General features: G+C 42.7%; 3 protein-coding genes and 1 long non-coding RNA gene across 15 annotated transcripts in view; 3 read left to right on the top strand and 1 right to left on the bottom strand.

Moving 5' to 3' along the window:
* Positions 1 to 23729: 23729 nt before the first annotated feature.
* On the top strand, positions 23730 to 97436 carry MTMR1 (myotubularin related protein 1). Of its 9 annotated transcripts, none has more exons than XM_064360545.1 (17): positions 23951 to 24023; positions 29935 to 30040; positions 45600 to 45623; positions 47778 to 47828; positions 51543 to 51618; positions 59610 to 59704; positions 60072 to 60179; positions 63374 to 63475; positions 63785 to 63868; positions 64694 to 64843; positions 65767 to 65955; positions 69191 to 69376; positions 69864 to 70070; positions 76481 to 76573; positions 82471 to 82584; positions 87021 to 87197; positions 95133 to 97436. In XM_064360545.1, exons 5-17 carry the CDS (start codon positions 51573 to 51575, stop codon positions 95295 to 95297), a joined length of 1716 nt encoding a protein of 571 aa, XP_064216615.1. In that variant the 5' UTR covers positions 23951 to 24023; positions 29935 to 30040; positions 45600 to 45623; positions 47778 to 47828; positions 51543 to 51572; the 3' UTR covers positions 95298 to 97436. The 9 variants fall into 9 exon arrangements, with proteins under 9 accessions (XP_064216601.1, XP_021530258.2, XP_064216610.1 ...); XM_064360542.1 differs by having other exon boundaries at positions 47778 to 47831; XM_064360531.1 differs by lacking the exons at positions 45600 to 45623; positions 47778 to 47828; positions 95133 to 97436 and adding exons at positions 83388 to 83556; positions 84218 to 84311 and having other exon boundaries at positions 23730 to 24023; positions 87021 to 87069.
* LOC105734505 (tether containing UBX domain for GLUT4-like) lies at positions 89952 to 95126 on the top strand. The gene has a single exon (XM_064360566.1). The coding sequence runs from the start codon at positions 89952 to 89954 to the stop codon at positions 91287 to 91289; it is 1338 nt and encodes a 445-aa protein (XP_064216636.1). The 3' UTR covers positions 91290 to 95126.
* Positions 97437 to 101200: 3764 nt separating the features above from the next.
* Positions 101201 to 232862, bottom strand: CD99L2 (CD99 molecule like 2). 4 transcript variants are annotated; one of them, XM_012477322.3, is made up of 12 exons: positions 232725 to 232861; positions 161902 to 161964; positions 146932 to 147003; positions 145804 to 145878; positions 127166 to 127237; positions 126954 to 127037; positions 125450 to 125515; positions 109384 to 109422; positions 108155 to 108271; positions 103673 to 103690; positions 102580 to 102645; positions 101201 to 101351 (listed from the first exon to the last, which is right to left on the bottom strand). In XM_012477322.3, the coding sequence occupies exons 1-12, from the start codon at positions 232789 to 232791 to the stop codon at positions 101287 to 101289; spliced, it is 804 nt and encodes a 267-aa protein (XP_012332745.1). In that variant the 5' UTR covers positions 232792 to 232861; the 3' UTR covers positions 101201 to 101286. The 4 variants fall into 4 exon arrangements, with proteins under 4 accessions (XP_012332745.1, XP_012332746.1, XP_012332747.1 ...); XM_012477323.3 differs by lacking the exon at positions 103673 to 103690 and having other exon boundaries at positions 232725 to 232860; XM_012477324.3 differs by lacking the exons at positions 101201 to 101351; positions 102580 to 102645; positions 103673 to 103690 and adding an exon at positions 103715 to 106420 and having other exon boundaries at positions 232725 to 232862.
* A 21195-nt stretch (positions 232863 to 254057) lies between these two features.
* LOC135277961 (uncharacterized) overlaps positions 254058 to 254208 on the top strand; it is a 3733-nt gene continuing 3582 nt past the window's right edge. The window contains exon 1 of the long non-coding RNA XR_010345497.1: positions 254058 to 254136. This is a non-coding gene — a long non-coding RNA (uncharacterized LOC135277961). The remainder of the gene's footprint in view (positions 254137 to 254208) is intronic.

Here is a 254208-nt window from a genome sequence, read left to right as displayed (position 1 = left end):
GGAGCTTAAAGAAAAAAAAATCAGAATAGGACTCTTAAATGACTAAGTGTATCTTTTATAACGATGAGATTTGAGGTGCTTTGTGAAGTCCTTCCTCAGACATTGCCTCATCGCACCCTCACCAGGACCTTCTGGGCTAGATGGCATTGTGACCCCTTTTTTCAGCTGCGGAGAACGCCGCTGTTCTGGGTGGTTACTGACATGCCCCAAGGCCTACTGATGTTAGCCCGAAGTCTACATTTGAGTTCCCACTGAACGGCCTGAGCTCTGCCTTTGGGAATGAAATAGAAGAACCTCTCTTCCTGGGACAACCCTTCAAATAATTCCGAATCATAAAGTTTTTGAAAATAGGTTTTGTTTCTAAATATAGTCATAGCACTTTCTGACCTGTTTTTGATAATGCAGCCAAGCTTATCCTTTTGCTTTTATGGAAGGAATAATACTCAAAAAGTCTCCGAATAAGCTGAGTGGTGTCTTGTCACTCGCAGCCCTTTCTGCATAATGCAGATCTCTGGTGTCATTCCGACAACTCTTGTGTATAAATGGAAAATTCTTCACGTGGGAATTTATTAAAGACCGTATACACCTGTGACTGGAGGCTCTACCCACTGGTGGCCATTAAAGCAAAAGAGGGGACACCCGAGAGAAATGGGAAACGCATGCAGCGTGCGCCCCACAAACAAGAACAGAAGAGTGTGACATGCTGAACGACATTTCAGCTGAATGTTTCAGGCATACAGAGCCACCGAAAGCATGGCACTGGAATGCCAGTATCTGAAATAGTCTGACATGCCAAACTCTATTGGTAGATTTAGAAGTTACGGGGTTGTTAGCAAGGTCTTCCATATTGAACATACTTGGAAGAGGAAAGAGTAGTAAGATGAAGTACACTCACTTTCTTATGAGGCTTAGATTCAGACATGGATTATTATTTGCAGTTTCTCCTTTAAAATCAAAGGTGATTAATGTATTTCAAACACGTAGAGTGGCTCAATGCTTAGACATGACCATTAAGCCTTAGCAGTTTGTTTCTCTGGCTTTTGAGAATGTTACTTACTCATTTACAGCGGTTCTGAAATTGTTTCATAGCGGCTTCCACGTAAATTATAAAAGTTGCTCACATTTCATGAACTCCATATCACAAAGCTGTATTAGAACCCTGGATGGGAAGTGTGGAAACCAGGGTTCTCATCTGGGCATCAGCACTGACCTGTGGCCCTATTTCCTGAAGGAAAGATGTGAGTGAAGTCCTCCTAGCTCCCAGATGCTACAGTTACGGAGGAGGCCTCAGCCTCCATCTGCTCAGTGAGGGTGTGGACTGCACTTTCTCAAAGTTTCCTTACAACTCAATCACAGCCCTTCTCAGAAATGCATTTTTAATGACATTTCATGCAGAGATTTGCCTTTTTAATTTTTTTAAATTTGCAACTGACACATTATAATTGTACATACTTACGAGGTAAAATGCGATGTTTCGATGTATGTATAAAAGCCAGGCGTGGAAAAAGAAGTACTGTATGACCTCACTTACATGTGGAATCTTACAAAGTTGATTTCATCGTAGTGGAGAATAGAATAGTTACCAGAGACTGAGGAGGGTAGTGGGGAAGAAAGTACCAGAAGTTGGTCAATGAGTGCAAAGTTACGGTTACACAAGAAAAAGTTTTGATGTTCTCAGAAATGCATTTTAATCACTTGTGCATGTAAAATACTTATCACACAAGATAACATTTGCCTCATATGAGTTTCCTGTTTCTGCTATAAGAAATCCTCACAAACTTAGTGATTTATTATCTTACAACACAAATGTATTATCTTAAAATTCTAGAGGTCAAAAGTCTGACATGGGTCTCACGGTTAAAATCAAGATGTTGGCAAGGCTGTGTTCCTTCTAGAAGCTCTAGGGAAGAAATCTTTGCTTTTTCCAGCTTCTAGTGGCCGCCTGCCTTACTTGATTCCACGACCCCTTACTCCATCTATAAAGCCAGCAGCATAACATCTTCAAGTCTCTGGCTCTCTTTTTGCCTCCCTCTTTGACTTTTAAGGACCCTTATGATTACATCAGGCCCATCTGTATAGCTAGGATAATCTCCCTGTTTCAGGGTCAGCTAAGTGGGAGTCTTAATTTCTCATTGTCTTGTAACATATTCACAGGTTCTGGGCATTGGGCTGTGAGTAACTTGTGTGGGGGGTGCATTATGGTGCCTACCACACCTCAGTTCATTTAGCTTTGGATGGTCAGAGTATGCAAGGCGAGAAATAAGACACTGCTGGGCTTTCCTATTTATAATTACATAAATGACTAGTTCATTTCCTTATATCTCAGACAAAATTTACACTTACACTTGTCTTCAGTTTTATTCCGTATTTCTATTGTTGCTTCTATCCAAAGCCCCAGACCATGTACTTCACCTCCCTTGATCTCTAAATGGAAGAAAGAGAGCTATTAATTAGGAGCATATGTGCCAAACACTGTACTATTTAGCCTCCCCATAACCTTATACAATTGATCATAATTTTTTGGTCATTTTACGAATGAGAGAGGCTCAGAGCCAGAAGTATCTTTTATTTAAAGTAAGATCACTTCAACAAATATTGTGTATTATGACAGACTCATGCCAGCTGTTGAAACACAAATAAGGAAAACAGTAGGCTCCTTCAAGGAGCGTCTGGCCTAGTGGGGAGACAATTCAGTTAACCAGTAGTTTCCAAGCAGGGTGCTGCCTGCAATGATAGAGAGATGGCAGACTTCTGGGCCAGCACAGGGAACTACGGAGGAACTTGACAATACTGTCAGAACCGAGCCTTGGAAGCTGAGTAGACATGCAAGGCTGGTTTAACATAATCAGTGTAACATGCCACATTAACACAAGGAAAGATAAAAACCGTACAATCATCTCAATTGATGAGGAAAAACATTTCACAAAGGTTAGCATCCTTTCTTTTATGATAAAAACTCTTAATAGTTTACATATAAAAGGAAAGTTCATCACCATAATAAAAGCCATTTAGGAGAAACCCACCGCTAACATAATCAATGGGGAACAATGGAAGGCTTTTCCCCTAAGATCCAGTACAAGGCAAGGATGCCCACTCTTGCCACTTCTATTCAACATAGTACACAGTGCCAGGTGCAGTGGCTGATGCCCGTAATCCCAACACTTTGGGAGACTGAGGCAAGAAGATCACTTGAGGCCAGGAGTTGGAGACCAACCTGGGCAATATAGTGAGACCCTGTCTCTACTTAAGAAAAGTCAGGTATGGTGGTGTGTACCTGTAGCCCCAGCTACTCAGGAGGCTGAGGCAGGATTGCTTGAGCCCAGGAATTTGAGGATGTAGTGAGCTATGATTGCTCCACTGCACTACAGCCTGAATGACAGAGAAATTTCAGAGACTGCACCCTGTCTCTGAAAATAAAAACAAAACATAGTATTGGAAGAGCTGGCAAGAGCAATCAGACAAGAAAAATAAAAGGTCTACATATCAGAAAGTAAGTAAAATTATCTCTATTTTTATTTTTCTTTGAGGCAGGGTTTCACTCTGTCACCTAGGCTACAGTGCAGCGACTCAATCATAGCACACTGCAGCCTTGGCCTCCTGGGTGCAAACAATTCTCTTGACTCAGCCCCCCAAGTAGCTGGGACTACAGGCCCACACCACCAAGCTACTTTTTTTGTATTGTTTGTAGACATGGGGTTTCACCATGTTACCCAGGCTGGTCTCAAACTCCTGAGCTCAAGTGATCTGCCCCCCTCAGCCTTACAAAGTGCTGGGATTACAGTCATGAGCTAATGTGCCTGGCCCAAAATTATCTCTATTTAGAGATGACATGATCCTATATGTAGGAAACCCCAAAGATGCCACACACACACAAAAAGCTGTTAGAACTGATAAATGAATTCAGTAAAGTTTCAGAATACAAAAGTCAATGTAGAAAAACCAGTTGCACTTCTGTACACAAATGACAACGTGACCAAAAACGAGATCGAGAAAAGAATCCCACTTACAATAGCATCAAAAAGAATAGAATACTTAGGAATACATTTTGCCAAGGAGGTAAAAGCTCTGTACACTGAAAACTATAAAACTCTAATAAAAAGAAACTGAAGAAAACAAATAAATGGAAAGATATCCCATGCTCAAGGATTGAAAGGATTAATATTATTAAAAAGACTCCTACTACCCAAAGCAATATACAGATTCAACACTATCCCTAGCGAAATTCTTACGACATTTTTAAGGAACTAGAAAATTGTATGAAAGCAGAAAAGACCTTGAGTAGCCAGTTATTTCTCATTTAAAATTCTAAAGCTCTAGTAATGAAAATAGCATGATACTGATGTAAAAACAGACACATTAGACCAATGGAACAGAATAGAAACTGCAGAAATTAAACATTTACAGGATAGGGAAAAGAGTGTCTTTAATAAATGGTGCTGGAAAAACTGGATTTCCACATACAAAATAATGAAATTGAATCCTTATCTTATAGCATACACAAAAGTCAACTCCAAATGGGTACAAGGCCTAAACATAAGATATGAAACTCCTGGGAGAAAACAGGGGAAGACCTCCTTGATGCTGGCTTTGGCAATGACTTTTTGGGTATGACACCAAAAGCTCAGGCTACAAAACTGAAAATAAATAAATGGGACTACATCAAACTACAAACCTTCTGCACTGCAAAGGATACAGTCCACAAAATTAAAAGGTAGACTATGAATTGGGAGAAAATATTTCAAACCATATGTCTGATAAGGGGTTAATATCCAAAATATATGTAAAGGACTCACACAACTCAATAGCACAAAAACAACCCAATCAAAGAATGGGCAAAAGACCTGAAGAGACGTCTCTCCAACGAAGACATAAAAATGGCCAGCAGGTGTTTGAAAAGGTGCTCAACATCATTAATCGTTGGGGAAATTCAAATCAAATCCACTGTGAGATATTAGGCCACATCTGCTAGGATGGCTGTTATGAAAACGACAAGAGACGAGCGCTGGCGAGTGTATGTGGAGAAAGGGCACCCCTTATGCACTGTTTGTGGGCATGCAGATTGGTGCAGCCACTATAGAAAACAGTATGGAGTTTCTTGAAGAAAAACAGAACTACCAAATCACCTAGCAATCCTTTTCTGGGGTACATACCCAAAGGAAATGAAATTACCACCTTATAAACATAGCTGCACTCCCATGTTCATTACACCATTATTCACAATAGTCAACATATGGAAATAATCGAAGTGTCCATTGTTAGATGAATAAATAAAGAAATTGTGGTATATATACATATAGAATGGAATATTATTCAACTTCAGAAAAGAAGGGAATCCTGCCATTTGCCACAACACAGATGAAACTAGAGGACATTTTGCTAAGTGATCTGATCCAGAAAAGAAAGAAAAATATCACATGATCTCATTGATTGTGGAATCTTAAAAAAAAAAAAAAGTTGAATACACAGAGATAGGGAATCAAACAGACGTTAGGGGAGTAGCAAATGTAGCTCGAATGATACAAAGTAGCGGATACACGTACGGAGAAGCCTAGGCATCTGAGGCAGAACGTGAACACTATAGTTAGTAATATAGTGTTGTACTTGGGATTTTTGCTTAATGAGTAGTTTTTTTTAATGAGTATGTCAGATGATGGTTATATTAATTTGCTTGACTATAGTCACCATATCATTGTACGTGTATTAGAACATCATACTGTACACCTTAAATATATATAATAATATTTTTTAAATTCCAGAAAGAGAAAAAAGCAAATTAAGTAGGAGCTCAGTCACCTCTATCATTAGGAAAATATACATTCAAGCCATAATGGGATACTATCCCACACTCATGTATTGCAAACCTTTAAAAATTTTAGCACTTCCAAGCATTGGGAAGGTTGTGGGCCAACAGGAATTGTCGCACACTGCTTTGAACAGTTGACATTACCTGGGAAAACCGAAGTGATACCTGCCCTATAGCTAGCATTTCCACTCCTGAAGATAGAGATACCCCTTAGGAATAAGAACTGTGCAATTATAACAATATGCTGTGATAAAAGTTCCATAAATGCGTTCTCCCCCTTTCTCTGTCACTCTCCCTCTCTTGAAATACTGTAACATTTTCAGACTGTTGTTTATCATGGGTAACTGAAACCATGGAAAGAGAAACCTCCGGTAAGGGAGGACCACTGTATACAATATTATTCCATTTATATAAGTTCAAAAACAAACTAAACTCAGGTTTTGAGATGCACGCGTGGTAGAACAGTAAAGAAAAGCAATGAAACTGGCGCCATAGAAGGGAACACTACGAGCAGAGCATCTGGTACGTTAAATGGGATGCAGCATGTGCAGAACTCAAGGCAAGCTGGCATTCCTGAGGCGTAATGTGCATGGGCCTGGTCGAAGATTACTGAGAGGTGGGCAGGGGCAAGTCATGGACTGCCTTAGGGGCCATGGGTGGGAGAAGGATTTCAGGGTGGCAAGGCTGGGGACAGAAAGGCCAGTTTGAGGCTGGTGTAGTTGACCAGATGGGAAGAACTGAGCCTGGAATAGAGACATTAGAGATGCAGATTGAAAAAAAAAATTTTTAAGTTTGTGACTGAAAAAAAGAGACAAGAGAGAAGTGAAAGATGGTACTGAAGCTGTTGGTGGCTGCAACTGGTTAGCAAGTGGTATCATCTTCAGAAATACAGAATGTCAGGAGAGGATCAAGTCGAGAGTGATTCTGAGGCCAGTTTGGGACGTGCTGGATGTGAAGAGAACAGGTGTCCAAGACGTGGTTAAGTTGAGTTCTGAAGCTCACAAGAGAAGTCAGAAACACAGATTTGGGGAAAAACTATGGACGTAGATGCCATCGCCTGTGCAAGTAAGTGGAGAAAAGTGGCAAGCCCCAAGTTCAGATTGTGTGGGACAGACAGAGGAAGAGGAGACCTGGAATGAGATGGAGGAGGAATGTCAGAGACGTGCAGAGGCAAACAGTTGCATCATAAAAGGTAAAAGACAGGATAATTCCAAGAAGCGAGTGCTTAGCATGGGAGAGCTGGTGAAATAAGGTTAAAAAGAAAATGTCCAGTCAATTTGGAAAGTAAGAGGTCCCTGGAGGACATTTGTGAGAGCTGTTTCATTGAGGCAGAAGTGAAAGAACAGTGAGTTAAAATTCACCACCCAGGGTTCTAGCTCAAACAGCTAAGGGATGCACAAGGCTGAAAGTGCCCCAGTTTGAGAAACTATGATTCTGGCACCAGGGTCTGCTTTAGCACCACTAAGCTGCAAAAAGATGCGATGGCCTGTGTTCTAGGTCCTAGGGCAAAGGCTGTGTTACAGTGAAGAGAAAAAAGAAACTGAAGAGGAATAGCCCTGCCTCCTGCAGTCATTTATTCAACAAGTACCTGTGAGCGCTATCAGCTTAAATGTCACTCGAGTATGGCACTCTTCCCCAGTGCCCCTCCCCTGATACTATCTTAGGTCCCCATGCGCTATGCTCCCTCAGGGCCTTATACATCTCCTATTATTGCACTTGCCATAGTTTGTTGAAATTACATGTTGAATGTCTTTCTTTGTCACTGCAGTGCAAGCTGCCTTGTTCTTAGCTATAATGCCCAATAGGGTGCCTGGCACATGGTAGGTGCAAAATATATACATTTATTTGAATGCATGCATTAGTGAGTGAATGAATGAAGGGTACGCGAGAGTAAGATTCTCTTTCTAGAGGGTTTGCTTTAAAGAAAGGAGAGGGATTGGATAATAACTGTTGAGAAATGAGACAGACAGAATGGGCTTTTGAAAGGAAGAGACTTTCACGGGATCACACATCAGGAGGAAGAAGCCAGTGGCGAATGAGAGATCACATGGATAGGAGGGAGCTGTTACCTGATTGAACAAGGCCTCAGCGTGGGGATGAGCCAAAGGACACAGACAGAGGGGGATTTGCTTTCCACAACAGAGAGAACTCTTCCTCAGCAACTAGAGAAGAGGAGGGTGGGTTCAGATGAAGAAACATTTATGGAGGGAATAATGGTTCCTCAAATATGTCCATGTCCTAATCTCCAGAACCTGCAAATATGTGAGGTTACATAGCAAAGGAGAATTAAGGTAGCAGATAGAATTAAGGCTGTGATATTAGCTGACCCTTATATGAGGAGACCATCCCTGTAATAACATCCAAGGTCATTACAAGGCTCCTTAAAAGTGGAAGATGGAGGCAGAAGAGACATCGGGTCATAGCCATGCCATGAGCGAAAGGCAACTGGCCATGCTGGCTTTGAAGGTGGAGGAAGGGGCCAGGAGCCACGGGCCGCACAGCTTCTAGAAGCTGGAAAAGGCAAGGGAACAGATTTTTCTCTAGTCTCCAGAAGGAACACAGCCCCACCCACACCTTGAGTTTAGCCCAGTGAGACCCAGGTTGGAACTGTGAAATAATACATATATGTTGTTTATGTATTACTAAGCTTGGGTAATCTGTTACAGCCGCCATAGGGTATGAATACAAGGGGCGTAGGGAATGGAGGGAGTTTGTGCCTGCTTACCTCATGTTCTTACAAACTCCCACTGTAACCACAACAGCAGAGTCCTGTAAGGAAGTTTGTTTGGCCCAGAGCAAAGGAGAGGGAAGAAGATTGAAACAGCCCTGAGAAGTGGTGCTCACTAGCAGGCTTTCCAGTATAGTTCAAGTCGAGTTCACCTTAGTAGTTCAGAAATCCTCAGGCAGCAGGCTTACAGTGCCCCCGGTGCTTGGTGGATCGCAGGCCGCTAAGAATTCTCACAAATCATTTTTAAAAGAAAATGAACATCTCCCAGTGAAAAATAGCAGACGGAAAGTCTTCAGTGAACATCAATAGAAACAAAAGAGCAGAAAAATACTTTTAAGACTTCAGGTTATTCAAATTATCAGACACAAGCAGTCATTCTGCTGGAGTTGGCTTATATAGGTTTGTCAGAGACAGCTGTGAGCATCTCTTCCTAATTCTGTATTCAGTGTGTCAACGTGGTACATTGAAATTGGCCAGCCTGGGAAGAGTTACACCACAGAAATTAGCACATGCTACAAATCAAGGCTTTGTCTTTCTTCGGAGAGATGATAATTAAAAATGTACTAGAACATTGCTGGAGGCAGGTTATAAAAATGAATATGAAAATTATCTTTAAAGAAAAAAAATCTAGGTGATCTTGAGTTTGACAATGAGTGTTTAGATATAAAAGCACAAGCACAATCTATGGAAGAAAAAATTAACAATATAGACCACATTAAAATTGAAAACTTCCATGAAACATACTTAAGAGAATGATAAGACAGGCCACAGATTGGGGAGAAATCTTTGCAAAACACATGTTTGAGAAGGACTGTTATCCAAAATATAAAAAGAACTCTTAAAACTCAACAATAAACACAACACCAAAAACTGGCCAAAAGATTAACAGACACCTCACCAAGGAAGATCTACAGATGGTAAATAAGCATATGACAACGTACTCCACGTCATATGTCATCAGACAAATGCAGATTAAGACGGTGGTGAGATACCACTACACACCTATTAGAATGGCCAAATCCAGAGCACCAACAACATGAAATCCTGGTGAGAATGTGGCGCAACAGAAACTCCCATTCATTGCTGGTGGGAATGCAAAATGGCACAGACACTGCGGAAGACGGTTTAGTTTCTCACAAAGCAAAACGTAGTCTTGCCACATGACCCAGCAACCATGCTCCATGGCATTTCTCCAAATGAATTGAAAACTTAGGTCCAGGCAAAAACCTTCCCGCAATCGTTTACAGCAGTTGCCACACGTTTGTCACATAGTTGCCGCAAGTGGGTAGCAGTGAAGATGTTCTTCAATAGGTGAATGGGTAAACAAAACTATGGTACATTCAGACAATGAAATGTTATTCAGCGCTAAAAAGAAATGAGCCCATCGAGCCATTAAAGCACACGAAGAAAGCTTAAGTGCGTATTGCTAAGTGAAAGAAGCCAGTCTGAAAAGACTATATACTGTATTATTCCAACTATGTGACATTCTGGAGAAGACAAAACTGTAGACAGTAAAAAGACAAGTGGTTGCCAAGGGTTCAGGGAGAAGGAGGGAGGGAAGTAGGGAGGGATGAGCATGTAGAGCACAGAAGATTTTTAGAGCACTGAAACCAGAAACCATTTCTTATGATACTATAATGGTGGCTATCGGTCGTTACCATGTATTTGTCAAAACCCATAGAACGTGCAACACAAAGAATGACCCCTAATGTAAACGGTGGGTTTGAGTTAATAATAATGTGTCAATATTGGCTCAATTATAACTTGTGTACCACGCTAATGCAAGATGTTGATAATAAGGAAACTGGGATGGGGGCGTGCTGGGAGGGGGTATATGGGAACTCGCTATACTTTCCACTCACTTTTTCTGAAACCTAAAACTTCATAAAGAAAAGTCTATTAATTTTTTAAAGGCAACCCAGATAATTTTGTGCAGCTGGTCCAGTACCAAGTGTTTAGGAATGACTGTTTCAGGCAATGCCTACATATTGGTCAAATTGCATCCTTAAGTAGGTGTCACTGAAAGAATTAATCACTGATTACAGAGTTAGCGCCTTTTGGAAAAGTTTGTTGTATTGATTGATACTTTGGACAGAAATAGGCTTTAAATTTAGGAATTTCTTTCTTTGGCCCTACATCTGTAGAAGCAGTAACTGGTAGGATCTTGTAGGGAGAATTCAATCATCAAGTGGGATGTGGATTGGAAATAGGAAGACATTAGATTAGCGTTTCTTTCAACCCAGTAAGTCTGTGAGTCTCCGAGCCACTTATGGATGCATTCTCAGCTCCAAAGCCATCCTTCTTTAACTGCTCTGTGATCATGTAAACGGTCTTTGTAAATATTTCTTACCAGCTGGCATAATGCAAATCCTTGTCAGTAGAGGGAGCTAGAGAGAGACCAGAGGAGAAAAAAGTTTTCTCTTCCAGATTCTGGGGTGCTTCATCTTTTTGCCTCCTCCAGAGCGCAGCTTTCTTTCTCTGGTGCTGGGTTCCTATGCATATGTTTTTTCTTTCTTTCTTTCTTTTTTCTTTCTTTTTTGTATGTGCTAGGCCCATGCATGTATTAGCCATGTATTTTATTTTCTGTATTCTGAGACTTTGACATCTGGGGCCTTGATGACCCCAGAGCAACCACCCCTCCTAGAGCTAGCCAATTTCTAAAGACAGTAAATGACTCACTGCAAGTGTTTTTCAAATGTAAACCAACCGATCCAGAACCCGCGCCCCTAACTGCCTCCTTTACTGGGTTCTCACTCTGGGCCTCTATCCTGCCCTCATCACCCAGATCCAGGCACTAGACAACATGGGACGACTTCCTATGCCCAGAGAACAAGGGAATTATTCAAGTTAGCCAATTCTAAACCTGCTTACCCTGCCTCACCCATTCATTACCACGGAAGCCACAGTCAAGGCTGCCTGCAGCTGCCTCCTCTCCTTCTGCCCGTGACTAACCCTGGGGCTTCCTCGTGTGGCTCCCCAGTGGCATGACATGTCCCCATCTGATATGGTAGGCTTTGTGTCCCTACCCAAATCTCATCTTGAACTGTAATCCCCAGGTGTTGAGGGAGGCACCTGGTGGGAGGTGATTAGATCATGGGGGCAGCTCCCCCTTGCTGTTCCTGTGCCAGTGAGTGAGTTCTCACAAGGTCTGATGTTTTTATAAGCATCTGGCATCTCCCCTGCTTGCACTTCTCTCTCACCTGCTGCCATGTAAGATGTGCCTCTTCCTTTTCCGTCATGATTGTAAGTTTCCTGAGGCCTCCCTAGCCATGCAGAACTGTGAATCAATTAAACCTCTTTTCTTTATAAACTACCCAATCTCGGGTATGTCTTTATAGCAGTGTGAAGACTGACTAATACACCATCTCATGAGATCTGGAAGTATAACAAACTTTGTTTTAAAAGGCAGCCGTTTTCTGATCTGTTGACCTTGTCAGACCTAAATAATAATTTTTTAAACTATTAAAACAGGCTCTGGAGAGTGGAGCAAGGTGGCCACATAGAAGCCTGTGCCATTTGTCCCTCTCTGTACTTCAGGAACACCAAATTTTAGCAAATAGCTATACACAAAAAGCACTATCACCGAAAATCAAGTGAACAAAAATCAAGAGAGCCAAAAATCAAGTGAACAATCATAGCACCTGGTTTTAACTCCATATCACAGAAAGAGACATTGAAGAGGGCAGGAAAGACAGCCTTGAAGCACTGACACCCCATCCCCCATCTCCCAGCAGCGGCCATGCAGTATGAAGGATCTGTGCATTTGAGAGAGGGAGAATGCAGGGATTTTGGGGCTCTGCACTGAATTCAGTGCTGCCCTGTCACAGTGGAAAACAAAACCAGGCTGTACTCAGTTGATGTCCATTCACTGAGGGAGCATTTGGTCCACCCTAGCCAGAGGAGAATCATCCATCCTAGCAATCAGAGCTTGAGTTCTGGCAACCCTCATCACTGTGAACTCTAGTGTTGTGGAGCCCTAAGTAAACTTGAGGGACAATCCATGCCACAAGGAATGCAAATCCTGGGTAAGTCCTAGTGCTGAACTGGGCTCAGATCCAGCGGATTTGGGTGGGGGGTGGTTAGTAAGCTACTGAGACACAGTTGGGGTGACTAAGGGAGTGCTTGCACCACTCCTCCCCATTCCCCCAGCAGCCACAGGGTGTGGAGAAATCTGTGTGTTTGGGAGAGGGAGAGCACAGAGAGGGACTTTACATTTAACTCAGTGCTGCCGTGTAACAGCAGAGACCTGTCAGGATTCATCACTTGCTTGTGGGCACTGAGGAAGGAAGGCTGTGCAAACCCCAGGCACAATTGGTACCTGAAGAATATCTTAGTTTATAATGTTATTACTCAGTTATTTCCTTCATATAATCCTTTATATATAATCATGTATTAGTCTATAGTTGGAACAAAGAGTGCTTGAAGTATAACTTACTGCTTACATGTATCTAGGTTATATAATCATACTTAGTACTTATATCTAGCATACTTATTTCCATATAATCTTTCTATGTAATCATATAAGTATTGTAGCCTATATGATCATATAGGTATTGTAGTCAGAGCTGTACTGACACATTTAGAGCTGATGTATAGAATCCTTCTATATAACCGTATAGTAGTTTGTAGTAGGAGGAATGCCTAGAGCAGTCACAGAACAGAAGCAGTACATGGGAAAACAGCCAGACCAGTACGAGAACCAAAGATCCAGGCGGTGGCATCCCTGCCTGAAAGGGCATACGCTGTATGGCAGGCTTGGAGCAAGAGCCTCTCCTCCTGAAAAAGGAGTTGTAGTACCTTGCATCCAGTTCCTGTGGAAAGTAGGCCTCAGGCCTGAGATCCTGGAAGTAACTGAGGGAGAAGAACCCCTCTGGTGTGACCAGTCACAGCAGCTGTACACTCTGTCAGTCTTTTCTCACTTCTGTGCTAGCTCAAATCATCCTTTCATAAATACCTTAAGAGAAGAGCACGAGTCTGTCAGTTCCCACTGCATTAAGCTTACAGCATCCTTCCATTAGAAATCCTTTGAAGTCTCCAGCCCCCAGATAAGAAGTGTTGCGCATGACACCTGCTGCACACAGCCCACCTCCTTGCCTCAGTGACCTAATGAGGGTGGACCCCTTTTCTGCACACGACCCTCTACTACTGTGCACACGGCAGGGCCCCCTACTGCTTACGGCCCACCTCTCTGCCCAGGTGACATAATGGGGTGGCCCCCTCGCCTGTTATCATGTAATTATATATGCCCTATCATTAAGCCTATAGATGACCTCACTCACGACCCTTCCCCCTGCCTTGTACCCAATAAGTACAGACGCTTCTGGAGGTTTGGGGCCTCGCTTGTCTCCGCTCATTGGTGGCGTGGCCCCCCGAGCTCAGCTGCTCTTTTCCAGTTTTCTGTGTCCCATCTCTATTTCTCAGATCCAGCGCCTCAGCACAGCATAAGGGACTCCCCACGAAGGATGGGCACAAACAAGCCCAGACTGCAAAGACTACAATGAATGCCTAATTCTTCAATGCCCACACACTGATAAATATCTACAAGGGTCAGGATCATTCAGGAAAATATTATCCCGCCAAATGAGCTAAATAAGGCACCAGAGACCAATTGTAGAGAAGCAGAGATGTGTTATGTTCCAGACAGAGAATTCAAAATAGGAATGTGAGGAAACTCAGAGAAATTCAAGATAACACAGAGAAAGGATTCAGACTTCCATGAGGCAAGTTTAACAAAGAGATTGAAATTATTAAAAAAAAACAAGCAGACTTAGAAAAATGGATAATTCATATATAATATCTGATGTTTTGACTTATATTTGAATGTGAATATCTTTAGCATTGGAAAAATCCCTAACATTCAAAAAAGAGTGTTAAAACAGTGCTGAAGGCCTTGCAAGGAGTCCAGCTGTGGAGTCCAGCTCCGCTGCTGCTCAGTCCACCCCAGGGCTACAAAGCATCACCGCCCAAGGCCAGACTGAGTGGACACCTATCTGCATAGGTGGCAAAGAGACTGTGTGCTTTCTCCGCACTTTTGGTAAGTGCCATGTGGTGGTGCTCAGGATGAAAAGAATCCCCCTAACTCTAGCTGATGCCTGCTTGCCAAGCAGGGCAATGGAAGGCTTCAACCTTGGTTCTCAAAGATGGAGCCTCAGGTACACAGTCCTTACTAGGCAACCGCATGTTATGGTCCTGGCACACAGCAATGGCAACATTTGGTTTTCATTTTACTGTTCCGTGCAACTCAAAAATCTGTGACTAGGTGGTCTGAACTCACTGTCTCTCTTTTTGCCCTCCTAGTCATTTCTGTCCCTTGGGAGTGCTCTCAGCAGAGTCCACACCACCTCCTTGCAGCCAAATCCAGGGAACACTTCTTCGACCTGTCTTACCAGATGTCCCAGCAACACTTGACACTCTGGATCACTCCTTCCATCTTACAACTCTTTACTCTCTTGGCTCCCAGGTCTGCTCTGCCCTGACTCTTTGCTCGTCTCTGGCAACTCCTCGGGCTCTTCCCGGGATGGGAAGCTCATCTTTCACCTGCCCTGTCAGTGCCAATGATCTAGTATGTCTCCTTGGCTCGCTTGTCTTCTCATTTTACATGTCTTCCCCAGGCAAATTTAGACATTCTCTTCAGGGCCAACTTCATGGGTGTTCGGCCTGTGCACTCACACAGAGCCCCATGCTTAGAAAGGCTCCATTCCTGATTGAATGCTTTCCTATCACCATCTGGAAATTTGTAATACTTTTAAACGAGGTACCCTGCATTTTTCATTTTGCACTGGGCCCTACATATTACACAGCTAGCGAATTCTGCTTCTCAAGGTTTGACACCTTTAGGCTGAAATCTGTGGCCCAGTCTTTCTACTGTGCACTAGATCTATCTCCTGGACATATTACAGGCTCGTCCCTTCAAATAGCTTCTCCTTCTGGGGTTTTTGTTTGTTTGTTTGTTTTTAAATCTCAGGGACTGGCATCACTTTCTACCCAGTCACCCAAGGTCAAGATTTATTCTGAAGACAATGCTCTTCCTTTGGCTTCAATGACAATCTCATCTCCTGGACCTCCTCCTATTTCTGACTCTTCTCCCTCCTTTGCAGAACACTACATCTCAGCCCCTTGCTTAAATGTGGCTACCTTAAGGGAGTTTATCGTGGAGAAATTTACGTGCTTACTGAGTGGGGCAAAAAGTGCATCTCTGAAACATGCTTGCCAGGTTGAGGCAAGTGGAGTCTCGGGCGCTTTGCAAGTGTGAGGTCTCTGGACAGCAGTTTCTGTGTGAAGGCGAGCTTCACACTGCATTTGTAGAGCACCTGTCATAAGACTGAGGATACAGGAATTTCAACATCAAAGAATGGTAGATGGTGGAGATGATGGGGGTGGTGAAGGCAAAAGCCTCCCAAGCCACCCTTTAGCCTTGTCAGTAACTGAACTTGTGGCTGAGAACCTTCTGGATAACTTCTAAAGGCATAGTTAAGTCATCTGTGGTGTTTTTTTCTGTAGCTTATTGTTTTAGCTCATTTTCTGTTGCTTACAGCGGAAGACCTGAAACTGGATAATTTATAAAGAAAAGAATTTTTTCTTACAATTCTGGAGGCTGGGAAGTCAAAGGTCAGGGGCTACATCTGGTGAGATCCTTCTTCCTAGGGAGAACACTGTCGCGTCCCAATGCATGCAGGGCCTCATATGACGAGGAAGCTAGGCGTACTTGCTCAGGTCTCTATTCCTCTTCTTGTAAAGCCACCAATTCCACTCCCATGACAGCCCACTAATCCATTCATGAGGGCAGACCCCAGTGATACGATCTCCTTTTAAAAGTCCCACCCTTCAATATTGCCACCCTGGGGACTAAGTTTCCAACACATGAAATTTAGGGGACTCATTCAAATCATATCACTTAGGAAGGCATGGTTTTAACAATTCCACTCATTTAGCTGCGCTGATTTGAAGTGTCACTGAGAATTTCAACTTCACAAAAGAACCTGTGGACGCTGTCATGGTTAATTTTATGTGTCACCCGGGCTAGGCCATGTGGTGCCTAGTTGTTTGGTCAAACACCAGTCCAGATGTTGCTGTGTCAAATACCAGTCTAGATTCTCTCAGATGAGTGTCTTAGACCATTTTGTGCTGCTATAATAGGATACCACAGATTGGGTAATTTATAATGAACTGAAGTTTACTATCATTCTGAAGGCTGGGAAGTCCAAGATTGAGGGGCCTGTATCTGGCAAGGGACTTTATGCTGTGTCATCCTATGGCAGAAGGTAAAAGGGCAAGAGAGAAACAAAAGGGGCTAAATTCTTCCTTTTATAAGGAACCCACTCCTACAATGAGAACCCACTCCCACAATAATAGCATTAATTTATTCAGGAGGGTAGCGCCCTCATGACTTAAAGACTTCTTAAAGATCCCACATCCCAACACTGTTGCATTGGGGATTTAGTTTCCAACACATGCTTTTGGGGGGATACATTCAAACCATAGCAATGAGAGTGACATTTAAGTGAGTAGACTGAGGCTGGGCACGGTGGCTCACACTTGTAATCCCAGCACTTTGGGAAGCCGAAGTGGGTGGGCCACTTGAGGTCAGGAGCTCAAGACCAGCCTGGACAAAATGGGGAAACCCCAACTGTATTAAAAATACCAAAATTACCTGTGTGTGGTGGTGCATGCCTGTAATCCCAGCTATTCGGGAGGCTGAGGCAGGAGGATTGCTTGAACCCAGGAGGTGGAGGTTGGAGTAAGCCAAGATCATGCCACTTTACTTCAGCCTGGGTGACAGAGTGAGACTTCGTCTCAAAAACAATAGTAATAATAATGAAAATAAACAAATAAATAGGTAGACTGAGTAAAGCAGAATATCTTCCATAGTGTGTGTGGACCTCATCCAATTGGTGGAAGACCTTAAGAGAAAAGATTAAGGTCCCCCAAAGAGGAGGAAATTCTGCTGCAGAATGCATTCAGATTGAAGACTGCAACACCAACTCTTGCTGGAATTTCCAGCCTGTTGGTTTGCCCTGCAGATTTTAGACTTGCCAGCCCCCAAAAATCACGAGCCAATTCCCTAAAATATCCCTAAAAACGTCTATACACACACACATACACATACAAATACACACATGCATCCTACTGGCTCTGTTTCTCTGGAGAACCACGACCTGGTGCTTCTGGCAGGCAGTCTTGTGCCCCCAATATGTCTATCCCCTAATCCCCAGAATCTGTGGAGAAGAGTTTTGTGAACTACCAAAAAAATGAATTTGTACATGTCATCCAAGCATCACCCAAACTCACCCACAAAAATTGGATCAAAGTCCAGCTATTTTAAATTTTATTTAATTTTTTTATTGGGCAGCCTCTGAACCAGCATATGCTCAGAGAGACTGCCGTTTTAAAAAATGTATTTTTATCAAAAGTCCTGCTCTTTTGAGTTGACTTTACAAACCCTCCAAATGATGGGAACATTTGTCTGCAGTGCAGTCACATGTAGTTCCATTGAGGATTAGATTTGCTCAGTGCTAGCAAAATTATGTTTTTGAGAAATTTACAAGGGATGATCAGGTCCGCTTTCATTTGCTTAATTTCTTTTCCAGAAATGAAAGCGATGACCCCATCCATAGTTTCCAAAGTGAAGCTAAAGGTTAAATTACAAAGAGTTCCTCTGTCCTCAAATTTTATGAAAATGAGCCAACTTTCTATGACCTCTCTTTCCTGAGTTCCTTTCCAGCTGACTACTGGACATCTCCACTTGGATACCCATAGGTACCTCCCAAGACTGCTATGCATTGTTGCACAGGTTGTGAAGTGCACAAGGGGGTTAAATCTAAGGGGGACTGCTATGGTCTGAATGTCCCCCAATATTCACTTGTTGAAACTTAATCCCCATTATAGTGGTGTTAAGAGGTGGGGCCTATTGGGAAGTGATTAAGACGTGAGGGCTTGTCCTCATGAATGAGATTCAGTGCCCTTATAAAAGGGCTTAACAAGAGGTGTTCACCCTTTTACCTTCTGCCATGTGATGACACAGCATTTCTCCTCTCTGAAGAATGTAGCAACAAAGGCACCATTTTGGAAGCAGAGAGACCAGGCCCATACCAGCAAGAGTTCCGATGTCTGATACCCAGCCTCCAGGACTGTGAGAAATAAATATCTATTGTTTCTAAATTACCTAGTCTGTAGTATTCTGTTGTAGCAGCACAAACAGACTAAGAAAGGGATCCTTCAGAATGAGGTCCACATAGATTTCTAGGTCTATTATGGCAGTTTCTTGGCATATGGTGGCCAAAGGTTGAGCTTTAACAAAATTGGCAGATTATGACAATTTTATGACTAACAAAGTCCACTGTGTAAAGAAGGGGTCTCTTTTTCTAACACACACAAAGGCAACCTATGGGCTTGGACTTAGAGTGGCTCAAGCTCAACATTTCCAGAATAAATTCATCTTGCTCACTGACCTCTCCCACCTGCTTGTCATCCTGGATTCCTTATCTCAGTGGCTGATATCTCCTTTACCCAGTTTTCCAAGTCTGAAACCTCAGTGCCAGGCTTGGCCCATGTTGGCGTCTCCCTCCCTCCTCACTTCATGTCCAACATTCCATCAGTCACTGAATCCTGTCCAAAGTTAGGGTTAATGCATCAAGTCTTCCTTGATTATGACAACAACTTCTCAACTGACCTTCCCAGAGCCACTCTTGCCCCTCCAATCCATCCTCCATCATGCAATCCTACTGATCTTTCTGGAGTGGAAATATGATCAGTTCACCCCTTTCCAAGATCTTGCTGTGGCTCCTTGTCACCTCTAACAGGGTTTCTCAAAGTGTGGTCCTCAAACCACATATATCAGAATCACTTGAGGTACTTTATCAAATGTGGATTTTTAGCACCCATCCTACCTAACTACTAAAGTTTCAGATTCTCTGTAGTGAAGCTCATGAATCTGCACGTTAATGGATGTCCCAAGTCATTTCCATGTGTATAACTTTGAAAACTACTACTTTCTACAGTACACTACATACACATGTCGTAAACATGCAGCACACTCACACGCATTTCCCACTTCCCCAGCAGGGACTGCAGAGTGCAGCTGGGCATTCAAAGGAGGCCTTTCCTGTCCCCTGGTGAGCATTACCTTAGGCCTGAGAATTCACTCTTCACCTTGGCTTCCACCACACAACTCCAGCTCCAGGTGGCATTCCAAAACCATGTGCCTGTCCTCTTAAGAGTGATTTCTGGGAATGCAGTATAGTCAACCCAACAACTATGGATAGACCCCAAAGGCTTGAGATGGCCTCACTCACAGAGCTGGCAGAAAGGGGTGGTAGGGCCTGTGTGTGTTGGGAGACAATTCTCCATGACTATCTCAGGCTTCAGCATGGTCAGGGTTCTCTGAGCAAATACATTTACAGTCAAGTTAATAAAGTTGGTATGAGGAGACATTCCAATCCAGGGTAGTAAAGGTATATCTCCACAGAGGACATTTGCTTGCATTTGATTACTCATTCCAAGGTAATGAGTAATCTCTCTCCCTGCAGAGGAGAATGGGCAGATCACCAGTAGCCAGGGTTTCCTGCGTTGGGGTTTTCTCTCCTGTGGTATCCCATTACAGGTGCAGATACTATCTAGCCTCCTATTGGTCAAAGGCAGTTACAGGCCAGTTCCCATTCAAGAGGAGGGGAAGTAGATACCACCTCTTAATGTAAGAGTGGCAAGGTTGCATTGTAGAACAGCATGCCATCCTGTGGAGACTGGGGCTCAGGATGCAGATCCAAGATATTGCCGTAACTGCTGATTTTGCTGTGAATAATATACCATCTTTGTTTCGGATCCAGAGCCTTCATGTTTTCTGTCAGAGTGTTAGAGAGTGGTGATCAACTAAATTTTCAGCTTGCTAGTAGGGTAAAACCTTAGGTTATAACAGCTTCTGACCTACTACTGTGGAGTACCCTCCTTGGAGTGTGGCTGTGATTTGTGCATGGATTCCTAGCTGAATGGGGAAGGGAGCTGAGCAGGTGGGAGATTACTTGTCTGGATCATTCATGAAGAGCAATGCTTGGGTGCTCTATTGCTGCACAAAAAATCACCCCAAAACCTAGTGGCTTAAAACCATAATTTATTATTTTTCAAAAATCTGAGTCAATTTATGATTCACCAGCTTCAAGTGGTGTTGGCTAGCCCACTGGAATGACTGAAAGGCTTGAAATGGCCTCACTCACATAGCTGGCAGTTAGTGTTGGCTTCTGGCCACGTTGCCTGTGGAATTCAACTAGGGCTGTTGGCTTAGAGCTTTGGTTCTCTTACATTGTGGGCCTTTCCCTGTGGCTGCTTGGGCTTCCTCAGAGTATGGCAGCTGACTTCCAAGAAGGAGTATGCACAGAAACCAAACTGGAAGTTTCAAATCCCTTAAGGGTTAGCCTTGGAAATTTTACGGCATCACCTCTGCTACATTCTGTTGGTCAAAGGGGTTACAGAGCCAGTTCACATTCAAGGGGAAGGTAAACAGACTCTACCTCTTGATATGTGAGTGGTAAGGTCACCTTGCAAAAGAGCGTATGGGCTGGGGGATATTATTGCAGCTGTCTTTGGAAGCACAATCTACCAAACGGACATAGATGGGGGACTACACAGTACTATTTCTCCAAGTGCAGTAAGCCCTGCATCAGAATCACGTGGAGCATTTGCTGGAAATGCAGACTGGGGCTGATTCTTGCACACTAACATTTGAGATCTGCTGAGCTGCAGAACAAAGCCCAAACTTCTTGGCCTACCAGTCCAGATCCTCACTTATCTTGTCTGACTTTATGCTCCAGTAACACTCAATTTCTTGGCATTCTCTTGCACATAATAAGCTATTTAACCTACAGATACAGTTTGGATGTTTGTCCCCTCCAAATCGCATGTTGAAATGTGAGCCCCAATGCTGGAGTTGGGGCTGAGTAGGAGGTGTTTGGGTCATAGAAGTGGATCCGTCAGGAATGGTTTTGTGCCCTCACCGTGGTAATGAGTGAATCCTTGTTCTGTTAGTTCATGCAAGAGCTGGTTGTGTAAAACAGTCTGGTGTCTCTCTCCCCTTTCACTTGCTCCTTCTCTTACCATGTGACATGCTTGTTCCCTCTTTGCCTTCCACCATGATTATAAGCTTCCTGAGGCCCTCACCAGAAGCAGATGCCAGCACAATGCTTCTTGTATAGTCTGCAGAACTGTGAGCCAAAATAAACTTCTTTTCTTTATAAATTACCAGGTCTCAGGTATTCCTACATAGCAAAGCAAAACAGACTCATACACCTACTAATCCATACCTTTGTCCATAACTGTGTCTTCTGCCTGGAATAACTTGACTCCTTCACCTCATCAAGGACTTATTCATCTTTAAAGATTCAGCTTTACATCATCTTTTTGGGGAAGCTTTCCTGACCTCCTTTTTCCCTGTGGATTGGGGTAGGTGTTCCACATCCTGTGCAATTGTCCCCATTATGGCACTTGCCAAGTTGTAATGTCATTGTTAATTTGTCTGTCTCCTTCACTTGATTGTGAACATCTTAAGCAGGGATATGTCAGATTCATCTCTGTCCTCTAAATCTTAAGTGTACTTAACTGAATTGGAATTATGACAGTTCACAGTAAATTCCTCTTTGGCCTAGTCTTTCTTGAAGAATATGGTACTTAAAATATGCTTAAAGTTGCACTGTTTTCTTTCTGACAATTCTCAGCACAGCTAAGATGCTTGCAGTTACTTGTAACAAAATACCCAACTAAAAGTGGGTGTCTTAGTGTGCTTAGGCTGCCAAAATACCATAGACTGGGTGGCTTAAACAACAGAAATTTATTTTCTCACAACTCTGGAGGCTGGGAAGTCCAAGATTAAGGGTCCAGCAGGGACCTAGTGAGGGCTCTGTTCTTGACTTGCAGATGGCCACCTTCTTGCTGTGTACTCAGATGGCCTTTTCTCGGTGTGTGCATGTCAGTGCATGAGATCACTGGTGACCCTTCTTATAAAGCACCAGTTCCGTCAGACTAGAGCTTGGCCCTCAATACCATCTCCAAATACCATCACATAGGGAGTCAGGGCTTCAACATACGGACTTCAGGGGGATGAAAACATTCAGTCTGTAACAGTGGGTTAACCATTTGATTTAATAATTGAAAGCCAGCAGCCTGCAGAAGATGATTCTCCAGTGTAAGATGGGAGTTGTTATTGTCTGGGGATCTTCCTTTCCTTCTTCCCAGCCCTCCACACCTTGTTACCGTCTTACCCCAGGCTCACCTCCTCTTGTGTATAAGATGGCTGTAGGGGCTTCAAGCATCATATCCTCAAAGTTCAGTTTGACGTCATTAAGCTGGTAGGGCAAGATGAGTCTGAGATGGGCATGAGTAACTCTCTGTCTGCAGGTCTGCCTTTTAACAGGGAGCGAATTGTTCCCTTTATAGCTCCTTTGCCAGGTCTGGATCATAGGACTCCCGTCTACACCCAGAGCAATCACAGGCAAAGGGGCTTAATCATGAGCCACACATCCACTCCTAGCTTAATCAGGAGTGAGGTGGGAGGGGATGATTCGAACCCAAACAAAATGAGCAAGAAAATAAATCTAGCCCAGAAAGCAAATGTCCTAAATGCCTCACCAAGATAATTGGCTAGGTTTTCCTAGCAGTGATTTTTAATCAACAGTAGTTAAATGTTACTCTTAATATAAACCATGGGCGGAAGTACCGAGGGCGGCATCAGAACACTTGGTTGCTCTACAGATGGCAAGGAGGTGGGTTTGTGGGGGGAGGGGTATGGAAGGGGAAAGTGGAGGGAAGAAGGGGGTGGGGAGGAATTGCTAAAATGCTCGGAATTGCTCGTGCTTCAAGATGTCAAGACCGAGGGAGTCTGAGCTGTCCTATACCTTTTCTGGGAAGGACAACTGAGGGGGGAAATAATTTTTAAACCTTGAATGTCTCCAAACTTCTTATTACATCCCACGTCTCTGCAGTCAACCCGGTTTGACTACACAGTAATCCGTTTGGGGATTCGGAACCCCAGCGGCTCGAAACGCGCCCAGGTCGCTAGAGCAGGAGGTCCTAACCCCTCGCTCCCAGACTACGCGGGCGAGCGCCAAGTGGGGGTTCCCGGCGCCGGCCCCGCGCGCCGCCCTCCCCGCCCCCGCTCCCGCCCCCGCCCCCGACCCCCGCGCGCGGGGCCTTGTGGGTAACGCGGGGCCGCCAGGTGACAGCTAATGGCGGCGGCCGCCTGAAGCGGGCGGGCGGTAGAGCGGGCAGCAGGAGGCGCGCGGCGGAACCTTCCCGGCCACCGCTCCTGTCCCGACGGCGGCTTCCCTACGGCGGCGGGACTCGCCGCGCCATGGACAGGCCGGCGGCGGCGGCGGCGGCGGCAGTGGCGGCGGCGGGCTGCGAGGGCGGCGGGGGCCCTAACTCGGGGCCGGCGGGCGGTAGGAGGCCTCCTCGGGCCGCGGGGGGCGCCACCGCTGGTTCCCGGCAGCCCAGCGTGGAGACCCTGGACAGGTAAGCGGGGCCCGGGCCGACGCGGCCTCCCGCGCCCCGACTCCCGAGGGCCCCGCGCGAGGCCCGCCCTCTCCCTCCCCGCGCACCGTGCAGGGCCTGGTCGAAGCGGGGTGGGCGACCCCTCCTCATCCCCTCCGGCCCCTCCCCCCCGGAAGCCCTTGCACCCCATCCGGGAGCTGCCGCCCTCGGACCTGCTGCAGCCGCGCACCTGGCTTACTTCCGCCGCGCTAGTCCCAGCTCCTGGAACCCTGGGAGGGGCTTCGCGGCTATCAAACCACTTCCCGCGCCGCCACCTGCTACCCTTGGTGACCCTTTGGCTGTCCCTGCCCAGTCCACCGATCCTCTTGGGAGTGAGATCCCACAGGGGCTCTCCTCTTTTAGCGTCACCTTGCCTCGTGTGGTTTTAAGACCCCAATTCCACTGTGGCTGCTTAAAGTCTTTGATGCTGGGGTTGGGAGTGGGGACAGGGAGATGGGACCCGCGGGCATGGGAGCTGGTGCAGATCGAGGCAAAAATCTGGGATGGAAAACTTCCAAACTGCTCAGGAGGGAAGAAAACAGAACCTTTTACTTTCAGTTCTTCACACTTTGAAGGAACCAGTTCATTGTTTTCATGAACACACAAGCAAGCCTACTGCTTCTGAGGCAGCTGCAGAACTAAGAGAAATCAGAAGTATAAAGTGACCGCGCCTAACTGGGAGGGGCCACCCATCCTACGATGACAAGGGATGGCCTATCCCGTAACCCGGAACATCCAGTTTCGCACATCTTGGCCATTTCTCTGACAGCAGAGTGCACTCAGGCAGCATGGCTGTTGTCATGTAGCGCTGTCAGTTTCAGATGCCCATTCCTGCCTCTCTTAGTCATACCATTGTGCCAAACTTTTGGGAGTTTCCAAAAGCACAGAAACAAGAAACATTCCCTTCACTTTTGTTTCTACCTCAGTGTAATTATATTTTAACAAATTAATCACCCAAGTGGTTAGTATTACTGAAAACCAGTCACAGCTAAGACAGCACTTGAAATGGTGAGGACTTCACTCATCTGCAAAGATTCAACGATGTACGAGGTCTGGGTGAGTCACAGAATAGTACAACATGGCTTTTGCTGTCTTACCATTTTGCTAGGCTTACCATGTAGTGGAGAATACAAACCAACCAATAGTGGAAATCGAATGTGATAAATGCGATGTGTGGTAGAGGCAAACGTGGAAGTACTCAGGATGGGCGTGCATCAAAATCATTTAAGGAGCCAAAGGAGACCAGAATGTGTCACCCCCAAATATTCCTCATCTTCTGGTTTCCTTCAGAGATTTTGGTGATCAGGGAAAGCCTGAGAAAGGTGACATTTGAGTAATGTCCCCAAAGAGGCGAGGGATCCAGCCATACAGATACCCGGGGGTGATAACATTTTAGTCAGAGGCCTGTGCAAAGCCCCTGAGGTGAGTGTGAACCAAGTATTCCTAGATCAGCAAGGAGACTAGGTGTCACTAGCAGGGAGGGAGCTAGGGAGAGACAAGTAAGGGATGACATTAGAGAAGTCGCAGAGCCAGATGGTGGAGAGCGTCAGAGGCCATGAGGAGCCACTGGGGACCTTGTGCAGAAGAGTGACATAATCGGTTGTAGATTTCAGCAGGCTCTCCATGGTGCTATGTGGACAATATAGTGACAGGGGAAGGAGTGGAAGCAGAGACTGGCAGTAGGAGACTACTGGAGTAAGCCAGTGAGATGGTGGCTCAGCCCAGAGTGGTCAGATTCTAGATGTAATTTGATGACCTGCAGGGTAGAGCCAATGGGGTTTGCTGAAGATTGGTTGTTTGGTGTGAGAGAAGAATCTGGGAGAATTCCAGGGTTTTAGCTTGTGGGAAAATTGTGTTGCTGAGATAGAGAAGTCTTCCTAAGGTGGAGCAGGGTTAGGAAATAGCAGGCTCTTTGCTCTGGACATAGCAATTATGAGATGCCAATTATATGTCTCAGAATAGATGTCAAAGATATAGTTGGTTGGCCGGGCTCGGTGGCTCACGCCTGTAATCCCAGCACTTTGGGAGGCCGAGGTACGCGAATCATGAGGTCAAGAGATCTAGACCATCCTGATGGTGAAACCCCGTTTCTACTAAAAATACAAAAATTAGCTGGGCGTGGTGGCATGCACCTGTAGTCCCAGCTACTCGGGAGGCTGAGGCAGAAGAATCGCTTGAACCCAGGAGGTGGAGGTTGCAGTGAGCCGAGATCGTGTCACTGCACTCCATCCTGGCGACAAAGCGAGACTCTGTCTCAAACAAACAAACAAAAAAGATGTAGTTGGTCTATCTGAGCCTGGAGTTCAGGGTTGTCTGGGCTGGAGATTCAAATTGGGGAGTCATGGGCTTATAGATGAGGCTTAAATTCATGAGGCAGGTGGAGTTCACAGAAGAATGAGGAGTCTGGAAAAGGGAATTGGACTAGGAATGGGGGTGGGTGGATTTTCAAGATACTTACCAGGTAAGAGTGACCCGACCTGGTGAGCATTCAGATGTGAGGGGGAAGTGCTGGGTGGACTCCCAAGGCAAACCTCAGCTTTCTAGCCTGTGGGGGCCGGGTAACTAGCTGTGCTGTGCCCTGTGTTAGGAAACACAGGAGGGGAGTAGGTTGTGGGGCTGAGTGACTGATGCTGGTTTAGACAGGTTGAATTGGCAGGGTCTCTGGGCCAGACCAGTGGAGATGTCTTGTAGGAATGTCAGCACTGAGATCGGGAGAGTCCAGGTTGGAGAAACAGAGCTGGGAGCCTCCAGCCTGCAGGCGGTTATTGACACCAGGAGTATAGAGGGCAATTCCAAGACTGCAGAAAAGGGATGGGGGAGGAATCATGGCTTCCTTTCTCAGTTCTGTCATCTCAACGAGCTCAGATTCACACTTTTCTTTGAAGAGTGACCTCTAGAATGGAACCTGGCTCTATAGGTGGGACTTGGCCCTGTCCCTTGGACTGTGGGGACTTCACTTCTGTTTTGAATACTGTACTTAATGATAAGGAAGCTGTGGTCCTGTAAGAGGATGTGTCTTGCCAAAGATCATGGAGTTAGCTGGTGACAGAAGCAGGACTCACATCCGGGCGTCCTGTCTGCTAGCCCACTATACCTCACTGTGTGTAACTACATTGGCCGGGACGCTTCTGTTTGCAGGTGACAGGAACCACAGTTCAATCTAGCTTAAGCCAAATGAGATGTCCTCGCTCACAGAACTGCTCCAGACGGGAGGAGAGATGGCCACACGCACAGTTGAGGCCAGGATTGCAAACAGTGTTGTTGAGACTCCCCATCTCTCTGTCTCTTTTTATTCTCACTTTTTATTCCTGTGAGTTCCTCAAGATGGTAGGGGTGGGGTGGGGTGGGGAGTGGCCTCCAGTAGCTCTGGACGTATTTCCAGGATCCAAGAGGAAAGCCTGGGATTGGCCGATCCTAGGTAATTCACCTGCAGGTGGGAGCAGGTGGAGGAAGAGGTCAACCTCCCCCTCCCCTTTCCCCCACAGAAGCCTGTGATGTGGGGAAGGGCAGTTCCCCAAAGTAAAGAGGAGCGTCCTTATCAGAAGAAGGGGGAAGGCATGCTGGGCAGGTGGTAATAACAGGTCACACTCATGGTCAACAGTTGGTTCCTGCAGTTTCTTCCTGTATTTGCAGCTGGTGGGTGCTGACAGCAAAAGGCATTATGACAAGAAAAGTATCATATATGCAGGCAATGAAAGTGACTTAACCTTTAAAGAGGAAACAAATCTCTCCCTTTTCCCTCCTTCTTCCCCTCAGGTCGAAATTGTGGCATATAGATTGCTGGCACGTGATGAGAATTTCTGCTCATTCAGTATTTTGAACCACACAGATAACCTCTGGTCTGTTTGGAGCAGAGACTGCAATTTGAATCACTAGCACAGAACTTCAGTTTTCTTTATTTTACGGTTTGGGTTATTTTCCATATTGCCTGGGGATTCCAGGTGTTTCTGTCCTTCAAATACATGAGTGTGGGTTTAATTAGCGATGTGATTTTTTTAAAGGCCTGAAACATTCTTTACAGTGAACACTACCTGCAAGGTAAACTTTCGTTAATATTTTTAGCCCTCTAGCTGGATTTCTTAGTGTTTTCCCAAATTGTGAGAGGAACCCGGCCTCTGGGGGCAATTGTTAAATCTCTCACTGCCTAGTTGGCTTATGTGGTCTTTTAGGTAAGGTGAGTACAGTGTGACCACTTACCAGTCGTGGGACCTTAGGGAAAACTGGACCTTAATTTTTTTATCTGTAAAATGGGTCACTGTGAGGCTGGGCAAGGCTACATGTGTGAAAATGCTTTGATGCTTCAGAGCTCTATGGGAGTGAAAGATGCCGTTTTCTTTGCATTGTTGTGTTTTCATATAAAGCGGTTGGCTACCACGTGTGCTGCTGGCTTCAGTGCAGTGAGTCAGTCACTATAGGTTTTTCTATGTCCTGTTAAGGACAGCCACTTTCTCACAGGACATGTCACCTCTGTGCCTTGATTTTCTCTTCTCAGAAACAAGTCAGCTAGTCCCTGTTCTGCCTTCTCATCACACCATGGTTATGAGGCTCTGACATAATAAAAACTATTTGTGCCTGTAATCCCAGCACTTTGGGAGTCTGAGGTGGGTGGATCACCTGAGGTCAGGAGTTTGAGATCAGCCTGGCCAACATGGTGAAACCCTGTCTCTACTCAAAATACAAAAGTTAGCTGGGCGTGGTGGCACACGCCTGCAATCCCAGCTACTAGGGAGGCTGAGGCAGGAGAATTGCTTGAACCCCGGAGGGTCAGAGGTGACAGCCAAGATTCCACCACTGCACTCCAGCCTGGGTGACAGAGCAAGACTCTGTCTCAAAAATAAATAAATTAAAAAAAATAATAACTGAAAACCATTTATAAGTTGTTGAAGCACTTACAGAAATGTAAGGTATTGTTAGTACTACACAGAGAATGTCATTTTTCTAGGCTATAATTTATAAATCTCATGATCAGGTTTACTTCTGAGTCACTTTGCTTCACTCAAAAGTACACTATTTTCGGCTGAGGCAGGAGAATTGCCTGAACCCAGGAGGCGGAGGTTGCAGTGAGCCGAGATCGCGCCATTGCACTCCAGCCTGGGTAACAAGAGCGAAACTCCGTCTCAAAAAAAAAAAAAAAAAAAAAAAAAAGTACACTATTTTCTAGATTTAAAACTATCAACATGAAATTGATTGAAGGTTTGAAAAGTCTATGATGTAAAATAAATACTTCTCTTTAGAATTAACCTTCTATTTATATACATTAAGAATATTTCTTCCGGCTGGGCGCAGTGGTTCATGCCTTTAAACCTAGCACTTTGGGAGGCTAAGGCAGGTATATCACTTGAGCCCAGGGGTTAGAGACCAGTCTGGGACACATGGTGAAACCCTGTTTCCACCAAAAAATATATATATATATTAGCTGGGCATGGTGGCATGTGCCTATAGTCCTAGCTACATGGGAGGCTGAGGTGGGACACTTGAACCTGGGAGGCAGAGGTTGCAGTGAGCTGAGATTGTACCACTGCACTCCAGCCTGGGTGATAGAGCGAGACCCTGTCTCAAAAAAACAAAAAACAAAAAACGATATGTCTTCCATATAATTTTAATAGAGTAAAATTCCATTAAATAGTGGAGAATAGTAAGCTTAACTAACACCTAGAATCTTCATCTTTTTTGAGAAAATTGGTTGATTCATTTAAAATTAACCTGCAACCTAATCTTACTTCCTAGTTGTAAGTTGCTATTTCAGTTCTTAGATTAAATGTAAAGGTGAAAAAAGTCTAATAAAAGTTAGTTCATCTAAAAAGAAGAAGTATGATCATATTCTTATTCAGTGCTAATTTTTTCACTGAGATCCTATGATATAATGTTTTTTAATCCATGCTATTTTTTTTAGTCCTACAGGATCACATGTTGAATGGTGTAAACAGCTTATAGCTGCTACAATTTCTAGTCAGATTTCAGGTTCAGTGACATCAGAAAATGTATCCAGAGATTACAAGGTAAGCAACATTGAGTGCTTATTCATTTTCAGTATGCTAAGTAGCCAAGAAGCTTTGCAGTTTTAATTCAAGTGAGCTGTTGGCCCTTTGATGTACCACTGCCATCTGCTTGAGAATAAGGAATGCAAGATTCTCTGTTGTTAGATCTAAAATGTAGAAGAGAAATTTTACCAGTATCCCGTACATGTAGTCATAGTTTTGTAATTGAGAGGAGAAGCTGTCTTTTTTTTTTTTTTTTTTTTTGAGATAGAGCTTCGCTCTCGTTACCCAGGCTGGAGTGCAATGACGCGATCTCGGCTCACCGCAACCTCCGCCTCCTGGGTTCAGGCAATTCTCCTGCCTCAGCCTCCCGAGTAGCTGGGATTACTGGCAGGCGCCACCGTGCCCAGCTAATTTTTTGTATTTTTAGTAGAGACGGGGTTTCACCTTGTTGACCAGGATGGTCTCGATCTCTTGACCTCGTGATCCACCCGCCTCAGCCTCCCAAAGTGCTGGGATTACAGGCGTGAGCCACCGTGCCCGACCCCGAGAAGCTGTCTTTAGATGATGATGATTCTTTTAAAAATCAAGTTCTATTTTATGATAATACATGCATATAGCTTCTTTGTTAGTATTGTGAGTTTCAGAAAATATCTTGATGTACACATGTCGCTAACTTCACATTTTTTTTGTATTTATGTATTACCTGTGAGTATGCAGCATTAACCTGTGAAACTAGAGTGTATAAAAACCCTTCCAAAATTCAAAAGAGTATTGTATGGGCAGTCTATTTTTCAGTCCTTACTGAAGTGAAAAATCTCTTTTTATTTATTTTAAAAGTTAGATTGCTTGCTTATTCTAAATTTAAGAGTGATAAGCTCCTTGTCAGCGGAGACTACGGCTCTTTTATTCATCACTGGTTTCCCAGGCACAATCCTGGAGCATAATAGGTGCTCAATAAATATTGAATCAATTAACAAACCAAAAAAATTGCTTGCTCCATCTTTGTTAAGGCTAAAGACTAACTTGGTTTTAACATCAATAAACTATTAATAGGTACATTAAATGAAATTACATTTATATTTCAGTAGTGGTGTTTGCCTAAATTGAGGTTTCTGTTTATTGTAGTCATTTTTGCCTGCTAGTAAGAATTGATTGATTTTTCACAAGTGTGTGTAAAATGCATTTGGTATCCCAGACTACATCAGTTAATAGTCTCTCAAAATCACGGTCCTTGCCGGACATTGAATCTTACAAAGATTAAGAATTACAATAAAGACCCTAATTAATTCTAATACGTGCTCCTTGTTTAGGAGCTTTATCTTCAGTTCCTCCTTAGCTCATAGGGTAATAACAAGTGCAGAAACAGGCTCAAGAGGCCAACTAATTGAGATTTGGCTGTGGGGCTGTCTCTTGCTTCATCCAAACTGGCAGATGCTGTTGATTATGCCTACCAAAGGAAGGCATAGCTGTGGTTTAGCAGAAATTGGATAATCTGCCCAGCTAGAAGAGTGACAGCGTATTTCTTTTTTTTTTTTTTTCTTTCTTGAGACAGAGTCTTGCTCTGTCACCAGGTGCCAGGCTAGAGTGCAGTGGCACGATCTCGGCTCACTGCAACCTCCGCCTCCCGAGTTCAAGCAATTCTCCTGCCTCAGCCTCCCAAGTAGCTGGGACTACCCAGGCACACGCCACCACGCCCAGCTAATTTTTGTATTTTTTAGTAGAGAGGGAGTTTTACCATGTTGGCCAGGATGGTTTCAATCTCTTGACCTCGTGATCCGCCCGCCTTGGCCTCCCAAAGTACTGGCATTACAGGCGTGAGCCACCGTGCCCGGCCAACAGTATATTTCTTAATGGTTTTTCTGCTACCTGGTGTTCATGTTTGCCCATAAAAGAACAGCTGGGGCTCCTGGACCTTAAAACTCGGCCAGGCAAACACACTGTCTCCAGATGGGAGGAGCATTTGCTGCATCACTAATGTGTGAATGGCTGGTCACTGAGCAGCTGCGGATTACACCAGTTCCAGTTGCCCTATTGCCTGTACCTTAGCTGAGAAACTGCCCATTGCATAGAGAGACTTAAGAACCCATATTCGCAGAGAATAGCTCTCACACCTCGGGGTGATTTTCTGTAGGGACAATTGTGAGTTAACTGTAATGTTTTCATTATGGTTGAATAGTTGTTAGTGTTGTGTGTGTCCTATACAAGATTGAATGTTGACTGTGTGCATAGCTTTCTAACATTACATGAGTAGATCAGACTGAATCTGTGCTTTAACATGAAGCAACTAAGTTTTTTCAATCTTAGTCTATTTACAAATTTTGTGTAGCAGAATTAGCTCATGTTGGAATGGTTGAACAGATGGTATTCAGAAAAAATAAGGCTTGCTTTCTTTTGGAAATTAAATTTTAAGTCCCTATATTGGATCATAGCTAAAGTCTTTGATGAATTATTATAAGGGAGCATGTTTTATAATTGTCTTTGCTATATTTGCCCTGTAGCCACATCTGCAAAGTTGGTGTTAAATTTATAATTCAGGGATTGTTATACTTTCTTCAAGGAGATATTTTTTTTTTTTTTTTGAGGCAAAGTCTCGCTCTGTAGCCCAGGCTGGAGTGCAGTCGTGCGATCTCGGCTCACTACAACCTCTGCCACTGGGTCCCAATTCAAGCAATTCTCCTGCCTCAGCCTCCCGAGTAGCTGAGATTACGGGCACGTGCCACCACGCCCAGCTAACTTTTGTATTTTCAGTAGAGACAGGGTTTCACCATGTTGATCTTGAACTCCTGACCTCGTGATCTGCCTACCTCAGCCTCCCAAAGTGCTGGGATTACAGGTGTGAGCCACTGCGCCCTGCCAATTTTTTTTTTTAATATAATAAATACATAAAATATTTCTAAACCACAAGGATAATTGTACCTGCTACCTATAAAGTAGTTCTTAAAATCAAGGTAACAAAATGGGCCTTTGGGAACCCTCTGGCATGGGAGCTATTGCATGGGATTGACTCTGACGATCCAGATAAAGTTCCTTGAGGATTTAAGTTGCAGTCCTCAATTGATAATGTTTGAAATTATCTATTGTGTAAATATCTTATTTGAAATATGTACTTAATTTGGGGGCTAATTTATTATAGATTAAACTCAATGTCAGTAATTAAATGGGAGCAGATGTTTATATGGAGCAGAGTACTTGCATTTATTGGAAATGCTGATTGTCTTCTGAATTGTAGGCTGCCGAGAATGGTTCAATGTCATCATCAGCAGCAGCCCTCTGACACATACAGGCTCTGTGGTTTTATAATGCTTTTTGACGTGTCATGCATTTAAGCCTTAAAGTAACCCAGTGAACCTGGGTGTGGTGGCCTGTAGTCTCAGCTACTTGGAAGGCTGAGATGGGAGGATCACTTGAGCCCAGGAGTTCAAGGCTACAGTGTGCTGTGATCACACTTGTGAAAAGCCAGTGCACTCTAGCCTAGGTAACAGAGAGAGATCCTGTTTCCTTAAAAAAGTCCATCAAGGTAGCTATTTTTACAGTCGTCATTTAACAGGTGAGGAAACCAAGGCCTAGAGAGATGAAGTGACTTGCTTAGGGTCATGCAGTTAGACTTGGGATTTGAACCCGAGTCATCCTATTGAAAAGCTAGGGTGATTTTAAAGATTTTGTCCCACCCCCATTCCCATCCACTGCTTTTCATTCTTTTTTTCTTCTTTTTCTTCTTTTTTTTTTATAGAGATGGGGTCTCACTATGTTGCCCAGGCTGGTCTTGAACTCCTGGGCTCAAGTGATCTTCCCACCTCGGCCTTCCAAAGTGCTGGGATTACAGGCATGAACCACCAAACCCGGCCTCATCCACTGTTTTTCAAAATGTGACCCTTGGTTCTTCCCAAAACAGCATTCCCTGGAGTACCTGTAAAAATGCAGCTTCCTGGGCCCCATCCCAGATTTACTGAATCAGTCTTTGAGGGAGGGAAACAAGTGTCTCATATGATTTTATGCATGATAAAATCTCAAAACCTAGGCTTCCTGAGTTTCTATCTGTTGAAATTGGTGGTGGCACCCTGAACTTTTGATATATTACTATGAATCTGAATAATTAGCAACTCAGATGTTGGAGAATAATTATTTTATTATTTACTCATATCATAAATAGCCCAGGGTCAGCTCATCTGAAGTTTAGTAAGAATATCACTGGTATCATATGAGATGAGTTTAGATGGTATGTCTGTGGACATATTTTAGTAGCTATGTAATTATTTTCTTGTGTATTAGAAAAGTCAGCACATCAGGCTTGTGATTTAGTGGGTGTTATGGCTTAGAGCAGGCAAAGTATTAAAAGGGAATGGAATTTAAATCAATATAAAAATAAATACGAAATTAGGATGGGCGGTTTGCAGATACAGCAAGCCAAACTTGTTGAGGTGGTATGTGAAATGACAAGTTTGGCAAGCATTGTCCCAGCTGAAAGAGTAGATAGCTATTATACTGAATTGTGGGTCAGCTAAATTAATAAATGCATGATTTAATACCAAGTCATCCTGAAGATTAGCCTGAAAATTAAGACCGTTAGACAAAAATGTAATAAAATATTTGTTTTGCTTGCACTGCCCCCCACTACCAACTCAATTGCTTTCAGTTTTACTGGGCTAACAAATGGTAAAAAATCTCTCTCGAATTTATCAGAAATTTTAAGAACAAAATTTGAATGTAATCTTCTGTAGATGAGATGAAATAATACAGTTACAAACTGAAACATTTTTAGGAACTGTTAGTAGAAGTGACATAGTTGATCACAGCTTTCATTGTTTGGAAAGTAGCACTAGGCTATGAAAAGAGAACATGATGGAGTAGTACAAACAATGTTGGTTAGCTTTGTGACCTTGTATAGTCTCTGAGGCTCAGTTTCCTTATCTGGAAGGGTAAAAGGGCTTCGATTAGATTATACACCTCTAAATGCCTTTCTTGCTAGAACATTATTCAATTGTATTCAAAAGAATTTGATTTGGGCAAGCTTTATGAAAATTAGGACACTATAGTTTTAATGTGATTATCTTCCTTCCTCTTGCTTCATCATTATCATCATCTCTTCTCTGTTCTTCCCTCACCCACATACACACAGTAGCTCTTCTTTCAACATTCTGAAGAAAAATGAGAAAATGGAGACGGCCCTGTACTAAGTTTAATCATTGGATAGGATAGTATAGTAATTACATTCTGGATCTTCAACAAAAATTTCTAGAAGGGATTTGGAGGGAAGGCAAAGTCAGAATATAGGAAAGGCTTCATTATGCTTGAGCTGGGCCCTGATTAATATTTCTTAAATTGAGTCCTAGTGTATGAAATGGGAAACTTTAGCATGAACTTTCAAAATATATGCCTGTAATCTATAGCCTAGCCTCGTGACTTATAAATCAGAAGTTGCGAACTCAAATGCCTTCATGGGACAGTTCACAAGCTAGGCAGACATGGAGGAGTGCTGTAGAGAACTGGAGAGTACAGAATGCCCCCTTAAAAGCACTTAACTTTTTAAAAAACCCTGTACTACTATAGGCCTCCAGTTTGTAACCACTGTAATAGAAGAATGTTATCCTATCATGGTTTTTTTGGGAAATAATTATTTCTTAAAAATGTTAAGATTTGGACTTTTCTTTCCGGAAAAAATGGAGCAAATATATTTTCTCTTATTCTTCATAATAAGTACAACTGAAAACCTTGGACATTATGTACAAAATAAACATAAGAATACTCTGAAAGGTAGAAAAGGCAGACTAGCTAGGGACCTCAAGACCCAAGGAGTGACATGGTTGTGAATTCCCTGGGTTTGTTTTTGCCACATATGTCCCAGATTCATTGCTGAAGAAACCAGTGACTCAGAAATGTCAACAGGTGCAGATAAGAAAAGCTTACTCTGTCTAGCCAGAGGACCAGGAAAGGAGTGCCTAGCAGAAAGAAAACACACTAACCACTCTACTCCAGCCAAACACCACAGAAAAAAATTATGACCCCACACCCACTCTACCAACAAAGCCAGTTGGAGAGCCTGGTTTCCACCCTTGCCAGGCTACAATGAGGCATAACAACTCCCTGGAGTGGTGGTGGTATCAGGGGACACCTAGTGGAGAGTCATGACTTTCACTGTCATCCATTGGTAGGGAGGTTGCCCCCTCTATTGTGGTGTCAGTAGAGGCCATATCGAGGGCAACAATGAGGCACCTCTTTCTCTCTCAGCCAGGGAGGTTTCTGTGGAAGCCTAGCTGGGAGCTAGAACTCTCACCCCTGTTCAGCAATAATAAGGAGCCCTCCACTCTGCAGTGTCGGTAGAGGCTGAGCATGGAACCTGGACTTCCACCCAACCTGGAAGTAATGAAGTAGTGCCCCTCTTCTGTTGGAGCAATGTCAGAGAAAGCCAGCTTAAACAGAAGGTTTGAATAAGATCCAGAGTCTTAAAACATAATGCCTCAAATGTGCAGATTTTAAGGAAAAATCACTTGTTATACTAAGAATGAGGAAGATCTTAAACTGAATGGAAAAAGAGAATCAACAGATGTCAAAACTGAGATGATAGGGGTGTTAGATTTTAAAGAAGTCATCATAAAATTGCTTCAATAAGCAATTACAGATATGCTTAAAACAATGAAAAAAAAATAGAAAAGTTTCCACAAAGAAATGTAAGACACAAAGAAGAACTAGATGGAAATTTTAAAACTGGAAAATACAATAAATGAAATAAACTCAAAGGATGGATTGAACACCGTAATAGAGAGGACAGACAAAAGGAATCTGTGAACTTGAAAATTGAACAATAGAAATTACCCAATTTGAGTAACAGAGATAAATGAACAGAGCCTCAGGGACCTTTGGGAGTATAACAAAAGATCTAACACTTAATGTCATTCAACTCCCAAAGGAGAGAGAGGGAATGGGGCTGAAAAAGCACCTGAAGAAGTAATGGCTGAAAATTCCCCAAATTTGGCAAAACACATAAGCCTACATACAGATTCAAGAAGTTGAGTGAATCCCAAATGAGAGAAATCCCCAAAAATTCACACAAAGACATGTTATTGTCAGATTTCTGGTAGCTAAAAATAAAAAAAAAATTGAAAGTAATAAGAGAAATAACTCGCAACATATGGAGACCAAAATTAACAACACAGTGCCGTTTACATTAGTATTATAACAATGAAATACTTAGGTATTGTCTTAGTCCATTTTCTGCTGCTGTAACAGAATGCCACAGACTGGTAATTTATAAAGAAAATAAATTTATTACTTTCAGTTCTAGAGGCTGGGAAGTCCAAAGTTTGAGAGGTGAGCATCTGGTCAGGGCCTTCCTGTTGCATCATGGCATGGCAGGAGACATCACATGGCAAGATAGAGCAAACCTGCTAGCTCAGATCTCTCTTCTTGTAAAGCCACCAGTCCCATCATAGAAGCCCTACCCTGATGACCATATCTAATCCCAGTTAGTTACTTTCCAAGGGTCCTACCTTCAAGCAGCATGAATTTGGGGATTCAGTTTCGAATACATGAAATTTAGGGGACATGTTTGAACCCCTACAGTGGCTGTTCCACTTTATATTCCCTCTAACAGTACACAAGAGTTCTCATTTTTTGATGTTCTTGCCAACACTTGTTATTTGTGATGTTTGTGGTTTTTGTTGTTGCTGTTGAGACGTAGGAGTTTTTTTATATGTTCTGGATATTAATACATTGCCAGAGATACGATTTGCAAATATTTTCTTACGAAATTTTGGGGCTGTATTTCAACCATAGCAAGTATAAATCTAATAAGACATAAACAGGACTCATATGCTGAAAACTATCAAATATTGATTAAATAAATCAAAGATCTAAATTAATGGAGACACGCAGTGTCGTTCATGTATTTGGATGATTCAATATAGGAAAGATGTCACTTCTCCCCTAATTGATACACACATTTAGCACAATTCCTGTCAAAATTCCAGAGAGTTTTTTTGTAGATACAGATCTAAAACTTATATGGAAAGGCAAAGGAACTGAAGTAGCTGAAACAATTTTGAAGAATAAAGTGGGAGGAATCAGTCTAAATGACTTCAAGACGTACCATATAGCCACAGTAATCAAGACTATGGCAGAGGTATGGACACATAGATTAATGGAACAGAGCAGAGAACCCAGAAGTCATCCCACAGAAACATGCTCAACTGAATTTTTTTTCCACCAAAACATGAAAACAATTTAATGGTTGAAAGATAGCCTTTCCAACAAATGCTGCTGGAGTAATTGGACATCTATAGACAAAAAAAACCTTGATCTAAGTCTCACATCTTATACAAAAATTAATTCAAAATGGATCACAAATTTAAAAGTATGAAACTTTTAGAGAAAAAAGAAAATCTTAAGAATCTGGGACTAGGTAAATTGTTTTTCTTAAACTTTACACCAAAAGCACAATCCATAAAAGGAAAAATTTATCAAAATTTAAAACCTTTTGCCCTGTGAAAGACTGTTAAGATGAAAAGACAAGCCACAGAGTGGGAAAAAAATATTTGCAAACCTCATATCTGACAGAGGGCTAGTACTTAGAATATATAAGGAATATTTGAAACTCAACAGTAAAAACATCAAACCATCCAGTTAGAAAATGAGCAAAAGACTTGAGGCATCCAAAGAAGATATACAGATGGCAGGTAAGCACGTGAAAAGACGTTCGACATCATTTCTCAATAGGGGAATACAAATTAAAGTCACAATGAGATATCACTACATCCTATCGGAATGGTTGGAAATTTTTAAAAAGTGACAACACCAAATGTGGAGGACTAGATTATTCATTGATTGCTGATGGGAATGTAAAATGGTACAGCCACTCTGGAAAGCAGTCTGGCAGTTTCTTAAAAACTAAATGTGCACCTGCCATATGACCAAACAATTGTATTCCTGGGCATTTGTCCAAGGCAAATTAAATCTTATGTTTGCATAAAAACCTGTATATGAATGTTTTTTAACAGTTTTATTCATAATAGCTGAAAACTGGAACCCACCCAGATGTTCTTCATCAGGTGGATTGTTAAACAAATTATAGTACATCCGTGCTATGGACTATTACTTAACAATAAAAAGAAAGAATGATACAGCAACTTGGATGAATCTTAAAGGGATTATGTAAGGAAAAAAATGGCAGTACCAAAAGGTTACATACTGTATGACTTCATTTATATGACATTCTTCAAATGGCAAAATGATAGAAATAAAGATAGATTAGTGGTTGCCAGGGGCAAGGAAGAGAGGAAAGCAGGGAGGGAAGTGGGATGTGGCTATAAAAGGTCAACAGTAGGGTTCCTTGTAGTGATGACATTTTTCTACATCTTGATTGTAATCAATGCCAGTATCCTGCTTCTGATATTGTACTATAGTTTTGTAATATGCTACAATTGGGGAAATTGGGTGATTGGTACATGAAACCTGTATTATTTCTCACAACTGCATGTAGATCTACAGTTATCCCAAAATTAAAAGTTTGATTTAAAAAGTCAAGATTTTTAGACTGCTGAATGATTCTATATTGCATGTACAATTTTGTATCATGGCATTTATAACTGAAAAATATAGTTATGCTGAAAAAGGTGTTAGAAGTTAACTATTATGTTTCTTATAATAAATTTAGTTAATGACAAGAATATCAACAGTTATCTTTCTACTAGTTCAATTACAAATATACTCATTAGTTTTGTAAATGGAAATTGGGCCAGTATACTTCAGCCAGGATAGAAATGAACAGCTCATTTGCCACATTTCATGGCAGGCCTTAGAGTGATTGTTTCAGTCAAGGTTTGACAAAGGCATCAGGTAAGGTTTAGGTGTGTGTGACTGATTTCCCAAAAACCAGGGTTGTAGTTTTTTTTGGAGACAGGGTCTTGCTGTGTTGCCCAGGCTGAAGTACAGTGGCACCATCAAGGCTTACTGGAGTTTTGACCTCCTAGGATCAAGTGATCCTCCTGCCTCAGCCTCCTGAGTAGCTGGGACTACAGGCATGCGTCATCACACCCAGCTAATTTTTTATTTTTCGTAGAGATGGGGTCTCCCTATGTTACCCAGGCTGGTCTTGGACTCCTGGACTCAAGCAATCCTTCTGCCTCGGCCTCCCAAAGTACTGGGACGCCAAGGTGTGAGCCACTGCATCTGGCCCCAGGGTTGTATTTTGATGACCTTGTTAAAAAAATATATTGGGAAGATTGACTATTTTAGATTTTTATTGGCCTGTATAGACTTCTGGCTATTGAGGCTCTAACAAACATGCTCAGTTTTACTAGAGCAAGAAGAATCATCTCCTGACAATTCCAGCTTCTTAGCAGAGCAAAACCTTTTTTTAAAAAAACTTATTTTGTAGCAATCTGATTGCTAAAGCAAAAATATTATAGACTTTATACCTAAGGCAGAAAATAGTGGAGTTTTTACTCCAGTATTACAATATTTTATTGAGAAGAAGTGGCATAAGTTCAAAGACAACTTATAAAAAACTGATATTTATTTGACTTAGAATTTTCTCATGTGATTTATCCAAAAGATAAAATTTGGAGTCAGAACACGTTATCTTGAATCCTAGCCCCGTAACTAACTAGCTGCCTAACAAGTTACTTAACCTTGTTGAGTCTCAGTGTCTTCATCTGTGTAATAGGTATTATAGCAGAGATTGAATATATTAAATGAGGCGACATATGGATGGAACACAAATGCTCATTTAGTGTACGCTATTACTCTACAAAAATATAATGTATAAGAACAAATACAAGAGGAGTGTGTTGTCATTGCTGAACACTACTCCACTTTTAGAAACATGATGTGAGTACCTATTATGTGCAAGGGCCTGGGCTGGGCTGGGCTGCATGGAGTTCATAGGCAGAGACACAGAAAATTATAATACAAGTTGGCCTGTGGTAAGTGTTAAAATAGACACGTAAACAAGCTGTGGTGGGAGGAGAGAGCGGGGCAGAGTAGGGCATTCTGGGAGTTGACTGAAGGGTCTTTGTCAGCCCCCTCAAGAAGGGAAACAGATTTAGATGGGGCTGTGTTGGGGTCATGAGCATGCTTGCTAAAGCCAGCCAGCTTGGGTTTGAATCCCTGCTCTGCTGCTGCTGGCCGTATGGCCTCTCACTGCCTCAGTTCCCTCATTTGTCATATGGCTGGCTGGGAGGGTTGAGCTAACACATAAAGCATTTAGTGCTGTACCTGGTGTAATAGCAAGCCTTTAGCAACTGCTTGTTATTATTTGTAGTACTAGTACTGGCTGTATTTGAAAACTTTCTGAAATACTTTCACACTTTGGGGATTTCAGGGTGTCAGCTCTTACCTTATCAAGAATTAAGACAGGAGCCAAACAGATTTAGACCAAAGTATCAGCTTTATTCATTGACAAAAACTGGCTGGGAGGGGCTGATTTAGGTGGGCTGCCTCATTCATCATTCTAGAGTTAAACATGTGCACCCAAAGGCGGCCCTGGACAACTGCGGCCTCTCTTGCGGGGCAGGGCCCACAGAGGTGAACTCTCCACAGGCTGGGAAGACGAGGCTGTATCCTCAGGGTCTCTCTGGCAGGCAGATCCTAGAAGGGGAAGGTATACTGCCTCCCTTACTCAAGTCTACCCAAAGCAAGTGGTCAACAGAGGCCCTCACCTCACTGCTTGGGAGTGCCCCGAAGGACAGAGGAAGGGAGTTTTATTCCCAACACAAACTTTCACACAAATTTAAATTTTGTTGCTTTTTCTTGATTTAGTGGAAGCCATTTAGAGCATGACAAGGGCCAGTAGCATTGACTTTGGGGTAGTAAGCTTGCTATGTTAAATAGATAAGGATCACTGTCAACTTTTTCTGCACCTTCTCATAGATTCTTGACATGTGTAGAAGTAGAGGAAGGGGATGGATGTGGGATGTGTGAAAATAGTTATGGGACAAGTTGGGACAGCTGAGACTCATCAACTGAAAAAGGTTACTTATCCACCCCAGGTACAGTTATCTTAATGATTTAACCCTGCCAACAACCTGCAAGGGAGGTGCACTCGACATCTCCCATTCAGAGAAGAGGAGACTAAGATTCCAAGGGGGTGTGTGGTTCGCCTGAGGTCCTGTGGCCAGTAAGTAGGTGCTGGAGCTGGGATTGCACTCTGGAGTGTGTTCTTTTAACCACTAGGCCGATTTACCTCCCTTAGCCTCAGTTTGGGAGCTGTTTTCTTAAGTCTTCTAATGAGGCCTAGATACCCTGAATCCTTAGAATTTGGAACTGGTAGGGTCTTGGCAGTCATCTCATAGACTCCCCTCATTCTATATGTGTCGAAACTGAGGCCCAGAATGCAGGCATTAGGAAGCCTGAATCACCAGTGAGAACTGGCTTCCAGGCCTCCTGGCTTGCAACTTTTGTTTTCTCCTCTGGCTTCCATCAGAATCAGATTTAAGAAGAAAATGAAGCTCTGTGCATGTGTCTGAAATGGCTTATTTCAGGAGAGGGACATGGTAAAATAGGTATCAACTTAAGAGACTTTTGGGTAAGCCTTCATTGACCTTCTCCCCTGCCATACCAAGAACACTGAGGATTTCATGGCAGTAGGTAAAGAATTATGTGAGTTTAAAGCAGATTATCATCTCACCCCTTTGCACCCTTTTTCAAGTTAGTTTCTCCTTCCAGTGGCAAAGGCCTATTGACAAGGAGTTATGACTGCCATATATGAGATTTGTGTTAGGCTGTTCTCACGTTGCTATCAAGAAATACCTGAGACTGGGTAATTTGTAAAGAAAAGAGGTTTACTGGGCTCACGGTTCTGCAGGTTTAACAGGAGGCATGGTGCTGGCATCTGCTTGGCTTCTGGGGAGGTCTCAGGAAGCTAACAATCATGGTGGAAAGCAAAGGAGATGCTGACATCTCACATGGCCAGAGCAGGAGCAAGGCGGCGGGAGGTGCCACACACTGTTAAATAACCAGATCTCAGAAGAGTTCAATCACTAACTCGAAGACAGCACCCAACTGTGACAGATTCACCCACATGACCCAGACATCTCCCACCAAGCCCAACCTTCAACATTGGGGATTAGAATCCAACATGAGTTTTAGAGGGAACAACGTCCAAACTATATCAAGGTTCAGTTGCACAATTTGGTTCTGCAGTGGACAATATTTTCATAAACATTTTATTGTGAATGTTATTTTTCAGTTTTCAGTTTTTACTATTTATAGACAAAGCATCAAAACATTAATTGTAGTTACAGAATGGAGGTTGGGAGGTAGAGAGGTGGAAGAAAGGGTTGTGGTATTGATTTATTTAAAAAACCTGAAGGGAGTTAAGAGCTATTTAACATTTGAAGGGTCAAAATAAGTTTGGGGCTGTAGTTTAAATGGGTTAATGATAGAGGTGCCATGCTCAGGCAGTATAGCAGAGTTGTTATGGGCACAAATCCAGAGCCAGACTTCTGGGGTTTAACTACGTGCTCTGCCACCTTGAACTCAGCCAGATTACTTAAACTGTGCCTTGGTTTTCTCATCAAAACATGGGGCCAATAATAGGTTGTTGTTTTTGTTGTTGTTGTTTTTTTAATGAGACCGAGTCTGGCTCTGTCACTTAGGCTGGAATGCAGTGGTGTGATCTCGGCTCACTGCAACCTCCGCCTCCCAGGTTCAAGCGATTCTCCTGCCTCAGCTTGCCAAGTAGCTGGGATTACAGATGCCTGCCACCACACCCGGCTAATTTACCTGGCTAATTTTTTGTATTTTTAGTAGAGATAGGGTTTCACCATGTTGGTCAGGCTGGTCTTGAATTCCTAACCTTAAGTGATCCACCTGCCTCAGCCTCTCAAAGTGCTGGGATTACAGGCATGAACCACTGCCCCTGGTTGTAATAGTTTTTATCTTACAAGGTTGTTCTGAGAACAAAAGGTGTTAATACAGTGCTTAGAGTATCTGAAACATAAAAATCATGGTGTTTTTTATGATGCAGCAGCTGCTGAAGGAGAACAAAAGAACTCAAAATTAGCAGTTCAATCAGCAGAGATTGGGAAGAGGGAGGTAGTAGTTTGAGAATTTATTTTCTCATCTTTTAAAATGGGAGGTCAATAGACAGTGTTTAAAGTTGACAAATCAAGAAATGGAAGTATATGACAATGGAAGCACTTCTCAGAATTAAAAATAGATCTACTTAAATATGGTTATCACTGGGGAATGAAGCTCTGGGAGACTTAATATTTTGAGTTTTTTATTACCGTAAGCATATTACTACTTTATTTTTTATCAAATTTCTTGAGGTATAGTTAACAAATGGTAAGCCTCATATATTTAAAGTATGCAGTTTGATAAGCTTTGACATAAATACACACATAAAGCTATCACCACAATTAGGGTAAACATATCCATCCTCCCAAAAAAAGACAAATTTAAGTTTCATAGTCTGAATAGTCTGTGTTTAGTAACTTATGTGTAGACTTTGTCTTTTAGCTATGGCATCACTTAATTCAGATACCTTTTAATGACTTCAAAGATTACTTTAATAATAATACAGTGAATTTTTTTTTTTTGAATCTGTATCATGTGATCTTATCCATCCTGAGTGAAACCATAAAGCTAGTAAGAACCTCCGGTGATTCTTTCCTGATGATTTGTTTTCACAGAACATTCAGTGGTTAGAACATAGGATAGCAGACTTTGAAATGGGGAACAGAGATGGTTAAAATCTTCCCAGGCTATTACAACTATTTGCTTTTAAAAAATTCCATTCATTCTGCCGGCCATTCCCTCTGACCAGGGCTTTCTGAATGTGTATGCTGCATGTTCAATTAGGATTCACAGGCCTCAGGCACAACAAGAATATTGTTGCTGAAATCAGAGTCCCTACTGAGTAAAGCTGGGCTTTCCCTCCCCTCTAGGAACAGCCACTTACCTCTTCCTGCCTGGAGCTTCCCTTTGGCCGTGCAGCTGGTGCTGGGGTGGGGAGCGGGCACCCTCCTCTCTGTGGCAGCCGCATGGGGGAGTTTAATTCAGGAGTCCTAAGTATGAATTGGAAATGTAATTTCAATAGAAACTAGGTTAAGCTTTGCAGTTAACTCAGCTTTATGATACCATCAATCCTATAACTGAGCTGTGCTTGTTCTGGGTCCATGGTGGGGGTTTCTGTGGTTTTTGGTTTGGTTTTCCTGGGCTGGTTTGGACATATGACTGCCTTTTTATATCATTGGTTTTTTGGGGGAAATGCGTTCAGTATTCCAAACAGAATTTAATGAACTTTTTGAACATAGCCTGTTTACAATAGCTGGTAATAGCACTTGACGGAAGGGTTTGTGTTGATGGAAGGATTTGTGTTTAAAGTAATGTAATTAGTCTTAGCCTAAGGGTGACATGTTTCTCCAAATCATAGACTTCCCTGAAAATTATAGGACAAATGTGTTAGGATTGATTTGATATCAAATGAAACTTAGAGGGCAAATGTGTTAGGATTGATCATGTTGGTTTGACTTAGAGGATTATGATGTTTCTTAGGGAATGGGCTGTTGAACCTAATGGCATCTTTCACAGGTCAATAGTAAATGTCCATGATGATGATGTTCTGTATTTTAACTAACAGGTTTTCAGGAGGCCTGATATAAGGGTAAGGATACTTGGCTTTCGGCAGATGGGCCTCCTACTTGTGTGTGTCTGTGCTTTATCGAACACTTAGTCTATTTAGTGTTCTTTACCTTCTCACTGGTTTTTATGAATCACTCAGATCAATTTGCTCTGCTATGTTATAGCTTTAAGTGTTCACTAGAAACGCTTTATTTGTTACAGTGTTTTTATGTGCAATAAAAGCCAATGTGTGTGAGGGCAAGAAGCTAAAATTGTTACCAGTGTGCAATACTGACTTTTGTTGTACTACATGAATTATGACCAAATGGACATTCATGGCTGGGGTTATAAGGCTAGGGCTACTGAGGTCTCTTTTAATCTTGTTTATTGTGTAATTCATGTTACAGAATTTAGCAACTAAAAAAAATGGTTAGTTGGCTGTCCTTTCTAAGTAAGATTTTAAGTCATGTTTGTGTTTGCATGTTGAATCCAAAAAGTAGAAGTGCTAATCTTGAAGCTAAATTTAGCAAAATCTATCCCAGTTACTATTTTTTAAAAATACAGATATAGTGGGTTACAGCTTATATTTTCCTCATGATTTTCCTTCCCTTTATTTCAGAGTATTCATAAAGCAAGACAAAGATTGGTAATGTGCATGCATTTAACAGACATTGAAAATTAACCTATTTCCATTTAATGAAAACAATGTGGATTTTGATAGTATAATTTAATAACTTCAGTTTAAAAGTTTTAATCTTATTGAAGCCAATGAAGTAGTACAAAAATAAGCAAGTTAAGTCTTGTTATTCTAGTTGGTTTTCCTTGTTTTGTCTTGTTTTCACCATGTTTTCTTTTGCTTGTGGGAACCATTTTCTTTCATTGATTCACATTGTTAAATATTAGTGCTTGGCTTTACACTTCCCTGAATTTTGAAATGTTGTATTTTTTGTTCATTGAGTTTTCTGTTTCTAAAAACTTAATGATTCTATTTTCTTTATATTATAAAGATGGAAATTTCAAAAAACTGGCTGCACTGAAAAATGATACTGTCTTGAAGTGTACTGAACTTTACTAACTGTACTAAATTCAATCTGATGATAAAGTATAAAACTACATTAAGGAGTTATTGTACTTCATTGACAAAAGTGAAAGATGGGAAATAGCAAATTCTTTTAAAGCTTTACTATTTCTTCACTAGTTGCCTTTGTAAAACCAAGTCATTACAACCAGTTTCATGAAGCAAAAATAAAAAAATATATATATATATGCTAAATTTTAATATTTTTAACCTCAGAGACTTGATAGAACTTTAAAAAGAGGTTATAGTCTTGTCATCTTCAGTATTCATATTCTTTTTACCACATGCTGAATAAAAAGTCCAATTTTTAAAATTTCAAAAAATAATGGATTCTATAAAGAAATTAAGAACAATATACCTTTAAAGGGATTGGAAAAATTAAATAAAGATGTGTGGCGTTTTAGCTGTTTCTTGGAAGTGTGTTAATCCTTTAATTAGAGATAATATGATATTGATATATGAATCACAGAATTTAATTAGCAATAAGAATACACACGTGTGTGTACACATGTATATATGTGTGTGTACACATATATATACACGTCTATTTCTGATTGCTTATTGCTAATTTTATATATATATATAAAATCTCCAGCATGTGATATATGCATGTGTGCAGTGGAATTGATCCCTGAGCAATGTAATAGTTCTTTAGAGCATATGAATACTTACTGTCTTTAAAATACATGTCTATGAACTGCCTTTGTATTTGGGCTTGACTTTGCCCTTTACCGGGTTTCTGTGGTATGCTTTATTTTCTATGAGTACAGTATGTGCCTGTTATTTTGTTTCTTTGCTATATGCTGTAGTATTGCTTGATTTTAAAAAGATAGTACATTCTTTGAAATCCATGATGTTTGTTTGCTTTTCATTTTTCTGCCCCAACACAAACACAGACTAGATACTCCATTTTAGGCCAAGGATGCTATAGATGGCCTGCACATTATTTCCTTAACTCCAAGGGGGAAAATGTGATTTACAAAGTCATGAAAGGTGTGTCGACTTTTACATGCTTACTGTCTCCTTAAAAAAGAAATTCTGTCCTTTCACCTGTCTGTTTGCACGTGTTTCTCTTTCTCCTCTTTGCCTTTTCTTGTCCATGCACCTGGTGCTGTGCAGGAGATTCAGGAAGAACACAATGGCTACCCTTCTGAAGCTGAAGCTGATCAGGTGGCAAGTTCTACGTGTTCATCTGTTTGTAGCTACAGATCATGTATTTAGAAGCCATTTCATACTAGACTTCTAGATAATAAGCAAAACTTTTCAGATGCTTCTACCACAATAGTAGTGCCCTCCTGTCCAAATTTGGTAGATTCCATATGACATTATTTGCAAAAATTGGTTTATCCAACATTTTGTGTCTTCTCGGTTTGCCCAGATAGGGTTATTGGTGGGGATAATAACCATCCATCACAGTAGGATTCTGCAGTACTTGTACATAGACATAGAGGGGACAGATATATATGCCAAGGGTGCTCCTTGAGGGTGCACACTTTGCTTTCTTCAAATATGCATGATCTGTGCCCAACACAGTACCTGGTACCATGTAGATATCTGTGGAGTTGTTACATATATTAATCAGAATACAAAATTATTCATAGAGTATTCTGGAGTGCTTACTCTGCTCAGTACCGCTAGACCCTCTCTTTTAAAGCTGCAGTACCAATGCTTATGTGAAACCAAAAGAAGAGCAGCTCCAGGGAAGCGTGGCATGCCCCAAGTGCTCAGCTGCACCATTGTCCACGATCATCCAGCCCCACCGTCCTTTGGTGACCCCGGAAGCAATTTGAAGAGCCCAGTTTGAAAGCCACTGCTTTTGGCATGCAACCATTATATAAACTATCCACCTGGTGGCTTGGATTCAGGCTGAGGAGAAAAGTAGTGGAGAGGCCAGGGTTGTTGAGTGGGCTGGAGCCCTCAGGGACAAATTCAGGGAGCTGGGAGACCTCAGCTGGACTTTCAGGGTCACTGGAACAAAGTTGGCAGGAGGTCATCAGAGGGAGTTCTCCAGTTGGACAACACTTTGAGTCACAGCACCAAGAGGAATGGGTGTGTTTATGAGATCAAATTTAGTTCACAAGAATAGTCCATCCTTTGATTGTGCTGAACATGGGTTGGATAAATCAAGGGTCAAATCATGTCCTGTGCAACCTCGTAGTTGCAGTAAAAGCTTAATGTAGCACAAGTGTGAGTCCCTTCTCCTAACAGCAGCTTCATAAAGGGAATCTACTATACTCACCAAAGCAATCAAAAAACCTCCAAGCTTTTAAAACTCTTCTCCTCTTGAGTTTCTACGCTAAAGCTAAATGTGTTTCTTTTACAAAAGGGATCTCCTATGGGGAAATCTGAAGCAATTGGATCACTTCTTTGTTTTATTCCAACAGTTGTTCTTTTTTGTCATTTAAAAAGCATGTCCCAGATTTATCATTAGTGAGAGGTTTGTCTTCCTATGTCTCACTGACATATAAATGCATAGATGTTTCAAGCCAAACTTACCATGACGATGGGAAGAGAAGAGAAATCCTTGATTTTCAACTTCTATCTTGAGAGCATTGTGCATTCTTAAAATGGTCCTGATCACCTCTGTCTCCTATATGCAACATTATTGGTAGTCCTGGATTGAGGACTTTAAAATATTTGATGTGGCTTGCTCTAAATAAAGGGAGTCATATCTTTCCTAAGCTCCTCCAGATTCAGTTGATTAAAGCAGCTTGCTTTAGTAATTATAATTTCAAAATAATCTGCTTCCATTTATTTTAACATATAAGAAACTTAAATCTGTATAGTATGTGATAATATTTAGCCATGAAAATAGGCTTTAACAATGTGACATTTGAAGTAATTTAAAACTCTGATATTGATTAAAGTAGCTTTCTCACTTTGTGAAATGCTGTACAATTAGTCACTAGTTCAGGCATAAAGCAGACTTTCAAATTAAGGCTTCTAAGATTGGAGATCTTTTAGTGTTTCTAAAACCAGACATTTATAAGTATACATGTTAGTTTATGCTTGTTGCATAAAATATATTTCCAAATCAGATGTGAGTATAAAAATGAATCCATTAATGGTTCTCTACACTCTCCCCCCACTTAATGTGTTAACTTCCAAAAATTTTTGGCTGAAAATGTCTTCAGAAACCAATCTGGACTAAAAATTGGAATTGAATTAACTGTTTAGAGGTAAAAATGATTCCTGATCTATATTATTTTAACCATGCATCTTTTGATAAGGAGGAGGATGGACCATGTCATTTTGTGCTCTCCCAGTAGAACTGACATACCCCTGACCAACATTCAACATTGAATTTGCTATTTATAGTTTGGCTTTTTTCCTTTTATAAAATTTGATGAAACTATTATGTGTAGTGTTTCTAAATTGACCTTTATTTAAGTCCTTTAATAAAACATAGTGAAATATTGTTGTAACTATGAAAATAATTACTATTTTGAATTTTCAATAATTTAGATTAGAATTATAAAACACATCCATTTAAAAATATTTTGCTTTACAAAATGATGCTGAAAACAGTATTGTTCGACCTGTTTTCCGCTGAACGCTAGTGGCCTCTGATGTTAACAGGTGGAAAAAGCAGTCCCCCATCAACTAGGTATGAGAAATGCATTATACTCTAGCGCCCTCTTGCTGATTCAGTGTACATTAACACACTAAAGACATCTCACTGAAAAAAGCAGCTGAACTTGTTTTGCTTAACCCAGCATCTCCCAAACTTTTTTTTTTTTCTTTAAGACCTATTCACATCTCTTGGAAAAGTAATGCTCTATGAAACACAGCTTTGGAATTTCTGGGGTTTTGATCACCTTATTCTTATTCATGACACATTATGTCAGAGATGCCAATGAGAAAGTGACTGGTTTCCTTGGCAGCATCTCACAGGGTGGCAGTACCTTGGAATAGGCCCCGAGTTCAGGCTTTAGTCCCTAGCTTTGTAGTTCAAGAACACCATTTTCTCACCTCCGCTGAATTATCTGGCACTATCCACCCAAGTTCACAAGAGACTGGCTACTGGGCTACAATGCCAATCTGCTCATTTAAAAATGTGGGCATGTATTTTTCTGGCCATCCAAGGTTATCCTCTTCCTAGTATCATGTAGCCAAGACACCTAGTAAATCATTAGCAATCTTCTTGGTGAGTGTGACGTTATTGCCAAGTGGATTGTCTTGGGACATGCCTGATGAAAACACCCTGCTCCACAGTTGGGGTTGGAATACTCTTGCGTGCCAGAGGAGAGCACATTCCCTTGTGGCCCAGATCGGGTAAACACTGACAACTTCACTCTTCATGTTCCCAGTCATACACTTTGCACATGCATGTTCGTGTGCATGAGCACATACACACACACATAGCTGGGCTGCAGTACCAAAGCCTAGGTCTTTCCTATTGTGTACTGTACCAAGACTATTCCCTGGTTATTTTCATGAGACTTCTGGCCTTCCCAAACTCTCTCATAGGCTGGGTCATTTCTACAGCTAGCTAAGCACCTATGTCTCATGTTGATTTTATTTGTATTAGTTTCATGCTCAGAAGGTAACCTTTTTCTGATCTTATTTGCAACTTCTAGCGACACCTTTTAATAGCTATCTGTGTAGTGATTACAGTATCTTTCTGTCATGTCAAGCCATTTATGTATTAATGCTTCCTAACTGTGAAATTTAAATATGTTGTAACAATTTGCTAGAATATGTAGCATGATGTCTTGTGATGCTGAGCTTTGAAATTGTCTTTTAAGGGGTTGGGTGCTTATATTTTGCACGCTTCTGTAGCCTTATAGTGATATCACAGAGCACCAAAATTCTTCACAGGTACCCAGAAAGTGAGATTTACTCCTGTTTTTTGTTTTGTTTTGTTTTGTTTTTTTCTGCCAGGCTCTAAGGGATGGAAATAAGCTGGCACAGATGGAAGAGGCTCCACTTTTTCCAGGAGAATCAATTAAAGCCATTGGTAAGTCTTGTGTGTACACTTCGCTTGTTGAGAGCCATAAAATGAAATGGCACTTAATTTGTGAGTGGAGGTGCTGTGTGTGCTAGAAACCAGCCAGACCAACTTAATTAGGGACAAATGGACTAGATCTATTCATCCTTATTAGTATCATCATGACCTAAGAGATAGAAGACTGCAGAGGATCCTGTTAAATTCCAACTCAGTGTTTGATGGCATTCCCAACAGAGGAGGGCCCTGACTTTTCCTGATGAACTGAAACACTCAGTGTAATGTCAGTTCATTGCTTTGTTGGAATCCTTCAGTATAAGGAAAATTTATCAATAGGAGATCTATATCATGTTTTAATAACAGTTTTGAGAACTCAGCAAAGAAATTTCAGTGGTCCCAAAAAACAATTTTGGTGCATGGCAAGGGCTTGTGTTGCCATCCTGGCTTTTAAAGGTGATGGCTTGAGGGCTCCCATATCCCTGCATGGTATATTGCCAGACCTTTCAGGAAGTAGTTGATTGTGCCATGGGTGGATGGGAGGGGCAGCTGGGTGTGCGATCTTTTCATCTCATCACTTGGTTGGGTTGGACAGTCTGGTTTTTTAAACTGTTTCCTTCTTCCTTCCTGGCTTTCTCCCAAAGAGGTGCACTTGGTCTCAGAGTGTAGTCATCTTGTGTTGAGAATATTTGAGTAGTGGGGCTCTCTGGCCAGACCTCCAGTCAATTACTGCTGCTGAACATCCTAGGCTGTGTCTGTGGACCATGCTTATCTTGTCCTTTGTTTTGAAATTCTTTATTTCCTTGGGTTCTGGGACTTCATTCTCTCCTGGCAGTCATCTGGCCTTTCTGATTTTTCCTTCTCTGGGTGTTCTAGCTCTGCCCTCATACTGCTTTCTTAATGATCTGTTTAAAATGCAGAGCTAATTATGTCATGCCCCTGCTTCTTTAGACAGTAAGCAACACAGATTTAGATTTAACATGTACAATTTGAAGAGGTTGTTTTTCACTTTAGTTTTATGATTTGTCAGTGGGTCAAAGTCAGTTCAGAAGAGATTAGAGCTGATCTAGGTAATTGACAACTTTGCGCATCAGATGCATATTTTGAATGAGCAGGGAGTGTTATAAAAGCTTGCATTGCAAGCTCATATTTGTCATAGCAAGAAGAGAAGACTTCAGTGGATTTAGCTGTGGTCCTAGTGCTCTTTCTCTCCCATTTTCTTTTCCTTTCACTCTGAAAACAGCTCAGAGAGAGAGAGAAACTCCAACCTGGCCCCACTCCAATACCAGATATTGGAAATATCTTATAGTTAGATGTTAAGGACATCTGCAAATCCTTAAGTGGTGTAAGTATGCTTTATGCTCCTCCAGTGGCTTGCAAAGGGTAAGTTAAATTGACCCCCTACTTTTAAATAACATATATTCCTGGAGGCAATGTATTAAAATAGGTCATTGTAAAGTACCTCCTCTGGAGTATTATTTCAGTTTGTCATTGTCAGAATGTGAAGAGTTTTGACACAGTATACACCTGAGAAACCATCATCACAGTCAAGATAACAAACATATCCATCACCTCCTAGAAGTTTTCATTTCCTTATGCCCCTTTATAACCCCCACTTCCTCTGCCTTCTCCACCATCCCCAAGTACTATAGGCTAGTTTATAGTTTCTAGTGTTTTATAGAAATATAATCATACAATAGGTTCTTTCTTTGCCTAGCTTCTTCTAATCAAGTAATTATTTTGATATTCATCCATATTGTGGTATGAGTTAACAGTCATTCCTTTTTATTGCGGAATAGAATTCCGTTATGTGGCTCCATGACAGTTCGCTTATCCATTCATCTGGGTTATTTCTACTGTTTGGCTATTACAAATAAAGCTGCTGTGAACACTAATGTACAAGTCTGTATGAACATACATTTCCTTTTCTCCTCAGTAAATACCTAATGGATGAAGTGGCTAGATCATATGACAGCTGTACAGTCTCTTTAAAAAACTACTAATGTCTTTTCCAAATGGCTGTTATCAGTATACATTTCCACCAGCAGTATATGAGCATTCCAGTTTTTCCCTTCCAATTTGAATACCTTTTATTTCTTTTTCTTACCTTATTACTCTTGATTCAACCTCCAGTAGAATGTTAAAGAGAAGAGATGAGAGTGGACATTCTTGTCTTCTTTCTGATCTTGGGAAAGCTCTCAGTGTTTGGCCATGAAGTATAATGTTAGCTGTAGGTTTTTACTGTGGATGCCCTTTATCATGTTGAGGGAGTTCCCTTCTATTCCTAGTTTGCTGTGAGTTTTCACCAGGAATTGTTAGATTTTGTCAAATGCTCTTTCTGCATTGATTGATTTAATCATGGTTTTTCTTCTTTAACCTATAATATGGTAGATTACATCAATTAACTTTTGATTGTTAAATCAACCTTGCATTCCCAGGATAAATTCAGCTTGTTTATTATGTATTATCCATTTTGTAAATTGTTGGATTTGGTTTATTAAAAGTTTGTTTAGAAGTTTTACATCAGTATTTATTTATGAAAGATATAAGTCTGTAGTTTTCTTGTAATTGCTTTGTCAGGTTTTGGTATCAGATATGAATAGACACTTCTCAAAATAAGACATACAGGCATCCAATAAGCATATATAAAAAAAAGCTCAGTATCACTGAACATTAGAGAAATGAAAATCAAAATGAGATACCATCTCACACCAGTCAGAATGGCTATTATCATATTAAAAAGTAAAAAAACAAAACATGATGAGGTTGTGGAGAAAAGGTTTCATAGAATGAATTGAGAATTATTCTCTCTTCATTAGTTTTCTGGAATAGCTTATTTCTTACTTAAATATCTGGTAGAGTTTACCAGTGAAGCTGCCTGTACTTTGAGTTTTCTTTGTGGGAAGGTTTTTAACTACAAATTTAATTTCTTTAGTAGTTATAGGACTGCTTAGGCTGTTGTTTTCTTTTGAGTAAGCTTTGGTAGTTTATGTCTTTCCAGGATTTTGTCCATTTAATCCAAGTTGTCAAATTATTATCATAAAGTCATTAATCATATTTCCTTACTCTTTAATATCTATAGAATTTAAAGAATAGTCTTTAAAGAATATTAAAGAATTAAAATATCTGTAGTGACATTTTTCTCATTTCTGATATTGTTAATGTACATGCCTTTTTTGTTTTTCTCATCTGTCTGGCTACAGGTTTATTAATTTTACTGATCTTCTCGAAGAGTCAGCTTTTGGTGTTTATTATTTTCTTTTTTCTGTATCATTGATTTCCACTCTGATCTTTATCATTTCCTATCTTCTGCTTACTTTGAGTTTAATTCACTCTTCTTTTTCTAGCTTTTGAGGTGGAAACTGTGATCATTTATTTGAGATTTTTGTTATTTTCTAGTATAGGCGTTTGAATTTTCCATCCACTGCTACTTTAGTAGCATCTCACCAATTATGACCTTGTGTTTTTATTTTCATTCAGATCAAAATGCTTTTGAATTCCCCTTTTGATTTCTTCTTTGACCCTTGGGTTATTTAGGAATATGTTGTTTAATTTCCACATATTTGTGAATTTCCCAAATTTTCTTCTATTATTGAGTTCTAGTTTCATTCCTTTGTGTTCAGAAAACATACTTTTTATATTTTAAATATTTTTATATTTATCAAGGCTCAGATTATGGCTCAGAATATGCTCTGTCTCAGTAAATGTTCTATGTGAAGTTGAAAAGAATGTGTTTTCTGCTGTTGTTGAGTAGACTGTTCTATAAATGTTAGTTAGGTTTTGTCAATAGTGTTCAAATCTTTTGTGTTCTTACCCATTTTCTGTCTATCTCTATGAATTGTGAGAGAAAGAGGTTTTGAAATCTCTGACCGTAATAGTGTATGTGTCAGTTTTCTCCTTACTGTTCTATTAGTTTTGTTTCATGTATTTTGAAGCTGTTATTAGATACATAAGTGTTTAGGATTCTTACATCCTTCTGACTACTTGACCTCTTTATTGTCATGAAATGACCTTCTTTATTCTTGGTAATATTCTTTGTTCTGAAGTCTACTTTGTCTGATATTATTATAGACCTTACAGCTTTTTTAAAATTTTACTAACATGATATACCTATTTTCATCTTTTGAATTTGAAACTACTTATGTCTTTATATTTAAGGTGGGTTTCTTTCAGGCCACATATAGTTGGTTCTTTCTTTTGTCTCCAAACTGACAATCTCTGCCTTCTAATTGGGGTGTTTAGAACGTTTACATTTTATGTAATTATTAACATAATTAGGTTTAAATCCACTATCTTGATAATTGATTTTTCTTAGTCTCATTTACTGTTTGTTCTTTTTTTCCTCTTTTTATGGTTGAATTGAGTACTTTTGTTTTAAACTTTTATTTTAGGTTCCAGGGGTACATATAGGTAAACTCGTGTCATGGTGGTTTGTTGTACAGATTATTTTATTTTTTTATTTTAATTTAGTTTATTATTATTATTATTTTTATTTTCTCCCCCACCCCTGTACAGATTATTTCATTACCCAGATACTAGGCCTAGAACCCAGTAGATTTTTTCTGATCCTCTCCCTCCTCCCACCTTCACCTTCAGGTAGGCCCCATTGTCTGTTGTTCCCTTGTTCATGGCCATGTGTTCTCAGCTCCCACTTCTAAGTGACAACATACGGTATTTGGTTTTCTGTTCCTGTGTTAGTTTGCTAAGGATGATGGCCTCCAGCTCCATCCATGTTCCAAAGGACATGATCTCATTCTTTTTTCATGGCTGCAAGTATTCCATGGTGTATATGTACCACATTTTATTAATCCAGTCTGCCATTGATGGGCATTTAGGTTGATTCCATGACTTTGCTATTATGAATAGTGCTGCAGTGGACATACGCATGTGTGTGTCTTTATGGTAGAAGAATTTATATTCCTTTGGGTATATACCTAGTAATGGGATTGCTGGATCAAATGGTAGTTCTATTTTTAGCTCTTTGAGGAATCACCACATTGTTTTCCACAATGGTTGAATGAATGTACACTCCTACCAACAGTGTATAAGCGTTCCCTTTTCTCTGCAACCTCATCATGTTATATTTTTACTTTTTAATTTGATGATAGCCATTCTGACTGGTGTGAGATGGTATCTCATTTTGATTTTCATTTCTCTAATGTTCAGTGATACTGAACTTTTTTTTAGATGCTTATTGGCTACATGTATGTCTTCTTTTGAAAAGTGTCTATTCATGTCCTTCACCCACTTTTTAATGGGGTTGTTTGTTTTCTTGTAAATTTGTTAAGTTCCTTATAGATGCTGAATATTAGACCTTTGTCAGATGCATAATTTGCAAATATTTTCTCCCATTCTGTAGGTTGTCTGTTTAATTTGTTCATAGTTTCTTTTGCTGTGCAGAAGCTCTTTAGTTTCATTAGATTCAATTTGTCATTTTTTTTCCTTTTATTGTAATTGCTTTTGGCATCTTTGTCATGAAATCTTTGCCAGTTCCTATGTCCAGAATGGTACTGCCTAGGTTGTCTTCCAGAGTTTTTATAGATCTGGGTTTTACATTTAAGTCTCTAATCCATCTTGAGTTGCTTTTTGTATGTGGTGTAAGAAAGGGGTCCAGTTTCAGTCATCTGCATGTAGCTAGCCAATTATCCCAACATCATTTGTTGAGTAGAAAGTTCTCTCCCTATTGCTTGTTTTTGTCAGCTTTGTTGAAGGTTAGCGGGTTATATGTGTGCACTCTTGTTTCTGGGCTCTCTGTTCTGTTCCACTTGTCTATGTGTGTCTGTTTTTGTACCAGTACTGTGCTGTTTTGGTTACTGTAGCCCTGTAGTATAGTTTGAAGTCTGGTAACATGATGCCTCCAGCTTTGTTCTTTTTGTTTAGGATTGCCTTGGCTATTCAGGCCCTTTTTTGTTCCATATTAATTTTTAAATAGTTTTTTCTAGTTCTGGGAAGAATGTCATTGGTGATAGGAATAGCACTGAATCTATATTTTCACAATATTGATTGTTCCTATCCATGAGCATGGAATGTTTCTATTTGTTTATGTCAACTCTAATTTCTCCGAGCAGTATTTTCTAATTCTCATTGTACAGATCTTTCACCTCCCCAGGTAGCTGTATTCCTAGGTCTTTTATTCTTTTTGTGGCTATTGTGTTCCTAATTTGGCTCTTGGCTTGGCTGTTGTTGTTGTATAGGAATGCTAATGATTTTCGTATGTTGATTTTATATCCAGAAACTTTATCAAAGTTGTTTATCAGCTGAAGGAGCTTTGGGTCAAGACTATGCGGTTTTTTACTTTTTAGAATTCCGTTTCATCTCCTGTGCTTGCATATTAGCTAGTTTATTTTGTTATGTAACTAGTTATTTTACATTGTTATGTCTACCTTCAAGTGAATGCATGCTGCTTCATGTACAGGATAAGAACCTTACAACGGTATACTCCCATTTGTCCCCTCCCAGCCTTTATGCTGTTGTCATCCATTTTACTTTTACATATGTTACAAACCCCACAATATATAGTTTTTGTTTTTGTTTAAACAGTTATCTTTTCAGGATAATGATAATAATGCCTTAGTGTCCTACAGAAGCACTTGCCACTCCGTTCCCTGCCAACTTCTCTGGCCTCGTGTTCCATTGTCCTCACTGCACCCATTGATCTAGGCATACTAACCTCTAACAACTTACCACTGTGCCCTTCCTCTCTTCCTTCTCTTACTCCCCCTACCTACTTTCCTACTGAGTTAAGGTGATCCTTTTCTGAACTTTGATTATCATACTTTGTGCCCACATTGTTGTTTTAGCTTTTGTCAGCCTCTAGTACAGGGGTCCCGAACCCACGGGCTGGATCAGCACTGGTCCATGGCCTGTTAGGAATGGGGCTGCACAGCAGGAGGTGAGCAGCAGGCTAGCAAGCATTACCACCTGGGCTCCATCTCCTGTCAGATCGGCAGTGGCATTAGATTGTCATTGGGGTGCTAACCCTATTGTGAATTGCACATGTGAGGAATCTAGGTTGTATGCTGCTTATCAGGATCTAATGCCTGATAATCTGAGGTGAAACAGTTTCATCCTGAAACCATCCCCCTACCTCCGCCCTGGTCCATGGAAAAGTTGTCTTCTGTGAAACCAGTCCCTGGTGCCAAAAAGGTTGGGGACCTCTGATCTAGCATAATGGCGATTTTTGTGTGTGGTATCTCTCACAGGTGGTGGGCTGCTCCTGGACAGGAACTGTTTCCAATTATACCCAGAATCCCAGCAATAGAAGGCTCTCAGTACATAAGGAGTTATAGAAAAGTTAAATCAAAATATTTTGAGAATTTGGTTCAATGACGTTAATGCCTTTTGTTGTCTCACTTGGAGTCATGTATAGCTATGTCTATTCTTGTCATTCCAGTGGAATGGCACTTTGGGAGAACATGAAGATGTATCTTTGTGATAGGTGTGAGCTTCCTAACACTAACAGGAATTAAATATGTCATGTACTTAATAGATATTAACAAAAAATTAAAACTGATGAGAAAGCTGATAAGGAATTTGAAACAAGTCTTTTTCTGCTTCATTGACATGGTTCTAGTTTTTGTCTTCTGTAAAAAGTTTCCTTTGGAGGTGTGTTAGGAGACAGTGTTTAGCTTTCATTAGTTTCAAGTAACAGTAATTCATGAAACGGTAGCCCAGGGTTTTCAGAGTTTAATTCATATTTTGAATATGATTAATTTATCACCCAGGGAAAATTTTAACTACCTAGAAAAAAATGACAGAATGTAACTTATTATGAGGCCCTTTACTTAAAACCCCATTAAGTAGCAAATCAGAATTTTGTTTTAAAAAATTCAAATTTATTAGAAGACTATGCATCTCTCTGTTTTGAAAGTCTTATGATCTCATTCTATAAAATATAAAAACCCTAGAAAACTGGAATCACAAACATATATTTGGAAAACTCACGTGAAGATTTACGGAAGCAGAAGTCTATGGCGGTAGCTGCTACTTTGGCCTTTTTCTTTCAGTGAAAGATGTCATGTATATCTGCCCGTTTATGGGAGCAGTGAGTGGAACCCTGACAGTGACGGACTTTAAGCTGTACTTCAAAAATGTAGAGAGGGTGAGTTTTTAAAAGTGTGTTTTATTTTAAAAGAAACACTTTGAAATGCTAAAAGAAGAAAGTAAAAAGTCCCCTGAAATCCCATTACCCTGAGATAACCACAGGTTGGGCTTTGAGGTGTACACTTTTGCAAACAGATGTTTGTATATTGGAAAAAAGGCTTTTAAAGTACCTCTTAAACCTGGAGGGGAAATTCCATTGTTGTCTCAATGTATATTTCATAAGGAATGCTATCAATCAGACTTAAGTTTAGCTGGGACAAAGAGGGAATGAGAAGTAAACAAACATATTGTAACCAAGCAAAGACTTAAAATACGAAAACTGTTGACTAACACTAATAGGCATTAATCTTAATATTTCAACCTAGGACCCACATTTTATCCTCGATGTTCCCCTTGGAGTGATCAGCAGAGTCGAGAAGATTGGAGCACAGAGCCATGGAGACAATTCCTGTGGTATAGAGATAGTGTGCAAGGTATAATACCAACACAAGGGAAAACTAAAAGGGGGCGGTCAGCTCAGAACTTTTTCTCCTTCAGTCTTCATGATCTTTGGACAGTAGAATAATTTCTACTGCTAGTAACTCAAATATTTTTGGGACAGTGACCTCTTCAGATCTCATGTCATTGAATTTAAACTATTGTGTAACCCTTTGAAGTAAACCTTTTCTATTGAAGTACAGTTGTCCCTTGGTATCGGTGGGGGATTGATTCCAGGACCTCTCCCTCAGATACCAAAATCCACAATGTCCAAGTCCCTTACATAAAATGATATAGTATTTGCATATAACCTAGGAACATTCTCCCATATGCTTTAAATCATCTCCATATTGCTTATAATAACTAATACAGTGTAAACACTATGTAAATAGTTGTTATACTGTATTGTTTAGGGAATCGTGACAGAAAAAAATGTCTGTACATGTTCAGCACAAATGCAACCATCCTTTTAAAAAATACTCTATCTGCAGTTGTTCAAATCCTCCAATGTGGAACCCGTGGATAGGAAGGGCCGACTGTATTTCTAATTAACATGGACCTATAACCTAAGTGCTGACATTATTTGTCACATCTCAGAGAAATCAAGTGAAAAGCAGAGATCAATACATTTCCCATTTTGTTGTTTTAAGACTACTTTCAGAACGGTGTGCGGATGGTCAAAGACTTCCTAAAGGGACGACAGTGGTCCCTAAATTCTGTGATTAAAAATGAGATTAAATTTCTTGGCTATGGTGGAATTTTTATGTTGAGCTGGGCTTATCTGTTTATTTTGTACCCTTCCTCTAATTATTTAAGTAGAAATGTGTGTGATAACTTTAATTATGAAGTCATGTAGGACACACTCTTAACTGATGTATTTTATTCCCACTGACTTTACTTTGGTAATGTAGTTTACCAAAATCCCTACCTGAAGTACCAGGAAAGAGATCCTGCCTGCAGGGTTGTCAAGGCCCCTTCCAAATTTTAGGTTAGGATTCCTTACAATCTATTTGTTTTAATTCAGTCTCTGAGGATGGCTCCCTCTGGTTGGTCCTAAACTGTGCTCAAATCCATTTTTTTTCCCAAAGAACCCTTTACTCTTCCAGATCATGAATCTGTTGGCTTACTAAACTCACTGTAAGCACTACCTGGCAACTGTCCTTCTCAGGCAGGGGTCCCCATATGGAACAATGGCAAGCAGAGCGGTGACTTGATCGGTTCTGCAATTTTGAAACATATTGTCCCCTTTCTCACGACTCTTGAGTATCTTCCTGCTATACTTAGGCTAAAGGAAAAACTTGCCTTACAATACCTCTCCTCTCTGCCTGACTCACTTTCCTCTGCAGCTTTGATTCAAGCCACCCTCTCCTTATTCTGGCCGTCCCAGTCACATGGGGCTTTCCTTTGGTGGTTCATACTTGCCTCATACACACACACACCAGAATCTTTGCACGTGCTCTTTCCTTAGCTTGTAATGCTTTCTGTTTGAGCAATCTTAAATGGCAAGTCAGCTCAGTCAGCCACTAAGGTGTATGTTTGTAGCCAGTGGAGCTTAGAGGGAAGGCATGTCAGGAAATTAGTTGCTTAGGTGGGCGTCCTGGGGCTCTTTTACTAAGATATTTTTATGGCCGGGGTGAGCACTTGCTAACAACTGCTTTAAATGTTCTCTAACCTAGAATTACTAAGGTCATGCTCCCAGCCTTCTCAGATCATGCCTAAGAGCCTTACAAGGTGTGAGGTTTGTTTTTTAACAGGTGATATACAATTCAAAAAATACAAAAGCTGTATATAGTCAAAAAAATCAGTCTCCCTCTACCTGCCACCCTGTTCCACTCATTACAGGCACCCACTGTTCCTGATTTCTAATGTAACTCTCCACAGACAGCCTATGCACGTGAGAATGTATGTATAGTCCTTTGAAAAGGTAAGTGGGGCCAGGTGCGGTGGCTCAAGCCTGTAATCCCAGCACTTTGGGAGGCCCAGGCAGGTGGGTCACCTGAGGTCAGGAGTTTGAGACCATCCTGGCCAACATGGTAAAGCCCTGTCTCTACTAAAAATGCAAAAATTAGCTGGGCATGGTGGCAGGTGACTGTAATCCCAGCTACTTGAGAGGCTGAGGCAGGAGAATTGCTTGAACCTGGGAGGCAGAGATTGCAGTGAGCCAAGACCGTGCCATTGCACTCCACCCTGGGCAATAAGAATGAAACTCCATCTCAAAAAAAAGAAAAACAAAAACGAAAGAAAACGTGAATGGTAGTATATTATATACACTGTTCTACTCCTTTTCTTTTTTCCCTTGACAATATGTCTCGGCACTCTGTTATGTCAGTACATGCAGAGCTGCTGCTTGTTTTAACAGCTCTTGAGTGTTTCATCAGCTGTACTGCGGTTCATTTAATTATAAATGCTGCCTATTGATGGACATTTAGGTTATTTCCATTCTTTTGCTGTTACAAATAATACCACAAGAATAACTTCATTTTAATTGCTATTTAATTTGTTTGTGGTCATACTTACTTTCAAATGTCATCTAATGTTAAAGAAGCGTGAGATTTTTGTGTTTAACTAACAGGAGCATAGATTTTTTGAAAGGTCAAGGACACTGCTCAAAACATCCTGGGAGGAGATCACACCATCAGAGCTGGCCTTGGTGGGATTATTCCTGCTGACTTGTGCTTTGGCCTTTGGCCATCAGCTTGCATTATGGGGCATTTTAAGAAACTGGTGTGGAGAAACAGCATCGTATTGCTGCTGTAAGGATGTTACTGAGGGCTACAGTCTGTATGCGATAGACAGTCCTTTCTGCATATGCAGGGGTGGAATGTCTGCTGCATTTCTGTTTTATGGCTGGCATGAATTCTTAACTGATTCTTTCAGCAGCTTAAAGAGTATAACTAATTTTGTGGCACATGTTTAGCAAGAAAGCGCATAGGACTTGTGTATGAATCTTATTCTTGGTTCCATCTGATGAATTTTTACCACATATATCCCCTTTGTTCCAATTCCCTCACTTAATTTTCTAAAATCTCATTGAAGGTATTTTTGTTAAATTGCCTTTTGTTAGTTGGAACAAGATAAAGTATAAAATAAGAAATGAATAAAAAATGTATTTCCTTATTTATGGCATAGTATCTGGCTTATAGATGCTTGATATATGTTGAATAACTGAGTTTTGCTAATTGTTTAACAGGATATGAGGAACTTGAGGCTTGCTTATAAGCAGGAAGAACAGAGTAAACTAGGGATATTTGAAAACCTCAACAAACATGCATTTCCTCTTTCTAATGGACAGGTAAATACACCCAAGTAAACCTTTTCTGCATGCATTTGTGGGGGTCCAAATATCTTATGTTTAATTATTCTTTTTTCCAGAGGTTATTTTTCCTCTCTTTTTTCCTCTATTGGTGACTAATATTAGAATAAATTGGAAATTTGTCAGTTCTGGGTAATGCTTAAGAAAAGCTGCTACTTTGAGCTTTAAAATTTGCAGATTAAAATAGGACTCAATACATTCAGCTCATATTAGAATGAAAATCTTTAATATTGGGTATATTATATGAAAAAGAAATAGTAACGTGTGTTTTGTGGTTTTCATATCCAGGCACTATTTGCATTCAGCTATAAAGAAAAATTTTCAATTAATGGCTGGAAAGTTTATGATCCAGTATCTGAATATAAGAGACAGGTAAAGTATATTGCTTAGCAAACTGAAAATAATAGTTTGAGCATCTTTTTCTCTTCTAAAATGTTAGAAAGGATGTGGTAGAGAAGAAACTTTTTCAAACATCTCTACTTGATGCTCTCTTTTCCCTGTGCCAAACCTTAGACTTTATCATTGTTTGTTCGACCTTTTTCCAGAGGGCGAGTGGGACTCAAGGACAAGGATGCGTTTAAAAACCAAATCTGCCAGATTGTTTTTATTAGATGTTCTGGTAAAGAATTGATGAGTAAGGATCCAAAGCACTGACTGCAGTTAGATTCAGAGCATGTGCTGTGACTGTTATCAGTCTGATCTGGTGTTCCCGGGTCTGGGAACTCATCAGTGCGTTATCAGCTTCAAATTATTCTACTAAGATCTTATTTTCATGACATTTGTTTCATGATGTAGTCTCTACCTTATGTTTGGTATAATGTTTTACATTACTTATTTTAGATATTTGTAAGAAGTATCCATGTTTCTAAAGTCCTTTTGGGTATATTTTCAAAAATAACTCTGAGCTCATTATTTATAGAAAATAGGACAAGAAATATATAGAAATGTGATTCTAGTGTATAATTTTCATGTTGTAGCATAGTTTGGATATTCTTATGCTTCTTTAGATTTTTAGAATGTCAAGGAAATGGGTTTACCAAATAAATGTATACATATATTGACTTTTAAGTTACAATGAACAATAAATTATAAATGGATTTTAGTTGCAAATAAGAAATGGATGTGGTTCATGCTTAGTACTTTTTCAAAGTATAAAGTCATGCCTTTCCCCCTTCCTCCTTCTCCAACACCTTATAGGGCTTGCCAAATGAGAGTTGGAAAATATCCAAAATAAACAATAATTATGAGTTCTGTGATACCTACCCTGCTGTCATTGTTGTGCCAACTAGTGTAAAAGATGATGACCTTTCAAAAGTGGCAGCTTTTCGAGCAAAAGGCAGAGTTCCCGTAAGTAATAAACATGATCATTTATAGAGGAATATATAGTGCATTAGATCTAATATGGAAAGATTCAAGGCAAAAAAGAATCTAGTGAACAAAAATGGAAAGTAGAAAAATAAGCTTATAAACCTGAACATACCTTTGATTCTCAACAGATACCTAATTATGTAAGCAATCTGTTTGCTGTGATTCCGCCTTGTACAATTTCCTATTACTAAATACAAGGGTAACTTGAGTCATACTCTCAAAAAGTAGTAGAGGATAACAAAGGAGTAGCAAGAACAAGTTAGCATGCTGTTGTATTACTGGATCGCATTGCTCGTTTCACAGAATCATCCTAGAGAAGATGCTTCTTTCTTAAATACTGAGCATGATGCCATAGCTGTGTGGGTGGGCCATCATTACAGAAGTAGTAGCAGCCAGCAGGGAGTAATGGTTTGAGCCCAGAGTTTGCATCTGGTATAATCCTGAGTCACTTGGCCACTGGAGGAAAATGAGAGGTGGGGTGGCAGAGTGTCAGATTTTATAAGAGCCTGTTTATTCGCTCTGTCCTCACCCTACCATGTATGTTATTATTGAGATACAAAGATGTTTTTTAAATTAGGAGACAAGATAAAATTAGTCAGTCAAATTGGAACGGGGCTGGATTTTAGTAATAGTTTGATTTAGGATTTGTTTTGCTTAGAATCATAGAATTTTGGGGGTTGTAGGGGATTTTTAGAGCTCATGTAGTCAGAATTGTTTCATGCTGACCAAAATATTGAGTCTGGTGGCCACTACAATGCTGTGCTTGACCTGCCCACTCTCACTTTTGAGGAAAAGATGTAGAAGAGACTGTGCTTGAGAAGGGTATTTGATTTTTCTACCAGGTAATTAAAGCATACATTGCTTTAGGAACTAGACTAATATTTGTTGCTCAAAAACACTAGGTGTTGTCATGGATTCATCCAGAAAGTCAAGCAACAATTACCCGTTGCAGCCAGCCACTTGTGGGTCCCAACGATAAGCGCTGCAAAGAGGATGAAAAATACTTGCAAACAATAATGGATGCTAACGCACAGTCACACAAGCTGATCATCTTTGATGCTCGACAAAACAGTGTTGCTGATACCAACAAGGTACATTCTTAATAGCATTGCCGAAACATTGGATATTTTCATGTCCTGTCTGTAAATCATTATGCAGTTAGAATAACTCGTGGAATTCCTCACCACCTGAAGTTAGAATCATCTGGAGTCCATAGCTATTCCTCCGTGGTGTATACTCCGTGGGCTGTGTTTGGTGTCTCACATGGATTGGGATCTTGTCTGTTTCATTGTTTCTGTACAATATCCTATCTGCTAAATCAGTTAGCAAAGACCTAGAAAAATAATTTTCATCCGAAGGATTCATTGTAATGATATGATCGTGAGGTCGTTGGAAGTCCATTTAATTTAAGAAATACAGTGGTTACTTGACTAATTCATGTCTGGTCTGAAGTTCTTTTAAAATGGAATCAGCCATGTGAAATTTGTAAATGTACAAAGTTTCCATAAATCTCATGGAGCACCTGTGTAGTGTACCTCAGGTGTCAGTGAGACACGATACAAACACCTCCATTCCCTTTACTTTCATGATATCACACCCTGAGTTTCTCTCGCTTTTCAGCCTGGCCTTCTCTGTCTCCTTCACTAGTTTCTCTTCCCAGTCTTCAAATGACATTGATCCTTAAACTTGGTCTGGGGTCCTCTTTGCTCTGGGGCCATCTCTGATGGCACAGCTTTAAACACTGTCTGTATGCTGAATTCAACTTGAGCTTGACACTGCAGTTTCTATCCTGTCCTGATCCCTTTGGAGTTTGACACTGGATTTTTATTTTTATTTAATTAATTAATTTTTTTTGAGACAGAGTCTCACTCTGTCGCCCAGGCTGGAGGGCAGTGGTGCTATCTTGAGTCACTGCAACCTCCGCCTCCCGGGTTCAAGCAAATCTCCTGCCTTAGCCTCCCGAGTAGCTGGAATTACAGGTGCCCGCCACCATGCCCAGCTAATTTTTTGTATTTTTAGTAGAGATGGGGGTTTCCCTGTGTTGGCCAGGCTAGTCTCGAACTTCTGACCTTGTGATCCGCCTGCCTCAGCCTCCCAAAATGCTGGGATTACAGGCATGAGCCACCGCGTCCGGCCGAGACTGGATTTTTATCCCATTGTATGGTTGAAATCTCGGCTTGGCTGTTTCCCAGGCCACAAACCCTCCGTGTATTCCAACTGGCCTGAGAGGCAGGATGGCAGGGTGGTGAGACCCATCGGCTTTGGATTCAGTTACACCTGGGTTTTCCTCCAGGTTCTGCCACTTGGTGCTCTAGAATCCTGAGCCAGTTACTTAACCTCTCTAGGCCTCAGGTTCCTCTTCTGTAAAACAGGAGATAATGCCAGTGTCTCATGTCATGGGTTGTGTGAGGATTAAAATTCAGTGAGAAGAATACATGTAAATGACTTAGCACAGTGGCAGTGCATCCTCAGGGCACAGTATATGATGCTGATAAGCTCGCCACTCCTGTGGTCAAGGGGGCTGCCTAGGTGTCTAACCTGAGAGTGAATAGTGGTATCTGTTACTGAGATAGGGAAGACTGGGAGAGGAACAGGGCAGGGAGGAAGATGGGAGGAGTATTAGTTTTCTGAGACTGCCACACAAATTACTACCAACTTGGTGGCTTACAACACCAGAAATGTATTGCTCACAATTCTGGAGGCCAATTCTGCTCCCTCTAAGGGTTCCAGGGCAAATCCGTTCCTTGCCTCTTTCAGCATGGGGTGGTTACCCCAGCTTTCTTGGGCTTGTAGCCACATCAGTCTCATCTTTGATCTTCACATGGCCCTCTCTTGCTCTGCGTTTCTGTGTCTCCTCCTTTCTTTTCTGAGGACACTGTGATGACGTTTAGGCTCCACCTGAAATAATCCTGAATCCATAAACACATCTGCAAAGACCCTCTTTTCAAATAATCTTGAAATCCTTAAACACATCTGCAACTCTCTGGATCCTTAAACATCTGCAAAGACCTTCTTTTCAAATAAGGTCACATTCACCGTTGCCAGGGATTTGATGTGGATGTCTTTGGCAGGGGCCACTTTTCAGCCTACCATAGGGAGGCATCCTCAGTGAGTCCCCCTTGCTCCCCATATGTGGATCATTAGCTGTGTCAGTCTTTCTAAATCTCTGCCTCCTTCCTGTCACTACCATATCCCAAGGAATTATAAAATATAAGAAAAGCCATATCAGTGGAGGCCATCTTCAGACTAGTCAACAGGGTGAGGGCAGTTCACTGTGTTTTGTCCCATGCGTAAGAGATAGAGACAGGACACCAAATTGTATATCTAGAATAATTTTAACTATAGCAGTATATGTGTCTAGGAATATTTTCTAGGTCTCCATTGGTTCTTTATATATAAGATTATGCCATATGCAAATTGAGATAATGTGACTTCTTCCTTTCCAATCTGGATGCCTTTCATATCTTCTTCTTACATTGGTATTGCATTGGTTGATTTTTGTATGTTGAACCACTGCAGTAGATTGAAAAACATCTCCCAAAAGTTTATGTCCAACTGGAACCTCAGAATGTTACCTTATTTAGAAATAGGATCTTTGCAGATGTATTAATTATGATGAGGTCATCTTGGGGTAGGGTAGGCCTAAATCCAGTGCCTCGCGTCCTTATAAGAAAGCCATGTAGAGACACAGGCACACACAGAAGGAAGATGGTGATGTGGCAATAGAGGCAGAGAGTTGAATGATGTAGCTAGAAGCTGAGGAATGCCAAGGACTTCCAGCAGCCACCAGAAGCTAAGAGACAGTGACATGGAACAGATTCTTCCCTGTAACTTCCTAAAGGAACCAACCCAAATGCCCATCAATGATAGACTGGACAAAGAAAATGTGGCACATATACAGCATGGAATACTATGTAGCCATAAAAAAGATGAGTTCATGTCCTTTGCAGGGACAAGGATGAAGCTGGAAACCATCATTCTTAGCAGACTGACCCAAGAACAGAAAATCAAACATCGCATATTCTCACTCATAGGCAGGTGTTGAACAATGAGAACACATGGACACAGAGAGGGGAGCATCACACACTAGGGTCCATCGTAGGGGGCTAGGGGAGGGACAGTGGGAGGGTAGGTGGGGAGGGATCATGAGGGGAGAAATGTCAGGTATAGGTGATGGGGAGATGGAGGCAGCAAACCACCTTGCCATGAATATACCTATGCAACAGTCTTGCATGATGTGCATGTGTAACCCAGAATCTAAAGTACAATTAAAAAAAAAAGAAAAGTAAATTCCAGATGATATGATGTTTCTCTTGTTTTTCACAGACAAAGGGTGGAGGATATGAAAGTGAAAGTGTTTACCCAAACGCGGAACTCGTGTTCTTAGAGATCCACAACATTCATGTGATGCGAGAGTCACTACGCAAATTAAAAGAGATTGTGTACCCTTCGATCGATGAGGCACGGTGGCTCTCCAATGTGGATGGGACACATTGGCTAGAATATATAAGGGTAAAGAGATCCAGTACTTTATTTGCTTTCCAGTTAAGTCTTCTTTGTGCCTGTGCCATAAATACGTATATCTCCAAGTGGTTTTTCAGCATTGCAAATAAGTGCCTCTTGGCTGTGTGCATGAGCTTTCTTATTAAATAGTTTCCATGGGCAGCATCAGACTGGGGTTTTTGTGGAGGGCTTTTGTGACATAGTGAAAAGTGGAAAATGCTTGCCTTAGGTCAGGCTTTTAAAGAACTTTGTGGCCCTTTAATAAAGAAACCATATTTACTCCCGTAGTTTTTCTCTAGTATAAGGTATTTTCTTTTTTTTTTTTAACTTGATGTTAATATCTCCTAGTGATTCTCAGCTGATTGCATGCCATTCTTGTTTGGTTTATTGACCAGAACTTCTGAAGTTCTCCCCAGAATTATTTTACGTCGTAATTGAAATTCAATGTAGCCTGGTCTAATGTGCCATTTTTTTTTTTTTTTTTTTTTTCCTGAAGATGCTGCTTGCTGGGGCAGTGAGAATTGCTGATAAAATAGAATCTGGGAAAACATCTGTGGTGGTGCATTGCAGCGATGGTTGGGACCGAACAGCCCAGCTCACATCTCTGGCTATGCTAATGTTGGACAGTTACTACAGGACCATTAAAGGATTTGAAATTCTCATAGAAAAGGAGTGGATAAGCTTTGGACACAGGTTTGCACTGGTAAGTTGAAACAGTGAGGTTTATGCTGGACTGTTTTGCTCTGTCATATGGATGTGAACGTCGTGTAACATACATAAGCACACACACACATAAGTGCAGGCTTTCTCTTCTGTATCTTATCAGAACTGAATTGCCATGATAAAATTCATGGACCTCAGGCATTGTATATTCCTGGTACAGTGTTCTTATTTTAGTGTACTTATGCCTTTTTAAAAAATTGAAGTAAAATTCATATAACATAGAATTAACCATTTTAAAATGCTCAATTCAGTGTCCTTCAGTACATTCACAGTGTTATGTAACCATCACCTCTAGTTTCAAAACATACTCTGGCCAGGTGTGGTGGCTCACGCCTGTAATCCCAGCACTTTGGGAGGCCGAGGCGGATGGATTGCCTGAGGTTGGGAGTTGGAGACCAGCCTGGCAAACATGGTGAAACCCTGTCTCTACTAAAAATAAAAAAATTAGCTGGGCATGGTGGCAGGTGCCTATAATCCCAGCTACTCAGGAGACTGAGGCAGGATAATTCCTTGAACCGAGGAGGCAGAGGTTGCAGTGAGCTGAGATCATGCCACTGCACTTTAGCCCAGGAAACAGAGCAAAACTCCATCTAAAAAAAAACATACTCTTCACACCAGAAGGAAATGCTGTACACGTTAAGCAGTCATTCCTCACTTCCCCCAGCCCCTGACAACTACTAATCTTTTTGTCTCTGTATAAATTTGCCTTTTCTAGGTACTTCATATAAGTGGAATCATACAGTATTTGTCCTCCCATGACTGAGTTATTTCACTAAGCATAATATTTTCAAGGTTCATCTATGTTGTAACAAATATCAAATTTTCATTCTTTTTTATAGCTGAATAGTATTCCCTTGTGTGTATGCACCACATTTTGTTTATCTGTTCATCTGTTGGTAGATTCTCGGGTTGTTTCCGCCTTTGCTATTGTGAAGAATACTGCTGTGAATGTTGGCATATAAGTTTTTGCTGTAACAAGGTACCACAGACTGCATGGATGAAACAACAGAAAGTAATTTGCTCATTGTTCTGGAGGCTGGAAGTCCAAAATCAAGATGCCAGCAGGATTGATTTCTCTCAAGGTCTTTCTTCCCTTTGGGAGCTACTGGGCACCCCTGCTGTCTGTGTGTCCAAATGTCCTCATCTCATAAGGATACCAGTGAGATTGGGTTAGGGCCCACTTTCATGCCCTCATTTGAATGTAATCACCTCTTTAAAGGCCCTATATCCAAATATAGACACATTCCTTAGCTACTGAATGTTCAGGCTTCAAGTTTGGGGATCACAATTCAGCCTATAACAACTTGCTTTTAACCTAGGAGGTTGTATACCTAGGAGTGGAGTTGCTAGGTCATCCGGTGGCCATTTGTGTTTTAGTGTAACTGGCAGCTACTTCTGGTCTGTCCAGGCCATTGAGCTGTTAGGGATCTGTCCGAACTGTGCATTGAATGGGAATACTCCTGAAGTCCCCATTAGACTTGCTATGGAAAGCAGGAGGATGGGTGGTGCAGGTATTTCTTTGGGCTTTGGTGTGAGTGTGCCAAGCTACCAGCTGTCCCTGCATTCCTGGGGCAGAGCACTTGAAAAAGGACCTCCCAGAGAGAAGGGGCAAGTCTGCAGTCTCTGAGCTGCGTGCCCTTTGGGAGCTACTGGCAGATCCTTGGGCACGTTCTTTCCCTTCTCTTTCCTTGATTCCCTCCTCTCTGAAATGGGGCATTGTGTGGGCGAAATGAGTTTATGTGTCAAGTGTTTAGGGCGGTGCTTGGCCCATGCTAAGTGCCAGGGAAATTTTAAACAACATCACCAGCTCCTTTGTTTCTTCCCCTCTCAGCAAAGGCTGGTCTTGGTAAGGAAAAGAGAGTGTGTGGAATCTTTCCAGATATTTGTACTGGGCCATCTCTGAAGACTCAGAGGCCACTGGCTTCTACCTTCCTCCCCAAACTATATGTCCTAGGAGAGAGAAAACTGGAATGGGTGCTCTGCTGAGGGGCAGTGGTGAAGGCTGTCTAGCGAGATGCCAGTGATGGCAGCATGCAGCGGGACTGAGCAGAGTGCATGCATCAGGGTGTGCCCTCAGCCCTCTGCTCCCATCGCTACTTGCTAATGCTGGGGCCCACTGTGCGATGGCCACAATGAAGGCAATAGGACTATCAGATTCCTAGTGGCCTCAATCTCCTAAGTCTCCACTATGTGTTTGGCACCGTTACATGCATCATCTTGTTCAATCCTGATGGTACTATCATTGACAGATGTGGAAAGTGAGGTTTCAAGAGTGTGGGTCATCTGCCCAAAGTCACACAGCTAGTTAGGGTGGAGCCAGCATTTAAACAGTGATTTGAAGCCTGCAACTACCCACCCTCTGCGTCTGTGTACTCTACCTTACCTGGGGCTCTGTGTCAGAGCTTCCAGCTGAGGCTGATCCTGCCCTTGTCTGCTTGCCTCCATCATGGAACTTTGTAATTGTTCTTCCCTCTATCCTGACTCTATTCCCTCTCTTCCCTAGATCATTCCCATTGGTGTAGAGACATTCTGTTATATCCTAAAAAAACCTTCTTGACCTCGCAACTCTCCTCAGCTGTCACCCTGATCCTCTGCTCTTTTTTACAACAGTCTCCTCAAAACTGTGGTCTGTACTCACTATCACCATTTCTCTCCTTCCAGACTGTCTTGAAAGCACTTCAGTCAGACTTCCTTCTCACAGTGCCCCCACAAGCTTGTCTTGTCATAGTCGTCACTTGTTTAATTTGGCCTGACCATTCGAAGCTGTTGATTCTTCCTTTCTTCCAAACACTTTCTTCATTCGGCTTCCAGGTTTCTACGACCTTTCGGATTTCCTCCAACTTTCAGGTCTTCCCTCATCTCCCTGACCTCTTAATGTTGGGGTGTCCCAGGGATGAGTCTTTGGATCATTTTTCTTCTCTTTGTGGTTAATCTGTTAGTGATCTCACCCAGCCCCGTGACTTTGAATAACGTGTATAGCAAATCTTTCATCTCATCTCCACTGCTGCTGATGCTCTCATAATTCAGCCCTTGTCAACTCCCTTAGGCAGTCTCCTAAGCAGCTGTCTTAGTCTGTTTGTGTTGTTACAAAGGAATACTTGAGGCCGGGCAATTTTAAAGAAAAGAGATTTAATTGGCTCACAGTTCTGCAGGCTGCACAAGAAGCATGGTGCCAGCATCTGCCTCTGGTGAGGGCCTCAGGCTGCTTACTCACGGTAGAAGGTAAAGGGGAGCCAGTGTGTAGAGATCACATGGTGAGAGAGGGGGAGGGTGCCAGGCTCTTTGTAACAAAGAGCTGTTACAAAGAGAACTAATAGAAAATTCACATCCCCCCGACACCCAAGGAGGGTTTAATTTATTTATGAGGGATCCACCCCCATGACCCAACACCTCCCATTAGGCTCCACCTCCAACATTGGGGATGAAATTTCAACATGAGGTTTGGGAGGACAAACATCCCAACAATAGCAGTAGCCTCTGTGCAACCTAGCTCTGTCTAATCCATCATCCCCACTGGAGCCAGATGGAGCATCCCAAAAAACAGATCGGACGTTACCACTCCCCAGTGTGAGTCCCTCAGTGCCTTCCTGTAGCACACAGGATTATGAGCAAACTCCTCAATGTGCACTCAGAGCCCTTGGTGATCTGGCCCTAGCTACATCTCCAGCCTCACCTCTCATCATCTTCTTCTCTTGCCCCGTCTAAGCCTCAGCTACGCCCAGCTACTTATGGCTTCCTTAGTGTCCCCCACCACATTCCCACTGGTTATCAATTCCTGGCTGCCCAGGAAGCAGACACCTCTCTGTCCTTCAGGGTTTATCTGAAATGAAATGTCCTTCATTACTGTGACTTGCACGACCGTCCCTCCCTGTTCCTTTCCCTACCCCATCTTAGGACGGTTCTCTCATTCCCTTGTGCTCCCACCATACCCAACGCATCCTTGGAAGCCCTTGGAACACTTTTTGTCTCTTAACTAGACCACAAATGAATTATTCATGCACAAGTGCAGTGTCTCATTTGCTTTGGTCTCTTAGGTACCTAGCCAAGGACCTGGCCTTTACCAGACACCGTGATAATGTCTGACATTCTGAGGGTCAGGCATGATGCCTTGCACATGCCATAGGAGTTCCATGGCTATCTGGTAAAAGAATGAATCCTAAATTGTGAACTGTCATGTAAAACAGTTCCCTAGGTGCCTTAAATACTGAACAGCAAGTCCTACAAGTGGTTTTATAGCGGGGCAATGCATGCAGCCACTATGGAGAACAGTATGGTGGAGCCTCAAAAAATTAAACATGGAACTACCCCATGATCTGACAATTCTGCTGATGGGTATATACCACCAAAAAGAGAAAGCAGGGGCCCAAACAGATACTTGCACGTCGGTATCCATAGTAGCTTTATTCACAGTAGCGCAAAGGTGGAAGCAACCCCAGTGTTCATCAGCAGATGAATGCATAAGCAAAATGTAGTCTGTATATACAGTCATGCAGTGTGTGATGATGAGGATACATTCTGAGAAATGCAACATTAGGTGATTTCGTCATTGTGTGAATATCACAGAGTGTACTTACAGAAACCTAGATGGATAGTAGCCTGCTAACATCTAGGCTGTATGGTATAGCCTGTTACTCCTAGGCTGCAAACCTGTATGGCATGTGACTGTACTGAATACCGTAGGCAACTGTAATGCCATGGTATTTGTGTATCTAAACGTAGAAAAGGTACAGTAAAAATATGGCATGATAACCTTATGGGACCATCATTGGGTATGCAGTCGTCATTGACTGAAATGTCATTTTGTGGCACATGATTATACAGTGCAATGTTAGTCTTAAAAAAGGAAATTCTGACACGTGCTACGACATGGGTGAACCTTGAAAACATGCTTAGCAAAATAAGCCAGTCACAAAAGCACAAACATTTCTGTTTCCACTTATATGAAGAACCTAATTAATCAAATTCACAAAGACAAAAAGTAGAATGGTCATTGCCAGGGGCTGGGAGGCGGGGAATGGGGAGTTAGTGATGAATGCATATAGAGTTTCTGTTTGGAAAGATTAACAAGTTCTAGAAATGGTGATGGTTGCATAGTATGAGTATGCTTGATGCCACTGCACCATATACTTATAAATGGTTAAGATGAGACTGGATGCAGTGGCTCATGCTTGTAATTCCCAGCATTTTGAGAGGCTGAGGTAGGAGGATCGCTTGAGGCCAGGAGTTCAGGCCAGGAGAATCGCTTGAGACCAGCCTGGGCAATATAGTGAGACCCCATCTCTACAAAAAAAATTAAAGAATTAGCTGGGTGCGGTGGCTCACATGCACAGTCACAGCCATTCTGGAGGCTGAGGTGGGAGAATCACTTGAGCCGAGGAATTAGAGGCTGCAGCAGGCTATGCTCATGTCACTGCACTACAGCCTGGGTGACAGAGTGAGTCGCTCTCTCTAAATAAAAATAATGGTTCAAATGATAAATTACATATCATGTGTATTTCACCACAAATTGTTTTTTAAAAGAAGGCAATACACTGAGATGTTAATGTTGATTTCGTCATTTCTTTGTTTTCGTGTCTTTCCAGGTGGCAATTTCACAGAGCTTTTTTGCTCTTTCTGTGTGATTGCTTTGTATTTTCTTAATGTCTTCTTCTCCTACATTCTTTTGCTTATAGTCAAATTCTTTGAAGCTTGTCTTAGAATCCTCACTCTTCAGCTATCTTTTTCACTTGTGGCATTTTCAGTGTTTTGGCAATCCTTTTGTATTTGAGAATACTATCTTACCTTTTGGTATAAATCTATTGATGTCTTACAAAATATCAAAAGATACGAAATACAGTACTAGACTGCCTTAAGCAAGGACCCTACCCCATTTACCATTTCAAGATTGAGATTTTGGGGTTCTCTGAGTCATGTAGAATTGGTAAAAAGTTGTGGATTGTTAATCATTATTTTGATTCTCAGATTTCCTGACAGTTCTGAAAAATGGAAAAAAATGTTTTTATACTTGTAGAGAAAATGACATTCATCATGTGCTTTATGAAGTGCTAATTGGCATCCTACGTTGACACTGTACACTTGGTGTGGTGGCTGGTCTGGACCTTACCATTTTAACCGAAAAGTTGCTAGCTAGTTGCTTACACTTTCCTGATACCAACTATATTAAAGAGAAATTATAAAATGATCAACATGTAAAAATACTGTAAACTGAAATTTTGTTTTCTAAAAGTAATGGAAGTCATTTCAATTTGACAGACATTTTTGAGTGCCTGTTATGTGCCAGGAATTCTCTTAGGCCAGATGAGACATGATTCTTACCACTGGACAACTTACAGTGACTTTCAAGAGGACCATAACATATGTTAAAATGTTCAACCTTCTGTTTCTTTTCAGCGAGTGGGCCATGGTAATGACAACCACGCTGATGCTGACCGATCTCCTATATTTCTGCAGTTTATTGATTGTGTTTGGCAGATGACAAGACAGGTGAGAGATTTCAAGTTTCTTTCTGTCCTTTCTGTCCTTTCCCTCCCTTCCTTCCTTCTGTCCATCCGTCCGTCCGTCCGTCCTTCTTGTCTGTCTTTCTTGTTTGTCTGTCTTGACGGAGTTTCACTATTGTTGCCCAGGCTGGAGTGCAATGGCACGATCTTGGCTCACTGCAACCTCCACCTCCTGGGTTCAAGGGATTCTCCTGCCTCAGCTTCCCGAGTAGCTGGGATTACAGGCATGCGCCACCACACCCGGCAAATTTTTTTGTATTTTTACTAGAGACCGGGTTTCTCCATGTTGGCCAGGCTGGTGTCGAACTCCTGACCTCGGGTGATCTGCCTGCCTTGGCCTCCCAAAGTGCTGGGATTACAGGCGTGAGCCACCACGCCCGGTGATTTCAAGTATATTTCTATATAATCTTCACTTTAAATATACTGTAAAGATTAAACTATCATTGCTCTTTCATTCAAAATGAATGTTTGAAATATGACCCCGTTCTTAAACACAATTTGATTCTAATTCACTTAGAAATATAAGCAGAACATTAGAAACAACCAATTTCACACCAAAAGTTACTTGTCTTTGCAAATGGTTTTTATCAATCATCTTGTCCACCAGTTCTCCAAACCAAGGCCCTACTCCTCTGTAGGTTCTGCTGCTTTTGCTCCCTTTCAAGAGGTTAAGGAAGGACAATCTCCTGCTAAGCAGTTCATCTAATATTTGGCCAGATGTCAGAAATGAGGAAGTGAATGAATGGCTAGTACATAGGATTAGACCAGGTAATCCAGGAATCTCTACACTCTGCCCCAGTCCAGAGCCTCTCCCACCCGCAAGGACATGGAGGGAAATGAATGTCCAGGAACCAATGGCAGAGAGGAAGCAGCGTAGCATTTTGCTATTAGCTGGTGTGTAGTTCCCAAACCCCAATGCACAGGGCCCTGATAAACAAGGAAGCCATCTAGGGATCCCCTTCCTTCAAGCTAGACAGGCCCATTGGCTTTCGTTCAAAGTAGGCCATAAGGCCATAGTTCCTGCACTGTTAGTTTTTTTGTTTTTTGGGTTTTTTTTTTTTCCCTCATCTCCAACATGTAAACCTGAATTTAGTTTCCTATCCTTATAAGAGATAGTGCCAGGGTAATGGACCTGGAACCAGAGAGTGTGGCTGGGGTGGGGGGCAAAAGAGAGTAGTTTCCCAGTGCCTGCTGCTCAGCCGGGCTGAGGGTGGGGCTGAGATCCAGGGTTTGGGCCCTCTCCTGCTAGTCACTGAGAACTAGAGACACCAATCTTCCGATCTCACTGAAGACCTGCCAGTGCTCTGGGTGGGTCCCAGCACTCTGGCTCCACAAGCTCTTGTAGGGTCTGATGGATGCTCAACTTCGAGACCATTGCTATAGACTAACACTGCTCAAACCTTAATGAGCACACACATCTGCTGGGGCTCCCATTTCATATTGAAATGCAGATTCTGATTCAGTGGGGCTGGGGCAGAGCCTGAGATGCCACAGTTCTGATAAGCTCTCGGGTCACAGATCACATTTTCAGTGGCAAGGGAGTACACTGACATACGTTTAGAAATAAGAAACAAAGGGAAGGGGTTCTGAGTAGCTAAAGTAGATTTCTTGGAATCCTCAGGCCCTCACTTAGAAATTTCTAACACTGACTTTTACACCCAGCTTCAACAAACTGATTGGGGTCTCACATGATCTGATGGCCAGGTCACACACAGGTGCTAATAGCCTGTTAGAGAGCTGGCCCAGGTAAGAGGGGCTGGTCCCAGAGGTTAGGTGTGCTGATGGTACAGGTGAAAGGTAGCAGCAAACACACTCCTCAAGCACGAAGGCTGGCCTGAAGCCTTACCGTTTTATAGTGCCGGGCACTATTGCTATTTGTGTTGATGCTGAGCCAATAACAAAATTAAATGATTGTCACTTTCAGGTTAGGACAAGAAAGTATGAGACACATTTTAGAAAAATTGCATAAAAAGGTTGAACACAAAAAATCATTGCAGTGCTTCTGAAGGGATAAGCACCATCTTTTGTGGATGTAAAGTAGCTTATTCCTCCCGAGTGTGTATTCTTTAACATCTTCAAACTGACCTCCATTCTTTATACTGCTTAGTACCTGTTTTCATATCTAAGCCATGTCATTTTTGTGCTTTTATTGGATTTTAAGAAAGAAAATAAGGGGTTTGCGTTAGAAGATTTCAGATGCCTCTCATATCTCTAAGATTCTGTGAAATGTGTGTATAATTAATTTCTTTTAAAATTACATTGTAAATGCATTAGCAGAGACATCAATGATTAGTCTTTATCAGTTCATTAACAAATGAATGAGATATATAGCAGATTGGTATAAGATGCATTCATATGAAAGATTAATTTATTTTTAGGTTGCCTACTGTTAACTCGAGTAAGCTATGCAGTGTAAAACTGTCAGAAATATCAGAATAAAATGAACTAGTCTCTATGTGAACAAAGAAACTAAGGGAAAAATAATGCAGGGACTCTTAAAGAAGGGCCTCAAAGACACTCTATAATATCCGTAGTTTAATACAATCCTTACCCTTTTGGATAGGTTTAATAGTCATTGATATTTTTGTTCCTCAAGAGGTACAGAATCGGGGCCAGGTATGCTGATTCATGCCTGTAATCTCAGTGACTCAGGAGGCTGAGGTGGGAGGATCACTTGAGACTAGGAGATTGAGACCAGCCTGGGCAACATAGTGAGACCCCCGTCTCTTAAAAAAATTAAAAATTAGCCAAGCATGGTGGTGTGCATCTGTAGTCCCAGCTACTCGGGAGACAGGCAGGAGGATTGCTTGAGTCTAGGAGTTCGAGGTTACAGTGAGCTATGATTGTACCACTGCACTCTAGCCTGAGTGACAGAGTGAGACCCTGCCTCTAAAACAAAAATAAAAGGGGTGTAGAATTTTATTATAGATTACTGTGCTGTGTATTTTTGGAAATCATACTTTTAGGTAAAAGGTACAGTTTCCAGGAGAAGAGGCCAAAACAAACTGAATTGCAGTGACCTGATCTTTCATCTGTATTACTCCACCTGCTGCTATTTCCCCCAGTGAGCTGTTTTCTGAGTTGAGCTTGATGCCACCACACTCCCTGAGTATAAATTGCAGTCTTGACCCAACATGAGTAGATGGAGCCTTTGTTTTCCAGTTTTCATGGGTGCCAATGGGTTTGGACTGAGCCCTGCCCACTTTGACCTCCCCTATCTGGTACCCAGTTGGCCAGAATAAGGCTTGTCCTCACTGACACTAGAACACACCCTCCCAAGCTCCCAGATCTACAATATAGGCTCAGGGGCTAGGAGTGAAGACTTGTTTTCATAGTCTGTTTGGGCTGCTGTAACAAAATATCATAAACTGAGGCGGTTTATAAACAACAGAAACTTACTTCGCATAGTTCTGGAGGTTGGGAAATCCAAGATCAAGGCACCAAGCAGATTCAGTGTCTGGTGAGGGCTTGCTTCCTGGTTCATAGATTAGATGTCTTTTCATTGTAACCTCACATCATGGAAAGGACAAGAGAGCTTTCTTCGGCCTCTGTTAGAAGGGCACTAATCCCATTCACGAGCACTTTACCCTCACGACCCGATCACCTCCCAAAGGCCTCACTTCCTCATAGTACACCTTGGGGATGAGAATTTCAACATAGAAATTTGGGGGGATATAAATATTTAGTTCATATCACTTACATGGCTTGAAAATATGTCAACAACTTGCTATCTTGTTAGTAAACATTTATTTTTGAAAGTTTGAGAATTGTAAAATATAGGACAAAAGCCTGGATCTTTTATTCCTATCCTTGATGTAAGGCTTCAGTACACAAAAGTGTCATATATTTGCTTACAATTCACAAATTCTGTGGTGCCAATAATTTATGAATAGGGCATAACTAAGCTGCATAGAGAAGTCCTGGGAAAATTGGACATAGTGTGCCTAGCCTGTTAAAAGATAGCCATTTTAGCTGGGTGCAGTGGCTCATGCCTCTAATCTCAGCACTTTAGGAGGTCGAGATGGGAGGATCACTTGAGATCAGGAGCTCAAGACCAGCCTAGGCAACACAGGGAGACCTTGTCTCTCCAAAAAAACAAAAAACAAACAAAAACTACCTGGGTGTGGCAGTGGTCCTAGCTACTTGACAGGCTGAGGTGGGAGGGATCGCTTAGAACCTGGGAGGTTGAATCTGCAGTGAACCACGATTGCGCCACTGCACTCCAGCCTGGGCAACAAAGTGGGACCCTGTCTTAAATAAATAAATTCGTGAATGAGAGACAGAGAGACAGAAATAGAGAAAGATGGCCATTTGAAATGTGAGGCCACTGTCAGAGTTGCAAGGGGCAATCTTAAAGGCTCCAAGAAAGGATTAACCAGTAGCTATCGTTAGCATTTCAGCCAGAGACATTACATTGTTGATTTAGTTCATCTAAGAACAAGGATGCCAGTAAGAACCACCAGAGTTAGTTTCCAGAGATTTCTGAAGCAGTAATATTCTGATAGGATTCCTTAGAAGACAGTTAACGTGTTTCTATAAGAGCAATCCTTAAGATGGAGAGAGAAGCAAGTCTTAATCCAAGGTATCTGAGCATAATTCCTTAAGTCAGCTAATGTAACAGCCTGGTAAAGAAAAGAGTTTCAAGTGGAGTTTGGACAGTCCTGGATTGACCATGGTTCTAATTGAAAAGCCCGTTGCTAGTGTAGTAAAGCAGTAAAGCTAAACTAAAAAACTTGTCTATCAGTGATCCTGATACATCTCTCATTCTGGAGATGTGAAGATTTGTCATGATAGTGTGCACGCATCACTCTGGTTGAAGAATAGGTTTTTAAGTAAACTGACTTAAATACAAATATGCTGGGTAGTTCTCTTTGGTTTTATTTCCTTTAGTAGGTGATGAATATTTTACTGTGTTTTTACATTAGAGTTCTGGCACATGGTAGGCACTCAGTACATGCCTGCTGTTAGGGTAATTATTATCACTTCCAGATCATCTCATGGCCACAACACGCCAGCTACTGGCTAGAACCTGCTGGCAATAGTAATAGTCTCCATGGAATTCTGCAAAACCCCATCAAGAATGACCTAAAACGATCAAGATGATCTGTGGTTTTGCTTCTTCACTCTGCTGATATGGTGAATTACAGTCATTGACTTGTTTTGCGACATAGATTTTCAAAGGTTAAGCCAGTCCTGCATTCCTAAGGCAAACCCCACTTGGTCATGTTGTATTACCTTTTTTTATATATTGCCAGGTTCAGTTTGCTTATTTACACTGGTAAGAATTCAGGGGTGTATGGTCACGGAGTTGGCTTTGTGGGAAGGTTCTTAATTTGGAGTTGATTATTTAATAGATGGAGAGCTACTCAGATTTTCTGTTTCTTCTTGAGTCACTTTGGGTACATGTTCTGACTGAGGTCTACTGCGCCCTGTACCGCCGACCTGGGACATGCCTGCAGGGGGGAAGCTGGCCCAATAGCGGGGCTCCCCTCATTTCTTTCCCTTCTCTCAGGGTTACAGTCCAGTACTGCCTGTTGCCAGTGTCTGAAAACAGTCATTTCTCATATTTTATGCAGCTGGCTAGTTGTTTCTGGCAGAAGGGCGAGTCTGGGCTCTGTGTTACTGCCATGGTGAAAGCGGAAGCCACGTAAGCTTTTATGGGCATTGCGTACAACAGATTTAGTGCTTCTGGTTGTTTCTCAGCCACAGCTACAAATTTGGACTCAAAACTGCAGGTAGTTGGACTTTACATGGACTCAATCTTCCTTTAAATCTGACTTATCCCAAGTTGCAATTTTGCTGTCTTTCACTAAAAAGTAGTATTACTTTGTTTTAGAAATTGGACTCTATGACTAAACCTTATTTTTTTCCTCTTCATTTAAGTTTCCTTCAGCATTCGAGTTTAATGAGCTATTCTTGATTACAATTTTGGATCACCTTTATAGCTGTCTTTTTGGGACCTTTCTGTGCAACTGTGAACAGCAGCGATTCAAAGAGGTGAGTGTGTTGTGTGCTTGCCTGTTGCTTCCTCTGTGGCTCAGGCACCTCTCCTAGGAAGTGCCACTGTAGGAGGGCTGAGGGGAGGGAGGACTGCGCTCTGGTGCTGTTGCTGACTGTAAATGCCCTTCCGGGTTCCGGCCAGCCCCACCGCATGTGTCTAACACTAGCCCCTTCCTTTCTAGGCATGGGGGGCTGGGACCCAGAGAGCCCATGGCTCTCTAAGGAGTAGATCAGCTGAGTTCATGTGTTTTCCATTGCACCAACTCCAAAACCATTTGATTCTGCTTTTCATCCTCTGTGGTGCTGGACAGATCGTACTTGAAGGCCTTGAAAATGGAGTCTGCCAATTAGCCAAAAACCCCACTTTAGGTAGCAGCCTAACACTTTTTTACATCAAAGTAGTAACGAAGCAGTTACCAAACTTCTCGGAGTTACATCTCACCTCTTTCTTTCTTCCTTGGTGTGGGATAAAAGAAAGACGTGGTCAAAAGTGAGAAGGCATAGGAAAAAGGCAGCTTCAGGAGTATGGTCCTGCTAATAGACAAGGCCCACTGCCTGTGAGCTGAGTACATTAGGACTGTATAGAATTCGGGAGAAAACAGTCTGCCAGTAACACCCACCTCCTCCTCTTTCAGCAGTCTCCCCCAAGTTGACAGTGTCCTCATTCTGTGACCCCACGTCATCCTGCCTCTTCCCTGCCTCCTCTGGCTGGTGCCATTTTAACCAGTCTCTAAAGTTGGAGTCACCTGGGCCCAGTCCTAGGTCCTCTTCTCGCCTCAACTCTTGTTCTGTCTTTCTAGGTGACATTGTCTCACCTTGGGGACCTAAATGCCTTTTCCTGCTCCTCCCTGGCTCTTTTGCGTCTCAGTCCACAGCACCACTGGCCATCCAGATGCCGAGGCCAAATACATGGGAGTTACCTTCCATTCCTCCCTCACCCTCACCCTAGCTACCACACCCAGTCCCTTGGTGAGTGCTGCTGGCCTTTTCCCAAAGCATATTCTTTATCTGCCACTTCTTAACTGCCTTATAGCTACAAGCGTAGCTTAGGCCCCTACTGTCTCACATCTGGACTAAGGCAGAAACCCAGGAATGGGCTTCCCTGATTCTCTTTCTGACTTTCAGTAGTCCATCCTAAACATAGCAACCAGAGCGAGCATTCACTAACTGAAATCTGATCATGTACCTCTCCACCGCTTCCCACTGCAGTTAGAGGAAAATCCGCGCTCCTGCGGACCCAGCATGATGGGGCTTGTTAACCTCCTGATAAAAAGAAAAACATTTTTAGAAGAGTGAATTTTATGTTATGTGAGTTGTATCTCAAAGCCATTTAAAACAAATAAAACCAGAAACAGAAGAATGAAGTTTATGTAAAGAATTTAAACCATGGTTTTGTCTTCTTTTTTTTTTTTGAGAGGGGGAGTGCAAAATTCATTCTTAAAAAAATCAGCTCTCTTCCAGTCTAGTGCCTTTAGAGAAAAAAGAAAAATCAGCTCTCTTGATATATAATTTACATACTGTACAATTCACCCACCTAAAGCGTACAATTTCATGGTTCTAGCATACTCCATATTGTGCACCATCACCAGTATCTAATTTCATAAAATTTCTTTATTTCTATTTTTTGTAGAGATGGGAGTCTTGCTATGTTGCCCAGGCTGGTCTGGAACTCCTGGCCTCAAGTGATCCTCCCGCCTTGGCCTCCCAAAGTGCTGGGATTACAGGTGTGAGCCACTGCGCCTGGTGTAATTTCATAAAATTTGTCACCCCCAAAAGAAATGGCATACTCAGTAGCAATCACTTCCCATTTCCCTACCCCTTTCCCCAGAAACCATCTATCTGCTTTCTGTCTTTACGGATTTGCCTATTCTGGACATCATAGAAATGGAATTAGACGATAGATGAAGTTCTATGACTGTCTTCCTTGACTTAGCATAATGTCTTCAAGGTTCATCTATGTACCAATACATTCTTTTTATGGCTGAGCAATATTCCATTATATGGATAGACCACATTTTGTTTGTCCATTTATTGGTTGATAGAAATTTGGGTTGTTTCCACATTTTGGCTTTTAGGAATAATGCTACTATAACCATTCATGTACAGGTTTTTATGTGGACATATGCTTTCATTATCTATGAGCGGAATTACTGGGTCATATTGCAACTGTGTTTAACCTATTGAGGAACTGCCAGATTGTTGTCCAAAGCAGTTGCACACATGAGCAATGTCTGAGGCTTCCAATTTCTCCACATTTCACCAACACTTACTATATTCCTTTTTAAAAAGATTATAGCTATCCTAGTGAGTGGGAAGTGGTGTGTTGTGGTTTTAGATTTGCATTTCCCCAACCACTAATGATGTTGAGCACATTTCCATGTGCATATTGGCCATTTGCATATCTTCTGTGGAGAAAGTCTATTGAGATCCTTAGTTCATTTTAAAATTGTGTTATTTGTCCTTTTTATTATGGAATTGTAAGCGTTCCTTATACATTCTTTATATATACAAGTTCCTTAGAAGATACATGATTTGCAAAAATTGTATCCCACTTACGGGTTGTTTTTTTACTTTCTTCATGGTGTCCTTTGAAGCACAAAAGTTTGTAATTTTGATGAAGCCCAATTTATCTATTTTTTCTCGTGCTGCTTACACTTTTGGTATCATATCGAAAAAACCATTGCTTAACCCAAAGTCACGAAGATTTGTTCCTATGTTTTCTTCTAAGAGTTTTATGCTTTTATCTCTTACATGTACATCTGTGATCTGTTTTGAGTTAACGTTTGTATAAAGTGTGAATTAAGGATCCAACTTCATTCGTTTGTGTGTTGGCTATCTAGCTGTCTCAGCACCATTTTCGGAAAGATTATCTTTCCCTCATTCAATTTTCTTGCCACGTTTGTTGAAGATCAGTTGACCGTAAATGTGAGAGAATTCATTTCTGTGCTCTCTGTGCTGTTCCACTGATCTGCATGTCTGTTCTTATGCCGGCACCACTGGCATTGATTACCATGGCTTTGTAGTAACTTTTCAAAATGGGACGTGTGAGGCCTCCTACTTTTTTCTTTTCTGGATCCTTTTAATTATTGTTGGTGATTCTCTTATAAATAAATGTATAAAAGTTGAAATGGTCCTAATCAAATGTTGCTGTATTTAGATAGCTCGTGGGAAGTCAGCAGCAGAATGGGAGAAAATGCTGATGGCCTTGCCATTTCCCCATTTGTCTTTGTGATTGTGCTCGATCCATTGTTTAGTATCTACCTGCCTCACCACATTTGGGTGTTTTTGTTCAGATGAGGAATGCTAGTGGGTACAGTGTTTCTGAATAGTGTACTACAAAACTAGGGGAAGAAGAGATAACTTAATGACATACTTACTTCTCTTTACAAAGTTTCTCCAGCCTGCCACCACAGCACATTTTCCTCCAGATAGCCATGATTTTCCAGCGTGAGGAATCTTACTGTAAAATTTACTCTCATTTCTCAACATTAAGAATCACAGCTGGGCCTGTAATCCTAGCACTCTGGGAGGCCAAGGCAGGTGGATCACTTGAGATCAGGAGTTCGAGACCAGCCTGGGCAACGTGGTGAAACGCCATCTCCACCAAAAAATACAGAAATTAGCCGGGTGTGGTGGCATGCGCCTGTAGTCTTCAGTTACTCAGGAAGCTGAGGCAGGAGAATCGCTTGAACCTGGGAGGCAGACATTGTGGTGAGCCGAGATCGTGCCACTGCACTCCAGCCTGGGCGACAGAGTGAAACTCCATCTCAAAAAAAAAAAAGTCTCACAATAGCCCCCTAACATTTTTTTCTTTTAGAGGCAGGGTCTTGCTCTATTGCCCAGACTGGAGTACAGTGGTACAATCATAGCTCACTACAGCCTCAAACTCCTGGGCTCAAGCAATCCTGCCACCTCAGCCTCCTGAGGAGCTGGGACTATACTTGGCTAATCTTTAAATTTATTTTTTTTTTGTAGAGACAAAGTCTCACTGTGCTGCCCAGCCTGGTCTCAAACTCCTGCCTCAAGCAGTCCTCCCACTGTGGCCTCCCAAAGTGCTGGCATTATAGGCTTGAGCTGCTGTGCCCAGCCTACAAAAGCAAACTTGACACCAGAATTGAAGATTATATCTGTTATGGCGGGCCCTATCATCCTGTGGTCATTAGAAAGTCCTCACTCTGCCTTTCCGTAGACACAGTTGTCAGATGCTACCTGACCTCAGCAATATGTTTTTCCAGGACAGCAACCAGTGTGTTTTCATTTCATCCCTACATGAGGCCATGAGTGGCAAGATGGTGGGGCTGGGGCTTAGTAAATGTTCATGAAATTTTCAGCATTTGAATTCACTTCATTATTCAAATCCTTTTCTCTGTGTAATACTAATTCTTGATAATATGAAGATGTTTATTTCAGATGTTTCTTTTTTTGTTTTTCAGGATGTATATACAAAGACTGTATCTTTATGGTCATATATCAATAGCCAGCTAGATGAGTTTTCTAATCCCTTCTTTGTGGATTATGAAAACCACGTGTTATATCCTGTTGCTAGTCTGAGTCATCTGGAATTGTGGGTAAACTATTACGTACGATGGAATCCACGGATGAGACCTCAGGTATCTTTTTGTTTTTCTCTTCATGAATGAGAGAGTGTGCCTTTTTTTCCAAGTCAAGATGGTGGTATGAAAATGTGTTAATGGTAGATATCAACATGCCTTACTGTCTTCTGCGCTCGCCTGTCAGGGTTCAGTCCTTTGCATTCACGTTCCAGGAGGTTCCTCCCGTACACCAACTCAGATGCTGTTTGCTGGGTTAAAGTTAAAAAATCTTAGCGCTTCTGTCCCGTACTGATGAGGTGCATAAAGTGTCATGTGTTCCTGTGCTTGGCTTCGTCTTATAAACTACTTTACCTGGAGGTATGGGGGGCGGGGCAGCCCTTCTCCCTGTTTCCACATAGAGGTGGTAGAAAGGCATGTGGAAAATGCGTCAGGGTTACGGTGTATAGACCCTGATGGTCCAACAGTGGAGGCAGGTGCTGAGTCACAGAACAGGTGCCCCCATGAAGAAGGGAGAGTTTGCCCGTCCCCGCCACACTTTTTCACTGTAATGTTTTCTGAGATGGAACAAAATTAGAGAATGGCACACTACAGGGGCCACTCCACCAAGCCTGTGTCCTCCTTTGCGTTCAGCGGCTGAGCTCTGGCCGCGGGTTCCTGAAGAGCTCCCCATCCTCCATTGTGCTGTGGGTTTTGATTCAGTCCTGGCCCGCGCCCCCAGTCTCCACATGGGTGGCCAGGGCATGGTCGGTTCTAGGTGGTGAAGACGACGGGTGGAGGCAGCCCTTACCTCCATGGACAGATAACTGCCTACTGAGATTTTTATTTTTCTTCTTTTTTTTTGAGATGGAGTCTTGCTGTCCGTCTGGAGCAGTCTCCAGGCTGGAGCATAGTGTCACAAGCTTGGCTCACTACAGTCCCCACCCCCCAGGTTCAAGCAATTCTCCTGCCTTGGCCTCGAAAGTAGCTGGGATTCTACCATGCCTAGCTAATTTTTGTACTTTTAGTAGAGACAGGGTTTCGCCATGTTTGCCACGCTGGTCCCGAACTCCTGGCCTCAATTGATCCGCCTGCCTTGGCTTCCCAAAGTGCTGGGATTACAGGTGCACACCACCATGCCAGGCTCAAGATTTTTCTTTTGAGTTGAATGTTCTCAGAGTTACTGCAGTCCCCCAGGAGCATGTAGCTGGGCCATTGTTGAACAGTGTTGCTTCTGTCGGGCAAGATGCAGAAATCTGCCTTTCCTCTCCACCTTTTTACTCCCCTCCCTCTCACCTAGGGATTCGTAATCTCCATATTGTCTCCATGCTCCACTAGCCGTGGGCAGTCTGAACTGCTCATGTTCCTTTTAGCTGCCTGGCTCTGGAACCTCAAGGATACGTCACTGTAGTACTGCGCCCTCCCCGCGGGAAAGCTCCCTCGCTGGTAGCCTAGCTCCACGCTCCACCTGCTGGGTGCTCCCCGCTGCCCCGCCTACTGTTTGGCCACTCCTTACTGGATCTTTTGCCCTCCACCACCGACCAGGCTGGTCATCGCTCACCTTTTCTCTCCCAGATGGCTTTCTGTTTTGTTCCGCAAGCTTCAGCTGCAAATGCTTTTCTGAAATCCTTGGACCCTCCGAGTTGGCCCTGCCACACTTAGGACCTCAGGAGTGTTTTCCACAACACTGTGGTCAGCACTCACTCAACCTAGTACTTGTACACCGAGCCTGGGGAGGTGGGAAGGAGCCTGGCTGCGAGGGAGCTCCTCATCCTCATCCTCAGCCACTTCTCCCCTTGTAAACACCCTGCCCCTGCTTGAATCAGATCCCCATGTGAATGAGCCCTGCTTTGTGTCTTCCCATGTATGAGAACAACTAGTATTTGATCACCTCTTTCAGCCCTTCCCGGAGTCTTCCTTGGATGGGAGAGACTTGCATCTGTGTCCCCCTCCCGCTAGCCAGGGAGCCGCTGGGACTCATGCTGCCCTGGAGCCTTTCCCGTGAGCGCCCTCTTCCCTGTTCACCTGGTGCTCTGGTGGCCCTATGTTTATTGCCCAAACTAGCGCACTCTGAGAAAGAGAGCTGGACATGCTGCTAATAAGCAGCCTGTAGAATTCCCCAAGGCACTCAATACTGCACCAGCCTGTTTGCCTGCCGGCTACCCCTACAGACCACAGGCTTTGAGACCACAGAGCCCTCAGCACCTAGTGTGGTGTTTGGTAACTAACAGAGGCTCGACATATGTGACTGAACACGTGATGGATGAAGAGGCGGGCCCTCTGCTGCAGGCCACTTCCTCCTGCATATCTGCTCTCTCCAGCCCCTTGAACCTGTGTTTCTTCCCACTGCCTCCCATGGCTCTTACCCCACAGCCTACAGAGGACTGACGCCTGCCCACCCTAAACCTGTCCTATCCCCACCGGCCCCTCCCGCAGGTCTCCCCTCCACACCCCGTCCTCTGGAATATTGGAACAGCCTTCTGCCTACGTTCCCTGCCTCAGTCTCCCTCGAGTCCATGCTCCAGCTTCCTGTGGAGAGGCCTTTCGCCCCTGCCCAACAGCCCAGGCATCACCTTCTGTGGCTGCCCAGTGGCACCAGCTCCCCACGCCCTCCACCACTTGGCCACCATTTGGGCTCCTGGCATCATCTTAGCTTCCTTCTTCCTATTTTTAAAAAAATTTACATTTCTGGCTGGGTGCGATGGGTCACACCTGTAATCCTAGCACTTTGGGAGGCCGAGGCAGCTGGATCACGAAGTCAGGAGTTTGAAACCAGCCTGACCAACATGGTGAAACCCCATCTCTACTAAAAATTTAAAAATTGGTGAGCAGAAGATGGCGGCCCCGGCAGGTGGCGGGGGCTCCACGGTGTCGGTGCTGGCCCCGAACGGCCGGCGCCACACGGTAAAGGTGACGCCGAGCACCATGCTGCTTCAGGTTCTGGAGGACATGTGCCGGCGGCAGGACTTCAACCCTTGTGAATATGATCTGCAGTTTCAGAGGAGCGTGCTCGACCTTTCTCTCCAGTGGAGATTTGCCAACCTACCCAATGATGCCAAGCCGGAGATGGTGCCCGCCTCCTGGAGCCGCGAGGGGCCCGAGAACATGGCTCGCACTGCTTTGCAGCTGGATGACGGCTCCAGGTTGCAGGACACCTTCTGTTCAGGCCAGACCCTCTGGGAGCTTCTCAGCCGTTTTGCACAGACGAGGGACTGCCTGCAGCAGCCTGGTGGGGCGACCCCAGTGTGCGTGTACACAAGGGATGAGGTGACGGGTGAAGCCGCCCTGAGGGACACCACACTGCAGTCGATGGGCCTCACTGGGGGCAGTGCCTCCATCAGGTTTGTCATGAAGCACTGTGGCCGCATGGGCAAGACCCCAGGAAGCCTGGGCTCATCAGCGTTGGCTGGCCAGGCAGCCGCCAGCCCTCCACTCCCCTTGGAATCTGGGGAGCTCTGCCGTGGTGACCTGAGCCGTCAGGAGGAAGTGGACACCGTGGGGTCCAGCTGCGAGGATTCACAGGAGAAGCCGAGCATGAGGGCTCCCACGCCTGCCCCCTTCGTTCCTTTCTTGGGTGGGGGACAGCAACTGGGGGGCCCCTCTGGGCCCATGAGGCCTCTGATTTCATCATCAGCCAAGTTGCTGAAGTCTCTCTCCAGCCCCGGAGGCCCCTCCAAGCCAAAGAAGTCCAAGCCTGGCCAGGATCCCCAGCAGGAGCCAGAGCCAGAGCCGCCTGTGGACCGGGTGCCGGCGGTGTGCCACCCCGACCTGAAGGAGCGGCTACAGGCCTGGCCGGCGGAGCTGCCTGATGAGTTCTTCGAGCTGACAGTGGACGATGTGAGAAGATGCTTGGCCCAGCTCAAGAGTGAGCAGAAGCGCCTGGAAGAAGCACCCTTGATGACGAAGGCCTTCAGGGAGGCGCAGATGAAGGAGAAGCTGGAGCGCTACCCAAAGGCGGCTCTGAGGGTCCTGTTCCCTGACCGCCACATCCTGCAGGGCTTCTTCCGCCCCAGCGAGACAGTGGGGGACTTGCGAGACTTTGTGAGGAGCCACATGGGGCACCCCGAGCTGCCGTTTTACCTGTTCATCACCTCTACAAAAACAGTCCTGGACAACTACTCGTGCACCCTCTTTCAGGCGAGCCTCTTCCCGGCTGCTCTGGTGCACTTCTGAGACAAGGAACCAGCAGGTGTCTGCCTGGAGCCTGGCCTGCTGGAACACAGCATCTCTCCATCTGCGGCCGACGTGCTGGTGGTCAGGTACATGTGCAGAGCCGCCGGGTCCCCTTCCCCATTGCCAGCCCCTAACCCTGCACCTGAGTCTGAGTCACCTGCTGAGGAGGGGGCGCTGGGCCCCGCCGAGCTCATCTCAGGGATGGTCCCACCTGTGAAGAGGAGCTTGGGCAAGGTGCCCAAGTGGCTGAAGCTGCCAGCCTGAGGTGCCCACCAGCCACAGGACCACCTCCCCTGCCAGCAGGAATAAAGACTGTGCATCCTTCAAAAAAAAAAAAATTTAAAAATTAGCCAGGTGTGGTAGTGTATGCCTGTCTGTAGTCCCAGCTACTCAGGAGGCTGAGGCAGGAGAATCGCTTAAACCTGGGAGGCGGGCATTGCAGTGAGCCGAGATCGCGCCACTGCACTCCAGCCTGGGCGACAGAGCGAGACTCCATCTTGCTAAACGCGGGGTCCAATCACGTTCTTTCCGGTCAGTGCTCAGCTTTACTCGGGAACCAAAGTCCGCAGCCCCCTTCCAGCACCTTCCTCTTCACTGATGTGTATTTCTGTCCTACTTAGGCATTTTGCTGAGTTATTCTGTCCTGGGTGACTTCTGTTTCATCTGTTTTAGCAACAGGGAAAATGGGCTACAGAATGTCAGAAGTCACTATGTTATTTAAATCACATAGAGTTACCAGGTAGTATTAGTGACTCAGAGGACCATGTGGTTGGTGGAATGTCATTAACATTAGCAGAAAATTCAGCAGAACTCTGCCTGATCTGAAGTGCCTTAGGCTTAACGGGGTCCTTCCATGACTGCAGTAGACCCCCGCCCTGCACCCCGCCATGCCCTGCTTTGTCCAGCAGGTGGCAGAGGTGAGGAAACACTGAGCAGCAGAGAGGGTTAGAGTGCTGTCCTGCAGGGGAGCACCCAGGCTCAGATTCTTGCCCACCATGTGAGGGCAGGGAACAGATCTTTCCTGAAATCTACAAACTGCACGACAGATCTGTTCCCAGATGCGGTCAGATTCTTACACATGTAAGCGAAGCATCTGCAACATGATGATGATGGAACCACAGCGATAGCACCTGTAACTTGCAGTCCTCTTGTGTGCCAGTGGGCTCTGTACACGCATGACCCCAGTTGACGCTCCCAGCAGTTCCATGGTGTAGAGAATGAGGGAAGGGTCAGAGAAGCTGTGACTTGGCTGAGATCTTGCTGCTCGGTGCAGGTAGTTGTGGAAGGATGCTTCCTACCGGGGCCAGATCCTGTCTCTGATCTGCGGCAGGGTCCTGAGCCTCACTGGGACCTCACGGCGCTGCTGAGCAGGAAGTGAATCCATTCCAAGTGCACTGTGCTCAGAGGGTGGTGGGTGGGTGGTCCTGCCTTTTGCATTCTCCCTCCACTGTGCTACACAGAAGAGAGAACCAAGGAAGAGTATGTGGGCCAGGGTTTTATCCTCTACGCACTAGGCATGCATTGGACACCTCCTGGGTGTGGACACGGTGTGCTGGGGAGCGGGCTGGGCCTTGGTAATGATGGACACTGGAGAGGCAGGTTGGAGTTTGGACTTTATTCCAGGGGTGGGAACCATCCCATGGTTTCATGACAAGGCCAAGTGTATGTTCCAGAAAGCTCCCTCTGGCAGTACCGAGGTGGATGGGAATGGGGGTGAGCAGTACAGTGAGGCAGGCAGAGCTCAGCCGCTGGTGTGGGTGTCCAGAGACACGGCCCGGGGAGCCGGGCGGGGCCGAGGGGAGGAGGAAGAGAGGTGAGAGGAGGGAGTACGGGGGCAAAGGACAGGGGACGTGCAAGCCTGTTGGGCGTCTTTTCTCTGAGAAGGGAGTGGCTAAATCGGCTGCCGAGAGAGGGGTTCTCTGGGCATCCATCAGAGGATGGCTGGGTGCAGAAGGCCCGTGGGCATCCTATTTCCTTGGGACCGTCTTGCCTTAAGTTTCATTGTGCTAGCACCCATGGGGCAAACATGAGTGGCCCTTAGGTGGGAATTTTCTCTAACACAATCCTCTGTTTAAACCTCCGAGTTTTCTATTCCTTTAGGCATGCCCTTGATTTGTTGCAAATGAAAATAGTAGGCTGGGCGTGGTGGCTCACGCCTGTGATCCAGCACTTTGGGAGGCTGAGGCGGGCAAATCACTTGAGGTCAGGGGTTCAAGACCAGCCTGGCCAACATAGTGAAACCCCATCTCTATTAAAAATACAAAAATTAGCTGGAGGTAGTGGTGGCGGGTGCCTGTAATCCCAGCTGCTCAGGAGGCTGAGGCAGGAGAACTGCTTGAATTTGGGAGGTGGAGGTTGCAGTGAGCTGAGATTGTGCCATTGTACTCCAGCCTGGGGGAGAGAGTGAGACTGTACTCCACCTCAAAAAAAAAGTGAGAAAAGATGCAAACAGCTGTCTCAAGAAATGCTAGCGGTGCGCTTGAGCAGTCCTGGGCCTCTGCCCTGCGTGTCTTGCTTCTCGCTGAGGCCATATGCCTGTGGGTGGATAATGGGAGCTTGATTTTAAGGCCTTCCCTTGTCTGATCAGAATTCAGTGATCCTACAGACAGGAAAATGCATACGAGATGGGTCCTAAAGGTAAGAGAGGAGCTGCTGCCACCTCGCAGAGGCCTCTGGGATCCGCCTTTGCCACCACACTCTGCCCGTCCCCTCTCTCCTTCCTGTGGCCTGCCCAATGGGGCCATTAGTTCTCAGCCCACCGGGTGGTGGTTACCGAGCACCATGTTATTGGAGGCACCATTGATGCACACAGTGGCGCAGCCCAGTCTTTGAGGGAGTGGGGGCAGGATCTGGTGAAAGGTGAGCCGGAGGGCCAGGCTGGGGCCAGACTGCAGAGGGCCTCGAGACCCCTCTCAGGGCAGAGGGAAGAAGCCCCTGGAAGGTGTTATATGGCGAGTCACAGGGCCTGACTGAGGCTTAGGAGCCAGCCCTATGGCTGCGGTGGATACACTGGATCAGAGACAAGGGAAGGCTGGGGAGCCCCCAGACCCCATCCTGTTTCTCCTTCACCCCCAGCCAAGGAGCTCCAGGTAAGAAAAGCTGGGTCTTGGATGTCTGGCGCCCTAGTAGCTGCTGGAAAGAGCTTGTTAGGCTAGTGAGTTGGGTGCTTTGACTATAAAATAGCAGGACTGGGTGTCCCATATGCCCCAGGAAAACCTTTCTTGTTTATACTCACCCCTGCACCCCACAGTCAATGGTTTTAAAAGAGAAAAGCTGATTGGGGTGAGGCATTGGGGTGACGCTGAGCAGAGAGGGAGGGGATGGTCCCTTGGGGAGGCCCCCCCCGACAGGCTGCCTGCTCCAGGCGCTTCTGGCAGCTCCTGCTTTGCTTGATGGAAACGCAGCTTCGAGTTGTAGAAACTGCTGATTTAACAGAAGGATTTTCAGTCAGCAGAGCTATTTATAGAAATGCAAAAATACAGAGATAATGGAGGTGCCGGAAAGGGTGTCTGCATGTAAACGTTTCTGACGCAGTTTTAGGACATACTTGCGCCGCGTCTGCACACGATGCCCTCAGTGGATCTGTCTTCTGAGAACTGCGGAGCCTCCCCATGGGGCCTTTTCCAGCCCGGCTCAGTGGCTCGGCAGCCTCAGTGGCAGCCGAAGCTCATGGCATGGGGTCCCACCGTCCACCTGACGTGAGGCCGGTCAACTCCTCAGGAGACTTTGGCCACACCAGGCGTCTGGGTGGTGAAAACCTCCTGAAGCCACCAGCACCTGCATGTGGAAACGCTGTGGCGGGAGGACCGCCTGATAACGCAGCTCTGTCTCTGCTCCCTCCAGATGCCCATCCACCAGAATCTCAAGGAGCTGCTGGCTGTCAGGGCGGAGCTGCAGAAGCGGGTGGAGGACCTGCAGCGTGAGGTGGCCACGCGCGCTGTCTCATCCTCATCTGAGCGGGGCTCCTCACCTTCCCACTCTGCCACTCCCGTCCACACCTCAGTCTGACGGGCAGGGCCAGCCTGCTGCTCCACGGTCTTCCGGCGGCTCAGGAAAGGGACCTGGCGATCAGTTATGGCTGTAGCTTGTGATCTTGTCTTTTAGGATTAGGCCCAGGGACCATTTGTGTGGCTAGGTGACAGCTCCCACTGTTGGCAAGTGCTTTTCGTTTTGTGAACAGCCCGTTTCCCTCCTGTCAGCGGTTTCACGGGGGAGCCATCTGTCATATCCACCCTGTGAAGCAACTCCTAGCATCCAGGCAGCTTGGGAGAAACGAAATGAATGGGATGCAGTACTGAGGTTCTAGAGAGCCGCACACCATTTCTTTCCAAGTCAAATCCTTCAGTCACAACAAACACCACTCACTTCGAGATGCATCGCCAGCCTCGGGGCTTCCCTCAGCTCTTGACCACAACCTGAAAACTGTTTTGAATGAAATACTTGGGGAGAAGACAGACCATGGCCCTCTGTTCCACAGTCCTCTTCATGCACGGGGTCCCCTGTAACAATTCCTGCTGTGTACATATAAGGTATTTTTAGAGAAGAGAAACAGGCCTTTATTTTCCTATGCCCTCTTTTATGTTTAGAATAGTCACCTGGGGAGGGGTCAGCTCAACTGTACTCTGGGAGAAATTCTCTTCCAACAAACCTCACGCTCATGTTTCTGTGGTGCATTTGAAATGGGATTGGAACGTGGTCATTTAAGGGGCAACGTGTTCTGTCCCCACCTCACTCTGGCACTCACCTCTTGGGGCAGCTCATCCCCTTCATGGGGATGGCACCAAGTGGCCATGCTCAGTCTTCCAGCCCTGCTGCGGGGAAACCGAGGCCTCCAGCAGCTATGTGTAGGTGCTGGCCTCTGGCTCCCTCAAGGAGCACTGCCTGTCCCTCCCTCCTGGGCTGTCTGGCCATGCTTCCCACCATCACTTTACTGCTGCCAGCCGCTGGGATCAGAGCAATCTGCTCTTATGTTATCTGCCTGTACGAAATCATTTCTCATTTTATCACACTTCCTTCAAGTCAGCTTACATGGCTGCCTGTCAACCACTGTGCTGCGGCTTTGGTTTGGGAAAGCCGACCACAGCTGCTCAGCCCTCTCTTCCTGCTTCGGAACCTTTACTTACCGACGCTGAGCTCCGTGACTCCGTCAGTCCTCGCAGGAATTAATTTACCACCAATTGGTTCCATCCACTTGAACGCCATTGCTCTGAGCTCCTCTGTGCGACATGCCACACAGGATGAATACTGTACACCTCCCTCGTGCTGTGCCCATTGCTGCAACTCCCCCCACCCCGCCATGGGCTGCAGGAATCCAGCCTTCAGAGGCAGACACAGCTGCAGTGGCTCCTAAGGAAACCCCAGCATGACTGCAGAGCGATGTTAGCTGCTGGGTTTCAAATTAGTGGATTCCAGGCCAAGTCCTACATACTGACCTTATTTTTGAAAATATGTTAAGGGTTTTTTAATAGTCAAGTAGAGAATGGATTTTTTTTTTAACTGGGAACCTTCTGATTCTTACTGAAAATTATCCTTCTCTAAGATACCAGAGAGATTTATTCAAGGGAATTTGATAACCTAAAATCAATTCTCCATTTTTATCACCCGTGGGATTTGTTTCTAAATCATATTTGACATTAACTTTTGATTTACGTTCCTGACATATCTGAAAGCGTATTTATGAATGGATAAACTGGATTCTTGATATACTGATTTTTGTTTAAATGGGGAATTGCCTATTTTCTTCCCAGAAATATGTAATCCCCCAGCTGAGTAGGAGTATTAAACATAGTGTGGACTGGATGATGCCTTTGACAAACCAGAGAAGCCAAGCTGGGGGGAGCTGGTGCCTGGAGTGAGCCTGGTGCGCCTCACCTGGCGGGGCTGGGGGGCTCCGTCAGCAGGACCCTAAAGATTCCCATTCGATTTTAAGCACAACGGGTCATTTTCCTTTGTATGTTCCTAGCGCAGAACTGTTTCTAAAACAACTTGAAATACAGTTTTGTTATCTAAGCATTGTTGGTTGTTTCAAGTGTACTAGAATGCAAAACCTTTACGGTTCAGGTTTTTCAAAACTGGTACAGTGTTGTATTATTGGTCTCATCTGTTGCACTGTATTTCGGTCTGTAATTAAAATGATCATATGTTTGCTCCCTGGTCTTTTTTTATTGTCTTTTCAAAGTATCTCAGTACATTTTTCCTTTGAGGAAAATTGGTAATAAAATAATAACATGGATTCAATGTTTACTGTGTGTCAAGCACAGTTAATATATGTATAGTACCTTCATGTGATTTAATTCAATCACTAAATCATAAATGTATCATGAATCTTGAGTATTTTGGCTGAAACAGGAAATACCGATTTAAAGTCAGAAATGCCCTCAGCTGTAACCTTGAGAGAATGTGGAGACTTGGGGAACGGTCTGGAGGCGTGCTCTCTAAGGCCTCACACTGCCCCCGCCCCAAAGGAGCGTTCACCTTTTCAGGGCTACAAAGGCCTGGATGAACTCGCACACCCTCCCCCCACCACTGCCGTGTGCCCTGTGTGGCGGTCTTCTTCTAACCCTAACCCTAACCCTAACCCTAACCCTAACCCTCTCTCTACATGTCACTGCTGTATTAGGCACAGAGGATGACCAGGGGACTGCTTGCCAGACAGCCTTCCCCAGCAGTGAGACCACAGCAGCAAGCAAGGCTGGGAGGGCTGCTCCGCCAGGCCCCCGCTAGCCGTGCAGAACTCCTGCACAAGAGAGGCACATGGGGTTGGGAGGACCTGGTGCCATTTCACTAGAAGCCGAGGTTGGCAAAACAAAATGAAAACACAGCTGACCTCCATGTTAAAACCCAGGGTCCACTGCATCTTGTTTTCATTCTGAAATGCCCTGAACGGAAATGTCTTCTCAGTTTGAAGCCAAGATGCAAGTTGATGACAAGGACATACTTTATCCCAAACAGGCCACTCTCAACAAAGTGGCAACAAGTGATGAAGTGCAGGGCCCCTTTCTCACTCAGCTTTCCGGTTCCAACAACTGCACAGAACTGGACCCTCCACTGGTTAGCGGCCTGCTCTGAAGGCGGCAGAACAGTAGCCTTGGGATTTGCGAGCCTGGCTCTCTGCTGCTTCCGGACCCTACCTGGGCAGCCCCGGACTGGGCAACCCATGTTCCCTGGAAGCGGCCCGGCAGCACTCTGCTCCTGCCTCTGCCCTCTCTAACCCAGGACATTGGTTGCTCCACACCCCCTGGCCTTAGCTTCTTGATCAGTGAGGGGGGCCCACCCTTCAAAGTCCTGACACTGAGCTAGTCATTAAGGGGGTAAATGCAAGAATTCTAAGCTTCTAGAGAAATACCGCGCAGGGAGCATGATGAGATCAGCTCCACATCATAAATTGCTTTAGGGAAAAGTAGCTACACTTGACCAAGGATGCGCCTTAACACCGTCAGAAGATGAGGATCTGGTAGGTGCCATTTTATTTAATGCAAACACTAGACAGACAGTTTACAATTCACACCTAGACACGAGCACATGAGCAGATGTGTACGGGGGTTCTCACATCACTCTCCATGTCTTCCTCAGCACTGAGCCCAGCCACTGTCCCAGAGGCTCCCCTCTGGGTCCCACCTCAGAAACCACCCACACCTCCTCCCCCCATCTTCATCTTTCCTTGAGCTGACTTCACCCAGCATGCACTCAGAGTTGTTACAAATTTTCTCCGCCAAATTAAGTTGATACAGATTGGCCACTTTGAATTGGTCCTTCAAGTCCACTGTGTCTCCCCTCTTACTCGGCACAGGCACATGCTGGCCAGTGCAACCTTCAGATACACACGTGCCAAGAGCCCGCCAGGCTTCTGCAGGTGACGTGCGGACCAAGTGTAAGATGCCGTGGGAAGAAGCTCCTGAAATGAATGTTCTGCAATCGGAGGCTGAGGGGTCTTCCAGGCATGTCCAGCAGCTGCCACTGGTGGGCCTGAGTGCCAGGCTCCAGGCTTTGTGCAGATAGCACCCGGGTAGGTAAGGGAGAGCAAAATGGGTCTCTGGCAACTGAAGTCAGTGGTACTGCAAACATGGTTTCACAGACAGCACGTATTCTACTTCGCAGCCATAGGGTTTCGAGGACTTTGCCATTTGATAGGCATTGCCATAAAGGTAAGGTAGATAACCCCTGAGGTCACGCTGTCCAGATGGTGACAGGCCATGCATGCAAAAATCCTCCGTAGCCACCTGTAGCCCAGCGTCGGTCAGAGGGTGGGGCCGTCAGCTCTTGATGTACTTGGTGCCAGGGAGGACAAGCCTGACAAAATTCACAATCTGGCCAAAGAGTTGGGGAGGCCCTGGAAACAGGCCAATCCTGCAAGCCGCTCCTTCCTTCCTAACTTCCTGAAGCATGGGGAGCTTCTCGAGACCAGGTCAAGGTTTCTTTCCTTCACGGTACCACGCTGAGGTGTTCCCGCAGTGCTACAGGCCCTTTCAGCCACACAGTCTGGGTCTGTCAGGATTAAAGGACTGAGCAGGAAAAGCGGTGTTGGGAATGGCCTCACAAGGCAGCCTTGAGACAGTGCCACAGCTGATCACCCTCCACCACAGGCATGTTTTCAACACCAGCCCGAGGCAAGCACTCAACAGATTTCAGTGGTTTCCTTCAGAAGTTGGAGTTGGCCCCTAAACTCAGTGGGCGGCCTATGAAATGCGTGGGGCCATCACGCAGACCAAACAGGCTCGTGAGTTTTGTAAGATCTTGCCTGTCCGGTGACTCATATTCTGCTTTCAGAAGTGCTTTCTGACATGGCAGACTGGTTATCAGTAGACAGAGGCCCTAGAGCCTGGCATGTGGTTCTGTCCTGTGAGCCTCTGACAGCAGAGTTCAATGGGACAGAACCACCTGTGGGCCAAAGGAACATTCCAGGAAGCCAGCTCTGCTCCAGCCCAAACCTGGCAGCTCCGTGCCAGGTGAGGGGCTGGGCATGGGGTTCCTGTGTTTGCCATGGTGAGCGCCGGCCCCCATGCGCTCTCCCTCAGAACAGACAAGTAGGCTGACACGGAGCTACAAAGCCACATGCGTTTCACTAAACCAAGCAAGTGTCTCTTCCCCTCTCCTCCCCTCCCTCCCTGCCCCCAATTACATTTTTCAGCAAACAACAAGCATGCTTCTGGCTTTGATGCTCATTCTTGACATCTGTAGCTCTTGCTACCAAAATGGGAATAAATACAGGGTAGAGGGTGAGCACCTCTCCCCAGCACAGGATAAAAGTCATCTCCAATGCAGAAATGATTCCTAAAGACCTTTGTCATGTCAGGTCAGTCCCCTATGGAATCAGATGGGAAACAGGCCTACGAATCATAGCTTCACACTTATCCAGAAGATTCCTAAACTCAGGGCAGGACTATCATGAGATACATGTTTGCACTTAAATAACTGAAAGCCTCCACTTGGACCGGCTCTCTGGAAGCCCAGCGACGTAAAACCTGGGATTCGGAAGACTGAAATGAAGCCATCCTCCCGGGTGCTGCGCGTGTGTGGTGTTACTTGGTGCTGACTCATTCAGTCCTTGCAGGGCTCCAAGGGAAGCAGGTTCAGGCTGAGCCCCCTACTTGCAGCTGCCTGAGGTCACCGCCGGGGGCTGCCTATCGGCAGAAACCGGCCACAATCAGCCACTCCAGCGTGTAGGGTTCAAAGTCTTGTCCCCTAAGCATAAATGTCAACAGGCCCCAGCATCACCTTGGCCCTCACATTCTGTGCTCAGTGAAGCTGGAGGCAGGCTGGCTTTGGGAGTCGGTGACGCAAGGCCTGGTGCTGGCTTTCTACCAGAGTTGGCTCTTGAATTTCGGCACCAAGTCTCAGAGCACCTGTGGCCAGGCAGGGAAGTCATCCAGAAAACTCAGACCAACAAGGAGCTGAGGACACAGAGCAGCACAGCAGCTGTGAATCCAAATGACGGGGCGGGGGGGAGCCGGGTGACAAGCGGTGGCACCATGTGCACGCCTGCAGCTGCACGGGGCCCTCAGATCCGGGCTGGTTCAGGCGGCGGCGGCTCCGTAGACTGCGTGTGCAGCGCGGAGTATTTCACTAAGGGAAGAAGGGGCCCGTCAGAAGGAATTCTGCTCTGTCGTGCACAGCAGCAGCAAATACGGCAGCAAGGCCCTGCTGGGAACAGAACTGGGTTTCCCTGTGTATCCCACGGGGGGCTGCTTAGCCCCGCCTACACGACCTTCCCGCGCCACTCCCTGTCCCCAGCCGGGACTATCCTGAGACTAGGAGCAGTTTGGGGCGGGTCAAGGGGAAAGAGAGGAAGCTGGACAGGCCCTGGAAACAGCTCAGCCTCCATCTCCTCACCTAAAAAATGAGCACGCTCCTGCCGGCACCGCTGGAAGAACTGTTTTAAATAAAGTGCTCAGCCTAGTACCTGCCCACACAGGCTGGCCTCATGTGGCCAACCGTGGCGAAGCTCACGATCGTGGATGCGACCATGGAATCCATTTTTCCACATCTGAACCCGGGCCTGTTTTAGTTCATTTGGTGCCACACTGCCACCCATCAAGCAGTGCTGTCGGGCGCCCGGCTCCCCGGTACACACCACACAGGCTGAGCCCCTCCTGCTCTCCCGGGTCCCGTCCTCGTGGCTGCTGCGCTGTAGTTTCAGTCGCAACACTCGCTGAGCAGTCCCAGTCTCCTGCCTGCACCGCCAGGCCGCGGCTCCCTGAGCTCAGCAAGCCCTTCTGGACCTCCTCATCGGCATCCCGTGGCCACAGGTCATATGTGCATCGAGCAGCTGGGCACTCTAGGCCTGTGGACTGACCTTATGCCACCTCATACTGCCAACAGCTCCTGAATCCAGGAAGTGCTGATTGACCACTGAAGGGGGAGGGCGGGGCCTAGGTGTTGATAATAGGGTCTGGGCTTGAACCACGTTCCCTCTCACCTGCGGCAATTTGCACAGGGAAAAGTTCTAGGTCTAGGTTAAAAGCTCCCCCGTGGCTCTGTTTGGAACGCATCTGTTTTTACTGATGGGGAGCAGAGGTGCCTGGGGCTCTGGCTCAGATGAATCAAGGGCAGAGGCTGAGCAGCAGCAATGCCCAGAAGTCACAGACATGGCAGCAGATGGCCCTGGCTGTCACCCCAGCACCCCTGGGCTCATGAAACCGGGAAGCAGGCTGCTCAGGGCAGGCTTTTGATCTGGCTGGACGTTCGAGACGCAGATGCCTCTGTGCTTCCCCGCTTTTCTAGCACAGTTCTGCTCAGTGCTGGGGGCCAAATAGGAAAGCATCAGCAGGGACAGTGACTATGAGGTCCTCACCTTGGGGCTCCTCACACACCACGGCTTCCAGATTCTCCCCCTTCACGTAGTCTGCGTTGAGACCCTCTGTCAAGAGAAAGGTCAGAGTTACTGATGCGCAGTTCCTAAGGGTCCCCGAGCACGACCGAGAACTCCTGACCAAGTCCTCCACGACAGAAAAGCAGCACAGCTCCCCTAGGGAACTCAAAACCCTGCACCCTGGGCCACCTGAACATCCTTATCCAGATGAAGACCGTTTGTCTGGGAATTCACTGCCCAGGAGTTCTCATCGTCATCCTCAGAAATAACCATAACATGCAGCAAAGGCTTCTGGCACTCCATCCTCATAGGGCAGCTGCCACCACATCAAACCAGCAGCTCCGCCCAGTGGAGGGGGCGCCCAATGGCAGGGCTCAGCACCATCCGCAGGTCCATGTCCAGCCCAGGGGCCAGGGAGCCAAGTGTGATTGATGGATATGGGGCATGGTTCCAACCAACCAACCAAGCAGGCACCAGTGCAAGTCATGCCACCATCCTGGGCCACAGGCTCCTTGTCTGAACAAATAAGCCTGTCACCTGCCTGCACTGGTGGCTGCTGGGCTCGAGGTGAGCGCCAAACAGGCCTGTGACAAATGCAGTTGTTGCTCTGTGGCAGGTGTGGCTGGCCCCACGCAGAGTGGGGCAGGTGATGAGCGCAGTGGAAGCTGCCCCAGGTGACCTTTCTGAGCTGACAGGTAGGGGCCAGATGCACTGAGCCTCACAATCATTGCCAGCTGGCAACCCAGTGGGCACTGGATCGTCCCCTTCCTGTGGATGGCCGTCTATGTGCTCCCCAGCCATGACCCCCAGTGGGCACCTGAGTCCTCACCATGGAACCTCAACCCCCGCCTCAACTGCCCCCCCCCCATCCAGCCTGGGGACAGAGCGTCTGGCAGGTGGCATCCTCTCACACGCATCAGGGCAAGCTAAAGATGGTCCTGGTGACAGCCAGATCAGTGAATGTCAGGGAAGCAGGAGGGAGAAGAACGGCAAGGAAGCAGTAGAGCAGGGGGCGAATGAGGAAGTATCAAAGCTGAAGCAAAAGGAAAGCGAGGAAGGCAAAGCGCGGCGTTACCTTGACCTCCCGCTGCATCTGAAGGCAAGACACGAAGCTTAGAACCCGGGCGTCAGAACTCTCCCGCAGCAAGTATGTGGGCTTTCCACATGAGGACAGAGGCCAGGGAAGCCAAGGGTCCCCGGCATAGGCCACAGTGGTGGGGACGGGCACTCCTCACAGCCACCTCCAGCTGTCTCCCCAGGGCTTCGTGTTCTGCACCCCTGCCCCCTCCACTGCCATTTCCATGTGGCAATGGCTGAGGCTCAGGGAAAGAGTGAGGCCAGGAGGCCCAAGCCCTAGCTTGTCAGTAGGTTCAGCCACCCCAGAAACGTCCACGGGACTCCTCCTGATTCCGGATGGGCCAGGTGCCAGGTACATGATGGCCACGCAACCCCACCATGGAATGGACGGTCCAAAGACTTCAGATCACTGAGGCGGCGAGGCAAGCTGGGAGTAGCAGACGGAAACCAATCGGCCCAATCCTGCCCCATGGGTACCAGGTGAGGTCAGCAGGGGGTGCTGTGGGACCACAGGCTGGGAGAAGCTGCCCCAGGCCGCCCTGGATGGAGAGCACATGGCACCCTTGGGAAGTGAAAGGCCTCTGGGAGGCTGAGGGAGGGGAAAGGATGTGGTTGGGACCAAACCATGAAGGGCCTCTGATGCCAAGGCCAGGGGCTCAGCCAGGACCTTGAGGGCCGCAGGAAGCATGGGGGATCCAGGCATTTTAAAACAGGTGCTCCTGGAGGAGAGTGAGGTGTGGAGGAGACTGGACAGGCCAAAAGGTCTATGGAGGCTTCTGGATGGAAAATGAAGAGAAGACCTTGGCTCTGGCCTGGCAGGGGCCATGTGGCTCCAGAGGACACCTATGCAGGCGGCACAGGTCCCAGGGTTGGGGAATGCACTGACGTGAGGTGTAGGAGCGGGAGGACTCCCAGCCTCCAGCTGGGGGAGACAGCCAAACAGGAAGGGGCGGCAGGAGAAGGCAGGCTGGAGGGGAAGTGCAGTGAAATTGACGACGGGACACACTGGGCCGATGGGGTTACTGCACGCTGCCCTGCTTTGCCTGCTGATCCAATCCGCAAAACCTCACAGTGGCCCGTTTTAGGAAGTAAGCGTGGAAATAACATATTTTCCTTTGACTTTAATGTCCCACAGAGACAGATACAATCAAGATGCTTACTTTGTGCTTTGGAAATCAACCTATTTTTCCCGCTCTGTTCCTACTGACACCTAAGCAGCTTCAAGCCAGTCTCTGACTTTAATTCCAGAACAGGATGGAAGTTGAGATACCCTTGATGGGGAAACAGGGCCAGCAAGGGAGGGCCCAGACCGGCCACCCTGTCTGCTCAGCTCGAGAACTCTCCCCATCAATGGCCCTGCCCTTGCCAGGCCGAGTTACAGGGCTGGCTTTTCACCCATGTGCAGCACCCGGAAGAGGCTAACAAGTGCACGATGCCTGGGAAGCTGCTCTTACAAGGAACTACAGACCTGCTTTCAATAGTTTCTTTTACCCAGCATGCTTTTATTTTTTATTTTTATTTATTTATTTTTGAGACGGAGTTTCACTCTTGTTGCCCAGGCTGGAGTGCAATGCCACGATCTCAGGTCACCATAACCTTCGCCTTCTGGGTTCAAGCGATTCTCCTGCCTCAGCCTCCCGAGTAGCTGGGATTACAGGCAAGCACCACCATGCCCAGCTAAGTTTTGTAGAGACGGGGTTTCTTCACGTTGGTCAGGCTGGTCTTGAACTCCCAACCTCAGGTGATCCGCCTACCTCGGCCTCCCAAAGAGTTGGGATTATAGGCATGAGTGCTGCACCCAGCTCCCAGCATGCCTTTTAAAGTCTCAAAGCCATCCTTTGGCCTGGCCTTTTTGCCCCGTGTTCTAACGGGCATATATCTGAAGACTGTGCACTGTTGCACCTCACCAGTAGGCTAATGATGCTGTAGAGAAGGATGCCCCGCCCCACATCCCTGGAACCTGTGAATGTGACCTTATTTGGGAACAGGGTCTTTGCAGGTGTACTTCAGGATGCCGAGATGAGGTCATTCTGGATTTAGGATATAAACTGAGATTGGAGTGATGTGGCCACAAGCCGAGGAACACTCAGAGTCCCCGGGAACTGGGGGAGAATCCGCTTCTGTTGTTTGGAGCCAGTCGGTTTGTGATTCTTGGTTCTGGCAGCCCCGGTGAGCCCATACAGCTGCCTAGGATGAGACTGCTTCCTTGGCAAACCTCACCAGTGAGCCCTTTCGGCTCCCAGGGCATGAGCCTTTTTGTCCAAAGAGCTCACAACTACTTTGTTGCTATGAACCAAACCCCTCCTTGCCGCCCCAACCACCTAGAAGGGGAAATCATCAGAAAATCAAGGCAAAATGCATCTGACGTGGTGCTTCTAGCCAAAGAAGCTCTCCAGCGAAGGTCCGAACAGAAGAAGCCCCCAGCCAGCCACCATGACCTCCCCTGCCGCTGTGGCCTCCATTTTGAGGGCATCTCTGGGTGTAGGATTTTTTTTAATAATAAATATTTGTTCAATGACATTTTAGTTACCAATTAGTTTAATAATACAGAAAAGATCTTTTTCTCTCAGTCAGTTCTAACTTTGCCTACAGGCCTGGTTCAATCCAAATCTGGCCTTTGATCTTTTCCCAAGAGACCATCTTGCGACCCCGGATGCTCATCCAGAATCTTGACTCCTCTCCCGGCAAGACGAACCCTCCGAGTTGTTCTCCCACAGTGGCGCTGGCCAGGTCCTTGCTCCCTCCCCTGAAACAGGGAGGGGATATGGAGATATCCCAGCCCGGAAAGCAGTTTCAAATGAGGATCCCTGGCTACAGGGAAGGCCACGTAGATTGAGCTGTGTCCCAGTGTCCCCATCTCATTCCACTCCCCCTGCCAGAGGGAGAGTCCACAGAGGCCTTGGGGCCTCCTGGACAGAAACCCCCTGTATTAGGCTGCTTCTACTTTTTTCTAAATGCAGTAAGAACAAGGTCAGAGGTCAAGGGCTGTGACTATGTATCTGGGTGCCCTGGGCTCCTTGTTCCAGGCACAGCCCAGGAGGCTGATGCAAAACCGCCCCTGCCACACTAAGCACAACTCAATCTTCTCACCCAATTTCTCCTTCTAAATATCAGTGTCCAAGCAATTAGAAGGTTAGATTGGCATATTTTTCACCAGTTAGAGGATTCCTTGGCTTTTGAGTTGAGGGAAAGGGATAACTCTAAAAATAATCCAGTCCCCAGTCCTGGACTCTGACCTGTTCCCTGTTCACAACACTCTCCAGTCAAGCTCCTGGATCCATGGTGGGTCGATGGGATCTCAAGCAAGGTGGCCATGAACAGTTTTGCAGGTTGTGCACTGATATGTGAATGTGCTCCTTCAGTACTTTTGTGCATGCTGTATGTGTCACCCTGGTCAAGAACATTCTACAAGAGTGAAATCAACAAATATGATGGTCAGATGAATAAACAGTTGGAGACTTCAGTAAAATATCTTGGGACCCAGGTTAGTTTTCTGGGCGGCTCAGCTCCAGGCTAGAATTAAGGGCAGAGGACCACAGCAAGGGTCAGGGAAGACCCACACGGGTTGTTTCTAAGCTTCCCATCGTATCCAAGGGGCCGAGGAAGGAGTGGAAAGAGACAAGCTACAGCTGAGTCACATCCTGTCACTGGACCTGAAAATCACCAGCCTTGAACTGGAGACATGCTCCACTCAGCAAACAGGGACACAGCATCAATCTGTGCTCATAAAATGGACAAGCGAGGTCGTCTTGTTCCCTCAACTGCCTCCCCACAGAGCTCCCTGATGTGGGTGAAGACAGGATTCCCTGCAACCATTCCATTAATCCACGACTTCCAGACTCACAGCTACAGCATGAGATGAAAACCGACTTTAAAAAACCTAGTAAAGGGTGGTGGGGGGCAAACCACACCATTCTTTCTCTCGCATTCCTACTTCTTTGGACAATTCATGATTCCACATAATCCATGGCTCGTTGGGGGAAAAGCACCAGGTGGTGACTTCTCAGGTTGTGACAGGGGCACTGCCAGAGTAATAAGGACCGTGCTTTGCAAACCATCAGGAACTGCTGCCTCCTGCTCCTGAGGGAGCCAGCAGAATGGGAAGGAACTGGTGACACAGGGCCTCCAAAGGCCCTCATCCCCTTGGCTGAGATCTGAAGCTATGGGTGCAGCCCAGGTCCCTCCCATTCTATGTGAAGGAAACATCACAACGGTCACTGAGCTCTGTCCCCACAGAAATACCCCTGGGAGCTGGGGCCCCTGGAAGGTGAAGGTCATCAGGGCCAGTCCCATCCACTCTTGTAGGCTGGTTTACACTTTAATTCAGCCTAGATCTGTCCCTAGGGATTTCCAAAACTGTAGCCTCCACCCCCATGCCAGGAAGTCTGTTTGGGAGTGGGTCTCAGGATCTGTCCCAGCCCCTTTCCCTCCAAAGACCTTGCCAGTTGGTTCCCAGCCATGAGTGGGTGGCTGTACTTACGCTGAATGCTGAAGCAGAACTTCTTCTGCTGGTAGGAGATGTAGCTGGAGACGGCGCCAATGAGGGCCATGGCTAGGGCGCTGGCCACCCCGGCAATGGTGCCGGTCTCTGCCACGTCTGCGTGAAGAAGGGGGAGAAATGCGGACAGGTGAGGTCAGAGCCAAAGCACAGTAGGGAGCAGCCCGGGAGCCTGCTTCTCCTCTAGCACCAAACTAAGCACCAAATTCAGATGCCCACAGCCCCCAAGCCAGCAGGAGGGCCATGCCACACAGCTGTAAGGCATTACAAGGACATGGTGTCCCCTGGATTTGCCTAGGACTTCTCATTTTCCGTAAGGACTTCACTTTTGAGAAGCTTCAAAGGGAGACAAAGGAAAGGGGCCGTGCTCTCTGTGACTAAGGCCCCACAGGTTTCCCACGGCGCTGCTTCCTCCAGGATCCCAATCTCCAAGCTTCATTCCTTCAAATAGCTACACCCCTCTATTGGCCTCATGATGATCTATTGGAAACATCCAGGGGAAAGCCAACTCTGAGACCAGAGTGGGCCAGCACTGTCTCTCCTTGTAGTTGGCTGTGAATATCTGAGACGCCTCAATCCATTTAGAAAGTTCATTTTGCCAAGGTTAAGGATGCACTGGTGACATGTGCCAAGGTGGCTGAGGCAGAGCTTGCTTTTATACATTTTAGGGAGACATGAGACATCGATCGATACGTGGAAGATGTGCATTGGTTTGGCCCAGAAGGTGGGACAACTCAAAGCAGGGGGTGGGGGTGGGGTGCTTCCAGGTCATAGGTAGATAAAAGAGACAAAAGTTTGCATTCTTCTGATTCCTTGACCAGCCTTTCACTGAATACACAGTTTTGTCTGGCTCAGTGAATCTGCATTTTGACATAAGCAATTGGGCAGAGGAAGCAATCAGATATGCTTTGTCTCAGGGGAACAGAGGGCTGACTCTCTCTCCCTCATTAAAGATCAGCTATCAGTTTACATCCAACAGAGCTATTTTAGGGTAAAGATCTTGAGGCCCATAAGAAATTTCCTTGTGAGCAAACTGTGAGGGAGGTAGGCAGCTTTTTACATCTTTGTAGCGATCTTATTTAGGAACAGAATGGGAGGCAGGTTTGCCTGATGCCGTTTCTAGCTTGACTTTTCCCTTAGCTTAGTGATTTTGGGGTCCTGAGATTTTCCTTTCACATGGCCAACAGGAGCCTCAGGATTCAGAAACCCACCAGATCCAGGGTCGTCACTGCTGCCGTACCGGCCATCACCTGGAGAAAAGAGAAAAGCACTTACTACCTGCCCTAGCCAGCTCAGGCTCAAGCGGCCCTTCCAATCCCACCTATGCGGCAAGACCCCGACCAGTGATCACCCGTGGGCTTCTACTGGACTGCAACGAGACCGGCTTTCTTATGCCCACCACCTGCAAAGCCCAGGCCACCAGGTGGAACTTTTTGTTATTAAAATGGCAGCCACCTTGCCCTGAGCATGCGCTGAATTCTGGGCTTTTCGGGCACAGTATTCTATTTCACCTCCCTGCTACCAGTGGGGCAGCTGCACTCAGTGGCCCCACCATAAATGGGGCAGGGGGCTGTGCCAGGAGAGCCTGACTCTAAATTTTGCCACCACCATGGGTCTCTGGCGTAGCCACTGCCTCAACTATAGCTGAAGTCGTTCTTGGAACATAAACAGACATAGGCGCACAATCCCGTATCCACTGTTTTGAGATTCAAAAGGATCTGAAGTATCACAGAGATGGAGAACAGATGAATGCTGGCAGGGGCTGGTGAGAGTTGGGAGGGAGTTGGCTGTGATTATAAATGAGCAACAGGCAGGAGCCTTGTGGTGACAGACTGTTCCGTATCTTGACTTTGGTGGTGGGCACACAAATCACACACTTGCACACACCCTTTCCCCAGACAGCTACTCCCTGACAAGCAACTGGTGCCATTTCAGGACCTTAATTAGCATTGAGTTCACTGTTCATGTCACCTTCTTCTCAGGGCTGAACACTCATTAATGGAGGAAGACTGTTCCCAAAGCCCAGGGTTCTCAGGGGAAACCACCCTGGGATGTTGAAGGCAAATGAGCTCCAACATTTCTTTGACCAGTCAAAGTGTCAGGAGGAATGGTGGTTCGTGGACTGTAAAAATGTGCCACTCTGGCAGGGCTGGGGGAGGTACTGATAGTTGGGGAGGCTGTGTGCATGTGGGGTAGGGGGAATATGAGAACTCTCTGTACCTTCCTATTTTTCTGTGAAACTGATCCAAAAATAAAGCCTATTTTAAAAGAAGATACTTGGGGAAAAATGAGCTTTGTTATCTTCCCACCTAAGGCTGAATCCTTGAGCTCTATGCATTTCATAAAGAGCCCTGACTGGATATGGATGGGTACTAACAAAACAAAGAGCACCAGCATTTACAACACACACACACTCACACACACACAATCTCACACTCACACACACTCACACACACAATCTCACACTCACACACAATCACACTCACACTCACATTCTCACATTCACTCACACATCCACACACACTCACACACACTCTCACATTCACACACACACAATCACACTCTCACACTCACACACTCTCACATTCACACTCACACTCACACACACTCACACTCACACACACATTCTCACATTCACACACACACATTCTCACACACCACACACTCTCACACATTCTCACATTCACTCACACACTCTCTCACACTCACACACACACACACTCATTCCTGTTGGAGAAAGCATAACAAACAGGAAGATGGGGGACACTGTGCACAGCCAGATTAACAGAGAGGTCCCGTCTGCTGTGCTGGAGGTGGCTGTCGTCATGGCATCATCCTCTGTTAATGAGTTCATGTCACTAGACTTCCATTTTTTTCTGGACTCTGAGTAATTCAACCTTTTCTTTCACCTCAAGGCAGAAAAACTGAGTGTTCTCAAGTCTCCTTTCCCTTAGGAGTACTTGGCTATGAGGATTACAGCAACTTAAACATCGTAAGACTGCTGAGCAACAGGCTGTGATAAGAAATATAAACAGGTCGAATCCCTTCCTAATTTCCCCCCAGGGACAAATGGAGAAAAGGGCTGACCTCCCAGCCTTTCAAAGACTCAAAAGCTCAATAGTTCACAACTCCAGTAGTTCCTAACTATCTGACCATGTGTGATTGCAGGAGGTCCTGTCTTGAGACAAATAAAATGTGCTTCTCTTCCTCCTCAAAAAAAGTGATCCCATCCTGTGGGCAAGTCTTCTCAGATGGGCATGTAAACTGAAAACACTGTGACGTGAAGAAAAAACAGCCAGTCATCTTATATCCTGTTCTTTCTCACTGCATGAACCTGAAGTCAGCCACACAGGTCTGCCACTGGAGTTAGCCACACGGGCCTGCCACTGGAGTTAGCCACACGGGCCTGCCACTGGACTTAGCCAAGCCAAGGTCATGGCTTTGAGCCATGTTGGGCTACTGAGTTCTGCTCACTTTCTCTAGGCACAGGCTGAACCCAGTTACTTTACATAATGCACACTGTGCAAAAGATGGTGCTGGTGATGAGTTATTGGCATAAAATAAATTATCCAACCCAATACCATCCATGAAGATCAGTTCCCAGGAAAAATAAAGTGGATGAAGACATAAAAGCACTATAGGAAAATTTAGGGGTAAGGAATTTCTATTATCTTGGGGTAAAAAATGACTTTCTTAATATGATACTAAAGCCAGAAACTCAAAATGGAAAAGATCAGATCAAAAATAAAAACTTCAGTACTGAAAGCTCACGCAACAAAAGAAAAACGAAATTGTCAAAATTACAAACTTGTGTGCTTCGAAGGACATCATCAAGAAAGTGAAATGACAACCCACAGAATAGGAGAAAATATTTGCAAAATATGTATCTGATAAGGACCTAGTATCGAGAATATATAAAGAAACCCTTCAGCTCAATAATAAAGAGGCAAATCATCAAATCTAAAAATGGGCAAAGGATATGAATAGATGTTTCTCTAAAGGGACATAAAAATGGCCAATAAACACATGAAAAGACATTCAACACTGTTGGTCATTGGGGAAATGCAAATCAAAACCATAATGAGACACTATCTCATATCCATTAGGACAACTATAATCAAAAAAAGGAAAAGGGGGCCGGGCGCGGTGGCTCACGCCTGTAATCCCAGCACTTTGGGAGGCCGAGGCGGGTGGATCACGAGGTCAAGAGATCGAGACCATCCTGGTCAACATGGTGAAGCCCCGTCTCTACTAAAAATACAAAAATTAGCTGGGCACGGTGGCGCGTGCCTGTAATCCGAGCTACTCAGGAGGCTGAGGCAGGAGAATGGCCTGAACCCAGGAGGCGGAGGTTGCGGTGAGCTGAGATCATGCCATTGCACTCCAGCCTGGGTAACAAGAGAGAAACTCCGTCTCAAAAAAAAAAGGAAAAGGAAAGGAAAGAAGACAAGGGGAAGAAAGAGAGGGGAAGAAAGGAAGAACTGTTGGTAAGGATGTGAAGAAACTGGAACCTCAAGCATTGCTAGCAGGTATGTAAAATGGTGCAGCTGCTATGGAGAACAGTTTGGTTGGTCCTTAAGAAGTTAAACATGGAGTTACAACATATCTGAACAATTCCTCTTCTAGATATATACCCAGGACAACTGAAAACATATGTCTACATAAAAATTTGCACACACATGTTCATAGCAGTATTCATAAAAGCTATAAACAACCCAAAGTTTCATCAACTGATGAATGAATAAATAAAATGTTTATTGAATATATAAGGGCTTCCCAATCTCTAATGTAAAAGGAGTCCTTAAAATATACGAGAAAATGTGCAGACCCCAGTAAGAAACAAAAATGGACAAAGGACACAAACAGGCGATTCACAAAATATTTTAAAAGTGTCTAATAAGACATTGAAAACGTGTTTCACGTCTTTTAGATTCAAAGAAATGCATATTTAAACAGGATAGTGTTTTGTTCTGAACAAATCTGCAAAGATGACAAAACTATAATGCCCAGTGGAGGTGACAATTTGAGAAAAGAGGCACCTGTTTACTTACTAGTGGTAGAAATGGAGGTTGGCACAACCTTAATGGAATACCATTCAGCAGTACCACTCAAAGCATCGCATCTTTAAAAGTGTCTACTTCCTGTGGCCCAGCCATTTGACTGCTAGGAATTTATGTGACAGAAACAATTAGGGTTGTGCACATTTGGCTGAGACAATGTTCATCACAGCACTGTGTAGAGTAGCAAAAAGCTGGGGGTGGGCGAGTCTCTCTACAAAACTAGGGTCCTGGTTAAAGAAATTATGGTTTTTCATAACATAATGCAATCACTGAGATGATATTTTAGAATACCCTTTAATGACACAATGATATTCAGGGTATCATTGACTAAAAGATGGTTTCAGCATAGCATGATCCCATTGTTATTTTTTAAAAAACCACAAATATTTACAAATATATACTTATACAGAGAAAAAGTATTCCAAGCATGCAGTCAGAAATCCTACTAGTGATTCTTCCTGGATCATGAAACAACAAACAAGTCTTTTTCAAATAATTTCCAAGAAGTTTCAAATCTGCAAGCCCCATGTGCAAATCCATTCACCCCTCTTTCCCACAACTGAAGAGAGCTCAAAGAGGCGATTTCACAGGTCACTGGTGGACTCAGCTTCAGCATGTTTTGTATTCCCACCTGCCTTCTGAGTTCACAATTATATACCAGAGACTACAGTAGCTTTCTAGTGAACCAGAAATCCCCCTGTATAGTGTATCACAGGCTGCAATTTGCTTTGTGTATAGATACCTATGGATATAGGTAGCTGTATGGACTGCCATAGCTCTAGGGACTGCTACCATTGCTATAGCAACACCATAGCACTAGGGACTGTCACCATAGCAATAATGACCACTGACATAGCAGGTCTCATAGCTATAGAAACCTCTCTAGCTATAGCAACCACCATAGCTACAGGGGCCGGGTAGAACAGGAGGCATGAGCCCAGTGAGAAAGTTGTGAGTAAGCCCTGCAATCAACAGAAGTGTCAGACCCTCAGCATCTCAGAAAAAAGACAAGGATGTACACGTACATGTCAGCCTTGATTCCTACACAGCCGTACATCTGGGGGAGGCGGGGATGCACCACGCGGAGCGGCCCTTCTCTGACAGCAGCACAACCTGGGCTCACGGTGAGTGCCTGACCCACCTGGTTGCCAAGGGAATGGAGAGTAATGTAACAGTAGGAAGATTATAACTGCCAGGGGCAGATGTTCAGGTATTTAAAGACATCTACAAGTGTTGTAGAATTCTAATAGACACAGCTAGGGCTTTTAGCTATTTTACAAATATATTTTCATTATCTAAAAAGATGGCCAAAGTGCAAAATAAAAACACATTTTTAAAAAATGAATAAACAATGAGAAGAAAAAACTTGCTTCAAATGCCCCATAGTTACCAAGTTAAACTGAACTGAAAAAAATCTACCAAAACACAGCTGCCTACGCTAGCCACCAGGGAGGGCACTCCTCACTGTTCCGGAAAGTCTCCAAGGCCCAGATCTTATCCATCTCCCACCACAGGGATGAGAATGCCCATCCTCTCTGTAATATAATGAGTATCCCCTTCCACACTGATACAGAACCTTAAAACTCTCCCTGTCTTATGTCAAGCTCCCAAGATACCAGCAAGGTGGTCATCTGGGAGAAAACCCATATTCATGCTGTGTGCCCAGGTATGTGTTTGGGGAAGGGGAGTCTGAGGGAGCAAGTGGGTCTCTTCACATCATAGAACACCAGAGCCGGGGAGCTGTTCCTCACATCTGAAACATCCTATTTCTTTACATGTTATAAAAGCTGAAATGAATGTGGAAATAGGTCCAAAAAGAGAACACTTGGGTATCTCTTTTTAGAACTAATCCCATCACAAAGACCCAACCTTCAAGACCTCACAGAAGCCAAAGGCCCCACTCTCCAAATACATCCTATTGGGGGTTAGGGCTTCAATATATGAATTTTCAGGAGACAAACATTTAGTCCATAACAGAAAGGGATCATGAGAGGGCCCAGATACTTGAAGACAATGACTGTAAACACAGTGAAAATGGAAGAGAAATGTTTTATTCGAAGACCCAAGAGGGCGAATGGACAGACAAAATGTGGTCTGGCCACTAAATGGAATATTCAGCCATATAAAGGAAGGGATGCTGGTGCATGCTACAACATGGATAAACTCTGACACTGTGCTGAGTAAAATAAGCCAGTCACAGAAGGACAAATACTGTATGATTCTACTTATACAAGGTTCCCAGGGTAGTCCAATTCACAGACAGAGAGAGAAGAGAAATTACCAGGAAGGAGGGGGAACGGGAAGTGACTTTTTAATGGGTACAGAGTTTCTATGTGGGAAGATGAAAAGGTTCTAGAAATGGATGGTGGTGATGATTGTACAACACTGTGAATGTACTTGGTGCCACTGAATTGTACACTTAAAAAACAGGGAACAGGCTACATTCAGAGGAAACTAACACTCAAAGTTACAGTCTATCAACTGACTAGAGTCAGTACTGTCCCCTTTAACCCTGTGAACTAAGGTGAGGGCATTCACACTTCACATTTGGGGACGTCTCCAGATAGCCCATGTATGCAACCCAGACACAACGGTAACAGAATGTCTGTATCTCTTTAGAAGGAGGGGTTTTTAGTCTTGCCTCAGTGTTTAAGAACTGCATGCTTTGGCCTTTAAAAAAAAATGCCGTTTTGGGGTAAAAAATGTGCCCAATATGATTCTAATATTTTCAAAATAATTTTTTCTAATTAAGAAAAATGAGGCAGTGTTTCAGTCCTGTGATCCCACAGTAGTTATGAACAAGTGGTGTATAGCTGAGTGAGCCCAGCATATGGGCTGCTAAACCCAGGAGGTGGTGATCCAAAGAAAGGAATTAGTACAGTGAAATGCTGGGTGCTGCAAAGCAGCTTTCACCTTCAGACTCCGAAGGAGAAGTTCAGGTAGGGCTCCTCTTTTGATGGTGTTCTCTGCAATGCATGGAGTGTTTGCACTTGGAGCAGAAGAAAAGCTCACTGTGAAGACATCCATTTCATATCACCCAAAGCCCCTTGAAAGAGCTGTCACTGAAACTCTAGCTTTGAGCAGACTAAGAAGTCTGGGAAAGGCCTAGAGATAACAAAGGAGTGGGTAAAACACCTAGCCAGAGCAATGGAGTAGACGCTGCCCTAGGGATCCTTAAGGAGCACAGAAGGAAGACTCTCCTTGGGGATGCGGAGAAAGGAAAGCAGCAAATGGCCCCATTTGGTTCCTGGTGTGAATTTATTGCAAGTTTTCTGACCAAGAGGCCAGTGAGGGTGATCTGGGAGTGCTAATAACACCCCTCTCCCCATCCTCCCCTCCAGGTTCTTTACCAACTGAGAATAGATGCAAGGAGACAGAGAAAGATCAAGGTGAGCCATCTGCTTGATGAAGAGGCTAGACCAGTGCGCCAGCACCCTCAAGGGCAGGCCTGCTGTGTACTAATTAGAGGCCACGGCCTGAGGCCGCACAGAAGCTACTTGTTACTTCTCTCCCCTTTTCCTTCTCACGAAAATCACCCCAGAGCTCATATGGGGGAAAGCTGGGCTTACGGAGTGGACACAGAGCTCACCTGCTGTCTAAGAGTGCACACTTCCCCAGCTAGCAACATGGTGGGCCCTGGCTCTCACACTCCTCTGGAGTTCCAGGAGAAAGCATGTCATGCCATGATCTCGCCAGTAATGTGGCCCAGAGGATCAGCAGGCTCATCCTGGCTTCGCCAATCAAAAGTATCACTCTAGCCTTCACAGGGAGGTGTGACAGAGAAGGCAGAGAGCAAAGCCGGGTGTTTGGTCCATGGTCCTCATGCCAGCAAATCTGCATGGGGGTGGTAGGAATACACAGGAAGCCCAGTCTAGCAGAAGCAAAAAAGATACATGCCGCCCACTGTGGTTCCGAATGACATGTGCTATTCTGTACCAGCAGAATGACAGAAGCTCTAGGAGAGCCCAGAGGCAGGAGATGGAAGCTGTGCTGCAGGGCCGAGAGTGGGCAGGGAGACAGGGCCACAGATGGGGGAAGCCTCCCGAGAGGAGGGGATCTCAAGGAATGGGTAACGTAGCACTTGCTAGAGGATGAGTGGGAATTCACATGGTGGAAGGCAGGCAGTTTAGACTGAGGAACATCATGTGCAGGCACTGGCATATGTACCTACGTTTGGAGATGACAGGAATGTGGTGGTCTAGGGCAGAAAGAACACGTCAGCAGAGTAAGGGCTTCAACCTATCTCATAAGCAGTGGGGAACCTTTAAGGAGGCTTTTGTTGTTGTTCCTGCTTCTTTAATTTTTTTCACCAACATCTAATTAAGAAAAATTTCAAACATACAAAGAAGTTAAAAACTTTGTGCAGTAAACACCCAATTCCCAGCACGTAGACCTGTAATTAACATTCTGCATCATTCACTTTACCACGTCTACCATCCCTCTTGTCAATCGATCTAGTTTTACTGACGCGTTTCAAAGTTAAGTTACAGGCATCAGGAGACCTCAACCTATGGTTACCTAGCAATTTATTTACATTTGCTTATGATTCCTTTTTTAAGGTAAAATTTACATATAGTGAAACACACAAATCTTCCATGTACCAGTGGATAACTTTTGACAGATGTACACAGTTATGAAACTGAGACCCCTATCCAGACACAGAACATAACCATCACCCCAGAAAGTGATGCCCAATTGATCTTATTCACACACCCAACCCCAGCAGCCACAGATCTCATTTGTCATTATAGGTTAGTTTTGTCTGTAGTGGAACTTCATATAATTGGGCTCATATAATATGTACTCTTTTTTCATTGGCCTCTTTTACTCAGCATATTGTTTTTGACATTTAGCCATGCTGTTGTATCAGTAACTCATTCCGTTGTATAAATATGTAAATGTATCACAGTTTGTTGATCAATTCTCCTATTGATACCTGGGTGTTTCCAGGTTTTCTTCTGTTTTTGTTTTTTCTATTGTAAATCAAGCAATGAGCGTTCTTTTATAAGTCTTTTTTTTTTTTTTTTTGTCGGAGTGGGGCAGGACACAGCTTTCATTTCTCTTGAATAGGGAATGAAATTGCTGGGTCGCAAGGTAGGTCTATGTTCAGTTTTAAAAGAAACTTTACATCCCTACCGATGATATATGAGAACTGCAGTCACTCCACATCTTCATCAACATTTGATACTATCTTTTCAATTTCAGTTATTCTGGAGGATGTGTTGTGGTATCTCACTGTGGTTTTAATTTGTATTTCCCCAAAGAATAATTTTGTTTTTTTTTTAAAAAAATATTTTAGGTTCAGGGATACACGTGCAGGTTTGCTATACAGGTCAACTGTCACGGGGGTTTGTCGTACAGATCATTTCAGCACCTAGGTTTTAAGCCTGGTATTCATTAGTTATTTTTCCTGAACCTCCCCTTCCTCCTAACCTTCACCACCTGATAGACCCCACTGTGTGTTGTTCCCCTGTATGTGTCTATCTGTTCTCATCATTTAGCTCCCATTTATGAGAACATGTGGTATTTGGTTTTCCGTTCCTCAGTTAGTTTGCTTAAGGATAATGGCCTTCAGCTCCATCTATGTTGTTGCATAGGACATGATCTCACTTTTTTTTTATGGCTGTGTAGTATTTCATGGTATATATGTACCCCATTTTCTTCATCCAGTTCTCTGTTGATGGGCACTTAGGTTGACTGTATGTCTTTGCTACTGTGAATAGTGCTGCAATAAACATGCACATACATGTGTCTTTAGGATAGAGAAATTTATGTTTGGGTATATACTAAATAATGGGATTGCTGGGTCAAATGGCAATTCTGTTTTAAGTTCTTTAAGAAATCACCAAACTTCGTTTCATACTGGCTGAACTAATTTCCACTCCCACCAGCAGTGCATAAGTGCTCCCTTTTCTCCACAGCCTTGCCAGCATCTGTTATTTTTTGACTTTTTAACAATAGCCATTCTGACTGGTGTGAGAAGGTATCTCATTGTGGTTTTGATTTGCATTTTTCCAATGATTAGTGACTTTAAGCTTTTTTTCATATGCTTGTTGGCCACATGTATGTCTTCTTTTGAGAAATGTCTGTTCATGTTTTTGCCCACTTTTTAATGGGATGGTTTGTTCTTTGCTAGTAAATTTGTTCAAGTTCCTTACAGACTCTGGATATTAAACCTTTGTTTGATGCATAGTTGCAAATATTTTCTCACATTCTATTGGTTGTCTGTTTACTCTGTTTCTTTTGCTGTGCAGAAACTCTTTACGTTAATTAGGTTCCATGTGTCAATTTTTGTTTTTGTTGCAATTGCTTTTGGTGTCTTTATCATGAAGACTTTGTCAGGTCCTAGGTCCAGATTAGTATTTCCTAGCTTGTCTTCATGGTTTTCATAGATTTGGGTTTTACACTTAAGTCTTTAATCTATTTTGAGTTGATTTTTGTATATTGTAAAAAGCTAGAAGTCCAACTTCAATCTTCTGCATATGGCCAGCCAGTTATCCCAGCGGCATTTATTGAATAAGGAGTTCTTTCCCCACTGCTTGTTTTGTCAACTTTGTTGAAGATCAGATGGTTGTAGGTCTGTGACATTTTTTCTATGTTCTCTATTCTGTTCACTGGTCTATGTGTCTGTTTTTGTACCAGTACCATGCTGTTTTGGTTACTGTAGCAGGACACAACACAAAAGAAAACATCAGACCAGTATGCTTGATGAACATAGATGCAAAAATCCTCAACAAAATACTAGCAAACTGAATCCAGCATCACATCAAAAAGCTAATCCAACACAATCAAGTAGGCTTTATCCCTGGGATGCCAGATTGGTTCAACGTACATAAATTATTTTGAACATCATGTAACTTCCTTTGTGATGTGTCGGTTCAAATCCTATGCTCATTTTTAAATTGGACTGTTTTGTCTTTTCATTATTACACAGTATTTTTTTAAACAGAGGAATGACAGGATCAGATTCATGTTCTTGATCGTTCTTTTTTGCAGCTGCAAGGAGGACAAACTGGAGCAAAAATACCAGTTAAGAGGTTAGGGTTGCCACTCTTAACCTCTTAGCTGGTCATCCCAAGGGAAGGTGAAGACAGCATGGGCTTGCAGGGAGATAGAGAGAAGGAATAATCTGGATTCAAAAAATACCAGGGGAGAAGACTTCTGGCATAAGGGAGTGAGGAGATCAACAAATCCTCTCCTGAAAAAGCAACTATAAACGTGGACAAAAAGTCAGTCATTTCAGGAAAGTAAATTGATTTCAGCAAAGACAGCTTGAATCCATGGCATTTTTGCCCAAGGCTGATTTCATTATTCCCTTCCAGAAGTCTGTCAGATTGTTCAATCGGGGCAAAAACCAGCAATGGTGTATGACTGCTGGGTCATATGGCAAGTCTATGTTTAACCTTACAATAAACTGTCAAGCTCTCTTCCAAAGTGGCTGTACCATTTCGCATTCCCACAAACAGTGAATGAGAGTTCTTGTTGCTTTGCATCCTCCTCAGCAATTGATATTATCAACTTTTTGGATTTTAGACATTCTAACATGTGTGTAGTGGTTATCTTGTTTTCATTTCCCTAGTGAGAAATTATGTTGAATATCTTATTTTCCTATTTTATATTCTTGTTTGGTAAAGTCTGTTCATATTTTTTGCCCATTTAAAAATTGGGGTTGTTTGAGGTCTTACTGTTGAATTTTATGAATCCTTTTTTTTTTTCTTTTGAGATGGAGTCTTGCTCTGTTGCCCAGGCTGGAATGCAGTCCCAGTGGTGTGATCTTGGCTCGCTGCAACCTCTGCCTCTCTGGTTCAAGAGATTCTCCTGCCTCAGCCTCCCAAGTAACTGGGACTACAGGCGCCTGCCACCACATCCAGCTAATTTTTTGTATTTTTAGTAGAGAGGGGCTTTCACCGTGTTAGCCAGGATGGTCTTGATCTCCTGACCTCATGATCCACCCACCTTGGCCTCCCAAAGTGCTGGGATTACAGGTATGAGCCACTGCGCCCAGCCTCTAAATTCTTTATATCATTTGAATACAAGTCCTATATCAGGTATATAATTTTGCAAATATTTTCTTTAAATCCGTGGCTTGTCTTTTTCTTTTCTTCATAGTATTGTTCATAGAACAAAAGTATTATGTGTACGTCTACACAGAAACCTGTATGTAATGTTTAAAAATGTTTATAGCTGGGCACAGTGGCTCACACCTGTATCCCAGCATATTAGGAGGATCACCTGAGCCCAGGAGCTTGAGACCAGCCTGGGCAACATAGCAAGACCCCATCCCTACCAAAATTTTAAAACTTAGCCAAGTATGGTGGTAGGTATCTGTGATCCCAGCTACTCAGGAGGCTGAGGTGGGAGGATTGCTTGACCTCAGGAGGTCAATGCTTCTGTGAATTGTGTTTGCATCACTGCACTCCAGGCTGGGCAACAGAGTGAGATCCTATCTAAAAAAAAATGTTTATAGCAGCTTTATTCATATTCACCCCAGACTGGAGGCAAGTAAGGTGTCCTTCAGCAGGTGAATAAACAAAGTGGTACATCCATACAATGGAATATTGTTCAATGCTAGAAAGAACAAACTACCAAGCTATGAAAAACACAAAAGAACTTTAAATGCATATTGCTAAGTGAAAGAAGCTATTCTGAAAAGGCTATATACCGTATGGCTCCAATTATACAGCATTCTGGATATGGTAAAACAAATCAGAAGGTTGTACTAATAGAAAACAGATTAGGGTTGAGGAAAGGGGGAGTGGCTGACTCTCAAGGGCCTATACAGAAGTTCTAGTATGGTGATGAAACTGTTCTGTATGGTACTTGGGTGGTGGATACATGACTCTATGCATTTGCCAAAACCCACAGAACTATATGTCACAAAGACTGAACTTTAATGCCTACAAGCAAAACAATAAAACATCAACTAGGTGGGTGGGGGACTTCCAGGATGGAATGCAGACTATGACAAATGAATCTAACTCCATTATAAGTGGGTGGCATAACTGTACTCAATGGATGAGGAAGGTAAAGGAACTGACCTAAGTAACTGAAAAACAGTATTTTGACTGGAAACTGTAAGGTAAAGACAAAAGAAACTGAACATAAACACTGGACTCTAGTTGGTAAAGTTGTTTCTCCTGGGGGTATGAGTCAGCAGTTCTGATGCTCTATACGTGTATACCTGAATTGAGCAAGACAGTAAATGGATGACAGGTAGTAGGAGCTAGGTGTCTCACTGTCGGAGAGGAAAGTTATAGGTAAGCAAAAAAGGAAGATCAAAATAATCCTCTGGCACTAGATTACAGTTGGAGATATAAGTGTGAAGTCATGTTTAGGTTAATATGCCTGCTGATGGTTAAAACAAATGATTTTGGATATGTGTGCATATATGGTCTTATGTATTGAACATTTGTATCCCTTCTCCCAAGGTCATACATTGAAATCCTAACCTCCAGTGTATGGTATTAGGAGGTGGGGTCTTTGGGAGTTAATTAGGTCATGAAGGTCGACCCCTCCTAAGAGGATTAGGACCCTTATAAGAAGAGACACCAGAGCTTCCTCCCCACTTTGTCCTCTCTACCAATCAGGGACACAACAGGAAGACAGCCATTTCCAAAACAGGATATAGATCCTCACTAGATACTGGATCTACCAATGACTTGATCTTAGACTTCTCAGCCTCTAGAAATGTGAGAAACAAATGTCTGTTTTTTAATTATCGCCTAGTCTGTGGTAATTTGTTTTAGTAGCCTGAGGTAAGACACATTAGTTACTATATATACATATATTTCCTATCTCTGTCTGTTTAGACAGTCTAGAAGTAGTGATACACCACTAGGCAATGAATACTCAGAACTTGGTTTCTAATGCCATTCTCTTTCCCAGTGAAAGAGAATGACATACAGGATGGACACCAACAAAATAAATCCAAGAGGCAACAGTTTTCAGAAAGAAGTAGTGAATGAGACTCATGGATGAGACCAGTCAATGAGTCAGAAAGGTGCCCAGGAGGAAAGAATGTTAAGGAGAAGGTGATCACCAAAGTCAAATGCTACAGAGGCCATACAGGACAGAGTGCTGTGACCATCAGGAAGCCACTGGAAACCACAGTGGGAGTAGAGGCTTGCATACTCTAGGGTATAGATGGCAGTGGGACTATGAGGAGTTGAAACATTGGCCTCAAATTTCCCGAAGTGCTATGTAAAGAAGTCCGTTGGCAGAAATGGGGGACGATCAGAGCCCAGGCTGGGCAGGAAGGAAATAAGGGTGGAGAAGGAGGGCTTATAGCCATCACCTTCTTAGAGAAAGTCAATAGGACCTGTTGGCAAAAGACTGTCATCATCACCTATAGGCAAAATGTGGGGCTTCTACAGGGTCAGCAAGAAGTCTTACTGAGAAAAAATCCGTAACAAATAATGTACTATTTCAAAAATACACCCTAAAAGTATAGCTGAATCTCTGTGCCTAAGACCCAAGCCTGAAAAACGCATTAATTAGGATCCTTTTCATGCTAAAGATCATAATTTATTGAAATGTGATGTTTTACCTTTGCTCACAGCATTAGCATATTTTTGTGCAAAGGACAGTGTCTGAGAATTCTATGGTGTGCTTATCATAACCATGTTTCAGTTTCACACTTGTCCTTTTTCCCATGACCCCCTTTATTTTCTTTTCTTGACACCTATAATGGCAGAGGGTATAACTTAAGCTAACAATTGATTACACTTTACAAGAGAAGTTCAAATATGAGTCTAATTAAAGAATTTCTGAACACTTCTTCCTGGATAAAACATGCATTTTTAATAAGGAAAAGCCCCTGACATGTCATTCAGACTTACATTCATGTGTGTGCTTACACACGTGCCTACTGCCCTCCTCTCACCACCTGGAAATACCACTTATCACCCAGGAGTAATTGGCTAATTTGCTGGATTTGCCCTTTAAATGTTCCATGTTCTCCTGACACCTGTGGGTTTCATTTAGAGGCTTTTAGAGCTTTTTACTAGAGATGGCTCTGTCTGAAAAGGTGTTTCGAAGGACAAATTTGACTATGGTATCCTTTAATCGGAAGAGAATATTGTTCCCATATGAAAGGCACACCATTCTTGGGAAAAAAGAGCAAACACTAGTAACCACAGCCAAGACTGTGGGGAGTGTATCAGGGTTACAACCAGATACACCCATAACTTGTCACACTTATAACCGGGTATAACAGCAATTTGCCGTCACAACAGGTTACAACCAGAGTTACTACCACAACTTAACCATTGTAACATGTTGCTATCACAACAGATTACAATCACAAGTTACAATCACAACAGGTTACAACCACAAGTTACAAACACTAGCTTGTCTTGCCACATCAACAAATCTGGCTAATATTCCCTCCATACTTGATGTATAGTATGATGAAAGGTTTCAATTATTGGTAGTTTGGGGTATTAACACTATCTGGCCTTGGGGAGGACATGACTATTCTGGGGTAACATGAGGAAACTTCTCTGTCTTGATGGAACAGTTCTGCCTCCTAATTATGGTGATGGTTACTCAAATCTACACACATAACATTTTACAGGACCTACTCACACTCGCTCACACATGCATATCTGAATGCAGGCAAAATCTGATGAAATCTGAACAAGGTCTACCTGACTTAACAGGATTGTACTAGTGTTGATTTCCTGGTTTTGACAATGACTACGGTTATGTAAGGAGAAGCCAGGTGAAGTGTACACAGGAACTCTCTTGAAGTATTCTTATAACTTCTTGTGAGAACCATTTCAAAATAAAAAGATATTTAAAAAATATATGTGACTTGCTATGGGTCTCTTAAAAAAATACTTGTCATCATGAGTTTGCTCCTCCCATCCCAAGAAACAGTGAGTCTCTTGAGGTTGAAAGGGCTGTTTTCAGGGTCCACTGGCCCACAGTTATCATCATTGGTGGTGTTGCCTCGGCAAATAGGCTTCTGCCAGCATGAAACATTAACCCGTCAGCACTATTGCTTAAGGAACATTAGGGGAAAGGTGAGGCTTTTCCAAGATGGTTATAAATCCCCACCCTTGAACTGCATGGCTCACATCATTCCAAAGGAACCCCAACTGGCAGGCTGGAATGCCTGGGAACTACCACTCATTTACCAGAGGCCCAATTAATCTGGTCGCTGCACCCTTTTCACCAGAATAAGGGGTGTGTTGGCACAAATCAATGCTCCTACCTTTACCCTTGTCAGGTTTGTATTCTCCACCCCCCAATATGTCTTCAAGATCCTTGTCTGAAAAACCTGGAGAAAATAAACCATACATTTCAATGACAAGAAAACATTTCAGCAACAGGAAACTTGTGTTAATGTTGCCCAAGGTGCAGAAAATGATTGCTAGTTCCACTTAAGAATGTCCTTGATGAAATTTTAAGAGCCCCCCAGACCCCCTCCCACTGGTGTACATTTGCCAAATAACGTCCCACCTATCTGAGTGTGAGTGGAACCACAGAGAGGATGGCTATCACCCCCATGATTAGGTTAGATTACATGCCAAAGGTGAAGGGATTTTGCAGAGGTAATTAAGGTACCAAATCAATTTGACTTTGCATTAATCAAAAAGATTATCCTACATGGGCACGACTTAATCAGGTGATATCCTCAAAAGCAGGTTCAGGCCTTCTCTGAGCTCAGACATGAGAAGCAACAGAGTTGGCCGGTCTCTCCTCCTTTCTCCCCATACCAACCCCTCTCTCGGTTGTTCTTCTTCTGGTCTTGAAGCAGCAAGCAGTCATTATTTCTACAGCTGCTAGGGAATGTACCGTCAACAAGCAATTGAGCTTGGAAGAGGACCCAACCTCAGATGAGACCCCAGCCCTCACCAACACCGTGACCACAGCTATATGAGCTCCTGAGCAGAAAACTCAGCTTAGCTTTTCCTGAACTCTGGACCAAAGGAAACAGTGAGATAATAAATGGGCATTGTCTTAACTCAGAGTTTCTGATTTTTGTTATGCAGCAAGGAAACTGATACAAGGAAGCAGAAAATTTATGAATGGGTAAAAGATTCATAGAAAGGACAAGGGAGTCCCACGGAACCAAGTGTGGAAAGTTCACTGATAGTTTCATACTCTACACTGAGCTTAACCCGTAAGAAACAACCGCTTTTGTTGGGGCCAAGTTTTGGTGCCCTATCCAAGAAGATTATCCACAAGGATCTGAAAAGTCTGTGAAAATATTCCTCTCTTTCCCCACTGCATATGGGTGTGAGGCCAGACTTCCTTCATATACTTCAACCAAAACAACATCTCACAATGGAGTAAAGTGCGTGTGAGAATCCAGCTGCTTCTATCCAGCCAGACGTGAGAGAAATCTGCAAAAATGTAACATCGTGCCCATTCTCCTCAATACAAGTTTTTGTCTTGCCTAGCATAGTTATTTCTCATAAAAATGTTATTTGTGTTAAATGTATGGGTTTAGTGTCGTTCATTTTAGATTAATTAATAAAGTCTTTCAGTTTTAATCTCTAAGATAATGAGTATTGACAAGCATGACCCACATAAGCAAAATCTCTTGAGATCTCAATGATTCTGAGAGTCCCAAGACGAAAAAAAGCTTAAGTGCCACCATTATAGGGTTCTCCAGTGGCTTGAAGCGCCTCCCACTCTGCCAGGTGCAGACTGGCTCTGGCTCTGTGGGATGTTGTAATTAATGAGACAGAACCCGACCAGGTGGGACTTACCTCCTCCTCCAGCACTCGGTTTCCTGCGGCCATCATCTCGATCATTTCGATCATCTAAGGCATCAGCCAAGTCAAAATCATTTCCTTCATGGGATCCCAAAGTAAAAGAAATACTCAATTAGTTCATCTAGGGGTAGCCCTTGTGGATACTGTCTCAGAGGGAGCCCCATGGGATCCTTCCCTTACTGCTCTCCTCAGAGTGCCCACCTTACCTAAAGTATTTGCTGGAGCTCTGGTAGTTACTGGCCTCTTGGTTGTGGTGGTGGTTACATGGTTCCATCTCTCTAAAAGGGGAAGGGCGGACAGCAAAGGGAGCACATTAGGAACAAATGCAACAGCCATTCATGGCTCAGGGAAGTCACATCATGAATATTCTTCTCTTGTTCCTTGAGGCTCCTACAGGACCTCTGAAGAATCACTTTGAGATGGATGACAAATAGATATAAAAGGCTTAAATGAGGTGGGTTCTGCTCACTTTTCTTCAGGGGATGGGGGTTATGAGGCAGACACAGTCCCACATGTGGCCAGGTAAGTGGTAAAGCTGGGACTTGAGCCCAGATCTGCAAGAGATGACCACATGAACCAAGGAGTTCCAGAGCTCGAGCACGAGTGCTTGAGAGCTCCAAGCCTTGGTTCTACCACTATCAACCTGGCACTTGAACTATAGCTAATCCTGCCCAGGGATGGACAGATTGAGGTTACATTCCCTGTGGACTGTGGTAGTATCTTATAAATGCAAAGTGGTTACAACACACATATATAATTTTATAACTGTGGTTACTATTATAAACACTAGGTCTCTGGGCTCAAACAGATTCCTTTCAAATATGGAAGTCCCTCACACCAATTACACAGATAGCATTCATGAATATTCCAGTTGATTATTTTCTTGAACTTCAGAAGACTGTGCTGTAACTGTTCCCACTATTGAAGTTAATAGAGGGAAAAGACAGAGACAGTGCTATATACAGCAAGCAATCGGGAGAGAAACAGCAACGTATGTGGGGAAAAAAACCTAAATGAGTTTTACAGAGCAATAATGTGATATCCAAACTGCCTGGGGACATTTAAAATGTATTGCCTATCATTTTTCGATAGACCTTCGGTGTTGTCTGTGAATCAGAGAAATGCAGGTCTGAATGTTCTGCAAAGAAAGTACAAAAACAATACAGTAAGTCAAGTCATGAACCAACAGTTCTCAGTTGGAATAAAGAGGGATATTACAAAATAACAAAAGGATCAATCCACCAGGAAGACATAACAATCCTGAATGTGTGTTCACCTCACAATAGAGTGTCTAGACACATTAAGTAAAACCTGATAGAGCTAAAAGAAGAAATAAACAAATGCACTTATAGTTGGGGGCTTCAACAGTCTACTCTCAGCGACTGGTAGAACTACTAGATGGAAAATCTACAAGGATATTGAAGAACTGAACAATAATCAAGCAAAAGGATCTAACTGGCACAACAGGACACACCAGCCAACCACAGCAGAGTAAACAATTGTTTAAGCACTCACAGAATATTCACCTGAGATCATATCCTGAACCAGGAAATAAACTTCAACAAACTTAAAAGTATTGAAATTATACAGAGAGGTATCATAGATTATAATTAATTCGAATTAGAAACAGAGAAGAAATAATAGAAAACAAGAAAATCTCTAAACACTTAGATATTAAACAACGTACTTCTAAATAAAACAAGAGTCAAAGAAAAAGTTTCAAAGAAAAATTTAAAAAATACATAGAACTGTGTGAAAATGAAAACACAACATAGCAAAATATGTAGGATGCAGCTAAAGCAATGCTCAGAGAGAAGTTTACAGCACTGAATGCTTAAGTTAGGTATGAAGAAAGGCCTCAGATCAATAATCTAAGTTACTAATTCAAGATGCTAGAAACAGCAGCTAGCTAGATACTAGAAAAACAAAACCAAAGAAGCAGACGGAAATAATAAACACAAGAGCAGACATCCACGAATTGAAAATAGGAATGCAATACTAAAAAAAAAAAAAAAACTATAAAACCAAAAGCTTATTTATATAGTAAAAAAGGGATAAACCTCTAGTGTTACTAACAAATATAAAAGTTGAAAAAGATGCTATGCCAATAAAAGGACTGAAATAGGACATTATAGATGTTGTAGCCATTGAAAGAATAATGATGAACTTTTTTTAGCTCACATATTTGACAACTTGGAAGAAATGGACCAATTTCTCAAAAACCACCAACTATCAAAATACAACCTAATCCTATGTTCATGGATTAGAAGACACTAAATTGTTAAAATGACAATGTATACTATCTAAAGCAATCTACAGATTCGGTGCGATCCCTACCAAAATCCCAATGACATTTTTTGCATAAATAGATAAATTAATCCTAAAATTCATATGGAATTTCAAGGAACCTCAAATGGCCAAAACAATCTAGAAAAATAACATGAAAGATTCACACTTATTGATTTTAAAACTACAGATACCACAACACATGTGGTACAGACATCGAGAACAGACATAAAAACCATGAAATATAATGGAAAGCCCAGAAATAGGCCAGGTGCAGTGGCTGAAGCCTGTAATCTCAGCACTTTGGCAGGCTGAGGCAGGTGGATTGCTTGAGCGCAGGAGTTTGAGACCAGCCTGGCCACATTGTGAAATCCTATCTCTACAAAAAATATGAAAAATTAGCCAGGCATGGTGGCATACGCCTGTGGTTCCAGCTACTTGAGAGGCTGAGATGAAAAGATCGCTTGAGCCCAGGTGGAGGCTGCAGTGAGCCATTATCACACCACTGCATTCTAGCCTGGATGACAGAGTGAGACCCTGTCTCAATCAGTCAATCAATCAATAAAATAAAGAAAGAAATAAAAGGGAAGAAATGGAGGGAACTAGGGAAGGAAGGGAAAGGGAAGAAAATAAGGGAAAAGAGAAAGGAAAGGAGGAAGGAAGGAAGATAGCAAGCCCAGAAATAAACTCTTGCATATATAGTCACTAGATTTTCAACAAGTATGTTAAGACCATTTGATGGCAGAAAGAAGTCTTTTCAACAAATGGTGCTGGGAAAATTGTATATCCACATGCAAAGGAATGACGTTGGACCCCGACCTATATTATATACAAAAATTAACTCAAAATAGGTAGAAGATTCTTAGACATGATAGCATAAAAAAAGAAACAGTTCAAAGACCTAAATATAAGAGCTAACACTATAAAACTCTCAGGAGAAAACATTACGAAAAAGCTTCATGACATTGGATTTGATGATGATTTCCTGGATATGGCACCAAAAGCACAGGCAACATCAACAACAACAACAAAATAAATAAATTGATCTTCATCAAAATTTAAAACATTTTTGACACAGAGTCTCACTCTGTCACCCAGACTGGAGCGCAGTGGCACAATCATGCCACTCACTGCAACCTCTGCCTTCCAGACTCAAGAGGTCCTCTTATCTTAGCCTCCTGAGTAGCTGTAAGTACAGACGTGCACCACCATGTCCAGCTAATTTTTGTATTTTTTTCTACAGGCAGGGTTTCACCATGTTGGCAAGGCTTGTCTCAAACTCCTGGGCTCAAGCCATCCACCTGTCTTGGCATCCCAAAGTGCTGGGGTTATAGGTGTGAGCCACCATGCCCAGCCTAAAATTAAAAACTTATATGCATCAAAGGACACCATCAAGATAGTAAAAAGATAACTCACAAGAATGAGAGAAAATACAAATCTTACATCCAATACGGGATTAATATCCACACTATATAAAGAACTTATACAACTCAACAACAACAAAAACCTTGATTTTAAGGCTAGGCACAGTAGCTCATACTTGTAATCCCAGAACCTTAGGAGCTGAGGTGGGTAGATTGCTTGAGTCCAGAAGTTCAAGACCAGCCTGGGCAACACGGTGAAACCCCATCCCTACCCAAAAAAACCCCACAAAAATTAGACAGGTGTGGTGGCACACCTGTAGTCCCACCTCCTCGGGAGGCTGAGGTAGGAAGATTGCTTGAGCCCAGGAGATGAAGGTTGCAGTAAGCTGAGATCATAACACTGCACTCCAGACTGGGTGACAAAGTAAGACCCTGTCTCAAAAAACAAAACAAACAAACAAAAAAAAGGTTTTAAAATGGGCAAAGGACTTGAATAGACATACCTTCAAAGAAGATCTACAAGTGACCAATAAGCACATGAAAAGCTGCTAAGCATCACTAGTCATTAGGGATATGCAAATAAAAACTGCAACGAGATACCGGTTCACACCCATTAGGATGGCTATCGTTAAAAGACAAATAAAACATTGCAAGTATTGGTGAAGACATGAAGCAACTGAATCCTGGTATGTTGCTGGTAGGAATGTAAAATGGTGCAGCTGCTGTGGAAAAGGGTTTGGCACTTCCTCAAAATGTGAAACAGAGCTACCATATGATCCAGCAACTCCACTTCTAGGTCCATACTCAAATGAATTGAAAGCAGAGAATCTAACAGGTATCTGTATGTCAATGTTCATAACAGCATTATTCACAACAGCCAAAACATGGAAACAACATATATGTCCATCAACATATGAATGGATAAACAAAATATGGTATATACATATAATGCAGTATTATTCAGCCTTAAAAAAAAGAAATTCTGGTACATGCTGCAACATGGATAAACCTGGAAAACATTATATTAAGTGAAATAAAGCAGACATAAAAGAACAAATACTGTGCAATTCCACTTATAAGAGGTACCTAGAATGGGCAAATTCTTAGAGACAGAAAGTACAATAGAGGTTACCAGGGGCTGGGGTAAGGAGGAATTATTATTGTATGGGTATAGGGTTTTAATTGGGCTGACGAAAAACTTTTGGAAATGATCATGGTGATAGCTGCACAACATTGTGAATACAGTTGATCCTCCATATCTGTAGGTTCCGCATCCAGAACCAACCACATGCTTGACCAACCATGGATCAAAATATTCAAAAAACAAAAAAAATACAAATATAAAAATAATATAAATTTTTAAAATACAGTACAATTATTTGCATATTGTATTAGATATTATAAGTATTCTGGAAATGATTTAAAGTATATGGGAGGATATGTGTAGGTTATATGTATATACTATGCCAATTTATATCAGAGAATTGAGCATCTAAGGATTCTGGTATCTGCAGGGGGTCCCGAAACCAATGCCCAGCAAATACTAAAGGAGGGGCAAATGTCTACTAAGTGCCACTGAATTATACACTTAAAAACGATTAAAATGGTAAATTTTATATGTATACTTACCACAATATTAAAAAACTCAACCTAGATGAAATACACAACCTGAATATTCCTATAACCACTAATTCATTCAATTTAAAATCTCCTAAAAAAAGAAATCTCCAGGACTTGGTGATTTCACTGGAGAATTCTATCAAACATTTAAAAAGGAATTAACACCAATTGTATACAATCTCTTCCAGAAAGGAGACAGGAGGAAATAATTCCCCATTCATTTTGTAAAGCCAGTATTACCCCTGTAACAAACACAGATTAGTTTGTTTTCACACTGCTATGAAGATACTGCTTGAGATGGGGTAATTTATAAATAAAAGAGGTTTAATTGACTTAAAAGTTCTGCATGGCTGGGGGGAGGCCTCAGAAAACTTAAAATCATAGTGAAAGACAAAGGGGAAGAAGGTATCTTCTTCAAAAGGCGGCAGGAGAGAGAGAGGAGCGAAGCAGGAATTGCCAAACACTTTAAACATCATCAGCTTTCATAAGAACTCACTCACTGCAATGAACATTCGTGTGCATGTGTCCTTATAGTAGAACGATTTATAATCCTTTGGATATATACCCAGTAATGGGATTGCTGGGTCAAATGGAATTTCTATTTCTAGATCCTTGAGGAATCGCCACACTGTCTTCCACAATGGTTGAACTAATTTACACTCCAGGAAAATGTGGCACATATACAGCATGGAATATTATGCAGCCATCAAAAACGATGAGTTTGCGTCCTTTCTAGGGACATGGATGAACCTGGAAACCATCATTCTCAGCAAACTGATAACACAAAATCAAATACCGCATGTTCTCACTCAGGCAGGTGTTGAAGAATGAGAACACATGGACACAGGGAGGGGAGCACTACACACTGGGGTCTGTTGGGGGGAAATAGGGGAGGGACAGTGGGGGGTGGGGAGTTGGGGAGAGATAGCATGGGGAGAAATGCCACATATAGGTGAAGGGGAGGAAGGCAGCAAATCACACTGCCACGTATGCACCTATGCAACAATCTTGCATGTTCTTCACATGTACCCCAAAACCTAAAATGCAATAAAAAAAAAAAAAGAACTGACTCACTACCACGAGATCAGCATAGGGAACCATTCCTAGGATCTAATCACCTTCCACCAGGTCCCTCCCTTGACAATTACAATTCGAGATGAGATTTGGGTGGGGACACAGAGCCAAACCGTATCAAGACTGTATTAAACAAAATCTATAGACTAATGTCTCTCGTCAATTTACATCCAAATCTTCAACAAAACAATAGCAAACAGAACAGAATGTATAAAGAGAATCACACAGCATGAAAAATGGAATTTATTCCATTTGGGCAAGCTGGATCCAATATTTGAAAATCAATCAATGTACACCCTGTCAACAGGCCAAAGAAGACAAACCATATATCAAAGGACATGAAAAAATCTAACACCCATTTATGGAAAACAAAAATACTTTCAGCAAATTAGAAATAAAGGGGAATTATCTCAACTTCATAAAGAATATCTAAAAAACACCTATAGCTATCACCAGACTTAATAGTGAAAGACTGAATGCTCTTTCTCTAAGGTCTGGAATGGTGCAAGGACATCACTCTTACCACTCTTATTTAACATAGTACTAAAACGTCTAGCATTGCAATATGAAAAAACATATACAGATTGGAAAGGAAGGACTATATATGTCTCTACTTGCAGACAACATGATCATATATATAGAAAATTCCAATAAATCTACAAAATTTCCTAGAACTAATAAGTGAGTTCAGCAAGGTCTTGGGATACAAGATCAACACCATTCACATGTAATAGCAGTGAACATATTAAACCCAAAATTAGAAAGACAATGCCATCCACAATTGCTCCAAAGCAACTATTTAGGATGTGGCAGTGGCTCATGCCTGTAATCCCAGCACTTTAAGAGGCCAAGGCAGGCAGATCATCTGGGCTCCGGAGTCTGAGACCAGCCTGGGCAACATGGTGAAACCCCATCTTTACTAAAAATACAAAAATTAGCCAGGTGTGGTAGTATGTGCCTATAGTCCCAGCTACTTGGGAGGCTGAGGTGGGAGAATCTTGCTTGAGCTGGGGAGGTGGAGGCTGCAGTGAGCCAAGATCACACCACCTCACTTCAGCCTGGGCAGCAGAGCGAGACCCAGTCTCAAAAAAAAAGAGAATAAAATATTTAAACATACACTTAATCATGTTCAAGACCTCTATACTGAAAATTACAGTGTTCTAAAGAAAAGACATCAAGGGAGACATAAATCAGTTGAGAGACATACTGTATTCATGGATTAGAAGACTCCACAAAGTAAAAATGTCAACTCTCCCAAAACGGATCTATATGTTTAACACACATCCCATTATAATCCCAGTAAGTTTTTTTCTAGACTAGGCAAAAACAAACAATCTAAAATTAAATGGAAAGGCACAGGCCCTAGGTGAGCCTTAAAAGAACTTGACAAAGCAGAAAAATGTGGAACAAATCACTCTAACCAATATTAAAGCTGAATTTATAGTTATAGTAATCGGGACAGTGTCAGAGCTATGGATAGACACATAAATCAATTGAACAGAATGAAGAGCCCAAAGAGACCCCAAATACACTCAAGTGATTCTTGACAAAGGTACAAAAGCAATTTGATAAAGCATAGTCTTTTGAAGAAATGGTGCTGGAGTAACTGGACATCTACAGGTAAAAATAAAGAATTTCAACTTAATCCTCATACCTTATTAAAAATGAACTCAAAATGGATGATTATCTTTACTTAAATATAAAGGTATGAAATTTCAAAAGAAAATATAGGGAAAAATATTCGGGATTGAGTTTGGTAAAGAGTTCATACTATTGATAACAAAACCACGTTCCATAAAAAGAAAACTTGATACATTGGACCTTGTGAAAATCAAAACATTTCCTCTGTAAAAGACTTGGTTAAGAAGACGAAAAGATCTCATTTTTCTGCCAGGTCATCCAGACAGAAATATCAGTAAGGAAACAGTGGGCCAGGACAACACTTAGACCAAATGGACCTAACAAACACATACAGAACATGCTATCCAACAGCAGCAGAATACACATTCTTTTCAAGCACACATGGAACGTTCTCCAGGACAGGTCACATGTTAAGTCACAGAAAAGGTCTCAGTAAATTTAACAAGATTGAAAGCATATCAAGCGTCTTTTCCACCCAAAATAATACAAAACTAGAAGTTAACAGAAAATTGGAAAATTCACAGATGTGTGGAAATTAAACATTCTCCTGAATGTTTCTTCAAAGAAGAATCAAAAGAAAAATCAAAAAAATTCTTGAGACAAATAAAAATAGAAACACAACATACCAAAACTTATGAGATGCAGCAAAAGCAGTCCTGAGAGAGAACTTTATAGCAATAAATGCCAACCTAAACAAAAAACAAAGATCTTAAATAAACAATCTAGCTTTACAACTAACTCAAAGAACATTAGAAAAAAAAGAAACTGAACTCATAGAAGCATAGAGCAGAATGTTGGTGGCCAGGGGCTGGGGTAGGGAATAGGGAGATGCTGGTCAAAGGGTGCAAAGTTTCACTTAGACAGAATAAGTCTGGAGATTTATTATAGAGCAGGATGACTATGGCTAATAATAATATATTATATACTCAAAAATTGCCAAGAGAGATCTTGAATGTTGCTACCACAAAAATATGTTGGTAATGTCTTAACAAACTAAACCTATAACCACTACACAACCTAGCACTCACACAACTTAGCATTTACCCCACAGAAATGAAGACTCATATTCACATAAAAATCTGTGTATAAATGCTTATAATAGTCAAAAAGAGATAAGCTGTTTTTGAAGCAAGCCAGATGACCTTCAAAAAGTGAATGGTTAAACAAACTACGGTACATCCACACCAAAAAATACTGTTCAGCAAGGAAATGCAACAAATTATTGATATATGCAATGACTCAGATAAATCTCAAGGGAATTACATTGAGTGAAAAAAGCCAGTCCCCAAACAGTACATACCATATGATTCCATTTTTGAAATTGCAAAATGCTACAGATGGAGAACAGATTAATGGTTGTCAGGGGTTAGAGACAGGCAAGGAGTGGATGGCAAGAGGGGGTGTCTGTTTATAAAAGGGCAACAAGAGGGATCTTTGTGGTGATGAAATAGTTCTGTCTAGATTGTCATGGTAGATACACATACACACAGAAGTGATAAGACTGCATAGAAGCAAACACACACATACTCAGCATAAGTAAAACTGAGGAAATTTGAATAGGATCACTAGACTATATCAATGTCAATATCTTAGTTGTAATCTTACACTACAGTTTTGCAGGGTATAGGATGCATGAGATCTCTCTCTATTATTTGTTACAACTTCATGTCAATTTACAATTACCTCAAAATTAAAAGTCAAATGACTGTGATTTGAGCATCAAGGTAATTTTGTGTTTTCTGAGACTGGGTTTCACTCTGTTACCCAGGCTGCAGTGCAGTGGCATGATCATAGCTCACTACAGTGTAGAATTCCCAGGCTCAAGTGATTCTCCCACCTCAGCTTGATGAGCAGTTGGGACTACAGGCATGCACCACTAGGCCCAGCTAAGTTTTTCACCTTTTGTAGAGACTGGGTCTTGATATGTTGCCCAGGTTAATCAAGGTAATTTCTGAAACAAAAAAAAGGTCTGACATGTAAATGGCCTGTCTGCAGAGACTCAGGAATATCTATTATTGACACTAAAAACTAAAGAACAAATCATGTAGATCTGACTTTGGAAAAATGGCAGTGGAAGGCCAGGCATGGTGGCTCAAGCCTGTAATCCCAGAACTTTGGGAGGCCAAGGTGGGTGGATCACCTGAGGTCAGGAGTTCAAGACCAGCCTGGCCAACATGATGAAACCCCATCTCTACTAAAAACACAAAAATTAGCCAGGCGTGGTGGTGGGAGCCTGTAATCCCAGCTACTTGGGAGGCTGAGGCAGGAGAATTGCTTGAACCCAAGAGGCAGAGGTTGCTGTGAGCTGAGACTGCGCCATCGTACTCCAGCCTCGGCAACAAGAGCGAAACTCTGTCTCAAAAAAAAAATAAAAATGACACTGGATAAGAACATCTAGGAATGAGATGGTATATAGGCAATTTTCCAGATAACTAGAGCTTGTTCCTTCCTATGCCCAGTGGTTTGTGTAACACTGATAACCTTCCAGATAGCAAATCTTTACAGAGCAGTAGCAAATCTTTACAGAGCAAATAATACAGTTCTGTCACTTTGACATGAGTATACATAATACTACCTTTCCTGGGGCCCTGAGGTTACAACTTTTCTGTTATTGCACCGTGCTTACCTCTTAAAGACAAGTCCCTTTTTCCGCTTTCTAGATTTTTAGATCTAATCTTCCATTCAGTAGGAGAGCTGCCAAGCAGACCAGTAGGTACATGTCAAAGCTTGTACTTTTGATTTTCAGGTATTCCAACAAGTGTTTGGGACAAGTTAATAACCTGCTGATGAATAGAGGCTTTTTCCAGGGTTTCTGTGGCCAAGGTACACCATCTTACCCTAAACTTGCCTTTGGGGTCTCCAGTACCTTCTCTATGTAGACACTTCTCATGGCAACATGCTATAGAAGAAAAGGCGCCCAAGGTAAAGCCAGGATCCCTGCACTTCAGGCCAGTCATGCTGCTGGCTTGCAGCATGACCTTGGACAAGTCCCTTTCTTCTGAACAATGAAGGGAAAGCCTTCTCCAGTTCTCCAGTTCTCATCTAGAGTTATTCCTCATTAGTAAAGATCACTTTAATTTTTAAAGTTTATTTTTATTATAAAGGAAACACACGCTCAATATAAAAAATACCCAATGGTATAGAATTGTAAGAAAAAAAGCCAGCCTCAAATCTATCCCAAGAGGGGGCTGCTCTGTACCTTTTCAGATCTGCCTGCAGGCCTGTGTGTGTGTGCTCACAGCCACTTATATTTGATAGAAATTGATTCATACTACATACATCTTGTTCTGTGACTTGCCTTTTTCATGTCAGTTCCAGAGCTCTACCTTATTTTTTGTAATGGCTTCAGAGTATGAACGGTTTAGAATTTGTGTATTTCACTAGTGGGCTTTAAAGGTGTTTAATTTTTGGCTGGTACAAAACACAAGAAAGTCACAAACAGCATTTCAAATGTACCTCTGCACACATGCACACGTATACCTAGAGGGAAAATGCTTTGAAGAACAGCTCATTCAAAGATTTTACTAAACTGCCTTCTCAAAATGTTGAATTAATTTATATTACTTTCTACAGAAGTAAAACGGAAAAGGTATAGCTTGATACAACAAAAGACAACTAAAGTAACCTTTCTGCCTGCTGCAGCACCACAATACCTGCTTACTGTACATTGATATTGAAGAGATCACTGACCCGAATGAAAACACACTGATGCCACATGACTGTGTAAGGTCACCTCCACAAACGGTTGTTTTCAAAGAGTGTTTCAAGGACCCCTGGGCTCCACAGAGTCATAACTATTTTTATAATCATGCTTTTATGGGGTTGGCACTTGCACTGTGGTACAAAAGCAACGGTGAGTAAACCTGCTGGCCCCTTAGCATGAACCAAGGCAGTGGCACCAAATGGTACTACAAGTCATCAGATTCTTCACCACTATACAATGGCAGTTGAAAGAGAATGCCAATTTCACTTAAGCATGTCCTAGATAAACATGGTAGACAGAATTCTAAGATGGCTGTCAAAATTCCCACCCCCAATATATGTACTCTATATAATCCTCACTCATGAGCATGGGAGGGACCCAAGAATAGGCTGGATATCACTGCCGTGATCAGATTATGACATAGCAGAAGTAAAGAGATTTTGCAAATGTACTTAAGATGCCCATTTGGTGGGACTTTGAATTACTGAAAAGAGAGACTATTCTGGTGATTCTAACATAACCAGGTACAGCCTTGAAAAGAGGGGTTTTACGTCTTTCCTGAGATAACACTACAGGCAGCAGAAATTCTCACTCTTGCCAACCATAAAGAAGGAAGCAGCCAGAAGCTCTATGATTATCCTGAATTATCCAGGTGAGGCCAGCAAAATCATGAGTCCTTATAAGGAAAAGAAAGATCAAGACAGTCAGAGAAGGAGATACGATGATGGAAACAAAGGTAAGTGTCAGAGAGAGATTTGGTAAGCAAAGGTAAGCGTCACAGAGAGATGCCCCACTGCTGACTTTGAAGATGAAGGAAGTAACCACAAGCCAAGAAATGTAGGTGGCCCCTATAAGCAGGAAAGGCAAGGAAACAGATTCTCCTCCAGAGTTTCCAAAAGGAATGCAGCCCTGTTAGCATGTTGATTTCAGCCCAGGAAGACCCAATTTTGGATTTCTAACCTCAATGATCATAAAATAACAAGTTTGTGTTGTTTAAGCAACCAAGTTTGTGGTAATTCATTACGAAAGCAATATGAAGTAATATAACATCAAACTTCAGACAAGACCTTAGCCCCAGATGACATCTGAATTGCAACCTTGTAGAAGACACTGAGCAGAGGACCCATACTCCTGAACCAGGGAAATTATGAGACTGAATGAATAGTATTTTAACTTGATAAATTTATGGTAACATGTTATAAAGCAATACAAAATAAATATCAAAGAGCAGAAAAATAATTTTATTAGAGCTCAACCATGAGACTGGTGGTGATATTAACAAACATGAGTTTTGAGTATTGGATAAGGAAAAGTGTCATCATTTAGAAACAACACAACTCACTCAGGGCATCAATATTTTCCCAACAACCTGCACAGGATGTTACAAAATTCTGAATGGACAAAAGATCCATTCATAAGGTAAAATAAACCAATGGGGTTCAGTAGAAATGAATAGGGAAAGTTCATTGATGTTACTTAACCTTAAACAACAACTTTCCAATTTTGATGTCTAAATGTGCATTTGAACATTAATCAAAAAAAGAGAAAGTGGGAGTGGTTATATTAATATCAGATAAATGAGATGTCATAGCCAGAAAAATATGAGACAAAAAGAGTAACAGAACATATGATAAAAGAATCAATCCACTAGTAAGACATAATGATTCCAAATTTGAATGTATCAAAAAACAGAGACTCAAAATACATGAAATGAAAGTTGATAGAGCCAAAGGGAGAAACAAACAAATCCATAATTATCTTTGGGAAAATTCAATACCCTATTGCCATCAATTAATTGGATTAGTGGACAAAAAATTCAGCAAAGATGTACAACTGACCAACACAATAACCATCAAAATCGAAGTAACATATAGAGAACATTCCACCCAACAATGGCAGAATTTGCATTCCTCTCAAATGTACTGGGAACATTCTCCTGGATAGACCGTCTGATATGCTGCAAAACAAGCCTTAATAGATTTAAAAGGATTAAAATCAAACAAAGTATGCTCTCCATTCATAACTGGAAATCAATGACAGAAACGAATTAGGGAAATTCACAAATATGTGCAAACTAAACAACACACTCTGAAATAACCAATAGATTGAATAAGAAATCACAAGGGAAATTTTAAAGACACTTTGAGAAGACTGTAAACAAAAACACAATCCACCAAAACTTATGAGATACAGCAACAGTCATGTTTAGAAGCAAATTTACTACAGTAAGGGCCTATATTAAAAAAGAAGAAAGATTTGTAATCAATAGCCTAACCTTTCACCTTAGAAACCAGAAAATGGAAACCAAACACAGAGCAAGCAGAAGAAAGGAAGAAAAAGAGATGAGAATGAAGAAAAAAATATGAAAGTAGAAACAAATGAAATAAATAACAGAAGAATAATAAAGTCTATAAAAACAAAAGATGGTTTTTGAAAAGATCAACAAAATTGACAAATCTTTAGCAAAACTGACAAAGAAAAAGAGAGGACTCATTACTGAAATGAGAAATGAAAGAGAGGATATCACTAATGACCTAATAGAAATAAAAAGGATTTTAAGGGAATATCATTGACAAAAGTATGCCAATAAATTGGATAGCCTAGATGAAATGGACAAACTCCTAGAAAGATACAAACTACTGAAGCTGAACCAAGAAGAAATAGAAAATCTGGCCAGGTGTGGTGGCTCATGCCTGTAATTCCAACACTTTGGGAGGCTGAGGTAGGAGGATCATCTGAGTCCAGGAGTTTGATATCAGCCTGGGCAACATGGTGAGACCCTGTCTCTACTACATTAAATAAAACAAAATAAAAATAAAACTGAAACTCACCAATGAAAACACAATAACCCAATTTAAAATGGACAAAGGATTTGAATAGAGACATTCCTCCAAAAAAATAAGCAATATTCAATAAAGCACATGAAAAGAGGCTTGATTTCATTAGCATTAGGGAAATGCACGACAAAAACCACAATAAGACACCACTTCACACCCACGAAGGTTACTGCAATAAAAGAGACTTAAGACTCTGCCTTCCGGGGTTATTTCTATAGTTTATCACTAGAGAAGATTCTCTGAAGGTGTAGAGCATCAAAAAAATAATAATAATAATTTTAAAAAGGAAATAGAAAATCTGAATAGACCTATAGTAGAATAATATAAAAAACTTCCCAAAAAGAAAAGCTCAGAGTCATATGCCTTCACTGATAAATGCTATAAAGTATTTAAATAATTAACAGCAATTCTTCAATAACTCTTCCAGAAAATAAAAGACAACACAACCTAAATAATCCAGTGAGATCAGTAGTGCACTGATATCAAAACCAGACAAAGACATCACAAGAAAAACTACAAACCTATTTCTGTTAGTAACACAGATGTAAAAATCCTCAACAAAATATAAGGATACCAAGTGCAACAAAAACAGTTATATTTCAAATTATTTTTTTAAGGCTCGAAAGCAATTCAATGGGCAGATAGATTATTTTAACAAATGGTCCTAGAAAAATTAGACATTCACAGGCAAGCAAGTGAACTTTCAGAAAAAAAAAAAAAAAATAGGAGAAAATCTATAAAACCTAGTTATAGGCAAAGAGTTCTTAGACTTGGTGTCAAAAGGATGATCCAGGCCAAGTGCAGCACCTCGTGCCTGTAACCCTAGCACTTTGGGAGGCTAAGGTGGGTAGATGGCTTGAGCCCAGAGTTCAAGACCAGCCTAGGCAACATAGCGAGACCCTATCTCTGCAAAATATACAAAAATTAGCCAGGTGTGGTGGTGTGTGACTGCAGTCCCAGCTACTCGGGAGGCTGAGGTGGGAGGATCACTTGAGCCCAGGAGGTCAAGGCTGCAGTGAACCATGATCATGCCACTGGACTGCAGCCTGGGCAACAGAGTGAGACTCTGTCTTGGGGAAGAAAAGTATAATCAATAAAAGGAAAAACTGACAAACTGGACATCATCAAAATTTAAAACTTCTGCAAAAGACCCTGTTAAGAGGATGAAAAGACAAGCTACAGAATAGAAGAAAATATTTGTAAACCATATATCTGACTAAGGACAAATGTCTACAATATTTAAGGAACTCTTGAATTCAATGGTAAGAAAAACAAAAAGCAGATTAGAAAACGGCCTTTTGGCCAGAACCACCATCTTCCAGTAATTCGCCAAAATGATGAACACAAAGGGAAAGAAGAGAGGCACCCTATGTATGTTCTCTAGTCCTTTTAGAAAGCATGGAGTTGTTCCTTTGGCCACATATATGAGAATCTATAAGAAAGGTGATATGGTAAACATCAAGGGAATGGGTACTGTTCAAAAAGGAATGCCCCACAAATGTTACCATGGCAAAACTGAAACTGTCTACAATGTTAGCCAGCATGCTGTTAGCATTGTTGCAAACAAGGACAAGATTCTTGCCAAGAGAATTAATATGTGTATTGAACACATTAAGTACTCTAAGAGCTGAGATAGTTTCTTGAAACACATGACAGAAAATGATCAGAAAAAGAAAGAAGCCAAAGAGAAAGGTACCTGGGTTCAACTGAAGCATTAGCCCGCTCCACCCAGAGAAGCACACTTTGTGAGAACCAATGGGAAGGAGCCTGAGCTGCTGGAACCTCTTCCCTATGAATTCATAGCATAATAGGTGTTAAAAAACAAAAGACCTCTGGACTGTAAAAAAAAAAAATGGAAAAAGAAAAGAAAATGGACCACAGACATAAACAGACATTCCACTGAACAGGATATACAGATGGCAAACAAACACATGAAAAGGTGTTCAATATCATTAGCTAGAGAAATGCAAACTAAGGCACAATAAGATATTACCACACACTTATAAAATGGCTAAAATGGAAATAGTGACAACATCAAATACTGGTGAAGATACAGAGAAAATGGCACTCACACAATGCATTAGGGATTGCAAAACATTACAACCTTCCTGGAAAACTGATCATTTCTTACCAAACTAAACATGTAACTACCATATAATCCAGTCATTGCACTCTTGGGCATTTACTCATAAAGAAAGAAAAATTTATGTTCACACAAAAATACTATACCTGAGAGTTTATAGCAGCCATGTTCATAGTAGCCAAAAATTGGCTTCAATACATCAAGTAAACAAACTGTGATGCATCCATCCCATAGAATACTCCTTGGCAATAAGAATGAATGTGCAATTCATACACCCAACAATATGAATGGATGCCAACTGAATTATACATGAAAAATGCCAATTCCAAAGGGTTGCCTACTTTATAATTACATTTACATAACATTTTGAAACGACAATTTTTTTTTTGCCTCCCCCAAAATTGAATGTCATGAAATGACAACATTTTACAAATGGAAAACAGATCAATGGTTGCCAGGGGTTAGGAAAGGGATGGGGAAGGGGAAATAAAACTGCAGGAAGGTGGGTGTGGTTATAAAATGGAATCATGGGATACTTACGGTGATGGCACTGTTTCTATCTGACTGTGATGATAGATACACAAACCTACACACGTGATAAAATTGCAGAGGAGACACTCATATGTGAGTGTAAACAAAACTAGGAAGTTGGAATAAATGCATATCCATTTCAATATATAGTTGTGATAGTGCAGTACAATTTTCAAGATGTTGCTATTGGGGGAAACTGGGTGAAGGGTACAAGGGGTCCTTCTCTATTATTTCTTACAACTACACATGAATCTATGATTATCTAAAAATGAAAGTTTAATTGTTAAAAAGTAGGTAAGGAGAAAGTTGAGAATCAAGGGTCATGTTGTCAAAAAAGTTTTGACACTTAAATGACTGCACTTCAGCAGTGCAGGGAAACCTAGAAAATAACTGAATACTGTTTTAAGCTGTTAAGTTTATGACGGTATGTTCAGCAGCACTGGAAAACTAACACAAGGAAGTTGAAAATTTTTTAATTGTATTAGAGCATGAGCCTTTACTATTCTCTGAGAAAACAGGAAGTACATTTCAAGCATTTATGTGGCACATGGAAACAAAAAAGCTGACATTAAAAAGAAACCTCATGCAATTATTTCCATTATAAGCAGTATGAGCCACTCCTCTCAAAGATTTTTCCTTTAAAAAGTGAATTGAAGAGTAGTTAATAAATATTTAAAGATTTTTTTAAGCCAACTATGGTTTGCCAACCTGAATATCTGTCAGATGTTTTCTTGAAAATGAATGAATAAGCCTGCCAATTTAAAGAAAACCACTCATGGTATTTGTTGCCAATGATAAGATTTCAAGGAAAAGTTAGAACTTCAAAAACATCTTTCTCTACCATTGTGAATTTAACAGTTTCCCCATACATATTTTTTTCAAATGAAGGGTGATGATATTAACAAATATGACTTTCAGTTTTACACAATGATGCATGGCATTACTTGGAAGCTCGAAAAATCTCAAGGCACTAATATTTTCCAAATGACCAACATGCAATGTTACAAAACCATGAATGGGTAAAAGATCCATTAAAAGGACAAGAGAGTCCCACAGAACCAAGTGTGGAAAGTTCACGGATAAGGGTTTCACACTCTACACTATGCTTAACCCGTAAGAAACAACCGCTTTTGTTGGGGCCAAGTTTTGGTGCCCTATCCAAGAAGATTATCCACAAGGATCTGAAAAGTCTGTGAAAATATTCCTCTCTTTCCCCACTGTGTATGGGTGTGAGGCCAGACTTCCTTCATATACTTCAACCAAAACAACATCTCACAATGGAGTAAAGTGCGTGTGAGAATCCAGCTGCTTCTATCCAGCCAGACGTGAGAGAAATCTGCAAAAATGTAACATCGTGCCCATTCTCCTCAATACAAGTTTTTGTCTTATCGAGCATAGTTATTTCTCATAAAAATGTTATTTGTGTTAAATGTATGAGTTTAGTGTTGTTCATTTTAATTAGTAAAGTCTTTCAGTTTTAAATTCTAAGATAACGAGTATTGATGAACATGACCCACATAAACAAAATCTCAAGAGATCAATGATTTGGGGAGTCCTGAGATAAAAAATGTTTGCAAACTACTGTTATAGTGTTCTCCAATGGCTTGAAGTGCCTCCAGCTCTGCCAGGCCCAGACTGGCTCTGGCTTGGGATGTTGTGATTAATGAGACAGAATCCTGTAGTAGTTCAACCAGCAAGGACTTACCTCTTCCTCCTGTACCCGGTTTCCTGCGGCCATCATCTCGATCACCCAAAGCATCAGCCAAGTCGAATGTATTACCTTGAGTGGGCCCCAAAACATAAAGGAAACAGCCAACTGATTAACAACTGGGTATAAGATTCCAAAATAAGCAAAACACCCATGGGTTCAACTGATCAGTACAAACAATGGGTTAAGACAAAGAGACTTATATTGGAATTGGATTCCGTGTACAGACATTGATAATGAAAATATCTGCAGGACAGAAGAAGTTACTACTTTCTGACTTTGCAGTATACCACCAGTTCTTCAATTAATTTATATTCCTAGGTATGCTTTGCTTAGGACAGCAGTTGGAGCATTTTAACAATATACTCACTGATTGTTGGTATTAGCCCAAAATTCAAAACCAGGTACATAGAGTCCATAAACAGGACAACCAAAAGGGAGAGGTCATATGGTCATGAAGCACCCCTTTGAGTGTGGAAATGTGAAGAAGTGAGGGCAAATCACAAAGCAGCAGTGACTCTCGTGGATCATCACTGTCTCTTCGGAAGAAAGGTAGCTCTCTACTGCACAGAACCTATTATCATGCCCCCGAATACTGGTAACAAGTTGCTGGATGGGAGCAATGACTGGGGTCCCAACCACACAGTCATGTTTTTCTTTATATCAGTGAAGTTGTCTAAATGGTAAAATGGCCATCTGAAGAAAGGGTCAAGTGACAACAGGAAAGACTGGTTAAGAAGAACCAAGTCCCAAAATTCTTTACTGAAAGAAGACACTAAAATAAATGCCATTCCAAAATGTTCTATCTGTCTAAAGAAAATGCTTGATTGGTTTCATAAAACCTAAACAATAACATTTTCCCTGATTTTAGAAAATGAAATGGCTAAAAAGGAGAAGAAGTCCGAATGCATTTTCCTCTTGAAATTTTCCCAGGAAGGACTTTTTTTTCATAAAAACACAGAAGGCACAGTGATCAGCCAGGTATGCACTCTATTAAGTTAAACCCAGGGTTCAGATGGATGCCTTGGTTGGTTCTGCACACATGGGGCTTAAAACTACAGGTAGTTTACTCGGATGCTACCCCAGGGGGAACTCCAGAGGGCCCTTCCTCACTGCCCACATTACCTGGAGGATTTGCCGGAGTTCTGGTGGCTGCTGGCCTCTTGGTTGTAGTGGTGGTAGTGTGGTCCCATGGCTCTAAAAGGGAGAGGGAGGACAGCAAGGGAAGCACATTTAGTAACAAAACACAGCAACTACTTAATGACTTGGGGAAGTCACATCATAAGTAGAATATCCTTGTCTTAGTCCTTGAGGCTCCTCTAGCTAGGAGCTTCAGAGAATTACACTGAAAAGGATGACAAAATGATATAGGTTTACATGAGATGATTTCTTCTCACTTTTCTTTGGAGGATGAAGGTGGTGAGGTGGACATGGTCTCACATGTGACCTGGTGATTAGTGAGCCTGGTCTTAAGCCCAGATCATCTGAAGATGACCTCATGGTCCAGGGAGTTCCACAGCCTGAGCATGATCCTTGAGGGCTCCAAGCCTTGGTTCCACAACTATCAACCTGGCACTTTTAACATAGATATCCCTGCTAAGGGATAGACTGAGGTTACATTCCTAGTGGAATATGGGAGTATTTCATAAACTGAAAGTGGTTACAACACAGAGACATAATATTTTATATAAGTGTGGTTACTATTGTAAATATTAGGTCTTTGAGCTCAACCATATTCCTTCAAAATTGTGGATAACTTTCACAAGAATTATACAATGTGCATGAGGTTTTTCCAATAGTTTCTTTTCATAAACATCAAGACTATGTTGTATATATTCTCACTATTGGAAATACCAGAGAAATAAATTTAAGGAATGGGAAATACAAATATGAAACAGGTTTAGCTTTGTATACAGCAAGTACTCAATAATTATTGACTATTCAGAAAAGAAACAGCAAAAATAGAAATAAGTTGAGGTCAGGTGTAGTGGCATGTGCCTGTAGTCCTAGCTACTTGGGAGTATCAGGGAGTAAAATTCCTTAAGCCCATAAGTTTGAGGCTATAATGCACTATGATCATGCCTGTGAATAGCCACTGCACTCCAGCCTTGGCAACGAAGCAAGACCCCATCTCTAAAAAACATAAGTTGAAAGTAAAAGGATGGAAGCAGATATACTATGCAAACAATAACCTTAAGAGACCTGGAGTAGCTATACTATTATCGATAAGATTTACATTATAACAAAAATTGTTAATGGAGTCAAAGAGTGATATTTTATAATTATTTATAATGATGAAAGGATCAATCCAAGAGGAAGACATAATAATTTTAAATATATATGCACCTAACAACACAGCCCCAAAATACATGAAGCAAAAAATTACAAAATTGAAGTGAATAGATGATTTAACAATAATAGTTGGAAATTACAGTATCTTCAATCATAGAAGAAACAATAAGGCAGAAGATATATATATGACTTGTACAACTTTACAAACCAACTAGACCTAACAGACACACCTATAGAACACACCACCCAATAACAGAATACACATTCTACTCAAGTGCATGTGAAACATTCTTCAAGGTAGACCATATGAAGGTTACAAAATAAGTCTCAATAAACCTGAAAAGACTGAAACCATACAAATTATGTTCTTCAGCACAACAGGATGAAAGTAGAGATCAGTAACAGAAGGACATTTGGAAAATACACAATCATATGGAAATTAAAGAGCACACACCTATACAACCAATAGGTCAAAAAAATCACAACGGAAATTATGAAATACTTTGAGATCAATGAAAATGAAAAGACAACATACCAAAACTTACGTGCTACATCAGTGCTCATAAGTGCTCAGAGGGAAATCACTGCTCAGAGGGAAATTTATAGCTGTAAATGCCTATGTTAAAAAAAGAAAGCTCTCAAATTGATAACCTAAACTTTCACATTAATAAACTAGAAAAAGAAGGCTTTGCAGATACTGCTGCCATCAACCGTGGTCAAGTCCACTGTGTTCTTTAACACTATTGCTGTTGAGGGTGAATCTTTGGGCCAGGTCTCCTTCAAACTGTTTGCAGACAAATTCCAAAGACAGCAGGAAACTTTCATGCTCTGAGCACTGGAGAGAAAGGATTTGGTTATAAGGGTTCTTACTATCCCAGAATTGTTCCAGGCTTTATTTGTTAGAGTGGTGACTTCACATGCCATGGTATTGGCAGCAAATCTACCTATCAGGAGAAACTTGATGATGAGAACTTCAACCTGTAGCACACAGGTCCTGGTATCTTGCCCACAGCAAATGGTAGACCAAATACAAATGGTTCCAAGTTTTTCATCTCTACTGCCAAGACTGAGTGGTTGAATGGCAGGCATGTGGTCTTTGGCAAGGCCAAAGTTGCCATAAATGTCACAGAAGCCATGGAGCACTTTAAGCCCAGGAATGGCAAGACCCACAAGAAGATCACCATTGCCAAATGTGGACAAATCTAATAAATTTGACTTGTTTTATCTTAACTACCAGACTATTTCTTCTGTAGCTCAAGAGAGCATGCCTCCATCCCATTTGCTCTCAATATTCTACAATCTTTGTGCACTCACTGCAGCTCTTTGGGTTCCGTATTTTCCTTATTCCCCTCCACGTCTATCTGGATTGCAGAGTTAATTTCATTATTATAAAATAAAACCTACATAAAAATTTCAAAGAGTAACTAGAAAAAGAAGAGCAAACTAAACCTAAAACAGGTAGATGGAGAAGACACCAAGGATTATAGCAGAAATAAAATGAAAGAGAAGAGAAAAATAAAGAACAAAATAAGAAAGTTCTCTTAAGATCAACAAAACTGATAAACTATAGCAGACTTACTAAGATAAAAAGAGACAACACCAAAATGGCTAGTTTCAGGAATAAGAGGACATTACTACCAACCTTAGAGAAATAAAAAATTATAAAGGAGTATCTTGAACGATTATAATCCAAATAAATTCAATAACCTAGATGAAACAGGTAACTTCCTATTAAAACACAACTACCTAAACTGACTCAGGAAGAAATAGAAAATCTGACTAGACTTATAGCAAGAGATTGAGTCAGTAATCAAAAAACTTCCCACAAATGAAATTCTGGAACCAGAAGTCTTAATTGCTGAATTCTACCAAACATTTAAGGAAGAATCAACACCAACTAATCACAAACTCTTCAAATAAATAAACAAACCAAGAAAAGGGAACACTTCCTAACTCATTCTATAGGCCAGTAGTATGTTAATACTAAAGTCAGATAAATACACACAAAAACTACGGATCTCAAGCCCTTATAAATGTAGAGGCAAAAATCCTCGATAAAATACTAGCAAACCAAATCCAGCACCATATTAGGACTGACCATGACCAAGAGGGGTTTATCTCAGGAATGTAATAGTTCAACATAGTAAAATGAATCAATGTACTATCCAATATTAACAGAATGAAAGGAGAAAAAAACACGAGATTACCTCCATAGATGCAGAAAAGGCACTTAACAAAAGTCAACCACCATTTCATGATTAAAAAAAAAAAACCACTCAATAAACTAGTAATGGAAAATAATTTCCCATTTTGTTCTGCTTACTCCATCAGAGTCTGCTCTCTATGTGCTTTTTAATGATAATTAAGCTTACTCTATTGGATTTTTAAAAGCATTTATATGGTTTATTTTGGCCTCATCTGTTAACTTCCTAGAAATAAAAGAGAATTTCCTCAACCTGATAAAGGGCATCTGTGAAAAATCTGCAACTGAAAGCATACTTAAAGGTGAAAGACTAAAAGTTTTTTTCCTAGAATCAGCAACACGACAAGGATGTCCACTCTTATCACTCCTATTCAACATTGTAATGGGAGTTCTAACTACAGCAATTAGTCAAGAAAAAGAAAGAAAATTTTTGAGATTAGAAAGGAAGAAGTCCAACTATCTCTATTCACAGATGCTATGATTTTATATATAGAAAACCCTAAAGAATCCATACCATTTTTTAAAAAAAAACTATTAGAGCTAATGAGTTCAGCAAAGTTTCAGGATATAAGGTCAATACATGAAAATCAGCTATATTTCTACACAGTAGCAATGATCAATACAAAGAGGAAAAGAAGAAAACAATTTCATTTATAATAGTAATAAAAAGAATAAAACTGTTGGAAATAAATTTAACCAAGGAAGTATAAACACATGTACACTAAAGGTTACAACACACTGTTAAGAAGTTAAAGACCTAGAACACATGGACACAGGGAGGGGAGCATCACACACTGGGGTCTGTGGGTGCGGGCAGGGAGTAGGGGAGAGAAAGTGGGGGGTAGGGAGTTGGGGAGAGATAGCATAGGGAGAAATGCCAGATATAGGTGTGGGGAGGAAGGCAGCAAATCACACTGCCATGTGTGTACCTATGCAACAATCTTGCATGTTCTTCACATGTACCCCAAAACCTAAAATGCAACAAAAAAAATTAAAACCAAATGAGAGACCTATAAATACTAGCCTCTTGCTATTTAAAATGGTGATAAACCACATGTTCTCACTCATAGGCGGGTGTTGAACAATGAGAACACATGGACACAGGGAGGGGAGCACTACACATTGGGGTCTGTTGGGGAGAAATAGGGGAGGGACAGCGGGTCGTGGGGAGTTGGGGAGAGATAGCATGGGAAGAAATGCCAGATATAGGTGATGGGGAGGAAGGCAGCAAATCACACTGCCATGTGTGTACCTATGCAACAATCTTGCATGTTCTTCACATGTACCTCAAAACCTAAAATGCAATAAAAAAATAATAAATTCTGAAAAAAAGGAAAAAAGGAAAAAAAAAAAGAAAATAAAGACCTAAATTAATGGAATGAAATCCTATATCCATAGATTATAAGACTCAATACTGTTAAAATGGCAATATTTCCCAAATTAATCTGCAGATCCTATGCAATCCCCATCAAAATACCAATTGCCTCTTGTGCAGAAATGGACAAGCTAATCCTAATATCCACACAGAATTGCATAGGACCCTAAATAGTCAAATCAATCTTTTAAAAAAGAGAAAAATAGAATGACTCACACCGCTTAATTTTAAAACTTACTACAAAGCTACAGTAACCAAAATCATGTGGAACTAGCTTAAGAATACAGATATAGATCAATGTTATAGGATCAAGGGTCTAGAAGTAAACCCTCATATTTATTGTCAATTGATTTTCAACAGGATGCCAATACCATTCAATGGAGAAAGGACAGTCTTTTCAACAAATGGTGCTCAGACAGCTGGATAACCATATGCTAATGAAGCTGGACTCCTACTTCTCATCATATACAAAAATTAACTCGAAAATGGACCAAACATCTAAATATAAGAACTAAAACCACTCTCAGAAGAAAATATATGGCTAAATCTTCATGACCTTTGATTCGGGAATGGATACTTAGCAATGACACGCAAAGTATGGGCAACAAAAGAAAAAATAAATTAGACATTAATCAAAATTTAAAATGTTTGTGCATCTAAGGACATTATCAAGAAAGTGAAAAGACAATATACAAAATGGGAGAAAATTTCCCAATCATATCTATGATAAATGTATAAAGACATCATTAGTCATTAGTCTTTAGGGAAATGCAAATGAAAACCACAATGAGGTCCCACCTCACACCCACTAGGATGGCTTTAATTAAAAAAACAACGACAACAACAAGTTGGTAAGGATGCAGATAAATTGAAACCCTCGTACAATACTGATGGGAATGCAAAATGCTTCAGCCACTGTGGAAAACAACTTGGCAGTTCCTCAAAAAGTTAAACAGAATGACCATAGTAACCAGAACTTCTACTCCTAGGTATATATTGAAAGGAATTTAAAACAGGTATGCAAACAAATATGTGTATATAGCATGTTCATAGTAACATTATTCACAAGCCAAGAGGTAGAAATAACCAAATGTCTATTAACTGATGAGTGGATAAACAACTTGTGGTATGTCTACACAATGGAATATTAATTAGCCAAAGAAAGAAATGAAGTACGGATGCATGCTAAAATATGGACGTGCCTCCAAAACATTACGCTACACAAAAGAAGCCAGACACAAAATTCTACACACTGTCCAGTTCAACAAATGGTGCTCAGACAGCTATGTAAAATATCCAGGATAAATTCATAGATACAGAAAGTAGGATAGAGGTTATTTGGGGTTGTGGGGCTAAAAGAATAGAGAGAAACTGCTCGATGGGTAAGGAATTTTTCCTGTGAAGTGATGGAAATGTTTTGGAACTAGATAGAGATGGTGGTTGTACAACATTATGAATACCCTAAAATGCCACTTAATTGTTCACTTTTAAATGAAGAGTAAAAGATACAAAGTAGTAGACATATAAGATGAACAAGCTTAGTGATCCAATGTAAAACATGAGGACTATAGTTAATAACATTGTATTGTGTTCAGAATTTTTGCTAAATGAAATACTGCTGTTCTTGTCAGACAAAAAATGGGTAATTATGTGAGGTGATGGATATATTAACTTGCTTCACTAGTTATTTATTAAGTTGTATATGTATCTCATATCATGTTATATACCTCAAATATACACAATAAATTTTAAAAATAAAATGGTTAATTTTACATTATATGATTTTGCCTCAAAACATTATTATTATTATTACTTGAGATGGAGTTTTGCTCTTGTTGCCCAGGCTGGAGGGCAATGGCGTGATCTCGGCTCACCACAACCTCCGCCTCCTGGGTTCAAGCGATTCTCCTGCCTCAGCCTCCCGAGTAGCTGGGATTACAGGCATGCGCCATCACACCTGGCTAATTTTGTATTTTTAGTAGAGACGAGGTTTCTCCATGTTCATCAGGCTGGTTTCGAACTCCCGACCTCAGGTGATTTGCCCACCTTAGCCTCCCAAAGTGCTGGGATTACAGGCATGGGCCACTGCACCCAGCCTAATATTTTTTTAAGAAGGATGTCTGATATTATTTGGCTATGTTCCCACCCAAATCTTGCCTTAAATTGTAGTTCTCATAATCCCCATGTGTCATGGGAGGGACCTGGTGGGAAGTAACTGAATCATGGGGACAGTTACCTTCATGCTATTCTTGTGATAGTGAGTTCTCATGAGATTTGATAGTTTTATAAGGAACTTTTCTCCCCCTTCACGCTGCACTTCTCCTTGCTGCTGCCATGTGAAGAAAGACATGTTTCCTTCTCTTTCCACCATGATTAGAAGTTTCCTGAGGCCTCCCAAGCCATGCTGAACTATGAGTCAAATCTCTTTCCTTTGTAAATTACCCAGTCGCAGGTATGTCTTTATTAGCAGCATTAGAATGGACTAATACAATGTCTTAGTCTTTTTTCTGCTGCCTATAACAGAATACCTGAAACTGGGTTGGTTATTTATTTATTTATGAGATGAATTCTCACTCTGTCACTCAGGCTGGAGTGCAGTGGCATGATCTCTGCTCACTGCAGCCTCCGCCACCCAGGTTCAAGCAATTCTCCTGCCTCAGCCTCCCAAGTAGCTGGGATTACAGACATGTGCCATCATGCCCAGCTAATTTTTGATTTTTAGTAGAGATGGGGTTTTGCCATGTTGGCCAGGCAGGTCTCTAACTTGTGACTTCAAGTGATCTGCCTGCCTCAGCCTCCCAAAGTGCTAGGATTACAGGCGTGAGTCACCGTGCCCAGCTGAAACTGGGTAATTTATAAAGAAGAGGAACTTATTTCTTACAGTCATAGAGGCTGAGAAGTCCAAGGTTGAGGTGTCACATTTTGTAAGTGAGGGCCTTCTTGCAGGTGGGGACTCTCTGCAGAGTCTCAAGGTGGCACAGGACATCACACACCAAGGGGGGCTGGTTGCTAGCTCAGGTCTCTCTTTCCCTTCTTATAAAGCCGCCAGTCCCACTCCCATGATGACTTACTATCCATTCAACTATTAATCCATGAATGGGTTACCTCATTCATGAGTGCAGAACCCTCATGACGCAATTGCCTCTTTCAGGAGGCTGACGTGTGAGGATCACTTGAGCCTAGGAGTTCAACTCTAGCCTAGGCAACACAGTGAGACCCTATCTCATTTTTAGAAAAAAAAGAAAAAGAAAATTTAAAAAAGGCCTTGCCTGTCAATACTGCTACATTGGGAATTAAATTTCAACATGAATTTCGGAGGGGAAAAACATTCAAACCATAGCAAGGGGATTGTTGCAATTCTGTTTTAGTAAAAACTATATTTGGAAGTTGAGAATATGGGAAGTCTTTCTCTTAAAAAAACTCCTTAGGAAGATTTTGGGTACATTAACTCATACCTCAATGTGAAGACCACACACCCCAGTGGATGGATATTTATGGTAAGAGAACCACATGTGACAACGTGTAGTCATTGTGTGTGTGTTGTGTGTGTGTGTCTGTGTATTTAACCTACCTCATCATCAGTTTAGAGACAAATTTATGTCTCTAATTTCCATTTGACTTTGTACCAGTAAAATGCAAGAGTACAGCTTGTCTAAATGAGCTTATTTATGTATAATTATATTATGATATAGATACAAAAGAGGAATTACTAAAACCATTATTAAAGCAAGTTCCAGAAAAGCAATTGTCATTTATATAAATATTAGCTTAAAATTTGCATGACTCAAACAACTCTTGTGTAAAACTATTTATCTGTCTTAAAGAAAATTAACTGACCATAAATATAAAGGTTTACTTGCAGACTCTCAATGCTGTTCCATTGACCTATATGATGCCAGTACCACACAGTCTTAATTACTGTACCACACAGTTCCACACAGTCTTGATTACTTGTGCAGTTCTGCCCTGCCATGCCCAGTTTCTGGAAAAGTCTTGTTTCTCTGAAGATCTGCAGGTGCCATTCAAGAGAGGGCAGTCCCTACCTGCATGTGGAATCAGTTGTTCTGTCAGAGCCCGAGCCTACATTGATGTAGAACGAGAGCTTCAATTTACACACATTTTTAGAAACATTAACTACAGATTTTCCTGTTGTAAGCCTTTAAATGGGGTTTCTCATCATTTGTAATTGAGATCAGAAGAGTCTACTTATCAAGGACTAAGAATAGTAGGTCAACTTCATCAAAACAGTGAGTTCCTAAAATAAAGAGACACTTTTCTGTGAAGGCTTTCTCAAAATGACAAACTCAGAAAAAATTCTTAGCTGCTCAGCAAATGCTTCCCGCAATATGGCACTTTCACCAGGAGTGATTCTCTGTAATACTGTGCGGCACTGAAACAGTGAACAAAACAGGGTGGGCTCCCCTAGGTGCAGTTTAATAACGGGAACTGCTTGGTCTGAATGTTTATGTCCTCCCACCCAGCCCCAAATTCATGTTGAAACTTAACCCCCATACTGATAGTGTTAAAAGGTGAGGACTTTGGGGAGGTGATTAGGTCACAAAGGGCACCGTTCTCACAAATGGGACTACTGCCCCAATAAAAGAGGCTTGAGGCAGTCCTTTTGTCCCTTCTGCCACGTGAGAACACAGCTAGAAGTCATCATTTATGAAGCAGAAAGCAGCCCTCACCAGACACTACATATGCCAGCACCTTGATCTTGGACTTCCCAGCCTCCAGAGCTGTGAGTAATATATTTCTGTTCTTTATAAATTACCTAGTCTAAGGCATTTTGTTATGGCAGCACAAATGGACTAACACAGGGCCCATGGTATTCTCAGGGAATGGGGACATTCATATGAAGTTTTATTTGGCAGAATCAGAAGTATTTTCTCCCATGAGATGATTACACACAGAGAGGGAAAGGGAGAGATGGACAGCAGTGGTGGGGGACTCTGAAAGCAACATGGATGAGCCCTGAAAACATTACACTAAGTGAAAGCAGCCAGACATAAAGTCCACATATTGAATGATTCCACTGATAGGAAATGTTCAGAATAGGGAAGTCCATGGAGACAGAAAGAGATTAGTGGTTAATTGGGGGTGAGGGGTGGAAACAAGAAGAATTGGGGGATTGGGAAGTGACAGGTAAAGGATACAGTGTTTCTTTCTGAAGTAATAAAAATGTTCTATAACAGACTAGTGATGGTTGTGCAACCTTGTGAATATACTAGAAACCACTGGATTGCACACTTGAAATGGGTGAATTGTATGAACTATATACCAGTAAAGCTGTTTAAATCTTTGAGACGAATGCCCTTACATTCAGAATAAAACGGTTGGCTGGGCATGGTGGCTCACGCCTGTAATCCCAGCACTTTGGGAGGCCAAGGTGGTTGGATCACAAGGTCAGGAGACCAAGACCATCCTGGCCAACATAGTGAAACCTCATCTCTACCAAAAATACAAAAAATTAGTTGGGCATGGCAGCGCGCACCTGTAGTCCCAGCTACTTGGAGGCTGAGGCAGGAGAATTGCTTGAACCTGGGATGCAGAGGCTGCAGTGAGCTGAGATCACCCCCACTGCACTCCAGCCTGGGCAACAGAGTGAGACTCTGTCTCAAAAAAAAAGGTCGTCACTGTGCCCTTTAAGATCCTGCATGATCTGTCCCCTACAATTTCTCTGTCTTTCTCAACATTCTCCAAACTCTAGCCGCACAGGCTGCCTTTGGGGCCACAGAATAAGCCTGGCTCTTTTCTGCCTCAGAGCTCTCACAACTGATCTCTTGGCCTCAAAGGCTCCTTCCTCACTTCCTTGAACATTACCTTTCCTCAGAGATGCCTTCATCACTTAATCTAAAGTAGCTGCCCTTAATCTGGGGCCCTTGCTATCTCATCACCCTCTTGAATTTGGTTGAGAGTACTCAGCAATATCCGAAAATATTTTAGGTACTGCATGTCTCCTTCCAGAGAAAACAATTCATGAGAGCAGTGACCTCTTCCACATTGTTATGCCTAGCACCTAGCAGCAAGCCAGCACTCAAAAAACACTGGCAAATAAATAAATAAAGGTCATATATGATACAATCTCTGGCCTAGGTGGTTCAGGGATTTTTAAAACAAGCAGAGGAATGCACAACGCGCAGAGAAGAACATTCTTTGCAAGATAAGTATCTGGAGCAATGTAAGGTGGAGACCTATCTCTTTGAAACTTCAATTATGAGAAATATAAGCTAAGATAGAAAAAGGGGTGACAGCATGATGTGGTCTTGTGGGCTGTCATTTAACCATATACATCACATACGGGTTGTCCTAGGGGTCCCCAGACACACTGGCTGATGGGTGCTGATGAGAAAGATCAGATGGGCCAGCACAAGACTTGTAAAGGGATTTTACGTATTAAAAAGTCCCCGTCAATTGGAGATAGGATATGCTGAGATTTAAAAAGTTCCCATCAAGAAGTTAACAAATTTATTGAAAGTCTATTTATACTTACCAAGTTTGTGTGATTTTTGGTCCTATTTGTTTTGGAGATGTTAAATGATTTCATTAAAACCATCACTGCTAACAAATTAAGTGTATTTATTTTCCTGGGGATCTAAGAGGCCACCTGCATGCAGAGGACAGCATGAATGCTCAGGAAAGACTTGAGAATGCTCGAACCACTCACCTCACATCGTACACAAGAAGTTAACTTTTAAGAGATTTATACTTCTAGGTCTATGATCAATTTGGAGTTAATTTTTGTGTATGGTGTGAGGTAAAGGTCTAACGTCACTCTTTTGCATGTGGATATCCTATGGTCCTAAGCACTAGGTGTTTAAGAGACTGTTCTTTTCACTTTGAATAGGTCTTCGTGCCTTTGTTCAATCAACTGACCATAGATCTAAAGGTTTCTTTCTAGACTCTCAGTTCTATTCCATTGATCTCTAGCCAGTAGCCTACTATCTTGATTATTGTAGGTCTGTAGTCAGCGCTACAATTAATAAGTGTAAGTTCTCCATCTTATTCTTGTTTTTCAAGATAGCTTTGGCTATTCTGAGTCCTTTGAATTTCCATATAAATTTTAGGGTCAGCTTATCCACTTCTGCAAAAAATCCATCTGGGATTTTGTCAAGAATTGCGCTGAGTCTGTCACTTGATTTAGGTCTGTTTGACTCTTACACCAGAGGCCTAGCCACAGTCAGTGGTTCCAATCAAGTCAGTCAAAGAACAACAGTAAGGCTAATTCTTGCTGAGCACTCACCTTGTTCCAAGGACTGTGCTGAGTGCTTCACATGGCTCCACTTATGTCACCCTTACAATGATCCTAGGAGGTAGGGCTTCTTATTATCTTCATGTAAGAGATAAGGAAACTAATGTGCAGACAAGTGAGGTGACTTACCCAAGGTGACAGTTCACAAGTGGCAAAGGTAGAGTTTAGACCCAAGAAGTCTGACTCCAAAGCCCTTGACAATCTCAACTCAATTTATAATATAAAGAGATCTTGATAAACCCATTTTTAAAAGGCAAGTAATCTGGCAGTAAAATGGGGGAAGAATGTGAACAATTTACCAAAGAGGCAAATGCAAATGGCCAGTAAATATATGATGCTCCATTTGACTATAATCAGGGGAATGTATAATAAGCAATAAGATATTATTTTGTCCATCATATTGGTAAAATACTTTTTATTAATAAAATTCAGTGTTGGCATGGGTCTGGGAAAACAGGTACTATTATAACAACATCAATCAATAGTGCATAATGGCAAATCCATTTTGGAAAACAATTTGGCTGAGTTTTTTTTATAATATAAAACACACATATCTTTGGTCCTAGCAGTTACACTGCACTTGGGCACAAAGGACATGGACAAGAACGTCCACTGTAGCCCTATTTATAATTACATAAAAAGGAAATAAACCATGTGTCTTCCAATAAGGAAATGGCAATTCTGGTCATGGCCAAATCCACATCACTGGAACGCTGACTCCACAAGGCACAGGTTTGTGTGTGATTTGTTCATGGCTGTAGCCCCAAAGCCTAAAACAGTAACTGATACATAGTTGGCACTCAGACATTTACTGAATGCATACTGTGGTATACCATGCAGCAGTTAAAATGAACAAGGTGTGTGTGTGTGTGTGTGTGTGCAGGTGTGTATGTTTGTGTATATGCGTGCATATATGTATATGTATATATATTATATATCTATAAATATATATTTCCTTATTTGGAAAAAGGGTCTCTGTGGATATAATTAAGTGAAAGATCTCAAGATGAGATCATCCTGGATTATCCAGGTGGGCCTTAAACCCAGTAACAAGCATCTTCGTAAGAGAACGAAGAGAGACACCAAAAGGGGAACACCATGTGACAGCAGAGGCAGAGATTGGAGTGATGCGACCACAAACCAAGAACACCTAGAGCCACCAGAAGTAGAGAAAGGCAAGGGAATATTCTTTCCTAGAGCCTTCAGAGAGAATGTGGCCCAACCGCCACCTTGACGTAGAACTTCTAGCATCCAGAACTGTGAAAGAATAAAGTTCTGTGGTTTTAAGCCATCCAGTTTGTAGTACTTTCCTAAGGCAGCTGGAACAAACCAACACAGACAGACATGTTGTCTTAGGACTTCAGTACACAATAAAGAGCCTCACACATGTAACGTTAAAAAACAAAACAAAACAAAACAAAACAAAAACACCAAACAATTTCTATCTGTAGATGTACATAACAACATTGAAAACTAATTGGGAACAACATGCCCCAAACTGGCTATAGTAGTTCTCATGTCAGTAGAAGGGAGAAGGGTCAAGAGAGACCTTGGCTTTACTTTATAAGCGGTTATCATTTTTTAAAAGAATGGTTTAAGGAGGCCGGGCGCAGTGGCTCACACCTATAATCCCAGCACTTTGGGAGGCCGAGGCAGGCAGATTGCCTGAGTTCAGGAGCTCGAGGCCAGCCTGGGCAACATGGCAAAACCTCATCTCTACTAAAATACAAAAAGTTATCCAGGCGTGCACCTGTAGTCCCAGCTACTCAGGAGGCTGAAGCAGGAGAACTGCTTGAACCCAGAAGGCAGAGATAGCAGTGAGCCAAGATTGTGCCACTGCACTCCAGCCTGGGCAACAAAGTGAGACTCCATATCAAAAAAAAAAAAAGGAATGGTTTAAGGTTTTATGTTCTCCAATAACCTATCAAAATGAAACAAGTTAAAAAATGAAAAAAAAAATAAATAAAAGGAAAATTGATAACAAAGCTTAGCATTTGAGAAACTACACAGACTCTATTTCAAGAAAAGCCATAACCAGGTGTGTCTGATGCTTATAATCTCAGCATTTTGGGAGGGCAAAGTGGGAGAATCACTTAAGGCCAGGAGTTTAAGACCAGCTTGGGCAACACAGTGAGATACTGTCTCTACAAAAAGTTTAAAAACTTAGCCAGGTGTGGTAGTACACACCTATTAGTTCCAGCGACTCGGAAGGCTGGGATGGGAGGATCACTTGAGCCTAGGAGTTTATGACTGCAGTAAAGCTTTGATGGTGCCACTGCACTCCAGCTGGGGCAACAGAGCAAGATCCCGTCTCAAGAAAAAAAAAAGCCATTATAAAATCAATCTAAAAGGAGAAACAAATCTTTTATTCACTTCAAAGTGCCTTTTTTTCTGAGTTAAAAAAGACAGCCCTTGGAGGCCACCGCTGATACGTCACACCAACAGGGGCTATGACCTGAGCTGCAGAAAATGATTATTACACATTGTTAGGTATTCTCAACAACGTATTTTAAATATTCAAATTTTACTTTAAATAATATAACTACTCATATTTCTTTCTTTCTTTCTTTTTTTTTGAGACAGAGATCTTGCTTCGTCATCTAGGCTGGAGTGCAATGATACGATCTCCACCATTCCAACCTCCACCTCCTGGGTTCAAGTGATTCTCCTGTCTCAGCTTCCCAAATAGTTGGGATTACAGGCATGTGCTACCACACCCAGCTAATTTTTGTATTTTTAGTAGAGACGGGGTTTCACGATGTTAGCCAGGCTGGTCTTGAGCTCCTGACCTCAAGTGATCCTCCCACCTTGGCCTCCCAAAGTGCTGAGATTACAAGTATGAGCCACCACATCCAGCCACTATCCATATTTCATCTGATCAAGTAAAATATATTGTTTTTCTTCCGCATATATTATGAGTGGATGATACGCATTATTGTTTGTGTTAAATAGTTTATTTGATTTACTACTCACGCTTTACTGAGGAAGTTTCTTTCAGTGCATCCTCCAGATTAAAATCATCAAAGTCCCCAGATCCTAAAAATTAAAAAAAAAACATTAAACTATCTTTGCATAAAACAAAGTAATAATGAAATACCCTCTAGAAATGGTCATTTCCCTTTAGAAAGTGAAGGAATAACAAAAGATATTCTATGCAAATAGAAACCAAAAGTGAGTGGAGGTAACTATACTTATATCAGACAAAACAGAGGTCAATATTGTTAGCAAACTAACATAGGAACAGAAAACCAATACCACATGTTCTCACTTATAAGTGGGAGCTAAATGATGAGAACACATGGACACATAGAGGGGGACAACACATAGTGGGTTCTATTGGAGGGTGGAGGGTGGGAGGAGGGAGAAGATCAGGAAAAATAACCAATGTGTACTAGGCTTAATACCTAGGTGAGGAAATAATCTGTACAACAAACCCCCATGATACAAGTTTACCTATATAATAAATCTGCACATGTATCCCTGAACTGAAAATAAAAGTAAAAAAAAAAAAAATAGACTTTTAAAGTCAAAAACTGCAAAAAGAGACAAACGAGGTCGTTATATGCTAAAGGGGTTGATATATTAAGAAAGTATAACAATTGTAAATACATACACATCCAACATTGAAGCACCTAAATATTTAGAGCAAATTTTTTTTTTGAGACAGAGTTCCACTCTTGTTGCCCAGGCTTGAGTGCAATGGCACGATCTCAGCTCACTGTAACCTCTGCCTCAGGGTTCAAGTGATTCTCCTTTCTCAGCCTCTCAAGTAGCTGGCATTACAGGCATGTGCCACCACACTTGGTTAATTTTGTATTTTTAGTAGAGATGGGGTTTCTCCATGTCAGTCAGGCTGGTCTTGAACTCCCAACCTCAGGTGGTCCACCTGCCTCAGCCTCCCAAAGTGCTGGGATTACAGGCATGAGCCACCGTGCTTGGCCTATAGAACAGATATTAACAGATCTAAAGAGAGACATAGACTGCAATACCATAATAGTAGAACACTTCAATACCTTACTTTCAACATTGAACATATCGTCTAGACAGAAAAATCAGAAATAAGAAATAAGAAAACATTAGACTTGAACTACACTTTAGACCAAATGAACCTAACAGATATTTACAGAACATTCCAACCAGCAGCAACAAAATACAAACTCTTCTCAAGTACACATGAAACATCCTCCAGGATACATCATATGTTAGGCCACAAAACAAGTCTTTACAAATTTAAGAAGACTGAAATCATATCAAGTATCTTTTCTGATCAAAATGGCATGAAACTAGAAATCAACAACAGGAGGAATCTTGGAAAACTCACAAATATGTGGAAATTAAACAATATGCTCCTGAACACTCAATGCGTCAAAGAATAAATTAAAAGGAAACTTTAAAAATATCCTGAGATGGCCAGGTGTGGTGGCTCATACCTATTATCCTAGCACTGTGGGAAGCCGAGGTGGGTGGATTACTTGAGGTCAGGAGTTTGAGACCACCCTGGCCAAAATGGTGAAACTCCATCTCTACCAAAAAATACAAAAAAAATTAGTTGGGTGTGGTGGTGTGCACCTGCAATCCCAGCTACTCAGAAGGCTGAGGCATGAGAATCACTTGAACCTGGGAGGTGGAGATTGCAGTGAGCTGAGATTGTGCCATTGCACTCTAGCCTGGGTGACAGAATGAGACCTTGTCTCAAAAAAAAAAAAAAATCTTGAGACAAATCCAAATAGAAACATAATATACCACAACTCATAGGATGCAGCAAAAGCTTTCCTGAGAGGAAAGTTCATAGCAATGAACACCTACATCAAAAAAGAAGAAAAATCTTAAATACCTAATGTTGCACCACAAGGAACTAGAAAAAGAACAAGGTAACCCTGAAGTTAGTAGAAGAAAGGAAATAACAAAGATCAAAGCAGAAATAAACAAAATAGAAACTAGAAAAATAATAGAAAAGACCAGTGAGACAAAAAGATGGTTTTTGAAAAAAATTGATAAACCTTTAACTAGATTAAGAAAAAATGAGAAGACTCAAAGAAAATTAAATTAAAGAGGAGACAGTACAACTGGTAACACAAGAATACAAAGAATCATAAGAGACTACTATGAACAACTATACACAAATTTGATAACCTAGAAGAAAGACATGAATTTCTAAAAACACGCAACCTACCAAGACTGAAATAGTAAGAAATAGAAAATCTGAACAGACCAATAACAAGGAGATAGAATCAGTAATAAAAAGGTTCCTATCAATGGAAAGACCAGGACCTGATGTCTTCAATGCTGAATTCTACCAAACTTTTAAAGAAAACAAATACAAATCCTTCTCAAACTCTTCCAAAAACTGAAGTGGATAGAATATTTCCAAACTCATTTTATGAGGCTAGCACTACCCTGACATGAAAGCCCTATAAGAATACAAGAAAAGAAAACAACAGGTCAAAGTCTTTGGTGAACATAGATGCAAAAATCCTTAACAAAATACTAGCAAACTGAATTCAATAGAACATTAGAAAGATCATTCACCATTATCAAGTAGGATTTACCCCAGCAATGCAAGGATGGTTCAATATATGTAAATCTATAAATGCAATACACCCCTAACTCACTTTATGAGACCAACATCATCCTGATGCCAAAACCTGGCAGAGACACAACTAAAAAAGAAAATTTCAGGCCATATCCATGATGAACATTGATGCAAAAATCTTTAATAAAATACTGGCAAACCAAATCCAACAGCACATCAAAAAGCTTATCCATCATGATCAAGTCAGCTTCATCCCAGGGATGCAAGGCTGGTTCAACATACGAAAATCTATAAATGTAATCCATCACATAAACAGAACCAAAGACAAAAACCACATGATTATCTCAATAGATGCAGAGAAGGTCTTCGACAAAATTCAACAGCACTTTATGTTAAAAACTCTCAACAAACTAGTTATCAGCAGAATGTATCTCAATATAATAAAAGCTATTTATGAAAAAACCACAGCCAATATCATATTGAACAGGCAAAAACTGGAAGCATTCCCTTTGAAAACTGGCACTAGACAAGGGTGCCCTCTCTCACCACTCCCATTCAACATAGTATTGGAAGTTATGGCCAGAGCAATCAGTCAAGAAAAAGAAATAAAGGGTATTCATTTAAGAAAAGAGGAAGTCAACTTGTCTCTATTTGCAGAAAACATGACTGTATATTTAGAAGACCCCATCATCTCAGCCCAAAATCTCCTTAAGCTGATAAGCAACTTCAGTAAAGTCTCAGGATACAAAATCAATGTGCAAAAATCACAAGCATTCCCATACACCAATAACAGACAGAGAGCCAAATCATATGAGCGAACTCCTATTCACAATTGCTACAAAGAGAATAAAATACCTAGGAATACAACTAACTAAGGACGTGAAGGACCTCTTCAAGGAGAACTGCAAACCAACTGCTCAAGGGAATAAGAGAGAACACAAACAGATGGAAAAACATTCCATGCTCACAGTTTGGAAGATACTGTGAAAATGGCCATACTGCCCAAGGTAATTTATAGATTCAATGCTATCCCCATCAAGTTACCATTGACCTTTTTCACAGAACTGGGAAAAAACACCTTAAACTTCATATAGAACCAAAAAAGAGCCTGCATAGCCAAGACAATCCTAAGCAAAAAGAACAAAGCTGGAGGCATCACACTACCTGACTAAATGTGATACACCATATTAACAAAAAGGAAAATGAAAACCACATGATCATCTCAATAGATGCCGAAAAAAACACTTGAGAAAATTCAACATCCATTCACGTTAAGAACTTTAAAAAAAGGTATAGAAGAAATGTACCTCAACATAATAAAGGCCATAATATGACAAGCCCATAGCTAATATCATACTCAACGGTGAAGAGTTAAATGCTTTCCCTTTAAGATCAGGAACAAGACAACAATGCCCACTGTCACTACTTCTATTCAACAGAGTAAGTTATATCCAGAGCAGTCAGGCAAGATCAAGAAATAAAAGTCCTCTCTGTAGAAAAGGAAGAAGTTAAATTGTCTCTGTTTGCAAGTGATATGATCTTATGTGTAGAAAATCCTAAAGACTCTACCAGAAAACTGTAAGAACTGATAAACAAATTTAATAAAGTAGCAGGTTACCAAACCAACATACAAAAACCAATAGCATTTCTATATATAAACAATGAACTTTCTGAAAAAAGAAAACAATCCCATTTACAATAGCATCAAAAAATAAAATGCTGAGTAGTAAACATAACCAAGGAGATAAAAGACCTGTACATTGAAAACTATAAAACAATGAAGAAAAATTAAAAACAGAAATGAAAATATATCCTATGCTCATATATTAGAAGAATATTGTTAAAATGTCTATATTACCCAAAATGATTTACAGATATGATGTAATTTCTATCGAAACTCCAATGTCATTTTTCACAGAAATGGAAAAAATCCTAAAATTTGTATGGAACCAGAAATGACCCCCAATAGCCAAAGCAATCTTGAGCAAAATGGGCAAAGCTGGAGGCATTGCACTTCTTTGTTTCAAAATATATTATAAAGATAATGTAATCAAAACAGCATAGTAAGGGCATAAAAACAGACACATCAACTAATGGAACAGGATAGAAAGCACCAAAGTAAACTCAAATATTTACAGTTAACTGATCTCCAACAAAGGTGCCAAGAACATATACTTGGGAAAGGACAGTCTCCTCAATAAATGATGTAGGGAAACTGGATATCTACATGCAAAAGAATGAAACTGGACCCCTATCTCATACCATATACAAAAATTAACTCAAAATAAATAAAAGACTTAAATGCAAGACCTGAAACTGCAAATCTACTAGAAAAAATAAAAACAAAGAGAAAAAGTTCCACAACATTAGTCTGGGCAATCATTTCCTAGATAAGACTCCAAAAGCACAGGCAACAAAAGTGAAAGTAACAAATGAGATTCAATGAAACTAAAAAGTTTCTGCATAGCAAAAGAAACAACAGAGTAAAAAGACAACCCACGGATTAAGAGAAAATATTTGCAAACCATATATCTGAAAAGAGGTTAATATCCAAAATATATAAGGATAGCAAGAAAACAAATAACCCAGTTAAAAATGGGCAAAGGCAAAAAAACGTCTCAAAAGAAGAGATACGAATGGCCAACAGGTATATGAAAAGATGCTCAATGTCTCTAATCACCAGGGAAACACAAATTAAAATCAAAATGTGGGCCGGGCGCAGTGGCTCATGCTTGTAATCCCAGCACTTTGGGAGGCCAAGGTGGGCAGATCACGAGGTCAAGAGATCGAGACCATCCTGGCCAACATGGTGAAACCTGTTTCCACTAAAAATACAAAAATTAGCTGGGCATGGTGGTGCACACTTGTTGTCCCAGCTAGTCGGGAGGCTGAGGCAGGAGAATTGCTTGAACCTGGGAGGTGGAGGTTGCAGTGAGCTGAGATTGCACCATTGCAATCCAGCCTGGCGGCACAGGGAGACTCCATCTCAAAAAAACAAACAAAAAATATGATGTCACCTTACATCTGTTAGAATGGCTATTATGAAGAAGATAAATGGTGTTTGTTGGTAAGGATATGGAGAAAAGAAAACCCTTGCACATGTTGTTAGGAATGTAAATTAGCCATTTTGGAGAATGATATGAAGGTTCCTCAAAAAACAAAAAATAAAATTACCATATAATTCGGAAATCAATCCCAGTTCTGTGTATGTATTAATATCCAAAGGAATTGAAATCACTATTTTTAAGAGATATGTACTCCCATGTTCATTTTGGTTTTGCTTACAACAGCGAAGGTACAGAAGCAACCTAGTGTCAATCAATAAATGAATGGATAAAGAAAATGTGGTACATACACAAATGGAGTACTATACATCCTTTAAAAAGAAGGATATTCTGTCACTCATCACAATGTGGATGGAACTGAAGGACATTATGCTAAGTGAAATAAGCCACACACAGAAATACAAATATTGTATGATCTCACTTAGATGTGGAATCAAAAAAAGTTGATGTCACAGAAACAGTAAAAAGACAGCTAACCAGAGGCTGAGGGGAGGGAAAGGTATTAGGAAAGAGAAGGTGTTGATTAAAGAATACAAAGTTTCAGTTAGACAGGAGGAATTAAGTTTTAGCGACCTATTGCACTGCATGGGGACCACAAATAATAATAATGTATTATTATATATTTCAAAATTGCTAATAGACTTTTACCATTCTCACTACAACAAAGTAAGTTGGTGAGATAATGGATATGTTAATTAGCTTGAATGAATCTTCCTACAATGTATACACAGACCAAAACATCACATTGTACCTTGTAAATATATATAAATATTATTTGTCAATGAAAAATAAATGTTAAAATGATTTTTATTAGCCAGGCATGGTGATGCATGCCTGTAGTCCCAATTGCTTGGAAGGCTGAGGAAGGAGGATTGCTGGAGTCTAGGAGTTTGAGGTTACAGTGAGCTATGATTGTGTACTATTCTCTAGCATGGGCGACAGAATGAGACCCTGCCTGTAAAAAGCAACAATAACAACAACAACAACAACAACAACAACAACAACAACAATTTTTTAAATTTAACTATCTTTGTATGAAACAAAGTAATACTGAAATTCTCTCCTGAAATGGTCATGGTCCTTTAGACCGTGTCATGAATGTAACTCCACAAAAGGGAAATCAGTCGAAGCCACCCAAAGATATGCAGAGCTGATGTCCTTCTTCAAACAACCAATCTATCCCCACCAAAAATAAAAATTAAAAAAATTAAAAACAAAACAAAACGCCAAGCTTCAGTCCACCAAAGTGGTGAAAGCTCTGGTGTTTGGAACATGAGGTAATATCTCACAGAAAACCTTCTCCATAGAGAAGGAAGAGGAGGTGTTGGAGCCCACCACTCCACTGATGAGGGGCCAAGTTCTCCCACCCCATCCCAGGTCTCACAAAGGCTAGTCTATATTTTGTCAATCCAGGGTACCTTCTCTCCAATTCCTAGCACCCCACCTAGACTAGAGGCTCTGATTAGTCACACATAACTGAAAAAGCTCTAGGGTAAAGTTTTTCACAGTACAATTTGTCCCCACAAGTGGACTCATCTGTCTAATCCCCTGTCCTACTGAACTTGATAGCTACTGTTCCCTCTAGATGGGCATGTAGTTTGTCATAACGGTGTACAGCTTATCAGTTCTCAAGCAAACCATTACGTATGCCTACTGGAATTGATCAAATAAGTAAATGGATAGAAGATGGTGAGAGCCACGTTTCTCACTATCAGAGAGACATTATAGATAAGAGGGGCAGGCTAAAATGAACCATATAAAAATGGATTAGAGTTGGAGACTTCAGTATGAAACCATATTTAGCTTAATATTAACATACAGTCATGTGTTGCTTAGCAACAGGGATACATTCTGAAATGCGTTTATTAGACTTCTACTATTTTGTTGTGCAAATATCACAGGGTGATCTTACACAAATCTAGAGTGTGTAGCCTACTACACACCTAGTCTGCATAGTACAGCCTATTTATTTTACTCTACAAAACTGTACAGCATGTGACTATACTGAATACTGTAGGCAACTGTATGGTATTTGTGTATCTAAACAAAGAAAAGGTAGAGTAAAAATACAGTATTACTATCTTATGGGACCAACATCGTATATGTGGTCTGTCAACCAAAATATCACTACATGGTACATGGCTATATACATACAGCTATATAAAGAAATATTTATAGACATGAGCATATACATGGGTTAGTATAAAGACATATATTCCCTTGCTCTGTCAACTGAGAGGGGCTTGAAGCAACAACACCCCATAGCAATGAGCACATCTAGCACCCAGATCTTCATCTCTAATCCTACTCTCCAATAAAGTGAACCAGGGCTCCTTGGCTGATTTGACTGGGACAGAAAATATATAAGATGAGGTTGAAGCATCTTGAGGTGCTAGGAAGTAAGGAAGTATTTTTAAAAATCACATCAATGAGTATCTGTCAAAGGGGCACAGGAACCAAGTGAAAGAGCTCCCAGTGGCTATGGCTGGAATAAATTTTTACAGACTTTTTTCAGGATGGATACAGATGGAACAATTTGAAGAAGAAAATAAAGTAGTATTGGGTTGTAACCCAAAATATAAAATAAGTATCCATGAGTCCTTGCTGAATAAGTGATACACAAAAGGTAGAGAACAGATAAATCTGTCATACAGAATAATTCAAATTAATATATGTAGATATTTGTCCCTCATGGAGGTGAAGCACAATTCCCCACTCCCTATGTATTGGCTGCACATCGTAACTTCCTTCCAAATATTACAATATGAGAAAGGGGGAGTAGAAAAACTTTACTCTTTACAGAGGAGAAACCTTACAAACACTACCTAAGCCAGGTGACCAAGGTCAACATGTACAATGATGAGTCCTGTTGATAGTATGTTCCCTTGATATGATGTGATAGGATGTGATGCACATGGCACTTTGCCTCTGTGGTCTTCCTTTCAAAACCCCATAACCCTAGTCTAACCATGAGAAAAACATCAGATAATCCTGATGGGGGGTGCTGTACAAAATACCTGACTAATCCTCAAAATCATGAAGGTCATTAAAACCAAACAGAGTCTGAGAAACTGGCATAACCTGAGAAGCTTAAGAAGACATAATGACTGACAGTCATGTGGATTAGATTGCATCCTGGATTGGATTCTGGAACAGAAGAGGACTTTAGATAAAAACTGAGGAAATCTGCATAAAGTATAGACTTTACTTAATAATAGTATATCTATATTGGTTCGTAAACTATGACGAATGCATCATGCGAATATAAAATGTTAATAAGGATAACTAGATATGAAGCATATGGGAAATCTATCCTAGCTTCGCAATTTTTCTGTAAATCTAACTGTTCAAAAGTAAAACTTATTTTTAAAAGATCAATTTCCTATAGCAAAATAAATTAGGGGCAACTGCTAAATGAAGAGATAAAGGATATATAACCTTGAAACCAAAGCCACTAGAGGAAAAAAAAGAGAAGCAGCAGCAGCAAGAAGCACGTTAAATAGAAAACAAATTCGGTTTTGTTTTGTTTTTAAGAGATGGGGTCTCACTATGTTGCCTAGGCTGGTCTCAAACTCCTAGTCTCAAGTAATCCTTCCCCCTCAGTCTTGTGTTGGGATTATAGGCATGAGCCACAATGCCTAGCTGAAAACATGAACTTTAACACAGGAATATGTACAATCATATCAGTTAAGAAAAAAGAGTGTAAATAGGCTAAATCTCCTGTTAAAAGACAAGTGAGATTAAAAGATATCTAATTATAGGCTACTGATAAAATACACATTTAAAACAAAATGGCAAAAAAAAAGTAGAGAATGAAGAAATATATACCAGGCAAATACTAACAGGAAGGAAACAGATGTGATATTAATATAAGATAAAATTCAAAACCCAAAGCTCTAAGTAGGAAAAGAGCAGTATTTTATGGGAATAAAGCATATAATACACCAAGTAAATAAAAGTTATGATAACCTAGCTTCCAAAATTCTAAGGTAGACTTTTGCTTTTTGCTATGACGAGTAACTGGGATCAGACCTGCCTTTCTACTGTAAATCGTAAAATGAACAGACCCATGAGGCAAAATCAGCACTGAGCAAGAAGTAGTGAGAGCCTGCAATCCTTGAGATTAGTGCAATTATAACAGCTAAATCCAACAGGTGATCCTGGATTGGATCCTGAAGCTATAAAGACCATTATTGGGACAATCAGCAAAGTTAAAAGAGCTCTGTGGACCAGATGATAATACTGGATCATTGTCAATTTCCGATCTTGATGGAAATACTGTAGTCAGGAGGAGGGTATCCTTGTTTTTAGAAACTGCAAACTGAAGCATCAAGAGGTAATAGGTATAGGCTTGGTGTAGTAGCTCATGCCTATAATCCCAGCACTTTGGGAGGCTGAAGCGGGAGGATTGCTTGAGCCCAGGAGTTCAAGACCAGCCTGGGTAACATAGGGAGCCACCATCTCAACAACAACAACAACAACAACAACAACACAAATTTAAAAATTAGCCTGAGGTCAGAAGACCAGGCATGGTGGCTCATTCCTATAATCCCAGCACTTTGAGAAGCTGAAGTGGGAGGACTCCTTGAGCCCAGGAGTTCAGGACCAGCCAAAGGCACATAGTGAGACATCGTCTCTAATAAGAATCAAAAAAATTAGCTGGGTATGGTGGTGCATGCCTATAGTCCCAGCTACTCAAGAGGCTAAGGTGGGAGGATCACTTGAGCTCAGGAGGTTGAAGCTTCAGTGAGCTATAATCACACCACTGCACTCCAGCCTGGGCAACAGAGTAAGATCCTATCTCAAAAAAATAAAAATAGCTGGCCATGGAGGCACATGCCTGTACTCCCAGCTACTCTGACGGCTGAGGCAGGAGGATCACTTGAGCGTGGCAGGTTCTGGCTGCACTGAGCCTTGATAAGGCCGTTGCATTCTATCCTGGGCGCCAGAGGGAGATCTTGCCAAAAAAAAAAAAAAAAAAAAAAAAAAGAACAAGGAAAAAGAGAAAGAGGTAATGGATCTAATGTTTGCAACTGATTCTGAAATGGTTCAGGAAATACACACACACACACACACACACGCGTAGGGAAAACACATATACATACAGAAAATGTGATAAATCCGGAAAATTTAGGTGAACAACATATATGAACTTCTTCTTTTTTTTGAGACAAGGGTCTGGCTCTGTCATCCAGACTGGATTGCAGTGGTGCGATCATGGCTCACTGCAGCCTCAGCCTCCTGGGTTCAAGCGATCTTCCCACCTCAGCCTCCCTAGTAGCTAGGAACACAGGCACATGCCATCATGCCCGTCTAATTTTTTTGTGTTTTTGTAGAGATGGGGTCTCACTATGTTGGCCAGGCTGGTCTCAAACTTCTGAGCTCAAGCAATCTGCCTGCCTTGGCCTCCCAAAGTGCTGGGATTACAGGCATGAGCCACTGTGTCCAGTCAAGAACTCTTTGTATTAATAATAGACATTATTGACACAATTGTTAAAACTTAGGTGGGGTCTGAGGATTAAGCGGTAATAATGTATCAAGGTTAGAATCCTGATTCAGACGGCTGCATTGTAGACATGTAAAAAGAGGTCCTTATTTGTAGAAAATGCACTCTAATGTATTGGGGGTGGGGGTGATAAGGCATTAGGTAACCAACTTACTCTCAAGTGGCTTGGTGGGGGAAAAAAGAGTTCCTTGCACTGTACTTGCAAATTTTCTGAAAGTTTATAATTATTTCAACATTAAAAAATTAAAATATGGAAATACTTCAATGCAGCAATTCCACTTCTAGGTACCTGCTGCAGAAAAATACTTTCAACAGATACCCAAAGAAGTATGGACAAGGAATCTTACAACAGGAAAAAGAAATGGAAACAGTCCAAGTGATCAGCAAACATGAATGGTTAAATGAAATATGGTTCTTCCATACAATTATGATTGTGTAGCTATTAAAAAGAATGGGATAAACCTATACTAGTGACATGCGAGAGATCTCCATATGTGTATCCATATCTATACCCATAAACATCTTCTGGAAGTTTACACAGGGAAACTGGTAACAGTGTTTATGTTTAGGTAATGAATGAGAATAACGGTCAGGGGAAGGGAGAAGGACTATTTTACAATTAATTTTAACTCTTCTCTGCCTTTTTGTTTTCGATCCATGTAAAAGTTCTGCATCAATCCCTCCAAAGCCATAAGCCCGCCATCTCACTGGGTCTTCCTTCAAATCTCTATCTTTGCTTCCTCACCCAACAATTGCAAAAGTAGCTTCCCTCAAATTACATCTTAGACAATAATAAGACGTTTTTTAGCCTCAGCCATTCCCCTACTGCTTGCTGATATATCCTGCTGTATGTCATCAGGTAAATATGCTAAGAGAAACATAACACAATGTTGTGCTATGCATCCATCCCTTGTTGACCTTGGATTCAACAGACTCAAACTATCTGTGGATAAAATCATTCAATTTCAATCTAGATCCTGAGCTATTAAGATGGCTTCAAAGCCCACAATCAAGCACAGCTGCTAAAACCAAGTTTGGAACAAATATTATCAGGAGAGATAATACACCTCAACGTGCAAAATAGGGTCATGTTCTATCCTCCTTCTATGTAATCTATTAACTAAACTCAGTTTTGGATGCAGGCAGACCACAATTCTCTGCATTAGTGACACAGGCTAACCCTCTGGCACCAACACGTATTACAAAACAGCTGATTCACTGTAGGCTCAATTCCCAATTCCCAATCCCTGTATCTGGGCGGCCAGTATTCAAATATTCAGCAGAAAAGTTACTGCATTCCACTGCAGAGGGCCACCAAGAATTCCTTTTAATGTAAAAAGCACGTAATAAGCTGGTAATATTTGCCTGAAAATATCCTTTCAGAGAGAGCAAAACGTTGGAAACGCTGCCCGTGGACTTGTACATGTCCTTGAGAAGATTAATTTCATAAGAAAAGTGTTGTTTCTACCCACAGACACCCTAACAGCCAATGTCTGTCCTGGAGTAGATCGTGTCCCTTTGGGAAGAAACACGAGCTTGACCTCATGATGCAATTTGACCCAACAGGACTGGCATCTAAAGCTAAGGCTAAGGGTGTATTTCAATAAAGGCTGTAAAACAAGACAAGCTGCCCTTGTTAGAGAATTCCACCCTGAACTGGCTGTGATCCAGCACCTGCCTATGCCTGATTGAAACGTCTGATCCTTGAGAGAGACCATCTGATGGGCCCCTTAAGTAGCCTTTCATTTGGGTTTGATTAATCATTCCCTCCTCTGTTGTTCCTATCCACTCCACTCAGTTCCTCTTAAAAGTACAGCCATTCCAGTGAAGTGTCTTTGTGTTTCCTCTCTCTAGACTTGCCCCATTCAACATGGTAGCCACTAGCCACATGTGACTGTTTAAATTAAAATTAGCATTTGATAAATTTTTTAAATTTTGCTCCTTTATTGCACTAATCACTTTTCAACGATTGATAGCCACGTGCGGCTGCTAACTACCGTGTTTGACAGCATAGATAGAGAACATTTCCATCATCACAGAAAGTTCCGTAGGACAGTGCTGCTCTAGACAGTGAGCTGCCTGAAGCAGGGACTGGCACTCGGTAATCTCCACGCCAACACCACACACAGACCTGGCAGCAAGAAAGCATTTCCTAAAGGTGTGTTCATTTTGATTACCAAAACTCTTTCACCAGTAGATAGTACCTAATATTACTTTGTGACAAAATCCATTTGGATTTCATGCCAAGAGCAAACATCTCTGCAGAGGAATGTGTCTGCTGCCTGCTGCTGGATTAATAACCACAGAGGCAGCTGGGACCCCTAGCTGTCCAAGATTTCAGAGGCAAAGTTGGGATTCCAGCAGGGAGATTGGCACCTCTCAAGTGGCCAGTTCCATCTATCCCCCCTGCTCTCTAAGGATGGTTTCTATTCTACCTTTTTCCTTTGTACATGTAAGCAGTTTGCAATTTGGGGAGAAGAGGGGCCAGTGTAAATCCTAAGTGAATGAATACTCACCTAAACTGCATTGGTTTTTAAATTTTAAAATCCTGACCCTTTTCTGTGGATGAATAAGAAAGCATACCAGGGACATCTTAGTCTGGTAAATCACAGATACATCATCTCAGGATTTTCTAATTCTCTGCCTTAATGGAGGCTCTCTAAGTACTCACAATATCCCTACGGTTGTCCAGGGAAGCTAGGACACTACTCACCTTCCTGTCATCCGGGAACAGAGCTACTTATCAAAAAGGAAACCAACTTGGTCAATGGTGAGACCATTAACAAATGTAAGCAAGGCCCACTATAAGATGGACCAGAATCAAAGTCGGACCTGAGGGATTGAATTGTGACCCAGCAAATCTGACCGTGGCACAAGCCTCTAGATCACTTGGGTTCAAGGAATAATACTCAAATCAGTCCCAGCAGATTGAGTCTGCTAATGGACGGGTGGGGAGCACAGTTGGATTCAACTTGAAATGAGCCATTTAATAAGAATGTTTCACCATCATATGATGAAGACCTCACCTGATGCAGCTGCTTGCAAAGCCTTGCCTTTCCCCTGCCTTCTGGCAGGGGGGTGATTAATCAAAGGAAAGCCTGCAGGTCAGAAAAACAACTTCACACCTCCCTGTCTACCATGGAAACATTCCTGGAAACTGATTGTGGGAAATCTATGCGACAAACTCACTGGTATGTATGGCCAATTTTACAAATGTCTCTTTGGTGTAAACAACTTCTCTCCCTTAACACAAACAAGTAGGTATCCCTCTCCCATCTTGTGCTAGAGAGCGTGGGGCAAACCAAAAATGCTAGTTGTTAGTCTCCAGTTTCCCTGAATTTTTGCACCGTTTTAACTCTTGTTACCTCAGTCTAGATTTGAACACATTTGTCTTGATGAATTTATGCTTTCACACCTCAAAGCATGCTGAGTAATTAATATCCTTTGGGTTTGCTAAGCACTGCAGCATTACAAGTGAACATGAAAATGGTTTTCCTCTTATTCTGATTACTAAATGGATTTAGCTATTGCCACCTGAGCTCCCAATAATTTCATGAATAAATTTAAATCACTCCCAGAGAGGACAATAATGACATGAAGTATTTTAGTCCACAACAGCCACTGCCACCAATCCACCTGCAGTGGCTGTAAGAAGCCTGACCCGGGCACTGACAGGGCACACCACCTCCAGTTACCCACTATGGAAAAGAAACATGGTAATCAGGGGATCACTGAGATGCAAATGCCATGTCTAAAAGTTTTAAAGTGTTTTTTCATATTTCCAGGAAGTATCTAAGTGTCCATATGTAGCAGGTTGCTTAATTTTAAGTGCAGGGGAAGGATTTTTTTTTTTTTTAAACAAATTGTATAAGTCACTTCGTTGGTAAGTTTGTAACTGAAAGGCCAATTTCAATCTTCCTTTTCACACAGAAATGTAAATGTCTGCAATGGGTGTTCACAAGGAAATCCCAAATGTGCTTTAGATGCCTGCAAGGATAACCTTTTCCAAGAAGTTAGAGCTACGAGTTAGGGAACTACTTAGCAAAAGAAAAATGGAGTGGGCGCCAGGGGCTAGGGAGTGAAGGGAATGAAGACTGACTGCCAAAGGCTAAAGGGCACAGGGTTTCTTTTTAGGGTTGTGAAATGTTTTCTAGATCTAGATAGTGGTGAAAGTTACACAACATAATGAGTACATTAAACACAGAGCTGTAGGCTTTAAAATGGTGAATTTTATGTTTTGTGAATGATGCCTCAATTTTTTAAAAATGGGGCAGTGTCTCCATATACTGTCCCTGGCATTCCACTCTGTGGGGGAGTATCCTGGGACCTCAGAGATCAGATGTCCTTTTCAGAGGTGGCAGCCTAAGAGCCACAGTGGTTAATCATAAGGTAGCAGACACGAAAATTGCCCCAAAGCCAGAAGATTCAAGGTCTTGTCCCAGACTGCCACTCACTGACTGAGGGTCCTAGAGCAATCACTTGATCCCATAGGAGTGACCTGTTCCCGTATGTAAAGTCAAGGTGTCATACCTGATTACTCCTCCTCTCATGGTATATAATAGAAATAAAACTAGCATAGACAAATAAGGTGCTATCATGATGTGTCACAAGGCTTAGGGTCCCATGATAGCCCTATGTCAAGTGGCATACTGCTCTCAGGGCCACAGTTTCTACGAAGCAGTGAAAGATACTAAGTGCTTTGTCAGGTGGGCACAGTGGCTCATGCCTGTAATCCCAGCACCTTGGGAGGCCGAGGCGGGAGGATTGCCTGAGCTCAGGAGTTCAAGACCAGCCTGGGCAACATGGTGAAATCCCATCTCTACTAAAAATACAAAAAATTAGCCAGGTGTGGTGGCACATGCCTGTAATCCCAGCTACTTGGGAGGCTGAGGCAGGAGAATCACTTGAACCCAGAAGGCAGAGGTTGCAATGAGCAAAGATTGTGCCACTGCACTCCAGCCTGGGTGACAGTGCAAGGCTCTGTCTTGAAAAATAAAGAATAATAAAAATAAAAATAAAATAAAGATAAAAGATACTACGTACTTTGTCAAAGGTGACACTGCTGGCGTCACACACAGAATTGGGGCCAAGGTTTCCAAGCTCTGGTCCAAGGCTGTTTCAGGATGACACATGAGGATTTCAGCACTAGTGACCAGCTTTGGAGCCAAACAGGCATGCTGTAGATACAGCTCTGCCACTTAGCAGGGCAGACGCCTGGCATAAGGGACTTGCCAGCTCTATACCTCAGTTTCCTCATCTATAAAGTGGAGATAATAACAGCCCCAACCGCAGTGAGTTAATGTGAGTATTAAATGGTCATTATATATAAAGAATCTAGCACAATATCTGACATAGGAATCCCTCAAATGTTAGCTAATTTTATTATTAAATTTGGTATTAAGTAGAATCTACTAGTAAGTAGAAGGTCTTCAATAAATATGCACGAGTAAATGGCTTATAAGAGACACATTAAAATGTTCAAAAGCTTAATGGATTAAGAGAGAACAAAGCCACATTCTAATCTAAACTTACCCAGTGTTTGATGAGCCTTCAGAGTCTACTGATGCAACAAAAGTTTGGAAAACTGAGGCACAAGAACGTAAGTGACTTGGACAAGGCCACTACAAATCAGTCTGTTGACTAACAACAAATGCACATGGTATTTCCTTCTCCTGAAGCCAACATAAACACCAATGGATCCTGTGAACTTCCTTAAGTCAGGTAAGAGTCTATTACTAGTTGGTGTTGCATGTATGAACACTTCCAAATCAGAGCCAGGCAGAGTGGAACAGGACCTCAGAAATTAACAAGATTTTCAGCCTTGCCATCTGGCCAGGCCAATACAGAGGGAGAAAGGCACTGAGCATGAGGCACCTCCTCCCTATGTATTCTCAACCCAGACCTTTGTCCTCAATTCCGATCCTGCGGGTCTTGCTACCCAGGGGAGATTTCCACAGCACCTCCAGGGAAGTATGTCCTGAGTTGGCCTCTGTCTTCCCTTGTGCTAGTAATCCTTGTCCTAGCTATCCTTGTGCTAGTAATACCCAGTCTTAACTACTGTTGTGTTGTAGTAAGTTTTGAAATTGGGAAGTGTGAGTCTACCAATTTTGTTCTTGTTTTTCAAGCTTGTTTGGCTATTTTGGGCCCCTTGAATTTCCGTATGAATTTTTGGATCAGCTTGTCAATTTCTGCAAAAAGACAGCTGGGATTCGGATAGGGATTGTGTTGAATCTGTTGTTCAATTTGGGAAGTATCATCCCATCTATTTTTAAACATGCTCAAATCTCTCCCATTTTAACTAGAAAACCCTCTTTTGACTGTACATCCCCATCTTGATGCTACTTTCTCTCCCACCTCTTCATAACCAAACTCATAAAATGACTAACCTTGCTGTCTCTGCTTGCTCCCTCTTGAATCACTCCTCAATATCTCACAGCCAACTCCCACTCAGAATCCACGAAACCAAATGCCAAGGCCTGCCTCTCCAAACAGGGCCTTTTCCTGAGTTCCCAGTTTGTTTCACTGAATGGCATAGCCACCCACTGCACTGTCCAAGCCAGAAAGCTGTACAGTGTCCTGACATCTTCTCCCTCATGCTCCATAGCCACACCATCACCAAGAACTGTTAATTCCACCTCCACCACATGCCCAAAGCCCACCACTTTTCCACTGCCACTACCAAGCCAGGCAGCAATCATCTTTCACCTGGACAACCACGAGCACCATCTTCCTGCTCCTTCCAGGTCTATGTTCCACCCAATCCATTCTCCACATGGCAGCCAGGGAGTCCTCCTTTTTCCTTTTTAAACAAACTTCAAGGCACATCCCTTCCCTGCTCAAAACTCCCAAAGACCTCCTCACTACACTGAATATAAGCTCCATATGCCTATCAATGGCTTGCAGGCCCTCCTTGTACTATGCCTCTCACAGTATTACATAAATTATATTATTTTTTCAAATAATATGTGCCCATTGTGGAAATCTTAGAAAATGCAGAAAAAAATAACAGCAAGTGGCTAACAACATGGATGAACCTTGAAAACATCATGCTAAATGTAATAAGTCAATCACAAGAAGACGAATACTATATTCCTATTTTATTAGGTCCCTAGAGTAGTCGAAATCACAGAGATAGATGGTAGAATGATCACTGCCCGGAGCTGGGGAGAGTGGGAGATGGGAAATTGCTTAATGATTAGAGGTTCAGTTTTGCAGGATAAAAAAGTTAATGGAGACTGGTTGTACAACAATGTGAATATCCTTAACACTACTAACTATACACTTAGAAATGATCTAAGATGGTAAGTATTATGTGAGTTATTTTTCCACAATTATTTTTTTTAAAACCAGCAAGTGATGCTTTTTAAAAATTAAACTTCACAAAGACAAAGCCAATTATCACAGGGCATGTTGACTTTGGACAGAATCTGAAATATCATCTAATGACCATCCCTAAAATGCAGCAAAGTAATCTCCAGTGTATAACAGAGGTTCTCAGCCAGGTGCGGATGAGCTAGCCAACCTCAGAAACCTCCTCCCCCTCAGAACTCACTGGGCTGGGAGCCTAGGCATGTGCTTTGGAAATACATTCATTCATTGGAAGAGCCAGGTTTTTGGAAAGCTTTTTTGTGTTGACCCCAAAACTGGCCAGTGGATTACTCTGGCACTACAAAGAATAAGTATGTCCCCTGTTTTCCACTATGATCCTTTAGACATGTGAATCCTGTGTTAAGGGTCACTGGCTACCCGCACCAAGAGATCTTGTCTCCCCGTCACAACCTCCACTTCAACCACTTCCTCCCTTTGACTTGTGCAACTTTTCTCCATGAACTTGTCCATGTGCGTCATACTGCCAGGAAACAGCTTGTTCAAATTCCCTTCCCAAATATACCTAATGGCAGACTGTTGCCTCTATCAACAATCACACTTAAATTCAACACCTGTGTACACAAGCGATGAAGTCCCAACAGCTGTTGGCACTTCTGTGGTGCTTTATAAACACTGACTAAGCAATCTGGTAAGCAGTGTCAAAAACAGAATGAGGATAGGCACGGTGGCTCACGTCTGTAATCTCAGCACACTGGGAGGCCAAGGCAGGATGACTGCTTGAGTCCAGGAGTTGAGACCAGTCTGAGCAATACAGTGAGACCCTGTCTCTATAAAGAGTAAAAATGAATAAATTAATTAAAATTAGCTGGGTGTGGTGGTACATGCCTGTAGTCCCAGCTACTTGGGAGACTGAGGCAGGAGGATTGCTTGAGCCAGCCGGGGTGACAGAGTGAGACTCCATCTCTACAAAAAGTTTTTTAAAATTAGTCAGGTATGGTGGCATACACCTGTAGTCTCAGCTTCTCGGGAGGCTGAGGTGGGAGGATTGTTTGAGCCTAGGAGGTTGAGGTTGCAGTGAGCCATGATTGCACCACTGCACTCCAGCCTGGGAGACAGAGGGAGACCCTGTTTCAAATTAAAACTATACAAAACAAAACACAGAATGAGCTAGCCCTTGGATATCAGTACATCCCACCCCATAACCTTCTGAAGCCAGCTTGTCATTGAAGCAAGCAATCAATCTGGCTCATCCCATACCACAAATCATCCAAGTGAGAACCCACTGATTCCTGCATCTGTAGAAAATGGGAGATAGGATATACGGCAACTTCAAGGAACATTACTAGGTCCACATCTGCTTGATTTGGCCAATGAAATCCCTAAGCCAGTTCTATAGAATATAAATTAAATAAGCATTTAATACTATGCAAAATAAAATTACAGCTATTCAGCTGACCTTTCCCCTTTCTCCACTCTGTACTTTGCCTGTTTACAAGCCCAGTGGGGAGGGTATGCTAAGAATATAGATGTTTTGAGGCTACAACAAGCCAATTAAAAAAAAAAAAAAAAAAAACTAGAAATGATAAGTATCCTGCAAGTCTAGATTGCTGAACATGCCTGATCAGTTTGGAGAGGGAAGCATGAGGAGCAAAAAAAAAAAAAAAGTTTCCCGTGTGTCCTAAAGTGGAATCTAGCTTGCCTACTTTCTAAGCCACATTCCAGCCACATGTGTCCCTTAGGACATGAACCAAGCCAGGCTTGGCAGCAGGCACCTCACCATTAAGGCCAGCTCAGTAGTGGCCATGCTCACCACTAAGAGCCCAGCAACTTAGCAGACCACGTTTATCCCCCAGTTGCAGAGGACACATGCCCCTGGCGGGGATCCCAAATTTCCCATTCCTACCTAGAACAAGCAGGCACCAGCGGACATGCACATAGCAACAAATGTTACACCACAGTGCTACTCATGTTGCAACAAAGTGATTTTCAGAGAGATAAATGTTGCCACAAAGTGATAGAAACACGTTACAACAAAGTGATACTCCATAGAAACAAATGTTGCAACGAAGGATAATCTTACTTGTGTGAGGGACTAATATTTCTTATTCCATTTTATCTCATTAAATATGCTAGTTGCAACTCACTAAACTACTTGCACAGACCACTGATGGGTTGAGAATCCCAGGTGCAACAACACTGTACAGATGTTGCCTGAGAAGTGAGGTGTTTCTTATATCACAGCCAATCCAAGGCTGAAGAAACTTTCTAACCAGGAGTATTTTCTAATCAAATGTGAAAGCCCTCCCCTCCAAGTCAAGACATCTGAATTCTTCACTTGGTTCTGTGTCTTCAAACTTGGGCAAGTTGCTCCCATCCTCTTCCTCCATTTTCCCATTCTGTAGAAGGAAGGGATTGGATTAGATAAATAAGACAACATCCACTTATTGAGGACCTAGCAATGAGCAGCTGCCATGTCAGAAGGATGGCATCAACACTTTAGTGGCTTGTGAGCTGGCATGGTACTGAAGAACAGCCTCTTTCACCAATGAGGAGCCGAGGCTCAGAAAGATGCAGCAGCACGGGGTCATGCAGCTGGTCAGGTCTGATTCCACCACACATGCCTGCCCCGGGGTCATGCAGCTGGTCAGGTCTGATTCCACCACACATGCCTGCCCCTAAGGTGCTCTAAAAGTGAAGTGCTATGATGACACAGCTGTATTCATTTTCTATTGATGCTATAACAAATTCCCACAAACTTAGTAGCTTAAAACAGCACAATTTTATTACCTTACAGTTCCAGAGATCAGAAGTCTAAAATGGGTGGCCCTGGGCTAAAACTGCGGCACCAGCACTGTGTTCATTCTGCAGCTTCTAATCCATTTCCTTGCCTTTGCCAGCTTCTGGAGGTCACCTGCATTCCTTAGCTCATGGCTCTTTCTCCATTTTCAAAGTACATCACTCCAAACCCTGCTTGTATCATCACATCTGCCTCCCTCTTTGACATATCAGGCCCTCTGTGATCACATTGGGCCCACTTGGATAATCCAGGACAATCTTCCCATCTTAAGATCCAGAACTTGGTCCTATTTGGAAGCCCCGTTTGCCATGTAAGGTCACATATTCACAGGTTCCAGAGATTAGGATGTGGACATCTGAGCGGGGAGGGAACATTATTCTACTGACCACAATAGCCACTAACCATCATCTGTTTTACTGTTTCAAGCATTTAAGTTGTTCACTACTGCTTGGATGAAAGAACTCTTCTCCATGTTGTTACTCCGGAGTGAAAACCCATTTTATGCTGGGTAGCTAAGGAAGGTGTGTCAGGGAGGTGAACTTACACTAAAATAGGTCAAGTCTGTGGAGTTGTGGAAGTGCATTTGGCCATAATGACATTTTTAGAAGTTCACTCTGTTGTGTGGAGACTTGTTTGTAGGAGGCCAGTTGCGAAGCTGTGATTGTTTTCCAAACCTGTAATGACAATGGCTCGGCACAGAATGACAGCTCCCCATCACACCCTGGCCCTCTGGACTTCGCTTGGTTGCTAAACCTCAGCAGGCTCTATCCCACCTATGGGCCCTCAAGGACCCCTCTGCCTGGAAGACTCCTCCCACCTCTTCCCTTCACTAAATTCTGCTTGGGCACCTCAGACTCCTTTTCATTTCGAACAGCTTTATTGCAAGTGTGAAATTCTGTGATTTCTAGTATATTCACAATGTTGTGTAACCATCACGAATCATTTTCCAAAAACACTTCCATCACCTTAAAGGGAAAACCTGGACTCATTAGGCAGTCCCTCCTCATCATCATCACTAATCTCCTTTCTGTCTCTATGGATTTGCCTGCTCTGGACATCTCAGATGAATGGAATCATCCAATACGTGGTCTTTCATAAGTGGCTTTTTTCACTCAGCATGTCTTCAAGCTTCATCCATGTTGGAGCATGGATCCAAAGTTTTTTCCTTTTTATGGCTGAATAACAGTCCGTTGAATGATTAGACTATATTTTGTTCATCCATTCATCAGTTGATGGTCATTTGGGGTTTTCTTTCACTTTTTGCTATAACTATAAATAGTGCTCTGTGAACATATACAGATAGGTTTTCAGTTTTCTTGGGTCTACACGTAGGAATGGAAAGACTACTTTAGACAGTAAAATAAAATCAGCAATCACCACAGCAGTTTCTGAAATCCATTCCTGCCACACGTTCCTGCTGCTTATCACTGCACTGACCCCTCTTGACTCCCAGTCCTCAGGGAGGTGTACAGGGGACTACCTCACCATTCACAGCCACTTTAGGCCGTGTCACCCAGACTTGCACCTTCAGACAGATACAAGAACACACATAAGTGCACCTAGATATACTCCAGTAAAAGTGAAATGTACATAGGATGCAGCCAAAAATGGAAAAGTTTTACCCACACATATTTGGAAATTATTTAGGAAGAAGAGCTCTGAACACTGTAACCTGGTCTGACATCCATGCTGTGTGGTTGGGGGGCAGTAAAGAGCACACGTGCTAAAATCTGACCATCTGGGTGACAGTCCTGCCTTGAACCTCCCACCCATTCACTTCACTGCTGGGCACCTCAGTTTCCTTCCCTGTAAAATGAAGATGATAAAGTAGTCCCTGCTGCATCAAGCTCTTGTGAGGACTCAGTGAGTTGGCACAGCTAAAGTACAGTGCACAGCCCTCCCCTTCCCCTAGGAGCTTCAAGGGCTTCAGCAGTCAAGGCCAGCCAGTTCTCTTAGTTTACAGCTCTGCCAAAATAGACCCAGCAAGAAGCAGTCTCCTCAAAGTCACTCAGCTGGTTGGCACAGGTCTAGGACTATAATATCTTTAATGATATAAAAGCACAACAAAACTCCTTGGGAAGACTAACTTCAGAAGTGATAAGCCTTTTCTACAGCACAAGCAGCATTGCAAGCCCCATTTAGCTAGAACAATCCAGTGCACATGTTCAAACCATTCAAGGGTAACAACAAATCTGTGTTCAGTCCCCCATCTGCCAATCACTGCTACTACCACGAAGGGCCAAGCTCAGAGACATAACTGAGAAGAATATGCCTAAGAGATGTTCCACCATGATATGCTAAAAAAAAAAAAGGAGGAGGAAAAATCCAAGTAGCAGAGAATGGTTGATGAGCTATGAAGTTACAGTCAGATAGGCAAGATGCACCTCCTTGGGGAGCGCTTCTCTGATGTGTCCTCTCTATACCATCAAAACATCAGGTATAATATCATCAGCTTGGCTCTTGTAACCCCCACATAACAGGGGCCCATGGGGACAGTGATGGGACCAGTCCTCTTTCTTGTCCTAGTCCTGACCCCAGAGCCTAGTCTTGAGCCCAGAGCCTGGGTTCAATGGACACTTAAACTTTCACTCTACTCACAAAACAAGCAGCCCACCAAATGGTTTTTCCAATAGCAAACCACTCTTGAAATAATTTAATCTGAAATTATCCTGTCTGTTTTACCTGCCTACTTTCTGCCCCCACTTAGGGTCATTTAATTATTGCTACCCGTAACAAGATGCAAAACTGCTTAGGAGTTTCCTGGGTGCTAGTAGGCTGGGGACTTGTTGGCAGCTAATCCACAAAGTCTTTCCTTAGCACAGGAAAAGAGTGATGCCTTATAATTTTGTTATGGGCTGAATTGTGCTCCCTCCCCATTGATACACTGAAATCCTAACTCCTATTAACTTAGAATATGACCATATTTGGAGAGAGGGTCTTAACAGAGGTAATCAAGTTAAAATGAATGGGCTCTATTCCATTATGACTGGCATCATCATAAAAAAAAGGGCATTTGAACACAGTTACACACGGAGAGAAGACAATGTGAAGAGACACAGGGAGAAGATGGAAACGCATAAGCTCAGAAGACTGGCCTGGAACAGATTCTGTCTCACAATCCTGCCAACACCTTGATCTCAGACTTCCAGCCTCCAGAATCATGAGATGATACATACCTGCTGCAGAGGCCCCTGATTCTGTGACATTTCATGACGGTAGCTGTAGGAAACTAACACAGCCTTCATGGCTCCCAGTGGCTGCCTGCTGCCCCCCACCCTTGGTAGTTCACTGCAGCTGGTAAAATGAGGGAGGAAAGGGGATCCATGGAAAAAGACAGATGGCCTAGAGAAGACAGCTTCCTCTCTGCCAGGACCCTGAGCAATTGTGAGGAAGTGACTGTGCTGCTCTGTGCTCTCCATATGTAAGATGGAAGTAACAGCTGCTGCCATGCACAATCACTACTGATTGGTGCTTGACTGGTTATTGCTGTGGTTTGTACTGTGTCTCCCAAAAGGAAATGTTCAAATCTCAACACTTGGTACCTGTGAATGTGACTTTATTTGGAAATAGGGTCATTGCAGATAGGCAGGATGTGCCTCCTTGGGGAGCCCTTCTCTGATGTGTCCCCTCCATACCATCAAAACGTCAGGTATAATATCATCAGCTTGGCTCTTGTAATGTAGGGTCCCATATCCAGTATGACTGGCTGTTATTAGTCCATCTTGTCTTGCTATAAAGAACTACCTGAGACTGCATAATTTATGCGGAAAAGAGGTTAAACTGATTCACAGTTCCATAGGCTGTACAGGAAGCATGGCTGGGGAGGCCTGAGAAAACTTACGGTCATGGTGGAAGGTGAAGTTCTCCTTCACATGGCACATCTTCACATGGTGAAGCAGGAGAGAGAGAGTGAGGGGGGAAGTGCCACACACTTTTAAACCATGAGATCTCATGATAACTCACTACCATGAGAATGATGAGGGTGAAATCCACTCCCATGATCAAATCACCTCTTACCAGGTCCCTCATCCAATGCTGAGGATCACAATGAGACAAGAGATTTGACTGAGGACACGAATCCAAACCATATCACTGGTGTCCTTGTAAGAAGAGCAGAAGATAGAGGCACATAGGGGAGAACTCTATGTGAACATGGAGATAGAGATTGAAGTGATGTAGCTGCAGGCCAAGGAACACCAAGGGTTGCCAGCAACCACCAGCAGCTAGTGGGGCAAAGAAGAACTCTCCCATACAGCTATCAGAGGGATTGTGCCCTGCTAACACCTTGATCTCTAAGCTCCAGAACTGTGGGAGAGTACATCTTTGTTGTTTTGAATCACACCATTTGTGGTACATTGTAATGGCAACCGCAGGAAACTCATACAGTCACTTAAATCCAAACTCATGGGCTTGGCACACAAGTCTCTCCCCAGTCTGGCCCTGAACTGCCACTTTTAGATTCTTCCCTATCATTCTCCATTGCACACATTCTGTCTGCCCCAGCTGTGGTGATTCCCTGAAGGACACACCTTGTGCATATTTTGGCACCTGCCACTTCCTGAGCCTGAGTGTCCTTCTTTGTATTTTATGGCCAAGGATAGTTATTGCCTAAATCAAACATCATATCCTCAAGGAAGCCTTGGCCCACCCCACCAGACAGAGGACAATTTCCTCCTTTGTATCACATCACGTCCCTGTGGTGGTTCTTAGCAAACAGAATATTCTAACTTCCATTCATGGCTAACTTCTATACAGAAAGGAGGTCTGGGAGGCTTGAGGCCACAGCACCTAAGGCAAGGCCAGGTGTACCACATGCCCACTGGGCACTCAGCATGCTTGTCACATGAAGTCACCTGGTCTGGCATTTTTCAGTAACACCAAAATGTTCCAGAGGAGGCTTTCCTCATCTGAGAGAGGGAAAGCAATGAATGATGGACATACACAATGACATGGATGAATCTCAGAATAATTATGCTGACTGACAAAAGCGAGGCCAAAATAGTAATAATAATAAAGAGTACATGCTGTGTGATCTCACTTCTATAAGACTCTAGAAAACAAGCCATAGTGAGAGAAAACAGATCGGACATCAACATAAAGACAAAGGAAACATGAAAATGCAAAGAAGTATGACACCTCCAAAGGAACACAGTAACTCTCCAAAAAGAAACCCCAATCAAAAAGAAATTCATGAAATCCCAGAGAAAGAATCCAAATTATTAATTCTAAAGAAGTTCAGTGAGATACAAAAGAATTCCAAAAATCAATACAAAGAAATCAGAAAAACAATTCAGGATATGAATGAGAAATTCACCACAAAGACAGATATAAAAATGAACTAAACAGAAATTCTGGAAGTGAAGAATTCATTAAATGAATTACAAAACACATTCAAAAGCTTCAACAATAGACTAGCTCAAACAGAAGACAGAACCTCAGAACGTGAAGATAGGTCTTTTGAGATAACCCAGTTGGACAGAAATAAAGAAAAAAGATAAAAAAGAATGAGCAAAGCCTTCATAATACATGGGACATCATAAAGTGACCAAATTTATAAATTATCATTATCCCAGAAGGCAAAGAATGAAAGAGCTCAAAAAAACCAATAAAATAATAGATGAAAACTTCCCATGTCTAGCAGGGAATACAGACATCCAGATCCAGGAGGTCCAGTGATCCCCAAACAAATGAGATGCAAAAAGGTCTTTTCAATGGCACATTATAACAAGAATGTCTAAAGTCAAATTTAAAGAGCAACCCATAAAAACAGCAAGAGAAAAGCATCTAGTCACCTCTAAAGGAACCCCCATCAGACTAAGAGCAGTAAAATTACAGGCCAGGAGAGAATGGGATGATATGTTCAAAAGTCTGAAAGAATAAAATCTTCCATCCAAGGATACTATCCAGCATAATCATTCTTCATAAAATGAAGGAGAAATTAAGTCCTTCCCAGACAGGCAAAAGCAAAGGGTATTCATCGCCACAAGACTGGTCTAATAAGAAATGCTCAAGGGAGTCCTAAACCTGAAAGTGAAAGGATGACACTTACAATTATGAAAATACACAAAAGTATAAAACTCAATGGTAAGGTTGGGCACGGTGGCTTATGCCTGTAATTGCAGCACTTTGGAAGGCCAAGGCGGGTGGATCATGAGGTCAAGAGATCAAGACCACCCTGACCAATACGGTGAAACTCCGTCTCTACTAAAAATATAAAAATTAGCTGGGTGTGGTGGCACGTGTCTGTACTCCCAACTACTCAGGAGCCTGAGGCAGGAGAATCACTTGAACCCAGGAGGCAGAGGCTGCAGTGAGCCCAGATCATGCCACTGCACTCTGGCCTGGGTGACAGAGTGAGACTCCATCTCAAAAAAAAAACAAAAACAAAAACAAAAAAAAAAACTTAATGGTAAAGCAAACACACAAATGAGAAAGACAAAGGACTCAAATGGTACCACCACAGATAGCCACCAAACCACAATGACAAACAATAAGGAAGAAGAAAGGGACAAAGAACATACAAAACAACTAAAAAACAATTAAAAATTTGACAGAGACAAAACCTCAGATATCAATAATAACCTTGGATGTAAATGGATTAAATTCTCCACTTAAAAAAATACAGACTGGTTGATAGATTAGAAAACATGATCCAACTACGTGTTGCCTATAAGAAGTGCACTTTGCCTGTAAGGACACATATAGACTGAAAGTAAAGGGTTGGAAAAAGATATTCCATGCAAATGGAATCCAAAAGTGAGCAGGAGTAGCTATATTTACATGAGGTAAACTTATATTAGGTAAAATGGACTTTAAAACAAAAATGATTTTAAAAAGACAAAGAAGGTCATTATATAATAAAGTGATTCATTCAGCAAGAAGAAATAATGATTCTAAATATATGTGCACATAACACTGGAGCACCCAGATTCAAAAAGCAAATATTACTAGATCTAAAGAGAGGGAGAGACAGAGAGAGACTCAAATACAATAATAGTGGAGGACTTTAACACTCCACTCTCAGCATTAGATCATCTAGACAGAAAATCAACAAAATAAAAATTGGATTTAAACTGGACTTTTAGACCAGATGGACCTAATATACATTTACAGAATATTTGATCTAACAACAGCAGAATGCACATTCTTCTCATCAGCACGTGAACATTCTGCAAGACAGACCATATGTTAGGCCGCAAAACAAGTCAGTGAATTTTTTTAAATTAAAATCATATCAAATATCTTCTCAGACCACAATGGAATAAAACTGGCAATCAATAACAAAAAAAAACTTTGGAAACTATGCCAATGCATGGAAATTAAACAATATGCTCCTGAGTGACCAATGGGTCAATGAAGAAGTTAAGATGGAAATCAAAAAACTCTTGAAACAAATGAAAATGTAAACACAACATGCCAAAACCTGTGGAATACAGCAAAAGCAGTACTAAGAGGGGCATTTATGGGAATAAACACCTACATTAAAAAGTAGAAAGATTTTAAATAACTAGTCTAACAATACACCTCAAAGAACTAGAAGAGAATAAACCAAACCCCAAATTAGCAAAAGAAATAAATAAAGATCAGAGCAGAACTAAATAAAATAGAGACTAAATACAAAGGATCAAATGAAACAAAAAGTTGATTCCTTAAAAAGAAACAAAAATCAATAAACCAATTTTGCTAGGCTAAGCAAAATAGCTAGGCTAACCAAGAAAAGAGAGGGCCCAAATAAACAAAATCAGAACTGAAAAAGGTGACATTACAACTGATGCTATAGAAATACAAAAGATTATCAGAGACTATTATGAACAACTATACACTAACAAACTGGAAAACATAGAGGAAATCGATAAATTTCTAGAAACAAGCAACCTACCAAGATTGAATCAGGAAAAAATAGAAAATCTGAACAGACCAATAACAAGTAATGAGAATAAATCAATAATAAAAAGTCTCCCAACAGAGAAAAGCCCAGAACAGGATAGATTCACTACAGAATTCTATAAGACATATTAAAAAGAACTAACACTAATCTTCCTCAAACTATTCAAAAAAAATTGAGAATTCTCCCTAACTTACTATATGAGGCCAGAATTACCCTGATACCAAAAACAGTAAAGAAAACAATACAAAAAGAAAACTACAGGCCAATATCCCTGATGAAAAAAGATACAAAAATCCTCAATAAAATACTAGCAAATTTAATTCAATAGCACATCAAAAAGATAATACACCATGATCAAGTGGGATTTATACCAGGGACACAAGGATGGTTTAACATACACAAGTCAATAAACATGATACATCATCACATCAACAGGATGAAGAACAGAAACCACATGATCATCTCAATAGACATAGAAAAAAAAGCATTTAATAAAATTTAATATCCATTCATGGTAAAAACTCAAACTAGGCATAGAAGAAACATATGTCAAAATACTAACAGCCATATAGACAAACCCACAGCTAACATCATATTGAATGAGGAAAAGTTGAAAGCATTTCCTCTAAGAACTGGAACAAGACAAAAATGCCCACTTTTATGACTTCTATTCAACATACTATCAGAAGTCCTAGCCAGAAAAATTACGTTAGAAAAAGAAATAAAATATATCCATATTGGAAAAGAGGAAGTCAAATTGTTCCTCTTTGCAGATGACATGATCTTACATTTAGAAACACCAAAAAACTTCACCAAAAAAACTTTTACAGCTCATATATTCAGTAAAGTCTCAGGATACAAAATCAGCATACAAAAATCAGGAGCATTTCTATACACAAATAATGACACAATCAAAAAAGAAATCAAGAAGGTAATCCCATTTGCAATAGCTACCAAAAAAGTAAAATAAACTTAATCAAGGAGGTGAAAGATCTCTAAAAGAAAAATTACAAAACACTGATACAAGAAATTGAAGAGGACACAAACAAATGGAAAGACATTCCATGCTCATGGACTGAAAAAATGAATATCATTAAGATGACCACACTGTCTAAAGCAGTATACAGATTCAATGTAATTGCTATCATTATACTAATGCCATTTTTCACAGAAATAGAAAAAACAATCCCAAAATTTGTATGGAACCAACTAAGAGCCCAAATAGCCAAAGCAATCCTGAGCAAAAAGAACAAAACTGGAAGTATTACACTGTCTGACCTCAAAATAAATTACAAGGCTATAATAACCAAAACAGTATGATATTGGTATAAAAATGGACACATAGACCAACGGAACAGAATAGAGGCCCAGAAATAAATCCACAAATGTACAGCCAACGGATTTTTGATGAAGCCACCAAGAACACTGACTGGGGAAAGAATAGTCTCTTTAATAAATGGTGCTGGGTAATAAAAAATGATAAAGGGAGGCCAGGTGCAGTGGCTCACACCTGTAATCCTAGCTCTTTGGGAGGCTGAGGCAGATAAATCACGAGATCAGAGTTCAAGATCAGCCTGGCCAACATGGTGAAACCCCATCTCTACTAAAAATACAAAAAATTAGCTGGGCATGGTGGCGGGCACCTGTAAACCCAGCTACTCAGGAGGCTGAGGCAGGAGAATTGCTTGAACCTACGAGGCGGAAGTTGCAGTGACCCAAGATGGTGCCACTGGACCCTAGCCCAAGTGAGAGTGCCAGACTCCATATCAGAAAAATAAAAATAAAAAACACACAGGGGAGTTCACCACTGATCCCACAGAAATACAGACTACCCATCAGAGAATATTACAAACAGCTCTATGCAAATAAACTAGAAAATCTGGAAGAAATGGATAAATTCCTAGATACACACACCCTCCCAAGAGTAAACCAGGAAGAAGTTGAATCCCTGAATAGATCAATAACAAGTTCTGAAATTGAGGCTGTAATTAGTAGCCTACCAACCAAAAACAGCCCAGAACCAGGCGGATTTACAGCCAAATTCTATGAAAGGTACAAAGAGGAGCTTCTACCATTCCTTCTGAAACTATTCCAAACAATTAAAAAAAAGAGACTCCTCCCTAACTCGTTTTATGAGGCCAGCATCATCCTGATACCAAAATCTGGCAGAGACACAACAAAAAAAGAAAATTGCAGGCCAATATCCCCGATGAACATCGATGCAAAAATCTGCAATAAAATACTGGCAAACTGAACCCAGCAGCACATCAGAAAGCTTATCCACCACAATCAAGTCAGCTTCATCCCTGGGATGCAAGGCTGGTTCAACATATACAAATCATTAAACATAATCCATCACATAAACAGAACCGATAGCAAAAACCACCTGATCGTCTCAATAGATGCAGAGAAGGCCTTTGATAAAATTCAACAACCCTTCATGCTAAAAACTCTCAATAAACTAGGTATTGATGGAACATATCTCAAAATCATAAGAGCTATTTGTGACAAACCCATAGCCAATATCATACTGAATGGGCAAAAGCTGGAAGTATTCCCTTTGAAAACTGGCACAAGACAAAGATGTTCTCTCTCACCACTCCTATTCAACATAGTATTAGAAGTTCTGGCCAAGGCAGTCAGGCAAGAAAAAGAAATAAAGCGTATTCAATTAGGAAGAGAGGAAATCAAATTGTCTCTATTTGCAGACAACATGACTGTATATTTAGAAAACCCCATCATCTCAGCCCAAAATCTCGTTAAGCTGATAAGCAACTTCAGCAACGTCTCAGGATACAAAATCAATGTGCAAAAATCACAAGCATTCCCATACACCAATAATAGACAAACAGAGAGTCAAATCATGAGTGAACTCTCATTCACAACTGCTACAAAGAGAATAAAATACCTAGGAACACAACTCACAAGGGATGTGAAGGACCTCTTCAAGGAGAACTACAAACCACTGCTCAAGGAAATAAGAGAGGACATAAACAAATGGAAAAACATTCCAGGCTCATGGAGAGGAAGAATCAATATTGTGAAAATGGCCATACTGCCTAAAGTAATTTATAGATTCAATGCTATCCCCATCAAGCTACCATCGACTTTCTTTACAGAATTAGAAAAAAAACACTTTAAATTTCATATAAAACCAAAAAAGAGCCCATATAGCCAAGACGATCCTAAGCAAAAAGGACAAAGCTGGAGCCATCATGCTACTTGACTTTAAACTATACTACAAGGCTACAGTAATCAAAACAGCATGGTACTGGTGCCAAAACAGATATATAGACCAATGGAACAGAACAGAGGACTCTGAAATAACACCACACATCTACAACCAACTGATCTTTGACAAACCTGACAAAACAAGCAATAAGGAAAGGATTACATATTTAATAAATGGTGTTGGGAAAACTGGCTAGTCATGTGCAGAAAGCAGAAACTGGACCCCTTCCTTACACCTTATACAAAAATTAACTCAAGATGGATTAAAGATTTAAATGTAAGACCTAAAACCATAAAAACCCTAGAAGAAAACCTTGGCAATACCATTCAGGACATAGGCATGGACAAGGACTTCATGACTAAAACACCCAAAGCAATGGCAACAAAAGCCAAAATGACAAATGGGATCAAACTAAACTAAAGAGCTTACGCACAGCAAAAGAAACTATTATCAGAGTGAACAGGCAACCTATAGCATGGGAGAAAATGTTTGCAATCTATCCATCTGACAAAGGGCTAATATCCAGAATGTACAAAGAACTTAAACGAATTTACAAGGAAAAAAAAAACATCAAAAAGTAGGCAAAGGATATGAAGAGACACTTCTCAAAAGAAGACATTATGTAGCCAAAAAACATGAAAAAAAGCTCATCAACACTGGTCATTAGAGAAATGCAAATCAAAACCACAATGAGATATCATCTCATGCCAGTTAGAATGGTGATCATTAAAAAGTCAGGAAATAACAGACGCTGGAGAGGATGTGGAGAAATAGGAATGTTTTTACACTGTTGGTGGGAGTGTAAATTAGTTCATTGTGGAACACAGTGTGGTGATTCCTCAAGGACCTAGAACCAGAAATACCATTTGACCCAGCAATCCCATTACTGGGTATATACCCAAAGGATTATAAATCATTCTACTATAAAGACACATGCACACGTATGTTTATTGTGGCATTGTTCACAATAGCAAAGACTTGGAACCAACCCAAATGCCCATCAGTGATAGACTGGATAAAGAAAATGTGGCACATATACACCATGGAATACTATGCAGCCATAAAAAAGGATGAGTTCATGTCCTTTGCAGGGACATGAATGAAGCTGGAAACCATCATTCTCAGCAAACTAACACAGGAACAGAAAACCAAACACCACATGTTCTCACTCATAAGTGGGAGTTGAACAATGAGAATACATAGACACAGGGAGGGGAACATCACACACTGGGGCCTGTCAATGGGTATGAGGCTAGGGGAGGGAAAGCATTAGGAGAAATACCTAATGTAGATGATGAGTTGATGGGTGCAGCAAACCACCATGGCATGTGTATACCTGTGTAACAAACCTGCACATTCTGCACATGTACCCCAGAACTTAAAGTATAATAAATATATACATGGTGCTGGGAAATTTGGGTATCCATATGCAGGAGAATGAAACTGGATCACCCTATCTGTCACCATACACAAAAATCAACTCAAGATGGATTAAAAACTTAAATACGTAAGACTTGAAACTATAAAACTAACAGAAGAAAACATAGGGAAAACACTTCAGGACAACAGTCTAGGCAAACTTTTTTGGCTAAGACATTAAAAACATAGACAATTAAAACAAAAATAGACAAATAGGAGTCTGTTAAACTAAAAAGCTTCTGCACAGCAAAGGAAACAGAGTGAAGACACAAACTCTTGAATGGGAGAAAATATTTGCAATTAATCCAACAAGTGACTAACATCCAGAATATAAAAGGAACACAAACTACTCAACAACAAATAATCCTATCAAAGACAGGGCAAAGAGCATGAATAGACAACTCTCTAAAGAAGACACAAATGGCTAATAGATATATGGAAAAATCACTCAACATCACTATCATTGGGGAAATGCAACTCAAAACCATGATGAGATATCATCTTACCCCAGTTACAATGCCATTAAAAAGACAAAAAAATTACAGATGTTGGTGAGGATGTAGAAAAAAAAGTAAACTGTTATATACTGTTGGTGGGTATGTAAATTAATACAACCACTATGAGAAACAATATGAAGATTTCTCAAAAAACTAAAAATAGAATTACCACGCAATCTAGCAATCCCCCTACTGGGTATTCCTCCAAAGGAAAAGAAGTAAGTGCTGCACTCCTATTTTTATTGCACTATTCATAACAGCAAAGATATGGAATCAACCCAAATGCCCACTGACAGACAAATGGATAAAGGAAATGTGGTGTGTGTATGGAATACTGTTCAGCCACACAAAAAGCATGAGACCTTGTCATTTGCAGCAACATGGATGGAACTGGAGGTCATTATGCTAAGTGAAATAAGCTAGGTTCAGAAAGACAAAGATCACATGTTCTCACACATATGTGAGGGCTAAAACAGTTGATCATAAAGGTACAGGGTAGAATGATAAATACTAGCAGATGCAAACCGTGTGGGGATGAGAAGCGGGATGAAGGGAAGTAGGTAGTAGGTACGAACATACGGTTAGGTGTAAGCTCTGTTGTTTCCAGCACACAGAAATGACAAATGCCCAAAGTGATGGACATCTCAAATACCCTGACTTGATCATTACATACTATATGCACGTAACAAAATATCCATTTATCCCATAAATATGTAAAGTATTCTGTATCAATAAAAAGATAAAATTAGGGGATTTCACATTTAAAACAACCATACAGACACCTCCCAGAGGAAGAAAAAAGTAAATGTCCAAATCTTTACAATAGCCTCTGAGGACCTACACAATCTACCCCCCAGTTTCCCAATCTCTTCTAGGTTTTTTACTTCTTGTTTTCATAAAGTATGGAATAATACATACTGAAATCTTAATGGCAGTTGTCCATACATGAGGTCTATTTTCTTATTTCTTGAGAACTTATTATGCTTACATTTAAAAGCAATAAAATTATTTTTAAAACATACTGTGATATAATACAAAGGTAATAGCATCCAGTAACCCTGTGGTAGGCAGAATTCTCAAAGACATTCCCATCCTAACTCCTAGAGCCTGTGACTCTTGTCACTTGATGTGGCAAAAGTGACTGCCAGATGTGATTAAGGATCCTGAGATGGAAAGATTACTCTGGATTACCTGGGTGGGCCCAAGGTAATCACAAGGGTCCCTATAAGTAAAAAAGGGATGAGGGAGTATCAGAGTTGGTGTCATCAGAGTAATGTGGGGCCAAGCCAAGGAATGCAGGCAGTCTCCAGGTCTCCAGACACTAGAAAATGCAAGGAAACGGATTCACTCCCAGAGCCTCCAAAGGAAGCACAGCCCTGCTGACACTTGAGTTTAGCCAGTGAGAACCTTGTCAGCCTTCCAACCTCCAGAACACAAGGGAATAGATGTGTATTGCTTTAAGCCTGTATGTGATTTGTTATAGCAGCCCTAGGAGACTGCTGGTCTCTTTCTTCTATGTATGTGTTCATCTGTTCTGTCAACAAGCCTTCCCTGAGCTCTACTCTATGCCAGCCACCATTCTAAGCCAAGGGAATAGCATGAACATTACATCCCCTGACCCAGAGAAGTGGACAGAGCAGTTGGCATCTGTTCAAAAGAAACCAGGTGTGAAAGAGAGAGAGAGAGAGAGAGAGAGAGAGAGAGAGAGAGAGAGAGAGAGAGAGAGAGAGAGACACAGAGACAGAGACAGAGACAAAGAAAAGAAAAGAAAAGAAAGAAAGAAAGGTAAAGAAAGAAGGAAAGGGCAAGCAAGAGAAAGAAAGAAAGAGCAAGAGAAAGGGAGGGAGGGAGGGAGGGATGAAGGAACCAGGTACCCACCTTTGTTCTTAAAAGATTTACAGTATCCATTTGAAATTCATTCTATATCCTGTTCTGCTAAACCTTATATATGTATTTCATTGCACTTTCGGTTCTGGGGTACATGTGCAGATCATGCAGGACTGTTGCATAGGTACATACATGGCAATGTGGTTTGCTGCCTCCATCCCCCCGGCACCTATATCTGGCATTTCTCCCCATGTTATCCCTCCCCAACTCCCTACCCCCCGCTGTCCCTGCCCTATTGCCTCCCAACAGACCCCAGTGTGTGATGCTCCCCTTCCTGTGTCCATGTGTTCTCATTGTTCAACACGAGAACATGCGGTGTTGGATTTTGTGTTCTTGTGTCAGTTTGCTGAGAATGATGGTTTCCAGATTCATCCATGTCCCTACAAAGGATACAAACTCATCGTTTTTTATGGCTCCATAGTATTCCATGGGGTATATGTGCCACATTTTCCTTGTCCAGTCTATCATCGATGGGCATTTAGGTTGGTTCCAGGTCTTTGCTATCGTAAACAGTGCTGCAATGAACATACGTGTGCATGCATCCTTATAGTAGAACAATTTATAATCCTTTGGGTATATACCCAGTAATGGGATTGCTGGGTCAAATGGAATTTCTATTTCTAGGTCCTCGAGGAATTGCCACACTGTCTTCCACAATGGTTGAACTAATTTACACTCCCACCAACAGTGTAAAAGTGTTCCTTTTTCTCCATATCCTCTCCAGCATCTGTTGTCTCCAGACTTTTTAATGATCTTTTTAATGATCGCCATTCTAACTGGCGTGAGATGGCATCTCAATGTGGTTTTGATTTGCATTTCTCTAATGACCAGTGATGATGAACATTTTTTCATTGTTTTTTGGCCTCATATATGTCTTCTTTTAAAAATTGTCTGTTCATGTCTTTTGCCCACTTTTGAATGGGTTTGTTTTTTTCTTGTAAATCTCTTTTAGTTATTTGTAGATTCTGGATATTAGCCCTTTGTCAGATGGGTAGATTGCAAAAATTTTTCCCATTCTCTTGGTTGCCAGTTCACTCTAATGATTGTTTCTTTTGCTGTACAGAAGCTCTGGAGTTTAATTAGATCCCATTTGTCTATTTTGGCTTTTGTTGCCAATGCTTTTGGTGTTTTAGTCATGAAGTCCTTGCCTATACCTATGTCCTGAATGGTTTTGCCTAGGTTTTTCTTCTAGGGTTTTTATGGTGTTAGGTCTTATGTTTAAGTCTTTAATCCATCTGGAGTTAATTTTAGTGTAAGGTGTCGGGAAGGGGTCCAGTTTCTGCTTTCTGCACATGGCTAGCCAGTTTTCCCAACACCATTTATTAAACAGGGAATCCTTTCCCCATTGCTTTTGTCAGGTGTGTCAAAGATCAGATGCTAAACCTTTAATGTCACACTTTCAACAAGCACTTATTCTTAAAAAAAAAAGAGTGATTGTACTTACAATTATGTATATTCTAATTGGGCAATATGACTAAGACCTTTATTATGGTCCATAATTCACACCTATTATATTATTATGCCTTTGCTACAAGTTGGCATTTGTGAACATTATACCATGGCTCTGTCAATTGTTTCTGCAAGGCATTTGTGTGAGGTAAGGTGACAAATGAAGACACTCCAACCACCAGAGCCTTTTATTTACCTGAGGAAAACATCTTTTGGTCATTCGAACCCAAACCAGAGAGCGGGGCTTCCAGTAGGGATCAACTGTGTCCACAAAGAACTTAATTTGCTACTCTTGTAAATTATTACACTAGTCATGTAAAGGTAGGGTGATCACACTCCTAGTTTTCAGATGAGAAGACTAAGGCACAAAGCAATCAAAGGCAGCAAGTCAAGGAGCAAGAATTCATTGGCCACCTGTTTCACTTTCCATGTGGATCTTGTAGCAATGGCTACATGAGAAGCAGCCACATAAACTTCCAGGCTGGCTCATAATTGGGGCATGAGCATCCTTTCTTTTGGGTGTGTGTATGTGTGTGTGCTTCTATTTACTGCAGTGAAATCTGCCTGTATTACTGTACTGGGTTGAATAGTGTCCTCCCAAATTCATACCCAACCAAAACCTATGAATGTGATCCTATTTGGAGAAATGGTCTTTGCAGATATAGTCAAGTTAAGATGAGATTATAATGGATGAACGTGGGCCCTAATCTACAACAAGAGGTGTTCTTATAAGAAGACAGAAATGTGGAAACGGACTCAGGAGAGAATTCCAAATAAAGATGGAGACATAGAGATTAGAGTGATGCAGTTACAAGCCGAGGAGTGCCAGGGACTGAGGGCCACCACCAGCAGCAGGGAGAGACAAGATTCTTCTACTTAGAGCCTTCAGGGAGAGAATGGCCCTCCCAATACCTTGATCTCAGACTTCTAGTTTCCAGAGCTGGGAGACAATACGTTCTCTTGTTTTCAGTCACCCAGTTTGTGATACTTTGTTACAGCAGCCCTAGGAAAGCTGTAGAAGCACACATTACCTAAGCATTCTGGAATAAACAAACATAAGGAGTAGCGTAGATGAATTAATCCAACAGCCTTCCTGGAAGCTAGGAGCTTGAGATAAGGTTCTTAAAGAAGGAAGATCACAGCTTGGGAAGGAGCATGACAGGAAACAAATGACATCTTCATTTGACCAAACTAAGGATTCCCTCCCAGGCCAGAAGATAACAAGGCATCCGCACATGCACGAGGCGCTGCGCATGACACTGCAGATGTACAATAAAGATGTACAACCTTTACCACAGCTGCTTAGCACAACAAGATACCTTTTCACATATACCATGAAGGCAAAAATTCACAGGATGAATGGATTTGGGAAGGATGTAGAAATATGGAAGCTCATGGACCCTGTTGGTGGGAGTATGAACCAGCACAGTCGTCCTAGAAGCCACCTGGCAGCACTTGGGGTGTACCCCATGATGTGATGTCCTGCTCCTGGGCACATAGAGAAGGATGCTTGCTGATGCACTGACTGTGGAATAGGGAACTGGAGACACCTTGCGTGTCACACCCTAGGGCAACTGGAAGCAACGAAGCAGATATAGCAACACAAAGAGATCTTGAAAACACAGTTCTGAGGGCAAACAGTAGGAAACAGATCAGCACAATACTATTTATAAAAAGCACACATGCACTCAACATAGTTCACAAGGATATGTGCATATTTAATGACATATAAAGAACAGAAGCTTCACAACCATGTGAATGTACTTAATATCATGGAATTGTAGACTTAAAAACTGTTAAGATAGTAAATTAACCTGCCTGGGCAACATGAAACCCCATCTCTACAAAAAATTCAAAAATTAGCTGGGTGTGGTGGTGCACACCTGTCATCTCAGCTACTTGGGAAGCTGATGCGGGAGAATCACTTCAGCCCAGGAGGCAGAGGCTGCAGTTAGCCAAGATCACGCTACTATATGTCCAGCCTGGGTGACAGAGCGAGACCCTGTGTCAAAAAAAAAAAAAAAGACAGTAAATTTTATATACGTGTATTTCACCACAGGAAAAAATTGGGAGGAAAAAAAGAATGCGCTTAATGTGGTGGGGGGGAAGTATAGCTGGAGGATAAAGGGGAATATAAACTAATACAAGCCAAAATGAGGCCAGGCATGGTGGTGCATGCCTATAATCCTAACATTGTGTGAGGCCCAGGTGGGAGGATCTCTTGAAGTCAAGAGTTTGAGACCAGCCTGGGCAACACAGTGAGATCCCATCTCTACAAAAATGTAAAAATTAGCCAGGCATGGTGGGGTGGGGTATGCCTATAGTTCTATATTCAGGAAGCTCAGGCAGGAGGATTGCTTGAGCCCAGAAGTTCAAGGCTGCAGTGAGCTATGATTGACAAATTAGACAGACTAGATAGATGGATAAACAGATAAATAAATAATGTTTAAAATGAGAGAGGAGCCTTGCACACCTTCCATGGTGACCTGAAATGTGAGATGAACTCCACTTTCTGCATCAGAGAGCCAAGAGGGTTAGACTAACAGGGAAAACCAGGTGTGGCCCATCACAGTGACTGCACAGGAGGCCTTCAGGAAGTGGTGACTCTCCCCATCCCCAGTAATAACACACTTTTCCATGGACATACTTGGAAATGGAATCACTGAGTCACTTCAAACTCCACCAGATGCAATAGCAACAGGATAAAGAAGATGAAAACTATACTGAAGTTTGGGTAGTGGTATTTTTAAAAACCTAATTTAGGGGGTCAGGTGTGGTGGCTCATGCCTGTCATCCCTACACTTTGGGAGGCTGAGATGGGAGGACTTCCTGAGCCCAGAAGTTCGAGACCAGTGTGGCCAACATGGTGAAAACCTATCTCTACAAAATATACAAAAATTAGCTGGGCATGGTGATGCATACCTGTAGCCCCTGCTACTCTGGAGGCTGAAGTGGGAGAAATTGCTTAAGCCTAGGGGTAGTGGAGGCTGCACTGAGCCATGATTGCGCCACTGCACTCCAGCCTGACCAACAAAGTGAGACCCTATCTCAAAAAACAAAACAAAATAAAAAAGATAATTTTAGGAAACCTTCAACTGTCAGCCTGCAGAGAACCCAAAGACATGAGGAACTGTGGTCTTGGAATTCTTGATAATGCAGCCCAGCAATTCTCAGACACAAAATGCCCAGGTAGGGGTTGGGATCCTGGAACAAAAAAAGGACATCAGGAAAAAGCTAAGAAACTCTGAATAAAACACAGACTTTAGCTATTAACAGTGTATCAATACTGGTTTATTGTGATAAATATACTATACTAATTTGCAATGTCAATAATAAGAGAGGGATAAAGAGGTCAGATAATGGGTACAAAAAGGCTGGGTGCGGTGGCTCATGCCTGTAATCTCAATACTTTGGAAGGCCAAAGCAGAAGGATTGCTTGAGGACAGGAGTTCAAGACCAGCCCAGGCAAAATAACAAGACCATGTCTCTATTAAAAAAAAATTAAACTTTTAAATGGGTACAAAAATATAGTTAGAGAGAAAGATTAAGTTCTAGTATTACATAACACAGTAGAATGACTCTAGTTAACAGTAATTTATTGTATATTTCAAAATAGCTAGAATTGAAGAGTTATAATGTTCTCAATACAAAAAAAATGATAAATGTTTGAGGTGGTAGCTATTCTAACTACCTTGATTTGATCATTACACATTATATACATGTATCAAAATATCACAGGTACTCCCATAATATGTACAATGATACATCAATTTTTAAAGTTTTTTAAATAGGGGAAACTGGGTGTGTAGCACGTCAGAACACTGCTATTTTCACAATTTTTCTGTAAATCCAAAATGTTCTAAAATTTAATCAAAAGAGAAAAAAAAAACCAGGTAGCTCCTGGGACTTATTTCATCTTACTAATCAGCCTGGGTTTTTGTTTGAAATTTTTTTTTTTTTTTTTTTTGAGACAGAGTTTCATTCTTATTGCCCAGGATAGAGTGCAATGGCGCCATCTCAGCTCACTGCAACCTTCGCCTCCTGGGTTTAAGCAATTCTCCTGCCTCAGCCTCCCGAGTAGCTGGGATTACAGGCACCCACCACCATACTCGGCTATTTTTGTATTTTTAGTAGAGACAGAGTTTCACCATGTTGGCCAGACTGGTCTCGAACTCTTGACCTCAGGTGATCCACCCGCCTCGGCCTCCCAAAGTGCTGAGATTATAGGCATGAGCCACAGCATCCAGTCACCTGTTTTTGTTATTTTTAATGTGCAAAACACTTTCCTTATTACCATATGTTTACTGAAGACATTCCTTTTTTACTTTTATTTTTTAACTGACAAATAATAATTGTACATGACTGGAAGTGGTGGTTCACACCTGTAATTCCAGTACTTTGGGAGGATGGGGTGGGCAGATCACTTGAGTCCTGGGTTATGTGGCAAAACCCTGTCTGTACCAAAACTATAAAATCAGCCAGGCGTGGTGGCACACGCCTGTAGTTTCAGCTACTCGGGAGGCTGAGGCAGGAGGATCACTTGTGCTCGGGAAGCAAAGGTTGTGGTAAGCTGAGACTTCCCCGCTGCACTCCAGCCTGGGTGACAGACTGAGACCTTGTCTCAAAATAATAACTGTAGTACATATTCATAGGGCATTTAGTGATGTGCTGATACATATAATAATAATATAATATTGGCTGGGTATGGTGGCTCATGCCTGTAATCCCAACACTTTAGGAGGCCTAGGGAGGTGGATCACCTGAGGTCAGGAGTTTGAGATCAGCCTGGCCAACATGGCGAAACCCCGTCTCTACTAAAAATACAAAAATTAGCTAGGAGTGGTTGTGTGTGCCTGTAATCCCAGCTACTTGGAAGGCTTAGGCAGAGAATGGTTTGAGCCCAGGAGGCGGAGGTTGCAGTAAGCAGAGATCATGCTATTGTACTCCAGGCTGGGCGACAGAGCAAGACTCCATCTCAAAAATGATATTAATAATAATATAATATATGGTGCCCACATCAGTGTAATTAGCATATCCATCATCTCAAACATGTATCATTTCTTCATGTTGGTAACATTCAATATCCTCCTTCTAGCTATTTAAAACCATATATTCTTGGCTGGGTGCAGTGGCTCATGCCTATAATCTCAACATTTTGGGAGGCCGAGGTGGGCAGATCACTTGAGGTCAGGAGCTCAAGATCAGCCCGGCCAATATGGTGAAACCCCGTCTCTACTAAAAATACAAAACTTAGCTGGTGGTGGCCCATGACTGAAATCTCAGCTACTTGGGAGGCTGAAGCAAAAGAATCACTTAGCCTGAGAGGCAGAGGTTGCAGTGAGCCAAGATCATACCTCTGCACTCCAGCCTGGGCGACAGAGTGAGACTCTGTCACAAAAAAAAAAAAAAAAAAAAAAAAAAGTATTCTTGTTAACTGTAGTCATCCTAACACAGTATAGAACACTAGGCTTATTCTTCCTATCTAGCTATAATTTTGTATCCTTTAACAAATCTCTCCCTAACTGTCCCCTTCCCCCTACCCTTCCCAGCCTCTAGTATCCTCAGTTCCACTTTTTACTTCTATGAGATTAATTTTATTTAGCTTCCATATATGAGTGAGAACATGTGGTATTTAACTTTCTGTTGCCATCAGCCTGGGTTTTAAGAGAACAGAGGCTCAGGGATGTAGGTGGTTTCCTGTGAAAACTCCATTCCTTTTAATAGAATCCATGGAAGCATACTTGTGATGGCTTCGTGGCAGAAGATGATTAAAACTGACTTACACATATCAGAATCAATAAACGAAGACCACTATGATACTGAATCAGATTTCTGTGATCTTCTCTTTTGCAATCTGCCAAATTCTCTGCTCTTCAATAGTTTCTCTCATGGTCAAGGCAAGTGAATGAGACTTTCCTGGATAATAAGTTCAGTATTTTCTGAAAATGAGCTTGTTCTGATGATGGTCCCTGTGAAATGCCTCTCCTTGTGAGTATGCGTCTCTCATCACTAATAGGAATGTCTAAGTTCAGTATCCAGCCTAAGAACCTCCAAAGGAACCTCCTGGAAATCTCACCTTGTAAGTTCACTTCTCAGCATCTACCTCCATTGTGTGCAGGCAGACCTGTACAAATCAAACCATTGCTATCTGAGGAAATGGCACCAGTGCTGCTCAAGCCAGAAACCTGGGCATAACCCATGGCAACTCCTTCCCCTCACCACCCACATCCAACCCATCAATAAGGCCAGTCAATTCAACCTAACATCCTATCATCATCTTGCATCCAGTCATTTCCTTCATGCCCACTGCCATCACCCTGGTCCTTCCACTAAGCACTTTGGACATACCTTGCTCTTCAGTTCATTTCCATTTTGTTTATCTCATATTTGTATGTAATTGTAATGTTTTCTGCATATGTGTTATTGTGTCTTCTCCAGCAGATTTCTTCTGGATCTTCCCAAGGTGTTCTACTGATCCGACAGAAAACACCCCTCAGAGTGCCCTGAGTGGCTGCCAGTCCACAGCTAGCCAGTCAGGAGAAGACGGCATGTGCTCATGTCATAACAACCAAGGCCTCTGCTCAGGTCCTCTCTTTGCCTTCCTCAATAAAGAGCTATTTTATAACCTTTGTACTAAAGAGAGAAGAAAACAATCAGACTCCCTCTTTGAGAAGTGTTCTTTGAAAATGACTATCCATATAAGCGAGTACTTAAAAAAAAACTCTTTCAAACATGTTTGTATCTTTGGCCTTTTGGAGGAAGATGGGGAGGGAAGACTGGGGAGGGAAGATGGGGAGGGAAGACGGGGAGGGAAGACGGGGAGGAAAGACGGGGAGGAAAGACAGGGAGGGAATGGCTGACTGGGAAGGTGGTTCTCATCCCCACTGCTGGTGAGGCATTTGATTTCATAAGTATTAATCAGAATCACTCTTGATTATAGCAAAAACAACCTTTGCTATAATTTTAATGCAATTAACTAGAATATATGGTAATTCTGAGCAATCTTGCTCTTGAGATTAAAGAACAGCCTGCCAGGAAACATATGAATAAAGCTTTAAGATCAAAATTTGCATAATTAGGTTTCTTCCTTGCTCTGCCCACCCCAACCCCACCCTCTCTGGCTATGCTAAGTTCTTCTTAAAGGAGATGTTCAAAGTCAGCAAGCCTATACCGCCTGGGCTTCCCTCCCAGGCTGGCATGTTCCTCTGTGAAAGCATGTTTATGTTCCTACAATACAGCTCTGATGGACTAATGGACAGCCAAAGACAGGCGGATGAATTAGAGTGCAGAAGTTTTAAGCCATACTTCCAGAGGCGGGAGCAAACAAGTCGCAACGCCTTCATGGTATTAAACTGCTTCCTGGCAGTTTAGTACCATGCAAATTTGCCATCCTGCTCTGTGGAGGTACCATACTCTATTCTTGAAAAAGGTAACCTAAGCAATGCATCAAACCGCAGAACTACAGGTTTCATATTCAATGTTTTAATGCCTGGTCACAAAGGATGTCCTTACCACATATTCCCCTCTCCTCCCAGGCTCAGGAACTGCTGCCTCCAGAAAGGATCCACCTCCTACGCCTCTCCTTTCACAGGGGCTGTGACAGCCAGAGCCTCACCCTACCTCACTGCACCACCATCCTAGCAGCCCCAGAATCCCTAACTCTCTGGGGAGAGCCTGCCTTGCTCCAAGAGGGAAGAAAAGGTAACAAACAGTTCTTTTCTTGAATCAGGGACAAGCAGAACTGTACACACACACTCCTGAGAAGAGGTGACGGTAGCACTCGCACCCATCTGGCACAGTGGTGAGGGCTGAGTATCCATGGGAATTAGTGAAACAATCCCCATGCCTCCCAACACAAATGGATTTTTAACATTTAAAATGGTGGGAAATGTCAACAGTCCCATTTCCTCTTAAATAACATATTCTTGGATATGCAGTAAGGCTTAGGCCAAAAGGTGAATATTCCTTTATCAGAAGGCTTAGAAGACACAGAAATCATTTTTGCTATTTGCTGCTTTGAAAATGCAGAAAGGAGGAAAATGACAAGATGGGAATAGTTGGCCCTTTTTTTATGTTCATCTTCAAGCTGTAACCCACGCCAGAGATTACGCAGATAACTAAAAATATGCCCTGACCTCTTGCTCAAGCACTCACGTTTATATCCTCTGTCTCTCAAAACCCCGGGAAAATATCAGAGAAGCAGCCTACAAGCAAATATATTCATGAAAGCACTGGAAGCAGGAGGCAGGTAAGGAGAGCATCCACAGATTTAGACTGAATGTTGATAAGACTGGAATGATAGAAAAATCAAAGCCAGAGGAGCTGAACACCAGCAAATACTGGATACGATGCAGAAGAACTAGAACTCTCACACACTGCTGGTAGAAGTAGAAAATACAGTACAACCACTTTAGAAAACTCTAGCTGTTTCTTAGAAAAAGTTAAACATATTCACACCCCACGAGTCAGCAATCTCACACCTAGGTTCCATCCAAAAGAAATGAAAACATATCGACAAAAAGCCTTGGATACAAATATTCACAGCAGCTTTATTTGTAATACCTCTAAAGTGAAAACAACCCAAGTGTCCATCAACAGGAGAACAGATAAATGGAATAGATGCACATAATGGAAAACTATTCAGCAGTGTAAAGGAATGCTGACCCATAGAGTACGACTGAATCCTGAAAACATTATGCTGCATGAAAAGAGCTAAAAACAAAAAAGGAAATAATTTATGGCTTCAATTCTATGAAATTCTAGAACAGAAAATATTAACCTATGATATACAAATCAGATCAGGCTGGGCACAACGGGTCACACCTGTCATCCCAGCACTTTGGGAGGCCGAGATGGGAGAATCACTTGAGCCCAGGAGTTTGAGACAAGCCTGGGCAATGTAGGGAGTCTCTGTCTCTACAAAACAAATTGAAAATCAGCCAGTCATGGTGGGCATGCCTATGGTCCCAGCTACCTGAGAGGCTGAGGTGGAAGGATCGCTGAAGCCCAGGAGGTCAAGGTTGCAGTGAGCTGTGATTGTGCCACTGTACTCCAGCCTGGGTGACAGAGTAAGGCCCTGTCTCAAACAAAAACAAACAAGCAAAAAAACACTCATAAACAGATCAGTGGTTGCTGAGACTGAGGGAATGTTCTGGGGGTGACAGAAAATGTTCTGTCTTGATATGCACTCACTGAAACTGACTGAACTTAAAGGTGTTAGTATCTTAGCATTTTACTGTATGTGAATTATACCTCATTAAGAAAATATTTAGGAAACATACTAGAACTGAGCAAACAAAATTTTAAAACACTACTAAAGATGACTACTGAAGATCTTAATATCAGAAAGTTTTCCTATGTGTAAATTACACCTCAATATATTAAAAAAAAAAACTTAAGAACTATATTAGAGGCCATGCGTAGTGGCTCATGACTGTAATCTTGGCACTTTGGGAGGCTGAGGTGGGCGGATCACGAGGTCAGGAGTTCAAGACCAGCCTGGCCAACATGGCGGAACCCTGTCTCTACTAAAAATACAAAAATTAGCTGGGCATGGTGGCAGGCGCCTATAATCCCCGCTACTCGGGAGGCTGGGGCAGGAGACTCATTTGAACCTAGGAGGCGGAGGTTGCAGTGAGCCAAGATCGTGCTATTGCACTCCAACCTGGGCGGAGATTTTGTCTCAAAAAAAAAGAAGGGTACTCTGGGCACAGTGCCTATGAGGCAGCCCTGCTCTATGAGTAGCAGTTAAAAAAGAAAACTCCACTACTGAAGAACACAAAAGATTTGAACAAATGAAAAGACATACTAGGTTGTGGATAGGGGGACCCAACATCAAAAAGACATCAATTCTCCCTCTGTTAACTTCTAAATCGGATATTGTTTAAAATGCAAATACTAACAAGAAAAGGTATGGGAAGGAGCCAAGCTCAGCAAGCAGGAGAGGAGGGGCCAGTGGCCTGAGCAGGCCTGGCACCAAGAAGTCCCTATTCAATTGCACCCCCCACCCCATCACTCACCACCTACATACAGCCGAAGCATGCAGCCTTCCTCCTCCACCTGTGTCCGCTCCCATCATCCCAGCCAGCTCTTCATTGACGTATATCACCAAGCATTACCAGGCACTGGGAAAAAACCAGCAACCTCCATTCATTTATCCAACAGCTGGTTACTGATGAGCATGAACAGATGCCCAGCTCTGATCTTAGCCCTGAGAAACATCCTCAAACAAGGTGGCTGCAGTTGACGACCTCACTGAGCAGAGTTCTAATGGGAGTGGTACATCCATGTAATGGAATATAATCCAGCCACAAAAAGGAATAAAGACACATTGATCCATGCTACAACCTGGATTAAGCCTTAAAAACATGGTAAGTGAAAGAAGTCACTTGCAAAAAGTCACATATGGTATGAGTCCATTTACACAAAATGTCCAGAATAGACAAATCCATACAGACCAGATGTAAATTTGTGATTGCCCAGGATTGTGAGGTGGGACAAATATGGAGTGGCTGCTTAATGGATACAGGGTCTCTTTTTGCAGTGATGAAAGTGTTTCACTGCATGTTCTCACTCATAAGTGGGTGGTCAACAATGAGAACACATGGACACAGGAGGGGAACATCACAGACCTGGGCCTGTCGGCGGGCGGAGGGCTAGGGGAGGGAGAGCATTAGGAGAAATACCTAATGCAGATGACGGGGTGATGGATGCAGCAAACCACCATAACGTGTACATCTATGTAACAAACCTGCACATTCTGCACATGTACCCCAGAACTTAAAGTATAATAAAAATAGATAAATAAAAAATAAAAGTGAAAAAAAAAGAAAGGAAGAGTTTCAGAGCTGGTAAGGGATGCACGGCCTTGTGAAAGCACTAAATGCCATCGAATTGTACACTTTAAAATGGCGAATTGTATGGGATGTGAATTATATCTCAATTTTTTTTAAAGCCATAAAAAATAAAAAGTCCATTTCAGGGTCCTACGTTCACAGGGAAGGTCGTGTGAAGACGATTCTAGTGAGACACTGCAGGGAACCAGGTTGGAGTCTACCACCTAAAACTGAGGCTGGTCTGCATAACAGGAAGTGAGAAGAGGAATGAGAAGGAGCCGGGCAACCAGAGCATGAGATGGGGAAGAGCTGAGTCACATGCCTGGCTCACTATAAATACACCTGGCCTCCAACCAGGGCCTGAGCCTGACTACTCAAACATGAAACAGGATGTGCCTTCCAGAGACCAGGGTGCCTTGCTTAAACACAAGTTCTGAACCTGCTGCTGTGCTTCAAATTTTCGCCAATTCAATCCTATTTCCAATGACCTAAGGAGTTTTCATGTAAAAGGAAATCCTGTAGTGAATGCTTCTCATAGGATTATAGAACCAGGAAGTTAGCATGGGACCATTTAGTCGCCATACACCAAATTGCTATGGAGTGACAGGTACTAGAGGAGACAGAAAAATTAGAAAACCAGAGTTCTTGGCCTCGGTCTAATGGCAGACACATTTAAACAAATGGGACTGAAAGAGCCTCACGTGTGAGGTGCTACCCGATGCCAGCAGCAGCCACTAGCTCTGCCTGCAGGCTTTTGGAGAGTAGGTAGCATTGGAGCTAGGTTCAGAGAGGTGAGCAATCAACCTCTGGGAGCAGAGGGAAACAGAGTCAGGTCTTAGTGGTTTAGTAGCCCATCATTCGCAGAATAGGAAGATGCTAGAGAGGAAGGAGAAACTGGGAGAGTGGGAACAGAGTGTGTGGCAAGGAATGGTCACAGGAAAAGAGGAAGGCAGGTGAGAAAGGCCACTGGGAAGAGTTCAGAGGGGATGCAGGGGTGACAGGGTTGTGAGATGACCTACATGTGTCCCCTAGCATACAGGCTAGAAGGATGGCACCATTCACCAAATGGGGGGTCGGTTATCGCAGGAGGGGGAGCCTTCAGGGGAAACGCCACACCCAGGTTTGCATCTGGCAGGCTTGAGGCCTCATCCTTCTGACTCTACTGGCTTTGATGTCACTGAACAACCCTCCTTGAAACACTTTGTCCTGAACCTCTGCAACATTTTCCTCCTCTGAATCTTGTCCTGTCTCACTCATCATCCCTACTTAGTGGCCTTCACTTATCTTGCTCTGTCTAGCTCTTCAATTTTGGTGTTCCCCAGAAAGACAGAAATCTTTCATGTTCCCCCATCCTCCCAGATTCCACCTGTTCCTATGATTTTAGTTTTTATTTTAGCTCCCCTCCACAAACTAGGTCGCCATATTCAGAGTGGCTCCCAAGCTCTGAACCCAGGCCTTCCTGCCAGGCATCTCTCTCTGTCTGATCAATTAGCTTGAGATCTGTTTCAATACTTCAGTGTTTACTGCCAACTCTTTCCTCCCTTGGCCTCCCCTTTTCTGAGTACAACCCTCTTGCTTGGCTGTTTTATAGTATTAAGTAGATGTCTCCAGGAGGGTTGCTGAGTGACATGTAACTCCTAAAACATTACATTATTTAATTGAAATTTTTATTGAGATAATTACACATTCACAGACAGGTATAAGAAATAATACAAAGAGATCCCTTGTACATTTAGCTCAGTTTACTTTACCCCAAATATCACATTATGCAAAATTATAGTACACTATCACAATCAGGATACTGACATTGATATAATCACACATCTTATTCAGAATTTCCCACTTTGGCGCATTGGCTCACGTTTGTAATCCCAACACTTTGTGAGGCCAAGGTGAGTGGATCACAACGTCAGGAGTTTGAGACTAGCCTGACCAACATGGTGAAACCCCGTCTCTACTAAAAATACAAAAAAAAATTAGCCAGGTGTGATGGCACACACCTGTAATCCTAGCTACTCAGGAGGCTGAGGCAGGAGAATTGCTTGAACCCAGGAGGTGGAGGTTGCAGTGAGCTGAAATCACATTACTACACTCCAGCCTGGGCAACAGAGTGAGATTTCGTCTCAGAAAAAAAAAAAAAAAATTCCCGTTTTACTTGCACTCATTTGTGTGTGTTCATTAAGTTCTAGACAACTTTATCACATGAGTGAGTCATGTAACCACCACGAGTCAAGATAAAGAACAGTTTCATCCCCACAAGGATCCCTTGTACTGCCCTTTTATATGGGTACCTACCTCTCTCCCACCTCCTTTCTCCCCCACACCTGTCCCCAACCCCTGACAACCACTAATCTGTTCTCCATCTCTATAATAGTGGTATTCCAAGAAAGTCACATTAGAATCATGCAGTATGGGCTGGGTGCAGTGGCTCACGCCTGTAATCCCAGCACTTTGGGAGGCCAAGGCGGGTGAATCACAAGGTCAGGAGATTGAGACCATCCTGGCCAACATGGTGAAACCCTGTCTCTACTAAAAATGTAAAAATTAGCTGGGACGTGGTGGCAGACACCTGTAATCCCAGCTGTTAGGGAGGCTGAGGCAGGAGAATCACTTGAACCTGGGAGGTGGATGTTGCAGTGAGCCGAGATTACGCCACTGCACTCCAGTCTGGTATCAGAGTAAGACTCCGTCTAAATCAATCAATCAATCAATCAATCATGGAGTATGTATTTGACATGGTTTGGCTGTGTCCCTACCCAAATCTCATCCTGAATTCCCATGTGATATGGGAAAGACTCAGTGGGAGGCAATTGAATCCTGGGGCAGGTCTTTTCTGTGCTGTTCTCATGATGGTGAATAAGTCTCATGAGATCTGATGGTTTTATGAGGGAAGTTACCCTGCACAAGCACTCTCTTTGCCTGCCACCATCCATGTAAGACGTGACTTGCTCCTCCTTGCCTTCTGCCATGATTGTGAGGCCACCCCAGCCATGTGGAACTGTGCGTCCATTAAACCTCTTTCTTTTGTAAATTGCCCAGTCTCAGGTATGTCTTTATCAGCAGCATGAAAACAGATGAACACAGTATTCTTCTAAGACTGCCTTTGTTCACATGGCATGATGCATTTGAGATCCATCTAGGTTGTTGTGATGTCAATAGTTTGTTCTTTTTTATTAATGAGTTTTATTCCACAGTATGAGACATGTGGGCTGATGCCAGTATTTGGCAATTAGAATAAAGCTGTTATGAACATGTGTGTACAGAAGACTTACATTTTTCAGAATGCTTTTGTGTTGCCTCTCCATGAGAATGACAACTCTAAAAACTTAGATCACACACTTTTGACCTCTAAGTTAGCAGAAGCATTACCCCAACTTCTTCTGGCATCAAATACTGTCATGAAGAATGGGGACGTGAACCTGAGTTCTTTTCTTCTAATAGGTGACTTGCTCCTTCTGCCCAGCTTCTTTAAAAAATGTTCACCAAGAAACACAGTCTCTACTAAAAATACAAAAATTAGCTGGTTGTGGTGGCATGTGCCTGTAGTTCTAGCTACTCAGGAGGCTGAGGCAGGAGAACTGCTTGAATCTGGGACGCGGAGGTTACAGTGAGCCGAGATCACACCACTGCACTCCAGCCTGGTGACTGTCTCAAAAAAAAAAAAAAAAATTCTCTCCTGTTCTAATTTTCCAGAGAAGAGAAATAAGAAAAACTGCCCATTTCTTTTAGTGACACCTGGAAAAGGTAGTACAGAAAAACTATACTACAGTCTAATCTCACTTTTGAATACTGATATAAAAATCACAAATAGGCCAGGCATGGTGGCTCAGGCCTATATTCCGAGTACTTTGGGAGGCCAATGCAGGAGAAGAATTGCTTAAGCCCAGGTGTTCAAAACCAGCCTGGGCAACATAGCGAGGCCCTAACTCTTTTAAAAAAAAAAAAGAAAGAAAGAAAAAAAAAAAAAGGAAACAAAAAAAGTCATAAATAAAATATACAGAAAAACTATTGACATAATTTACTACATTAATAGGTTAAATGGAAGCAGACAGACCTTGGGAGACACCAAAGGACCACTTGATAAAATCTGGCATCCAATCCTGAATTTTTAAAAAGACAAATTCTCAGTAAAAATAGGAGTTGGGATTTATCCTTAATGTGACAAAAATACATTATCACAAACCAAAGTGCAATCAAGTGCAAAACTAGCAGAGGCTAGGCATAGTGGCTCATACCTATAATCCCAGCACTTAGAAAGGCTGAGGCAGATTATTTGAAGCCAGGAGTCTGAGACCAGCCTGAGCATAGCAAGAGCCCATCTCTACATAAAATTTAAAAATTAGCCAGGTGTGGTGACATGTACCTGTAGTTCCAGCTACTCAGGAGGCTAAGGCAGGAGGATTGCTTGAGGCCAGGAGTTTGCGGCTGCAGTGAGCTGTGATCACAGCACTGCATTCCAGCCTGGGTAACAGTGAATTCCATATCCCAAAAAAAGAAAAGAAATCTAAAAATATACAAAATGAAAAAAACTAGGAGAAATAAAAAGATTGTTAGGTAAAGTGGCTAACCAAGAATGCTAGGCACTCCAGCCTGGGAAACAGAGTAAGACCTTATCTCAAACACACACACACACACTCTCTCTCTCTTTCTCTCTCTCTCTCTCTCTCTCTCTCTCTCTCAGTAGCTTTCTCAGACACCAACAATCATCACTTAAGGGGGCCAGGCACAGTGCCTCATGCCTGTAATCCCAGCATTTTGGAGGCTGAGGCAGGTGGATCACCTGAGGTCAGGAGTTCAAGACCACCCTGACCAACATGGTGAAACCCTGTCTCTACTAAAAACACAAAAATTAGCTGAGTATGGTGGTGCATGCCTGTAATCCCAGCTACTTGGGAGGCTGAGACAGGAGAATCACATGAACCCAGAAGGCAGAGGTTGCAGTGAGCTGAGATCGCACCATTGCACTCCAGCCTGGGCAACAAGAGCAAAACTCTATCTCAAAAGAAGAAAACCTTGTGGGGGAAAAATATCCCATTCACAACAGGAATATATACTACAGAGCACTTGAGAATGAGTCTAACAAGCAATGTGAAAAATGAACTTGAAAGAAGTCATAAAACAGAAAGACAACAGAACAAAATAGAGACCTTGTATTTGAATAGGAAAACTTAATACTATATTAAAAAAAAAAAGAAAAAGGAAAAAAAAGTTGATATTCCTAAGACTCTCACCTAGTCAATGCAACTCCAATCAAAATCTCAATGGACTCTTTAAAAAAACTTAACTTGAAAGTATATGTGAATAAAATACAAGGGAAAATAAATTTTAAAACAAGATTAATTTTTTTAAGGCCTGCCCCTATCAGATTCTAAAATTTCTGTAATTTATTAATCAAAGCAACATCTAAATACATTTTTTTAAATTGCAGTACACATATGACCCAGCTACATCATTGACTGTTTACATACAATGCTTCACCCCAATGTCAATTCAAAGGTCCTTATGGTCCATTATTTGGATATCACTAATGTAGACATTTCCTGCTATCAATTCTAAATAACCAGTTCTTTGCCCCCTACTACCATCGCCTGACCTCTACCAAGCTAATTCAAGGAGTTTCTCGTATACATCCTCCCAAATAACAACGCTACAGCCAGGAGTGAGGTTACCCCTTCCTTCCAATTCCACTCCCCAGAGAGGTCACTGGTATCAATGACTTGGGACCTGCTACTTCAATAATCAACATAAAAAGTACAGGTACCCTGGTGGCCTTAGAGAAACCTTTCATTAGACAAGAGGGGCAAATGACAGAAGTCACACTCCAGTTTGACTGAGAATTGAAGGCAGATGAGGTGGAAAGGCAAGGAGTGGAAATCTAAAGAAAGGAGATAAGGTATTAGCTTATTAAAAGGGAGGCAAGGCCGGGCGTAGTGGTTCACGCTTGTAATCCCAGCACTTTGGGAGACCAAGGGGGTGGATCACCTGAGGTCAAGAGTTTGAGATTAGCCTGGCCAACATGGTGAAGCCTCATCTGTACTAAAAATACAAAAATTAGCCTGGCGTGGTGGCGCACACCTGTAATCCCAGCTACTTGGGAGGCTGAGGCAGGAGAATTGTTTGAATTGAGATAGAGGTTGCAGTGAGCCGAGATCATGCCACTGCACTCCATCCTGTCTCAAAAAAAAAAAAAACAGGGAGGCAGAAGAAAAAGATGTTGCAGGATGAAGGAAAACTTTAGCTCTTTAGGTGAGTGGAAAGAATTAAGAAAAGGGAACAGGTGGCTATTGAAAACAAAGAGCAGAAGTGATGAATTTGATCAATAAGGTCCCTGCTCTTAAGTAGGAAGATGAGAAGATGCATTTATAAAGGAATTATATACCATAAAGTACCTGGCAATAGATAAATCTAACAAGAAAAGTGAAGGACCCACTGTGATTCGGGGTAGGGCCAGGGCCTCCTGGTTCCTGGTTTAGTGCCCTTTGCCTTGAACAGAATTTTATTCCTGAACACATAATGTAAGGAGCACATAAAAGGATGCCCAAACCAGGTGTGGTAGTTCACACTTGCAATCCCAGCACTTTGGGAGGCCAAGGCAGGAGGATCACTTGAGCTCAGGAGTTCAAGACTAGCCTGGGCAACATAGTGAAACTGTCTCTACAAAAACTAAAAAAAAAAAAAAAAAAAAAAGTGGGGCATGGTGGTACACACCTGTAGCCCAAGGCTACTCAAGAGGCTAAGGTGGGAAGACTGGTTGAACCTGGGAGGTTGAGGCTACAGTGAGCCTCAATGGTACCACTGTACTCCAGCCTGGGTGACAGAGCAAGACTCTTTCTCAAAAATAAAAAAAGGACACCCAACATTAGTCACTAGGGAAATGCAAATCAAACCCATGAGTTACCACTTCACACCTACTAAGATGACTAAATTTAAAAAATGAAACAGAAAATAACAAGTGTTGGAAAGGACGCAGAGAAACTGGAACCCTCCCACACTGCTGGAAGGATTGTAAAATGATGCAGCAACTCTGTAAAATAGTCTGACAGTTCCTTACAAAGTTAAACATAGCATTACCATATGACTTTGCAATTCCACCCAAGAGAATTAAAAACTTAAGTCTACACAAACACCTGTATATAACTATTCACAGCAGCATTATTCATAGCAGCTGCAAAGTAGAAACAACCTGAATATCCATCAACTGAAGAATAAACACCATGTGATCTACCCATAAAATGAAATAGTATTTGGCCATAAAAAGGAATGAATATCTGATCCATGCTATAACATGGATGGACCTTGAAAATGCCATGCTAAGTGAAAGAAGCCAGATACAAAAGGTCAGATATTATATCATTCCATTTATATGAAATGCCTAGAACAGGGAAATCCATAGAGGCTCAAAGTAGACTAGTAGCTGCTGAGGACCAGGCGAAGATGGGGAATGGAGAGGGGCTGCTAAGAGGATTCTTTTTAGGATAATAAAATGCTGTAAAATTACATAATGATAGTGATGGTTGCAGAGCTTTGAATATACTAAAAGCCATTGAGTTGTGTATTTTAACAGGTGAATTGTATGGTGTGTGAAAGAACATGGAACTGTTTTAACATGTGGGAGGAGAAAGGAAATTAATCCACTACACAAAAAAGCCTCCTGTAGTTTAGAGGTAGTGGATATAAAAGATACATCTGTGACTTGGGACAAGTCCCTTTATGACTTTCTACCACTATTTTCTCTTCTAGAGGGAAGATTGGGGCCTTCCAAGAAACCCATCCTCACTCTCTAGTTACCTCTCTGGATTTCCTGTCTTCTAGGTTTTGTCATGATTGTTCTTAGAATCGTGTCAGTACTTCAGCACTTGAGGGCTGCAGTCACCTGGCTGTTGACCTGCTTCCTGAGGCTGTCCTCTCCTGACTTCCAGCACATTCCCTCCTAGCGAGAGTGAGCTGGTGTGAGTGAGCTGACCGGCAGCGGCTGGGTTCTCTCTCCACCCTAAGACATCCTGCCCTTGGTACCTTGACCTCCTTCTTCATCTCCAGTGTCCTTCATGCTGCCATTTCACTAAAGGCAACTTTATCCCATACTGGACAAGACATTGCCCCACCTTGGAAATCCCACTCTGTGGCCTTGGCCCTATCTTCCCAATCCTGGCCCAACCTATGCCCCTGCAAGCCTACAGAGCCTGCCAGGCCACCCTCAGCAGCCCTTTCTGGTGTTCTGGGCTCTACCTCCCTTGCCACCTGGCACAGTCCCAGCTAGGTCACCACAGAGATTGTATCCAGAGCCAGCAATCCCTGTCACAATGGTCTGCCCCTACCCTGCCAATCCTCAACTTTGAAAAGAGAACTCACTCCCCAGCCCCACAGCATAGGAGCTCCTTGAAACACAGCCAGTGCCTGCATCACCACTGGTCCACCACCAAGCAAGATGCCTGATACATACACAGCACTCAATTAATAGTTCTTGGAGGTAACTGACCAGGGACGATGATCCTGCCACCAGCCAGCCTTGCTGTATTCTGAGGCAGTGCCACATTGCAGGAGAAAGTCTTGTATTGCTGTCCTGATTAGCACCGGCACTGCTGCCAGCTCAGGGTGTATGAGTCAAGCCAGGCCCTTGGGGTGCCTTAGCAATCCACATTTCCTTAATTGGCACCCTTTGTCCCCAACAGTATTCTTCCCAATCTTAACTCTCTACCTGGCTCCTCATACACTCAGCACAAGACTTTGTCTCCTCCTCCAGGGAAAAGAGCAAGGCCATTGGGCGGGATGGCTGCATGTGCCCCTCAGCCATCCCATGTGTACATGTAATAACAGTAACAAGAGTGACCATTAACTGAGCACTAAGGTTTAGACCCTCTCTCTCCTGCCTCTCCCTCCCACCCTGTAACTGGAAATAATGTTCATCCAAATATCACACACAAAGATATTTAATGAACTGTCATTTACAACAGCAAAGACCTAGAGTCAACCTAAATATTCATCAAAAATTATATTCAAGCTAGACGTGCTGGCTCACTCCTATAATCCTCGCAAATTGAGAGGTCAAGGCAGGCTGATCACTTCAGGTCAGGAGTTCGAGACCAGCCTGGCCAACATGGTGAAACCCCATCTCTACTAAAAATACAATAATTAGCCAGCAATTGCTTGAACATAGGAGGCAGAGGTTACAGTGAGCCAAGATCGTGGCACTGCACTCTAGCCTGGGCAACAGAGCCAGACTCTATCTCAAAAAAAAAAAATATATATATATATATATATTTTTTTTTCAAAACATGTTTTAACTATAATACATAAGATACTCACAATATAAGGTTATATAAACAGAATAAAGATGTATCAATTTGTGTTTCTACTAATGGCAGAATAGATTATTTGGAACAATCTTCCCATTACAAACAACCAAAATGGTTGATTCTGAAATATCATTTTAAAACGTTTAGAACTGTTGAAGAACTGACAAGTTTGTAAAAAACAACCATGGACAAACTTTGACTTTGGTTTTGACAATCTTCCAAGGCAGGCAAAGGGGACTGAAGATCAGGCCCATACCCACTAAAGGAATGTAACAGGAAAAAAAAAAGGGAATGCAACAGAAAATTCTTCTCATATTAAGCTGGGACCCCAAAGCGTTACATCCTTGTGGCAAGGGCAACTCAGAAACAAACATGCCCCTCCCAAATTCGACTCCCAGAGGACTGCAAGAAAGGCTGCCTTGGTTTAAGGCAAAACAAAGTGAAAATGTTAGAAATTTTGTTTAAGGTGATCCCAGACTAATCAAATAAGGCACCCGACAAAAATCAAAAACAAATTCTTCTCTGGAATTTACCCTAGACTTCAAAGATTCCCCAGATATATATTTCAATTACAATAAGCAGTACACAGCCAAAAAAATAAACAAACCACCAAGCACACAAGGAAATAAACAATCAGGAGTATCAGTAGAAAAAGAATAAACAGGAAAATGAGCCAAAGACACCCAGGCAATTCATAAAAGAGGAAACCAAATTGGAAGATAAACATAGGAAAAGATGTTCAACCTCACTGGTAACCAGAGAGATGCAAACGCAACCATAACAATAATATAAAAAGCCCCAGTAGGCTAAATACCATAGGCAAGTCTGACAATACCAAGCATTGGTGAGGCTGGCACAACAGTAACTTTTCTACGCCGCTGGTAGGAATATAAATTTGTACAACCATTTTGGAAGATAGTTTAGTATCACCTCATAAAACTGAAGTTTCAAATACTGCAAAACCCAGAAAATTCACTTCTAGTTATAGCCCTAGAGCAGCAATTTTCAAACGTTGTGGCTGGCTGGAAGACTCTTTAGATACACTCAAAATTATTGAGGACCTCAAAGAGCTTTTATTTATATTAGGGACTACTATTGATATTTATCATATTAGAAATTAAAACAGGCATTTTTTAATCCATAAGACACAAGCATACATTCCATTAGCCATCAGGGTCATGATACCGCGTGTCACATAGCCTCTGGAAAATGCCACTGTATATTTGTGAGAGGAGAATGGAAAAGGCAGGTAACATCCTAGTATTCATATACATAAGTAGTTGGGCTGGGCACAGTGTCTCACACCAGTAATCCCAGCAGTTTGGGAAGTCAAGGTGGGTGGATTGCTTGAGCTCAGGGTTCAAGACCAGCATGGGTAACATGGTAAAATCCCATCCCTAGCAAAAATGCAAAAAATTAGCAAGGCATCCTGGCATGCACCTGTGATCCCAGGTACTGAGGAGGCTAAGTGGGGAGAATCAATCACTGAGCCCGGGAGGTAGAGGTTGCAGTGAGCTGCACCGTACTCCAGCCTGGGCAACAGAGTGAGACCCCACCTCAATCAATCAATTAATCAATAAATAAATGTAGTTGGACCTTGTAGACCCCTGAAGAAGTCTCATACACACCCCTCAAGGGTCCCCAGAGCACAGTGTGAGAACCTCTGCCCTAGAGAAATGTTGGAACATCTGCATAACAATGCTCCTAGCAGCACTACTTAAAATGGCCCCAAACTGGAAATTACCCAAAGGTTCATTAATAAGAGAATGAGTTAAAAAACAACTTGTGATATAGTCAAACAGTGGAATAATACATAGCAATGAAAACGAATGAACTACAGTGACACACAACAGATCAACAATAATGTTGGGGGAAAGACAAAACAGATTACACACAGTGTGATCCCATTTCTACAAGGCTAGAAGACAGGCAAAACAAAACTATATGATTTAGGGCTGCACATGTGGCAGATTATAAAGTAAAGGGAGAAAATGACGGCACGAAAGTCAGGGTAGTGGCTACCTCTACAGGGAGTGAGGGGGCTGTGACCGGGAGGGCCACACAGGTGTCTGTACAAGTGTTGTCAACATTCTATTTCTCGACCTGGCCTGTGGTAACACAGGTTTTCATTTTATACTTTTTTGTTAAACTGTTCATATATGGCTGGGTATAGTGGCTCATGCCTGTAATCCCAGCACTTTGGGAGGCTGAGGCAGGAATATTGCTTGAGGCCAAGAGTTCAGATCAGGCTGTGCAACACAGCAAGACTCCACTTCTCCAAAAAAAAAAAAAAAGTTAACTATACACATAGGCTTTGCATGTTTTTCTGTATCTGTTATATTTCATGATGCAAAGGAAAACGATATACAGTTTAATACCAATAATGTGAAATACATGTTTTAGCATAGAAAAAATTATTGACATAGTGTATTCTAACATGCAAACACTGGTGATCCCTGAGTAACAAGGTTTGTGTTTTCTCTACACTTCTTCACATTTCCCATGTTTACTACAAAGAGTACATATTACGCTTATAATTGTGCACACATTTGGTATGTCAAACTTTATTACAATTTTTAGCCGACTGGAGGGTATGTAATATTATCTTATTATAGTTTAATTTGCATCTCTTTGATTACTAATGAGGTTGGTCATTTTTTTATATGTTTATTGTCCAATTTGGTTTCTACCTTTATGAATTGTCCAGTCAAATCTTTGGCTCATTTTGCTGTGTATTATTTTTCACTGGTTCGCAGAAAATCATTAAATGCATTAAAAAAGACAAGGTTGCCATCTAAAATGGAAACTAATAAGGGTGAACATAAAAGAGATGAGACGAGCCATCTGTGGAAACCTATGCAGAAAATAACTAACTCCTACAGAGACTGGTGATACATATGGTCTCACTAGGATGACCTGAAAGTTCATCAAGGAGTCTAAGGTGTGTTCCTAGAGTCGCCTGAGCTTAGAACTTGCCCTGTAGAGAAGAAGGAAAAAATAAAACTGTCTGAGCTGATACCAATGCACAAGACTGGTTATGATCTGATTTACTCCAACATGTCTGTCCTGGGCAATGTGATGATAACAGAAAACTTTAGTGACTCATGAAGAATACTGAAAACTGAGCAATATTACAAAGAATATATAGTCATGTGGCCACATAGCAATATATTTCAGCCAAATGATGGGGTGCACATATGATGGGGGTCCCATAAGATTACAACTGGGGCCCCAAATTCCTTTCTTATCGCTTTGTGACATTGTAGCCATCATAACATGTTAGCACAACACATTACCTTTTCTATGTTTAGATGCACAAATGCTTGCCATTGTATTACAACTGCCTACAGTATTCAGTATAGTCACGTTGCTGTACAGGCTTGTAGCCTACGGGCATGTAGTAGGCTATACCATTTATGCTTATGTAAGTGTACTCCATGACGTTCACAAGATGAGATCAAATAATGACATTTCTCAGAACATCCCTCCATCGTTAAGCAAGGCATGGCTGTATCTGTCTTTACAGTGCTGGTTCTCAACAAGCGGCGATTTGCCATCCCCCATCCCCCAGAGGACACTGTGCAATGTCTGAAGTTATTTTTAATTGACAAGACTGGGAAGGGGAATACTACCTGCAGCTAGTGGGCAGAAGCCTAGGATGCTTCTAAACATCCTTCAACGCATAGGAAACCCACCCCCGCCCATCCCTTGCACAAAAATTATCTAGTCCAAAGGTCAACAGTGCCGTGGTTGAGAAACTCTGCTCAATAGTCTCTATCTAGGAGAGTACTCAGGCCAGGCATCATGGCTCATGCCTATAATCCCAACACTTTGCAAGGCTGAGGCAGGAGGATCACATGAGCCAGTAGTTTGAGATTTCGTCTCTAACAAAAAAAAAATCAAAAAATTAGCTGGACATGGTAGCACACGCTTGTAGTACCAGCTACATGGGAGGCTGAGGTGGGAGGATCCCCTTAGCTCAGGGTTTGACGCAGCATTGAGTCATGACGGTGCCACCGTACTCTAGCTTGGGTGTCAGAGTGAGACCCTGTCTCAAAAAAAAAAAAAAAAAAAAAAGGGCCGGGCGTGGTGGCTCATGCCTGGAATCCCAACACTTTGGGAAGGCAAGGCAGGTGGATCATCACCTGATGTCAGGAGTTTAAGACCAGCCTGGCAGTCTCTACTATTAATACAAAAATTAGCCAGGCATGGTGGCGCATGCCTGTAATCACAGCTACTTGGGAGGCTGAGACAGGAGAATCACTTGAGCCCAGGAGGCGGAGGTTGCAGTGAGCCAAGATTGCGCCATTGTATTCCAGGCTGGGTCACAAGAGCGAAACTCCTCAAAGAAAAAAAAAAAAAAAAGAGAAGCTCAACCCTCAGGGACTCTTTTTCGAGGCGGTGAAGAAGGGCAAATCCCCAGGCTGCCCCACCTCAAGGGTTAATCCAAACTCCTTGAGACCTACACTCAGCAAGCTCCTCCAAGGGGCTGCACAGTAAGCACTGTGCTCTCAGAAGGAGGCCTCCCTCATGAAGAAAGCCTGTACAAATAAGACCACTTGGAGTCCACAGAACATCAGTGATGAAGAACTCTCCGAATCAGTTGATCCATCCTCCACTCAGAGAGAGAGAACCCAACCGCTGACAACAGCAGCATGGCATCACATGATGAAGAGGCACACACAGAGCTAGGCTACTAACCGGACACAAATATGCATTGTGGCGATTATTTCATAAAGAACTAGAGAGGTGAGAGAATTCGGCATCACAATAGAGCTACAAGCAGTTTCCCTATTAGGAGAACTAGGAAACACTCCAGGGAGGGAGTAACATTTCGGCAGGACACAGAAATCTGAGATTTGTGTGGCAGTTTTAAATCACGGCTAACAATTCTTTGACACTCTTCCCTTAAGAGGTAGGATATATGTCCTCACTTTGAATCTAGATTACTCTCAACTGACTCATAACCTATAGAATGCAATGAAAGTCACACTGATGACTTCTGAGGCCAAGTCATAAAAGGCCATGATCTAGGCATATACCCCAAAGAATTGAAAACAGCTGTTCAAACAAAGACTTGTGCATGAATGTTCACGGCAACACTATTCCCAATAGCCAAAGGGTGGAAACAACCCAAATGTCCATCAGCTGATGGCTGGACAAGCAAAACACAGTCTACCCGTAAAATAGACTACTATTCAACCATAACAAGAAACGGAGTACTGATCCACACTACAGCAGGGAGGAACCCAGAAAACATCAGGCTAAGTGAAATAAGCCCAGTCACAAAAGGACAAATACTATCTGATCCCATTGCTATAAAATGTCCAGAATGGGCAAATCCAGAGATAGGAAGCAGATGAGTGGGTGCCAGGGGTTGGGCAGCGGGAATGGGAAGTGACTGCTTAGTGGGTCCAGGGTTTCCATTTGGGGTGATGAAAACATTTTGGAACCAGATAATAGGGATGATCACACAAAACAATGTATTTAATGCCACTGAACTGTGTGCTTTAAAATGGTTAAAAGGGTAAATTTTCTGGGCATTTTACCACAATTTTTAAAAGGTTTCTCTAAAAGGCCCATCTGCCTTCTACCTTGTCCACAGAATACTCATGCTTACAGCCTGAAGGGGCTATGTAAGAAGTTCAAATACAGTTGCCTTGCTGGAAGGAAGCCCAAACCACAGAGAGGCCACGTGTGGGTGTTCCAGTGGACAACCTCAGCTGAGCCCATGCTTTATGACATGTGAATGAAAAAAACCTCCAGATGATCCTAGCCCCCAGCCATTTGAGTCCTCCTAGCTGAGGTCCTTGACATAGTAGAGTAGAGACAGCCATCTCTGCTGCAATATCCTAATTCCCAACCTATGGAATCTAAGAGCATAGTAAAACAGTTGTTTCAAGCCACTAAATGTGTGGAGGTTTGGCCGGGAGCGGTGGCTCACGCCTGTAATCCCAGTGCTTTGGGAGGCTGAGGTGGGAGGATCACCTGAGGTCAGGACTTTGAGACCAGCCTGACCAATATGGTGAAACCCCATTTCCACTAAAAATACAAAAATTAGCCGGGTGTGGTGGCGTGCGCCTGTAGTCCCAGCTACTCAGGAGGCTGAGACAGGAGAATTGCTTGAACCGGTGAGGCAAACATTGCAGTGAGCCAAGATCGTGTCGCTGCACTCCAGCCTGGGTGACAGGGCAAGACTTCATCTCGAAAAAAAAAAAAAAAAGAAAAAAAATGTGAGGAGGTTCATTACGCAGGAATAGGTGACAGGAACAGCTTTCAACTTTGGAGAAGGGGGCAAGGGTCTTCTTGGCAGATAGCAACAATGGAATCCTTGTGCATCTTTTAAGATACATGTGGCTATGTATAGCTGCTTCCAGGTCTGTCTGGACTTTAATCTCCTTGAGGAGGTACATGCTTTACCCTGCTCTGTTTCACCCACAGTGCCCCCACATGGGTCCTGGCTGCTCATTCAGGATGAGACCTGCTACCCACCATCTGCCCTTCAGATCCACTCTCTGTGCCCCAGGCCAGTGACTGGTATGAGCTTCATCAAAGGGTTTCTTTGTTCTCTGGCCTCCTTGGGGTTAGCCCATGGGTTTCCTCAGTATCTCAAGAGTCATTCACATCTCAGTTGTTTTTTTTCCCCACATTGCCGTACCGTGGAAAGAAATGCTGAATATAGTCCCACCATCCCAGGCTAGCTGACGCAGCAATTAAAAAAAAAAAAAAGTAGAATGTCAAAATGAACTCCGCTGTGCCTGGGCACTATTTCGGTGGTAAAAAAATTTCACACTGCAGTAATATTTCCTGTGGAGAGTATCGCCTCTAATTTAGAAAATAATCCCAAATACAACCGCCTAACAATGACAGCTAGATGTCTTCTAGCCTCTCCTCTACACAGATGTTCACTGAACAGGGTGTCATATCTGCAGAATTCAACTACAGCAGTTTTCAAAGATATTTCTGCTATAAAGCTGCAGAACATTCTGACATCTTGTGAGAAGCCCGAAGTAGAAAACTAATCAAAACAAAGCTCAAAACTGACTGAAGTGGAGCTGTTCTGCCTATGGAGCAGCCATTCTTTCATTCCTTTACCTTCTTAATAAATGTCCTTTCAGGCTGGAAGCGGTGGCTCACAGCTGTAATCCCAGCACTTTGGGAGGCCATAGCAGGTGGATCAACTGAGGTCAGGAGTTCGAGACCAGCCTGGCCAACATGGAGAAACCCCATCTCTACTAAAAATACAAAAATTAGCTGGGTGTGGTTGTGGCGCTTGTAATCCCAGCTACTCGGAGGCTGAGGCAGGAGAATTACTTGAACCCAGGAGGCGGAGGTTGCAATGAGCCAAGATTGCGCTAGCACTCCAGCCTGGGTGACAAGAGCAACACTCGATCAGAAAAATATAATAATAATATAAATAAAGTTGCTTTCACAAAACAAACAAACAAAAACACTGGTTGAAGTGGGAGTGAGGGATTCAGGTGCACCCGCTCCTGTCTGGTCCTCTCCCCACACCCACGACACCCACCTTGAGGGAGAGAAAATCAACACAATGAACTGAAGCCATAGCACTGATAAGGGCAGCCAGGAGACAAATCAGAAACCCTGTGTCTGCTGGCCGCAGGCTGCATCCTGCTTCAAGTGCGGCCATCAGGACTGGAGGGGAAGGGTGGGAAAGGCCTCCGGAGACAGCCAGTGGCCCCCACTGCAGGTGGCCTGCAGCATAGGCCATGCTCCAAAGCAGAAGTGCAGGCTCCGATCTCCTTGTAAAGCAGTTTGGAATCAAATGCAAGCACCAGAAATCCAACTACCTTCCTGGGCCCTTGGAGATGCTTCCAAACATTCACTGCTGCACCAAAAACATCACTACAACCCAATTTTCTGCACATTTATTTCAAAATACTGAACTTAGAACATTCTAGGGATTGATTTTAAAATGGTAAAACTGAACAATGGAAGGAAACATCACATACTAGTTTTTCAAAGAGGAAGAGGATGCTAGTATGTAACTCTTAGCTTTTTATTAGCATTCTGTTTTGGCTATAACAAAATACACTGTATTCAACAGTTTAAAACAATACATATTTATTATCTCACAGTTCTGGAGACGAAAGTCCAACCCAGGTCTTACCGGGCTAAACTCAAGGTGTGGGCAGGGCTGTGTTCCTTCTGGAGGCTTTAGAGAAAAATCTGTTCCCTTGCCTTTTCCAGCTTCTAGAGGCTGTGTGGTCCTTGGCTCTTGGTCCCTTCCTCCATCTTCAGAGCCAGTAATGGCTGGGCAAGTCCTTTGCATATGACATGGCTCTAACCCCCAACTTTTCTACCTCCCTCTTCTGTATTTAAAGGACCCAGGTGATTACATTGGGCACACCTGGATAATCCGGGATAGTATTATTTTAAGGTCAGCTGATTGGCAGCCTGAATTCCATCTGCTACCTTACTGAATTTCCCTTGCCATGGAGCCTAACATGTTCACAGGTTCCAGAGATCAGGACATGGACGTCTTTGGGGGCTCATTATTATTCTTTCTACCACAGCTTCCCACCCCACTCCATGTGGAACACCTGCCTACATGAAAGCTTTTCCAGCCCATTCTTGATAGGTATCTATGACGACGTTAAGCTTTTTTTTTTTTTTTTTTTTTTTTGAGACGGAGTTTCGCTCTTGTTACCCAGGCTGGAGTGCAATGGCGTGATCTCGGCTCACCGCAACCTCCGCCTCCTGGGTTCAGGCGATTCTCCCGCCTCAGCCTCCTGAGTAGCTGGGATTACAGGCACGCGCCACCATGCCCAGCTAATTTTTTGTATTTTTAGTAGAGACAGGGTTTCACCATGTTGACCAGGATGGTCTCGATCTCTTGACCTCGTGATCCGCCTGCCTCGGCCTCCCAAAGTGCTGGGATTACAGGCATGAGCCACTGCGCCCTGCCACAATTCAGCCTTTTAAAGTGTGCAATTCATGGTTTTTAGTACATTCACATATTGTGCAATTATAACCTCTATCTAGTTCCAGAACATTGTCATCATCCCAAACAGAAACCCCATGCCCATTAAACAGTCACTCCTCAACCCCCTTCATCCAAGCTGCTGGCAACCACTAATCTACTTTCTGTCTCTAGATTTGCCAACTCTGGACATTTTGTATAAAGGATGCCTTTCAAGGTTTGTATCACGTTATTTTTAAAATATGGCTCGAAATGTCCGGCTCAGTTGGAGCCAGGTGCTGTGCTAAACACTTTATACGTTTCTACTCATTTAATCCTAATACCCACCCCATGAGGTAGATAGTGTTGTTATCCCTACTTCACAGATGAGGAAACTGTGGCACTGAGCAGTTAGGCGAACGGGACAGAGTCATAGCAGCACTGGGCAGGTGCGCTTTAAAGCCTACACTCCATGTGTAAACTGGACCTCTTTTAAGAGAGCAGGCACTTGGTGGCTTGCCAACATGCTCATCATTCTTATTCTTTTATTTTGTGTGTGGGGGTTTGTTTTTGTTTTTGAAACAGGGTCTCGCTCTGTCACCCAGGCTGGAGTGCAGTGGTGCTATTGTGGCTCACTGCAACCTCTGCCTCCCAGGCTCAAGCAATCCACCCACCTCAACCTCCCAAGTAGCTGGGACTACAGACACACGCCATCACGCCTGGCTAATTTTTGTATTTTTGTTTGTTTTGTAGAGATGGGGCTCTTGTTATGTTGCCCAGGCTGGTCTCAAACTCCTGAGCTCAAGCAATCTGGCAGCCTCAGCCTCCCAAAGTACTGAGATTACAGGCATGAGCCACCGTGCCCGGCCCCCCATCATGCTTACTCTTGACCAGTTTTCACATTCCTATGACCTGCCTGATCCCTGAATATATCTGTGTTCATGCCTTCTGTTCTGGTTATGCAGATAAACCTGAGTTCAAATCCAGTTCAGCAAAACGCGATCCTGGTTAAGTTCCTAAACCTCTCTGGGCCCCATATTTTTCATCTGAGAAGTGGGTTACCAACCAGTTATCTTTAGGACTATATGTAAAAGGGCCACTATGGACATCAAGAGGTGACATGGGTCCCAGTGCCAACAGTTCAGAGTAAATGTGGCAAGACACTGAGGGCCTGGTATATAGAAGGGGTTCCAGAAATGAAGCTCCTATTGAGATTACTACCCATCCACATCACTGACAGTCTTCTTCCTGCTGCTCAAAAGAACAGCTTCCCATTTCTGGAGTCACATACAGGCAGCATACTGTCCTCAGAGGACTTTTTGTAACTAGTAAAATACACAGCAGACTGAAAAGTCCTCTCTAATTGGAAGAAAGATAACTTGTTAACCGCCCTTTAAAATCCTGGGAGCCTACAGCCAGCCTCTACTTGGTACTTGCAAGAGACTGGAAGGATTTCTTAGATTACGCAGAGCTGCTTCTCCATGCTTTCTGAGATCTGCCAGGGTTTCTCAGCCACATCCCACTACTGAGGACCAGTACCAAGAATAAAGTGGCTCTCAGCAGGCCAACCCAAAACGCCACTCCAGGGCTCAAGGACAGACAACTGGTGCCTAACTGAGGCACTTGCTTTGTGTTTGTCACTTTGACGCAGCAGCTCTGAGACTACGATGATCCCGGAGAAGACCGCCAATGCAAAAATATTATTTTTGAGACAGAGTTTCACTTTTGTTGCCCAGGTTGGAGTGCAATGGCACAATCTTGCCTCACTGCAACCTCTGCCTCCTGGGTTCAAGGGATTCTCCTGCCTCAGCCTCCCGAGTAGCTGGGATTACGGGCATGCATCACCATGCCTAGCTAATTTTGTATTTTTAGTAGAGATGGCGTTTCTCCATGTTGGTCAGGGTGGTCTCAAACTCCCGACCTCAGGTGATCTGCCCACCTTGCCTCCAAAAGTGCTGGGATTACAGGCATGAGCCACTGCACCTGGCCCTAAAAATCTTATTATCTTATTTTGGACAAAAGATCCAGAAAACTGGGCCCTTACCTTGAAACCAAAGCTTCTTCTAGTTTGGGTTTCTTAATTTAAACAACAATAAAAGATCCCTGGGTAGCGGTCTTATCTGGGTTGAATCCTGGCTGTATGTCTTCTGAGCTGTGTGACCAAGGTCCCCTCATTTTTCTGAAAGGCAGTGATAATACATAGCCTGCAAAATTGTCGAGGCAATTTAAAGCAATATATGTGAAGTGCCTGGCACACAGGAAACACTCAGGAGATGGTAGCTGGCAGCAAGGCTGCAGATCTAAGCCTGGTCCCCTCAAAACACCTTTGTGATTGTCAGGCATCATATGGATGAGCAAACAGGTTGAGAGAACTCATTTTCCCATGGTCCCTAAGTGGCAGAAGTGGGGTAGCCTCCAGGTGCAAAGGCATATGCCTAAGGCTTAAAGGCAGTGACTGCACAGACAAACCTTGGATAAAATCATAATTCTGACAATCACTGTGTGACCTAGGGCAAGTTACTTCACCTCTCTGTGCCTCTGTTTCCTCAACTGTAAAACAGTTGTACTGGTTCTGTCTCCTCTACCTCCTCTTAAATCAACAATTGTAACATGCAAATCTGAAACCCAATCATTTCTATTCCCCACCTTGTCAATATTCATATCATGCTGAAGACTTTCAGAACACAGCCTTGAAGGGAATATCATGTTTCTAACTTTTTTTGTGCTACCACTTTCAAGATTTCCATGTCATTAGATGCGAGTCAATCAAATGATCATATGCTTTCTCACAAAGGCATTACAGACAAAAATTTTATCCCCAAAGGGAAAATGCAAAAGAAAATTCAACAACTCTTTACCCCTCTAACTTCCTTTATTTTTCTCCACAGCAATGACAATATTATATAGATTTAAGTGTTGTGCTTATTTTCTGCCTGGACCAGGACATCAGCTGCATGAAGACAGACAGTCTCAGTTTTGTTCACTACTGCATCATTTCTAGAACAGAGCCTGGCACCTCTGCAGAATGTTAACTGGCTCCTCGTGAATCAACTCCAGATGGGTTGCCCACATGAAAAACATTTCTGCATCTTTTGCAAAAGTGGCTTGGCTAGTACCATACACTGTTTTTCAGTGTTCCTTTATGTGACATAAATCTTACTAGAACTCAGTACTAGGACAAGGTGTGTGTGTGTGTGTGTGTGTGTCCTGAGCTCATATATTTTCCACCAGCTGGGTTAGCTTTTATTGTCGGAGCATAATTCATGTTCAATTACAGTATTTCCCTTAATCTCTTTTTCTGATGGGGACATGGGATATAAATAAGTGTAAGAAGATTCTGTTGGTACATATTTAAGACCCCATTTTTAAAAACAGACTGCATTTATTCTAAGAAGATGCTTCTCAAACTTGAATGTGCCTGAGAATTACCCGCGGATCTAGTTGAAATGCAGAATCAGACTCAGTAGGTCAGGGGCGGGGCGTGAAATGCAGCAGTTCTTACAAGCTCCCAGGTGATGCCTATGCGGCTGGGCCCTGGACCACATTTTGAGTAGCAGAGGGTCTAAGAAACTTGCTTCCTTGATTCAGCAGCGTTCCGAACACTCTCCTGTTCCTTGGCAAAACATGACCAAAGTCTCAAAAACTGGAGTGGACGGCAGAGGCACCTAGGGAGCTGGTTAGACGTACACCTCGCTGACCCCCGCCACACCCCATGCCTGCTGTGATCCCGACGAAAGGGGTAGGAATCCACCTAGGAAGTTCCCCAGGTGCTTCTGCTGTCGGTGGCCTCGCAGCAAATTTCGAAACAGACTGATCTCTTCAAGGTTTTCTCAAAGGTGAACTCATGGGGACAGCTGTTGTCACCAGTGGTGACACCTGCTCGTTCAGGATTTTAGGAGGCCCATCCCGCTATTTCCAGCCCAGCGTCAGGGGGGCTCTCACCCCTCGTCTCCGGCTACTCCGACCGGGGCGGAGTCAGCCCCCACGGACCCGGGGCTCGGAACCCCGCCGCTCCACCTCCCACAGCCCGGCCGCCCGGTGGCAACCACAGCAGGCCCGCGAGGCGGGGACCGCGCCGCTCATGCGCAGAGCGACCCCCGGGCCCACAGGGCGGGCTCCCCGCGCGCCCCCCGCCCGCCTTACCTCTTTGGACCAGGGTGGCCAAGGAGAAAGCGAGGCAGACAAGGAACACCGAGCGCCAGGCCACCATGGCTGGGAGCAGGCGGAGGGCCCAGGAGGTGCACTGTTACCGCGAGAGCGCCCGAAGGGGAGGCCGAGGAGGAGCGGGAGGAGGAGCCCCGCCGCCTCTGCAGGGCCCCGCCCAAAGCCGGCGCGCGCGCAGCGCGGCGCGGCCCTGGGAGGGTGGAGGTCGGGCGCGCGCGAGCGCAGGCGCCTGGGGGCGCCCCGGCTGGGGTTAGGCCGGGGGGCGGGGCGAGGCTGCGGTCTGGAGGCAGGGCTTCGAGCGAGGGGAGTGGCCTGCGGGCACCCTGTGGGTAGGGAGGGAGGTCTGGGTTGGGTTGGGCTGGGCACGGTGGCAACGCGCGGTCCGCAGACCCTGTCCCACCCGGGTCCTCGAGACCGCAGTCTCGGAGGTGGCCCCGCGGATCCGCAGCAGTGAGTCGCTAGTGCCGGGGAGCGGGAGGCGGCAGCGGCAGTGGGCGCCGATTTCCTCCCGGGTGACCTTGAGCAAGGCTTTTCCCCTTCTGGCCGTGGTGTTCTCCCGGTGAATGGTTGTTCCCTCGAGGCCCCTCCAGCCACCGTCCAGCACGGAGTCCCGCACTCTGTCCCCCCTCGCCGTTCCCTGCAGGAGACCATAGTGGGACCCTGGCCGGAGACTGAAGAAAAGGGCCGTTTTCGTGGCTCGCTGCGGTCGGCAATTAGCGGCACGTCCCGAGGAAATGAGGCCGGGGGCGCCCGGGCGGGAGAGAGGGGAGGGTGGGGCGGCCCGGAGCCGGATCGCCGCGGGCTCTGGAGACTTGGGGTAGGGACTGGGTCAACTCTCCCGTGCCTTTGATGAATGCGCTGAAAGTACAATTCACATCTGCAGGGTCGATCTGAAAAACCTGCTTGATAAGACGGACAAACGCGCTGCGGTCCTTTCCCATGAACCCCCACAAACCGACCCGGCGAAGTCAGATTCCGACGGTGTGCAGACCAGCAAAATGCCCGCTGCAGCCGTTGATGGGAACGCTCCCAAGAAGAGCCCCAGCTGCAACCAGCTCTCGAAGACAAAGAGGAAGCGCCGCTGCTCTCCGCAGTGGCGGCATGAGCCTGTCCCTGCCATTATGCGGCACCACCTGCCCAGGGCCACAGCCTCCTTAGAGGGCGGCTACTACCACTTTGCCTCGGTATCCGTTCGGCAGCTTTCCTGTGTCCCCAACCCAGCCCTCGCTGCCATAGGCAACCCCCTCAATGGCTCCCGCCAACTCCTGAGCAACAGTGGGGGGCTGGGGTCTCACTGAAATGGAGCCCAAATGTCCTTTGTGGCTTACATCCATTGCCCTGAATCTCGGGGCTGCAGAAACAACACAGCATATGAGGAGTCGGTCTTCCCATGTTCAGGGCATTAATTACTCTATGAATGGAATATTATTCCGTTCTAGCTGCAGAATTAACAGAAATAGCTGGAAGTTATTGAACACACACTATACACGTGGCAGATTCCACGCATTTTACCCTTAATTTTTATTTCTCACAATGCCTTATGTATCACCTGATAATTAACGAGGAAAAAGCAGCAAAAAGGAGATTCCTTGAGGTTGGGGAGTTAGCCAGGTCTAGTCTCATGTCAAAGGGGGAGGGTACCACTAGGAACCCCAGCTGGTGAATGGCTAAGAATGTGTGCTGTAGAGCCAGACTGGGTACAAATCCTGCCGAAACCCAACAAAGAGTGAAAACTGGACAGCCTGCACACAGTGACAGCGGGCAGGGACCATAACTGGTTAATCTAGTGACAGCTAAGGAAATAGTGGCCACTGTGAGGTCAGAAGGTTACTGTCTTTTCCAGGCTATGAACACTCCCCAACCTTTGCTACTAAGTCTAAGTGCCCCGAGTCGTTTCAAAGGCCCTGGTGGTACCATCTGTACCAGGAGGGCACTAGATTTTCTGATCTCCAGGAGTCTTTCAGGATATGATGGGTAAACCCTGATGCATACACACTAATCTACATCGAGGAGATGAGAAGAATATAACCTCTAAGTTTGAGGCCATGTCAGTCAATATGCAGTAAACAGTCACACTCTACTGGAACTCTAGCTGGTAAATGTACCACAATGCCACATGCAGTAAGAGTATCTTCTAGCTAAAGAGTAGTTCTCAAACTGCACCCCATGGGCCAAATCCTACTCCCACCTATTTGTACAGCCTTCCAGCTAAAAGTAGTTCATTTTTAAATGGTTGAAAAAAAAATCAAAAGAATGTTATGACATGGGAAAGTAATACAAAATGCAAATTTCAGGGTCCATGAAGTTTATGGTAACAAAGCCATGCCCATTGGTTTCTGTATTCCCTATGGTGGCTTTTGTGCTACCACGGTGGAGTTGAACAGTTGTGATAGAGGCCATGGGGCCCACAAAGCCTAAAATATTTACTGTCTAACCCTTTACATAAGAAGTTTGCTGACCTCCATTCTAGCAGATCGATCCATGGCAAGGATGAATATTAGCAGGGGTTGGTGTAGGACCTTAAGAGTGTGCTCTTCTAAAGCACGAAATGAGCATAGATGACACAGAAATAAGAACCAAAAGGAAAGGACAATGTTATCATTGTTGCCAAAAGATACCCCCAAATAGTTCCTTAATCAAAATATTGCAAATTTCTGAGATCAATTATCCTAACAGATACCCTTTGTAAAATAAGTTATCCTGGTCCTGGTTTGTCTCTCAGTCTCTTGTAAGTTAGGTTAATGTGAGTTAGAGAGGGCTAATTTGCCTGCTAGACTGAAGACCTGCTGGGAACTCAGTGAACCTCTCAGACAGGTACTGCTACCCTGCTGAATTGCAATTGAACATGCAGTTGATTTATATACAGGAAATTGTACATTTAAAAATCACGGTCTGGGTGCACCTACCAAACTTAGTTTATATTTCCCAGGAGAAAAAAAAGTTATAAAAGAAAAATTTTTTCAAAGCCATTATCTGTGCTTTCTGCCCCCACACGTACATACATACTCCTCGCTGCCAATGCACGTGGGTTCTAGGACCCACTCTTGCCTGAGCCTGCCTCGTGTACACACCACTCCCTTGTTCCCACCCTCTTGCCATACCTAGTTCCTTCCTGAACTTCTCATACCCTGAAAACTGCCACCCATTGGAAAACCATTTGACCTCATAAGATTCTCTCCTAAAAATGTCCACCTTTCCCAAACTCTGGCCCAGGCAGAGAAGTGTGGCTTGAACAAACAGCCACCAGGGTAGCCTGGGAGAACAGGAGAGGTGCACATATGGGGCTGGGTGGGTTTACACCAATTTCAGGTAAGTAGGATTATGTGGGCCAGCCAGGTATCCATGGGACTATGTGTTCCAAATTCCCCAAAGACTATACTTTCGGGAATCGTTTCTGTAGCACATTACTAAAGAACATTCTCTGAATGTGTAGAGCACAGAAAAATAAAAAACAATAATAAATTCCAAATCAGCTGTCTGGGTCCCTCTGTGGCCTTCCTCACCCGTGATCAAAATCAGCCATGGAAGGGCCTTGCCACCACCCCCGCCACTGCTGAAGATTGCCCATCAGGAGAGCACCGCTGTCCACGCTGACAGCACCCCTTCCCGAATACCCGCCCCACCACAGATCCTCTGGGGCAGAGCTGAGAGGGAGTCCACGTGGGAGTGAGGGCAGGGACAAAGGCCTTGCCCCAACTTAAGGTCACCCTCTGTGCCCCGGGACCCAAAGCAGCTTTGCTGGTGCTCAGGGCTTCCTCTACCCTCCCACAGCCTTCGAGCTTAATCCCTCTAACCAAACCAGTTTGAGAGCCCTGGCTGGGTACAAAGGGACAGAACACCCTCCCTTCCCACCTCGCTTCCCGCCTTGCAGGGCAATTAAGAGACAAAGACTTGCTTGCATCTCAGTGGGCATCCAAACAGCCCTGGCTAGCCGGGGGGAGGGGCACACCGGGCTCTACAGCACTTTTCCCAAATGCCTGACTTCACAGTCAAGTTTCACCAGTCTCGGGAGAAACACGAAACACGAGGGTGTCGTGGCAAGTTTCCCCCCATAAAGCTAGAGTATTGACCTTTATCTTGAAATCATGAACTTGTTTTGGTATACAAAAGTTCTTTTATTTCATGAAAAGATGGTAGTGTTTTGTTTAACATGCTTACTTTGCAAAATAAGAAGTTGGCAACCCCACCCGTCCCCAAACTAAAAAAAAAAAAAAAAAGAAGAAGAAAGAAAAAGAAATCTACTCATTGGTGAAATTCACAAGTCTGGGAACCACTGGCTATCCCAACAATATTCAGCCCACCCAGGCCCAGATACATAGGAATTTTTGGAACACACCCCATATGTAAACAGAAGCCCTTGAAAGTGCATTCTAAAACAATGTTCCCTCTGCTATTTTCTGAGTTGTAAGCACTTTATACTGTAGTCTCCTCCGCCTCTCCATAGCCTTCTTATTCTCTCCTCTCTTGGATTTTGTAGTATGGCGAGGACAGGCAGGGCTTTGATGCCATGCTAATGAGCAAAGATTTGCTTCTGAGAACGGAGGAGGAGCCGTTGAAGGCTTTTGAGTATTAAGAGGCAGTGACAGGGAACTGGTCTACCGGAGTGCTACTGGCATCATGTAGCGAGAGAGGCTGGGGACTGTGGGGCTGGAGAGAGGAGTTTGGGTTCCTGGTGTGGATGTGGTGGAGGTAGCAGTTGCCATAGAAAAGAGGGGCTGGGTGTGCAGGGCTGGCCCTGTTCCCAGGACAGGGAAGAAAAGGAAGTCCAAGCGCGGAGACAGATGATAGGCAATTACTACTCTGTGTGATGCAGGTGGTTAGAGAGGTGAACACACAGTGTGATGGGAACACGGAGGCGCAGCTCCTCTCCCAGTGCATGGTCAGGGCAGAGATGACTCAAAGAAGTAATGGTTCGCCCTGCGAACAGCAGGTTGTTATGAGAGAACTGCTGAAATGAGACGAAGCGCAACACACGGAATAGAGTTGGCTGGAACCAGGTTACACAGGACTTGTAGACTGGGTGAAGATTGGACTCCACTCAAAGGCAACCATGAACCTCCAGGAGTTTTAAGTGGGGATGGGGTGGTGCTGCTGGGTGATAAGATCAGATTGACATTCCATAGTTTGATTTCTACACGGAGTCTCAGGACTCTGTTGTACGGAACCCAAAAAATGCTCTAGGTGACGGAGCCATTAGAGTGAAAAGCTGGGGAGAATGGAGAAGAGACTGGGCTTGGGGAGTAGAGGGAGGGAGCAGAGGGAGGAGGCAGTGCACGCTTCCAGGGAATGCTTCCTTTGGGCGAGGCAGCATGGAGACTCTCCTGTTCTGCCTGCTTGTCCCAGAAACAGCCCAGCATGGTGGGTCAGGAGCAGCGGCTTCACAGACAGCAGGGTCATCTTCCATTCCCGTGTTTCTGCAGAGCAACAACCCCTTAGCACCAGCACCACCGATCACTCCTGTCTTACATGCAGCCGAGTTGCTCACTCCCAAAGGGGGACCCTCTGTAATGCAATGCAACCAATTTCAATGAGATACAAATCCTCTGATCTTTTTGATTCCTGTGAGGATTCCCATTGGTGGTTTGAGGAATTTTCTTAACACACCAAGGACCACACGATGGTGATGATATTGGCAATAATGGCCATGGTGACTACGATCCCAAAAGAAAAGAAGACAATGCCGAAGGCCAGTGGGTCACGACTTCGTTTCAAGGCTCATTATCATGGGAAGGCATCCTCTTCCTTGAAAATCTAAATGCAGAACAGCCAGCCATCTTCAGGAAGCCTGTGCGTGCCAAGTCAGGCGGGGCAAAACCTTATACCTGCATGTTTTCCTAATGTGAGAGACTGTTCTGTAAATTTCTTTCTAGCGCTCAGTCGAGTTAATATGGAATTTGCATAAGCACTTGGCAAGAAATAACATATTTCTCTGTAATATTTTTGAGGCAGTATTTTCTTCTCCAAATCCTGACCTCTGTGGGAACAGGACTTAACATTTGCCTCCCAAATGCAGAGTAGGGCTGCATTTGACTTACCCAGTGAAGTCTCCCAGAAGCACTCAGGGCACTCAAACCACAGAAACCAACATTTGGTCTCTTTGTATTAAGTCTTTTCACGTAATTGAAGCAGCCCAAGAAACCTCCCAGAAAATGTTACAGAACACAAATGTGGAGTTTGGCATCCAATTAACAGCAACAACATTTTGTTCAAAAATGACTTTTGCAGACACATTGCAATGTACACAACAGAACTGTCCTTTCCTGTCCCCCAAACCCCTCTGCTCCTCCCACAAGTGTTCCCCTGTCTTAGTAAATGTCACCACCAATCTCCCAACTGCTAGGGCCCCAAACCGGGAGGCAGCCTTGCACCCCTACTCTGGTCTCACCCACTCCATTAGCAAATCCTGGGAACTCTGCCTCCTAGCTTCCTGGATGCATATACTCATCCTTGCCCTGAATCACTGCACAGCAGCCTCCTCCAGCCCTTTTTTTCTAACCCAGCAACCACAGGGAGCTTCTTAAAAAGTGTAGAAAGTAGAAAAGTTCCTCTTTAAAGTTTCCTTTCTTGTTAAAGAATAAATCACAAGTGTGTTAATAACTCTTTGTGAAGCCCTATCCTATGTAGCTGTTAGACATGCCATGCCTACAGGCACGCAGTACATTCTATGTCCTTGTACTTTCACCAAGATATCTGTGCTGGACATGCTTACAGGCACGTCCCAGCTCACCATTGTTTTTACCTGTTTAGAAAAGTTTTAAGTTATTAGCCAATCAGGTTTTAGTTTAAACTGTGAGGCCTGCCTCCAACCAACGGAGACCAGACACAGCAGTAAGGACGACCCCAGATGCGTAAGGGATAAATATGTTTGCTTTGCTTTTATTCATTGTACTCTTGTGGCAACATGGCTAGCAAGGGTACCCTTCCTGCAGTCCAGGAAGTAAAAATTGCATTGCTGAAAAATTCTTGGTCTCAGTGCTAATTTTTCTTTGGGGCACGGAGCATCTGTTTCCAACAAAAAGTAAATCAGATCATGTTGTTCCCTTGCTTAAAACCCTCCAGTCTCATGTCCCAGGCCCTCTGTCTCACTCATAGTAAATTCAAATATCTTTTTTTTTTTTTGAGACAGAGTCTCGCTCTGTTGCCAGGCACCAGACTGGAGTGCAGTGGCACAATCTCGGCTCACTGCAACCTCCGCCTCCCGGGTTCAAGCAATTCTCCTGCCTCAGCCTCCCGAGTAGCTGGGACTACAGGCGCACGCCACCACACCCAGCTAATTTTTGTATTTTTAGTAGAGACGGGGTTTCACCATGTTGGCCAGGATGGTCTCGATCTCTTGACCTGGTGATCTGCCCACCTCGGCCTCCCAAAGTGCTGGGATTACAGGCGTGAGCCACCGCGCCTGGCAAATTCAAATATCTGTTCATGGTCTACACAGCCCCACATGATCTGATCCCGCCCAGCCTCCCTATCTAACTCCTCAACTCATTCCAGCTTCCCTTCTGCACCCCCGCCAACCGTCACCTCCCTGACCCCACCATTCCACCTGTCTGGAATAACTTGCCCTGCTTCCTTCACCTGGCCGGCCCCAGTTTATCCCTCAGGCCATAAAAGAACATACTGTTCCCAGCCTAGGAAGTGCTCAGGATCCATCCCTTCTACTCCCACAGCCCCTATGCTGAGTCCACCTTAACGCTGAGCTTTGAATCCAGATTTGAGTTCAACTCGATTTGCAATTTGCTGTCTCCTCACACTGGTCCTGTTTCTCAACCCTACCAACACGACAGAATCTTTGAGGAAGCCTTTTTTTCCCCCTTTAAATTGAGGTAAAATTCATATAACCTAAAATTAACCCTTTAAAAGTGTACAATTTAGTGGCATTTACTACATTTGTAATATTGTGCAACTATCACCTCCATCTAGTTCCAGAACATTTCATCACCCCAAAAGGAAATCCCAGACCCATTAAGCAGTTAATCTCCATTAGCCCTCTGCCAGCCACTGGCAACCACTAATCTTTCTGTCTTTATGGATTTTGCCTATTGTGGACATTTTGTATAAATGGAACCATATAATATGTAACGCTTTGAGTCTGGCTTCTTTCACTGAGCATGTTTTTGAGGCTGGTTCAGTTCTACCGTGTATCAGAATTTCATGTCTTTTATGGCTGAATAATGTTCAATTGTATAATAATGCCCCATGTTGTTATCTATTGATCAGCAGATAGACATTTGGGTTGTTTCCAATTTGGGGTATTGTGAATGATGCTGCTATGAACATGCATGTACAGACAAGTTTTCTGGTGGACATGTGTTTTCATTTCTCTTGGGTATACACATGAACTGCTGGGTATCAGGGAAGCTTTGAAAACTACCTTTGCCAGGGCCCTACTCTCCAAGTTTTCAATGTACTTGGCCTGGGGAGGGATGAGGCGTTACTATCCATCTCAAAGCTGAGACCATGGCTGGGCAAACTAAGGCCAGTGCGCCAAGTTCTGCCCGCTGCCTGTTTTCACGTGACCCCTAAACAAAGAATGGTTGAGGAAAATAAAAATGAAGAATATTTTGTGACACATGAAAATGATGTGACATTTACTTTTTAGTATTTCAGTTGAGAGGCCAAGGTGGGAGGATCATTTGAGCCCAGGAATTCCATACCAGCCTAGGCAACATAGCAAGATCTCATCTCTACAAAAAATTAAAAGTTAGCCAGGCATGGTGGCATGCACCTGTAGTCCCAGCTGCTTGGGAGGCTGAGGCAGGAGAATGATTTGAGCCCTGGAGGTTGAGACTGCAGTGAGCCATGATCATGCCACTACACTCCAGGCTGGACAACAAAGTGAGACCCTGTCTCAAAAAAAAAAAAGGGTTTCAGTATCCATAGAGTGTTATTGGCACACAGCCACACCCAGTTGTTTGCATAGTGTCTATAACTACTTTTGTGCTACTAGATCAGAGTCAAGAAGATGTAACAGATTGTATGGCCCACAAAGCTGAATATTCACTATCTGGTCCTTTACATAAAAAGTTTGCTGGCCCCTGCGTTTGTCCGCCCTTTCAGCAGTGGTGAGCATGGTTGATCACTCTCTACTGCCTGAAACACTTTCTTCAACTAGACTGCTGGAAACCCACTCTCTTCTAGGGCTGCCTCTCTGGAGCTTAGGGGGAAGTCCTACTGGGGGTGGGTCTGTGGGTTCCAGTGTTCAGGAGCTGAGGCACCGTCCCTCCCACATTTGGATGTCAGTGGGGCAGAGGGAAGTATTAGATCACTTTGTGGCTGTGGGCAAGTTACTCTTCTTCTCTGGCCCTTGGTTTTTTTATTCCGTTAGCTGTGTTGATTGGATAAGACCATTTCTAAGGTTCCGAGCTCTCTGATGATCACAGTATCAAGTACTGCCACCTGCATTACTTTGTCAAATCCTCCCGGCAGCCCAGCCCATGGAGGATGGCACCGTTTCTATCATTGCCACAATCTTACAGATGCAGTAATATTCAGAGAAGGAAAGTGACTTTAGCCAGGTCACCTGGCAAGTCAGCGGTCAACCCAGGGCTGAAAATCACGTCCAGCCAACCCCACTCTCTCTAGTGGAAAGACAGATGTGCCAGGCACCTGCCGTTTAAGCCGACAAGACCTCAGAGAACTTGTGGGGCTGGGGAGGGCACACTGTCAGGTGGTGGCTGGATCTGCTCTGTGTTGTGGATGTAGGCAGCTGTGAGTGAGACCTGAGATGAGAAGAAGAATAATTTCTTGAGAAGCCTTGGGCAATGTGCCCAACACTGTGATAAGCACTTGACAAATCTCATACTTAATAATTTCAATACTTCATGAGGGGGTATATTAGTTTCCTGTGGCTGCTACAACAAGTTACCAAAATGTGAACAACAGAAATTTATTCTCTCACAGTTTTGGAGGCTGAAAGTCCAGAATCAAAATGTCACCAGGACCGTGCTTCCTCTGGGGTACACTCCTTCCCTGCTGTGCTCTAGGGTAGGATCCTGCCTTGCCTCTTCCAGCTTCTGCTGTCAGGAAGTCCTCGGCATTGCTACGCTTGTAGCTTCACCACTCCAACCTCTGCTTCTGTCTTCACTTGGCCTTCTTATAAGGTCACCAGGACCCATGCTAAATGATCTCATTTCAGGATTTTTAATTATATCAGTGAAGATCCTATCTCCAAATAAAGTCACATTCTGAGGTTCCTGATAGACATGAATTTTAGGGGACACTATTCCACCCCCTCCAGGCAGGCAATACTATTCCTGGTCTACAGATGGAAAAGTTGGGGTCCACTCTCATGCCATCAGACCAGTGCCCCCTAACTAGTTCTTTAGTGACTTTGGAACCAATGCCTAGTACTGGATCATTTAAACCCCTTACTTCTCATAAGACAGAAAAAAAAGGATGTACAAAAAATGCACATGAACCTTATCTTACAATGTATACAAAATGTCATTCAAAATGGATCAAAGACCTGAACTTAAGAGCTAAAACCATAAAACTCTTAGAATAAAATATTGAGGAAAATCTTTATGACATTTTATTTAATGACAAGCTTATGGATATGACACCAAAAAAGTACGGGCAAGAAAAGCGAAAATAATAGATAAATTGGATTTCATCAAAATAATTGAAAATTTTTGTGCATCAAAGATAATATTGTTAGATGTGGTGACTTGTGGCTGCAATCCCAGCTACTTAAGACACTGAAGCAGGACTGACTGAAGCCAGGAGTTCAAGATGAGCCTGGACAACATAGCGAGACTCCATCTCTAAAGACATTTTCAAAATTAGTTGAGTGTTAGCTGGGTGCGGTGGCTCATGCCTGTAATCCCAGCACTTTGGGAGGCTGAGGAGGGCGAATCACGAGGTCAGCAGTTCGAGACCAGCCTGGCCAATATGGTGAAACTCTGTCTCTACTAAAAATAAAAAAAATTAGCCGGGTGTGGTGGCACGTGCCTGTAGTCCCAGCTACTTGGGAGGCTGAGGCAGAAAAATTGCTTGAACCCAGGAGGTGGAGGTTGCAGTGAGCTGAGATCATGCCACTGCACTTCAGCCTGGGCAACAGAGAGAGACTCTGTCTCAGAAAAGAAAAAATTAGTTGAATGCTGTGGTACGCACCTGTAGTCTCAGTGTATTATACTGTTCTTGTATTACTATAAAGGAATATCTGAGACTGAGTAATTTATGAAGACAAGAACGTTAATTGGTTCATGCCGCTGCAGGTTGTACAAGCATGGCGCTAACATCTGCTGGGCTTCTTCTGGTGAGGGCCTCAGTCATGGTGTAAGGCAAAGCAGCAGCAGCCATCTCACAGGGTGGGAAGGAGACGAGGGAAAGGTACCGGACTTTTAAACAACCAGATCTTGTGTGAGATGAGCAAGAACTCACTTATCACCAAAGGGGATGGTGCTAAGTCATCCATGAGGATCTGCCCCCATGATCAAATCACCTCCCACCAGGACCCACCTTCAATATTGGGAATCACATTTCAACATGAGATTTGGAAGGAACAAACATGCAAACCACATCACCTAGCTACTCAGGAGGCTGAGATGGGAAGATGGCCTGGGTCCAGGAGTGCACAGCTGTAGTGAGCCATTATTGTACCACTGCAATCCAGCCTGGGCAACGGAGCAAGACCCAATCTCTAATTAAAATAAAATTTTAAAGAGTGCTATCAAGGATGCTACTAGCAGAATGAAAAGGCAACAAACTACAGAATGGGAGAAAATATTTGCAAATCATATATTTGATGAGGGATTAATATAAAGAACTTCTATAACTCAACAATGAAAAAATCCAATTAAAAATGCACAGGCTGGGCATAGTGGCTCATGCCCGTAATCTCAGCACTTTGGGAGGCCAAAGTGGGAGGATTACTTGAGATCAGCAGTTGAAGACCAGCCTGAGCAACAAAGTGAGATGCTGTCTCCACAGAAAATTTGAAAATGGACGAAGGACATGAATAGACATTTCTCCCAAGAAGACATATAAATGGCCAACAAGCACATGAAAAGGTGGTCAACATAACTAATCATGACAGAAGTGCACATCAGAACCACAATTATTTTGGCCATTTTTAAATATACAATTCATTGGCATTAAGTACATTCACAAAATATGCAACTGTCACCACCATCCATCTCCAGAACTTTCTCATCATCCTAAACTGCAACTCCATACCCATTAAACACTCGCTATTACTCCCTTCCCCCAGTCCCCAGATATATTTTTTTTTTTTTTGAGATGGAGTCTCACTCTGTCACCCAGGCTGGAGTGCAGTGGTGCCATCTCGGCTCACTGCAACCTCTGCCTCCTGGGTTCAAGTGATTCTCTTGCCTCAGCCTCCCGAGTAGCTGGGATTACTGGTGCATGCCACCATGCCCGGCCAATTTTTGTATTTTTAGTAGAGATGGGGTGTCACCACGTTGGCCAGGCTGGTCTTGAACTCTGACCTCAGGGGAGCTGCCCGCCTTGGTCTCCCAAAGTGCTGGGATTACCGGTGTGAGCCACCGTGCCTGCCTCCACCCCGCCCCATGGAGATTTCTAATCTATTTGCTCTCTCAATGAATTCGGCTATTCTAGGTACTTCATATAAGTGGAATCAAACAATATTTGGCCTTTTGTGTCTAGTTTATTGCACTTAGCAAAATGTTTTCAAAGTTCATTTGTCAGCCAGGTGCAGTGGCTCACGCCTGTAATCCCAGCACTTTAGGAAGCTGAGGCGAGTGGATCGCTTGAGCTCAGGAGTTTGAGACCAGACTGGACAATATGGTGAGACCTCATCTCTACAAAAACAAACAAACAAACAAAAAATTACCCAAGTATGATGGCATGTACCTGTGGTCCCACTACTTGGGAGGCTGAGATAGGAGGATCACTTGAACCTGGGAAGTCAAGGCTACGGTGAGCAGAGATGGCACCATTGCCCTCCAGTCTGGGTGACAGAACAAGACCTTGTCTTAAAAACAAAATAAAATAAAAACAAAAACAAGCTGGGCGAGGTGGCTCACACCTGTAATCCCAGCACTTTGGGATGTTGAGGTGAACGGATCATGAGGTCAAGAGATCGAGACCATCCTGGCCAACATGGTGAAACCCTGTCTCTACTAAAAATACAAAAATTAGGCAGGCGTGGTGGTGCATACCTGTAGTCCCAGCTACTCGGGAGGCTGAGGTGGGAGAATCACTTGAACCCAGGAGGTGGAGGTTGCAGTGATGCAAGATCATGCCACCGCACTCCAGCCTGGCAACAGAGCGAGACTCCATCTCAAAACAAAAACAAAAACAAAAAGCAAAATTCATTCTTGTTGTAGAATGGATTAAAATGTTAAATTTTATATTATGTGAGTTTTATCTCAATTTTAAAATTATTGGCCGGGCACAATGGCTCACGCCTGTAATCACAGCACTTTGAGAGGCTGAGGTGGTCAGATTGCTCAAGCTCGAGAGTTTGAGGCCAGCCTGGGCAACATAGTGAGACCTCGTCTCTACAAGAAAAATATACAAAAATGAGCCAGGCATGATGGTGCCACAGCACTCCAGCCTGGGTGACAGAGTGAGACCCTGCATCCAGGCTGGGCTCATATCTATAATCCCAGAACTTTGAGAGGCCCAAGCACGAGGATCGCTTGAGCTCGGGAGTTCAACACCAGCCTGGGCAACATAGTGAGACCTTATCGCTACAAAAAATTAGCTGGGCATGGTGGCACACACCTGTAGTACCAGCTACTGAAAGGGCTTATTGGGGTGTGATATGTGGAGGATCACACAAGACTGGGAGGTAGAAGCTGCCGTGAGTCATGACGGCACCACTGCACTCCAGCCTTGGCAACAAAGCAAGACCTTGTCTCGAAAATACATATATAAACTGCACCCTGATGTGAGGTTTCCCTGTGCGTTAGGAACAGACACCTCTTAAACAACCTTGGTGTCAGGACATAGGGCCTAACCGGCCCCCACGGCCCCCTTGGGCTGTATGTAGCCATACATACAGGACTTCCTTCATACATGCATTTGAAACCCCTGTGCAGTTGCTGGGGTCAGAGATGCATGCACCACCCAGTCCGCACCCTGAGGGAATGGCATGGGTCAGACAGGCCTTCAAAGTGAATAACAGATACACAGAAGTGCAAGGACAGAGAAGGAAAGAATTGCTTTTGGAGGGGGTGCTGAGGGAAGTTGTTCTAGATGAAGTGGCCCTTGGAAGCTGCACAGAGAGAAGAATCAACATGAATTCTGGTGTTTTCTATTTTCTTTTCTTTTTTTTTTTTTTCTTTTTGAGACAGAGTCTTGCTGTTTTCACCCAGGCTGGGGTGCAGTGGCATGATCTCAGCTCACTGCAACCTCCACCTCCCAGATTCAAGCAATTCTTGCGCCTCAGCCTGCCAAGTAGCTGGGATTATAGGCGCCCACCACACGCCTAGCTATTTTTTGTGTGTGTTTTTAGTAGAAACAGGGTTTCACCATGTTGATCAGGCTGGTCTTGAACCTGATCTCAGATGATCTGCCCCCAACTCGGCCTTCCAAAGTGCTGGGACTACAGGGGTGAGCCACCATGCCTGGTCTTGGGATGGCTATAATTTTAAAATAAATGGAAAATAACAAATGTTGACAGGAATGTGGAAGAGTTTGAACCCTCATGCATTGCTGGCAAGAATGTTAAGTGGTACAGCTGCTATGGAAAACAGTATGCTGGTTCCTCAAAAAATTAAAGAATTACCAGCAATGCCACTTCTGTGTATATATCCAAAATAACTGAAAGCAGGGCATGTTCATAGCACCGTCATTCACAATAGCCGAAAGGTGGAAACAATTCCAGTGTCCACTGACAGGTGAATGGCTAAACAAAATGTGGTATATATGCACAATGAAATACTATTCAGTCATAAAAAGGAAAGAAATCTTGATATATTCTACAACATAAATGAAACTTGAAAACATGCTTCGTGAAATAAGCCAGACATTGAAGGACAAGTATTGTATGATTCCACTTATACAAGACACTCAGAATGGGCAAATTCTTAGAGACAGAAAGTAGAATAGAGGTTACTGTGGGATGGGAGGAAGGGGGAAGAAGTTATTATTTAATGAGTATAGGGTTGATGTTGGGGTTTATAATAAAAGTTTTGGATAAAGATAGTAGTTGTGGCTATACAACATTGAGAATGTAATTAACGTCACTGAACTGTATGCTTATGGATGATTAAAATCATAAATATTATGCTATGTATATTTTACCACAATAATAATAAAAAAAACTGGTAAAAAATGTGACCTACTAAGGAAAGTGTTTTAGAAAAGAAAATGGAAGGCTGCCCTCTCCAGATTTAGGGCAGTCAGCTAGACTCTAAGTTTTCACCACTTGCTTGTCCTGTAGCACGTCTTGTGCCTCGCCTTACCTCTGGTAAATGCCTCTGGAATGCACTGGAAGGACTTTGGGAGCCAGCCTCACTGGCGACAGGCTTCCTGAAACCTTTCTTCACAGTGTCCCTTGAATCTGGCTTTCACACTTTTCTTTTTGCATAGGCAGAGTCCTAAAGAGAAAGAGATTCCCGCACACCTGTTCATCTCTGTTTATTTCTTCTCATTCATTCATTCATTCATTGAGACAGGGTCTTACTCTGTGGTCCAGGCTAGAGTGCAGTGCCATGATCATGGCTCACTGCAAACTTGACCTCCTGGACTCAATTGATTTTCCTACCTCAGCCTCCAGAATAGCTGGGACTAGAGACACATGCCACTAGGCCCAGCTGTGTTGCCCAGGCTGGCCTCAAACTACTGGACTCAAGTGATCCTCCTTCCTTGGGGTCCGCAAGTGCTGGGATTATAGGCACGAGCTACCATGTCCAGCCTATTTGTTGTTGTTGTTGTTATTATTATTATTATTAGAGCCAGGGTCTTGCTCTGTGACCCAGGCTGGAGTGTTGTGGCACGATCATAGCTCACTGGAGCCTCGAACTCCTAGGCTCAAGCTTTCCTCGTGCCTAAGCCTCCCGAGTAGCTGGGACTAAGGCGTGTGCTACCACGCCTGGCTCTTCTAGCTCTATCATCCTCTATATCCAGCCTATTTTTGATCTCAGGTCTCCACTTCCTGACACTTCGTTTTGGCCCCTGTCCAGATATGACAAGGCCTTGAGGGTGACATTTGCTATCTTGTACCTTTGTGCACTCTGTGGCTGGTCTCTGATAGAACCCCAGAATTGCTCACTTGCATGTCTGTCATCAGAAGGCAGATTGATTTCCCCTGCTGGCTGAGTGGTACCTCGCCCTTTAGAGTGTCCATCATCTTGATCATTTCCTTTTTTGGATATAATATCCCCTATTGCCTACAGGATCAGGCCACATGCCTTGACCTGGCATTCAATGCTGAGCTTTTCCTGCCTCAGCACATCTCGACCAATAGGTGACCTCACTGTTTTCTGAGTGGGCTTCACACCTTTCTGCCTTCTTGCCTTTGCTATGTGGTTTCCATTGCCTGTAGTACCATCTCTTAAGCCTTTCCGTCCTGGCATCCAAATGCGAATGTCCCCTGAGCCCTGGGTCAAGATGCACCTCTTTCTCGAAGACTTTGGAGGACAAATATTTGTGATCCCCTTGTGTGAGCATTTCTATTTTCTATTATTTTTCAAATACACCTTGATGTTGATTTTATCCCAAGAGAAAGATTCTGGAAGTCAGGGACACATTGTACTTGCATTTCTTTCTGGGAGCCATGCATATGATTGGTGCAAAATGAAGATTGTCTAAGTTGGCTTGGTGGAGGGGAGAATATGTGGTGCTCCTGGCACAGGGAATCTCTCTTTCCTCTGTCACCTCCACTCTTTCCATCAGAGTCCAACATGTCAAGTGGCTCTGGGCCCAGAGCAAGGGGGAGTGAGCAGTATCCTGTCCCCCACCCGCTGTCCTCATCACCTGTGGGAATTTTCCTTTAGCAACTCTGACTTTTCAATTTTTCTGAGACTTTCTGCAGTGAACGATTGGGAGAGAACTGAGTGAAAGTTTTCCACTCGAGGCCCTTCTCACCGTCTGCTTATTGAGTCTTTTTGAATCCCCACCCCTTCATTGCTGCCACCACCTCCACCTGGCTCCTGTTGTCTCCATCTCGAATGGGAATTACTGGATCCTTGTCCAGCTGCTCCCTGATCCCACTGCCTTCATTGCTGCACCCACGAACCCAGGCTCCATATGGCAATCAGAGTGGTCATCCTAAAACAGATTTCTTCTTTTCACACCCCAGCTCATAAATGGCAACTTGTCTTCAAAATAAAACCCAGCTACTGAGGGTTGGCATCCAGGCACCCCAAGTCTCAGCCTTTGGCATGCCTCCTACACCTCTGATACTGTGTTTAGGGTACAAACTTGTTCATTTCCAAAATGCAGTGGGTGCATCAATGCCTCTAACACTCATTCTGGGCAATTCTCCCCTCCCGGACACCTCCCCCACCTCTATATCTGACCACTCACGACAAACCCTGAAAGATTTATCTCCTCTCCAAAGCCTTGTCTCCCCAGCTCTCTCTCACTTTGAGACTTAGTCCCAGTATGAAACCAATAAATACTCTCTAAAGTGAAGCAATTAGTTCTCAATGAGATCCCACTTTACAGCCACCAGGGAGGCTGTAATCAAAAAGGCAGATACTAACAAGCATTGGTGAGGATGTGGAAACTCATACAGTGCTGATAGGAGTGTAAAATGGTGCAGCCACCATGGAAAACAATTTGGGGGTTCTTCAACAGATTAACTATAGAGTTACCATATGACTCAGCAATTCCACGCCTAACTTTATACCCAAGAGAATTGAAAGCACATGTTCAGGCCGGCCGCAGTGGCTCACACCTGTAATCCTAGCACTTTTTTTTTTTTTGAGATGGAGTCTTGGCTCACTGCAACCTCTGCCTCTCAGGTTCAAGCAATTCTCCAGCCTAAGTCTCCTGGGTAGTTGGGATTACAGGCGTGCACCACCATGTCCGTCTAACTTTTTGTATTTTTAGTAGGGATGGGTTTTTGCCATGTTGGCCAGGCTGGTCTTGAACTTCTGACCTCAAGTGGTCTGCCCGCCTTGGCCTCCCAAAATCCTGGGATTACAGGCATGAGCCACCACACGTGGCCTAATCCTAGCACTTTCAGAGGCCAAGGCAGGTGAATTGTTTGAGCCTAGGAGTTCAAGACCAGTCTGGGTAACATGGCAAAGCCCTGTCTCTACAAAAAATATGAAAATTAGCTGACTATGGTGGTTCTAGCTACTTGGGAGGCTGAGGTGGGAGGATCACCTGAGCCTAGGAGGTTGAGGCTACAGTGAGGGATGACAAAGTAAAACCTTGTCTCAAAAAAAAAGAAGGAAAAAAAAAGAAAGAAAGAAAGAGAGAAAGAAAAAAGCAAGCACATAGCCACACAATGACTTGCACATGAATGTTCACAGCAACTTTATTCCTAATAGCCAAAGTGGAAATAATTCATCAATGGATGAATAATCAAAATGTGGTCTACTCATAAAACGCAATATTAGGCCGGGCGCGGTGGCTCACGCCTGTAATCCCAGCACTTTGGGAGGCCGAGGCGGGCAGATCACAAGGTCAAGAGATCGAGACCATCCTGGCCAACATGGTGAAACCCTGTTTCTACTAAAAATACAAAAATAGCCGGGCGTGGCGGCACGCGCCTGTAGTCCCAGCTGCTCGGGAGGCTGAGGCAGAAGGATCACTTAAACCCGGGAGGCGGAGGTTGCAGTGAGCCGAGACTGCCACTGTGCTCCAGCCTGGCGACAGAGTGAGACTCTGTCCCCCCCCAAAAAATGCAATATTATTCAACCATAGAAAAATAAAGTACAGCTACATGCTATAAAATCAATTAACATTGGAAACATGATGCTAAGTGAAAGAAGCCTGACAGAAAAGACCACATATACGATTCTGTTTATACAAAATGTCCAGAATAGACAAATCCATATAGACAGAAAGTAGACAAGTGGTTGTCTAGGGCTAGTGGGAGGCAGGGTTGGTAGGTGATGGCAAAGAGGAGTAGGGTTTCTTTTGCGAGTGAAGAAGATGTTTTGGAATTAGATGATGATGGTTGCACAACCTTGTAAATATACTAAAAACTGCTAAATTGTATATTTTAAAAGAGTGAATGGCCGGGTGTGGTGGTGGATGACTGTAATCCCAGCACTTTGGGAGGCTAAGGCAGGAGAACTGCTTGAGCCTAAGGAGTTCAAGATCAGCCTGGGCAACATAGTGAGACCCCCATTTCTATAAAAAAAAAATTAAAAAGTTTGCCAGGCATGGTGGCTCATGCCTATTGTCCCAGTTACTTGGGAAACTGAGACTGGAGGATTGCTTGAGCCCAGGAGGTTGAGGCTGCGGTGAGCTATGATTGCACCACTGCTGCAGTCCACTCTGGGCAACAGAGCGAGATCCTGTCTCAAAAAAACAAAACCAAATCAAACCATATATATATATGTTAAACAGACAAGTTACCTTGCCTCTCTGATCCATATATATATACACACACACGCACACACACACACACACGTGGATACACATACATATATATAAAAGAATGAATTATATGCTATGTGAATTATATCTCAGTAAAGCTCAGTATCAGACACTGAGCAAGTGTTTTACAGGCATTAACTCTTCAATTCTCGTAAAACCCTATGAGACAGTGTTATGGGCTGACCGTTTTGTCCCCCCACCAAATTCCTATGTTGAAACCCTAACCCCCAATGTGATGGTATTAGGAGGTGGGGCCTCTGAGAGGTAATTAGTTCATGAAGGTGGGGCTCCCATGATGAGATTGTGCCCTTATAAGAATAAAAACACTAGAGTTCTCTCTTTCTTGCTGACATGTGAGGCTACAGAAAGAAGGTGGCCATCTGCCAGCCGGAAAGAGACCTCTCGCCAGAAACCGAATCTACCAGCACCTTGATCTTGGACTTCCCAGCCTCCAGAACTGTGAGAGATCGTTGTTGTTTAAGCAACCCCAATCTATTATATCTTATTATAGCAACCTTAGCTGACTAAGACAGATAGGTGCTATTTTATTATCTATTTTACAGCTGGGGAAACTGAGGCACAGTTAAGTAGCTTGCTCAAGGTCACTCAGCTGGTCAGTGGCAGCACCAGGATGTGAACCCAGGAAGCCTGGCTCACATGCCCCTGTTCTTAACTGCCTCTCAGGTAGACAGATGTGTGCTACAGGACTTACAGTCAGAAAAGGGATAATGGGTTCCTCATTCACTCTGCTTCTGAAAAAGGACTCAAGCAGTCCCCAACTCCCAACAGTTGTGTTGTCCTGGGGGTCCTGGCAGAACGTGTCTAAGGCACTATTAGCCAGGTCTCTACCATATCTCTAAATAGGCAAATCTCCCCAGATCCTTTTTACAATGGCCAGGTCAGTGGGAAGGGGGTCTTCTGCCTTCATCCAGAGGATCTTTACAGGGTGGGTTTTTGCTGTCCTCCACCCTACCTTAGCCTTGAAATCAGTGCTGGTAGACCAAGCCAACACAACAGGGCTGCTTATTGTTCTGGGGCTCCATTCAAAAGGACCAGTAGAGAGCCAGGATGAGTATCCCTGGCCTTTAGCTTTCCCGATGCCAGGGCAGGGCCTCTGCCTCCATGTATTACAGGACGTTGCATTCATGGACCCAAGGCATAGGGAAGGGGGTTCCTGAAGCCAATATTGGGGCCTGATACTGCTTATTGCTAATGGGAGACTAAAGGCACACAGTCGTTCATTCAGTGTACAGAAGGTGTCATTTAGCCATAGATGTACAGAGCATGGACTCTGGAGCCAGCCAGGCTGTTTAAACTTGGGCAAGTTACCTTACATCTCTGGTCCTCAGTATCCTGATCTACAAAAGGGGCAAAATAATAGCACTTACATCTTAGGGCTTTTGTGTAGAGGAAACACAGTGATACACATGGAAAGTGCACAGAACAGTGCCTGGCACGTAGTAAGCTTTCAACAAGTGATAGCCTTTTGTCTTGTTTTGTTTTATCTAGTATTATGTTGGCTAAGTAAGTTGGAAGAGAAAGAGGAATAAGAGACATCTGGGTTATTACTATGGTTTGAAGACTTATACTCTCCAAAACTCATGTTGAAATATAATCCCCAATGTGGCAGTATTGAGAGGTGGGGCCTTTAAGAGATGATTGTGTCATGAGGGCTCTGCCCTCCTGAGTGGACTAATCCATTTATTGTTTATGGATTAATGGGTTAACACCGGAGTGGAACTGGTGGCTTTGTAAGAAAAGGAAGAGAGACCTGAATGAACATGCTCAGCCTCCTCATTATTTAACGTCCTTTGCCACCTCAGTACTCTGCAGAGCCCCCACCAGCAATGTTCTCACCAGATGCAGCTCCTCAACCTTGGACATTTCAGCCTCCACAACTGTAAGAAATAAATTCCTTTCCTTATAAATTACCCAGTTTGGGGTATTCTGTTATAAACAACAGAAAATGGGC

Source organism: Aotus nancymaae, unplaced genomic scaffold (genome assembly GCF_030222135.1).
Source record: "Aotus nancymaae isolate 86718 unplaced genomic scaffold, 86718_ANA_hifiasm-v0.15.2.pri h1tg000004l, whole genome shotgun sequence".
Taxonomy (NCBI): Eukaryota; Metazoa; Chordata; class Mammalia; order Primates; family Aotidae; genus Aotus; species Aotus nancymaae.
Note: the sequence above shows the minus strand (reverse complement) of the source record. Positions and strands in the feature narration are given on the sequence as shown.

Excerpts from the sequence above, each read along its gene's own strand:
- MTMR1 (XM_064360516.1), top strand. The coding sequence starts at position 23,863 with ATGGACAGGCCGGCGGCGGCGGCGGCGGCGGCAGTGGCGGCGGCGGGC. Across the intron at positions 70,071-76,480 it reads TTGGACACAGGTTTGCACTG|CGAGTGGGCCATGGTAATGA; the intron begins GTAAGTTGAAAC and ends GTTTCTTTTCAG. Across the intron at positions 76,574-82,470 it reads TTTGGCAGATGACAAGACAG|TTTCCTTCAGCATTCGAGTT; the intron begins GTGAGAGATTTC and ends TCTTCATTTAAG.
- CD99L2 (XM_012477322.3), bottom strand. The coding sequence starts at position 232,791 with ATGGTGGCCTGGCGCTCGGTGTTCCTTGTCTGCCTCGCTTTCTCCTTG. Across the intron at positions 127,038-127,165 it reads AGCTCCAGCAAATACTTTAG|GAAATGATTTTGACTTGGCT; the intron begins GTAAGGTGGGCA and ends GATCCCATGAAG. Across the intron at positions 125,516-126,953 it reads ACCGAGTGCTGGAGGAGGAG|GTTTTTCAGACAAGGATCTT; the intron begins GTAAGTCCCACC and ends TATTTTCTCCAG.
- LOC105734505 (XM_064360566.1), top strand. The coding sequence starts at position 89,952 with ATGGCGGCCCCGGCAGGTGGCGGGGGCTCCACGGTGTCGGTGCTGGCC.